Genomic DNA, 285,124 nt, shown 5'->3' with positions numbered 1-285,124 from the left:
CTTCCGTGTAATTGTAGTGCTACCAAACTCACTTCAGACATTATTGGTTATTTGTGTGTTATACCGCAACACTTATTTAGAAGAAATATGCATTTTAATAATTTTGGTGAAGTTTTATTGTAGAAAATATTCAAAACTTCGCATGCTACCAAAATCAACACCTGATAACAGTTCTTGAGGCCCACCCCATACATTTGGCGGACGGATCCGGGGACAGATAATTAAGTGACTTAAACAAATAAAGATCATGGTGTATTCGCTCATCATTCCTTATACTGTATTCTGTCTATGTAGGTACCAACAACAGGCAGAGGGTCAGTGATTCGAACCACAGCCCCTGCAGTCAATATATCAAAGTGTCCTGTCCTGTAGGCCTTAACCCTAATTTTCTCCCATATGCATGTCTACGATAATTTAGTAGATGTTTATCGCTGGGGGATTTTGGAAGCAATAAACTGTATAACAGTAAAGTTGTTGAATATTTCCACGAGAAATATTTGCCAAAATTAATCAAATACGTTTTTCCTAACATGGTGCAGTAGCCTATAACTCGAATTTTTTGGGAAAAGTCTTTATTGACAAACAGAATTTTTAGGCTAACATCTCTCTTTTTCAAATTCTATTCATTTCTAAGGTCCGTCTATATTTTAAGATGTTCAATTACGTTGAATTCGTGTTAATATAATCAATTAGTTTTTTTACAATTTAGAATTAATTTGAGTCTCATTGCATGGTATCTTGTCATTTTCATCCATTGCTTTTTTTCACATTTATTTTCTTTTTTGATATTTATGGGAACTTGAATTTGCAGTAGGCCTACTAGTTGAATGTACTTATTTTAAGTTAAGTTTTGGGTAAAAAAAAGAGGAGCCTAACAATACATACTTGACCAACTTGTAACTTTTTACTTGTTGCCATAGTGATGTGACTTGCATGTGCAATTTCATATACTTCACATTTCCAAGACTTGTAGATCCAAGGCGGTATATAAAATTCTAAGACATTGCAAAATAAATATTCAAATTAATAAACACTGACAAAAAAAAGAAATGAAATAACCATGAGATGTTCACTCTGTCAATCAAGACAGAAAGGGCAAAGTGATAGGTGACTGATTGATTGAGAGGACAAGGCGGTATGTTCTTGTGTACAATGGCTTTCATTTTTCAAAATGTTGATTGCAAATGTTTTTTCTCTCTTAACTTCACTTCCCAATCTCGTCACTCTACTCCTCAAGGACGAAAAATAGTTTCTCATACCAAACAATCACTATAGGTTCATAGAGGGCTTTGGATGTTTTGATTAATATCATAACCAGAGCTGTTGAAAAAAAAGATAAAAAATGATCCTGTATTTAAGATGTATCTTCTGTTAGAATACTTGAATCCATTATTGTGTCATTTCGCTTGCTTTGTTTACCCTGGCAGCAGGGATATTATGAGATCAAAAATATGTCTTTTTAATTAGCTACTAAGGGAGACCACATCCGGAAGTACATCGGTATGGTACTTATTTACATTTTTGCATGTCTCTAACTTCAAACACAAGGTATCTCAGTTATTTATGGATATAGAACAAAAGACATCACAAGAAAATAAATCTGTCCCGTCACAGCAATGAATACTGAGAGTTTAATTGTTTCACACTACAACCATTTAATATTACTGTTTCCATTTGTATTTTCCTGGATTTCCTTGAGTTCAGGCTAGCAGGCATGGAAAAATCTCTTCTGATGTGTGAGCAAAAACTAAACAATTCTGTCCTTGAAACAATTTCAGAATCAATGTTGAGAATGCATCATAGAAAAAGGTATTGGATGCCAAGTCCTAAAACATTTCCATGAGTTTTGCCACCCTGTCTGAACCTTTGCTAGTTATCTCAAACAACTGAAACATACTAGAATACGTAACAGATATACGGAAGCGTATTGCATTCATGCAACATTTTTAAAAATGCACCATGTTTCTCGGAATTATTGAGTTGACTATCTCAATAATACAGAAAAACAGCCCTGTTTCTCGGAATTAACGAGTTATTTGGAGAAACAGCCGATAAAGACGATAAGGATATCCAAACAGGGAAGCAAGCACCACACAATAATGGGTAGCCTAATGATGGATGCTTCCCACTTTATCTGTTTTTATTTCCTACTCCGAATGAGGCACTGGGAGATATTGACATGGCTTCGCAAGGATGGCATTAGAATAAGCCTGTCAACACTTCAAGGCGACTGAAGCTGTTGGGGTTCTTCAGGCGGAAAGCCCAGTCTGACTTAGTGGATGTTGCGCTGTTCCTACTGGAACATTTAGAACAATATGGGATGTTGCATGGCTACAGATTCATGCATTTGAAATGCATCCAAGCTGGCCTGGTTGTAACACATTCCACTGTTCACTGCCTGCTAACAATTCTAGACCTGCAAGGAGTGCAGCTGAGGTTACGGAAGCGCTTAAGACGACATTTGTACCAAAATCCTGGTCCAAACTTCTTTTGGCATGTTGACGGATATGATAAACCGAAACCGTATGGCATTTGTATCAATGGCGCAGTGGATGGTTTTTCGCGTATGATCATATGGCTACACGCCTACTCCACCAATAGTAACCTGAGGGTCATCGCTGGCTATTTCATGAATGAGCTTACCTCATGCAAGTCACAGCCCCGTTTCTCTGAATTAACGAGATCATTTTCTCGTTAATTCAGAAAATCTGAATAATTTGTTAATTCCGAGAAACAGGGCTGTTTTTCTGTATTATTGATATAGTTAACTCTTTAATTCAGACAAACAGGATGCTTTTTTTTTTCATGAATGCAATACGCTTCCGTGCAGATAGGTGAAATGGAGCAAATGCGTTTTTATATTTGACATACCTGCATCAGGAAAATATCAAACTCTGCAATATATTACTTATATTAGATAGTTTATTTTTATCAGATGAAGAGTTTGAGTTCTTTTGGCTGATTCACATTCAATGAATTGTTAGTGCATGTGTTTATTTCTTACATCTTGCTTTATGAAAAAAGTTTATTAGTTCACATACATAATTACATACCTGTCACTTCCACATGTGAAATTGTACTTCTGTGCAATGGATGTACCCCTATTACTGTATAGGCTCTTGATACACTTAACCATGATTAATTATTAACAGTAATGAAGAGCACTTAGGTAAAGTACTTCTACTAGTAATTCCTTTAGCTGCATCACCCCAGGGCTTATAATCACTGTGCAGAGTATCCCCTCTTTATTATTGCTTTATTATGACATTCAATGGAGAAATGTGTTAGATACAAAGAGCGTCAACAGAGCATGGCACGGAGAAAGTTTCATAATTAACTTTTTTTGTCTCTACAGGAATGACTTGACACTGATTGGGACAGACAGTATCATTAAAATAAAGCCTGGCATGCAGTGAACACTGACGAAGTCGGTATGGAGAAATCAGTTAATAAATCAGTGCTTGTTAGCATACTTAATTATGACTAATTATTCAGTCATTATTTTGAAAATAATCTATTAATTTGCATCAGTCATAACACATCAATTAGTATTGACAATATTAGTTTTGATCTATTTAGAGTGACAGTAACATAAAGCTGTTTTCCCAAACGATTATAATAGAAATATGAATGCAACTAAAATGTCCAGGATTAAAATCACCCGTATACCTTGACTGATAACCAGCATTGCATTCAAATAGCATTTGGTTTCAGCTTTCCTTACAAGAGCTTGTTTCTTGGGGAATAAGGGAATAGGGGAAGAAGGGAGTGACCCACACAGATGATTTGCCAGACCAAATTGCATCTCATAGAAAATCAAACATACAGCAGCTGCCTTGTACTTTAAGCCTATTCGTATTACCAGTCTGTTTTTCTCTTCCTTGTGCTAATCACAATTGAAGCATAAGCTTCTTTTAAGGTAAAAAATGTAATCCTTACAAAATAGTTTAGACAATTATTTCCTATAAGACCATACTGTGTACTATTAGTAAAGCAATTTACATCCAAAGCTAAAACATGTGTTGTTAGTAGGTGCATTTCTTACTTTCAACATTTAGCCAAATATATCTTCACTAGGTATGATAATCAAATTTTAAATTAAATGCTTTAAATACAACAGAAAGAATGGAAAATAAGCTTAATACGTTTTTCAAGCTTCTATCTGTACGGATCAGTGTTCATTCCTTAAGTAAGGAGCATTTGTTCTCAATCACCATTGCAAATTATTAAATAAAGCTGTGGCGACATATTATATTGTAGCAGCATTTGTCAGCTCTTTATTGTTCCGTCAAATAACTTATGGTTGTTTAAGATAAGATAAAATAAGGTAAGATGTACCATTATTAATCCCCATGGGGAAATTCAGTAGTTGAAGCAGCAACAGAGTTTGTCTGAGTTTAACATGTTGTTCGGCTAAATATTTCCCCATTTAGTTAAATGACTATAAAACAATAACAGTGTGGAAAATGTCATTTTACTTAATTTGAACTATGTTGGATACTTTTTAAAGTCATCCACATACTATGAACCATCTTTGTAGCAGTGCTTGTAAATGGGTTGAATGAAATTAAACCATTTTAGAACCAAAATACATTTCTAACATTTTTGCATTCTTTTTCCTGCCCCAAATACCATCAACAATGACCCAACATATCATGAGGTACAAGCTAATGAATTGTTTTCACTTTCCTTTGTGACCTACTTTAATTATATTAAAAACAGGTTGGCATACTGTACAATTCACCTTAACAGTAACACTAAATATGCAACTTTGAATATTTAACATCATGTATATAGACTCGTCCTAAGTTCACAAAGACAAACAAAATCAAAGTGTGGAGTCAGTAATCAGGGTCATTACCATCCTTCATATTCTCACTTCCTGCTCTTGCTGGTAGAAGTGGCACACATTATCACCTACTATGACCTCTTTTTGTATTCCACAAAGCCATAATTATATCCATAAAACAAAAAAATATCTGAGTCAATCCTAAAGCTTCTCTAACATTGTCTCTGCTAATCTTCCTCCAACAGTGCTATGTTACTATGTGGGATTAATGCTAATATTTACTCTAATTTAATTTAAATCCAAAACCCTTTCTTGGGTTCATTTGGTTACTTTTTTTCTTTTATCTGTTGCATTACTTTCCACTACATTGTATATAAACTATGTCAGGTTTAACATTGCAGTGTCTCCTTTAGGATCAATTATTTTATATGATTTATTATATGCTTAATTCATGGACTATATTGTAAGAGCATTTGTAAATAATAAAGTAATATAAATGATAAATGCAGTTACCTGGAGAATCAGAGTCTATTTGTAAAACCTTAAATACACAATCCCTCTGCCAAAATAAACTGTGTAACTAAAACTCCAAAGTGATTTAATTAAAAAATATTATTCATCACGCCTTAATTACCCACTATATGTAACACAAGCTATGAAAGATGAAATGAAAGATTCAACTTTATTGTCATTGCACAGAGTACAAGTACTAGGACAACGAAATGCGGTCTCTGCATTTGACCCATCCTAGTGTTAGGAGCAGTGGGCTGCCATTATGTACGGCGCCCGGGGAGCAGTGTAGGTAACCAGTGTCTTGCTCAGGGACACCACGGTGTGCCACCACGGTGGCACTAGGTCTTTCGGGGACTTGAACTGGTGACCTTCCAGTTCCCAGGCCAACCCCCTATGGACTTCGCCACCACCGCCCTATGAAATGATATATCTGACTTCAACTCATATCACAGTGAATCAATTCTTCAGTTCTCTGCAAGGGTTTTATTTTATCTTCTTCCACTTCATTGCCATTTTAGATTACAACCTCTCTTATTAAGGATCCCCCTAGAACGGAGCACCTGCACTGGATAGTGAGCTGAGCAGATAATGATCAAGTCACTGATATTCAGTAGAATTAGCCTGAGGCATATATGCCAAAGTCAGTAAAGTATCTGACACGAGGGAGAGTGTAGATTAATTTGTCAAAGTACGAGGTTTCCAAATTGCATTTCCTTGCTGCTCTGAAAGAAGGGGTCACCTCTATGATGGGCAATAATTCACTAGCACGGTTGCAGAGAAACAGGCTGCCTTCAATATTTAGGATGCTGAATTTGGATAATTATGTCAGTCTTGACATGAGTTTATTGCTCGGCTGCATGGTGGCAGATAAAGGTACAGAACACACACAGCAGTATCAGTAGTGCCTCTTCCTATGTGTTTCATCTTTAACACAACTGTGCACTGTGATGACTGTGTCTGTGATGACTGTGTCTGTGAAATGTAGACACTAAGCTGGTAATCTTTATATTGGCTAGGACAATGAAGAACATGATGAAAATACCTTGCCTTTGTCATCTTTGTGCAGATAATCGAGAGCTCTGCAGCAGGTAACAGTAGCTTGTCTTGGAAATGATGAAATATGAACTACACCACATTAAGTCACCCATGCTCAACTAACCTCCACTCTAATGTTATTTTCTACCTAGGAAGATGAAAATGTTGCAGCATAAGCCACACAGTCAGTTCTGCAGGCACAGGACCTCCATTCTGACCAGGGCCAGGCCTACAATCTGTTGAATATGTTATTTGTCTGGCCAATTTGCTATTTTAAACTTCTGCAAACCACAAATTGAAACTTGCAACACAGAAGATGTCTCTTGCCTCTTTGTCACTCATTTCCCTATGGATTGGGGAGAGCGGTACAAAAGTATCACTGCTCTTGATTCAAATCCTCCTGACTGCTTTTGATACAAAAACTTTTTCCATACATCTTATAAAGCTCACGCATCCAATGTTGACAAGGTGAATGTTTCTCAAGGTAGAAAATAGGACCTGTTTACTCTTTCACCCTCTCTCTCTCTCTGTCTCTCTGCACCTTAAACATAACCTGACATGCCAAAAAGCCACACAAGGTTAATGTATGCTTCCTGTTATACATGCATATGCAAAGGATACAGATTTCTGAATGTCCACTCATCCACATTCTGAGAAAGTATTGGCAGTGTATTTGCTTTTAGGTGCTTGCTAGTTATTTATGCATTTAGTAAGGATTCAATTTAATGTAACTTATTTTGAAAGCTTTGCAGTACCTGTAGGTGCTGTCACTAGTTATAGCACCCCACACAATCCAAACAGGGACCACATCTTACCTTTGATTGAGAATGTATTCTGTCCTACATCATTTAGGTGTCCAAAAAATAGAGAGATAGCTGAAGTATTTTCATGGCAATTATTGCAAAATCTCCCTCCCCAGGACAAGAGCTGGCAACAAAAAGCTTGTACGCTGGCAAATCTAATAACTCGTTCTCATCAGGTTATATTAATGCTTTGGCAAGGTAAGGAGTGGTGAGTGAACATTTTTGAGATTTATAGCCCTCATTATTTCCCACTGTGATTTAAAATAATGGTTGTTTTTGTTGAAATGCTTGAATCTGAATCATTTGATTGCTGCTCTTTGTATACATAACTCATATTGAGTGGAGTTAGTCAGTTAATTAAGTTTAATCAAAGATTGAAAATGTGACTTCTTATTTATTTATGAATGATTGATGTTTACTCGTCTGTCAAGTTGTGATGCACAAAACCATACAGTAAAAATTAAGCATTTCATTTATGCCCACTGGTCTAGTAAACTGTACAATCACAATCAAAACAGCAGTAGCTGCTCAGTGCAGTGGTGGTGATGATGATGATGATGATGATGATGATGATGATGATGATGATGATGATGATGATGATGATGATGATGATGATGATGGTATTTTTGGTACAACTCAAAAACATTGAATAAGTACATTGGTTTAATATAATATCTACATTAAAATGGCACATGACAACACATGCAAGCTCAGTTTGCAACCCCAGTGAAGGAACTGGTCATTAAAAATAGTTTGGCTCAACTCGACCCAAGTCTTATCACGAGAATTTAACATCAAGTCCAGATAGCGCTGTAGTCGTAGGGAATTTGAAAAAAGGAAATAGTAGGCTGCTCATCATATTGATGTTATTGACATTTTCTTAATTGACTCAAGCAGAAAGCCTTGTCAAACTGTCATTATAAGGAGGTGTTGTGCTCATTTAATAAGAGACAGGCTGCTGCTGGACAGTCAAGACAACTGAGGAGCGTTGGAGGAAAGACCCATTTTTTTTAACCAGCTCAATTCTTTCATGTTGTTGGACAGCTATGAATAGATTCAAGACGGGTCTATCGACCCTCCTTTGGGAAAATTACAGTTTTGTATATGTGTGAGTGTGTGTTGGTGTGTGTACACGTGCGTAAGTTGGAGAGAGAGACAGACAGGCAGAATTGCTTATTTTCTGTGGTACTTGGCACAGCTTTATTGAGACCTCAGTGGAGGTTTTGTTAAACCCTGCAATGGCTCAGCAGCGCTGACAGCTGCACACCTCATGTCCCGTATACACCCACACTACCTGCCAATAATCACTGCTCTGTCATTGTGAACTGATCACAGTGTTACCTTTGCTCTGTTATTTTGTTTTTGGTCTATATATAGGCCTACAGTAGTTTTTGATTTAGACTGGAGGCGTCCTTATGGACCTGATCCCTCACAGATGCCAGCGTGTGTGTGTGTGTGTGTGTGTGTGTGTGTGTGTGTGTGTGTGTGTGTGTGTGTGTGTGTGTGTGTGTGTGTGTGTGTGTGTGTGTGTGTGTGTGTGTGCTCATGTGTGCTTATGTGTGTGTGTGTGTGTTTGTTTATGTTTGTGTGTTCACGTATAGCGCCCTGGAGGTGGGCTTGGCAGTGTGACAATGTTGTGGTTGTTAGAATGCTTCCTGCGAGTTTTCTGCTGAGATGAGGTAAATCATATTATCAGAAAAGAAATCCTGCATTTGCATTGCAAGCAATTTGATGTATGAGTTTATTTGTTTGCAATGGGGTTTTTTTCTTCATAAACCTAATGGTATGCGAGCAAAAGCAATCACAATATAAAGACTGTGTATACACATGTAACATTATAGAGGCACTAACCTAAGCCACTTGTTTGCACACGGGTACATGTGTCCCCCTTAAGGTGTAATTCCTGTATGAAATAGAGCAGCAGTTAAAGATAATACAACTAGTTTTGTTATCTGAGGCTCAATATTGCTAACGATTTAATGGATTTAGAGTGAATCCTGGTTGACATGTTACTGCAATAACAAGATGTGTGAATAAAACAATATTTCACGCAAAATGTGTCCTTGTAGTCATGTGCAGCAGCTGTTGCTGAAAGAAAATTCTCATAGAGCTTTCTCAAGCCATTCGCTGAATAATTTACTTCCCTGCCGTCCATTTTGAATATGTTACAAACATTCCTAGTTTCTAAAAAAAATATGTACGTTATGTTATATGTATGTTTTTATTAATATCATTTTATTAATATATAAGCCATAAAAGTAAATGACCATCAACTTTTTCGTCCGTAAACTACACAAAACAACAGTCTATTAGAAGCATTGATGAGGAACTGAATAATGAATAGAAAAGCTAGAGGGAGGGAATCAGGGTTTTTTTGTTTGCAAAATGATGAGAAGAATGGATTGTGCTTGCTACAAGGTTTTTTCACTTTTAATGAGGAGATTTTTCACACACCTTTGTTTTAACCCCTTCACAAGACCGTAACTGCTGTCATGTTTTCATGAACTCTGACTCGAAGAACGCAAATGACATGTTAATCAAAACATGACACATGGGTTGTTCTCATTAGTGCCAAAAACTCTTTTTTTTTTTACTTAGCTCATGCTATTCTGCAGTCCCCATTGGTCATTGTAATTTAATTTGCTGATGAGTATGAGGCATTTGCTGAAGCAAGCTATATTTTGAACACATGCCTGCACATAATAATGTCCAGTCCACTTGGGGAATGTGTTCACCTGACATGCTTGCATTGCCACAAGCTAAGATTGTCTAATGTGATATATTATTCGTAAGTGGTGTAAACTTGTGTAAGTAAGGAATAATCCATGACACACAACACAGTGTAGTGTGGTTGTTTTAAACACAGGTTACGAACACAAAGAAGCATTTGATATCACTCATGGGCAAAATTAAAATAAATAGGCCTGCATGTGTTTTTGTGAAACTATTTGAACTGAGGAGTAAAATTATAGCAAAAAGTAAGTCATTTGCATGTTTCTGTGGTTACAAATCTAGGTTTGTTAGAAACGTTATGAAAACCAAATGATTTAAAGCTGCTTTTAATTCATAAATAACAGATGGGACAGAATGGCTCGGAAAACAAACTGGCTGCAAGAAACTTCAATAATATCAATGTTATGAAGAAACTTATTTTCAAATGTTTTTGAATTTCAAAATCTCATCGTGTTACTGGTCTTGCCAATGACTCCTAGAAATTGAATTTCTCTAATTTGATCATTTCATTTTCTTGGTTCGACAATAGCAGTGAGCAGGGACAAATTGTTTCCTCTGAGACATGAAACCCTCAGAATACAGAATCCTGCTCTGGATATGGCTTGTGTTGTGTGATTGGCAGGTCAGTAATCTGCTTGTTAGACCTGAGAGAATTGCATCTTGCAGATCTACCAAGAAGTCTTCATAATGAAATTCAGACGCCACCTGCCTATTTGGCTGGATTGTTCAACGTAAAAGCTACAAGCAAGGCGTTCTGAAGGATATTAAAATGCAGTCAGCATTTCAGTAATGACACAATTCAAGAAACTGGATTTACTGAACAAGAGTTGGTTTAGGACACACTGGTTCCATTGTTGGCATTGTATAGAGTTCAGCACAAGGTGTAACGTGTAACATTAAAGGGCATGTTGGCGTCTCTAAATCAACATGCCCTGCTCCCTGTCCACACACACACACACACACACACACACACACACACACACACACACACACACACACACACACACACACACACACACACACACACACACACACACACACACACACACACAAACATTTATACTTACATTCAGCCCAAATAAACTTTTCTTGTGTTGCATCTTGCTGGGATTCTTTGTAGTATTTGTTTGTCTTATATGTCATTCAAACATGCTGTTTGTTGCATGCCTCTGCTATCATTGTTCCATGTTGCCATAGTTACCTCCGCCTCTTGTATTTTCTGGTCCTGACTTGTTCGCATTATTGATGTGGCCTTCATTATTTGTTTACCATAGAAACACATCCTGTGTACTAATGTACAGTATGTACTTTTGTATAGAGAAAACAGATATGTTTATGCGCCGGGATTATTTCTTGAACTCAATCTGACAACATGTTTTATCTCAGAGGGCTTGACCTCAAACTTGGGTTGTTTCAAACATTTTTCAAACTGAGAAAAATTGAAATCCAACAAAATCTGTTTGTTAACAAGAAGCAGCAGTAAAGGTGAATTTGAGGTTTAGGGAAAACAGATGTGCAGAAAAGGAGAATAAATGAATTCAGCTGAACACCAGCACATTTAAAACCTTTTTTAATTAAATAGATTTCAAAAAAACAAAAACTATTTATTTAACCACACATTCTGATATTCCTATCCATTCCTATACAAGTATCGAGGTGATGTAAGTCACTTTTTCAAATGGTATTATAGACCCCCAAAATGACATGTTTGAAAATATTAAAAGTTATTTTAGGAGTAGAAAAGAGAGACTAAAATAAAGTAAAGTTAACTAAAATATTATTTTTTTATATACCTATACTTGAGAAACAGTTCACACAGAAAGAACTTTGCAACTTGGAAAAGTTTTTATTTTTTTTGTCCACTATGTCTTTATAACAAATAGCATGTTTGGCATAATCAAAAGACAGTCTACAGATTGTACTTTCTAAAATGGAACTCCTCAAAAGGGTTCATGTGTATGAATCTTCAAATGATAGAAGAGTGTACAGTAAAATATAATACCTGGTTTTAATGCAGCTGATTATAAACATAAATAATTTGGTTTATTTTGCTTGGAGAATGTAAATATCTACCTCACAATACAGATAATGACCAAGAAAAACTGAACACACTTGCCTAAAAAAGAAAAAGAATACATTTGATTAACTCATCATGTCGAGTCATTTCTGTTAGACATCGTGAGTAATCTGCTGCCTGCCTGTGTGGCCCCTTTGGCCACAGACAGTGGCCCTCCTTTCATCATTAACCTTTACCTCACTTTCAAATTACTGTATAATAGACTAAGGTAATCTTTTGCTCTGCTTAGAGGACACCTTATGCACTGTTCATCAGTTCCTACAGACGTGTTAAGATAAAAAAAGTAATTTCTTATAAACGGACAGATAAGACCTGAATTCCATAATATTCTGCTGCATGGCATTTTGAACTTAAGGTTAAATCTTTGCTTTAATATCAGTGAGTTTAGAGACAATTGTTCCCTGCATATTGTCATTGCCGCTGTTAAGAAACATACCTTTGAGTTTTGTGTTTTAGAGCGTCTACCTCAGCATTGTACAAGAATGCTTGCAATAGTTTAATAGGTTGTATCCAGAATGAATGTGAACTAAAATCAAATGACTATTCATTGTGATTTAATATTATTGAGGAAGTAAGGGAGGAAGTCCTTCCTGCAGCTCTTTAGATTTAAGACCGCATGGTTGACAATTCTCCAGCCCCTACAGCCATAACGGTACTCTCAGATCTGCCTCAAAGTGACTCATCAACCCGCAGGGCCCTCCGACACTGCTCTTCCCAAAGCAGGTCTGCCTGTGCCAACGTCTCTTCTGGGGATAGAGATTTCTCTATTTGCCCCAGAGCATCACAGTTATTTTACTTCAAGGATGTTTTTCTTTCAGGGAAGGTAAGGTCATTCCTGTGCCTTCTGTAGACACACTTGGAGCTCATGCACCATTTTAAGTGATCCCTGGGGCCATTCTACATTGTGCCCGATTCACAAAAACACTGTCTAGTCGGGATGTTTAGGTGCTGACTAAAAGTCTGAGGCGCAGCTTAAAATGTCTGATTCTCTGTGAATTAATTACTAAATAAGTGAACACTTAGTGGGGTGGGTAATTGATCCAATGTGCATGCTCTTTCTTTTGTTGACAGTTATTTACTCAAACTTTATTTTTCTTTTGAACGGAAATGTGCATTGAACGCTTGATTACGTTCACATTCTTCCCAGCTGTTTTTTTTTTTTGGATGCAACTAAATAAATTGGGGTCCAACAACAACAATGTGGTTATTTAATGTGTGAACAGAGAGGGGTTCGTCCCCATCACAGTAAATGGACATGGTTAGTTTGTAGTCATACATTTTTATCTTTATTAACAATGACATTTTTAAAATAAGTCATATAATATATAATGATAACAATATCAGGTTTCTATTTCTTTAATCATGTACTTTTACCTGTAAACAGATACTTCTATTATTTATATTAAATTACAAGTGTAGTCCTTTAAAAACATTTACTGCATAACTTGTGTTGTGTACCTTCATTCTGATGGATCACTTTTTCATTTCCACTCTCTGTCTTTGATATTTGTATTTGGAAAGCAGTAATACAATCATAACACAAGAAATCTGTATTTGGAAATTATGGAAATTAGCTTTTGATGTGTGTTGCAATCTAACAGACAAACAGATAAAAAACAAAACGGAAAATAAACATCATTCATCTGCTGAGGTCAAGATAAAGAGTGCAAGTCTTTGGCTTTCATCATGACACAAAAATCACAAATCACTAATTGAAGTTGCAGGGGAAATTATGCACCATTTTCCAAAAAGTGTTAAGACATCTGCTAATGAAATAATTGTTAGTTACACACTTTTTTTCTGAAAACAACACACCTTTTTAACAGGATATTACAATTACTGGAATGGATAAAGAGCTACTTAAAATTGTAACCTTGAATTCATTCTCCTGCCTCTTTCTGCCTAGATGGAAGTCACAGCAGTGGTATATCTGCTAGTGTTTGTAGGAAAGTACTTTTTAATACAGATTCCCATTAGTGTTGCAATGGCAGATGAGATGCGTCTCTGTCGAAAACCACTGAAGAGACCTTGATAGCGCTCTCCATATGTTCAGCTAAATGATTTCCAGCATTATGCAGTCACTTGAGTGATGAAACATCCCATCACTGGTGAACGTTGTCAATGCCTCATTGCTACAAAACATAGGCGTGCATCACTGTCAGTATGAAGGATTCTGTGTTGAGAGCAAAACATGGACTTTTCCATGAAAACAAGTGTAATACAGGTTGAGACATCGGATGGAAAATGCAGTTCTACCCTTTCTATTCACTTAAGTTAAATAAGAATTTGTTTTCTAAAACAAGGAAAAAACAAATCAATCATTTTAAATCTGAGCCATTTTACACAATTGTTTTTGTAGCATGCATGGCCTATGTTGCCCTCATCCAGTTAAACTGTGTATAACCTAAACAGAATTAACTGTGGGGCCTATGTTGTTCTTGATGCAACTTTTATAATTGGTTTCAGGGAAACTATAAAACTTGTGAGAAAACTGTGCCAGCGTCTGTTTGTTTGAATAATGACAATGACCTGATAAGATTGAAAAATATGCTGTGCTCGCTTTAATTTATGAAGCTTCACCCTCAGGGCAACAGAATGTAATATTTCTTAAATGATTTACTGAAAAAAACTCTGGAAAAAGAACAAAAAATAGATCTGCGTGTTTGTTAGCTGAAACAATAGATGTGTACATACTGCAGTTGCTGGGGTGCAGTAACATCTAATGATTATTTCATAGAAACTGTATTGTTCAAGAAAATAAATGTATTTCTGTGATAAGTCTGTATCTTTGGGATTTATACAATAAGAAATATTAAACAAAACACAGTCACACTGAGCTCTCTGTTGAAGAAAATCAATTAAACAAATCAGTCCATGTCCTGTGTTGTGTGTGTGCTCAGGTGTGTGTGGACCCACACTGTGAGAAATAGAGGGCGTTATGAATAGTATATGTAAGCACTGTTTATTCAGCTGTTAATTCACCTACTTAAAGCTGTTCAGCCCCTCATTTGAGTCACTAACTACTCTCCAGTCACACATGATGCCTGAAACAGCACCCTGTTGCAACATAACCCCCACCAAACAACATGCTGGGGACTCATCCAATCGGTGATTGGCCTCCGCCCAAACGAGTTGGAGGAATAATCTGCTGCTACCATGTGTATGGCAACCAAGCGGCAACCCGTAAGGATATCAGTTTGGGAGTAGCTTAAACTTGCATTCTCTTCAATAGCAAGTTTATGTCTTACTTAAGTTAAGTTTTCTTTAATACAGCATGATGTCATTTTGGAAATTACAGTCCTGGTTAGACGAACAAGCAGAGTACATTTTAGGGCGTGACTACCTTATGATTGATAAGTTAATACCTTGTTTTTTCAGTCAGTTTGGGTTTTCACATACAACTTTTTGGGAAAAGTAACTGCAACATTTATGGTAACCCACACATTTATTTTTAAGCATTTAGTTGCACTTAGCTCCACTCTAGTTGTTACTCCTGTCTCCAAAAAGCAAGATAGATATGGCCCTAAACCAATATGACGACTTCCAAAATGTTAAACTTGAGGCTTCAAAACTGTAGTCCACAAACCAACGGATGCAATACACCAGTTGATCTAACAGTACTGTGACTGCTGAACCTAATTTCCTGTTCAAAACATAGGTCTTGTCAATGAGATTTGAAAAGTGACAGTATCAATTAACAGTGAACACCAAACTCTGTTGTAAAATTAACTTTTTTTCTGAACTCTGGTAACAGCGGATTCAGTAAAACCAATTTAGTTGGGATACTTTCATAGGAAATTGTTATACAGATAAATTTAGATGCTCTTTGTGGAGAGCTCTAACCGAATACGAGCAGCGACGTTGATTCTGCTGAGAGAGCTAAACCCCTTTAATAAACACATTAGTAAACATATATCTTAATTAAATCAAGGCTGCATAAGGAGGAGGTGAAGGGGCGTTGGAGGAAGCCGGGCAGCAGGCAGTGTTGGCATAATCAGCAGAATAACAGTAATAAGTCTCAGGCTAAATTATTACATTGCCACACAGCTTGTGAATGAGATCGTAAACCACATCAAAAACAGCGCGCCTTCCATGCCTAAGCTAACACTGGGCTTCATTAGTATTTAATCTGACTCATGTGCTCTGGCAACTGATGACACCATGACCAGACGAGGGTAGCAAGCACATTAGCCTGGCAGATCAAGACAGTTGGTTATTTGCATGATTGACCAAAGCTTACCTAAGTTACCCATACTAATAAAAGATAAAACGGGACCTTCGAGTTCCACTGTTAAATCCTTTATGCTCTTAAAGAGTCAAAAGCTTTATTGTCAGGTGCTAACAAGGCAACATAATATATATAGGACATAAAAGGAATTTAAAACTACAAATAAAAATTAAAAAAAGAATACAAATAAATAAAATACAAATTATGCAAGAAGAAACAGAGAAGAATAGATTTTTTTTTTGCCAGACCAATGTGCAAGTAATGCAGGTGAAGCCAACTAAATACATGTCAGAAAGAACATATCGAATAAGCTAAATGTTGTAGAGAATAATGTAGTTGACCACGTAAATGCAGGAGACTATGTAAACAGAACAAGATAGACAAGATCAGAATGCAAAATCCCTCCATCTTCTCCTAATCATCTGCTGCCGGCCACCTGTTGTTGCTCCTTGTGGTACCTTATGGTAATTTCTTTCCATGTGCATCTGCTCTAAGGTCAAGGATCTATTGAATTCCAGCAGTAGAGGGCAACATGGTACTTTCACAGTGACCAATGGATTGACTGATTTTATTGATTTAAAATATTTAGAATTGTCTTCTGGGAGTATCTTATATACCTGCAACATACAGTGTTTTTTCCACTATGGTGTCATTTATAGATAAAAACAAGACCTTGGTGCATCTGCCAGTTCTTGATAAGACTCGCATTGCATTTGAAATGATGCATGCAACCTCTGAGATATAAAATAATTGCCAAAAACCTTGATATTAAAATCAAAATGGGTCTTCAGTAATGCAAGTCCTTAAAATATGCTATTGCTCATTCATCGAAGGCCAACATGAAACTTAAAACAGTTGAATGTCAAGATCTTATTGATGTCTGTCACTAAAAACAAACCTGTAAACTCAATGTTTTTCTTGTAAAGTTGGAAAAAGAAAGAGAGAGACCAAGACCTTTCTAGTTATTGCAATAGCCTAAAGTCAAAAACATGGCAATTTTCAGATATGGTGTTTATGAGTACTATATCCCTTTATTCTTTAGTTTAATTTCCAAATAAAAAATAAATATTATAAACAATTACAATTTAGGGGTTTGTTGTTTCAGTACTCGAACCCAATCCCTTTTTTAGTCACGTATTAGTGGACGGATTTCAACCAAGGATTGAGAGAATCAATCAGATGAGATGGTCTTTTCCTCCCTTTCTCTTCCTTTTTCTGTGAGGCCCTTCTGCACGTTCCCTGTGGACCATGCCTGTCTAAACGTGGACCCTCTCGCTTGATTAAATGTGTCAGGTAGTAGTTGGTCTTCACATCACTGCAGTGAAGCCAGCTGCCTGAGGGCTTCCGGTGGGTGTAGTTTCCTGACAGCTTCTGGATTTGATCTGTGATCCCTGTTTTTTACAGACATGAGAACAACATTAACAGTTCTACTCCATGATTAAAGCTTCCCATCCCTGTCTCATTCAACAGGCCCAGGTGTGTTGTTCAGAGTCTGGATGGGTGTCCCTGCTTAAGATTCACAGGCTAATTCACAAAAGTATTGGGTGGCTATTAAAACTGGACCAACAGGACAAAAAAAAAGTTTATACTCAAAGCAAAACAGAAGGGGGAATACTGCGAATGAAAGAGTCATGCTCCTGTGCTATTTGCACATATTTCAATATGGTGATATGCTGTAATTTGATGCACAATTGTCAGCTTTCTATACAAATGTGCTCCATCGCAATAGAGTCCAATTTACAGAAATAAGCATAATGACTACATACATTAACAAGGACATTACTAGCGTATTCAGAGGGTTGTTGTAACTGGAGCGCACTTATACTGATGCACCTATATACATCTTTATACATCTTTTGTTAGGACCTGTAGGTCATTGTACTTTTCCTACTGTGAGGAAGCAAAAGCATTTGGTGCAATGTAATGCAAAAAAAGGGGCAGATTTCATCTGCAAAACTTTACGGCTGTTTTCCATGGTAATATAATTAACACAATGTTTTCATGAGACATGTATTGATACATGGCACTATCAGCTATCCATTGTGAGAGTGAAAACACGAGCAATGCTAGTAATAAAACCTCATTGTACAGAAAATATCTTTGCATATGAAAGCACAAAAAGGTCAAAGACATTTTGGCCAACCAGAATTGTCTTTTAACATATTATTGTATGTTTTTCTACAGCACAGTTACACAATTCCAAGTAGTGGTCTTCACAGACTGCAATTTGATCCAAAGTCGTATCCGGTATCAGCAACCAAGAAGCAGAGTCTTAATTAAAATGAAGGTGCTTGAAAGCTTTGATGAAGAGAATCAGGAAATTGAAATTTCCTAAACCAAACATGCTTCACTGGCTTTACCCTTTTCACAAATAGATGCATCTCACATTTCTTGTCACAGCCAGTAAAAGATGTTGAGGCCTGTGTTTAGTTCAGTGTTGGCCCTGGTGTAACTCTACCAAGGACTGGTTGTCTTTTATTGAACCTCAAGAGCATTGTTTGTAATAACTAAAAGCATGCTTTTCTTTGGGTTGATGATTGTACATTCATCTCTGTGGTCACTGTCCCCAGGTGGAAACTGTCGATCGAAACTGTCACAGGCTGATTTCATTTCCATAGTCTCGTTCAAAGGGACTCTGGGAAAAGTCTGCACCCAGCTCTGTCTCTCTTCATTACACTCCCAATGCACATTCCCTTCATTTCTACTGACAATCCATCTGCCGTTCTAAAACCTGTTTTGTCAAGAGTTGTTAGCTGCTTGGCCCCAGGGATGAGCACCGCAGGCTGTTATTAATCTTGTTTGTTTCGTGTTTCTCTGTCTCTGTGCAATAGCAGGATTGAATGCCCAGTGGACTTTCTTTGCCGCACACATAATCAGCGACTTAAGCAAGTGCAGATTATCATTGAGACTTGTGAAAGAGGGCCGCCTCTGAGGTCAACATGTCTCACCTTGTGAATGATTAGATATTTGTACAGGAGCAGTTTTGCTCTTGCTTTGAATGTCTGCTAAATTCAGAAAAACACAAGGGCAAAGAGAGACATTTCAAGAATAATTCTGGCAAAAGGCCCATAAACCTCTGTGCTATGTTTCAACAGTAAAGAATTTAATCGATAGTTTTCATGTAAAAAAAAAGTGTATTCACGCGTTATATTTATGCCTTGAGTTTTTAATACTGGGGGAATATTCCTGCAAATGGAATTTGTAGCTTTTAATTAAACACCCATTGCAAAGTGTGATTTCCAGTAAAGTTATGCTGACCAGTTGTTAACGCCGTGAAGCCAACGGAAGAAAAAGCTGACAGAGTCAGATCCCTGATAATCACGATGTTGTCAGAGAAGGACAGGACGAGAAGAGAAGGACATTGCTGATTCTGGCTCAAGCATCTTTAATCTAGCCAGAGGCACTGAGGATTTCTGAGCACTCATAATCAATACGTTTTCACCCATGTTTCTCATGTAAGTGAGATCTGATCTGGAATCAATCCCACTTTGGTGACTCCGATGCCTTGCTGACCTCATCTTTTTTTCCATCACATTAGCATTGAACAAATGAGCTGTATCCCTTCGTGCTGCCTCACAGTCCCACAGACGTCTCAGTAATCAAACTGCAAAGAAAAATGATCAAAACTGCACTGTGGATGTTTTTTCTTTCAATTTAACTAGTGCGTAGTTCCCTGAACTCATAAATCTGATGTCACTATAACATTGAGTTTCTGCAAGAACAATACACTGAATAATAATAAAAAAAACTCTCTTTGAAGAATTAGGTTTGAGTGCAAATAAATCACGGCACTATTTACTGAAGCAAGTAGAAGAAACACTAAACCAACCTTTAGAAAGTTACACAAAAATTCCAAGGCGCTGCTCATAATACATTTCTAAAATGAAACATATGTCTGTATTATGTAATACTGTCCAACAGAAAAACCTTCTATTATAACCTTCATCATGGTAGAATAAATCCTATTAGACCACATTCATTTTAGCTTGTGAACCATAAACTTGAAACTGAATCTATATCTTTCTTGTGCTGACGTGCAAGTTAATTTATTGTCTCTGTTCCGTTGGTGCTTGTGTGTTTAAGAATATATGAGGGTGCAGACGCACTTACTGATGGAAGAAATGTACCACGGACGTTCAAGGTTCCATGATATTATTTGATGAATCCTTGACATTTCCTCTAGGGCCACAAGGAGGTTGACAGGTTGAATCCTCACTAAAAGGTCCCCTATTATGCAAAATGCACTTGTTGCTGTCTTTTATACATAAATATGTGTCCCCGGTGTGTAAGGAGACTCACAAAGTGTCAATACAGCCCTCTCTCTTTTCCTCCTTCCCTACATCTCTAAAAACGGGGGTAAAACTGAGTTGATCCAGATTTTACGTCATATCGGAAATGTGGGCTGGCTTTACATTGAACTCCTGGCAACGCCCGGCGAGGACCTTCTCAAAACAGTCTGCCTGTACCGGAAGTAGCAGATGACTTTCGCGTGACGTCACGAGTGTACCTGTACCGGACCCGGTGTTGCAACTGAAGAGTTTATCGCCGGCCACTAGAGGGCAGTGTCACTGCTGTCGCTGCCCGGTTATGCCGCACTCTGACCCGGTAGTGCCGAGCGGCCATGTTAGTTTCAACATTGTTCATTCACTCAGCCTCGAGTTGAGACGTTCGTTCATTCATTCATGTAAGACTGTTTTCACTATTATATTGTACTACTATACTCTGTTTCGTGGTATATATTTGTGTTGAGTAACTTGCATGGATGTAATACTGTGTCAGCTTATCTTGCTGCGTTACTCTGTTTCAGGGTGTCGTCATCTGTGTCAATAAATTACCGAAACTGACATTGAGGAGTGTGTTTCTTCATGACGACACACCATGGTCGTTGTTGGATGCCCTGTCCCCGGCTGCGAGTTCAAATCCGATGACTTGTCTGAAGCACTCGTCATTACTATATTGACGATTCATGGATGTAGCCACCAGCACGCAGCGCCTGTCATGGCCGTGCCAGCCCAGGCCCCAGCCCCTCATGGCCCGAGACTTGATCGGCCCAAAGTTGATGTGGGCGTGTCAATAGAGGAATGGAACGTGTTCATCCGCCGTTGGAACGTATTCCGCGCTGGCTCAGGCATAGGGGACGCACAGGCCCCCTTCCAGCTGTTTCAGTGCGCTGGGCCTGTACTTGGAGACAGCCTGTTGAAAGCTGTCCCCGACGCCCCTTCTGGACCCTTGCCAGACCTGATCACCGTCATGCGTTCCCTAGCTGTCATCCCAGTTGCTACATGCGTCCTGCGCACCGAACTACTTCAGTTACGCCAGGAGCGCGACGAGGCATTCCGCGCATTCGCTGCCAGAGTGCGGGGTAAAGCAGAGACATGCGCATATAATGCGGTATGCGAGTGTGGTAAGGACGTGGACTATACCGACCACATTATCCGCGATGTGCTGCTCAATGGCATCTATGACTCGGACATACGCCGCGAGACGCTGGGGACAACTGACGTCCTGGTCAAGCCAGTTAACGACGTGATTGCACTCGTCGAGAACAAAGAGATGGCCCGTAACGCTCTCCCGTCGTCCTCCCTATCAGCCATGTCGTCATTCCGGCGCCTGAAGACGACTCCACAGGCGAGCCCCGCCCCGAGCCCTGCGGACGGGGCTAAACGTGCCTCGTGCCCGGGATGTAAGAGCGTCTTTAACGTCTTCACGGAGGGGCCTCGCGGGTGGAATCCTAAGCCTCACCAGGTGTGCATCGGCTGCTACAGGGCCCGCCGACGACAGAGGCGTCAACAGCCGTCATCCGACAGTCAACAGGCCGCCATGGGGTCGGAGCTGGTGTCCCAGGTCTCGTCGGTGCAAGCTGGAGCCTGCCCTGGCCGACGTCGCGGGAGCCTTCGCCGACGCCGCGCCCTTACGTCGCGCGGCTGTGTCGACAGGCCTGCACCTATCAGACTCGAGCACCACATCTTCTCCAAGGGCGAATGGAGGCGAGCCAGGCTGAGAGACCACCCCCGGGCAGTCATCACCATCTCGATGGACATACCAGTCGGGCTGAGGGATGGCACCAGCAGCCGGGGCTCGGCCGACGGAGCTCGAATATCCGCCGTCGCGGACACTGGCGCGCAGTCGGACCTTTGGTCTCTGGAGGAGTTCCTGGCCTGCGGTTTCGCGCGGGACGACCTGCGACCCGTCAGCCTCAGCCTGTCGGCCGCCAACCGCTCCCCTATAGCCATCGAGGGAGCGTTCTTCGCTAGGCTCTCGACGACCAGCAGCGGGGGGCGTACTACATCCTGCCGTTCCATGGTATACGTGAGCAGCTCAGTCCGGGCCATGTACCTCTCCTACGAGTCGTTGCTCAACCTCGGCCTATTGCCCATTAACTTCCCGTCGGACGACGTTGCAGGGGGGCCCAAGGACAGGCGTAGCCCTGACACGGCTGACACGCCAGTCCAGCCCCTGTCCATCAATGCGACGAGGTCAGCCAACGGCGGCTGCATGGGGCCAAGTGACCCCCGGGACGCCCAGTGCTCATGTCCTCAGCGCACTGTCCCCCCAGCGCGCCCCGCAGTACTGCCGTTCCCTTGTACGCCAGAGAACAATAACCGGATGAAAGGTTGGCTACTCGGGAGATATGCCTCATCAACATTCAATACTTGCCCCCATCGGGCACTACCATGCATGGAGGGGCCACCTATCGAGATGCACGTGGACCCCGCAGCTACGCCTAAGGCATGCCACACCGCGGCTACGGTGCCTCTACACTGGCAGCGGAGGGTTCATGATGACCTCCTGCGGGACGAAGCCCTTGGGGTCATTGAACGCGTGCCATACGGCGAGCCGGTGGCGTGGTGCCATCGTATGGTAGTCACTCGGAAGCACGACGGCTCCCCCCGCAGGACCGTGGACCTCTCCCCCCTCAACAAGTTCTGCCAACGTGAGACCTTCGCCACTGAGTCCCCGTTCCACCTCGCACGCCGCGTCCCGAAGGGCACCTGGAAGACCGTCACGGACGCCTGGAACGGCTACCACAGTGTCCCCCTGCGTGAGTCGGATCGCCACCTCACCACCTTCATCACGCCCTTCGGCCGCTGGCGCTACACCAGGGCACCACAGGGTTTCCTGTCGTCAGGGGATGGCTACAACCGTCGGTTTGACGCCGTCCTCTCGGACTATGAATGCAAGGAACGTTGTGTGGATGACACCATCCACTATGACACCGACCTGGAGCAACACTGGTGGAGGACCATCGACTTCCTGACGCGTGTCGGCCGGTCGGGCATCGTGTTGAATCCGGACAAGCTTCAGTTCGCGGAGAGGTGCGTCGACTTCGCTGGCTTCAGGGTGTCGGAATCTACCATCGAACCGCTCCCGAAATACTTGGACGCCATCCGGGACTTCCCCACCCCAGGCTCCACGACGGACATCAGGAGTTGGTTCGGCCTTGTCAACCAGGTGGCTAACTATGCCCAGTTGCGTGACACGATGGCTCCATTTAAGCCGTTCCTCAGCCCACGCTGTGTGTTCCTATGGTCCCCCGTTCTGGAGGAGGCCTTCCAGACGTCCAAACAGGCCATAATGGAGGCCATCCGCGAGGGCGTGGAGATCTACGACATGCAGAAGCGTACCTGCCTCCGCCCTGACTGGTCCATGCGTGGCATTGGTTACTTCCTGCTCCAGCAACATTGTCACTGTGCCTCAGGCATGCCGGACTGCTGTCCAGGAGGGTGGAGGATCACCCTCGCGGGTTCGCGTTTCCTGTCCCCTGCGGAGCAGCGCTATGCGGCCGTCGAGGGAGAGGCCCTAGCTGTGGCCTGGGGCCTGGAACAGACGCGGTACTTCACGCAGGGGTCCGACAACCTCGTCGTGGTCACCGACCATAAGCCGTTGGTGAAAATCTTTGGCGACCGTACGCTGGATGAGATCACAAACTCGCGTCTGTTTAGACTCAAGCAGCGCACCCTCCCATGGCGCTTCGACATTGTGCATCTGCCTGGCAAGAGCAACTATGCCGCTGATGCCACGTCGAGGCATCCTTCCCCCTCGGGTTCAGCGAACGGCCTCTCATTGGGGCTGCCGAGCGGACCTGACGCCGTGGAGTCAGCACTCATGGCCTCCATCCGCGACGACGCACGGGAGCTCGGAGCCGTCTCTTGGCCCCTCCTCGCCCGGGAAACAGCGGCGGATGGATGCCTCGGCCACCTCCTCCAACTCATCGAGCAGGAGGGTGGGATTGACGTTAACGACCCTGCCCTGGCGAGTCTGTCATCGGTCTGTGAGTCCGTCTACGCCCAGGACGGCGTCCTGCTCTATCGGGACCGCGTCGTGGTTCCCCCGTCCCTCCGTGAGAGGGTCCTTCGGCATCTCCATGCCGCTCACCAGGGGACCTCAGCTATGGGGCAGCATGCCCGAGCCATAGTTTACTGGCCCGGGATGTCCGGGGACATTCAGGCCACCAGGGACGGGTGTGCAGACTGCAACCGCAATGCTCCGTCACAGGCGGCTACACCCCCCCGGCCGTCCTCACCCCCATCCACGCCATTCGAGGCGGTGTTTGCTGACTTCTTCGACTATGGGGGCCGTCACTACCTAGTTGTCGGGGATCGGCTCTCGGGCTGGGTAGAGGTCCTGAGCTCTACGGCGGGTACTGCCCTGGCGGGCTCAGCTGGCCTGGTCCAACACCTCCGGTCGTTCTTCGCCACCTTCGGCGTACCGGAGGAGCTCTCGAGCGACGGTGGTCCGGAATTCAAGGCGAGCCACACTGAGGACTTCCTCCGCTTATGGCACGTCAAACACCGCGTGTCTTCCGTTAGCTTTCCGCAGTCGAATGGGAGGGCGGAGGTTGCGGTTAAGACTGCTAAGCGCCTCTTGATGTCCAACACCGGCCCGTCGGGTAGCCTTGATCAGGACCGCTTCCTGCGCGCTATGCTGCAGTTGCGTAACACGCCTGACCCCGACTGCGACCTCTCACCAGCACAGATCATCTTCGGCCGCCCCCTTCGTGGCTCGCTTTCCTTCGTGAACCGCCTCGAGAAGTTCTCGAACCCGCATATCCGCCTGCTATGGCGCGAGGCATGGGCGGCGAAGGAGGACGCCCTTCGGACCCGTATGTCCCGTACCACCGAGTCTCTGGGGACTCACTCGAGACCGCTCCGCCCATTGGCACTCGGCGAAAGGGTATTCCTCCAGAACCAGCAAGGCCCGAGCCCCCACAAATGGGACAGGTCAGGGATCGTGGTGGAGTCGCCGGGCCACGACCAGTATCGGGTCAGGGTTGACGGTTCGGGACGTCTGACACTGCGCAACCGGCGGTTCCTCCGTGCCTACACGCCGGCCACACCCTGCGTCCGTGAGCAGTTGGCGGCGGCGCCGCCCGCTGCCCTGGGTCATCAGCCCCCACCTATCCACCCGGGCTGGGCGACGCCCCAGGGGATGGCTCAGCAGCCGGCTGTCGGGCCCCGCGACTCGGCTAGTGGCGCTTCCCCACCAACGCCTGCTGATGAAGCGTCCTCTGACCTCACTGGTCCTACGGGTGCCTTCCTGGGTGCACCGCTCCCGGTGCCGCAGTCGCCCCCGACGCCGCAGTCGCCGCCGACGCCGCAGTCGCCGCCGACGCCGCAGTCGCCGCCGACGCCGCAGTCGCCGCCGACGCTGACGCCGCAGTCGCCGCCGACGCCCCCGACGCTGCCGACGCTGCCCCAGCCGATTCGGCCGGGCCGCGTGAGGAGGCCACCTGCACGTTACGAGCCTGAGTCTGGCAGATGGATACGGGGTCTAGACCGTTAACCTATTCCGGCCCATAGCTTTCCGGTCTGGGGGGGGATGAAGAGTTTATCGCCGGCCACTAGAGGGCAGTGTCACTGCTGTCGCTGCCCGGTTATGCCGCACTCTGACCCGGTAGTGCCGAGCGGCCATGTTAGTTTCAACATTGTTCATTCACTCAGCCTCGAGTTGAGACGTTCGTTCATTCATTCATGTAAGACTGTTTTCACTATTATATTGTACTACTATACTCTGTTTCGTGGTATATATTTGTGTTGAGTAACTTGCATGGATGTAATACTGTGTCAGCTTATCTTGCTGCGTTACTCTGTTTCAGGGTGTCGTCATCTGTGTCAATAAATTACCGAAACTGACATTGAGGAGTGTGTTTCTTCAGCAACCATGGCTGCCTCCCAGCCCTGGGCGTCATATAGCGCCTTGTGAGCTGAGCCTGAAGGCCTCTTGAAAATAGTGGAAACTGAATCTTTCTTCAGTACCAGGGTACGTGCGGTAGGGGGTAGGGATGCCCATCTCTGCTCTTGGCATGGGTCCCTCTTCGAAACACGCTATTTCAAAATGTTCACTGCAGATGACACTGCTTTTTGTGTGTCACTCAATCTGCCCGTATCCGCTTCACCTCCCGATTCCAAGCTCTGGCCAGTAGACTGTCATCTTTCGGGAATAAACAATGACACTCCGTCCGAGTTGATGTTGCTGCAGAAGGCCGCAATGCATCGCTTCCCGCTCACGATTTTCGTAATTTTAGCCTAGAATTGACAAATCAAAACACGACAAAGCACACCGGCAACAATGGACGCCAAACTTTTGGTTACACTTGTGACGTCACGACGGAGCTCCGCCCTCAAGGGTCTCAAACAAGAAAGATTTCAGGGATTTCCTGGCGCGCAATTTTAAATGATTAATTACTCTGTTAATTCGACCGCAATGACATGGGTTGCAATGATATATGTTATTCAGTTGTATTATGCACTATTAGACTGCGTGGTGTGTAGTGCTGCACTTCAGTAGGCCTTTAACGAATAGTAAATAGACTTACTGAGTTACTATTCTACCCGCACAATTGTTTTTCTGGTGTCGGAATGTCTTCCGATGTTTGTTAATTCTTAAAAAACAAAACCCCACATAATTTCGGGTTAAAATGTGTTGTAACTGTGTTACTGAGAATTGTAACGGGTATTCATTTACCCAAATTTCACAAGTAATGCATTATATTACTGCGTTACAGCAAAAAAAAAAGCAATACATTACTGTAACTGTTACTTTTGTAACGGGTTACACCCAACACTGGTTACTTGTCTGGCAAGTATTCAACTGAGTCCTCTATTTTTCTACTTTTTCCACACAAATATAAAAGCTCTCCTTACCCCCATCATCCTCTAATCTTCTTTCTATTTCATCCTCTTTCTCTGGTACAAGAACAGAGCCGTCTAGAAGCATGATACTGGTTTAATGTTAGATTCAGTTAGCATGGTTAAGATAGCATTTAACTCAAACTACTGCTGTGTGTTATTGCAGCCTCATAAAGCTGAAACGCTCATTTGTCAGTTTTGATTGCTTAATTGGCAGTTCTGTCCAAAGGTTTCACCACAGTTTTATTATTGAACACAAAACAATTATCACTAGCCTGAAAGATGTCATTTAGAGCCATTTATGCCAGTAATTAGTCTTGTTCTTTGGTTGTTGTCTTGTGTTAGTATGCTCCTAATTTCAGGTGCTTAGCTAGGGAGTCGCCACACAGCATCTGGTGCTCATACAGCACATTGAGGGTGCTCATTAGATAGTATATTTCCTTCGTTGTCTGAGGTGAGGCCAGTGGCTGCTGTAAAGCTGTTGCAAACACTTGTAGTTATTTCTACTACTGCTGCTCACATAACATTCAGTAAATGCAGTATTTAAAGGGGTTATTACTGTCACTCCAATTTCTTCACAGTTGAGCTTGACGTATGTTTAAATGAGTAGGATGAGGCCGAGCTGCGATGTCAAGTATCAGTTCTTTACATATATTCCCTGTAACTTGGCACACACATAAGTCTAACTTGCCAGTCTTTTGCTACATCCTTTTGGCTCAGTAATGTCTAGAGATAGCTTTAAATACACTTTCACTTAACATGTGTCGGTTTGGTTTTCTCGTATAGTTTGAATAAACGTTCTTATTGTAAAGGCTGAGTAAAAAACAATTTCAACCCAAAAGCGGTTGAGTTAAGAATCGTGTTTGTTCAAGATTTAATATAGGCTGGGAGTGGGAGGTGAGACAAACGTATCCAAAAGGACAAGGGTGTTAGTCTAATTTTAGTACATGGAACACAACGCAAAATGTTGTCTCATGTGGGCCAAACCAGTAAACAATGCTCAATAATAACGAAAACCTCTAAATTATACTTCATATTTGATTGTAAAGTACAAGGATAAAATGTAAAATTCACAATGATTGATCCATCCAACAAAAGAGAGGATAAAAGCCTCAGGTGTCTCGCTCATCTCTCTGCTACGACTAAAAACAGACTGCTTCTTCTTCAATCAAATATGTCTTCTATGTTCTCTGTTGTCCTTCAATGTAAAAATTGCATTAATTATTTTTTCTGCAATTTTCCCACCTTGCAAAGTCATCCATGGGGACGGAATGCACCTCAATAGCAGATCAGGCTATAGAACAGCAGTCTAGTAGGCAGGCTGGGGATCCTAACAAGCCAGGCTCAAAGAGGAAATGGCTTGAAGCGCAATAAACAATGTGATTGGGATTAAGGAAAGTGGGCAGAAGTACTACAAGGTTGATGAGAAGAGTGGAACAGGTGTGCAGGTGGATCAGGTAATGGATAATGGGGGTAGCACACGGGTTACTGCAGGGCATGTGGCAGGTTTGTAATTGAAAGACACAGGGTTAGCACATGGAAGGTGGAGAAAGTAGACAGGGAAATATGTGAGAATTGGAATTAGCTGTGATTATGACACTTTGCGGTTTGAGTTGTTTGCAGAGATACAGCATATCTTTTGAGCCCCTGAGGAATTTTAAGCATAATAACTCATTAAAACAGGTTTGTTTGTGATCTCGTGATCGCTCAAAAACCAACTTCCAACTACATGCTTGAGAAGCGATTAAAGAGGGTATTTGACTTGAAACTGACAAGCCCCAAAGCACTCAATTATAATTGTGTGTTTCATACAGAGTGCTTTCATGCCAAAATGGACATGATTGAAACTTTGAATTTAATTTGATTTCCATCGCGCACACATTGACTTATATATTCTGTTAATTTTGAAGCAATTTGGTAATATACACAATTGTATTAATGACATTAACAAAATGACTGGGTCAATAGGGATTTGCTCTTACCAACATTTAACCCACCATTTTAACCATATTAAAGACCGCTTCATCCACTTTTAGATTTCAAGGTTAAAATCAAAAGTTATTTTTGTTATAAAGTAGATTTTCGACCTTCACAAAAAAAACAGAGGCAATCTGAAAGGCACTTTCTATTTGAACTCCACCTTATTGTACCCTCATTTATTTGGTTCCTTTTTTATATGACTGCAAATATAAAATCATTTTCCTCACTGACATTATTTAGCTTTTTCTCAGATTCAATATTTGTTTTATATTGAACCTCATTTGGAACATGAACTATCATTATGCTCTTGATATTACCATGGGTGTATGTTTTTACATCAAATACCTTGCTTGGGGTTTCTGTAAATGGATATCTCTTTTGCAATTTGTCACACAGTGTGCCTTTCTACACACAGCATGTGATGAGCCACATCTGTAGATCAACCTGTGTATGTAACCCGAGGCAAAGTTTTAATGAGCATTTACAAAACAGAGAAAGTATTGCATATCAAATGGGTAGATAATGTCCCTCAAGAAATGAATTAATAGTTTGAAAGTATTTGACAGTGAGATCAAAATCTGCAATAAGTACAAAACACACACATTAGTTCATATTACACCCACTTCTTAATAATGCATATGTTCATCAGTATTCAGTATTAAAATGACTCATAAGCATTCTACTGCATACAGCATCTCATGGCCATGGGGCTTTCACAATGAGACTTAAGGACCGCACAAGCCAAAGACAAAAATGGAGCAACACTCCCAAACATCTCTTTCCATTAGATAGAGTACTGTTGCTCAGCATGAGGATTTTGGTATTAAGTACATAACAATACTATGATCATTAGTGGAAAACAATGTTTTGCAAAACAAACGTAGGACTTCTTCAAAGATCTTTGTTCCACAGCAAGTGCACATGCGTTTGAATCAAGCAGTGTTTATTTATGTTCCTTAATCAGAGTAACATCCGCTTCACACTACAAATAAAAAAAATAAAATAAAAACAAAATCTCAACAAGAGCTTCTCACAACAGAACAAAGAAACTAAGAAAACCATAAGACACAGAAAACAGTGGCTGCACTATTTGAGTGGCGATAATCTCCAGTTAATGTCTTAGTTTACATCTGAATGAACAGGCAGTGTTGAAACATCTTCTTAACTAATTGGCAGGTATTTTATAAACCAAAATAAATTAGGAGGTTGACAGAATCTAATACAGTATGTAGAATGTATACAGTCTATCCATAGAAAGTGTCTGAGATTAAATTATAGTTATGTGAACCCTACTGTTTCTGCATTAATATTTAAAGATGTAACAAGAGGATTTGTTTTTAAATGTATGATTGTTATTACAACCATAGTCATAGTTTAATAAGGTTTTGTGTTGCTCGTTTTGTTGTGGAGCATTTGTTCATGAGGAGACCACTGACAGGGACGACAGGGCATACACTACCCAATTACCCAAGAAGGTGTCAGTGTTGGTTGGAGAGCCGGTGTTATTGTGTGGAAAACTGTTGCCAGAAATGTTTTTCGGTTGGTGAGAGCACTTCAAGCTGTAGCTTGTGTAGGTTTTTTCTGCCAGTGGGGGTCAGCCTGTTGATCCCCAAACAAAGTTCCACTGCAGATTATGAAGGTATTATACGTGTGGGTTTGTCTGACAGCCACAATCGTACAGCTTGGAGTAGTATGTTGGTTTCAGGCTTAAAGCCATTGGCTGTTGCATTAATCAACTGCAGGCAAAAGATTGAATGATCTTAAAACAAGCAGTAAGACATTTTTTACGTTCGCACCTGTACACATTTAGAAAAAACTCTCCAGTTTTGACTTTCATTAGCCCTATTTATATGAATAGAACGGAAACAGAAATATGTTTATTGCCAAGTAGGATTTTACATTTTGCTGCAAACAGTGTATTTTGGATCTGAGGAATATATTTGCTCAACTCTGAGGAACATTGGATGACAGAAAAAAGCCTGTGAACAAATCTTAGTGAAATCACTGAGAGGTGGGACTGAAAGGATTATGATGAATTATAATGATAATTGCCTTTCTGCTTCAACCCGTGTTAAAAGCTCCATTTCAGATACACTCTACAATCTAACATCTTGCTATGGACACCGTGGTTTGAATGCAGAAACACTTTAACTAGAGTGGTTGCACATTCAGTAAAATCACCAGGAAACCACAGAATCAGCTGGGGGTTTTGTTCACCATCAGGACTAAAAGAAAAGCCCAGACTGTTTGAAAGAACCACTCTCCCTCCTTGTGCTTCGTTTGAATGCGTGCCCTCGGGGATGCCTTAGGCAAAAAAGAATATTTACAAAAAGTCACGTATTTCTAGTGAAACTGATATCTTAGACTTACTAGACTTCCTCTAACTACTACTGCTATTCTTCTGGACCACATCCACAGCTTTGCACATCAGTCATTCAATAGGTGTGTGGCTGTAGATATGAGGTCATGTTATTTTGTATGTCTCTTGATGTTATATGTTTTGTATGTTTCATCCTTGTCTTGTATTTTTATTGTTTTATACATTGTTGCTTTATTAAAGAAAGATGAATGTTAATTAACAACATGCAAAATGTATAGTTCAATGCAAACTAAGTAATTGTTGGCTTGAGTTTGAAAGGACCAGCTTTATATTATAAGTTAGGACTCTGCAAGAGCTCACATGATTTATCGCATAAAAATTTATAAAAATCAACCAGACACTATTTAGCTACTGGTATTTTTTTTGCCATTTTTCAAGCAAAAATGGAATATATTTGCTGCATTCAGCCTCCAGAATGTGAGGTTTTTGTGTTTTTCTTTGTCATGTAAACTAAAAACCTTGATATTCGGACTGTCAAATGAAATAAGGATTAAAACAAATTATAATAATCTGTATTTCTGGTCTGATTTAGGTCATCTGTCTTCCACAGAGCAATTACCATGGGTCAAATCAAACTGCACAATGGGTTGTTATTTTTCTTAGATTTTCATTATCTTTTGAAATTGATGTCAATTGATAAATTATCCACACATCATCTTGTGGTAATCCATTTAATAAAAAGCCTGGAAAAAGACTGAATCCTTTGTACATGTGTAAACAAATAATCATGTTTTTCCCCCACACAACCTGTAAAAATTAAAATGTGACTGCTGTTTAAATTGCCCATTTCACTCTCAGTGATTCATTATACAAGCAATGAGATATGTGATTACCATTTTGAGTATCAGCCCCCCTTTCAATCATCTGCCCACTTCCCCTCCCACAAGCACATATACACACACACAGAGAAACACAGACTGAAACACACTGAAGGTCATTTTTAAAGGACGAGTTTTCTGTTTTAATTCGTTAAACAGAAGAGAGTAAAGCCTTTGTATATGTCTATCTGTGTGTCAGAGATCCTCTTTCTGACTCAGTACTCAACATAAAAAAAAATCAGCATCACTGACACCTGTTTGGGGTTAAATGCCAGGCTGCTGGGCATGTAGCCAGCCGGCATTTCCATCTTAGTGCTGCTGAAAATAAATGCTAATGGTTTTACTCACAGTGATGGTGATGGAAACAGTACCATCCGCACTCAAACACGAAGCAGTATCTACTATTATTTATTTCATTTTTTTATACTCAGCTCAGTGGACTTTAAAAAGCCATCTGTCAACTTACCTGTCAGCATCTGTTACTGTACAGCAATTATTTTTATGTCACTATTTCCAACAAACAACATTTTTTTTAGCTAAACCATTTTGCGACACGATATGACAGGAAGATGAAGGAAAAAAAAGGCTGGCTAGCATTCTTTAAATTTGTCATTCCGTGATATTTTCCTATGCTTTCTTCATTGCGTTCTTACATCAAAGGAAATGCTCCATTTTTCTTGGACTCAACTGGACTCAGCTTCTCTCTCATGTTGCATTCATGTCTTGTTTTTCAGAGAGCAGTTGCACCATGAAAAAGTACATTTAAGAGCTTCATAATGCTTTTCTCCTGCTGCCTACCCTCTCTACCGCACCTTCCACTTATGTCTTTTCTTTCCCTGCTTCTGTGTCTGCAGAGGAAATAACTCAAATGGAAGAAGGGACCTGCCAGCTGACTTGCTCATCATTTATCACAGTCTTTTTGTGGCCACTGTACGCATGGGGTGAGTCAGCAGCAACGTGCGCATCCATGCACCACAAATCTGATGGGCATTGGTTGTCTTCAGGACAGTGGACAGGTGTGCTGCTTTTGGCATGCTGTCAGACATCCTGCCTGCCTGCTACCTCTGACCCGGTCCAGTGTAGCTGGAATGCTAATGATTGCAACAAAGAAGCATTGTCATTGGAATACACTCTGAAATGTCATTAGTGATGAAGCCAACCCAAGCTAATCACTAACATCTTGAAAAGGCTGCTTCTGACATTGGAGCAGGGCCTGAATGAGTTGTGATAGCTGATGATTGTTATCTGCTCCGGGGGTGACAAACTCTCCCCGCCACCATACTGCTGCGGCTATGAATGCAACATGACAGAAAATCCAATCTCACATCCTGCTACTATTAGAGGATTGTTAATTCAGCCAAGGGTGAAAAACATTGGTGGCAAATTGTTATTTTCTCATAGAATGGTCATACATAGCATCAGGCAAAGCCGTTTTTGTGATGATTTGGTGAATGAGCAATTTGTTGTAGAAAATCCTGCTGATCCAGACTGGCTTATTCACTTAGGAGTTATATAACTTCTCTAAAAGCATTCCCGTACCTCACGTTGAATTATGTTTGCAAATGAGCATTACATTTTCATTCGTAACAAGACACCTGTACAGCAAACCAAATAACTTCCTGATGTTGTGCATACTCTCTCCATTTCCCTCCTGCACAGATAAACACATGCATATTGAGTAAATGTTTACCAATTAGCATTTCAACAGAAAAGACAATATATTAGATGCCTATCATGAGTCCTACAATGGATTGTCATTTGAACCAGTAAACATACAGTGTACATTCTGGTGTGGTACTGTTTAATTTAACCACAGCTAGTGTTGGAGTTGTGTGCCCTGCTAGAGTGAAAGATGCCAAAATGTTTCCATTTAGCCAATTACCGGTTACTGCTATCCTCCTACACTCCATCTCATCATATAGCCACATAGTGGGTTGATGTTTAAAATAGGGGAAATGGTTAACGATTTGACACAATTAATATTCATAGTGACAGAAACTGCTTGCTGAAGAGGTTTCTCAACAAAACCTAATTTGATTTGACACAAAAGGCAATCTTCTCACATGTTAAATCCTGTCCAGACAAAGGCAGCTGTACAGCCAATTTTGTTCTTTAAATTAGAGACAGGAAAATGGTTGTTTCAAATAAAATCTTTTAAAGTATCTTAGTGCCAGCTTTCGCTTTTTTATAGTTGTTGTGTTTTGAAAATCCAGCCCTACTTTGTAACTTTGAAAATAGTTTCTCAAAAAGTTAAGAATTAGGGCACTCAATGAAGGAAACCTTGATGTTTATATTCATTATGCCCAAAGTGCGATAAGCAGGGCCTGCTGCAGAACAGTGGAAAGGGAGTACATAATATTCTTAAACAATTCACCAGTGAAGGTCAAAGTCATTATTGTAGCTAACTATTAATGCTAAGGTGAACAAGAGAATACTGGGAGGCCCATATCTTATTTTATGCATACTAATCAGATAGTAATAGGGGCCCTGCGGTGCCCTTTCACTCAAGCAGAACATTACTTGCAGGGTAAATTATTTCTCATACTGGTTGTGTTGATGCTCATATAAATGGACTGTTTGGCTCTTTAATTGAGACAAGCACTGCCTGCAATTTTTTCTTACCTAGACTGGGCTGAAAATAGTGATCTGTCCTAATGATTCCCAAACAGAGCACCTTGAAATATCTACCTCGAAACTGTTGACACAATTTTCTGAGCTTATGTAATATTAATTCCTGAATTTTTTTGCACAATAAGTGTTTACAGTTTATCATTTTAATAATTATTTATATTAAAACGTTTTTTATTTAAGTTACAGAATATCCTCCCCTATATAGATATGTGTGCCATTAGTAGAAAAATAACTTACTTTCTTGTTGTGAATTTTCTGCCACAGCTACAATTACCAACATCCAAATTTACATTGATGGCCCATTATAGTGCAATTACCACTACAGCACCATGCCATAACTTAAAGTAATGATCTAAATCTGCCAGCTGCACTTACAGCTTCTCCTCTATGACTCATTGTATCCGTGACCAGATTTTAATGTTCAAAGCCAGCCGATAAATACTGACATGTTTATATAAAATGGTCTTAAAACAGTTTCCACCCATCCTCCGCTTCCCAACTGTCGTCGGTATAATCATGCCTGCATATGACCGGGCACATTCGGAGAAAACCACTCTCCATCTGCTGCTTCAGGAAACGAACACAAGCTGTTTTCAGCTCAACACATCTAACTTAGACACCTGTTACTGTTAGACAGACTATGCTCCTCTCTGCAGCTTGCACAATCTTATAAATTAGCTTCCTGCTGCCTCTGCTGAATGTTATAGTCGACGGCAAGTTTACCAACGAGAATTGCTCTAGTCCTTCATGCTACTGTGATTCTAAGCGATAGTAACCTTTAAGGAAAGTAATTTCTCATTTAGATTTCGTAAGCAACAAACTTTTTCCTATTTCCTCCTGCTGTGTTCTTATGAACACACAAGGGTTTAAGTAATAGCACCCAGTGAGCATGCCATTGAGAATTGATTGAACAACATGATGACAGTTTGACATTTACATCAAGTTGGGAAGCTATTTGCAGCGGCAATCACTAATACCTCAATTGAATCCGTAACCATTATCTCATCTGTCATCTCTATTTTCCTGTGGAAAACAACCAATGTGTGGCGACAGCATTTTAACTTCATTCTGCTTACTGTTACACATCATTGCTATCTTTAAACCACAGCAAGTGACGTTAGGAATTATTTTATCAACCCTTACTGAGACTAAAACAAGAGAAGAAGCTGCATGAGACGGAGGCAGAACATCCACAAACATCTGTCCAACAGCTTTTATCTACAGGTTGTTTTAGAATCAGCTGCTGTTTAATGGATTCAGAGCAATTTCTCCAAACATTAGCCAAACACTATTTATTACGAACAAAATCAAATTTGGCCTGAATAGTATTTTCCTTTAAAAGTTGTTGGGTTTTTTGTTAAGACATACATGTAGGAATAAAATCAGGACACCTTGATTCAATGTGAATTGTTCAACTATGGAGGTTTCATATTCATTTACGTCTGACAGAGCCTTCAAAAGTGGGAGAAATCATCCCATTGAAAAAATATTTTGGCTTATGTGCTAGGCCAACAATTATTACTGGAATGTAAATAGAGCCATGTTTGAGTGCAGTATCTAGTTTGTGTGATATATCTTTGATTCTGTCCGATAATTCTGATTGTATCTGTATTATGGGTTTGGTTTCTGTTGGAAACTTGTCAACTTGTATTTTGCATTTACAAATGAACTTAACATCACATTTACAGCTAGTAGTAAAAATAAATAAATAAAAAAAGGGTTCGGACGGTAACTTAAAAAACGTAATCAATTACAAGTCATGTAAAAAACATAATCAGTATCATAATATAAAAGTAATGATTAGTTTGTGTTACTTTTGGACTATGCAGAAGTAAATACGATCTGAGCAAACAGAAAATGCTCTGTTTAAGTTGAATAAATACAGTTAAGATCACCCACAGTATTTCAAAAACGAGTGGGCTCACTTACTGAATTAAACAGAAAAATTAAGTAAAGAAAGTGAAGACTATAAAGCAAATTCAGGCAGTAGGCGTATAGAGTCTGACTTAAAGTTTTTGCCTACAGAACAGCACAGCTCACAAAGCAGAAATAAAATGATGTCCTCTTACCAGAGCTATGATATGCTCTTTTAAGTTTACTTTTAGTTGAGTAGTAGTTTGATGTCTCCCATACCCTTGATGTCTTTGATTAGTCAGGCCTTAGTTAGGTTGTGGTAAGGCATCATAGAGTTTATTAGTTTCATTAGTAGGGGTTGGTTGAGGTCACAACATCATCAAAAAGCTGGTTAGCTGTATGTTTGTTGGGCATGAATGCACAACAATGCTTTTGGCACGTGGTAGACTTGACAAAATGGACATCAAAGGTACAATAGTTACAAGCAGTTACAAAGCTAAATATGTTTATTTGGGGTTGTGTTTGTAGCCATCTGATGATTGTGAGTCTATTATTCCTTCTCTTCAGGTCTGTTTTGGTCTCCGCCAACTCCCAAGGGAATTGTCTGGCTGTTTGGCTGCTCAATGCTCGACCTCATTCATCAGCTACTATTACTATATTTGCAGGTATGGACAGTTGGTTTATCTGATGTTGTTTTACTGAAAACAACTGTCTAAAAAACCTAGGTTGAAAGCAGTGAGAGTGAACCATCAGAAAGTTGTGCCGGACAGGTAATCAATGAGCTGAAACTCGCAATTAAGCTAGGAAAAGCCCGAGAAAGGATTCATGTGATAATTCTCTGTAGGTTAATCAAAACAAAACAAGCCTTTTCGCTTTTCACATTACTAACCTGCATCTCAATAAAGAATCATAGTTCTCTTGTTCCTCATTGTTCCCAAATTGATTACATTCATTGACCCTTTTTCACAACAGACAGTTGAATTGTCATAATACGTACATTAACAATTATGTTTTAGTAGTTACTGCCTTGAAATGCCACAATTAATGATATTTTACCTTTGTTTCCCTAGTCAAAAGTTCTGCTGTAAAAGGTCTGTTCAACTTAAGTTTCTCTCTACATCTTGTCTTGCAATGCATTGGGCATTTGGTCATCATGTAGATGGCCACGGCCGGGAAGGAACAGCAAGGGCTGCAACAATGATTAAATAAGATACAGACTTCAGTGGAAACATTCAGAAATGCAGATAAAGCTGATAGAGCTAATTAACCTATGGGTGTTTCATATTGCTAAATGAGCACGCCAAGATGTTTAGATTAAATGCGGCTCTTTATCCTCATACAGCACATTACGTGATTATTTTTGAAGCACAAAGGAGCAAACCACTCAATCCAACTGTTTGTGTTGTCATTTGATCCCTTGCATCTTAAGGGCGAGCAGACAGCAGGGCCTCTGGTGAGTCGCTGGTGACAGAAATCTGTCTCAGGTGATTTCTGTCATGTCTTTTTTGTAGACTTGCGCCAATTAGGGGTTACTCTCTTCAGACAGATGACAGATCCAAGTAACATTAATTTTCTCAGCAATTCTCGTCACTCTCTCCCCATGAAAAATAATGGAACATATGACTTTGAAATAGATATCATGCCACCATAATAGTAAGGTAAATATTTCTGCTATTCACTGACATTACAAACTTAACCTATATATACAACATCTGGCAGTGGACTGTGGAAAGGGGTGGTTCAATTACCACTCTAATTGCAGTGAGTTTTGCCTGCACCAGCTTTAGCGTGGTATTATTCTGGTCTGATACTCTAAACAACGGTATTTATATATATTCATTCCTCTAGCAACAAACATGCAAGCAAAAAACAAGTGGATAAATTTCCATTTAGTTTCAGAAGTCCATCATAACAGCTACAGTATATGCAGGAATTCCAGCTTAGTCAAGGAATCGTTTTCATAATTATAAAGTTTTACTGCGTTCGAGTTTAACGGTGAGAAAACAATGGTAAACTCACACCAAAAGAAAACACCAGAGAGTTCAGTCAGTAGTGATCTTTAGTCATTTGTTTTGTTCTGTTTTGATTGTTCAAGCTGATGTTTTGTTTTTCTCATTCCGGTTAACTGATTATGCATTGACTCTTCTCAATGTCATAAGAGATTGACAGAATGATGACACAGTATGCTTGCCAAAGATAAACTACCTTTTTTAATGTTAATGTTGTTGTTAAGTTTGACAGTTACCAAAAAAATGTGGAGTGCTAAGCATATAAGAGATTATGCGTGCGTCTACTTCATTATGTAGTTGTTGCAGGGTGGTGTGTTTAATTATAAATTATACTAAAATTGGAGGTTTAAAAATGGGATAAAGAACGAGAACATCACCTGGGAACTTGCACCCCAGGAAATAGACACAAAAACACAAAGTTATCAGGACACAGGTCGATAACTGAGAGAGACGTGCTTCAAAAACATTTCTATTAAATGTTATCAAAAGAAAAGGGAACTCAGGAAATGTTGATGTAAGATAAAATCATTGGTTAGAAAACAAACAAGAATTATTCAGTTTAAAGAAACAAGGTTGAACAAAAAGAATCCCAGTTGGTTAAACACTAAATAATAGGGGCCCAATATAAATCACGACAGAAAGCTAATCAACTAAAAGCTAAAGGAAAAACAAGAGTATCATACAAAATAAGCAGAAGCTAAAACTATTATAAAGAGAAATGCACAACAAGCTAAACTAATCAAAAGTAAGCAAGCAAACATGTTAACTGGGATAAACGAAACAGAAGCATGTGAACCACAGGAAGAGGTTTTGGAACACTATAGCTTCAGGACAATCTGTTCCATTGACCATGACAGCAGAGCCAAAACGAAAGAACAGAGGGCCACATTAAGTGCTTTTTATACTCTGCTCTAATTAGGGGAGTGTTTGGGGGAGGAGTCAGGCCTTGAGCTGCCTTCAAGAGAATGACCCACTACATAGTCATGCAGTGCACCAAACAAATGGAAGTCTTAATGTGATTCAGTAAAGAAAAGTTCATGCTTAACATTTTTCCCTTATTTGAATGTTTTTTCATATGTCAAGTATTGTAAAACCTTTGAGAAGTGGTTCAACCTTTTTCAGCTATTCATTTGTCAAGACGTTTTCGATGTTGATACTTGTTGTCTTACTTTCCAAGGCTTTACGAGCAGACATTGTTATATCTAGTTCATGGACACACAACTTAACCTCATCTCTGTGTTTGGCTTGAACAATAGACTCATTAATGTTTAATAATTATGTTTAATATTCCAGAGAGACACTGATCTTTTTTAAATCAACCGAATAAGTTTCTTCGGAGAAACCTTTTATCATCAGGCCAATTCCTCAGCTTTGATGTGAGATAAAGCAATTGAGAATCACATTCATACCAAAACATGGTCTGGACGATTTATCTCAACCAGCTAATGAGCCTGGGAATGTTTCCAGTGTGCGTAATCAAATGCTAAGAAGAAATACAATACATTATTAGCATATAACAAATAAATACTAAAACAAATCAGCCAGTGCTGGTACAAAGAAACAGGTAGACCGTGACAGAGCTGGAAAGATTATAAAGGATTTACCTGGGCACGTAAACACCATTTTCTTAATAAAAGCTTAGGAAAACAGCTTATACAGTAAGAATAGCTTGGCCTCACTTTTGCGGGTCTTTTTTTATGATTCTCCAATTTGTATTTAAATTAAACCCGCTTTAGAATGTTCACACGAAGACCAAATGAGAAAATTAACCATGTTTATTACAAGGCTTGTTTGTATAGCTTCAATTAAACACATCTAGGAATGTAGCTAAAAAGAAGTCACAAAGGGATGGGGTCTCTTAGCGGAATAACATGGTCTTCTACATCTTGTCTAGCCAGGTTTTTTCCACAGAGACCAAAACTGACAAGATTATATTTCCTGAGCCTTTTGTAGCTTATCAACTGTTGTTACAACTGCGCTAAACTGTAAAGTTTCAAAACAAACTACCAACAGAAAGTGCAGAACATGAATCTATCTCGACTATGACCTTGATGCTGGCTTTTTGGTTATTCAGTTTCCTGTTTTATTTTAGGGTGTACTCTCCGTTTTTGTCATTTCCTGTTTCCACTTCCTGCTTTGGTGTGTTTCCTGCCATGTTTGATTGTTTGCCCCGGCCTTATTAGTTTCAAATGTGCCTTATTCGACCTTCAGCTACTAGTCCTCCTGCTCACCTTGCTCACTCTGCAAATACCTGCCCAGGTGCTGTGTACTTTTTCATCTCTCTTCATCTTTGTTATGTAGTGATACCTGTTTCCTGTGAACTTACCTGCACTTTCCAGTATGTCCCTTGTATTCCAGCCTTTATGTTTTTTGTTGATCAAATAATTTCCTACCGCTTCCACAGCTTTTATCTGCGTTTGTGTCTTTCCATTGCTCCCTGCTCTCAGCATCGAGACAGTTAGAGAATGAGTTAGGTGTGAGCATTACCTAACTGGGAAAGACATTTTCACAATTTCCAGTTTTACACTAAAGGCCTTCCTCATTTGGGAAATGGTAAGGTATCAACAGCAGTTTTTCACACAATAACTTGCAGCTCACATGATGAGAGCAGAACTGAATTTAGTTTCTCTGCCAGATAAGCAGATCCTCTACAAATAATCCAAACACCTTTATTTGGAGGTTAAACTGAACGTTTTGCGGTATCCTACACGACACAAAACTAACAACAAACCCTAACAACATCAGGTATAGAAGATCAAAACTAAAAAATGGTTTTAATATTCTTACCTTTGGTCTTAATAAGCTTTTAACTTTGGCATTTGCTCAAAACCTGTATGATCATCTGATCATTTGTTCCTTGAACTGTCGAGATATCGGTGGGTTACGGACATGAGCAATTCATTTGGAAAGAACTGAAATCATAACTTAACAAAATGATAGCTGTATTTGACTAATCTTTTAAGATATCGAACCAAATAGGAATGTTTGCCTTCCCTGATGAGCCTAAATGTGAGGTCTTAGATACAAAGAGATCATCGTGTCTATTATCCCAACAAAGAAAAGCTTGAAGCGCTTTGGTTCTGGAACTATTTCCGCAGGATCATGCTAAATCAAAGACACGATGTGCCCTTGCTCCTTAATCAAACATCCATTAATCATCATTATAATTAGTGCCTCATACGTATCACACACTTTGTGTCTGTTGTGGAGTCACACCATAGGCTTTTAGTAGGCCGTCAAATCACAGCTAACTGCCCGATAAAGTGAGAAAACACTCCCAAGATATAGTAATGATTACATTAGTAGTCGACAAAATTACAGGGGAAATGTGTCTTTCAGCCAAGCATCAAAAACATGCTGTGAAAACATTCAGAATTGCAAATGATACTGACAGAGCTAATTAAGCGGTGGGTGTTGTGCGGAGCTAAACGAGCTGGCTAAAGGCTCTAAATGTAAGGCTTTATGTCTCTGTAATCTTTGCACAGTGTGTGATTATCTAAAGCAAAAAATAAAACATTAAAGTGTTTGTGTCTTTAGTTTGAATTGACCTGCCACAGACTTTTAAAGGAGGGTGAATCTCTTCCTTTTTCAGTTTTTCCTCCTTAAAACATGAGATGTGTGATAAACCAAAAATATAACCATGGTGATTTATATTTCCTCGTTCCCATCCCTCCACAGAAATGATGCACAATTTGTATACGAAACAAGAGCAAGATTAACGACCCTCGACAGTGAATTATTAAATAATCCAGATGCAAATACACTGTATGGATGTGCTCGCTTTTTTGTAATTCAATTCAAGGGCAGAAATCAGACTTGCAAAACGTTGTCTATACAGAGGGAAATTACACCGAGATGTAGCCTTGCTGTTACTGGCAACAACAGGGAAATGAAATATGCACCAGAAAGAAGGGACTATCAATCTAATGGGATTCTATTGCAAATTATCTTCAGTTCAGTGTTGCCAGCTCTCATTGGGGGATAGACAACATTGGAATAGCTTTTAGACCCTTCAGCACACACGCAGGATAAATCCAGCTCTCTAGATTCCACGTAACAAGCTTTATAGCATCTAAAACTGTGAATGTCATTTTGACTATTCTATAGAAATAATAACAGCTTGAAATAGAATATTATGGAATCCCGTAAAAGCCAAATTGTCCTCATTAGACACGGTAATAGCCTCACTTAGAGATCGCAGTCACAATGGCTGTGGCAAGCATTAACTGTGCTCATTAAGAAGATTTGAGCCTCACTGTGATCAACACATGCAAGCCAAGGAAAGAATGACCCATTTATTTTTGACATTTCTGTAACAGGCAGTAATTATTTTTTATTCTTAAACTTACTATATGCATTCATCATGTTGTGGATATTCATTTGGATTGCGTTCAAGGGAACTAGTGGTACCACCACAAGTACTGTAACCTAAGGCACAGCCTCTTGTTTGTAATATTCAGTGCGAAAATGGGGCTTGAGAAGCCAAGCTCTTCCTGTGTGTGCACTCATTTGTGCTGGAAAAGAAAGAAAGTGGTGGGTTGGATGACAAATTTGGCGGTGGGAACCTGATTACCCAGACACTGGCAGCATCAGTTGTCACTTCTGAAAAGTTTCAAAATATAGCCATCCCTTTTTCTAAACTCCAAACGTATAACAATTAGTGCTGGAAAGGGGATAATGATTAAGATGTGCTTAAACATTATGATTGATATTAATACATGAAGGTACCATTTGACCTTCTAAGTACTTTAGTAGAAAGCTCTGTGCAATCACATCACATCATGCAAGATGAAAGTCCAACCTTTGAATCATTCTTGCTCTCAGCTACAGATGAGATATCTTGGGGAAATGTGAGCTGATTAGTAAAACTACTCCAAGACAACTTTAAAAAAAACAACATACAGCATTTTCACTTCATGGGAAGTATCTCAGGTTGAAATAAACAAAAACCAATAATGTTTAAGAAACATTATTGGTATTTGTTGCTTTTGTGATTTGAGTTTCTGACTGCAAACCAGTTGCAGAAATGGAAACCAAACCTGTAACGTTAAAGTTGCATTTATTAGGATAAAATTCGTTATGAACAATCAATTAACAGCAAGTCGACAAAAGGGGGAAATCAGGGTAGGATAAGATTTGGAGTGTTTTATATGTCTGGTATTCATTGTACAATTTTCAAACTAAAAACACCAAAAATATTGTTTCAAATAAATGTTGTATGTGGCAGTAACATCCTTTCAGTTATGGCTCAATTGCTTCGACCTTCTATCAGAGTCCAGAATTTGCTGTAAACGATCTCATGACGTCACCATACACAGCGTTTGCAGGACTGAAAGGAGAGAATATAACATCAACATATTACCCCGTACAATTTCAAAATGAAAAGATGTTTTGTACTAGAACACAAATAACTGTACTTACAATCAGCAAGCTCTGTCTATTGTTAATTGTAAGTAGCTTTTAATTGCATCACTGCACTACTGTTTTCAATGGATTAGATGGAGGGCTCGTTCAATATTGTACATATTTCTAATACCTGCAGTCTTTCATACTGTATGTGATTCCATTGAGGATAAAGGAAAAATAAACTGTCAATACAAATTTTCTCTACAGAGGATGCTTATATTTACATCAAATTAATTCTTAGCTGTGGCTCAGCATAGCTATAACATCTCTCATCATATATTATGTGTAGGATGATATTTATTATGTTATGCTGCATGTAAATCTCCCTGCTGTGGGACTAATAAAGGATTTCTGATTCTGATTGTGATGTGATTCAAAGGTGTTGGTCATTCAGACTCATTTGAAAAAAAGTGTTATACTCTTATATATAACAAGCAACCCGTCACAAGTGTAAATAAAATTAGAAAAATTTACAATTTAAACTGATTTGAAGACAGAAGTTTTTCAAATAACTGAACAAAATGAAATATTAAACCTATGCACTATATTAAATATGTATATGTTTAATACGATGTTTATAACTCAACTTCACTGCTTTACTCTGAACCAAAGTCTTTCAGAGAAAACACCAAATGAAAGGGAGAAGTAAGTGAAACAAATAAGACAGTAATCATTACTGTTGGCTACATTTCCATTTTACAACTCCCAGATTAGTATGAGGAGCTAATTGTTGTTACATATGCATCTTGTTAGGGGGTGGTATAACCAGTCACCAGGGATCAAATGCATAATTCATTATTCTACCTATAAACTTAGATCACAAACGGGAGACAATTACCTTTTTGAAGGTGGCAGAATAACAGTGTTTGCAATATTTGCAAATACAGCACCAATTACTGAATTACAAACATTAAAACGTGTTTAAGGGGCGTCATTTCACAGTGTCTTAGTTACTACCTATAGCTTTGAACATGTGTTTTCTGAAAGTGGAAATGAGTACACACACTATGATTGGACTGTTGACTTTGACTGTATTAACTATTTGATGTGTTTTGATACCAACTGGATAACGAGAAACTCCTGCAACAGCTCAGTTTATTACTCTTTTATTTTGTGTTCAAATATGCCCTAAAAATGTCTCCATATGCTGTACTGTAAGTGTGAGCTTCACTATGGATAAAATAAGTCAACTTAAATATGGTAATGCTTTTTTCTTACCCAGCACTTAAAAGAAATGTATTACATTATAATGTTATTAGCATATTTTGCAACATCTTAGGGTTTATTAGGGATGGAAATAACTGCAGTTCCTCCTTTAAAAACATTGATTGCTGACCTATAAATATAACATAATACTTGTATAATATAATTAAAACAAATATATAACAATAAGTTATGTAATTCTGAAAGATGTCTTATATTTTTAAATGAAATGTTTTTGATCTTATTTTAATTGAAGATGTGTTTTGTTGTTTTTTTTAGTATCACGCCTCTATATCCAAGGTCACATATGAACCTAAAGGTCACCATATCTTGACATACTTTATGTATTTTCAACATATCATAAACAACACACTCAGGAGATGCCTAAAGGGAACATTCATTGGTTGACAAATACATAAATAAAAACCTTCAAATGCCCTTTCACCTGCATATAACTACTTATTGTGTATTATAAAGAACGTTTCAAGACTATTCAACTTATAAATGTTAATTATGGGGTGATACGTGTTACTCAAAGTTAATTCAAATGAATAAAGCAATTAAAATCCCTCTTACAGGGCTGATGGACATTTGTTGGCGACATCACCTGCAAATACACAATCCCTGCTACCCAGCCTAGATCCCTCTGTTCGTTTGTCAATATCACTTGCGATTTTTGCTTTCAAGGGCACATAAACGAAAGGTTGAGTGCAGACATTGAACCTGATTATGCTGATGGTTGTGGGACTCTAAAAGCCCAGGGTCATTAGCTCTCATAAAGGTCTACATGCCGTCCCCTGAGTGACGTTCTGCTGAGGACAGGGAGATGCATCTGATGCATTTTTATTATAGACTCCACAATGACTGCGGAGGGAGGTTGGTCGATAAAACAAAGGCTTGGGGAGTGTCAGGAGTGTATTGTTTTTTCAACTGTCAGGCCTGCCAACACACGTTTAAATTGAATCTGTACTCTGTATGCAGACCTGTATCATGTATCTGTAGAGTAAGCCGCTATTTTTGTAGCAGCAGTGCGGTGAAGAAATTCAATGCATGATTTCTTCTATGAAAGTGACCTAAAAACTAGATGAAATGTCTTTGTCAGTCTTTCTTATCACAAATATATTTCCACTTCAGGAGTTTTAGGTTTACAAATGCGAGACACCTGGACAACATCATTTGAGACACATGCTTCATTTATGGCTGTTGAAAACTGCAGCACTTTAAGTGTACTTCCTTTAATTTAAAATGCATGTGTTTTCAGCTGGATGTTCCCCCTCAGGACATGTATCTATCTTCTCCACACAATAAAGCTTGATTTATTTTCAGTCTGCTCTGTGCATTCGGTAATGTAGTTTAATCTGATTGAAGGCAGAATCCTGGCATCCAGGTAGCGAATGCTCCTATTTGTCTGCTCTTGGATTTGGATCCATCTTTTTCTCTGGGACCTAGAACAAAGCATGTGCTGGATGGGTGCCACTCCACAGACGAGTAGCTCAGAAAATGATCCTCAGCATGCATCAATACGGCAATGATTCAGGTGGGGAGACTGAATGGAACTTGTGTCATTGCAAAACAAACAAATTAAGGTGCCTGGATTTTTGTCATATGCATAGCACTGGAAGGACAGCAGGTCATGGTAAAGTAAGCTTTATGATTAAATGTAATATCGGTTTTTATTTCCAACCTACTACTAAAATAATAAATACCACCATCCTTGAATAGAGCACAGTAAAGTAAAGTTTGCATATGCTGTAGGTCACACAGAAACATTTCAATTAAAGTGCATTATTACAACCAGAGCACCACAGAGATACAACAGTAGATGACCTTTCGAGGCGCATACAGAAGGTCTGCATACATTGATGGTAAAATTGATTTCTGTCCTTCCATCTTCATGCGATATCACATATTCTATATAGGAATGCCACAATAACCTGTAATCTCACTTGAGTGCATGGTGTTATCATGTTATCCTTCACCTGTGTGCAGTAAAATGCCTGCAGGATGACTTGACTCCCGAGGGCATATTGAACTGAGAGAAGATAAAGATGGCCTAACATGACCATGATTTGGAAGAATAATATGAAAAACAAGAACAATATATATATACCCAGGGCCATGCATGATTCTCCCACAAAAGAACAAAATGTATTCACTAGCAGGGCCAAGAGACATTAAATGGTTCAACTCAATAAGCTTAGCTGTAGAGCTTTCATTTGTTTCTGATCTTATTCAACGTGTTGTCAATCTGATATATCTGTGTACCTTGTTTACTTTGTAACAGGGTATATAAAGGCGGTATTAACATGGCGACAGCATGGATACCTTAAGGGCTATTAGAATATCAGATTTTCCCTACATGATGATGGTGGCAGAAAAAAATCACAATAATGAAATTAATGCAATATCTATACAAAATAAGACTGAAATAAACGTGCGCTTTCTCAGAACAATCACACTCAATGTACGATTGTAGGAAGGTGGATGAGAAGTCGGAAAACATAACTGACAGGCGTGATTCAAGAGGAGATGGATTCTTTTACACAACATTATCATATGTCCTTTATAAAGATGGGTTATTCATTCTTAATGTTTCATATTTAAATTTTATGTCGAGGACTTTTTAAGAATGCTGTTTTAAGTTCACGCTCTATACAACCCGATGGGTATCAGGTGAGATAAGATGAGCCATCAAAGTAGGTTTGTAGTCCAAGTTATCCTATGTTATAATCAGAAATACTTTATTCATGCCAAATTGGGATTCTTTTTTTTTATTTACATTTTTTAATCAAAAATAAAATTCCCAATCTGGGATAAATAAAGAATATTTGATATGAGAATGTGCGGAGGCATACCAACTGAGATCATTGTGAAGATGTGTTTGAAATTGGATAGAGTGTAAGCCCTAGCTTCGCAAAATAAAATATAGATAGTAAAAAAGCATTTTATTTTTTGTCTTTATCTTATGCTGTAACGATATAAATTTTGCCTATGTTGGACGAATCAAGACAAATCTGTTTCTGATTTTGGTATTCAGACATTTTGCAGTTTACTTTCATTTAAAACAACAGTGTGATAAAAGATTGTACCATTATAAAAGTAAAGAAACCTAATTCAGACTAGGTGTGGTGAGCAGTATGACCTTGCAGCTTGGCTGTTTGTATTGCTTAGTACTGCAAAGCATTGCTTCTTCCTGGGATCCATTTTCTTTTTCTTTGAACTGTTTGGTCAATACAAATATGGACACATAGGAAACAAATGAAGGCTGTTCCAGAGAGTATAGTTTTTATCATTTACACTACGCAATTTTTCTTTTTCTAACTGTGCATGACAAGAATAGAGGTTAGTCGTACATTTCCCAGAAGCAATGCTTTTGTTCATCGGCATAACTTCAATTTTGATAATAGCATTCCTCAAATGGAACTCCAGGCACCTGCCCAGAAGCACTACTTGGCTGCTTTTGCTTTAGATCCTCCCTTAAGATGCCTTCAGACTCTGGATAGTGATTTGATTTTTCACACATAAAATGCAGGCTAGTAAAACATTCATAAACAGGTTGTAGGGTATGAACATCCAACAATATTTGACAATGCCTGACAAAGATCTGTGTTATATTAGATCAAAACATTGCTCAATTAAAAATAGCTGGGAGCTTTTAACGCAGTGTGCTGGGTGTTTTTTTAATTCTTGCCTTAGTAAAATATTCATCTCTCTTCTTCGCATAAATTACATCTCATTATCAGCTGAGCATACAGTCACATACTTTTACAGATATTATTAATGTTATAGCACTTTCATCTGTTACTCTGTAATTGGCTTCAAATCCTCTAACCTTTGTAGTCTCTTCAGGGTTAGATGTCTCTAATTGTGTTGCTGTGTCTTTATGTAAATAAACACACATGTATTGTAGAGATTAACTCTTGTGTGTTTTTTTTGGGGTCAACATTCCTTCTCACTAATAGGAAAAAATGTATACTTAAAAGTGATTCTTCATTATGAAGCTCCATTGCTTATTTTCTGGGAAGAGCACGTAACACATCATGTTCTCCGAGTATGTACCCACTTACTACAAATGTCCTTCACCTGGTGTTGCCCTGGTCGATTTGACCGGAGATGTTTTGGAAGTTTCCAATATATCAGTCAAGATTTACATCATGCAGCATGGGAAACTGAACTTCTCATAATCTTAAAGGTGTACTATACTGATATAGCATTGTAAGCGAGCAGAAAATGTAGATACATTACATGTTTGACTGCTATGCCTTCTTGAAAGGTTAAAAATCTGTCCTTGTTTATTATAATAACATTCTGCAACACACCCCACCTCAGCAGGTTAAGTCATGGAATAATTTGTCTATGTGGAATACAGTCAAGCTTGCATTTGGTGTTTTATATGGGTAATTATGCAAGAGAGCAGAGACTCATTTAAATGATTAGTTGTGGCAAGAAGACCCTGTGATACCTGATGTTTGTGGGAGGCTGTGGATAAACTCAAGTAAAACGAGAAAGCTCTGAGGAGCTTCACACTTAGTGTGCACAGTTGTTAACTAACACAAAAGACTTAAGCAGATCCATGAGCTGAAACACTAATGTGGGATATCATGCTCAAATCATGTTATGGATGTGGTATAAGACACAGGGGATGCAGCTCTCTGCCGTGGTGCTGACAAGTTGATTTCCTTTATCAGGACGCATTACTGTGACAGCTTCTTTTGTGCGGCCATGTGTCCAAACATCTGCCAGCTCCCGCAGTAACTCTGTGCCTAAAAGATGCCAGCTACAGCCAGCAGGAGATGAATGAAGCAACTCCTGAATTATTGAGGACAGTCAGAGGTATCTTAATTTTAATGACTTTGGACATGAGGGGAATTTGAGGATTGTCATTGCTCTTTTCGATCAAAGCAAGGACATAAAAGCATCCTCTTATTTAACAATGAGCCAACTCAAATCTGTTTTAGAAACATTGGGGATCCCAAAGCGACTGAAACTTGGCCTAATGATGACAAACTGGTGTTGACTGTAGTGGATGACCAAGATCCAGGAGACATAATTTACAATCAGTGAGAAATTAGATCATATAAGCAGAACATGTTTGAGTTTTAGAGCATAACTGTATATTTTCTCATACCTCATTATCCTATATAGCCATTTTGTATCCACTCTGGTTAGCATGGGAATTAATTCAACAGAAACTCAAGATATATGCTATATGCATACAGTATATATACACATTTCTTTATACCTTTAAACAATTCTCTATGACATGCAAATTAGCACACGTTTATAGAGGGAAAACGGAAATACATTTACGAGCTTTGCTTATCCGGGTACAAATGATGTGTTAATTGGAAGAAAGACTGCAGTTTATATTTGCAAAACAACAGTTGTTATGTTAGGAGAACACACACAAACTAAAGTAAATTGGTGTCTTGCTGCTTGATGTTTTAAATCACAATGGAAACTTAATATCATGTTTTTCTTATTTTTTATCTGTCAATACTGAGGCGGCTTCTCTCTATTTCTTTCTCCTTATAACACTGCACACGTACAGTGTAGTGTCCGCATTGTTAGGAAAGTGCTTAGCATTGGTCATCAGGGAAGACATTTACACAAACGCACACTATGCACGGCCTTGTCCTCTATACACTGACATCAAGTACATTATAGTGGCTTCAATATACCATATTAAACATGTTGACACTCTAACTCTATATTCTACATTATTTCCTGGCTATTAAATCATCACTCCAAGTCCTTTGCTCGGATTCGTTGCCCTACTGTGACAAATTAATCTATTATTTTCCGTGGTAGCGTCACTGACGGTCCTAGGTGGTTTGAAGAACTGCAGTGATTAATGGCAACATGAATTTTGCAGACACCCTCTACTGGCTTCAAATAGTAACTACTACCTCCTCAAATCGTTCAAGTCATTTCTTTCTTTCTCTTCTCTCTGCCAAACTCTCTTTTTTCCCTTGCTAACCTTTTGGTTATCCAGTACTGACCACCCGTATCTAAACTTTCCATGTTTCTGTCATTATCTCAGCATTACAGAAAATGATTCTCCATCCTCCTAAATTAGGTCAACTGCAGCAACATATTACATCATGGCAAAGCCTCACTCGGGCCTCTCTATTACTTTGATGAATGAAGTCATTTGCACACTTGAAACAACTGTATGATCTTATAATGATTTATAAACTATGTAGAAATTAGAATCGCATTGCTTCAGTTGACACCCACAGTACAGGCAATGTGCATTTCTGTGTTATTTATTTTAACACTGACTGCCAGTGTAAGTCTTTACATGTGGGGAGACAAATGACAAATATAATACCATCAATAATCAATATGAGGTCTAGCATTTGCACCTTGGGAGATGTTTCCTCCTGCTTCCACAGGAACTGCAGAGGTTCCCATCTGCTCTAGCGGAATCGTGTTGGATTGAATATTATTGCTATTGACACCTTTCAGTTCTCAGGGGAAAATTTGTTTTGATGCACAATTCCAGAAGTCAAATTCATACCCTGAATCCCTGAGTCAAATTATGAGCATATTCAATATCCAAGACATACTTGGCTGCGACAAAACTCACAATACTTTGCAACGTCTACTATTTTCTTATTGATTGTCTTCCCACCCTCCATAAGCATAAATCTTGAATGCAATCCTTTTTGGCAGTCAATTTCCTACAGCACATGAATGCATCACACAAGCAGGCAGACTTTTTAGATCAATCCATGCATCACACTAACATAACTTACGCAAATAAAATGAGATGTAATATTCTTTGTAATGGATTAGGTCGTCAGTAATTCCATAACGAAATTAAATGGAACAAGTGTTCGCCAACAAAAACACATTAAAAATGGATGGCAGCCAGCCCAAATATTTTTGATTTCAGTATACCAGCTAAAAGCAGGGATAGTCCCTTTAATCTCTGAATCAGAACTCAGGAGTTGCCATAGATTTGATCGGTTTGGCTATGAATTTATCATAAAGTGCATTTTCAGACCCTGAGCCTATTATTGCTTTGAGCTGGCTTTAAAAAAAACTTCAGAAAAGGAGAAATGTTCTTTTTTTCCAATGTAACCTGACCTACATTTTCCATCAATTGTTCAACATTAAGAAATACAGGACAACGTTGTTAAGGAAAATCATTATTTTGTGCGTGGAGTGCATTCCACGTCGCTGGCCTTTTTTGGGGCATGTAAAAAAAGGAAAAACAAAAGCTGGTATTGACCTGCTAGAGGCTATTGAACATCCTTTGCCGTTTCAAAGTGCTCCCTCTTTAATGCTTGTCCTGCACCTGGCTGACAGACACTTGTGTCACTGTCCTAAGGCATTAACGCAAAGTGGAGTCACTGCAGAAACATGACACATTGATGTGAAGAACTAGAGGACGGACCAACAAAGGATAAAACTAAATGGATAAAGTAATATTGGTAAAAATAGCTTTTGATTAAATTATGTAAGAGATTGAGAATCAGATAAATTAAATATGGTCATAGCCTGAATTGCATTACATAATTGATGCACAGAATCGTACATTATGTAGTAACTGTCAACATGTGAAATGTGTTTGAAAAAATAATACAAGTGTGATTCTCAAACCACTTAAGGGCAAAGAGGAAGGAGATGCCCTTGGGGACAATGCTGGTGTCATGGCTGAACTCGAATTAATCATGTATATTGTAGCTTTTCTTTTCTTTTTTAATCTGAAGCACAATTCAACTGTCAGAGGAAGTGTTAGAATGCCCTCAGGGTCTCAACCCCCAAAGGGTGATAAAAGATTAGAATGTCAAATGTCACCGCACACTTTACAAATGTCCCATGAAACTACTAGAAACACTGCAGAGAACGGGGGGTGTTTTAGGGTCTTGGCATGAAGCTCTGCAGGAGCATCTAAAGGCAGAAATAAGGGTCATGGCACATTTTCAGTACAAATGTTATAGCTTTTATGTGTTGGCAACTATCAGAGAGAGAAAAAGCTGTGGCTCTGCATGAGAATAATGACTGTGTCCAGTGAACACAGTATCACCATAGTGCATTTATTAGATTCCCTGTTTTGGTTGCAATGAATGCAACTTACTGCTGTATTAATCATGTTTCCCTTATTATCCCTTTCCCTTATTTTACAGTTTTTGAAAACCCACAGCGCACTGCATCCATGGAGGCTCATAAGTGTCCCTGTTCAGTAAATTGAGTTTCAACAGTGGCTGAGTACAAACACTCATTTGATGAAGATTTTTGAATTTGTAATGTTCTCAAGTTAATTTTTCCTGTAGAGTACGTCGCCCATCTGGTATATTGTTTTTTGAATCCAATTTATTGGAAATTAAAAAACATCGAGGAACACTTACATCCTTTTTATTAAAGCTACAGGCCTGGATCCTGTCATGGTTGATATCAAATCAGCTGCAGGGCAATGTTTGGCCAAAGACACATCACAGAGCCTTGTGCCTTATTGTTTGAATTATGACCACACATGCTACCATGGCTTTTTAGATGTTGTCTATCTATTACTGGTTGTCCGCTATTTTCAATGATACTTAATTCTACTTTCATGAAGTAATTAGCGGGAACAGTAAGGTGACATCTTTTATTTCATTCATTTCACTATCAAGACACATAAAAGCAGCAAATCCTCCCAACTCAACCGCTGATGATGTTTAGCATTTTACCTGGATAAATACTTAAACAATTAATTGATCTTAAAATAGCTGCAGATAGATTCTCTGTCGATCAACTAAAAACAAGCAAGCTGAGTTTAAATGATTGTTATCATGTCAAAATGAAATAGGATTATTTGCATTGTATGAGTGATTTATGCTCCGCTATGTTGGTACATTAGAACTAATGTGATAACTGAATGTGGTGAATTGTATTATTTGTGATGTTCATTTGGTGACGTATCATTGTGCCTCTACACATAAGGGTATTATCACAGAAACATTTGTTGGAGTCTATATGATTAACCAAGTTGCCGGGTTGTCATGTTACTTGACAGACCAAGACAGAAAATCAAAGGGAAAAGGATTCAGAAACTAGTGCTAAGGTTAATTGCATATGATCAGTCAGAATACAATCAAGTATGGAGTATTGTCAACCATGCAAATGTTTTGCAGTGTGTATGGCGGTAGTGCAGTCTGGAGGACCGTGCAATGATGCCCACGAGGATGTGAGGGCTTTGACAAGGTAGGCTTTTTGGAGAGGAAGCAGATGGCCCACATTAAAAGCAAAGGGCCCTTGTGACTGTCTTCAATGGCCCTGCAGAGAACTGGGTAATTAAATGAGAAATTTAATCAGATTCCTCAAATTAAATGTCCAGCTGGATAGTTCTGCAAGAACACCACTGACTACACATTTACCTAAGGGAGTGTCACCGGTGGATGCATAATTCTCCAATCAGCACACACTCATACACGATGATATTCCAGGTGATGATTACTGCTAAAGTATTCCATTCACAGTTCTGCCAGCAGGAGGCAAAGGGACATCACTGTGTGGCCACAGGAGGGTCGTTTTAATAATGGGGCCTGGGAGGAAGCAACAAAACAACGTGATGACTAGATGAGGGTTGGAATCAGTGAATTTAGCAAGGAGACTATTTTCTCGCTTTGAACCAGGCTTCAATCCCCTGCATATCCTGAAATGGCATTGACAGTTTTTTCATCATGTTTGATGCAACACGTTTGATGCAACATTTAAAAAAGGCAGCACAATCCAGATCTGGACTTTGGTGACTTCACAATCTGACACGAGCCACTGATTTCTGGAGTCTTCCTTATATATAGACAGAAACCAGACTCTGGGTCGGTTCTGACTCATTTTGCATTCAGCAAATCCAAGAACCGCCTCCCCTCCCTCCGCTGCCCCCGCCCCGCGCTGGCTCCCTCTCACACGCAGCCTGTCCTGTAGGATGGGACCAGCAGCCAGATATCCATGCATGCCTGACCGCTGGTTCACTTCCTGGATGGAAGAATGGGACATTTTCAGCTCCGCTCTTCGTCGTATTGTGCATTGCCCTTCGTCACGCTGACGCCGCGGATAATTACTTAATAATGATCAGATGTAATCGATATTATTCGACCACTTTTTCCTGTAGTTAAAGACAGCGATCGATCGCCGATTGACCCCTCCACACTACGGGAATGTCGCTATCTGTAAGCCCGCTACAGGCGCGGTGGAGTCCGACACATTTTGAACTGTTTATGCACGGCCGTAGTGTGCTTTTCGTCCTCGAAGCTAAAAACAGCATCTGCTCGGACTGGAGGCGAATAAATTTGTCTTTTTAAAGAAAGCAGTGACTGCAGACGAAGCGCTACCCATTACTTTGATGCTCTGCCTTCGTGGCTGCTGTGCCAACTTCGTTTCTGCTTCGGCTGTGTGTGTGTGTGATTTTTTTTTTCTTTTTCTTCAAGAACAGAAAAAACTCAAAAACTTTGTCACCCGTTGCCTTCTTGTTGCTCTCGATGAGTAGTCTAACATGCGGAGAATACGGGAACCAAGTTACTGGTGGATTTTATCCTTAATGCTTTTAACCTTGCCCAAACACAAAGACTGTCATCCTGGTAAGTACATGCACCACGGGTTAGCTTTCATATATGTAGCCTAACTACCGAGAGTCCACCGTGTTGAATTTGTCTGCTGTAATGAAAGGGTAAACGCGACTTTTTGTTGTCGAATAAATGCATTTTTCAGTGGCAACACGGTTATAAGGCCGAGCTGAGTTAGGTTACGGCGGAGTCGTTTAGCCTCCGTGATTTGTGTGCATGTTATTGATTAGGCAGCTGGACTATGGCGCAAACTATCCCCTGTTTATAGGCTAAACACTGTCCTGTTCCAACTCGCTTCGACCCTGAGGTTTACTTGTGAGCCACAACACACTGATTATTCACAAAACATGGTGGCTCAAGAATGAATAAATCACAGGAAATGTAGCTAATATATAACATTCCTGCCAGTGCTCACATGATATGTGATTGAATTACTTTATACCATGTGGAATAAGCAACATGTCGCTGTCTGCTTAAACCTGTAGTTTTGTTGTGGTGTTAATAATCTGTCCCCAAGTTGTATTATAGGCTTTCTGTAGTTGTGGTCTTGGTTTACGTGGAGATAAAATCACAAGTGTCTGCTTGCTGTCATGTGCGTAGGTAGAAATGAGGATGAGGGCGATAGTTAGCGCTGTTGGCTCGTGGATGGATGTGCAAGTATGAGGGGCGATTAATGCCACGGGAGCACGGATAGTCCTGGAGTATCTGCCTCGATATCATGATTGTTGTTGAACTCAGATTTTCTGACCCATCAGATGTGTCTCCACAGATATTTAACTGTAAAATATTGATGAGTTGTTTGAAAATGAACAAGTAGTAGTAGTAGTGTATAGCCATAGTTTAAAGTGGTGGCCACCAGTGTGTCACAGCTATCCAAATGTGTGACCCTCGATATGGTTTTCAGAAAAGGTCATATTTTCATAGGTGTTAACATCACCACCAACATCGATAATGGCTATGACAACACAGTGTTAAAAAGGGTCGAAAATATGTAGCCTACAATTTCCAGGAGGTCACATAAGATGGTGCAATACAGGGCAATGTTTCCCTTCAAATACTGTGTCCCAAAGATAAACATTAATATAAGAACATGGTTAACCTCACACTCGTGACTGGTATAGGGCCAATGTATTGGGCTGAGAATTAAGCCCACACTGTGACGTCAATACTGTTTTAAAAAGGTTTAAACAAGACAAATCAGAATATGTAGACCTTTACGAAGCCCAAAGTCAGTAAAATTAAGACTAATGACAATGGAAGACATACACCTTTAACAAGAAGTCAGAATAACGCCTCTGATTGTGGTTCTAATACGTCTTCATATAATCTTTGACTGGTAATCTCAAATGACAATTCGATGTATTAGGATAGAATACATTTTTATAGAAAAGCCTACTTGATTTTTGATATTGTATACCTCTGAATATAAACCTAAGATATCAGTTAATGAACTGTAATTTCTTTGGTATGAAACGTGAAAATGAAAATAAGACATTTTACACTTTAAAAAACAATCTTGTTATTGCTGTGTAGTTGAAATGATATGGAAGATAACTACACATACAGACCGGTACAAGTTTAACAGTCTGGTTTTATTATCATAACATTCGAACCATTTGCATTTTCATTGGATATATGTTAAATAGCATTTTAACATTGTAGTAACTGAAGATACTTCTAACATACAACAAATCTTGGATGTCTTAATTCTGTGGCATCAATTTCCCCCCATAGTGAAGTTGCAGTGATGTAACACAGGAGAATGGTTTCTCTGAGTCATCCCCCTTCTGCCCCCAAATCCCCCAGTTCCCTGCTTCAACATCCTGAGTTTGCAGCTTTATTGACTTGTAGCCTTATAGGCCCCTAACACATCTGAGTTTCTCATACGGCATGTCTCACCAGACCTCTGACTTGCAGCAGGCTACACAGGCTGATGGGCAGACCAGCTCGAAGGTGGTGGAAGATAAATCCAATTGAACTACTACACTGTCACATAACCGTATTCATCTACCGTCTAGGCCGGGTGACCTAAATCTTTATAATATAAATTTAGAGTTTACATCATAGACCGCATTGCACATGGTGCTTAAGTTATCATGAAAATAAAAGATTTGAAATGGAGGGGGATTATTTTTCTTTCTTAATACAATGCATACTGGATTTAAAGATATAGCTGTCAATGAAATCGTTCTGACTTTGACAAAACACGTCATTTTCAACCCTGTTTAGAAAAGCTGTCTTTCACGTTTTATCATTTACACAAACGTCCTGGGGTGTTTTTCACTAAAATGTCAGAGAAAAATCAGGAGTTGTGATTTGATGAAAATGCAGTTATGCTTGTTTTAATATTATGTGGTTAGATATGGTGCTTCGCATTCGTTACAAGAAGCATAGCTTGTTATCAATTATGAAGGATCTACCGTTTTCATCACTTAAGTAGCCTAATGGGGAAATTATTGCATGTTATGCGAATACAGTTATTTACAAATGGATAAAGACATAAAGCCTTTGTAATACAGCTGTGGAATAATTGGTAGCATAGAAAGTAGAACCTTAATGCTCTAGATTTGTGGTATTTTGAAATGAACAATTACTGCTTTTTGACGGACAAAATGGCCTTTTTGCTTGTGGGTACTGTATTATATGGATGTCCTTTTCAAATAACACCATCACTGTCCACAGCAAATTGTCTATTTGTGAGCAAACATGCTATTAATGTTATTAATGAGGTCCTGATGTACTGCTGTGCCAGCAGGATACCAGCTGTCTGGACATCACTGATGTTGGCAACAGCATCATTATCATCAAGGTCCTCCTCTAGCTTTTTCTCGATAATTGGTTCAATATGTACAGTACTGACAGAACATCTCAAAAGTAACTTTCTGCAGTTTTAAAATAGTATCAGTAACATATGCTCAGCCTTCACCGTGGACGGGCTGAGCTCACGGTTATCTGTTGTCTCTCCACCAGCTGCCTGCGCCACCCACTAAACGGTCCAAAGGGGCAACACTGCAACTCTAATCACTTTTTACCACTTATCGTTGGTTATTGCTTTTAATTTTTTGATTGCACATTTATAAATGCAATTGTATTATTAAGAACAGTTTAGACTTAGTGTGGTGCTCATATTTCATTATGGTGCTTAAGCAGTAACCATTGTGGCATAGGAGAAGCAACCGAGTATGCTTTTACCACACTAATCGGCTGGGGAAAAAAGATGTCATTTGCTGTAAAATAAGCTACATTTTAAATATTCCACATTTTCCTTCATAAATTATGGTAACTGATAACATGAAACCAGTGTTGTTCAAGATTCAACACTTAAAAAAAGGGTTATTGTGAATGACACTCCTAGTACCCTAGAGCTAAAAAACAACAGTATTTTTTAAGGCGGACAGAAAAAATTAAATTAACTTTCAGAAACCTTAGCAGAATATTTTAAAGTTTAAAAGGGTTTCTTGAAGTAGAGTGGGAACTATTTCTTATGGGTTCAGAGTTAATGTTGCAGAATGTCCTCACTGACGGGAAATGCTGTTTGAAAAATTGTCATAATTTCCCTGGTGTAGCCAGGGCAAGTGTGAGTAAACATTTTCAACCTTGTATTAGTTTAATAATTTATGATTCATTCAATCACTTTCTAAAAACATTTTTCATTCCTGATCTTTGGCCATGAGAACATTTGTTTAAAAATGTTTGGTCATGTTTTTAGCTTTTAAAAAAAAAGGATATATTTGCTCTTGTTCTCTTACTAGACGTAGCATTGCTGTGTGCTGACCCCAGAGTCATCTTAAGTACAATTAAATCCAATTAATAGAAACTGCATCTATTCATAACATGAAATGCTCCCGAAAATGTTGAGTGCTGCATGTTGGCGGTTAGAGTGGGTGCTGCTCCTTAAAGGTCACCTGTAGCGTTTCCTTGTAATCAAATAAAAGTTGTGGTTACACTCAGTGTTTTTTTTTTTTATATCATAAGGCATTGTGTATATCCTTGAAGTCTAACAAATAAATTGGATTTGTTTTCATCCTCATAAAATATTTGCAGAGCAGATTAAAAAAAACATTTTATTCCCCCGCACTGGATACATCTGGATTCAGTCTTTCTTTTCTCCCTGCCTTTGTTGGCACATTGCTATTTATCAGTCAAATAGTGTGAAAGTCACCTGCACCAGGACGCACATGCACACAAACCTGAATTTCTTTCCTTAGCGATAGTAGTGATTCAAAAATCAACAGGTTATCTTAAAAAAAAAAAATGAAGACTGATCCCCAGCAGGGTGGATGTACAGTAGAATGCACTTTAATCAAGAATACATATACTCTACCACTATACCGTGTTGTATGTTATTATAATTAAATTGGAAGAGAATCAATGCTCCATTTCCAGGAGCTGCAACCAAACCGAGCGATCAGCAAACATAACAAGGGAGGTCATGCTGTCTCGAGACGTTGGCATTAATATTCAAACCGACTGTTTCAGTTATTAAGAGCCCAACATTATGAGAGCGATGCTTTCTTTAAAGGGTAATTATAGTAATTTGACATCAATTGTGATTAAACAGTTTATTTGTATAACTTATGTTAATCAAGGCAATCAGTCATCACTTCATTACATGGTGTGTACAGTTGACTTCATTTGGCCTTTCAGCCAAGATACTCCAAGCTGGTCACAGTAGCATTTTAATCATTTAGAATGACTCACAGCCCCTCACTGCGTATCATTTCATCTCGCCTAGCAACTTGCAGCGCAAAATACACAGGCACAGACACACACATACACACAACGCATGCGATGAGGCTGGTAGAAATGAGGGAGGATAAATGCTTTTGGGGAAACTAGTGCACTTATTTCCTGTTCTTCATGACAATAGTGAGTAATGTCCAGGCAATAAGGCAGCGTCAATGAAGGACGTATACTGCTGCACTCAAGGACTTGGCCATATCAATAAATGTCCTGTGTCCTTCAGTCAGCACGTCCTTTAAACAATCTTTTCCGCTATGTGTTACTGTGTCAGCTTTATGTACAGCTGCCCTGTGGAGAGTGGACACAATGGGACCTTCAGGCTCCCTTTTCCCCCTTTTTCCTGCATTGTGCTATTGTGGGTCGAGTAAGAATGTGTTTGCTTTGTGCTCTTTTTTTTTTCTTTTCTTTTTTTGGGCTACATTCAAGATTGTTTTTTTCAGAGGCGAGGAAAAGCCAATTCAAAAGTAGGCTATCCTATCCACGAGGCTCATTTTCCCTGTTGTGAGTTATGGCGACAATCACTGAAGATATGGGATTAGGCTGTGCATGTTTTATCAAGCCCAAGGTGCTCTGCAGAATGCAAAATAAGCTGGTTGAATGAGAGTCAAGTTGCATTTGATGAATTGAATTTTAACCTTTGCATAAATTAGGTTTTTGCTTTTTTGAGCCCCTGTAGAAGATGCCTTTAAATAAACCTGTGTATACCTTTTTGTCACTATGCAGATCTATGCGTCTCTCTTTAAGTTCAAAATGCAGTCACTACAGTCTCTTTATATAAAAAGCGAGTCTTTACACAGCTCTTGAACCTCAGCAGCAGTCACTGTGTATAGTATCACTGTGGGGACAGACAAGTGTTTTGTTTGAAAGGAACGGCAACATAATGCTTAAATGTAATTGAAATGACACCATGCAAACCTGACAGTCCTTAGATCTTTGGCATAGGCTGTTTCATTTGGTAAGAAAACACCCGAGGGTTTTAGTTTGTAAAACTGGACACTTTAGCTGTGTAGTTCCTTTTTAGTTTACTGCTTTCAAACTGATTCATTTGTTTTGAATTTGTGTAAAAGATTGAATTTGACATATTTCTGTATGGTTTTACAACGAGACAGATATTGGATTATTATGGCATATTATAATACATTTGTCGCCATCATATATGCTGAGTATGAATGACCTTTTTTAAACTGAATTTTTTTTCATATCCACCCCTGCCTTTTAAATTGTTAAGGAAATGTGTCATAAAGATATACATTGTGATTATTTTCTGATAGTGTATATCAGTTAACTAAACCTCACCCTTTCTAAGTCTTTGTAAAGAGGATTGTTATTTGAAAAATGTTACCTTAATACATCTTTGGGGTGAGCGTCTGTTCAAGTCTGTAATGTCAGATAATAACAAACACAAGATGTCTTATGACATATTATGGCATAACCAAACTCCTTTCAAGGTTTTGACTGTATAAAGGCTGTAAAGGTTGGTTGGGCTGATACCCAACATTTTTTAAAAATGTTGCCATCCTTCCAAATGGGTGTTAGACTTAGCGATTATTTAAGAAGCTCCCAATCACGGAAATTAGAGCTGCACTATAAAATAAGACAGTTGAAGACTTGAAAAAAAAAGACTGAATTATTGAAAAATTGGGGCACTTTGAAGTTAAATGTCTTCTTTATCGTGGACGTATGATAAGCAGGTTGCTTTGACATATCGCATTGTATTTAGATGATGTATTTTCTATTTTGACACAAATACACAGCATTTTAACGATTAGAATTTGACTTCAGTCATCAGATTCGAATATAGAAAAAATAACTTATTAGGGGTCATTACTCATGGTCATGTGACATAAGGGTAAATAAAGGAGAATAGATGAGTGTTACCATGAGTTGATATCCACTCTTATACTCCAGCACTAAACCTACTTCATTAATTCCTGTTTGAAAGCATTTTCTCCCCTCCCTAAGTTAACACCCTGAGAGATCAGTCCCCATGGCTCTTTCCTTTGGGTTTCGAATGAGATTGATGTTCTGTTTGTTTCTCTCACACACTTCGACTGTCTCCCTGGGAGCTTTCTCTATTTTCAGAGAAAGCTCTAAAACAACAATGGAGGGGGGTCATTGGTATTTAACCATGTTACTCAAAAGACGGCAAATCATTTCAAGTGATGTTAGGTCTTTTCCTTGTGCTTAATACATTTTTTCTGAAAGCTTACTTTTGGATGTTGAAGTGTTTCACAAAGTGAATTTGGTGAAAGGAATGCAAAATATATCAGAAATGACAGGTGGAAAGTGTGGACAATTTGGTGTTGGTTAATTTCAGAGGCTTCCAAGGGAGACGATGTGCTGAGTTGGATAGTTTTTGGAGGCAGAACAGGAATTTAGAGACTACCCTATCGATCCTGTTGACATGCTCCCCTTTGGGGAATGCAAATGTTTCTGTTATTCAACAAAAAACATTCAAACCCTCCTGGTAGTGGAACCCTAATTAACTCGGGATTTGAATACCATGGCCTTTTCCCTTGACATTTTAATAATTCAAAAAAGCCATTGTTTAACGTTTGTTCAAAAAAACAACAGTTTTTGTTGTCAGACAGCGAAAAAGACAACACGGTCAACAGATTAATTTGTTGAAAGTTTAAAATAACAATAATTAAAAACAACTTCCAGTGTCCTGCGTCACTTTTGCTGCTGTCTTATAAATTCCTTTTGTTTTATCTGTTAAACTTTGGTGTGAGCTGAAGGTGTGACAGCTGCTGTATGTTATTGTCACTGCTAATTTAAACCTCACAACACAAGTGTTTACCACAGCCAAGGAGACCTATTCCCAGGTAACCACTAATCACTCAGGGGTCCCAACACTTAGCAGCCTGCGCAGGGAAAATAGAAGCTAGCAACCACTGGGCCTTAACAGCCTCATCATCTGCGTTGCTGTAATGTTTAGAATGATAGGCTTTGAAAAGGCTTCATGACACAAGTGACATTACTGAGGGCCATCTTGATAACATAGAAGTGGTTGCTTTCACATAAAAAGGTTAATTTTGTTTTCAAGCCTATGAATATTATAATTGTGCTGTCAATAGATAGATTAAAGTATTATTTTTTTTTGTTCAGTAAAGAGGATTCAGAGAGCAGTATTAATGATTTTCATCTTAGCAGTGGCAGCACTTACCCTTTGTTCATACATATAAAAGATGTCAATACGTAGATTCTAAGAAAATGAACATGAACTATTATGATAACCGAACATTGTATTTAAATGAAAATCAAAAATAGCAAACATTGTCAGGTTATGGCTTCTCGACATCATGATTTGTTGGTTGCTCTCTGTCAGTAATGTAACTGAGTATCTTTGGGTTTTGTGAACTGTTGGTTGGACAAAATAACAAAATTGAAGACCACCTTGAACTCAGGGTAACAACATATTCAACCTTTTTCATATGTGTTATAGGCAGCGCGATTTATTCAAGAAACTAGAAAGGAGATTGAAAGATAATTGCAGCACTGAATTTGTTATTTTTATATATATAAAGCTTCCCTTGCAGTAGAATCACAGGCCGTACGAAATCATGGGCGAAGCATTGGTGACTTCACGCATAGTTTGTTTTAAGAAATGTTCTAGAACCAGGGTTTGGGTTTACTGTCAGGTTTCAGTTCCTGATTTTATTTATTGTTGATATCATACTTTTCCAACTAATTGTTACGCCTTTAAACTATAGAAAATATACAAAGAAATATAACAAAAAGATCAGGATTCAAGGACTTATTTCAGTGTGCTTTAGTTGCAGAATGTTAAAATAGCCTCATCATTGCTGTAGTCCACAAGAACTAAAGTATACAAGGAGAAAAATCTCATGACAGAAGAGTGTGTTGATGCATGGTATACGTCTCAGTTGTATCTGTTTTCATAGCCCAAATAAAAAATATGAAAATAGAAACAGATTACCACAAATGGCAGTATATTCCCTTCTGCTGCTGAACATGTTAAAGCACATCTGTGCTTCTAGGAAATACATTTTTTTTTTCAATTTCAATTAAAATCAATAAATGAAGTAGAGCGTAGTAAGGTATTGACTGATTATCAGCGTCTCCTTTTTGAGGGGCCAGTGTGAATACTTCTTTGATCTTTTAATACCTGATAAAACAGCTTCGGTTGCTAATCTTTTTTTCATACCGAAGATGAAAAGTGGTGCTTCTGTGTGATAATGAAGACAGCTCTGGAATCTTAAAGGCAACTGGATATGACTTGAATTTAATTAATGTTGAAATGAATAAATAATAAAAAGCTTCCCTTGCAGTAGAATCACAGGCTGTACAAAGTCATGGGCGTAGCGTTGGTGACTTCACCCATAGTTTGTTTTAGAAATGTTCTAGAACCAGGGTTTGGGTTTACTGTCAGGTTTCAATTCCTGATTTTATTTATTGTTGATGTCATACTTTTCAACTAATTGTTACGCCTATAAACTATAGAAAATATACAAAGAAACACAAAAATTAAGTATGTGATGGTATTTAACAGAAGAGAATAATATATCCTAACCTTTTAACGCTCTTGAATCAGAGGCTGTTTTTGGGTTTGCTTGATAAATGACAAACAGCTGATTATCAAAACAGTTGCTGGATTTTACTCTTAAATGATCACCTAATTGTAAAGTAACACAGAGCCATGGTAGAGCTGAGGGGGACAGTCCAGCAGAAGCACCATGGTTGACTGTAATGATAATCAATGGTCTTCATGATACCCCGTCAGTGCAACGACGACTATGAAAATCTCCACCAGAAACACCAGTACTGAAGCTACATGTTCTGGACTGAACTCTACTTTATCCAGATAATTTGGGACTATTTTTCCTTTTGAATGTTTGTACACATTCAGTCATGTTTGATCATAAAAAGAACTGTAGCTTAATGCACTGGCACATCGGCTTCACCATCAGCTGTGTTGCTCCTGCTTAATTAGAATCATTACCTAAGCCAAGTGCAGCTCAATTGAATGCTATTTTTTTGCCTTTGTTTGCTCCTTTGTGCTTTGATCTAATGCTTATTAGCCTTGATTTATTATTTTTTTTTTTACTGCAAGTTTGACTACATGTTGGTGATGAAATTGGTGCCAATGTGGTTTCATTAAATTTGATGTGAGATCCTGTGGTTGTCTACTGAAGGTCTTCTATTGATTTTACCAAAAATGGATACACTTTCATGTATAAATCAGGCGGCCATGTATGAATTAAGGACCATACAGGTATATATCAAAAAAGAGAAACTTTGGTCCGAGCAAATGTTCTCACTTATCACAAGTTATATGTTGGAATGGATGATAGGTGTCACTTTTGGATAATTAGCGAAAGGTGTCTGTTCAAGGTGTCATTATCCATTAGTCTGACTTATGAAATATTTTATTAATCAGTTGATTGATTTTGAAAAAATAGAAACATTTCTATCCCAGTTTCTCGAAGTCCAAGGTGACGTCTTCAAAAATATCTTGTTTTGTCAGACCCAAAATTCCAAGACATCCAGTTTATTACGATACAAAACAGAGAAAAGCATATTTGAGGGGCTTGATACTCTTTCTCAGACAGAATTATATTCATAACTTGGTCCTGGAGAGTTCTTGAGAAATACATGATAAGGAACTTCTGCAGTAAACATTACATAGTCAGGCTGCTAAATAGGTATCAAGAACATTCCTTTTCTTCATGGTTTTATTTATCGTTTCTAAATCCAGCCTTCAAGTATTGATTAGAGTCCAACATCAAAAAGCGTTTAAAGAGGAAGGGAGGAGGTCTGACAGTTTGTATGGCCCCCGGGCAGGTATGAAGAGCTGGTTTGAGAGTGATTCATGCAAAGTCCTAGTGCAGCAGTGGTATTATTTATGGCTAACATTGAGTCATTTGCCAAGTGAGGCTTTTCATCAGAACTAGGCAGACTTTTTCTGCTAAGCACATTTTTACACAGTTTTGATTTCACCTATGTTCTTTAATTCGTAGCTCTGTTATAGAAGTATTTATTACTGAAAACGCTTTACTGCAGCCACAGCAACCTAAAATTTCAGCTCGTCCGTCCCCAGATCAAGTCACCGGCTCGGCACAATCAATGTCACGCTCTACCTGTTGTGTTCGATGGACCCATTTACATTGCCAGTTATTCACCATCACCATTCATGAACACCAGTAATGCTTGAGTAGTATAATGTATCCACCAGAAGCAGCTGAATTTACTTCAGAATCAATAACTAGACAATTCATGCTGGGCTGCACACCGTGTCCTCAGAAATGACCTCATAAGCTCTTGGCACTTAGGCAATCCAATTGCCACATATTGAAAATTGAAAACCACACTTTACACATTACATTTTCTTGACATTGTCAGAGCTTTTATGTACGGACTGTGTGCGGCGACACATTTGGGGATTGTTTATTGTCTGTGAAAGGAACAAGCTATAGCTGGTCTATTAAAGAGGTCACTAGGCCTGAATTTGTTTAATCTTGTTAATGGTTTCCATCAGAGCACCTGATGCACTCAATCAGCGAGCACGGCAGCTATTTAATGCAGTTACTTCACTGTACCAGCATTACCTGAAGCACACTCAAAAGCATATTGACGCAATTCAAATTCACTATATAATTTCACCATATCTGAGGCGTAACCATCCATTGTCGACCTGTGTGTGAGTGGCTATGTTAAACGTCTTTTCTTTCCTTTCTTTTTTTTGAAGAAAGGCCTAATGCTCAAGAGACTTTCATCCAGACCTTTTCGCCCACATTCTCTATACATTTCTTTTGATGCCCTGTGTTCTCATATCCCCTGTAGTAAAAGGTTGGAGAACAGTGCAACACATAACACATTGCTCTGTTCAGGCCCCATCACCTCTTGACTTCTGTAGTATTGTAGCACTTCTTATATGAATCATCACAATATACTTGCACCTAGACGGTTGCAAATGCAGGTAATGCAGGTTTCTGAACTGAGAGTTGGTGAAACATGTAATCTGATCATAATTAAATGGTCTTCTTTAATTTCCTACGATGCATTTAGAGAAAAAAAACCTGCAGAGCAAGTGTGGCATAATGAGAAAGTCAAACGTCTCTGACCTTCCTCCTATTCTGCTTGCATTTTTGTTCAAGTTCCCCAATGAAACTGTTTTCCAAGTCCAAGGCTGTGTGTGTGTGTGTGTGTGTGTGTGTGTGTGTGTGTGTGTGTGTGTGTGTGTGTGTGTGTGTGTGTGTGTGTGTGTGTGTGTGTGTGTGTGTGTGTGTGTGTGTGTGTGTGTGTGTGTGTGTGTGTGTGTGTGTGTGTGTGTGTGTGTGTGTGTGTGTGTGTGTGTGTGTGTGTGTGTGTGTGTGTGTGTGTGGCAGGCAGTATTTTTTGGGCAAGTTGATTTGAATTTCTGTCACTGAACTATTTCTTCTTGTCTCTATATTTCACTATGAAGTAGTATTTTAGGGTTTTCTGCGCCCTGCATGGCATTGACAAAAATATTCCTGCTCATCTCTGTTGAACGGGCAGAAACACTTCCTGTCAATTCACTTGATGACCAGAGATCACATCACATATGCTAAAGAGGAAAAGATTAAGATAAGGTGTAGAGGAACATTTTCAAATGAGATTTTGGTTCCTTTTACTTAATGTTTTCACATTATTTGCAATGAGTTACTTACGGAGCAATTTCCACTCTAGACTGATGGGCTTAATATCACTTAATATGGCTGCATTTCTTTAGCCCTAGGATGCTGATGTCGTCTTTGCTGAAACGGCTTGTTTGCTCTTTTAGCTGTGTAGGCCTAAATATCGGCATTGGGATTTGACTTGTTGTGTTATTATTTCTGAGCTTGATGTTTAAGCCTAAAGGCTCGGCTCCCGCTGTTCCGTATCTTTGGCTGATCTTGGCAGTTCTCGTGTTCCTGAGGTCCTTGGTGTGACTCAAACACTTCCGGGGATAAAGAGCCACATCGCCCACTTCCTGAGGAATCAGAAACACATGCACTCTCAAGATCAAGCTCCACTTACCCCCTTTCTTAGCTCGACCCCCGACGTTGTTTTTTATAAACCTCCACACACTGAAGATTGAGTCAGGTGTTTGAAACACAACTAATGCAGTGCTGGTTTAGCTGATTGCTTACAACAAAAGACGCTCATCCAAACAACTTCGCGCTCAACACCACTTTAGTTAGATGAACACATTTGAAATGTAGGTGTATTTGCCATAATTACACATGTTGTTAGTTTGCCCAAACAGAAAGCCAAGCAGATGTTCTCACATATGACAGACACCATGCATTGCAGATCAGATTGTGGAGACAGCAGCTGTCTCCTCAGTATGCACACTTCCTCATATACATAGCAATTTTGAATCACGAGTATGCCCTTTATGCCCTCTTGATGCCCGAGAAATACACAGCTCTCTTCTGTTTAGTACAATTTCAGAGAGAATAATGTAAAAGTTGTTAAGACTGCAGTTTGTTTAATTAGTCAATTTAATGATATGCCTTCTCTCTGCCTCTAATTAAAGGACAAGCTGAGAAAACGGGGCGGGGGGTGACGTGCATGAGCCGTGCTTCCCTCTCCCTCAATAACTACTGTCAAAGTGTCTGTATGTAGCTGTATGAATGTAAAGCAGGCTGATGCTGGAGGAAAATGTCAAAGATAACAGCTCTGACTGACTTGTCAGGAAATAATTGATTTTATTCAAACATACATTTGGTGAAACACTTAATAAATTGTATGCTCCTCACGGAGGATTTTTTTTAAAGAACATTGTTAACTTGTGAAGAGAAGCCGCCTAAGCTGACTCTCCCCTTGGTTATTAAGCTTAAATGAACTTAACTTTTCCGTCCAGGGTAAAGGTGAAGGAGGTTTTCATGGCGTGTATAGTATAAAACACAGCAGAGTACTATGATCACACTTTGCCCTTAAAGTCTTTTGACATTTTATATTTTTCATAGTGCCAACAACAAAGCCAACAATGAATGCATCCTTCTAACAAGTGTTGTCTGCAGTTGCCAAAGCCTGATATAGCTTATTCCTTGGTGCCATATTCAAAAAAGAATAAAAACAAAATCAATGAGCCACAATATTGTTCCTCCGTGTCATGTTCCTTCATTACCATTAACATGGGCGCTGCAGTTTATTTTGAGGCAATTCCACATACCCCATCCGGCTTCAGTAATTACTCAGTCACACACATGCGGCTGAAAATAGTCCCCAACAAACACACTCTCTACTACTGTTGAGTAATGTTTGCAAAGAACTGCAGGGCCCAGCTGTTTGAGTAACTCATTTTATCTTATTTTGTGTTAATAAAGTGTATATTTTAGATCTATTGAAAAATATACAACAAATAAATCTGTCTCCTGTAGGGGAAGTGTCATTTAATTGATAGACTAATACATTGTTGGTGTTGGTTCTTTCATATGTTGATAATATTAAACGAGAGTATATCAGCCGCTTTATCCTTCACAGCTTGGCACTGATGATGGGTAAATATAATAGATTCACTGATTACTCCTTTTGAACAAGCCTAATGATTCTATATTTATTCTTAAATAATTATATATCATTTATTTATACTAATTATAAGGCACTTTAACCATCCAAGAGATGCTTGAAAGTGGTGATGAACTGACAAGCAGCATAAGAGCCAGAGATCTGACAGTCCCCTGAATGTGTCACTTTGCTAGTGAATCAAAATAAGTATATTATTAAAACATCTGACTATCCGTCCTGAACTGATAATAGGTCAAGCAAGGGGATTGATTTTGCATTCTTATATGCACAAATGCATTTTTTCCAGAAGTCGTGCCACATGAATAGCAAGGTCATTTAAATATGTTGTTTTCTGGTCCCAACGTTGTGGTTAATGAATCTGGAATCGGCTATATTAAGTGTTTAAGCAATCAGTGGAAAACAATCTCAAAAGAAAAATGTCCACCATCCATTACTTGAGTATGCTCTTAGCTGCATGAGGCTTGCAGATTTGTTGCTTTAAGCACCTTAACGGCAGCATTTAATGTGTAAATGACATGGTCATTGTAACTTAGGATGCATTTGATAGCTTATGCCTCCCATAATTATCCTTTTGGTGACACGGACGTGTCAGCAAGGCTGTCCTTCACATCACTGATGCTAACATTGTCTTAAGATTGATATTTTAACTCGAGCCTCTAATGACTAATGGAAGTTAAACGCTTCTGTGCTTGTTGTTAGGCTGCTGTTTTTCAAGGGCTCTCAGGGGTTCTTGGCTTGTTGTTGAGTGCGATATTATGGAACAAATAGCAGGGCTTAATGGTGATGTAGATGATTTAACCGCCCTCAGGGCAATGAAAAAAGGAAAACGATTTTGTACGGCTAGGCGTTGTACAAGGCGTTGTTCTGTAGGTGTTTTGAGGCTTTTATTATCTTTGTGCTTCCTGAGAACATACTCTGATGTAAAATCAGGCAACGTTTCATGTTGTCTCAATGTAAAAATACCTTTTAGATTAAACTCTCTTCATAAAGCGGCTCCTTTTAAACTACTGGTTAATCTATATAATTGCCAGTCACGTGTGTTTTCTTGATTTATGAATGTTGTTTGAGTGCTGTGCAGCTCTCCTCAGCTTCCTCCAGGCCCAGCTCCGACTGTGTTGTGTGCTCTCTTCTATCAGAGATGCTGTGGCTTTAATCCTTTGCCCACAGGGGACGGCTGACATGGAAGAGAGTAAACTGTTGACATGGTGCTGTCTCCTATGCACTGTGATCAAAGAAAGTCCAGCCCTACTGTTTCACAACCTGTCTTCAAATATGCTCCAACTGTCTGCCATGGAGACACCCTCCGTCTCTGTTTCACACTTTGTGTTAACTTCTGATTTTTCCGAGAGTGAATTGATACGTCTGATGATAAAAAAGCATTTTATTATATTAGTAATTTATGACTTCACCCATTTCGCCCCTGTGACCCCCCTCCAAGTAATGAATTTGATTTGGAAAACACTCTATGAAGAGGCTCATGCCATAGTGGAGACCGTTTTTGGAGACAGCAATGCGTCGACTTTAAGTGCAGGGAAAGACTTGGCTTGATGTAGTGCTTAGTTTAATTAATCCCCAGTAATGATGCAACTATTAGTAAGAGCTGTGCTCGTCTTTAAGTAGCTGGAGACGTGTGTGTGTGTGTGTGTGTTTGTGTGTGACTGTGTGTGTGTGTATCTATAACTCACTATCGGGAGGTGGTTTAGCTTCAGGAGTCCGAAGAGTTCTGCGGTTATTGCTGAAATAAACTTTAACCTCATGCAACTGAAGTATGACATACAGTTGTCATTGTTACAGAGTCATGATGCTAGGCATGTATTTACACAATTAAGAGAAGTGATCTCCTGCCAGATGTAAAGATCTGAAACAGATTTATTTTTTGTTTGGACGGGGAAACTCTTAAAACAATATGAAGCTGTTTTGGTAAACAATTTTATGTCATGTATTTAAATATTTAGTGCAGTACCAAATAGTTTGTAGTCCATCTTTACTTTTAAATTCTAAATTACCATACAATTGCTACATGTGTATTTAAATTGTTTTACCTAATATGCACAGTTATAGATAAAGATTTGACACTAATATAACTATTAGTCATATATGTGTAGATTTACATTTACACAATATTTGGAAAACACATTTTCACTGTAAAACATCTGTTTGCTCTCCTGCTTGTTGCACCAAGATGCAAGAAGGAAAAAAGTTGATGTAATGAAATGAGACTCCTTTAATCTGACAATCACTTTATTAAAATTAAGACTTTGTTTGACACATTTTCTACCATGACATCGTAAACTATGATGACAGACATTCAAGGCTTTATTTAAAAACCTCATTAGTACAAATTGGACAAACATAAATTGTGATCAACAAAGTGTCCAAAATAGTTTCAAAAACTGTATTTTGGCATGTTTTGAGTTCTGCTCTGATTTGGAGACAGATCACTGATTTTGTTTGAGTTCTCCCTGCTGTTCCCTTTAGACAGAAACAATCTGCCTACACATTGGTTTGCATCCTCCTAGCAACAGGCAACTTATATTAGCCAATACATCTCCTAGTTTTGAATGCCACAGTGGATTGTGAATGCTTGAAGCAACACGAAACACTCTGTTTTGCTTGAGCACCTGATTGACAGTGGTTATGGCAAGACTTTTTTGTCTCTAGTAGCACAGACTATATTCGTTGTAGAGCACACATTCCCCAATTGATTATTGCAAGTCTGGGATTAGGGACTGTGTATGCTTAAGGACAATTGTTGCCTCTAGCCTTCACTGTAATTCTGTTGACAATGCTTGATTTCTTTCAGGCAATTTGCCCTAAGAAGCTCAAGAGACATTTGTGCCCAGAAGACATGCATCTATTACTGATTGTCTGCACTCCTGGTTACATAGGCTGTCTGCATTTTACAGAATGAGGTTTCCACATAGGAGATAAGCAGGGAAGTTATTGTGTCACTATTACATCCCTGGTAATATTAGGGACATATGGACCATCTTGTCGATTTGGTTGGGACCTCAACACAAAAGAATGATTCATTTAAAGTTGCTCATGACTGTTTCTGCTTTTCTTAAAGTGTTTCCTACTATCTAAAGAGATAGCCTATTTTTTTTACTGTCATGATGAAAAAATTATGTTTCAACTAGGGCTGTACATTCGTCGACTAATTTTTCATTAGCCGATTAGTCAAAAAAAAAAAAGGTCCATCTGCGACCTGCTGCATGTTCTATGACGCGTCAGCCGGAAACCTCCTTAGACTTCATTCAGAGCTGTGCCTTGTCCTAGAGTTATTTTTCCGCGCAGGATATCCAAAGTTTGCGATCCTTCTGAGCATGTAAGGGACGAGCCCCAAAAGGTGACATGCAAACTCCGCTGGAAAAAAAGGTGCCTCCGTATCCACACCATCATAACAAAACACAGAGCTTTATTATCCCCGACAACGTGTGTTCCTTTCTCAGACTCGGGGGGGAAAACAGTAGCAGTGAGCCAGACAGTACCCTAGCTTTGTATCAACATATATAAACCTATAATATATAATCATTCTGAGCTCAGAATGACATGCGCTTTCTACATGTAGGCTACATTTAAATTTATTTTTCAATGGTTAATTTTTACAGTTGTATTTTATATTTCAGCACAACATACCATCCTGTTAAAATAAAGTTCTTTATGAGCCTTTGAAACTGAAAACATTTTGGGAGAAAAAAAAAGTATTGTTTTCTTTTCTTTTCATAAATCATAATATATCAGATAATCGTGAGACTATTAGTCGACGAATCGCCTGAATGGAGGACTATTAGTCGACTAATCGCCTGAATGGAGGACTATTAGTCGACTAATCGCCTGAATGGAGGACTATTAGTCGACTACAACAATCTTTTGTGGAGTGCAGCCCTAGTTTCAACGGCTGACCCAAACCCAACCTCTCTGCAGCTGGTTGATACTAGTTTTTGTTGGCATTAGTTTACTGTCATGCGTCTACCTGGGCGTGGTTGACTGAAATAAAGGGAAACCACAGCACTTTATTTATTCAGCCCTATCGGACTCTTGACTTTTGCATGTACTCCGTATTTGTGTTGTATCCTTCCTGCATAAAGCTTTTATTAAACAAACACTCAAAGACAATCTCTTGACTTGAAGAAGGCTTTATTTGCCAAATAATATTTCCACCTCAAGGCTCCTCCTGTTTCTGAAGATCCCTGGTGGTGATGATCATTACCAACCATTAAGGCATTGTGTCAAATGATGGCACCTGGACTCAAAGCAAAGGTTTTGTTCTAGTTTTTTGGAACACATTTTCAACACTGTTGCTCCTGCTTCAGTTTTTAGTTTGGTAGACTAACTGAAATCAGCCATAATAGCCAGGCCAAGTACTAGGTAAAAGTTATTAAAATATGTGTCAGTCTCTGTCAGCTCTGGGCGTTTTAAGTCCCTCCAAAGAGTGGCCGCAACAGCTGCAATTTGCCAGGAGATTTGAGGCAATTTCACTGAATGTTTCTATTAAACTGAAGTAAAGAGATACTTTTGCTGAATCTACAATTTGGGGGATACTGCATATAGGACTTTTATGTAAGTGTTGCATTTAAAGCCTATTAGTTTGAACTCGGATGACTAAAAAACCCTCAATTCTTGTTCATATTATTAATATATTATAATAATATATTATTATTTAGACATTATTAATGCCATTTTACTAGTCAATGCCTTTTTAAATAAAAACTAAAAAACTTGCAATTGATGACTACAGTATGGTAAAGATCAGAATTTTTAAAACTGATCATCGCATTGGCATCATCGCAGTACTGCTGAAAGTTGACAAAAGATGATATTGAGTTATTGGCATGTCCAAGCAGATAGGGTAAGGAACCGTGTGCAGTGTCAAAGTTAGACTCATTACACATCCATCCATCACCTCGACCTTCATGCTCTCAGTATTTTGTGCAGCTGCGATGCTGGTACACTTTGTCCTGCAGTGGCACCAAACATTGTAAACCTAACATGTCTTGCAGAATTTCAATGGAGGCTGGACTTTGGCTCATTATTTTCTTTATAAATCTCTCACTATGTCGCCATTTACGTTTTATCATGCATGTTTAGTAGATTGTTGGATACGTTGCCAAAGTATTTGCTCCAACTGAAATTTACACTTTTCTTCCGTCTGCCTCCCACAGTTGAATCTGGTGGCCAACCTCACCTTGCCGGAGATAGGCACCATGTGAACACAGGCGTAATGAGGGAGAGGAGGTCAGCAGGTGACCCCTACTGGTCCTATTCAGGTGAGCTCTCATTTGTGCACCGAGCAGAGCCCTCAGTAGGAGGGGAAATGCATTTCTTTGACTTGTTCACCTCTGCTGTAGCTTGCCTATAATACTCCTATTTTTTTCTCTAGAATTTTTCTGGAAAACCGTTGTTTTAAATGTATTTAATAATACACCTCAGTGTATGTTTGCATTGCACTTACATTACTACCTCTAGAGGCTAATGCACTGGAAAGAAAATAAGCTGCATGCTGCATAGTGAGTTAATGTTTATGTTGTAGCCAATTGCACCTTGCAAATGCAGAGATAATTCAAATGTATTTCTTTATTCTCTTGTGTGGGTTAGGCAAACAGTTCTGTGGATTGAATTGCATGACGATCAATGAAATAGCATGTCATTTAATTCAATGCTTGTAATTAGTTCTGAACCTTCTCTGCTTCTAAATGAAATGGTTACAAGTACAAACAGGAGGCATACAAGACGATTATGACCTTTATGTCATAGTTGTCTAAGTTGTTGTATTATTGATATTAAGGCTTTAGGTTCAGCAGCAGAGTTATACACTCAAGAAGGTATTTTCAAATCAATGTAGCAAAATAGGTGTGAAAATATTTTTGCCAACACACATGTGAGAAGTTTAAAGTTTTATATTTTAAATGTACACAGTATTTTGTATACACAGCAAATATCTTATGGAATTCTACAGTCTAATGCTTTACATACCAACATGCAGTATTTTTCTATTTTTTCTATTTTCGTATTAACTCACTTACAAAACAAATGTTTGGATGCTTAAAGTTTGTTAAAAAAAAAGGAAATCGATGACAAGAAAAAGCTCCTTCTGCATTATACATTTTTGTATGTTAAATAGTATGATGCTATGTGGCAGGACTGTGCCGACACCCTGATGCAGTTTTTGACCGGGAACATTTATGACAAACACACATCAATGTTCTTTGAGAGCACTGCTTCACATTCAGCTATACACATTTAAACAGCGAAAACACAGCCCTCAGTTGGCCATTGAGCAGCTCCAGTGGGAAATAGGGGTTATGTGCTTTGATCGAGGGCAACTTGCTGGAAGAGCTCAGGAAGGGAGGAGCAGTCGGGAAAATTATATTTACAGGTTTCAAGGTCCAAAAACACCCCCCAGCAAATAACTAACTTGGTCCCTCTGCTCTTGGAATGAATCACAGCTCTGAAAATTATTATACTGATGGAATATTTTGTCTTTGCTGTTCCCATGGTTTTAGGCTAGAAAATGCAAATACGAAAAGAGTGCAGTGAACAGCGAAATGTTTATGTTTTTCCCAAAAAAGTGTATACATTTGTTCATGATATTAGTGGTCAGTGTTTTACCAGGGCTATAGAACACTGTGAGAACCCATAGCTGCATTATACTACATTATATCTTCCTTGTATGGTGGCATCATAACTTTTCTTTTGTGCAGATCTTTGTCTTTAGTTAGCAATTGCTTAAAAAGGACCACATTTTCAGAAGGACCAAATCTCCATTGGGACTCGATCTTTATCTAGATGATGTTCTGCTTGAGACATCAGACTTTATTCATACTTGGTTCATGTGCTTGCTCTCTGAAATTCTAGGGTCGTGTGTATTTTATTTGACAGAATGCTGTGTATAATCATGTAAACAGTCAGAGCTGCAGGCTGTTTTAACACCTACTAATATTTTCTAACCCATTGGGAAAACGTTTTGTTTGTGAGCTGTTTGAAAGAATAGGAAGGCTGGCAATTTGGAGAAGATAGTATCTGTTAATGTTTAAGATTTTTATATACTGCTGGACAAAAATGAACAATATTCGGTTAGGGAATTGGCGGTCTTGGGTTGATTTTGGACATTCATTTCAGGCTGTGCAGAGCACAAATTCCAACCAGCATAGGCAGCTGGCTGATTGTACTGAGAAAAAGGGAAGCATTGAGGGAACACAGAAATGTCCATTGCTTTGGAAAGGTAATTAGTGGCTAAGGCTGTGAATGGGGGGCAGACAAGCGTGACTTAGCAGCTAAATGGTTATTAAGGGCATTTGCTCCGTGCAAGTGAGTGTAAAAGAAATGCACACAGTAGGGTCAGACTAAAGCTAGAGGGTACTGGTGCAAGCAGGCAAAAGCTGTATGAGCCAGACACATATAGAGTACATAACATACGGGAGCATATCAACCATTGTTTCAGCCAGACTCTCCACGCCCTTCTCTGTGTATCCTTCAGTCTACTAACTTCTTGTGGGGAGAGCCTATGAAGAATGTGGAACAATATTAGCGTCAGAAACTGGTGAAGTAGAACATACAATAAAGTCCACCAATTTGGAACATTTCCTGAATCCTTATTTAGTTCTTATTAGATTTAAAGGTTTCAATGTGCACCCAATAACAATAATTGCTAAGTAACCCTTTAATTGTTTGTTGATATACAGTGGGGCAAAAAAGTATTTAGTCATCCTAGTCAAGTTCTCCCATTTAAAAAGATGAGAGAGGCCTGTAATTGTTATCATAGGTATACCTCAACTATGAGAGACAAAATGAGAAAAGATGAGAATGAGATTTCTGGTTCTCACAGACCTGTAACTTCTTCTTTAAGAGGCTCCTCTGTCCTCCACTCGTTACCTGTATTAATGGCACCTTTTTGAACTCGTTATCAGTATAAAAGACACCTGTCCACAACCTCAAACAGTCATACTCCAAACTACACTATGGCCAAGACCAAAGAGCTGTCAAAGGAGACCAGAGACAAAAATGTAGACCTGCACCAGGCTGGGAAAACTGAATCTGCGATAGGTAAGCAGCTTGGTGTGAAGAAATCAACTGTGGGAGCAATTATTAGAAAATGGAAGACATACAAGACCACTGCTAATCTCCCTCGATCTGGGGCTCCACGCAAGATCTCACCCCGTGGGGTCAAAATGATCACAAAAACGGTGAGCAAAAATCCCAGAACCACACGGGGGGACCTAGTGAATGACCTGCAGAGAGCTGGGACCAAAGTAACAGAGGCTACCATCAGTAACACACTACGCCGCCAGGGACTTAAATCCTGCAGTTCCAGACGTGTCCCCCTGCTTAAGCCAGTACATGTCCTGGCCCGTCTGAAGTTTCGCTAGAGGGAATTTGGATGATCCAGAAGAGGATTGGGAGAATGTCATATGGTCAGATGAAACCAAAATAGAACTTTTTGGTAAAAACTCAACTCGTCGTGTTTGGAGGAGAAAGAATGCAGAGTTGCATCCAAAGAACACCATACCTACTGTGAAGCATGAGGGTGGAAACATCATGCTTTGGGGCTGTTTTTCTGCAAAGGGACCAGGACGACTGATCCGTGTAAAGGAAAGAATGAATGGGGCCATGTATCGTGAGATTTTGAGTGAAAACCTCCTTCCATCAGCAAGGGCACTGAAGATGAAGCGTGGCTGGGTCTTTCAGCATGACAATGATCCCAAACACACCGCCAGGGCAACGAAGGAGTGGCTTCGTAAGAAGCATTTTCAAGGTCCTGGAGTGGCCTAGATCCAGATCTCAACCCCATAGAAAATATTTGGAGGGAGTTGAAAGTCTGTGTTGCCCAGCGACAGCCCCAAAACATCACTGCTTTAGAGGAGATCTGCATGGAGGAATGGGCCAAAATACCAGCAACAGTGTGTGAAAACCTTGTGAAGACTTACAGAAAACGTTTGACCTCTGTCATTGCCAACAAAGGGTATATAACAAAGTATTGAGATGAACTTTTGTTATTGACCAAATACTTATTTTCCACAATCATTTGAAAATAAATCCTTTAAAAATCAGACAATGTGATTTTCTGGATTTTTTTCTCATTCTGTCTCTCATAGTTCTCATCTTTTTAAATGGGAGAACTTGCACAATTGGTGGCTGACTAAATACTTTTTTGCCCCACTGTATGACATAATGGTTTGCAATGGTTTAACATTATGTAATGATAAGTATGTCAGTATCAGTTTATAAATACATTCCATAGTTTTCATGGTAGGAGAGGTTGCCCTTGCATTTTGCACATTTGCACTTTAAGTGCAATGGGAGCTCTCATCATTTCAAGACATGTCACTGTCCTGTTTGCTTTGGTTATGAACCTTATTGTAAGTATACTCAAAACTTACACCCTGACATTTGATTAAAAGTTATTTAGTGTGTGTGTGTGTGTGTGTGTGTGTGTGTGTGTGTGTGTGTGTGTGTGTGTGTGTGTGTGTGTGTGTGTGTGTGTGTGTGTGTGTGTGTGTGTGTGTGTGTGTGTGTGTGTGTGTGTGTGTGTGTGTGTGTGTGTGCGCGCGCATGTAGAGGCATTTTTCATAAGAGGGATGATATCGTGCTAACCGTTAGACTCCCACAGGAACAGGGCTATGCATCATTCTCCCCCTTTTTATATCTCTGCAGGTTTTCACATCTTCTCCGTTGGTTCCGCAGGCTTCCTTTAGAGGTTGTTTTATATTTTTGGCCAATATAAGCAGTAGGTTGCTTTTGATTGCGCTCTTGTTGATTTATTGTTCTAGTTTAATTACAGCATAACAGTTGGAGTACCTTAATGTGCATTTGCAGAAGCATTGTGCTTAATCCCCTCGAACAGTGTGTAGATTGAAAAAGGAAGAAAAAAACAAAGCACAAAAATAATGGCATAAGATTTATAAAGATGTTGATTAGAACTCTTGAGATAGTCTATACTTGATTTTAGTTTTCGCTGCATTATGAGATTTCTTTAAGTCGCTGAATTAACTTGCATGTCCTTCCAGACAGAGATGAAGCAATTAGTCCTTCTGAAAGATTTATGTTCTCGCTGTGCTCACTGTGAGAACTAATGATTTGTTAGAAAAAATGCCAACTGTGTATTAGGGGAAATTGAATATGCAGTAAAGAGCATGGTATTCTACATCCACAAATGAATAATCTAGCAATTAAAAGCTCTACACCTCCAGTGATTTTTCACATTCATAAATCTAAGCTCTGTGCTTTGTATTGATAGCGCTCCTCCTGCAGCAGTCATGGGTGTTTGGATGGAAGCCATCCTGACAAGCTGTTGTAGCCGCTGAAAGAGCCTGCGATTGTCTGATACGTGTGGATTATATTTCCCCTCAGCCTGACTGTTTTATTCCACTTCACTGAGGTTTCCCGTGATCATTACCAATCTTTCCACTCATGTCTCACATAATGAAGTGAATGAAGTGTCATTTTCAATCAATTGCTATGTTGATCCAACTTAATTAGTACGTTAGAGGATACATAACAAGATTAGGTAACTCACTGTTCTTGATTACCAGGGCTGTTTGTTTTGGCTTTGAATTAACCTTCTATTCTACTGCGGTACCCTGTTTTTGTAGTTCCACTACTTTAGTTTTATCACATTATGCTCTTTTTATTCATGGATAAAAAAAAGCTAAAATCGCCCTGATGGATGTTGATTTAGACTCGATGACTCATTATTCCGTAGTTGGACAATGAATCTTATTAACATACATCTTTGAAGAGACACAGTTATTTAGACCAAGTTTTTAGGTTGATTTCAAAATGTGACTTTGTGTCTTAGATTAGTTTGTTTTAGCATGGTAAAACCTACATTTCATAGAAGGTTTCAATTGGAGTGCCTTGTGAAGGCAGTGCACTTTGTCTCTTGCGACTTGACACCCCCCTTACAAAGACTAGAGGGAAAAGAGCTATGCCATGTTGTCATGGTGCCCGACAGAAGGAGCTCAGCCTCCTGGAGGTATAATGAATCGTAAGGAGGATTGCTCCCGGTAGACATACATGTATGAGAAGCACTTGACTTTAAAGCAAAGCTCTCTGACTATGAGGCTGTGAAGGGGGTATGCATGCAGAGTAAAGTATGGGGCATAATATACATGGATACAGAGACATGCTCATCCGGGAAGATACAAATGCCAGCCCTAGCAAAGGTTTCCCTGCAAGTTTTTCTAATGAGAAAGAAAAGTGATTTTTGCCATAGCTCCAAAGATCTTGCCACGCTCCTATCATTGAAATCAGATTTGTTTTAAAGTAATTATGTTTTGCTCCTGATTGTTCAGAGACAATCACATAATTACTATTAAAGCTATTGTGATGAATCATGTTGCTGTCAAATTGAACACAAAGCAATTGCTCACCAGATTTCGTCCAGAATAAGGTTCTTGAATGGCAGCTGAAAATAACAGTTCAATTAAATGTCCAATTATCATTCAGACCAATGACATTACAATGAACTGCGCAATATTTCCTGCAGTTTTCCAAAGTGTCTGTAAGAAATATCAATCTCAGAAGGGGGTGTTTTTTGCAGCAGTTTTGCATTACCAAGTACAAAAAGTGTACATATGACGCTTCTTAGGCGAACATTTGCCATCACTCGACCACAGCGACCTCAATCCATTCACATTAAATGTCAATCTTTTCAAACCTTGCATTGATTGTTGCTTCCCTAACTGATGCACCAAGCCTGTAAAGCTTTGGCTCTACCCACCAACCTCATGCTGTTAAATGTAGTTAAGGTCCTAAAGCAATAGGTTGTTCTTGATCTTTTCAATCACAAAGACACTGTAGATTTCTGTTTTTCTGGTGTCCTATTTTCAATGACAGATGTGTGGCAGCTGAAAAAATGCTTCAGAATGGTTGAGCATTTTTTCTATCACACAATTGGTAACTCTTACTGCGGTTAGTATTTGGCAAAATGCTATAATATACTAAATTGAGTGCAATTCTTCTCAGGATTTTTAGGGCAACAAACTCTGATAGGGTATGATAAGCGTCAAACAACCTTCAACAATTGTTTTTTTTTTCAAGCCTGCAGACTCCCGGTAAAATAACAAACATCATTGCCAGTTGACACGTGACAGGTGTTTACAAAAGCAGCAAATGTGTCACAATCAACCCCTGAATTGTCACCTCCTAGCTACTTTAATCCCCTTGAGGCAAATGTGTGATATTTGGGTTGTATATCTTATACAAGTTTTTGTTGCAATTGTCTCATTTACAGTTCAATGCCTCAGAACTTTTGAACTCCATGTACCCCTCCAGCAACATTGCTCTACTGCCTCCGATAGCCACTTCTGGACTTGATTAATTTACTCCTCCTGGGAGAACAGAGAGAGATTCATCTATCTTACACCCTGCATTCATAGCCATTCTCTGTGATGATGGAAGCTTAACACAACATCATCTATATTCCTCCAGTCCTGCCAACGTGTTGTAGCAACCTGTAGTTGTACCTGCACTCATTTTCTGAGAAAATGAGAGGTGCAGGAACACTAATTATTAAAAATGAATTTAGCTGGGGCCCAAGATGACTCATTATTCATCTTGGTTATTGCTAGCAGTTTGGATCAGCCTTCGTGTGCCAGAATTGGTCAATTTGTCTCTGTCAGGGGTAGGCCCTTGACAGATGTGCCAATATGGCTGCCCAAGTTCTGTGCTGGGGGAGAGGCATCTTAATTTTCCATGATGTATCATGCTGGCAGCAACCAATTTAGCAGAATTGAGCTCCAAATCATCTTACTTCCCACTGCTTCTGCCAACCTGTTTCCTTTCTCTATATGAGGTAAATATATTAAAGATGGAAATAAATTAGGGTTTCCTGTGCCCTGAGCTAATACTGTATCAGTGAGGTTTTCTTAGAGTTGATTGTTTGTATTGTCACATTGGCATATCAGGAGAACAGTGTGTTGGGCTGGTGCCGCCACGATCCAAAGCCCAAAGCAGAGCAGCTACCAAAAATAGTCAAATCTCTGGTTTCGCAGTTTAGGGCAGATTGATGTATTGGGCCGACGGGTTTGTTGTGTAAACCTAATTAATTTAATTTCAGGTGTCACATGGCGTTGGTGTGCCTTGTGGCAGCATATTAGGCCTAGTTGGTGGCTCGGGTCCAACATAATGGATGTGGACACGCTTGGCCTGCTGGGACTGCAATATTGAAGAAGTATGAGATTGCCAGCCCACATGTTTCCTCTCTAATGTGGTTATGTTGATGAGCCGAAATGAGCTAGCTAGCAGCTCAGCAAATTTTTAAACTCATAATCATGATGACTTACTTTGTAATGACTACGTACCCCCCAAGAGGTGAGTAGTTAACTACAGGGGGAAAGGCCAGAACAGTGGCATGATGGCACAATGTTGGAGAAACTGCAATGCTTTGTTTGACAATCATGTTCGAATGCTGAGAGGTCTGAAAATGGCACTTAAACCTGAGAAGTAACTATATAGAAGAAAATTGATGCGTTATAGTACTGCAGTACTTCTCGATCACTGACTTTCCCAGGCTTCTTAGATCATTTATCCTTGTGTGACTACCTCTAGTTTACTGAATTACACTGCTAACTATCGATTCCTGTCTGGATTCTAAATTATAAGGACACTTGCTGTGTAAACATGAAGCCATTGTTGTCCCTGCTTAGCTTGCAGAACAACTGCAACATGGAAGAGTAATGGCTGCTGGGAGAGTGAGCTGAGCTTAGGGAGGGCAATAGCTCAGGGTGGTTCAAGCCTTATTTTTCTACTGCTTTATTTTGTGGGTTAATGGTGCCTGTGGAGTGGATGATATGGTTTGGGAGGGAAGAAAAGACAGTTATCCAAACATATAGATTAGATATGTAATAGCCCGAATATTCCATCTATGAGTTGGGGTTGCTTTAATTATGTATGTATAAACTCATCAAAACAATAACATCTGAAACCTTTTCAGCCACTGTCTTTCTGCAAACTCCGACATTTATGTTAATTTAGGGCTATCCAGCTTCATATTCTAACAGCAGCCGGCAGAACGAAAGTCTGTTCATTCTTTTGCCACTCTTTGTTTTGTTTAATCTCATGACATATTTAACAGGGAGCTAATACTGTACCTGTAAGGGGTAATACATAATGTAGAGGAATCAAAAAGTATTGGTGTAAGCTGCACTTTGAGTATTTGCAAAAATAAGTTCAGGCAATTTTAAAATAACCCTCACAGATTTTCTGTTTATTTCTTCTGTTTCTAAAACTCAGAGCTGAAAATTGTACTTCATTCAGCAAAAGTAGGCAGGATATACAAATGGACCTTTTGATTTACTGAGTAGAAATAATCCTGATGTTGGAAACATTTTGAGTGTGCTATTGTGTCCAGCTTGCTGAAATATATAAATGGAGCCATTTTTTTGTTACTTCCTTTTAATTACATTTTAAGCCCCACGCAGCAGAGGGAGACTTTGAAGTCAGAGGGCAAATGACCATTTTGTCAGTTTTCCATGCGCACTTCCTCTGCGATGCCATTAGCTAGCAGCTGTGGTAACAACAAGCCCATATATATATTTCATTTAGGCGGCACAGACAGCAAGCTGGGCTTTCTCATTTCTAGCATGTGTCTAATGTTTAAAGAAGCAAACAGAGTCCACATTTTAACTTTACCCCTTTTATTTCTATGTCCATACCCAGCAGATACCTGCCCAAAGGATCTTTAATTATGAATTGAGTACACCAATCTTACCCAGCATTCACCTCTCCTCTGGAGTCAATTTTTGGTTCCTCTATGCAAGCTCCCTCCTCCTTTCTATCCTTTAATTTCCCTCGTCATATGTCTTTCCTAATGCTGGCCGCATCTCAATTCTGAGCAGGGGTTTGCATGTGGATGCTATGGGGGTAGTGGGGAGGGTGTGACACAAGAGTGGATTAAGTCTGAATTTAAAATGGCTGCTTGCTGTGCTTAGCTCAACACTCATCTGGGGGATGTGGTCATGTGCTATCTTGTGATTTGTGGCCTAATTAGTGGTTTTGGGGTACCCAAGACTAGGACAAACCTGCACAGATTCTCTCTCCAGTGCACTCAGTTTTAATTTCTTCCACTCTCTTGCTTCTGTGTGTCTACTGACTGACACATGTACCCACATATGCACACACACTCCCACTCTCAAGCTGTAGAAATGCTCGCAAAGGATGACTGTGAAACCACGCAGGGAATAGGCAGTGGGTTAGCTGTGTAGATAGAGGCTCTCAATTCAGCCAATTGAATAAATACAATATGTTTAGTCAAACCTTAGGTCAGAGTGCACAGGTGCAAAATGGAAAGATAATGCAGATATAATTGATGCTTACATTCTTCAAAAAATAAGTGAAGTTAAGATGCACTCTGACTTTCTGCTTTAGTCTGTAGCCAGCGTATCTCACGCTAATGACTGGATTGACTTGGACTTTTCTGTTTTCAGTCGTGATCTCTCTGCAGAGAGTTCATTTAACAAAGAGGAAGGCACATATTAAATGTGGAGACTTTGTGACCTTGGCTATACAGCCACCACCATTGTCCAAACTTTTGCTATATACAACCGTTCAGCTGTGTCATCTAGCCAAGACCCCGTTGATTAAGAGGTAATGGTGTATTAAGGAGACTATAAGGGCTTCTCACTTGGTTCAATGGTATTTTGCTTTGCCTTCAATACCTTACTCTATTTTCATCAATCTTATCCGTCACTGAGTGAAAATACTTTTCTTTAGGTAGTTCATCTAGGTAAAGCTATAGCAAGATTTCTAATTTAATTGTTCATTTTACATATTTTTCATTTTTGTCAGTCTCTGTTCTAGTGTGTTAGCCTGTGTTGTGCACATTTGTGTATTTCTGTTTCAACTAATAGAGGAATAGAATAGCTCATAAGCCTTCAGAAGATAATTACAATGTCAGGGCCGTGCATGGAGCTCCGTATCAGTCCCAGACAGCTTGTGTACATGTGATTCGCAGAGCTGATCTCCACTTTGATGAAAGATGAAAATCTGAGTTTACATCGCATACTCCTCCTCCCCTCCCAATGTCATTGACAATCTGAATCTGATATTGAAAATGGTAACTAATATTAGACACAACCTGTGTTCTCCACACATATTGTGAAGAACACATGTTGTTTGTATTGCACAATATGAATTTAACTACCATGTAACAATACCACGAGGGGAGATAAGCTTTTATAACACGGGCAATTTAGGGAGGATTATTGAGACACTTGCCGGTTTTCACACTTGCAGTGTCAAATTGGCACTGTAGGTCCAAACAATCAAAATAGCAGCTTTCACAAAATAACATGTACAGGCTGGCACAATAAAATACCAGATAACATGTCATCTAAGGGTTCACAGTGTGGGTGGAGATCTTTCACCTCTACCTGCTGACTGTGGCTAATGGTCTGCTTAGTGGTGACCTCATGCTGTGAGGCCATCCTGATGCTGTGACAGGCAGGTAAGTGAGAGGCCTCTGTGTGTCTCACAACCTCTGTCCCCCAGGAGACAGCAGCCTGCCTGTCTCCTTATGCCTGTCCTGGTTTATCGCTCCGCAGTGACCCACAGTAAACTCATCGTCCTGCCTTGCGTCGTCCCTCAGTAAAGGGAACGAGTGCCCTCTGGCAGGCATCTACTGGCGCTCATTCTGCCCTCCCTGTCTGCTGTCCAGCTGCTTTATGCAACAATTGGGACACGATTGGTTCTGTCATGTTTGGGATGTGTTTGGCATTTTAGCCAGGCTAGCTGCACGACTATGGGGATGGCAGTGCGTGAATGCATGCTGTTCCACCACTGTGGTCCACACTCAAATATGTCATGGATGGATTGCCATGAAATTTCATACACATGTCCAGGGTGGCGTGCGGATGACTCCTACTGCTTTTGTGATTCCTCATTTTTCTTCTAACTAAAATGTCTCAACAACTGTTGAATGGTTTGCCATGAAACTCAGTGTACACATTTCCGTTGGGATACGTTTGTGATTATTTTACTCGTCCTCTAGCATCATCATTAAGACCACACACAAAATGTCCAACTCCATTCTCAGAATCCACTATTTGTGTTTAGTCCTGATAAGCAAATGTAAATATACAAAAGCCCATAACATTATTCCTGCTTAACATTGGGATTTTAGCACGATGATTTTAGCAGTTACGTCAAAGCTCCAGTGTGCGAGTACATCCCTGCAGATCTGAAGGACATGTGACAGTAAGCAATAGTCAAGATGGTCATTTGGCTTGAGTAATGTAAAGTAGCAAGCATTGATGGGGAGTTTTGGACGATGAGAAAAAAATGCCTTTTTTAACTAAAACATAATATCATGAACATGATAAGAATTTCCCTCTTCTTAAACCAAATGCATAGAGAAAATTGACAAAGAGAAAATCTTCCAGAGTTTAAGGATTGCGCTTATACCGAATTGGACTTAAATTATTTAATGACTCTCACCAGTGAGCTGAGAAAGTGGTTGCTGGGTGCTTGCTATTACAGTCAGGGATGGAAGTTCATAGCTTAGTCAAATTTTCTAGAGCAAAAGAAGAGATAATTAAACCAATTGATGTAGCTGCTTAAATGCATGAGGGTAAGGGAGCTCATAAAGAGGTGATGGCTGAGAGTGAAATAAGGGGCTAACTGAAGAGAAGCGTAACAATAGAAGTAGATGGAAAGAGAGATGTGTCAAATTAAAGATGGATTATATTATACTTTTGGTGTGCGTGCGTGTGGCACTGTCTACAGGGCCCTCTTTGGTTCAGTTTAAAGCAACATATTTGTTGTTTCCTCTGGGTACCAAATAAATACATATTGTACATCACCACACATGGTAATATCCTATCCGCTTCATCCTCAGTGCTCCATCTCCATTTTAATAACTGCTGAAGTACCCACTAATTATTCCGTAATACAATATTGACTGTGATTTGAATACAATTGCTATTTCTTATATTAAAACGTCCATCATACGACCAGCTGCAGGACATTTATGACTGCTGAGGTTAGCGTCTGTGCTTCCGACAGTTAGCTGATATGAAACAGTTGCCCTTGGACAAAGCGGAGTAATGTAGCGTCACTAATCAGTGTTTCACTTTGCGGCTCTACAGAGGAGAGATCTGTGTTCTGCTCGGCAGAGTGCTCACCTCTCCCTCCTGTTTACAATTAGCAAGAGGTTTCCTTGCTCTGATGTGGTGTTGGATTGGCATCAATTTGCACTGAGACACAGTACCCCAAAAGGAAAATGTTACTCTTTTATACTTTGGTGGAAAAACAACTTCTTAAATGTGTGGAAAAGCAACTATGATGTTTGAGTGAAAAAGCATTTATTTACTTACTTTATTAACTCCAATTATGCAGAGCCTCTTCTCCTCTGTCATTAGCCAGACACGAATACAGTTTAAAGGTGTTGTTTTTTGTCTTCTATAACAAATATAGTTCACGGGGCAAACTCGCTGGAGCTGCATCTAAATACAAATCTCTACTATACTATACTGCTACTGAAACAGTTGTTACAGGGAACGTACAACACATCTTTACTTTTCCTTTTTAAGCCTCAAACAGATTTACATTTCTTCTGAATAGCCTAGTGTATGCTCCTTGATGTTATTATTATAAGCCATTCCTTTTTTTTTTAATTTGCTACCGTTTTGACAATTTATGTAATAAAAGGCATAAATATATGTTACAATAATGGATGATACATTAAGACACCGACTAAACCTTTTCAGGATTTTAAAATGACAAAAAATACAAAGCTAAACATCCTAGTAATTTAACCCTTAAAGCTAATTAAATTATACTGTTTTTAGTTGCATTCATCTACTGCATATAACAAAGGACAGCATTACACTACAGCATCATGCAACTCCCTTTATTGAGACGCCACATGTGTAAATTGATGTGTAAATACCCAACTTTAAAATATTATCGGTTCCCCCTAGAAGTCATGCATTATTTATTCAGTGTCTTTTTTTAGGCCAAATTGCAGTTACTGGTCAGTTTTTCACAGCAACAGTTTGCTTGTTTGATTATGTAAATGAATCTTTGTTATGGGCTTTGTATGCTGTTTTAGATGTTGAGCTTATTTGTATGGAGGTTATCTTTTGACACGGAGGATGCACAAAAATAATGAGCAGATCTGTTAACTTAAAACACTACAGTTTTTATAACCAATGTTCAGTGTTTAAACTGAGAGTACTACACAATGTAATCAGATTTAATCCACAACTAAGGGTCCTGTTGTACCGGCCCTTCTTCAAAGAACTTATACCAACAAAGACTGTCTCAGTTTGTGTCATTTCATGCCTGTGTAAATAAACAAGCTGCACACATTTCCATAAAAACAATATGATGCCTACGTTTTTCATTGACTAAACTGAGTTTAAATCACATAAAGTGAATATGTTTGAATTGTCATCACTCAAAATTGCATCCTGTTACTGTTAAACAATATACCAAACATATAATAATTCTGCAATAGTAATTGGGGGAGATAAACTAGAAAAGATTAAACATGTTGGGCGTTTAAAGCCTAACCCATTCCTGGACCAACAAACAGGGCTATACCCTACAAATGCTTGTATTCATGCAGCAAAAACAAAAGGAAAGGCCTTGGTTTTGCTGTTTTTTGTTGATTTTCTTTTTAGGAAAATGAGCTTAGAAAATCTACATAATCAGGGGGTGAGAAGTTTGAGCTGTCTGCTCACTGAAACTCCTTGATGAGAAATATTTTAAGACTAACGGGAGGAACTGTAAAAAAGCAGCAGCCTAAGTAAATGGGTTAGGTTCACTGGTCGGTATAAGAGCAGAGTAAAGCTAGAAGTGGTATAGCAAGGTTGAAAACTTCAAAACAACTGTTTTTGATAACTAATCACCATTCATGTTTGCACAATGACTAAATAGATAAAGGCAAATGACAGGAAACCTAGAACAGCTGGATAAACTCAGTTCACTGTAACTCTGCCTTTTAAAACCAGAAAAAAACACATCACTTTGTCATATACTATATTAAAGATAATTCAAAAGACAATATCCAGTCTAAAGAGTGAAGTCTCAACACTTAGGACACACCATAAGCTCTTTTGCTTTTAGTTTAAATTGAATTGAAGCTTATTGGTTCTTAGGACATTTTGTTTAAAAGATACTACAGTGTACAGCTGTTTGATCAGAGAGAGTGAGCTGTCCACCTGCTGCCTCTTCTGCAATCACCTGCCTGGCCTGTCCCAGAACAGCAGCTGTGCTGTGAGGCAGAACAAATAAACAGGGACATGTGGAGTGATGCCGATAACCTGCACCATGCTCCAGCATGCTACATATTGCTGCTTGTGCTACACCCTTTGTATTCGGGAGTAGAGGTGTGCAGCTCAGAATGAGTCTGACTGAGCCTAAGGGGTCTTACTCGGGCCTGTTTTCACAAACACTCTGAGGGGTCAAGTCAAGGTTGGGCATCAAATATGAATGTTAAATTGCTGATTGTTTTTGCTTTATGTGCTTCTCAAACATGCACCATTCTGTGGCACTACATATCACAGAACGTAGGCGATGCAAGTTAATAAGAATATATTTTACATTGTAAGATGTTTTTTGTCTAGCTTATTGTGGAAGTATTCAGAGATCCGTACAGAGGTGTTTTAAAGCTTCTGTATGCATCTTGGCTCATTGCCATATTGAAGGGGAAGCTGTTAAAGTTTTTGAATTGTAGAGGAAGCTCTTCCTCATGGGGACAGAATGTATTTCTGTCCCTCGTTTTCTTTACACAAAGTCCTGGAGATTATTTTTACAGACTAGGGGATGTTGTACTTATGTAGCGGCCAACACCCAAGAACAGGAAGCCACAGTTTCTATGAAAGTCCACGAGATGGAAGCAGATAGCGCCAAGGGAAAACAATATTTTGGCTTGAGCTCATTCTGGTGGCCAATTAGACCCCAATGCCTGTATGATTTACCATTTCCTCTACCTGCTGTTATGTGTTTGGGGCTGCTTTGTGGAACACAATGACCCCTGATTAAAGATTGAGCTCAGGCTCTGAGACGGCTGTGGCGCCATCCTTATCAGTTGCCTACCTCCCAGTACTCAGCAAGTCCACCTGAAATCAACGCAAGTATCGTTTGCCACACCTACATACATAGAGCATTTTTAGATGTTATTTTAAACGTATATAACTAATGAATAAATATATTTTAAATATTTATATTTTAACATGATTCTGGTACTACTACTACAGTTTTCCTAAAGGGCTCATACTATAAGCACCTAATGAACTACTCAATATTTAATGTCTTTGCAATGCTTGATGCATAAATGTTTTAAAGATATCAAAGCTTGCTTGCCATTACAGTTCAATGTTAATCAACTTGGAAATGGCAGTATATTTAAGGATTTGAAGTCACCACCTAACTATTAAGGGCCGTTTGTCTTTAAAGCATTCGCTGAGACACATTGTATAAGCGGATCGATTGTTTGTCTTTTCCTCCACCCTCTTCTGTAGACATGGGCTGGAAGTGAAGCCCGGATCTGGAATGGGCGGGAGTGAGGGGTATGAGGTCACACAGTTAATTGCATAATGAAACTTGTCTGGGTTAAGATAACGCCTCAAAGAAATGGTTATGTAACCCAACAATCGGAACTGTGAAGTGCAGTCAGACAGTATAAGGACAGTTATGTTTACAATTTGTTTTGGCTGTTTTCTCCAGCACATTGGGTTTAATAACTAGCAGTAACTTTCAGCTTAAGGATTTTTTTATTGGTGTACATGTTGGATGAACAGTGTAGGAATTGGTAGCCTTTTGTTTAAATAACCCTTCAAAAGAACAGTGGAGCAGAACAATGGTCCTAAAAGAACAGAGAGGCAACCATTATTTTTATGGTCAAACTGTAGAGTGCTATTGACTGGCCAAGTTATTTGACCTCAGTCCAAATGAGCATGTCTTTTACTAGCTGGTGATTCGACGAGGCAACAGCCACTGAAACAAGGAAGAAGTTAAGATGGCTGTAGTAAAAAATAGAAGTTTGGCAGAGTATCATCAGAGAGGGTCTACCAAATATGAAAATATGTACCTCAATATAAGTTAATTATGACACCCAATTATTTCAGATCATTTTTCACAAATTGTAAGGATCGTTATTTTTACTTACCTTGAATTTGAATTAAAATCATTTACTGAATGTGTTTTAATGTAACTTCAATGAAAATCTCTCTTCTACATACTCTCCCAGTCTCTGGATTTATACCAAAGACGCTGATCAGTAATGTTATTTTCAAGTTGTGGGAATTATTTACTATTCAAACATGTTCTCATTATTTTTTTAAGATGTCTACCATATTTGTTCTCATTTGATATCCTCCTGGAAACTGCTGTAATATCCCCAGCCAGTCAAAGAAACCAAGTGAAATCAGCAACTCATCTTTGTTTGACAAATGTTTACCTTGAGTCCCACATCCAAACTATCTTTATACTACACACTTGCAACCTGTAACTCACAGGAAAGAAAGATATATTTAGTCTTTTGAGTACAGTGAACTTTTATCTGTGTTATCTTTGATAGCTATCCTGCATTTAAAAGGGTTGGACACATAGCGGCTTGATTATGGCACAAATCATAATCAAGATTAATTTGGTCAAAGATGGGATGGTTTTACAGGATTACTCCTTTAGTTTGAAATATGAAAGAACATTGTGTGGTCAGTAGTGCATTGGATATATAACCCCAGACAAAACAGAAGCACCTTTACAAAACAAAACACGGCACAAGAATTGTATTATGTTTATTATCTTGCTTTTACAATCATTGGGAGCCAAAATATAAATAATTTCAGTTTGGCTTTAAACATCATTCCTTTACAACACTGTAATTTCTTTTAATTACTGCAGTAAACATTGTAGTGTACAGTATGTCAGGGCGATAGGGTTCAAAACCTCTTTTTATGTCCCCGACTCACAGATTTTTCTCAAAAAAACATATTGACTTGGCGTGTGAACTTGCTTTCACTAAGCTTCTTCCCATCATAACTCCATGTTATGGCCTCATCACACTCTTAGAGAGTGATTATTAACTTCCCTGGCGATAAGACATTTAACCTCCACTTCTTTCTTTACAACATTTGGCTTCAATCCTGCTAATTGGCCATTAGATTGCCATGAAATGCTGGAGAGAAACTGCTAGAGGTAGAAAAGATTTTTCTCGACACTGGTTTGCTTTATCGCCTCGAATTGTGCACTCTGATCAGTCTGATCTTTTTGGTTACGTTGTGAGAGTTTAGACCAATTTCTGCTTAAATGCATATCTTCTGGACTAATAAAGCAGATAAATGTGATGAAAGTGAAGTGCTGCTTCGAACCACCCCTGGAAGCAGCGTGAGGCTCAGAAATCTGACTCGTAATTCTAAAGGACAAAAGGATAGTTAGCAAAACTTGTGCCATATCATCTCTATCAGCAACTAAATCTAAGCCTACTGACTCCCTGGTATAGAAAAAAACAATTTGAACTTATATAACGGGTCAGTGAGTGACCCGCAGCATCAGCAAAAAGGAGTGCAACTTCAAAATGACTCTTGTGGAGTTTAATTTTTATGTTTGAGATAGCAGGGGATTATTGATGATCCATTGGATCGTGTCTGCTTTGTATCGCTTTTGCTTTAGCGTCACACATTGGGAGAAAGAAGTTACCTTATCTGAACCTCCTGCAAGCTCTCAGATCTCCCAGAACAGCTAGACCTTTAATCACTTGTCACAGTTGGTGTCTGTGGTAACTTTAAGGATGCTGATACTGTAGTGGTTCTGGATACAATGATAGGAGGTTATAAATACTGTATGGGGAAAGTCTTTATCATATTTATTACCAGATATTTAAGTGTTATGAAAGGGCTACAAGGGAAGAAGGTTGAGAAGTTTGGCAGTTAAAAGGATAACGTCTGTCAAGAAATGCCATGTGCATTTGTTGATCAATTATAGATTTCATTTTTTGCTGTTGCACTCTTTTATCATTGTAGAGAAAGTCATTGGTATTTCTGTTGTAGACTACCTCCCTGGCCTGGCCACACATGCTTTAATGCAACAGCCACAATTGCTATCTATTCACAGTAAATCATACCGTTCTTTGGAAAAGCCAAATGATTTGTATTAATGACGTATAATTTCAATCAATCTTAAAGAAACTTGGCTCTCTTCTTGTTTGGGCAGAATTGTATCCTCAAATTCTCCACAGAGCAAATAACCTACATTTTCTCCACCTACTACTTGTGGTGCCATCTCTCTACAAATTAAAACGATTATTTATGGTGAGCTTACTTGTCTCCTCATGTATTTGTCCCTTTGTTGACGACAGAACTGACAAGGTCAAGTAAACACACCTTTTAATTTGGTGAAGTGTGACTGAAGGCTCACTCATGCATCCCCTTTTGTGTCCCCCGCAGTGACCCAATGCCTTTTCTCAATCCTGCAAACTGCTGGATACTTTTACATACCTGTTCCTTTATATCTATTCTGAGAAGTGGATGTTTAACAATGAAAAAGCTTTCAAATGCACCAAAGCAGACTATGCGAATTACCTTAATATTTATAATTCCTGGACACATATATTCACTGTTCTTCATAGCATAGTCCATCACTTGTCTTTGAAGCCTATGGACACACGCTGTGGGTAGTATTTAGTTTTTTTAGCTGCATGGTTCAATGGTAATTGAGTCGTCTTATGCAGACCAGCCGTTAACAAGAAAATCCTTTTTGAAAGTACAGTTCCTTTGAATAGAGAATCACACACACGGGAGATAGAGAGCTAATTGTTGCAGTTGGTGAATCATTCTCATAATTTTTTTTTCATGTGTTTGTGTCTCAGTATCAATTCTGTGGGTTTGTTGAATGTTCACAGAACAAACATTTTTGAATGCTACAGTAATTGCTGCAGTAATTGCAGCATCAAAAGACTCTTTCTTGGTTGAACTGGTGTTGAGTCGCATATTTCACTCTGGTGTAACAGTTTTGGCAGCATGACCTCTAGAAAAGTCATTCACCCAAATTGGCTGCCCCAATTTTTCAGCCATCACTTTCCTCACTTTCATTGTAGTTACATTCAGTCTTTACCTCTGGTTCTACTAAAATGATACCTAGAACCCCTCACGTGACATAAAATAAAAGTTGCTAGACTGTGCTCCTTTCTAGGAGTTAGTGAAGCAAAGATATTATGAAACATTAAAGTGATGAGCTTGTGACTGAAACCATATCCATCACTGCTTGCTTGTTATACCAGGTGCAGTATGGAGTCTGTACCTTTTATTGTTTAACACTCACACTCTGTGTCATTCAGTAGACTGCACCAGGAGTCTCTCCTTTCTTCTCGCAGTCGATTCAGATGTGCGCTGAGCTCTCTCCCATTCCCTCAACACTTTCCAGCCATTAGGTCACAGAGCTGCCAGGAAGCATGTAAAGAGATCTGTGGGACATAGTGACAGTGTAACGAAGTGATACTGGAGGAAGGGACAAAGTCTGTTGGTTTGTTTTGTGCAAAGGGGCTCTGGTATTGCAGTTTACAACAGATAGGATAGAACTGAAAAATGCTTGTGTTGGTACCGTGGAATTACCATGCCTAACAGTTCATTTTGAATGCTATCCACATATACAGTAATGGCTCCACACAATGTGCAAAAGTCCATATTTAATTATTCTGTACTGCTGTGGGTAGGTGTAAAAACATTTATCTGGAGTATTTTATTTTAAAAAGGTTTGAGGCACAATGCTTATGATTTCTTGCTTATCTGAAAAAAAATGACAATGCCACACTGTGCCAGCAGCATGACTACAAGGGTGGCAATTTCCGTCCGTCTGTTAGGTCGTCAGTCCTCCACTTTGATCTGGACTGAAATATCTTGGTGTCAATCTGGTAAAATTGAGGTTAAATAACAAACTCAAAAAAACATAATGTATTGTTATCTTTTTCAGCACCAAATCTCCATGGGTGGCACACGTGCTGATGATATACACTAGAAGGTTCTCATCGTGACTTAAGAGATTTCAGACATATTCCAATTGATCTGAGTTTGTCGTTACCTTCTTTAAAAAAGGGAAAACATTTTTTTATAATGGCACGCGATTGCTTCTGTTTATATCAATTATGATAACATGGTCACCAAAGTAGCAACAAGAACCCCCTAACGCGGTGACGTCGCAAAAATGGATCCAACAGGACGATAAATGGGAGCAAATGATCATACAGGTCGTAAACAAGCCATCTGCTTTACCAGATAAGCTACCATTTAACATTTAAATAAAACCAAGTGAAGTACATCAGCAATGATGCTTAACAGATCTTGAGAGTGGAAACAAATAAAAATCAAATGTCGAAGTTGAACCAGGGGTCTGGCTATAAGCTGTTTCTTAGATGTTTACATTTTTGGTAATCATTTTACCGGTCTGATTTGTTTATTTCTCTTTTGCCCCAAATTCTTTTTAACAAAGGGTATTTCTCAACACTCCTGAACTGAATCTTTGTTATCGATGTCAAAGACCTTTCACAGTAGGTATTACTGGCCAACATAAGAAGAAAAATATCTCTCAGATGACGGATTAGGGACTTTGGGGCTTTCCTGGCCCGTCCCTACATTTTACAAGCCCTCAGCTCATCAGTTGTCTTACCTGGACATTTAATACTCCCGAGTGCTACAATGCCTGTGTCTCCACCATCTGGAGTGTTATCAGCATATTGAAACTGACAGCAGGAATGTTGTTCAAAATGTAATCCAACGCTCCTACATTCACTGAATGGATTCTGCAGCATACACAGCTTTGATCTCACTTTCCACTGCTCCAACTGCAACAACTATTATGACCCCTCTCGGTGCTGCAGATACTGTGCCTTATATCTGCTGTCCATGTTATGTTGTCAGTGCCACTCATACATATGGACTGATCAGCGTAGATTTGGCTAGTGTGCCAATTCTGGGAGTTCTGCCAGGCGGCATACAGCATGGATGCTTTCTCTCAGAGGGACAAAACGGAAATGACAAGGCAATTGCCATTCTGTCAGCATTGCCATGGTAGCACAGGCACGGCTGTTTATCCCAAGGTTAATGGGATGACGCCTGGAACTGAAAGTGGCAGATTGAGAGAAACATGTGCCTGTTTTACTTAAAACAAGAGTGCTGTCGCATCTCACTGAAGTGAACCAGAACAGGTCGGATTCACGAACAGTATGGACTTTATAAACATCACTCTTCTTACTTCCAGCATAGATCATACATTACTAAATGAATGCATTATTGCATTTGTCAAAATATTGATGTAAATGTGATGTTTGTCACTTAACCTGTGCTAGTATCGATCAAAACACCCTAATGCATGCGGAGCATTACTGAAACTGATAAAAGAACTATGAGTTTTGTAAAGACAGAAGGTAAATGTAGGCTTTGGGCATTTGACTATCAAACCTAATGTCTTTGTGAGGATATTGTTGTATGTTTTGGACTGGCGTACTGATGTCTGATTTGATGCCGCAACATCTGATACAATGTGTCTTATAATATTTATACGTGCAGTTTATAGTTATTTCTACACACACAGTGAAAATGGCACATTTAGTGAATTTTTCACTCCAGAGATTACAAATGACGCACTTTTCAAAACAATACTGCAGTTATAAACCACTGCTATCTGTAAACGGCTGTCCAGAGTCAGTCTTCACTGTTTGTTTATGATGTCCATTTAAGTCAAATTATTCTTTTGGCCTGCTTAAAAAAATATAAAAGATATTCCTTTCATCAAGCAGATTACATTTATTTAAATGAAAATATAATCTCTCGTCACCTTCACATTCTCAACAAATATAGAACAAGCTTCATAGAGTTAGGATTCAGATTCACCAGAGTTTCCTGAGCAACAACAGTTACAGCTTAATTCAGCTCAAGTAATTTACTCCTTGAAGGTTAGTTATAATATCGGTACAACTCGCACATCTATGTATATAAATGTAGTTCACTTTAGAGTTCTTTACTTAGTATATAGGTATATAAAACGATCATCATAGCGTGTGAATTATCCAATAACACCTATAAAGATTTTCATCAGAATAAGTGTGTGTGTGTGTGTGTGTGTGTGTGTGTGTGTGTGTGTGTGTGTGTGTGTGTGTGTGTGTGTGTGTGTGTGTGTGTGTGTGTGTGTGTGTGTGTGTGTGTGTGTGTGTGTGTGTGTGTGTGTGTGTGTGTGTGTGTGTGTGTGTGTGTGTGTGTGTGTGTGTGTGTGTGTGTGTGTGAGCTGTTCTCTCCGAGCCCTATGCTGAATGTAGCTGCAAATGTGGAGGATAATGTCCTGGATAAATCAATCTACAACACTTTTAAACTTGTACTTATTTTTTATTTGTTCACCTCAGCCATATAGAGTGGCAGGGCTGCTATGTGAAAGGCTTTACCACTAGGATTATAGTCATTCTGATGGATGGCAATGAGACGGATTAATCGACTGCTGTGCAACCCTCACTTATCTGATTTTAGAGCTACTCCTCCCTTTATGTTCTTGAAAGGCAGAATTATCTCTCCAGCAGTAAATGGGATGTAATGTGTGTTTTTAATGGAAAATTAGCAAAAGATTACCCTTTTCTCGAGTTACAATTTGAATAAAACAAGCCTCTGAAATATTTTAGTGGTCTCAGTGCATAGTGTTGGTAACACTATGAAGCCATTTTATGTCCCAGTAACTCCTCCAAAGTTTATTTCTAGTTTGCCGCAATTCACTTAAGAAGAGAAAGAAAAAAACAACAAAATGGGGTTGAAACTGCCCACTGGAGAACCTGAATAGTTCTCAGTGTTTTTTATTGCTGGTAGCCCACATAGCAAACTCTGTCTGTTAGGGGAGTGGTAAATGTTCAAAGCAACTGGAGGCATTGTGTCTCAGACAGCTCTGCCAGAAAGAATTTTTCTGTGAACACAAATGGGACGGAAGTAAGTCATAACCAATTGCACAACTGCCTCCAGTGTGTAGTACTTTAATTGTATAAATACACAGCTAACCCTACACAGTCTGAACTCTTTAGGTTTTTCCAAGAAACATTCAGAGACAGAGAGAGAAAATTAATTCAACTGTGCGTGGGTATACCATTGAACTAATATAGCTTGTCTCACAAGTGCCATGATTGATTCACATTGCTGACGGACATATACTAGGGATCAAGACTGATATTTTGGAAGTGGCAAAACTATCATACACAGTCCAGAGTAAATATTTGTAAGTATATGTAAATGCATTACATATGCAACAATGAGATAGATTCATACTTGTCAGTGCTCTCTTGTGAATTCTCTAGGTAATGGTGACAATGTTTCCACAGTATTTTACCTCTAACATACTTTTGCACCTCTGCCTTTTCTTGTTATTCAGTGGCTGACACCAATTGGTTTAGCTCATTCAGGTGACCAAACATATCATAATATGGCAATGAATTAGGGCCTGAAATAATGAATTATTATTATATCTGAGGAAGATATTATTGATATTTTTTTAATAATCCTATATAACACTGTCTTTTCGATGGGACTCAAACACAGTTTTGGCTGCAGGGTGTTTATTCATTAAGACATAAAGCCACCATTGATCCAGCCTGTTTTAGTACAGTGGGGTTCTCATATTTTTTCATGAAACAGCAGCAGAAGTTGTCCTATATCTGTAGGGAATGGGATCATGAATATTGTGTTAACCCAGAAAAGTTAAAATCCATGCATGCTTCCTTGTTCCCCTGATCCCTCAGCTTTTGTTATTGCATTGGCCCATTGTACCCGAGAAGAGATCAAGGGGACCCCTGTCGGTTGTGGATTATTCCTTTGTAGAAGCGCCACTGTAGGGGATAGAGGATTAAAAGAGCAGACAGTGAATGGTGATTCTACAGGAAGTTCGTTTGGAGCACACACTGCACAATAATTGTTAAAGCGGACTGTTTTCTATTGAATAGCATATTTGGTTTAATTTTTTTTTTCAAAGCTATTTTAGCTGAGGAATGAACCCCCATTAACTCTGTACCCATTCTAGGCTCAATTTCAGTTTGTACTGCACTGAAGGATCTGCCTCATTTGGATATTTATATCCTATATGAACTTTATGGACTAATTAAGGCTGGAATTGCCTGTAGCCGATGATGAATTTCCATTGTGTTTACATGTTTTCCCAGCTGTTGGAGGGGTTTAGAGGGCACTGCAGCTGAATGAATATGAAGAATCTCTGTCTCTTATCTCAATTTCCGTTAAGGGCATATTGAAAACTGGCCTCTGCTGTAGCAGAAATATTATCACAGTGTTTTCAAAATGGTGTGTGTTTATATGTGGAATCCTTAGACAAAAGTGTGTTCTGTCTGCATTTTTATGTCATGTGTTTCTTCTGTTAATGCAGGAAGCCATGGACCTCGAGGCTGGGCAGCCGCATACCCAGAATGTGCTGCGAAGAACCAATCACCTGTGGACATTGCAGATGAACAAGCTTTGGTTTCAGAGGAGTACCAGGAGCTGGTGCTTGACAAGTTCAACACTGAGTCCTCCAACCAGACCACCATGAAAAACACTGGAAAGACAGGTTGGCATCTAGTATTGTCACAATACCCAAATTATGACTGCGATACCTGTCGAAAGTATTTTGGTACCAATACTAAAACTATACGACACCAAAAGCCTATATTCTATTTGTCTATTAAAAGTCTATTAAACAAAAATGTAAACTGAATATATTTAGACAATGTCAGAGTAGGCACTGGAGGATGTGAGAAGAAGCCATAAAACAACAGGATAAAAAAAACTATACCATAGTGTGTTCATACATGCAATGTTCCATATAAAGAAAATCTTAAATGAGATCAGCTCTTTGCACGTTCACATCTCCACCTTCACATTTCACACTGCTTCTTATAGGTTTGATCTTTGCGGAGATAAGTGTGAACAATACTCTGTGCTTAGAAGGTAAGACTAATCAAACTTGAATCAGAATCAGAATCCCTTTATTCGTCCCACAGAGGGGAAATTTAAAAATCAAACATTGACATTATGTGGTAATGATATTTATAAAAAAATACATAAAACATAGTAAAATGACATGTAACACAAACACTGTAGGAATACATCGATTAAAAACACTATCTAAATCACATATCCTGGTTATAAAAAAAAGAAATCTCTTAGATTTCAGTAGAGGACCTAACATTCACATAATAGTCTCAGTCTTTCTTGGTTCTTGTAAATCTATTGCCAGTTGTAGTATTTATTTTATCATTGCCTTCATTGTACTGCCCCTGGATCTCCTTTTATCGGTCCCTCTCCTGTTTGTTAAAGCCTTCACGCCTTGTTTATGCAAACATCGTTAAACTCACTTTATTAACTGCTACTTCAAACCTTTGCTCTATCTTTTTTTTCAAACAGCTATTCCTGACTATTGGTGTGAAACCCTGACCTTAATTGATCTCCTCTGCTCCTGGCACTATTTCTCTCCGAGAGGGGCTTCATCTTTTGCGTTTGATCATAATGAGAGTTGTTAGCCGCCATGACAACCAAGACCGCTGGGACAGCCAAGCAGTGCTGCAGGCTGCTTATTTACAAAGATAGAAATAACACGGTTGGCTGTAATTTTGGGCACGAAACGCACAAAGGGAATTTTAGACGGCTAGGCGCTGTGAAAATCAGGAAAATGGTACAATATTACCGGAAAATATTATCATGCAAACGCTTTTTAGAAGAGGTCAATTTAAATAAAGCAGCTTCACCTCACAATATTGTGAAATTAATTTTACATTATTTTTCCCTCACTGAGGAACCTTTTTTTTTATTTAACCATGGTTTGCTATTACCCCCCCTCTTTTGAACGACCATGACATGACAGATAGATTTGATTTATCTCTGTAGCCTCACATTTTTTATAGAATAATCAAGGAAATATTACATGAACAAGATGAAATGCACTTCAGCAAATCATGTCATATCTTAAATACTACATTACATTGGCTCTCTTGTATGTTATTGGTCAGCTAAAACTTCTCACTACAAAGCCTACAAGGTTGAGACTACATTCAAAACCAGTGGGGGCAATTTTTAAGTTCCAACATTTTGTGTCAGGGCTGCATTCGTTAGTCTTTGTCTACTGAAATGTGGATGAATGTTTTTCATGAACTACATTTTTTTGTGTTAGTTATTGATCTGAGCAGATACTTATCCTTGATGATAATGGAAGACAGTTTAAAAGTTTCAATGTGATGTGTATTCTCCTCATAAAAACATTTGCCCTTCAAAGCCATACTTCTGCTATCTTTTGTCTTGTGCCGTCCTTGACACATTTTTGTTGTTGAATTGTACTGAAATTGTTGAAGATGACATCAAACATGGCCGACTGTTTTCAAGCCCATTGTTGTCATTGTATGGTTGTCACTGGGCCGCGGTCATCAGGAGCTGAGCAGACCGTCGATAGTGACACTTCACGCATCTATTATCCGACTGCCGTCAACTAAGATTATGGCTTTAATCGTTTTGTGTCATAAAAATGTAACGATGCAGTATCTTTTTTCATCTTTTGTCCTCTTATCTGCAGCATGTCACATGTTATATATATATATATATATATATATATATATACACTGTACATACTGAACCATTCATATACATTATATTGTCATGAGAACAGGGCCACTTTTTGTCTTATCTATCTTATCTATATACGTATTATGGATATTGATTATATCTGGTTGAAACTAAATATGGCAATACAAGGTTGTCTAAGCATTCCCCCTCATACTCGCTATACCTTATTAAATTCCCCTGCATTGCAGTGTAAATAGTGTCCTTTTTTTGTGCCACTAGCGGATGCTCAAATTTGAAAGTTCAAATGGGATTGAACATCATTGATACTATTTAAAAGTGAAGGTTGTAATTAACAACTGAGTGAATAGGTCTTAAAAGTTCATTGAGATTGATTTCACAGTGTTCCCCCGTGCCTTGACCCGCTTTGAGATCGAACTGATTGGCCGCTATTCAAGCAGCGTTCCTCAACAAAACATTTCTCAGTTAAATTTCAAACAACTCTCAACTAAATTCATGAGGAAACGGAAGGCCCCAGAGACATTTGCATTGATCAAGGATTTACTTTCACACACACTCCCCTTCTCGCACTGGCTGTGATTCAAGGTCTTTTTGGCTTAGCTTCTAATTCCTACTTTGCTGTTTGAGGGTTCAAACACACCCAGGGCCGCATTTTTAATGAAACTCCCATGACCGGCCAGTATCCCCTTTCTTCGACTTTCCTTTGTTTCAAACAGGATTACACTAACAACAGCAGAACAGGGAATTTACTGCCATCCTTGTAAATATGTATGTGTGAAAGAGTTAGCAGCAATTATAATCATGATAGGGTTAGTTTATTCCTCTGCAGACTGATTTACACTTTGACCTGACTCTTTCAGTCTTGGAAATTTCCTCCATCTAAGAGCTTTTTCCATCATACTGTGGGCCATCAGCTTAAGCAGCATTGGCACATTAATACTGCTGGCAGATTCTTTCTTACCTCGCGACAGGGGCTCAACTCATCCCTCATCACACAAGGTTCTCCTCTTCACATCTCCTTGTCTCTCTATTGCTTTTCTCTGGATCTCACGCTCGTCACAATTCTTCCTGTTGAAATCACCCCGTGGTGATCTGTTTCACTTACCTTAATGTCATCCATTCCCTCTGCACAGCTTGTTCATCGTGTCATCTGTGTTTACTGACAGGCTGTGTTTGCTTATACACATGCTCATTCTCTTGGATTGCTTTGTGTGATATGATTAAAAGTGGGCTGTCCTTATCCGGAGAGGCAGACTAAATCCCCCTGTAACAGGGTGGGATCAGCCGACAGAACTCTGCGTCTAATCTGGCTAATGATGTCAAATGTAGACGTGGTAAAGGGTTGTAGAAACATTCAAATGTAACCTCTGCCAGGACAGCAGAAGGATGGTAATATGCCTTGTCGTGATGGTATTTTGGATGTCAGGAAATACTAAATGGAATACTAGAACTAGTGTAGTTGTTTCACCCTTACATGACACCACCGGCAACATTTAAAAATGTTGGCTGCCAGGAAAAGCAGACAGGCTGCACTTTTAAGGAGAATTTGCTGTTATGTAAAAACCTCGTAACAGCAGTAATGTCTGTGTTATAACCTTAAGAAGAGGATTAAACGGCCCACTACAAATTGTGAAAATGTTATGATCCTTAAAAAAACCCTCTCGGAAAGCTCTGCATGACTTCAAAATTGCTCAGGCTACGAACAATTATATGTTATCCACTGAAGATGTTGGAGTTACTGGACCTTTTTTGGCAGGAAGCAACAACATGTAAAGTCTCTGTGGTCATTCTCTTGGATATGTTCAGCTAGAGCAAACAAACAATATCACTGCAAATGTTGTAATGTTGAGGTTATTGAGGTTAATTGTCAGTTTATCTCCAGAGCCCAATTCTGCACAAATATTTTTCATGCTGTTGAATGGTTTTCATAATGCTTAATTCCTGAATCTCAGACTTTTGATTAGAAGGACAATATTTGATGTGACTAAACAGAAAATCATGTGTGAATAACCTCATATTAAAAGCAAGCTCACAAGAAAAAATCTGAGCACTAAGGGTCAGCAACATTATAATGATATAATATTCTTAAATGGATAGCACTGTTTGTTGTGTGAAGAGGGGCTGTGTATACCGTATGTGATGTGGAAAAATGTGCAATGTGTATTTCTAACAGAAGCTTAGAAGCCCAAAAAAACTATTTTAGACATCAATATTAATAATGTACCAAATTCTCGAAAAACGGATGTTTAGAAAGTCACATGCTTTTGTGTGTGCTATAAAAGTATGTACAAAATGCTAATGCTAGGATTTCAAGGAACATTAATTTCCATAACTGATGTGAGAGTCTTTATGCTGTCTGTGAGTGTCACAGCATAAAGACGCTGCAAAAAAAAGCCTTACATTACAAGATCTTTTCTACAAAAATGTCAAACCTTTAGCAGTGCAGAAACTGCTAATAACCTTGCATGAGAGGGTCATTTAAAATGCTTGCTTTACCACAGTTGAAGCAACAGCCCTGCAAAAATGCTAGCAGGGAGAGGAAGATCACAACGCAGAGAATTATGTCTTTCTCGCAAACCATGCAAGAGGTTTAAGAGAGAAAGTGGGTTTGTCTGAAGCTTCCCACACTGAACCAATAGGATGTCAAGGACACTGTAAGAGGGGGTTGTCTGCTCTTACTTAAGGGCACCTCAGTGGCATCATTGTGAATGTGCACACTACTGACTTTGTGTCTAGTAATGATGATTCCTAACAGTGTCCTACAGAGGCAGACCATCACAGGCCCGAGTCTGCCTTTTTAAATAGCGTTTAATTAAATGGAAAAGCTTGTCGAGCTCCAATTAAATCTTTCAAATTCCAAACTCAATCAAGGCAGAGTTTTTAAGTCAGCTTACTTTTAAGAAAAGTTTATGAAGAGAAGTTAACATAATATTTATAAGTTGTAATCTTGACAACTGGCAAAAAAATGCTAAGGTTTGAAGAGCCACCAATGCATGAGTTATTCTAGAATAAATGATTTGACTACTCATCTATCTTTTACTGCCTTTGCATGTGTGTACTTCATTTTACTTCTTTGTTTGATTCCATATTTTTGCCCTCTTTTTCTGCAGTTGCTGTTCTCCTGAAGGATGACTACTTTGTAAGAGGTGCTGGACTGCCAGGGCGTTTTAAGGCTGAGAAGATCGAGTTTCACTGGGGCCATAGTAATGGTTCAGCAGGCTCAGAACACAGCATTAATGGCAGAAGGTTTCCTGTAGAGGTAAAGCATCCTGTCACTACATTACACTTGGACAAATGTGCAATACAAGGCCTTCAGAGTCCATATTGAATATCGGAGCCTGGTGTAGAATTCAGGCCGAACACAGATGCTAAAATACAGTTTTACTTCAACTTCAAGAAACCCAACTGGGTCGAGGCCTTAGGATTATTGAAGAAAAAGAAATTCACTGTGCACAAAAGATACTTCTTAGGTAAACTCTGGTCTCGCAATGATGGTAAATGGACCCCACTAAAAAGCAAAACTAGGTCAAAAAAACTGCTTCTTTAATTATGTAATTCTTAAAATGTGTTTTAATTTAGATTAGTACATTTCTAATCATGGTATTCATTTTAGTTTTAAAGGAACATTTTAAACTGAGAGACCACTTGAATGACTGGAAATTACACAGCTTTTATACATAAAAGTCTGTTTATTAAAACGTTACCCCTTAGCAGAAATTTGTGAGAAATCACATCTAGTCTTTCAATATCCCAATTACAAAAAAACATATTTCATTTGCCAAGATTTGCACACATTTTTCTTAATGTTTTGGTGCAAGGGTTAAGAGACATAATATAAGATGGAAACATTTAAAATACAAGTTGTGAAAAAATAGAAGAACATATCTGTTTTTGTGCAGGAATGTAAATAATATTGATAAAGACATTGCATCAATGAAAGGCAGAGTGAGAAGGAAAACTTTAGTTTTGTTTGAGAGTTAAATGAGGTTTAAACATTCAGGCAGAATTTTGTACTTTTCTTGCTTTCAAAGTGATCATTGCACAAGGTCGCAACAAATTTCTCAATGCCAGTGTTGTCAAAGACAAATAGCAGACAAATAGAAACAAAGGGAGAACATACTGTAAGTAAGAACCCACTCGTGTAGCACAGCTATAAAGGGTATTCATTCTAAAACCTTTTGGTATTATTTGTTCTGGTTTTCCAGATTACTGTATGCGGCGCAGAGAGTTTGTTATTAAAGGTCTCGCTTTAAATTTGAGCTGACCTGAAGCTGGCCACGCCCCTTTGGAGCGTCATGATCTCTCTGTCTGAAGAGAGAAGTTTCTAACGGAGATACTCAGCTAAATGCTGCGTGATTAAACGCCATATTATGTTCAACACCACATCGAGCATTATTTCTGAAACACTTCTCAGTGTTTACCACTATAACAGACATTATATGTATTATACAACAACTCTCCTGCAGACCTGCTGAATACACAGAGACACAGAGGGGATTCAGCTCGTGACTGTATATTGTGGACGATAGGTTGAACCCTGTCACGTGGGAGGGACGTTACCAGGAGTTCAATGTAAAGCCAGCCCACATTTCCGATATGACATCATATCGGCAGCAGATCTGGATCAGCTCGTTTGAACCCCATTTTTAGAGATGTGGGTAAGGAGGAAAAGAGAGAGGGTCCTATTTTCTGACACTTTGTGAGTTTCCTTACACACCGGGGACACATATTTATGTATAAAAGACAGCAAAAAGTGCATTTTGCATAATAGGGGACCTTTAAGGCTTTACCCTAATTAGGGTTTACAGTATGTTCTACGATTTCAATTTCCATACACTTTTTAGGATGAACGTGGCAATGCGTCATGCATTTTGTGGGGTTAGGTAAAATGTTCCTTTTACCCCTTGTATTTTCAAATGGTTATTAATTATTGTTAATATTACAGTGTTACACAAGAGGAGAAGGCTGTTAGTGAGCCTCTCCCTCCTATCTCCAAACACGCAGCTAAAGTCCTCCTGTGTTTGTTTCTTTGCCCTGTTCTTTTGAGCCTTCTCTGCAGGCACAGCTTTTGATGCTGAATGGCTTAGTAATTAGATTTATTTTTACCACATCACTTTGTGTTCAATGTAGTGTTAAAGGGCACTGGATTATATACGGCCATTATAAAGCTGTTGTGCGTGTGGCTCCTTTGATGGCATGCTTCTAAATAAGACGATGGAATTTACTTTAATGACCAATTTAGGCAGCCGTTAGAAAAAAGCTGAGCAAGGAGACGAACATTATGCCTTCGAGGTATATTATTGAGTTGGGAAAACATAGATTTGTAACTTAAAATGTCTTTGAGTTTAGACCCAGATTTTAACATCAACTTTCTTTTCATTTAAAATGTATTTAACCAAAGAAAGCCTTTGACAGGACCATCTTCTATACAATCCAAGACAGGCAGCAGCAAATTAAAAGGAAGCTTCAGACCTATAACTGTTACGGACCATAACATTTTAGATCCCAGTATATGGAAATAGGCCTCAGGTCATCATATCCTGGATTGTATAGGGGCTCTTCTACTTTTGAAAACACTTAAAGAGACAAGGTCCCCCTGCAACATATTCCAAGCCGCAGGAGCAGTGCACTACAAAGCCCTTTACCCATTTAAAGACGGGTAGTAGCGGCAGAGAGATCGATAGATATCATCTTTCATAAGGATACATTTACAAAGATCTTTTTTAGGAAGCAAATTAAGAAATGCCTTTTAGATAAGGACATGCCAGTGGTTGAGTCAATTGATGGACAGCAAACCCAACAAAGCAGTAAGCAATAATGAGTGGGGCCTTAAGAGTTTTAATTAAAGTCGGTGCTCCATGAGATACAGAATCTAAGGAGTAAAGGTATTGAAAAGATGCAAAACCTCAGTATATCACAGACATTAGAAACGGCTCTCCTTTTAACATCAAAGAAAGCAAATAATATTTCTGAAGTAAAAACCCAGACTTGGTTATAACTTATTTAACAAGTTGATCTGAATGTTGAAGCTTATAAGAAAGTGAATTAAGAATCTTAGATATTTATATGCAGATAGAGACTCAATGACCCTCAAACGTAAGAATAGATGGATGGCAGGAAGGATGTGTGGCTTTTTCTTTTGAGTTTATAAACATCATTAGTTTTATGTTTTTTATTTTTTTTTATCAAAGGGATGTTAGAGTGCTATAATAATTTGACCATAAAGCGTCTGCTCCATAAAACAAGGGAAGAATAAATTAAGACATCCATTTAGGAGGAATTTGGTCAGATTTTACAGGTAAGTTAAAGATGGTGCAATACAATCTGCAGCTAACAATTCAAATATTGTTCTCTGTTATCTAGACCTGGTGGTGTTAGAGTGTCTAAAGGTTTAAGGGTTTTTTACACCTCTATGATAGAAACTGGCGTAAAGCGAGAACACTGTCTATCAGTTACAGGGTTTCCCTTGCAGATGGTGATACAGGGAACCAGAGGCAATAAAGTGCTTATTGAAGCAATCAAGCGCCATGGTTTTGTCAGAGATGTTTTTATAGTCCTTGACCACATAAGGGAGGGAGTAACTGTGTTTATTTTCAGATGAAGATTTAATAGTCTTTCAAAACAGCCTTGGGTTGTTCGAGATTATAAAATGTTTCACCAATAAAATGTTCAGCTTTGCCTTTTTTAATTCCAACCACGGTGCCTGGAATCAGCTCATCATATTTCAGTCTTGAGTACTAGTTGGCCCTGATTTTTTTTGGCCAGCATCTCAACTTTATGTCCAGGGGAGTCTGCAGCTCACCTCCTTTTTGAACACCTGCACCCCGTCATTACAGCTCCACCAAAGCCATCCTAGGCTCCCTTTTCATGGGACTTCATTGAATATGTTCATGCTTGAACACAGAAAGGAAAGGCGCAGTACTAAGGAGCTAAATGATTGCTTTGTTCCTGTACTTTGTAATGGGTCCATTACTCATCACATGTAGAAAAGTCATGTGGCCAAGTTGCCCACAGCTTTAATTTGCTCCAGGTGTGCCCACACTGCCTGCTCATCAGGGCGGATGCCGTCTGCCAATGGACTGTGTCGACGCCGCAGTGTGTATTGTGTCCTTCTTTGGGCTGCCGTCACAATGATAAGCTTGTACTCTTGTTCTCAACTTGCAGGCATAGTTTTCTGAAAAATGTATAGGAAGAACAACTTTAGATTCAGTGAGATTTTGTCCAGGTCTCTAGTGAATCCAGTTGAATAAGTTCATGTCTAAATGTTTTATCTTTAGCTTCAAATTCCTGGATTGTCCCTTTTTTGCAGCTTTGTTTTAACAATTCACTTATGCTATCTCTGCTTTTTTAAACTAACCCACTCCCATTGTTACCTGGAAAAAGTACAGTTTTTCTCAGAGAATTCAACTTTGTCAAAGCAGCACTTCATACTGACTTACTCTGAGATGCTGGTTGTCTTCAACAGCCCTCTCTCTGTGAGGTGTTATCCAATAGCTGGAAATTCTCATGTATCTCTATCCCTGGTCTTAGGCTCTTTGATATGAAAAGCCTGTCTTCTGGCAAACTGTCTGTGAGACATGAAGGGATGCTGTTCCACCTTTGTTTGATATTGTGCATATATTGGCTTTGTTAGAACTTTTCTTTGTATTTTTTGTTTATTTTGGTAATGGTGTATTTTCTCCCAACCTAAAAGATGACTCTCTGGACAGAGAATTGATAACAGCTTGCTTTCTCCCTGCTGACAGTTTCTTGAAACCCCTTCGCTTGGATCTTTCACTTATGCCTACTCTTTCTTGCCATACAACTCTTTACTCTTCTAGCTTTTTCTCTTTAGATTTAAGGCCTGCATTTCAGTATACATTTCTCTTTCTGCAGTCTTCTGTAACATTTCTCTGCTGAAGATATCTTCCTTCTCTTATCTTTCGGTGGCGTGGTACATACATTTAAATCTTCATTCAAATGATTGGGGTCTACTAGACCTTGACCTGTCATTTATGGCTGCGCTTTTGCTGTATCTACATCAACCAGAACCGTTCGAATGTTCTCCATTGATGTCAGTGTATGGTCTAACCACGCATTTTCCACCTTTTTCCTTTTCCTGTAAGCCCTGGATTTAACCCTCCATTTCTCTCTCAGTTTTTTTTTAATCTCACTGGCAGCTCACTTCACTTATCTTTACTCGCCGTGTTCTAGTCTTGCAGCTGAAACAGTAATGTATTATAGTGTCAAGCCATAAATCTATGGTGCTTTTTATTTGTGTAGTAATGATAGGTGACAGCTGATCAGCATGTTACAGAAAATGCATTTTCTCCAAGTTATAAGGACACAGCAAAGGAATATGTACTTTATGTTGCTTCATTTATAGTTTTACCTTTTAACATACCTTTATCCTGGTTGAATAACCATCATTTACCTACCTATTAAAGAAAACACATAAATGGTTTCTTGAGTGTATTTGTGCTTATGCAGGGAAACTGTGTATCGTGTTGCCAATGTACTGGCACTTTAAGCTGCTGGAAAGCTCTTTTGATTCAAAAGAACTGAGAATATTTTTCATAACTGAAAGGATGAGTGACCCTCTTCTCAAATATTTATTCTGTCAACACGCATGTCAAAAGCATGCAGCCCTGATAGGATTGCCTAGTAAGTTAAACACCAACAAAATAAATGTTCATTATTGCCAATAAAAGATAGCCACTCATAGCGACCTTACTATCCTTATTGTAAATACAGTAGTCTTTGCTACAGGAAGTGCAAAAAGAAATACTCCATACACATATCTGTAAAGATGTTTCCAGTTTACCGAGCACCATATATGCAGAAACAACACAGAGTGGGAGGTCTGCTTTTTAAAATGATTCTCTAAATCAATAATTCAGCCTGCATGTTTCAAACATGATGCATTATTTCACTCTCTGAATCAAAAGGTGAAAGAGGAAAATCAAATGATGAATGGTTGAAGGTGAACATGGTAATGCAGGATCTAGCCTTTGGCTATTGGACTGCTTCCTTCTGTAAGACTTGGTATTTTCATATTGCATATTTATACATACTTTGACAGAGTTTGATATATTTGAGATTATATAAGATCCGACACCCTGCGACACAATATTCCACATGTACTGTATATATGTTTGCGTTTGACATTCCCAATGATATTTTCCAGCAGAGCATGGCTGTTATTTCTTTGTTTCTTTGTTTGTGTATTTGTTTCGTTCTTCGAGAGTTGAGCAGTATGACCTTGGAGGTTGAGCTCCAGGGCTGATTTGTCTCTGCTAAACAGAGACTGCTTTCCAATCTGCTGTCTAATTATGTCTCCACTTTATATAAGTCACATTCAGCCTTGTGTTGCTTATACCACACTGCATAAAGTATTTACTCTTTTAATGGAGGGGAAAACTCTAAAGTGTTTATTCCACTTGCCCAGCAGCTTGAAAACATACACAAATATAGCTCACACTTTGGTACAGGGGGTGGAAAGAGATGTTCAAAAAGTTGCATTGTAGTGCAGCTCTGCCTTTTGTAACATGGTTATGTAAAAAAACAACAATGGAAAAATAAACATGGCTGCTCAGCCTGTGGCTCCTGAGCTTGACATTAATCTAACCACGGTCTTTTCATGGGAGTGAAGTGGGGAAATCAATGGATGGACCACCTGTTTGCTCAAACAGCACAATGAAAAATGAAACAGTGGATTTTTTTCCCGCCTTAGGGTACTATAAGGAGATCTTTTCTAATAATATATTAGGGTGTCACCAAGGTTAGATTAATTATACATGGCTTACAAATCACACCTTGCAAGGGTACCCGCTCGCTACTGCGGATGTATGAAGCGTGCGGGTGGGTGTACAGCACGGTATATTTCATTAGGAAAAAGCTCCAGTGGCATTGAAAGCATATCTGCATTCAAGACTAATGGGGATGGATGTGGTGACCCTCAGAGTTCAACGCAAATACTAAGTAGATGGAACACTGTAAACAGTACAAAAGACCTACTTTGAATGCAAGTGAAAAATACACAGAACTGCCATGGTTTGTACTGTATTGAGTGACTGACGCCAACAACCCATCAGTGGTGCTTGGAAAATGACTCAACAGTGAAATAAAACACTAGGTGTTAAGAAAATGTCTTAAATAATATATCTGAATCATGTTATCTTATTTAGTAAATATGTTTTCTTTATCTGCTTGTGTCTATTTGAATGCAGTTGCATTGAACTCTCAGTTACTGTAGCAATACGGAATAAAATAGTGCAGCATGTTTTTTAAGGATAGGAATCAAGCACCTTTCCCGTTCAGTATGAAGTTGTCAGTTTCCCTAGAATAGCATGCCTCAGCGACTATCGATTCCTCGTATTGAAGCTTTCTGACATTTCCACATGTGCAATGACCTAACAGCTTACACATTTCAGGTGACTGTCACCATTGCAAGTATAAAAAAATAGCTCAAAATCATGGCACTGATGAACTAAAATGTGTGCCTTTTACCTAACAACACTTTTTGACTTGAAGAATTGATAAAGGCTTGTAGCGATAAGAGGAATAGATTATTTATTTGTATTGATGAAATCTTATTAATTCCCATCCCTAGCGTTTAAAGTGTCTTAGCAGCAGTAACACTTAATTTTGTATTTGGCTTGTCTTGCCTCAGCATCTCCATGTTTTGGACATCATGCAAATTATGACTCAGTGTTTCACCTGTTTGTGGTTAACTAGAACTTGAGAATGCAGAGCATCTTTCAAAGCTTGTGTTTGCGCTAACTTTGTGGACCATCTGCTCTACAGAGAAAAACTGGAGGTGAATCATAAAGCTCAAATAATGTTTTGTTTATCATTTCAGTCTCCAGTTGACACTGTTTTCTTGCCAGCTGTTGGTTATTTGGATTTACCTCGTTCAGATTTCTCTTTCCATATTTCTCTGTACAATAGTCCAGTCAATGTTGTACTGACAAAAAACAACATGTATGAATGTTTCTGTGTGTCTTCAGTGAGCTTAAATGTCAGTCAGACCACCTGTCTGTCCTGCTTAAAATCAACAATTTCAAACAATATCTGTGTATGAGAATGAAGCGTACTTCAACAAGGGGGTTTTGTGCCAGAGCCCGCAGACCGACAGTGAAACGAGCGTGCAATCAAGGGATTCAAATCGCTTACGGCAACATTTATTTTTATTGGCTGCCTGCTATGCAAGTGTTTGACAATATCACGTTTTCCAGTGTGCTGTTAAGAGCAGGTCACGTGAGTCAATGTCAGTGAGCCTAAGGGGGTCAGCTTAATTGGATAATGTAGTTAATAACATCTGAAGGGTGATGAATGGCCAGAGCTCTTTCTTGCTGAGTTCTCACACAACAAATTAGTTCCATTAAAAGCTGCAGTTAAACGAAGTCTGAAGAAAACTGATTAACTTAAACTATCTTGATTGAGTAATTTTGAGCGTGGTTCAGGCTATTGGTACACATTACTGGATGTGTACTTACTATTTATCCTTATTTATATATCTGATTTTAGCACAGTCAATTGTGGCTGCTTGTTTCCCATGTAATATCCCTTTGATAGATGAAAAAAGGAAAGCATACCCTTTAATTAAATCAACATCTAGGACCTTTTTTTATTGCCAATTAACTTGGTTCAGTTACATGAAAGGGTTTTCATTTTAAAGAGACTCGGGAAAGCGAGATGATGGGCAGCTCCAATTGCTACTTTTAGAATAATTTGCTGATTTTGATCAGCACTACCATACTACGTCTACTTTGAAATGAAAGGACTGAAAATATTTTTTTTTATTGGAAACCACAGTCATCAAAGGTATATAATGTATTCTCTGTATAATGTCTTTGCATTATATTCTCACAGCTTAAGCTTTGTTGTGAAATCAGAATCAATGTTGTGGTTGTTTTAAAGTCATTTGAATCAATGATTAGAAGCATACCATTCTGTTAGATCAGCACTGAAAAATAGCATACTCCTCCGGTTCTTACTTTCTAAGCTTGTGACTTGTGTCTGTGAGGACAGTCGCCCTGAGGAATGGGATGCTGTATTTCTCTAGCATCCCCAGGAGTGGCAGAACACAAAAAAAGAATGACACAGATTATGGGAGATTTATGGGACTGATGAATACACCCTCTTTTATGCCCCTCAAAACTACTTTTCATCAGCTCCTCACAGTGTGTCCAAGTGATGGATTGGAGGAGTGTTGGTTCTCCTTGTCCACCCCTCAAGCTGTTTATGCTCTGTCTTTCCCATCCTAGATGCAGATTTACCTTTACAACTCAGATGACTTTGACAGTCTCAGCGCTGCCATCAAGGAAAGACGCATCATTGCTGCCATGGCCGTGTTCTTTGAGGTAAGGAATCACCAGATTTGAAGGTCAAGACAAATGTAATCTGTAGAAAACTGAGAGTACACAACTCCCTTTGTAACTCACTTGAACAGAGACATGTATATGTATGTTAGTAGCATGGTTCTAAGGATGACAAGGGTCATTCTGTTGGTTAGCCCACTTCTTTGGTCTAGCCAGAAATATATCTGCAGCTACAGTATGCTTGCTAGCTACTTGATTTACAAAAAATGTGGTATGCACATCGATACCGCCTTTTAGGATGAAGTTGTACCTGTATAATCAATCAATAAATTATATCTTCTCATTAAAATTGTTTTTTGGCCCCTCTGTTTGGATAGGAGAGTTTATCTTCACCTAGTAGCCGATTATTTTTCTATTTACTGTAGCAGATTGCAGATTGCTTTCTGAGATACTACAAATTGTCCCCTGAAGGTCTGCACACATAAGCTTTTAATGGACAAGAATGGTCCTAATTCCTGTTAACAGTTAAAACACTTCAGCGATTTATGAACCTTGAAAAAGCATAGACCAGCAGCACATGTTGTGCTCTTAGTTTCTATTAGCAGTATCTTGCGATTGATGGCAGGCGATCAATGCAGGCTAACTTTCAGCTTAATAGTATATAGACAAGGGTCAGCTCTCAGGAAGAGCAAAGCTGGAATGGGGACACAGGTGTTTGTAATGTAGGTCTACTCTCAGACACTGATAAACCGTGTGTGTACGAGGACCTAAATGCCTCCGCTGGGTCCTGACAGCCCTATTGCTTACTGCAATTAGCACCACCATACACAATCCGCTGAACAGCAGTTTACAGTGCAAGAGTTTTTAATGCAGGCACACACACACATTGGCTCAGATTCACCATTTCTAATCAATGAGCAGAGTTCTTCCTTGTGTCCCCAAAGGCCTATTAATGGCCTCTGAGGTGTTCATATTATCCACATTCAGCATTCAGTTCCACACAATTATTCTCCTCTGACTGACCTGAATTAATGTTGAGCAAGAGAGGATTGGTCCCCTCATCCCAACACTGTTTTGCCCACTCCTGTCTCTTAAGTAGGACGTTTGGGAATATTGCAGAATGTGGGGTTGAACAACATTTGCCAGTCTTCACTCATTTCAAAGAATTAGCTGTAGGCCTAATAGATAAGGAGGGAATCAACACTGGTGTTGGTTCTCTGGAGACAGTGAAGCTTACGGCCAAACGGCCTCATACGGTTACTGAATACCTCCTGCTACAGAATATCTTTTAAAGCTCATAAAATGAGAAAATGTCTCCACAAAAATATAATGTCATGAAATATATATATATATATAATTTAAATGTGATCACACTTTCCCCCAAAGAACCATTAAATATTGATATTTAAGGTGTGGTTGTAAATGCCAATTATAAATTACGCATTACAGTCGTGAGTACACCAGAAACAACACAGGACTGAATCATATCATCCTTGATGTGCACATCAAACAAATCTCACTAAAATGAACGTCATAGACATCACAATACCAGTAGGTGGTATTAGATGCTGCTAGCTTATATTTTGTTTGTAGAGATGTCGCCCTCATTGTGTCCACTCTCTGTATTTTGATCATATTGATTGTCTTTAGTCATTATGTGGGATTATTGTTTGGATCTTGTAATCCCTTTTGTAATCCCTTTTGTAATCTCTTGTCTCTGGACATTTCCTGCAGCTGGGGCAAAAAGACAATCCAGCAGTAGACCCCATCATCCAGGGATTGAAAGGAGTAGTGCATCATGGTAAGGAAAATAAATGTTTTTTTCCTCCACATGAAACAATACTTGGAAATTTGGTTCATCCGGTATATGCAAAAAGCAATTATCCTTACAAAATCCTTCTGAATTTGTTGTTTTGCTTGATCCTCGAGGTAATTTCCATGTGATGTGTGAGTGCAGAAATTGTGCTCCTCCCCTTACCTTTTAAAACAAAGATGTTCTTACATTAAGCATTGGTCCTCATCAGAAATACAAACAAACAAATTGGAATCTAAACACAAGATATGAGCAGAGTTTAACTTCAAAAGGAGAAAACATTTGCAAGATACCTCCTCTCCCTTGGTACTACAGCTCCACAGCAGGAGACCTCCGAGGAGCTTCACTCTTCACTCTTTCACACAGAGAAAGACCAGTTAAATTACATCCGAGCCTCAATTAGACAACTCTCCTATTCTGACACAGACATGCATGTTTATGGATTGTGGACCCTGGCTCCTGCGTACTCACACTTAAACTGTTAATGTCTGTTCATGGCATTTTTTCTTACATTTCAGGCTGTTATGCTGCCTTTACTGCATGCGTGTTTTATGCAGACCATAAACAGATGTTTTAATGTGACTTTGTAATCCTTCACTGCCTCTTAGGACACAGCGACTCTGTTTACACAGACACGTATGGCTTATTTTACAACCTGCCCCTGATGGTCTTTATGTGAGCATAAGCATACAGTGACAAGGACATGTAAATGGATGAAGATATATAGGAGTATATAGTTATTGCTGTTATCACACTGGTGCTGGGTTTCATGAGTCGTTTTTAATTTCAATTTCACACCCTGTACTTTCCTGGAGATGGGTATTTGATGTTATTTGCTCGTAAGGTTTTGACTTTTGCGTTGAGCAAAAAACTTTCCGACTGAGCAGGAAAAGAAAAAAAAACATGTCGGGGGGGGGGAGGAAAAAGCTCTCTTAGAGACAGCTGGAGATTTTTTTTTTTAAAGCTTGTGAATTGGCTCCAGAATCAGAAAATGGGTCGCTTTTTTCACTGAATTTTTTGCACTTAAAATTCCATTGAAGTAATTGCAGTAAGGAAAATGGCCTATTTTCTGATTGCTCTATTTTCAGCTGGCAGACAATTTTACCTCTGGTTTCCTTCTCATAGGTGTGTGCTTTTTTCCCCAAATAACTTTGATTAAGACAGGTTGCCAAAACACTTAATTGTACAAAGTAATTTTATGAATCTCCATCCACCTTGTTAAGTGGCTAAACCTTTCGCAGATGTTCATGCTAGTACCACAGTATCTCATTTTCCGGCTGAGAGAGAGCTCAGTAAGGGTGTGGTGGTTTTTTGGACTCTCTTCCTGCTGGCTGCTAAATGCTCGTCGCCTCCTCCCCTGTTAGGTTGGTTGGTTTTCCGCTAGCTCGTTATCCCACAGTCATCCATCCATCAGCATCTTGGCGGCCCATGAGCGATAGGGCACGTACACTGTCTGAAGACGGAGAGAAGAAAGGCTGTGAATACTGAATTTGACTTTGAGTACAGATGAGGCATGGGGGCCAGGCTTCCAGTTCCTCTGTAGTCCTATGAGTCCTATCACCCCAAGCCTCTGCTTTTTTAGATAAGTTCATGAGCTGTGAGAGATTGTATTTGACATAAATTCTGCTTTATTTGTGATTTCTTATCACAATTCAAGGAAAAAACAAGCCCACTAGCATAACCCACACAGCGTAATTGCAGGGGATAAAAGGATCTTCCTGCTGTTCTGTTTTGTTTTTCTTTACACAGCTTTGCGTGGTTCTGATCACGGAGGACAGAACTGAGCCGGTAATCATTTGGATCAGTCTTAATCCCTGCAGCCCATGTGACAGTTGTTACACGTAGAGTAGGCAACCACCCAGCCACGGATCAGCTGTCAGAGCAGGCCATTTTATCTGACTCCTCTCCCTTTGCTCCTTTCTACGGAGGACCAACAGGAGATACTGGAGTACAGCGAATTGGCCAGAGTGATAATAAGTGACAACTGCTGTCACCATAATTCCCTTAGAGGAGGTTCAGGAAAGCATGGGGGCGAAATGAAAAAAAAAAAATATATATATATATATATATATATATATATGCTACCATTGGATTAAATGTAACTGTAGATATGCAGGTTTTCAGTAAAGAAATTAAGGATGGTAAGAATTTTGTATTTTTGTAACCTGACAAATTTTGATCCCATGCTCTACCCAGAAAAGGAAACCAACCTCAGGTCGTTCATCCTGAGGGATCTGCTGCCGTCGTCTGTGGACAATTATTACCGATACACCGGCTCTCTGACCACCCCGCCCTGCATCAAAGTAGTGGAGTGGATCATTTTCTCCAGGCCCGTGTATCTGTCCCACTCACAGGTGCGTTAAATCCACACACATACATACCAAGACATTCTTCATTTGCACACAGTCACCGGATCACTTGCTGTACCACAGTTTCACGGCACAAGCAATTTCCCCCTCATATACCTCTCCTCCTTCTTCCCGTTTTCCCTCGTTCCTCCCCACCTCCTCTGCATATGAAACCATAACTGCTCATATAGTGGATGAGTAAGCAGGGAGGGGGAGCCAATTACTTGCCTTGGAATGATAGTGTGTGATCACTTTTATGCATATACGATGCCGTTGGTCTGAGAATATAGCGTCTTAAATAGATTATTGCTGCACACGGAGGCTGCTAATAAGACAATTAAAATTGTTAAAGTACAGAAATGTTCATTAATTTAAATTAGTGCAGTACATTATTTAGCATATGTTACCTGCAAAATGAAGCATTTTACAGGACTCGGCTATGGGCTTTACAGCAGTTTAACTCCACCTGGTTTTGCGATTTGTGATTTTGAGAGGTAACGTATGCCGAATCATGCCCCATGCCTTTTGCTGATCCCATACACAGAGTATTGCTGCATCTTTTATAGATACAATTCTTGGGTAACTCAGCTGCATATTCTCTAGAGCGTTCGGTGCGGTAGAAATTTGCAGGGCTCAGTGGAATTTCTATTAACTTGCAAGAGGACAAGTCTTTTGTTCAAAAATGACTTCTGCTGCAAGAATATTGACCACCGCCACAATGTTTGTGACGCTCACAGATAGTCTTTTATGAACCTGTAATTTATTTCGCCGAGCACGCATAGGACACATTGATTCCACAGTATCTGTAATATGTAGTCATTACAGCACGCGGCAGGAGATCATTCATGGCAATCAATGGCCACAAATTTGCCCCATTGAGAAGTTACAGCCCAGTAGGTAGCCAGGATGATGATTGAGCTCTGTGCCTGCTGCTGCCTGTGGTGTGAATGTTTCTTGCAAATACTCTGCTGCAGTTGTGAACAGTCAGCTGCTGGCAAGTGGCTACAAATGCAGTCCTGCATGATATATATTTTATTCAACACACACACACACACACACACACACACACACACACACACACACACACACACACACACACACACACACACACACCCATAGTAACACTTTCACTTAAATGTTGCTTCAATAGCTATTCTCTGTTTCTTTCCATCTAGCTGGAGGCATTTTACTCCATCTTTACAACAGAGCAACAGGACCACGTCAAGTCTGTCGAGTACCTGAGGAACAACTTCCGGCCCCTGCAGGAGCTGGATAATAGGAAAGTCTTTAAGTCGGCTGTAAAGGACGCATGGCAGAAAGATTTAACCGATGTCCTGGGAAGTCCTCACAGCACTGAAGCTTCAAGAGGTAAGCTTTGTCCTCTGCATTGTATCACATTCTCCCTGTTGTTTTAACCACAGCACCACTGATTACAATCATGTGATTACAATCATTACTTGCTATGTTCTTGTGAGTTGCTGCCTAAACTACAATTTGCCTACATTTGCAGTGGTCAGAGGTAAGCGATTAGTAATAAGTAATTACTGTGTGTAAACTACAGTTATGTCAGGGATCCGCTTATGTCAAATCCCATTGAAACGCATCCCAAAATCTGACAAAAGCCATATAGTTGATGACTGATTCTTTTTGCCGATTTGGAAATTTGAACCTTGAATCCTGTTGCATATGCATCTGAAGTTGCACTCAAGCAGATATGTAGTTTACAATGGTAATGGTGTGAGAGTAACCCCTCTTTTTTGTTATGGAAATGGAAATACATTTCAGTCCTAGTGATGTTAGTATGATAAAGAATAGGATATGCTGACTCTTGGTCTACGAAGTGCTCTGGTAATTGTATTTGGTAAGCTAATCAGCCTGACATGCTAACATCTGCTAGTTAAAGCAGATCAACTTTTTATTATCCATTCGTATAACGTACTTGCTTTTGTTTTAGATTAACCCTTTAAATGGCCATTTATGGTGTAACGAGGAAAGAAGTTCATGTCCATTGGGTTCTGCATAGGGCCCCATGCCCAGTTGGTCAAGCTGTTGCAAAAGGTGTCAAGTAGTGTCTCCTTACTAATGAAGAATGAAAGGATTATCACAAGACCCCTGGGTGTACAATCTGAATTGCATAGGGCTAGTATATTGGGTATATATGAGTCCTTGTGTCTGATGCAGACTTTGTTTATTTTCTCTTGTCCATTATGAATTTGCAATGTCTACGTTAATTACATTAAGGTTCACATTTTATCTTCCAACCTATTCTTTTTTTCACAAAGGACTTTTTTTCTGGCTGCAGTAAAAAATAATTGTTGAGATTACTGATTGTGTTTGGGAGCAAAATTCAGGAAGCTTAACTAACAAAGCTCAGCACAGAGACCAATATAGACGTGGCTCTAATCAGTAGGTCAATAAATTAACTTGGACCAAGCAAAGTATTAATTTTAGTTGGGGTAATTGTTTGTTACAGTGCTCATTCTGTTTAAAATCACCACATCAATAGTTTAAAATGTGTTGTGGTTTTAGAAAATGATTGGTCCCTCCTCATAATGCACATGTCGTTTTCTCATTGTTACAAGTCATTGTTCTATCAAAGAACATGTTAATACAAGGCTCAGATTTCATGCAGGGGATGATTAGTTTATTGTTGTTCTTCTCTCTTTTATGTGGGCATCTTGTGGTGCTAGCTTTAACAGAACAGTACAGGAAATATGGAGACTAATGAGAAAGGCTGCTGCGCCTTAAAGTGGTGTTGTTGGTGTCTGGCGGGGAGAATTGATTGGGAATGCTTGTGATGAAGTTTGAGCACTCTCACAAGGCCGATCAGCAATCATCATTAATATGTGGGACAGCTAAAATAGACCAATACAAATTAAGTTTTGAAATTGCTTTTGTGGCATTATGTCAGGAGGCAGAATGAATGTAGACCAGTGTCTCTCTGTTTCACTTCCCCTCCCCTTGCCCTTTTTCTTGTGTGTTCATTTCTATTTGACTGTACTAAAATGTTAGAATCCATACTTTATAGGAGGCGCTGGGATATGACGCTGTCAGTCCTATCTTCAGGTGTGGCATCTGTCAAGGTTCTGTAAGGTTGGATATTTATCTGTGCACAGTAAAGGACGGCTTTGCTTATACATGTTGTGAGAGCCAGGGCCATACCTTGACTGAATGTTCCATCAATCTGGCTTTTATAGCCACCAAAGTTGTTGAGCTGTTAGAAATGCATAGCTTCTGATGCATCATACAGGTTAGTTTGTGTGGGGCAGATCATTGTTGCTCTAGTCATATTGCCATGGTATAAAGGACAGTGTTTACGTTATTGTTTGTGTTAACTCTAGCACTATGATGTTTAGTCTATGGTGATTATGGTCCATAGGGCGGGAACAGACTTTTATTTTGAACATCAATTAGCTGAATAATTGTTGTCTAAATCATTTCTGTGAGTGAAAAAAGCCTTGAACCTGCTTCTTTTTTTTAAATGACTTATACATTCATTGAATACCATAACTGATTTACCAATACCAGTGGATGTACACATTTATAAATGTGTAAATATATATATTCTGCAGCCTGGTTAAGAGATATCAGTTGTACTGTTATTTGTCGACAACGTTACCGTAGGATTCGATGATTTGTGTTCTGCCCTGAGTGGTACTGCGGAGTGGGAAACCACTATAAGGCTGGTGTTTCGATGTTACAGTGAGTCTATTCACCAAAAATTAATAGGATTTTTAGAGTCACTGCCATGTTAAGTAATTGTGCCAGTGATGAAACATTAGAAACTATTCATTCAAATCACACTGTCTCAGTTGAAGTTTTTCTTTTCAGTTGAATCTGAGATAAAATGACAACCCCATTTGCATACACATTTTTTAAAGCAGATTTAGAGGAGCACCTATTCATTTCACAGCCAATCTGCCATTTTAATAAAAGGTTTTCGTAAAATGACTACTTACCTTGGCTTAGATCAATGATTTTTTTCATTAATACAGCATTTGGTGTTTTCTCACCAGTAAACCACATGTACAAAAGTTGCCCAAATCATTGCAAACAAAAGATATTTATCAACATACAAATACAAACAAGAATCACAGCAGTGCTCTATTTCAAGCTGCCGCATAGGTGTTGATAAGATATGTATCTTGTACTGGAGATCTACGCCTACTGTCGATATTGTCGTTGCTGGTGCTCTAGTGTTGATTGTGAAAAGGATGGTAGCTGACATGACGGTAATGATGCAGGCAGTAGAACCATGATGATGTCTTCAGCTGTCATTAAAATATCTGTTTTTGAGCTACTGAAGTTGACAACGAACATCCGACGGGTTATAATGCATTTCACACCTGTCACACCTCATCAACACCCCAAGATATTCTTGCTTTTGTATGTGTGTGCGTTTCCCCCTGTGTACCTCTGACTGATTTCCTCCCACACTGTCTCCCTTTCACATGTCATGGTGCATAATTTGCACCATAGCTTCACTTTGTAAATGGATAAAACTGTGGTGACAATTTCAATTTGACATAAACCCTGTGTGCATATAATCAGCTGACACCGGTTCCTGATTGCTGTTGCCCTGATGTGCTGAAAAGCATGTCCAGATTGTCCCTTACTCATACTGACTGATCCATGTGTAAACATCCAATCTGCAGTCTACACTGCCACCTTGAGGCTGACTTACTTAACTTTTTTTCATCCCTTCGTGCATCCTGTTTAATGTTGCACAGACAGGCAATTGCAAATTAGGAATGGACAGGAAGTTGGACTATTATCTGTACCACATGTTTAGCACTACACCCAGCTGGTTGGTATTCTAACTGGAATATCTTGCTTTGCTGTGGCAGGAAAAGGTCAGAAATATCCAGAATGACAATCTGCACCGACACTTGTTTTGTACATGACCCAAGTTAAACCTCCAGGAGACTTGTTTTATGTTAAGTTACTGTATTATCGTGCATTTGTAGAGGTTCTTCATGTGATGGCTTTGAGTCAAGTCAGCAGCAGACAGTAATAATAGGCGTTTAAAAAGGCAACCTGCATTCTGCCCCCACATAGGCACAAATATATGTGGTCAAGTAGTACTCCTGAAACAACCTTTCAGAAGATTTTGAAAAAAAATGATGAATTTCTGGTCTTACAGCGTGCAGCAGTGCCCCGGTGAACATGAAGATCCAGCCGCTCAACCAGACGGCATTGATGGTGACCTGGGAGCGCCCTCTGACCGACTACCATCCACCTATCACCAGTTACATGGTCTCCTACAGCTGGGTGAAACGTGACGTTGCTAATGAAATGACCTTCACCAACACTGGGGACCAGAGTATGGTGTGTATTATTAACAGCTGATTGGTTTACAGAGTATCCGATGTATGTGGCTGGATCAGTGACAGTGTATATAGGAGATGACAGGTTCTGATGCTCTGTCACTTACCTGTCTTAAGAATAGACACATAGGACTGTCGCATGACAAGTCTAACTGATATATATGTAATGTGGTGACAAATGTGCCAGTGTCCTTGTCTCAGTTAAATCTTATTCTATCTATTTATATTTTACTCTGTGATTCAGGTCAGTACATTATGGCTCAAACAGAACTCACAGCAAAAAGTGAATCAGACAAGAACAATATAAATCAAATATTTTTTTTTTTTATTTCAACATCTTTAAAACTTCTTATCATTTGAAAAAAATACGATCTGTTTCAGGCATTGAAAGGCTGCTCTTTGAACACCAACTGTCGTCTTTTAGCAACCTACGCAGGCAACTGTGATCGTGTAATTCTTTAGATCTCTGTGTTTGTCAAGATTTTGACACCACTCACACTTCGGTTTGTGAGCTTTGAGTTACCACTTCATCTCTTTCTGTATCTATAATATAGCACATTCACTGCCTTGCAGAAATATATCCTCTCCCTGCAGGAGGTCACACCTACAGGGCTGTTCTTTTTCCACGCGCATTCTTCACCCTGGTCACATATTCTTCTATTTGAGGAAAATCCAACACCCAGCTGTGCATCTCCTTGAAAGCCCACTGACCCTCAACTGCATGACTGCCTCTTTAGATATAAACTGTGCAGTGCTCTCACCCACTGGTTCAGAGACTTGGGATCAGTTCCCTTGTGGCAGTACTCCTGAACTTCCAGCAGGCGTTCCAGTAAACACAGTTCTCATCATCATGGGTGGTAAGCTGGTGAGGGATTTATGCAATGTTGCTACACTATTGACTTAGACTGGTTGTTTGGAGCAGGGTGTATTCATATTTTAAGTAAAATAAGCAGTGATACACATTTTTTATAAACTGAAACAAAATAAAAAAGGATTTCGCTTAGTAAAACTAAAATTGAATTCAAATGATTTTGCCTGGTAAATAGCTACGTTCATTAATTAGTGTTTGTTTTTTAGTTCTGAAATATCACTGTCTAAAAGGAGACAGTACAATATCCTGCCCACTCTTGTGACATTGAACCACAGAAATTAATCAAATAGCATTTAATCAAACAGTTTAACTCACAACTGATTAACCAACAACCAACATGACTTTGGTAGTGAGGTGTATTCATGTTGATTCTCCAAAATGCAACTTGCACCACACTGAGGATGGGCCCATTCATTCAACACCTTGTTTTAAGCAGTTTAATATTTGAAATAAACATTATTACATATTCATGACGTAGATACTGACTGAGGGGAGGACTTTATTTTATTTTAAGGTGAAACCTTTTTTTATTTTTTTATCTCAGAAACAAATAATGATTTGTTTATCTTTACCTCTTAAACCTGCCTAAAGAGTATCTCATAGCTTTCCATGCAATTACCTAAACTTTGGATGAGCAATGGTCATTCAGGTTGAAATGAGTATGCAATCAGGCTTCCTGCTGTCTTAAACTCCCTCAGTAAAATGAACTAACGCTATCCTCAGCTAGAGGTCAATTAACATCTATTTATTTAACTTAACATCCCTTAGAAGTGGGCATTTGCTATTCCTCCGTGTACTGGTTACATGCTACTCTCAGCATCCTTCAGCTACACCTTTAACCCCACATCAGCCTTACTGCTCGTCAAGGTCCTCTAGCAGAGCCGTCATCTCAATGCAGCCAAAGCTTTCAGTTTTCTATATTCTGCGAGTTTGACATGACATTCTCGATACTGGCTTTTAACTTACTTGAGGCTTCAGAGCGTGTTTGTTAAACCTATATACTTCAACCCATGCGCTGACCGGTAATTATACTTATTTGGTTACTTGCCGTCTTTAACATTTATCAGATTCAGTTTATTAGCAACAATTTCTTTGTTGTTGGTCGTTAAAAAGATGTTTCTTCTCATGAGAGATTTGTAAGTGATGTTGTTTTTCTACATTGATGGCAGATGGCTGACTGAAGGAATGATTGATGTGTCCATGAAGTGCTACAGTATATGTGGCTACACTCCATTAATACAAGTGCTGTATCAGATTCTTTACAGACTGTATTCTTTCCACATCTCTGTCTGCTATCACTCTGTCTTATTTTGCCCGCTTCATTCCCATTTGTTTTTTTCTCTTTCTATCTCTGGACACCTTTTCTCTCTAAATCTTTTCTGAATTGTTTTTTCAACACCAGGCGCAATCATCCGTGCTCTGAGGGCCATTTAAATATAAGTAAAGCCATCTGCAAAGTGCACACAATTAAATGATACAGGAAATTAGGTTTGAACCGAATCAAAGTTGTGGGTCTGCAATGTATTTTTATCCACACGTTATTTCAACATGTTTGCAATTGGTTTTAAGTATTTTTTTGTGTGTCTTTTCTCTTGCAGAAAGCCATCATCACTAATGTGTCCCCTGAATTGCTGTACCTGTTCAGAGTGCAGGCAGTGTGTCAGCATGACCTGCGCAGTGATTTCAGTCAAACACTGCTGTTCAGAGGTACCTGACCAAAACCCTGCAGCCATCAAGTCTAAATGTATTCTTAAAGAAAAACTAATTTCCCGTGTCAGACGCATGAAATGGTTTTTAAAATGCTTGCTTACTTTTTTGTTTCTCAGCCAATACAACAAGAATATTTGAAGGGTCTCGTATTGTGAAGACTGGCATGGTGAGTTGACCAGAAGATGGCAGTGCACATTTTAGTAGGAGTCGTTTTGTTCTGTTGCTCACTTTCCCTCTGCCTGTCTCCATCAGCCCACTATTTCTCCAGCGTCCTCAGCCGACATGGCTCCAATCAGCTCTGGTTCGTCCACTTGGACGTCCTCTGGCATCCACTTCTCTATTGTCTCCATGGCAACGGGGATGGGCCCCTCCTCTAGTGGCAGCCAGGCCACGGTGGCATCGGTGGTGACAAGCACCTTGCTGGCAGGCTTGGGCGTAGGCGGAGGGGTCATCTCTTCTTTGCCCAGCTCTGTTTGGCCCACACAGGCGCCCCCAGCAACTCAGAATCCCACTCGTCCGTCCGCCCCGCCTGCAAAGTCCAGCACCGAGCAGGCGGCGCCCCCGGGCTCTGATACAGACACCCAGTCTGAGGATAAGCAGGCTGCAGGTGAGGGTGAGGAGGAGGAGAAGGAAGGGGAGAGAGAAGGAGAGGAAGAGGAAGAAGAGGATGAGAAGAAGAGAAAGAACAATCCTGCACCTGATAATGACGAGAAGCAGGCGAACAGCACTGTGGCCAAAGAGCCTTTAATCCCCACCCCCGCATCCACAGCCAAAGAGAAAGGAGAAGGGAAGCCTACAGTAAAAGGCACCCCAGTACCTGCCAGCCCCGCTGACGATGACCTGGTCCACGTAGAGAAAAATCTCACTGATGTAAATGCAGTCTCCACTCAGGAGCCCCGTAATGACACTGCAGAAATGCAGATTCCAAAGAGCTCCACACTATCTCCAAAAATCAGTGGTGATGGCAAGAGCATCTGGCCTTTCTCCGTACACACTGGTGAGCAAACCTCTCTCTCCCACTCTGTATTGTTTGATGTCCCTTCCCAAACTGGCTCAGCCCTTTTGAATTCACTGCAGTGCTTTGTCTCCCGTTGTTAGCTATCATACAAGGCAGGGCTTTTCTCCAAAGCAGAATTTTAAAATAACTACCAACAGTTACGGAGCCCATTGTAGAATAATAAACACATTGATTTAAGACAGGGACTACACTGGTTACAATTTCAGTCAAAGCTAAAGCTCCAGGCTTTTCTGTCACTACAACGCAGAGGCCTGAAGGCAGAAATAAGTCATCTGCCACAGGGTTCTGCCTTCAGGAATCCCTTGAAGCATATTTTAAAAGAGTTTGAGGTTTTTCTGAAGATTTTTTGCCAGATCTTTCACCCTTACATTAGGTTTTATTGTGAACAGTCTCAAGTGTTTTTTTTTTCCCCCGGCTGTTAAAGGTGTCTCATTGTAAGGTTATGTATGTTTTAACAGCAATATGGTTTATTATTTTATATTGGTGTATTTTAATTAAGCTAAATATTTAGCAAAGTAGTTCAGATTTAAGCATGTATGTTTGGCGACGCTCAGTGGTGGCATCAAAAAAGACACTTTAGCAGACACATCTGCATACTAATACACCCCTCTTCTCCTTTACCATCACCTTTAACTGCTGTAAATATATACAACCCTACACATAGGCACTTAAATACATGTAATTTAGTATGATTGGTGCATGTATTTACATGCATATGTTATCTTTCAGTAACCATCTTGTCCAATGTGACCCCGATCCCTCACCCGGGGATGGGCAGGATGGTGTGGATTGTCCCCTTGGTGGTTGTGTCCGCTCTCACTCTGCTCTGCCTAATAATGCTGCTGATTGTGATGATCTACTGGAGGTGAGTTCACTATACCTTACCCCCATCCAGATGGATCATTTATACATCTAAAAAAAAAGTTAGCTGGAACAATAAACAGCTTTGCATGAACTGGCAATGTATACAGAAATCCTCTGCTTGATTTAAGGGTATCACTGAAACCTCCCTCGGGGGTATTAAAAACTAGCTGCTCCTCACCCACAGTGACCCCCTCCCATAAATCTCACATTTCAGGTTAAGTGACACGACTGCATGCTTGTCTGGATTTCCCAGTCAGTGTGCTCCACATCCAGACCTGTCTGGCTTGGTAGCGTCTGTATTTTGCACTTCTTTGTATATGTATATATATATGTGTATACATCAATCTCAAACAGTCCAGTACCAAGGCTGCTTCCATGTATGCATGTCGTACATCAGGCCCATCACCCACCTCGGTGAGGGTCAGGAGAGCTGAAGGCCCTGCACAGCCAGCAGGGGTCCCAGCTGTGTCTTCATCTGCTGGGCTCATTTCCAGCCACTCTATTGGAGCCCAAGTAATTACACAGGCCAGGCCACTGGCACATGTGGGATGGTTAATGAGTTACAAATAGCACTGTGGACCATTTCCTCAGCTGGTACCATGAATATTCACCGTCTGAAAAAGGTCTGCTTTTAGTTTGGTAGCATTTTGTTTATTTACTGCCTGAGATTAATTTGTGTAAATACATGAAATGTGTTAAATGCATTTATAAATTTGTTTCACGAGGACATGTTTCGAGGTGTGAGATCGCTGCAGCAATTTTTATGGGCCAACAACACCTTAATGTGCCTTTTTGTGGTATCATATAATATAAGAGTGTGGTATAAATAACAGCGTGGTTATGAGCTCCATAGAGGTGTTCCAAGAACAGACCGTTGAGAGCAAGACGACTGTAGCGGATTCAGTTGGTGCATTACTGAAAGTTGTCCTATTTGAATAGTAGAGAAGGGGCAGTTTTAAGGTTAGACATGGACAACACAGGTTCTGTTGCGACAACGCTGACGGTTCACAGACAATGCCTGCTTCCCCTGGAGAAAAGACAATAATGAGATGAAACCAGCCCCTCAGCCGTCTCTTCACTCTTTATGCTCTGCATAGTCTCTCTGGTAATGGTCGCTATCTGTTTAATGTATTTAATATATAATGTTTACTTAAGAAATATGTAATTAATGGACCATGTTTTTAAGTTTAATACCGTTGTCTTAGTTTTAGCTTGTTCATTTTGAAAGTATATCTTAGATTATGTCTACAATGGAACTAATTGCTGGTTATACAGAACACATCTGGAAGCCTCTGAGGCATGAGATGTGTGTTAGACACTCACAGATGTTCAACTGAGGGAAAAAAAACTTTAGCCTTTCAGTGCTGCTGATGCCTGTGTTGAATGGGATGCCTCTCTCCCCTGACATCCATTCTGAAAGCCTGTTTCATCCCAGATTATTTTCCCCCAAAGCAAACTATTCTTCTGAGATCATGGGAGTGATTCAGGGAGGAGGTGTCGACTATGCTGGTTAGTTAGCGGCGCCACATCTGCACCCACAGGGAGTAATTGGATTGCGAGGCTGTGACGTAAGCCAGGAGAGATCCCTCCTTCGTTTTGTTTTTCACCCTCCCCTCTCAGTCTTTCTCTCTCTCTTCTCTCTCTTTCTATATTTTTATTTTTTACAGTTAAACTTTTTTTTCTTTATGCTTTGCTTTATTTATCTTAAAGAATGACAAGCATCTGCTCCCTCCTCTGCATCAAGTACAGGTAGGATTAAACCTTTGAAATGCTAGCACTGAGATAAAACATTTTCTGTAATGAATAAATTAGTTTGCATTGTGTGTGTAAGAGGAGGAGCATGGAAAGGATGTGAAATGTTGTCCAGCTGCAGACAGTGTCTGTTTTTAAGGAGCTTTCTCAAAAGAGCAATATTTGTGGATGTTTTATATGGAGAAACATCTCACTATTATAAGAATGTTGATTTTGTTTGTTTTTTTCAGTCTGTAACGTTTGGACCTTGAGCTGTGTAGAATTAGGGAGGATTTTTCCATTTGGGGGCACAAAAATATTAGCTTTTATTTGCACAGCGAAAAGTGTTGTTTGGTCAAAATTGTCCTCGTCCTGTCATTTTTATATGATCATCTGTGCATTGAGTAGCAGCTGCTGGCAGCAATATCACACATTTTCTGCATTAGAAGTGACTTAAGGTGGTTTTGTTGTCCTCAAAGTGGAGTGGGATCTCTTGAAAGTGATGTGTGTTGTGCCCGGAAGAGAGAATCTGTGTTTGGATTAGTTGTCTTGAGTTTGAGTAGAGAGCTAAATTTGGTGCTGCACTGTGTGAAGCTGCGAGTTGTTTACCTGTTCCCTGTAGTCGGCTCAGAATATGTTTCCAGGAGCAACTCAGCGTCAACTACTCTGTGTGCGATCAGCTGTGTCCCGCTCACTCTGGGGTTTTCATTAGCAGTTTTCTGCTGTTCCCGTGTCACTTTATTCAACTTTTAGCTGCTGATGTTGACAGACTGGATCTGAGAACAATAGGATAATGACTCCCTAATAGACTTTGCTGTGGCATCTCACTGTTCTTCTCTCTCTGTGTCCCTGTAGGAGATTTTTCCAGACAGCTCACTTCTATGTGGAGGAAAGCAGCTCTCCACGGGTGGTGGCAAATGAGAATATACCAATTATCCCTATACCAGGTAAGCCGTAATCCCTTCATTTTATAAGAATATTCCTATATGTGATGTTCACTTGTCCATAGTTGTTGTAAAAGTATTATAAGAGAAACTTTTTGTTCCAAGTTTTGTAGATTATTTATTCTCAACCAAGGTTACTTTTATATGGTACTTGGTTGATTTTGCGTAAGTGTAAAGATTATGGAGTAGCTCAATAAGTTGGGAAAATATAGAAACACATTTTTAAAAATGATGAATTGATGCAATTAATCTTGGCTAGCTTAATGTGATGCTTATTCAGTGAATGAACCGGTAGAAAGGTAAGCTTAAACTAATGGAGAAGTGGTTGAAATGATGTAGGTGTTGAGTAGGTTTCACTTGAGTTCATTTGACTGGACTTGGGGGGGTATATAAACACAAATATAAATGTTATTTACCCTTAAGTAAAATACATTTTTAGGACTGAAACTGATGGCCAAAAAATGACAAAGGGATCTCATCTACAAGCCACCATTAACTGGTGTCAATGTGTGTCTCTGTTTCCTTGATGGCTGCACAGTTTCAGACCATTTACATGTGAAAACCTCTGTAAGAATGTTGTGACTGTCTTTTTGTTGCCTAATGTCCCAGGGAACAGCGCAATGGCAGCTAGTCGATATGTGGCTTAAATCTCAGGGACATTTCAAGGCTTTGATACCACAGTTAAAGAGCACAGTTGATGCCAGTATTGACTACACATTCATTAAGCTTTCCCCCTCCTGTATACCTGTCTTCTTCTTTTATTTCTTTCTTTCTTTCTGTCTTCTCTTTTCTTTTTCTCTGTCTTCTCTTTTCTTTTTCTCTCTTAGAAACTATGGATATTTTCTTTAAGTGCATATATTCTTACTGACTTACCATGTGCCCTGCAGTTGAAAATGTGCAAGATAATTAACTGTTTCCTTGAGGAAATTATAAAATGTGATTGCTGTTAGGCAATAATATTGCTCATACCGCTGAGGGACATAAATGGGAACATACCTCTGTGCAATTCTATCTCCAGTGAAGTAAAAAAAAAATGGGCCTAATCAGCCTCACTGCATTTAAATTTCTAGCTCCTAAAGCCACAATTCACCAAGAACTGATTAGACTGATAAGTGTCTCTTGACATTAAAACGGGGGATGGCATTTTGATAAATGAACAGATTAACAATCCAGAATTCAACTTAACGACGAAACCACTGAGGCAAGTGAGAGCTCTTAAAGCCCCAGCTGCATGGGTGTGTTAGTTAAGACATTTGCTATTATCATCAGCAATGACAGCTGGGTCCCCTGCCCTATTGTTCCAGTGTGATGGTGACCACCCTTATCAGGATCCCTCTTGTGTGATTTGGGGCTGATTTGACTCATTGATGAACAGATGCTACCTCCTGTAAATGCTCAAAATACCAAATCTAGATACCATAACGTTCAGTATCTTAAAATGGCCCAATATTGATGATCTAGTCTTTTCTTTTACTTAAAGATAAATAAATAATACTTTTCAGGAAAAAAATCATTTTAAACACATTTTCCATGTTTGGTTTCCATGTTTACAGCAAAACATATTCTCAGAATAAATGATGGCTAAAACAAACCCTAATAATGCACTACATTCCCACACACAGTAAGGTGCACTTTGCTAACTGTTATGTCTTTTTCCTGCAGATGATATGGAGGCCATCCCTGTTAAGCTGTTTATCAAACACATCATGGAGCTCTACAAGAACAACCTGCAAGGTTTTTCTGAGGAGTTTGAGGTACACTTACAACACCACCTAAATAATGATTATTTTTAAAGCCTTTTTAACCTTGACAATAAAACTAATTGTGGTTTTAAAATTGTAGTTGGGCTTAGTTGTTCTTAACGAAGGGAATACATGTTTAGTTCTGCTCTGCTTCATGTTCACATTGATGTATTATAACCCAACAATAAGAAGTAAACATAAGGTCATATTGACCGAAAGGTAACTTGTTGATTGGACGTTTTCAGCGGCAGTGTGGTCCTGTCTTAATTGTACCTTACTTATTTGTTTGCTGTTTGAAAAGCCCATACAAGTTTACTGATAATTAGCATTTTTATTAATAGTGTTTTTGGTTTGTTCATGTCATACATTTCACTCAATCCTTATTGGCTGGACAGTTCGCTATCAGCAGATAAATGTCATTTGAATTTGAATGACCTAAAATGACCTGCTATCCTAAAATTGAGTGGTTCTGTTAAGCTTTCATACCAAACCAGTGTACTTGGATTCAAACCACCACCATAACCCTAAGTGGTGTTGGTCTGGTTCTTTGGTCCACACAAAGTTCCAATTACAACTTTTACACCAGCCTGAACAAATGTTAAGAAAGATAGACCAATGGGCTATTCAGCACTGATTTATCCCCCTCTACTCTGCAGATGTTGTCTGCAACTGGGCCTGTGTCTGAACAGTGGTTAGAGATTGTTTAATGCATGTGTCCGTGAGCAGGGTATTGAGCAGATGGTTGAGAGAAAGATGGAGTAAAAGATCAGGAGAGACGGAGGTTAATTAGAGAAGGTCTGTATGCTGGTTGACTGGACGGGAACACATTCTCTGTGTAACCAGGTTAAGAAACGAGGAAAAGCTCTGACCCCAGAGGATTCCGCCTAATTGGGGTCATTTGATGTGAAGTGTGTGTGCGTCATTCTTTTAATGCATCACAATGAAGCCGTGTTGGAAACTATAGTTGGATTTTAGTGGCGGGTGGGTGCAGCAGGGTGTATTGAAGAGGAGGAGATGATGGCTGTCTTACTGGAAGCCTGGGTTCAAACCCCTGTGGCAGTAAGCATCTGCTCTTTTCAAGTGTCCTTGACCGAGGCACCGAATCTCTTCTGAAAGGTTCTGCTGTAGATTTTTATCCTGAGCTCCTTACGGATGAGACCTAGTTTGGAAAAAAGAAGAAAAGTTTCCTTGTAAAGACCATGGAAGGAAAATGGTCTGATAACAAGGCATGAAAAAATGACATTTAAAAAAAAAAAATCATGTTAACAGTTAAGTGGTGAATTCCAATAAATGTTTTATACTTATTCAATAATATCCATCTCTATTTTCCTCTCTCCAGGAGGTCCAGCGCTCCACAGCAGACCTGAAAATAACTGCAGAACACTCCAATCATCCTGACAACAAGCACAAGAACAGATACATCAACATTGTGGCCTGTGAGTCAGCTGTGAAATCTGATTATGACGTCTACTGCTGTACAATCCAGTTATGATTTTATAACGTGTTTTCATCCTTTTAATAATCCAAACAAATATCTATCAATGATCTCCCTAGACGACCACAACAGGGTGAAATTAAGAGCTCTGGCGGGGAAAGATGCCAAACATTCGGATTACATCAATGCCAACTACGTGGATGTGAGTATTACAAACCGCTTATCTAGTTTTCCTAATGCCGGTCATGGTGTGGCATTCTGTTTGTGATAGAAAGATTTGGAAATTCACCTGCAAGGCTGACATCAAATATAGATTTAAGTATTGAAATCATAGCACCAACAGACCGGGCAAACAAATCTATTTCCAGGATATTGATTGATGTATAAATATTCACAATTTCTGTCAGCCGAAGGAGTGGATTTCATGACCTACCTTTGTCAGTAATCCAGCCAAATCAGCTATATCAGTGGTGGGTATAATACAAATATCGATGGCATCTATATTCTACCACTCTTTTGTTTCAGGGCTACAACCGACCCAGAGCCTATATAGCTGCTCAGGGTCCTCTCAAGTCTACATTTGAGGACTTTTGGAGAATGGTGTGGGAGCAGAATACAGGAATCATCATTATGATCACCAACTTGGTGGAGAAAGGACGAGTAGGTTCACTTTATTTGCAGAAGTCAAAATGCTTAGAAAAGCCCTTGCTTGCTTTTATTATTTTATTTAAGTTTCTCTGTCTTTTGTGTCCTATAGAGAAAATGTGACCAGTACTGGCCGACAGAGAACAGCGAGCAATATGGAAACATTGTGGTAACGCTGAAAAGCACCAAAGTACACGCCTGCTACACACAGCGGCGTTTCCTTATAAGGAATACTAAAGTTAAAAAGGTAATTTAACATCAAACTTGTTTTAATCTCTTTTGTTTCAATAATATTTTCCTTTCTTAACACCTGGATCAGGTTGCACCAGTTAATTGTAAATCTTTAATCTTTAAAAAATAATGTATTTTAAAGCTTTTTTCAATTAGTGTATTTAGGGTTGCATGTTTTATAAATTCAAGAAACTTCTAAGCTACAAACAATTTTAGTCATTTGTATAACTTTTGCTAGACAATACTGTCCAGTCAAAAACAAACAACTGAGTAAACAGGAAGTCACCATCACTAACATTAGCATAACTTCCAAAAATAACAGTTTTAAAATCATTATAAAAGCTTAAATTGTGCAACCCTTTTGATTAAGTGTTGTGTTATTTATACATTTGTTTACAACTTAGCCTAGTTGTAACATTGTGTTTGCTGAGTTAAGGTTAAAACAACTAACAGCTGATACAGCCAGCCCATGATAGTGTCCTCCCTGTACAAAGGAAAAATATTCTGCATTGTATTCTCACTAGGGGTCACACGTCTGCTCTCATGTTTTAGGGTCAGAAGGGGAACCCGAAGGGGAGGCTAAATGAGCGCATCGTGGTGCAGTATCACTACACTCAGTGGCCTGACATGGGAGTACCAGAGTACACCCTCCCTGTCCTCACCTTCATCAACCGCTCGTCAGCGGCTCGCACTGCAGACATGGGCCCAGTCCTGGTGCACTGCAGGTATGGTGCTGACTGTAGTACTCAGGCTAAATGAATGTTAATTACTGTGTCAATGCTATAGTCGCATAGTTCCTGACTTGGGTAACAGCTCCCTCTATGGGCCTGTCATTATGCTCATATTGCTCTCTGCTCTGATTCTCAGTGCAGGGGTTGGGCGCACAGGAACGTATATTGTCATCGACAGCATGCTACAACAGATCAAGGACAAAAGCACAGTCAGCGTCCTGGATTTCCTCAAACATATCCGCACACAACGCAACTACCTAGTTCAGACTGAGGTAAGAAGTCCGAAATTCTACCTTATGTTGTGAAACTCTATCCTTTTTTTACATCAAAAAGGTCATCTATGATTAAGGATGGAGAGGGAGTTATGAAAGCTTTTCATTTTGATACTCTGGGCTCAGGTAAAGGTCACATATCTGCTGCAATTTCATGGGTACACACAGTACAAACTAATATACACTCACCGCTATAAAGAAGAATTTGTGCATTGGCTGTCCTCAGGCCACAGATATGTCTATGTCTTATTTTTCTGTCCTCCCACCTTCACTTTTCACTGTCTACAGACAACCTCCTGATGTTGTATTTTGTGACTCTATTAAGGTTCAAGCCAGCTTTCTAATCTTATTCACTGTTGGTTTATTTTTGTTTTCCTTTAAATCAGATAAGGAGGACTTACTTACGTTTGCCGATTCGACTAATACATAATGATTGACATATAAGAATATAAAGTAATACAAGATTGCCCTGTCCTTTTATCAGCTTCAGCAAGAAAGTAGTGCATACACATTAATGCATCCAGGGTTGTTCATTACTATGATATATAGCGTTCTGAAATGAGCTGTTACTTTTAGTACATTACATTTTTTTTCACAGGGTTATAATATTTATGTTGTTTGTATTTATTCAGTATTATCTATATCATTGTTTTGTGCACTTTTGGTCTCCCCTTTAGGAGCAGTATGTTTTCATTCACGACGCTCTGATGGAGCTCATTATGAGCAGAGAAACAGAGGTGCCTGCCTGGCAGCTGCACAGTTACGTCAATAGCATCCTCACCCCCAACTCGACAGGCCGCACCCTTCTGGAGAAGCAGTTCAGGGTGAGTAAAGTTTATCGGAGTCTGACTGGTCCGTTTAGACGAGCTGTCACCGTCAGCTGAAATCAAGGCTGTGTTTGGAACAGAAGCTTGTTAGCAACATGCACGGTGGCTTTCCACTCCCAGACAGGAATAGATTGAAGGCGTCTCTGATGTGGCTGCAATAAAGTCATGTCTGTCACCACTGCTGCCTTATGCAAAGCTTGATGAATGTTTCATCAAGCTCCCGCTCAGTCAACATCTGTAGAGGGAAAGTAATTGCTCGCCAGTAATGTAATTTCCTCCCGGGCTTCACGTGCACATTACTCATGTGGAAGACTTGCTCCTAATCTTGGGTGCAAAACAACATTGTCATGTTTTTGTTTAATGTTTGATTCCATGGCACAGTGACTCTGAAAAGCTTACTTTTTGTACCTTTTGCTCTTTTGCGTTCTGTCTCACCAGCTGTTGACTCAGTGCAACGCGCGCTTTGTGGAGTGCTTTAGTGCCCACAAAGAGTGCAACAAGGAGAAGAACCGCAATTCCTCAGTGGTTCCCTGTAAGTATCTTATCTGTAATACCACAGCACACTTGTGATAGAGCTAAGGTTTTGGAGAACCAAGGTCATGTTTAACATAGCTTTTGGAATCTGCACTTAGGGGTGTCAAGAGATCTGGTTATAGTGGGTTTACAAGTAAGGCATACTAGTAGCAACAACATGGTACATTTTTAAGCTTAAAATTACATGTGGGGTGTGAGGGAGAGAAATTCTTCCTCATAATTCCTGTTCCTCAATTTGATTATATTTCCATAATCCTATAAATTAATCTTTGTATTCTTTCTCTGCACCCTGGCAGTGAAAATGTGCATTATCAGCCAGTGTAACATAGAGATCTGCAATTTAAAACATGTTTTTTTCCTCCTCTCTTCAGCGGAGCGAGCAAGGGTCGGACTCGCCACTCTGCCTGGAATGAAAGGAACAGATTACATTAATGCATCCTACGTGATGGTACAGTGTGTTAGCCCAGCTTCTTTTTCACTGCTCACTATGTGTGTGTAGACATTTATTGACAGGTCTGACAGTTTGGATGACAGTTTCTTAGAAAATGATAAGCAGTCCGTCAGGTTTCACAGACATCCATCAGTATGAGTGCTTTGAGCTTCTGAAAGGCTAACGGCTCCCATCTGTCACCTCAGGGTTACTTCAGGAGTAATGAGTTCATCGTTACTCAGCATCCCTTGCCCCACACCACCACAGACTTCTGGAGGATGATTTGGGACCACAACGCTCAAATAATTGTCATGTTGCCTGACAACAATGGCCTGGTAAGTAACACAGTAATGGTCTTAGTCTGTTGTTTGATTCGCCTTATATATCTACAGTACATTTCTAACATAAGTAAACACTGACATCTATTCATGAGTCATGAGTTTGATAAATGAAGGTTGCTGTCTTGTTTGACTCTTTGTTTTTCTCTGCAGGCTGAGGATGAATTTGTTTATTGGCCAAGTCGGGAGGAGTCCATGAACTGCTTCGCCTTTACTGTCACACTCATCAGTAAGGACAGACTGTGCCTCTCCAATGAGGAGCAGATCATCATCCACGACTTCATCCTGGAGGCCACACAGGTACCCGGGGCGTACTTAGATTCATGTGATTCTTGGTGTTTGATGACTTCATTTGTAGAATCCAAGACAAATATCACATCATTTCTGTCATGTGTGTCCAACGAGTGACATTGCTTTTCTGTGGACAGGATGACTACGTTCTGGAGGTGAGACACTTTCAGTGCCCTAAATGGCCAAACCCTGATGCTCCTCTCAGCAGCACCTTCGAGCTCATCAATGTCATCAAGGAGGAGGCCATGACTCGAGATGGCCCCACCATCGTGCACGATGAGTATGTTAACCTCTACTTTGTTTTCAGTCAGCACAGGGACAGTATACGTCTACCTGATGATTCAGTGATCCATGACACTATAGATTAATTTATATTAATTATATTTTTAATACACACTGTTGACCTTGGGCTCTAACAGTTCAGACCTGGTCCCTTAATCCCTAGTTGTTCAATTAACTTTGATTTGTCCTTATTAAACTGTAGTTTCTGCACTACTAAGATTAAATACAAGCCACTAAATGTGAAGTGCTCTCCATAGCTCGGGGTTTGAGTGTAATCCTTTGAATGCTAGCACTGGCAATCTGCAGGCTACTACCAAAATAAACAAAAGTGCCATTCTGAAGTCTCTCAGTAACCAGGCAACCATAACAACTTTCACAACAGTTCCCAGCTGATGTCTTTCTGACAGACCTTTGTGCCTTCAGCACCTCGGCTGCTGTTAGTGAAAACATCAGCTAATTAAATATTCTCCACCACTGAAGGTCCTGATAATTAATTACACTTCATCCCTCATTTACCTAAAGCTGTAGCTGTTGTTGTCTAAGACTTCAGGCCACTCCATCTCCCCGACCACTTACACCAGAGGCTAATGTGATGGGAAGCTAATTGCTATCAATCTGTAAGGACTTTGTTGCTTAACTGCAGACTGGGAAGCTGTTAACATTATATTCTCTGCAAACAACAAGTATCTTTCCATGTGTGAGGAAGTTAATGGTGATGAGATCTAAACACTTACACACAAGACTCACAAAAGACACATTACAGCCAAGGCCTTGTCCTTTTGTGATGGACTTTAACTAAGGATTTAAGAAGTATAATGTGACATTGTTTGAGATCACCTGAACACTTGAGACAGTTTAGTCCATCAAAGCTGATTTTGAACATTTCCACATAGGTATGGAGCCGTTTCAGCGGGCATGCTCTGCGCCCTCACCACTCTGTCCCAACAGCTGGAGAACGAGGGCGTCGTCGACATCTATCAGGTGGCAAAGATGATCAACATCATGAGACCAGGCGTCTTCACTGATATAGTAGGTTCACTTTTATGTCAAAAACAAACCAGACGGATTTGGGGTCGGCTGTTTTAAATTTGAAACATAATATTGAAATACCTTCAGATAGACCAAGTCAGCAACTAGCTGTAGAAAGTGGTTGAACATTTAGCAGCTAAGAAGATGGATTTTTCCCTTTGGGAGATGGTGGAAAGAGCTTAAATGCATAGTCAGGTGGACAAACATGACACCACATTAACGCTAAAGTAGCTCCATATCTGCTGGACGTTTATGTAGGCAATTGTTTGTTAGCATGTTCGCCTTATCGACTTCATCAGATGATAATATGTCTATGTTGTCGTTACAGCTTGTTTCTGCTTCCTCCAGGTGGCCAACAAGTTAAAGACATGCTTTGAAACAATGTCACAGTTCTGACGCACATTGTAAGATGTGATCTGGGATGTTAAATTGTTGTTGTGTGTTTGTGTTCATGTACACAGGAGCAGTACCAGTACCTTTACAAAGCCTTGCTCAGCCTGGTGGGTAACAGAGAGGATGGCCTGAGCCCCATGCACATGGACACTAATGGGGTGGTGGTAATTGCAGACGAGTCGGACCCCGCGGAGAGCATGGAGTCACTCGTCTGAGGACGTCCTCACAGGCACTTAATTTGTAAAAACTCAAGAACTTTTTTGAGGCCTTTTTTGCCAGACTATTGATTAAATGAATAACCTTATTACTTTTTATACTGATAAAAGTCTTTTGATATTTATGTTTTCGTCCTTTTTTTCTTGTCTTAAATGTTATCCTGCTGAGCGTTTGCACCTGTTTAAGTTGACGTGAGGGAAAAGCAGCTCTGTCCAGTTTGCACTATACTATCAGTGTTACTGCCTAAATCAAGAGAATGAAGTCGTTTAACAGTTATATCCTGGCATCGTCACATGACCAGGATCTTTGGATCACATAAGACAAACCTGAAGCATGAAGGCCAGGATGAATTAATGAGATCTGCTTCTCAAAATGTCTCAAAGCAAAACATCACAACACAAAGTAGCCCAGCACACATTATGTCACTTTGTCACCTCGAACCATTTTGAGGCCAAGCTCTGGGTCAACCTCACATGTTAAGAGACTATTACCTGCTTAATATTCATATATTGTCCAAGTATCTCACTGCTGTCTTGTATAATGTACTTACGGCTTATTTTGTTAAATTGTGTTACAACATCTAATGTGAACATGTATTGCTTTTTACAGGGATTTATATTGTTATATTGTTTTGTAATATATATATATATATATATATATATACATAAACATATATATATATATTATATCCTTAATAGCCAACCAATGTTGTCTTTTTTTTAGTGCTTTCGCATATTTGTTGACTGGCCTTGATGTAGATTCATGTTTTTTATGATATTGTCATGAATTATCTACAAAGCTCAATTTTTTTCAACATTTTCCACATCTTCTTTGCTCACAACTGTCAAAACTCAACAGTTAACACGTGTAATGGGTATCTGTATTGAAACAGTACAAGGTCTACAAGAAGTATTCACTCCACACAAACTTCGATGTTTTATTGTTTTACAACATCAAATCACAGTGGATGAAAATCAGTACACAAAACTATGTCAAGTGAAAACAAATGTCTACAGATGTTTGATCTTATTTCATTACAAAAAGAGTACGTGGATAGCTTTGTACATCTTGGCAGCTTATCAAGTTGCCCTGTCAAACTCAATTTCATAAAGCGATAGCAACATTTCTAATTGTGCCACTGATCCTGGACTGAATGACATTCTGACCTGGCCACTCACAGAGTTAAACATGTTCTTTAGAGAAGACATTCTTGTTTAGCTGTGACTTATATTTGCTGTCCTTGGTTTGATGAAAAAATAAATCCTGCAGTTCTCCCGCGTAAAGGACCAGAGTTTCCTCCAGGACTTCTTTATATTTTAGTGCATCAATATTACTGTCTACTTCTTCTAAAGCCTTGAAGGGGTCTGTTGCAGAGAAGTATCCTTAACAGGCCTCATGATGAGGAAGGTATGTTTCAGCAGCTCACAAGAGGGCTCACTATTTGGTCTTGCCCTTCATTTCAACACACTTGATTTTGAAGAAATTTTTCTTAGAGTTGGGCCATACTCCTTTTTAAGTTTTTATGATTGTATGTGGAATCTCCAGTGCCTTGGAATTGTTATTCCTTCCCCTTATTGATTACATCTGTAAACCTATTTTCTTTAAGTATTTGTTTGTTTTCATGGTGCAGTTTTTGCCTGGAAATTGACTTAATAGCTTTGGTTTCCAGAAATATTTAACCTAAAATAATTTCTCACAGCCTGATTACACTCAGCAGTCCTCTATACGACTTGTAAAAAAAACTGGCTGCACCGTTGAGAAATCCTATCTCATAGTTAAGGATTTAATATGTGTGAAATCAGGTTTTTGGTTTTCTACATTTACTTAGTTTACAACTGTGAATCAATTGAGTCTTTTTGTTTTACAAGTGTAAAAAATTATCCTTATTACATCCACTGTGATACAAACTTGTAAATAAATAAAACGTGAAAAGATCCAAAGGAGGTGAATATGTGTTAAAAGTCACTGTATATTCTTGTAAGGGGGGGGGGGTTATTTGTAACCAAAGATGTGGTTCCATTTTGCAACATGTAGGTGGTTTTGTCCTGCTATCTATTTAGTCAATTTAAAATCAAGATTGTTAAACCTTGAAGTGCAGATTATCGTTGTCAGAGGTTAAGCATGTTTCTGTCCAGCCTTTGGACCTTATCTTACAGTAAAACTCAGACTATAAGAATTTAAACGAAGAGTGTAAAACATATTTTATTTGGCTCGATATTGTGTCACGGCACCTGTTTTGTGACTTAACTATAAGCCCTGTTAAACCCTAAACCTCCCTCTCTCTTGATTGATTTATGTGTATCATTTTACTATTTAAATCCACTTCTCTGACAAAGGGGAGATCGCTAAATTCAGTTAAAACTCTCCAACATTTGGAGAAAAGTCCAGATTGCTGATCACTTCGCTCTGCAACAAAACATATCCTACGTTTTTCTTATGAATACCAATACGCTCTCTGTTTGATATTTCTAGGCTTGATGTGTACTGTGGCAAAACACATTAACTTAAAAAAAAAGAAAGAAAAATGTCTTTCACTCTTACATAATCTTTGTGATCATAGAAGTTTATATTTTCATACAAATATTTGGTTTGTATAGAGGCCCTGAAATAGTTTTGTGGGAAATGTATTATCCAAGTCTCCACAGAAAAATCCCCACAGTCGTACCGGCCTCTGAAGTCCACGCTGATATTTGAATTAGATATTTCCTGACATTTGGTCAACGGTCCAGGGATCCAGTGTGTAAGCATCAGTATATTTCCCCTAGGTTTGTAGTGAACTCTATTTTGTAACGTTAAATTCAGATAAAATGGTTTTGTGTCATAGCCATATATTTCTATGATGCTGCCATGTACCATATTATAGTGTAAGTGTCATTTAAAAGGTAAATTGTATTGCTATTCATGAAATAAAGTTTGGGTTTGGGTGCTCAGCATCCTTGTTTTACATGGATCTACAGAAGGAAGAGTTTAATGGCATGAAAAGCAAATAAGAAACCTTGTGATACTGTCGCCCCCTGCTGGCAGTCTGTTACCAAACAACAGTGGGGATGGAACCAGTGCTCCCTGATCCGAATCTCAACGCACTAGCCCACTGACCCACAGCCTCCTTATACATTATATATGACCACAGGTTTTGTTGTTTATAAATCTTAACATTTATTATAAAAACTGTTGATATTAAATACATTTAGGGAATTCAAAAGTACAATATCACTGTAGTATAAGGTGAAAGGAAATGTAAGACTAACATGAGTAAGTTGCACTAGCGTTGGGCCACAACCTGAGCTCCTTTTTTTTTAGGCCTATATTTGTCTGCACTTTGGAAACTTGACACCATTAAATGTATACCAAATTAGCTAATAGGATTTCCTGTGGCAATGTATCCATGGTTGTCCAGACCACACTACTCATGGATTCAGTTAATACTGGAGAAAACCTCAAATGTGACAAGTTTAGGAGATATAAGATCATTTCCTTTCCTTTTTTTTCACAATGGAATATCCTTACAATGTGTAGGTAATAGAATATCGATTAATATTAGTATCATGTCTGAGTGTCGGAGTTATGGCCCAGAGAGGAAGTAGCTGAAGTACAGTCACCTTCTCGAGATAATGTACATATTTATTTTCCAACACCGCCATACCACCACTTAAACACTTCAGTGTACCTATGATTGTGTCTCTGGTATAAATGCACCCAGTAAACATGACAGCAGATGAACATGTACAGTAATTTTTATTTAGAAGCCACAGCTCTTGCATATTACAACTGTTAGCTTTCATAAGGCAAAAGCAAGAATGAATCCACCAGCTAATTCACACAGAAAACAGAAAGCGTTTGGGGAGGGTGGGAACCCACAGGCATGCAGCGATGGCTCAGAATGCAATGTACAGCATTTTATATTTATATATATATTTATATAATATATACAAAACAACAGTGAGACCCAAACAAATGCCAGACATCTCATTCTACACAATTACAGAACAAAGAAGGACCAACTTTTTTTTTTTTTTAATAAAAAAAAATATTTTTGCTCTTTTCTCTGTAAAAGTGCAACTCAATTAAAATAGAACCTGTTTCAAGGTCTTTTAATGTTGAAATAAAAATAGAATCTCCCAAGTTATCAAAATGGAGCTATGAGAATATTGCATCTCTAGAATACCCACTCATTGATTCCTGTTGAACCATGTCTAATTAGTAATTGAGATAAGATCACATAGCATTGACACATGATAGAAATGCAGGTCTAGGTAAACTGTTGATGTTAATAACAGTGATTAGACAACAATGTATCTGTAACAGCCGTAAACAAATACAGAGGTTTATTTTTCAGTTTGAAGCAGTTGGCATTCACTTAAAAACAGACAAGACAAATAAAAGGGTCCACACACTCATCATCACGACAATGTACCATTAATGAATGTAGAATACGACAAAGAAGCGCCATATAGGTTTGCATTGGACAGGGACACACCTAATAATCTCACTCAACATCGTCAAACAAATGGTTCTCCATATTGCTTAGTAACACATAGAAATGAATTTCGAAACGAATGAATCAAAGATAGGTGCTATCTTTATCATGACACAAGCTAAACTGCCAATCATGGTTATTTTTTAACATTTTTAATTTTATTTTCCTCAGTATAAGTACTATTTTTATAGTTAATAGTTCCTTCATAGGCATTTCGAGCTGACAAAGAGGTCCTAGAGTGGCTATCTGAGTTGGTACATGCATCGGTAACCAGGCTAAAGTCAAAAGTGTGAAAGGGGGTCAGGGTGAGGGGGCTCAGGTGAGATGGCGGGAGTGTCAGTGTACAGGCTCTAGTCATCGTCTTCATCCTCTTCATCGCTGTCCTTCATGGAGATGCCCTGCATGCCTCCTTCCCTCACTGAAGCAGTTGCCTCCTCTAGGGTCAGCCTGTTGCGCACCGTGTCGTACATCTTGCTGTTCAGGGTGGAGTCGAGGACACCCTGCAGGCGAAAGTCCCGGTACTTTTTCTACAGAAGGACAGAGGTAAATCAGCACTGTGTATTTTAAAGTGTTCTGGGTTAATAACCTGACAGGTGTTTCCTGGGTTACCTTTGTAATCCTGATGAGGATTTTTAGCTGGTAGACGTGGAGCTGCTGATCCATGCGTTCAGTGAGCCAGGTCCCCAGCAGGTTCATCGTGGCAGTGTACCATTGCTGAAACACATAAACACAACACTCTCCAGCAAAACACACACTCACACACATGCTCAAGACATTGTAACATAAAACTAACCTTTTATGACACACATAAAGAACAACTAAACACAGAGTATACAACAATAACATTAACTTTCAAGTGTCCTTGTGTGTGTATTCAAGCTTCACTTCAATAAAACCTGCTAGAAGCTAGAAGACATGTGAGGCTACTTTTCATTTCGCCCAGGTGCACAGTACATCAAGTTAGTGAGGCTTAAGGTGGAATCTCCATTCCACTTCCCAAGGAAGACATTCCTACTTTCCTCGAGTCAGAATTAGTAAAACATTAGAAGTTAAGGTAAGAGTAAGTAATGTACTGTTCAAAATAAACAAATCCTAACAGCTAACAATAATAAGAAGCTTCAGTAGATTGGGCTTGTTTCTTTGTGTCAGGCATTTCAAATCTAAGGTAACAATATAACTTCCTTTACTATCATTGCCTTCTGTCCTCATTTAGTATATTTAAAGCACCTGAAAACTCAGTTTGTATAACTTAAAATATAAATGACTTGCCAAATTCAAAAGTTTAGAAAACCCACATCCTTCAAGATTTTTATCAAAAGTTAGACACTCATTTAAGTTGGTTATTGGGGAATGTGTGGGTGCTACAAATACAGCAAGATTATGTTCTAGGTTATGCAGAAAACTAAAATAGTTTGATATTTTGAGAAATACACCTTTTCACCAGTTTGTTTAGTTTAGCACAAAACCTGGATAATAAAATACGAAACATAAAGCCTGGCTCTGTTCTCTATCTGCCAACAAGCACCCCCAAAGACAGCTGATTTGCACAAAAATTATTTGTACCAACTAGAATATGAAACTTACTGCATCAAGGCAAGTAATACTGCAGCACAGTGTTTTGTATAAATTAATGAAACAAGATCTAATATCTTACAATTTTAAGGCAGATTTAGTTACAATTGGAAATCAGGCTAGTCTTGGTGCTAAGCAAAGCTAGCGGCTCCCGGTTCAAGCTTAATGTTGAGCAGACAGACATTTGTCCACCTGTCCCGAAATGTCAGAAAATTTCCAAATGTAGGCCGCATCATAGTAACAAGCAGATTGAGGAGACTAAACTCAAAATGTATGTGTTTATGTGTTGCCAAGACACGCACATCACACACACACACACACACACACACACACACACACACACACACACACACACACACACACACACACACACACACACACACAAACACAGTGTGACATCCACACACAGACTGCATTTTTAGCACTGAAAGGAGCAATTTTAAAGTAAAAAAGGAACGAACGAAACATTGACACAACTGCTACTTGAAATAGAAATATGAAACCTAGGGAAGTCATCAACCATTGACAGATGTATTGGTCTCAAACTCTAATTACCTTTTAATAACTACAAATTATTCTAAGAGTCAATATTTAAGCTGCATGGCCCATTAATTATTGAAGGTAATTGCTTAGCCTCCATTAATAATTTATTCAAGTACAATCCGAGCTGCATTTAAATACACGGAGTATAGAAAATTACTACTGTATGGGGAGATTAAATTATAGTTTTGACGCAATTAATTAGCAAAAGAAAAATAGAATGAGAGTGAGTAAATGGTTAGCAGGCAGGGAGCAGCGGTGCTATTTTCTTGTACCTTGTCGCTACTTTACTTTGGGTGTCAGTGTCCCAGACTGTATAAAGTTAAAAGTGACAAGAGAACAGCACACAAGTCTAATAAAAACAGCTTTCACACCTTCAACTTCAGCAAAATAGAAGTGAACTTTGATCATGTGAGTAGGCAGGAACGCAGGAAAGAAAAAAGCTTCAATTAGAAGTGGGATAATATAATTTCTTGGTTGTTGATTAAGTTTTGAGCCTTGGTTTAGTTTTCAACAAGATTAGGTGAATGGTTGAAAGGTTTGAACTTGTGGCTCAATATGCAGATGCCTGTCCACTTCACAGTCGAGTTGAGCGTGCAGTGCATGCAGACCTCGCAGGTGGGTGTGTGGCAGATTACGTGCTAAGGAAAACTGCTCTATGTGCAAATGACGCAGAACTCTGAGGAGGAGGGTCATGCTAGAAGATGTACACAGGAAGATTATTTGACTCTAAAATCATGCCAACCAACATAATGTGATAAAACAACGCAACGCAATACTAGAGATAAGTGCCACTTTTTGAATAGAGGAGGCAGCAGGAATGGTGTTAATCAGAAAAGAGGAGATAAAAAGGATTGAAATTAATTAGTGAAAGAAAGAGAGATAAAGTAGAGCCTAAGCAACATCTAGGTTTTTCACATGCATGCAAATGGATGGATGGAAATGCATTCAAATGAAAGAGAAAAACATAAACATCCTTGAACTAAAGCAGAGTTTAAAATGCTAACAACTGAAACATTCACAGCTTGTGAAATCTTCAGAAGAGTTTATCATGACAGTGCTGGGTAGGATTTTGGTGCACTTTGGGGCCACACAGAGGACACGAAGGGTAAAACTCCACACTAGAAAAAAGTGACAGAATACAGACGGAGACGAGGGAGCTAGTGTGAACCTCAAAGACAAAAGCAGACCCACTTCACAACAGCATCACTCCTCACTCCAAAACAAAAAAATAAAAACAATAAATCATAGTTATTTGGCACGAGACTCCAGCTTCTACAGCCAAACACACATAAATTAGAAAGGGAAATTACCAAGGGGAGCATTCTGAGGATCTCTCAGACATAAAAACGTTAAGTCACTAACTCACAGAACTGAGGATCTGTCAAACACACAAAGCCATCAACACCTGTAGGGACGCAGGTCTGTACAAATACTTTCTGAATGACATGAAGCACACACATCACAGCAATATGTGTTGTTCAAATCACACATGGAGGACACATTACTGTCAATGTATCCCATTAGGATTATACTTTTGTAAGACAGTGCTCTCTTCACCCTGTAACACTGGTTCCCAACCTTTTATAGCCATGATCAAAAAGAAATCTTTAAATGACCACCAAAATAGAAAATATGACCTTCCCCGAGCAGGTGTGTCGCTCCTTAATTAGTAATGATGGATTGTTTTGTTTTGAAGGGGATTTTTCTTTTTATTGTTGTTATTGTTAGTAGTAAATATGTAGAATATATAATGCAACTTCACACCTTTACCTTCTCCTCTTAACTGTTATTGTTCTCCTATGTTCTGCCACTACTTAATGCTCTCTCTTTCACTTTATCAGAATGATTCACTAGGTAATCTTTCTTCAAACTCTGCTACAATACGTTCATAACTGTTAAGCTAATGTAAGTTTAGATACACAAAGTAGAATGTTTTATATGAATCTATTGAGTGACAGTATAGCAGTTATTTTTGGCTTTACCTAATTCAACAGGTTGCTGAAAATATAAGATAAGATATAGCTCAAATTTGAGTGAAGTCAGAAACAATTAACATTGCTTATTATTATTTTCCTATCCTGTATGTCCTCTAGGGTGACCAGGTACCAACAAGCCATATGTGGGACAAAGAGTACGTTAATTGATTGACATCTGACACAGCTAATGGTGAAAGCCCTCTCTTGTTTTCTAAACACCATTGGATAAAAGCCAAGTGTTAAATGGTCAACTTTCAATCAAATGTGGGACATTGGCTGAATGTGTGGGATAAATTTAAAAAATGCTGTGCAGTCCCGCACAAAGCTGGACACCTGGTCACCCTAAAGTTATCACATGACCTTTAAGATTTATGTTCGAGGGGTCTTGACCTCCAGGTTGGGAACCACCGCTCTAACAGACAAAGGGTATTTGACATGTCAGCCTCAGAGTTTGACATCATTATGACCCTGGCCCATCCAGCAGTGCATCCTTCACCCAGCATTTTCAGTTCACACAGAAACGTGCGTGGGTGCTACACTGTGGACTGAGGCCAAGAGTGTTGAGTGTCATTTATTCAGAAGGCAGACATGCTTTATGTGGAAAGTATCCAAAAGCACAGTGGTGAGCCATCAAAATAAAATAAATTGGTGGTGTGCTAGTATGTGCTCACCGTGGATAGTTATGTTCTTTCCAGAGAGCACTGCTTCAAATAATCCTTTTTTGAGGATGCTTTTATGGACTCTTTGTAAATAAAAGTTTCCTTTTTTTAATACACAAAGGCCCAAAAGCAGTGTGGCAATGCACACCAGAATGCAGAGGGCAGCAGCTAAGGTTTAAAGAGAAGAGAGACAGAGAGAAAGAGAAAAGTCAAGAAGGGTAGAGGATCAGAAAAACCTTTTCTGCCAGGCTAAAATACATTTCCTGCTCTCAAAATGGGACTTATCCCTCCCTGCCCTGTTGTTTTGCCACATTTTGGAAGGCCCCTCCCTTTTCGTGAGGAGGAGACGGCATCTTACTTACATCAAATAACCTTTCTATATACACCTCCTCATTGACCTTATCACGGAGCATATCCTGAGAATGGCGCACAAAGGTCACGTAGCCATCGGCCACGTCCATCCCGGGCTTCTGTAAAACAGAAACAGAGCAGGGTCGGGGCTCAGGAGAAGAAGCAGCAAACAGGCAAATAAAACAGCAGAGCATAAACATGATAAACAACAAAATGTAGCTTGATCAGCAGCATCAGGTTAATACACACAAGGAACACAGAGGAAGTCAGGGCGTCTTTGCACTTACAGGTACATCCACATATTTAGAGGCAGCTTTCACCTGAAATCAGAAAAGAAAATTGTCAAACACAGGCTGAAAGTTTATTGAAGAACATTTGAATTGCTAGTTTTACCATTAGGGCTGGGTATCATTTTGCATGTTTCCATAGTATTGCAAAAATGTTTCTTGAGTTGAGATTCCAAAGCAAGATTATTTTGATGGATACAAAACGTTTTTTTTTTCCTATTAATCCCTTTTAAAAAATATAATACAATCAAAATTGAGAACAATTAGAGATTGACACTCTCTGATCAGTTAAAAGGACAGAAAAGCAAAGCGCTAAGGGAAGTATTTAATCCAAGCTTAAGATAGTAAAAACAAAAAAGTATTGAGGTTTGATAACCAGCCCTCAACATTACTAGTGTACCCATTAAGTGAGGATCTAAATAAAGAAACACCATCTCACCGTGAATGAGAGGAATGAAGAGAAGAGAGTGCCTTCATCGTATCTGGAAATCTTGGCCAACACGCCATCCAGAATGGCAGCAAACTACGAAACGAGAGAGAAAACAGTGTATTAAGAAGAAGAGTTGTTTCTACCATGTTTAATACCTTAAGTTAAGCATCCGGTTAACACAAATTACAGCTAAGAATTTTCATTCGTTTTGCATATACTTAGGAATAAACCAAAATATTGGCCATTTTTAAACTTTGACCTGATGATGGCACCAGATGAAAGAGGAAAATAAAGTGATAACAATGTATCCGGAGAGGATAAGTAAGAAGATTCATCATCTGAAAACCTGGAATATACTGTATGTACGCAATCAAGTGCAATGTCCAATAAATGTTGTGGTATTTTACAGATGAAATAAAAACGTTATGAAAATTCAAATGTATCATCAGTATTAACAATCAAGAAATAATAACAAATGATATATTGTTATATTGTGTACATTGATATAGTCCCACCTTTGCAACCAGAAACTGGATCATATCTTTCACACTTTCCTCAATCAGCTCGTCTATTTGGGTGTGGTACTGTTTCTGCAACAAAAAAAAAATGGTAAGAAGTTGTTAACAAAACATTAATTCAACAGATTAACTACATATACTAACTTATTGTCAATGAATAACATGCAGTCCCTGTGAAGTGGAAGTACTTACCTCTTGGCCCATCTCCATTGCACACAATTTAGCTGATTGGTCCTTGGCATCCACCATCACGTTGAACATGGTGCATAATGTTGGAGAAATGCGGAAATCTGTGGACTTGCTGCTCTTTGTCAGCTTGGACTCAAATGCCATCTTAGTGCTGCAATGAAAATGAAATATTTCAATGCACTGTAACTTCAAATATTCAGTTTAGAGTTGTCTCAACACTTGGTGCTTCTAAGTGTTTTCAGTTTCTGTCAGTCTCTCTTCTCATGCACCGACAGACACGTACCGCTTGACGCAGTTCTCAATCATGTTGCTCGACATGAGCTGGATGCGACTTTCGAGGTGTTTGGCAAACTCGTCCTCAGGCCAGTGCAGGTCCCTGATGAAAGTCTGGAGAGCATCTAGCTTCCAGAAGAGATCCTCCGACGTCCCAGAGCCATTACTGCCATTGACCCAAACACACACAAACATGTCAGAAGACAAAGGTCACCCTGCTGCAGAGAGGGGGTGGGGGAGTGGGACAGGTGCAGAGGAGGATGCTGTTCCTCCACACCTAAAGACAGTCAAATTATACTCTGACCATATACTGACTGGTTCATCCAAATGTCTCAATATGACAGTTTCTGAACAGTCGGTGTATGGGTGGAAAGGAGCGAGCAGGGTTTACTGTAACAAATCAATAACCATGCTGAAGAGTATGATTATTGACTGGGATGTGAAGTGGCCACATGCAGGTAAAGTCACTGCAGATACAGCAGCTAATCAAATTGTGTCAAGACAAAAGAGTGGAGAATGGGGAAGTGAGGGAGGGCGTGTACGGGCTGAGTGTCCACAAAAAAGCTGTGCAAATTGATTTCCCTTCATCACAGGCCCTCTGTCAACATCCATGTCCCCAGGCCGGTGGAGCCTCTGGAATAATTACTTAACAAATCATGCAGACCTTTAAGGGCATCCTGAGTAGAGCTCATCGGAAAAGTGCTGCAGGAAAGATGTGGAGTCTCAAGGAGAGGTGATAAAACGGAGAGGTGGCTGTCCAGCCTTTCCGAGCTATCATCTCCAGTCCAACCCATTATCTCCCCTTCCAATCAGACTACTGGCAGGTGCTCAAGGTCAGAGATGAATCTAAGGTCACTTACAATTTACAGTGCACTAGAAATCACTAAAGCAAATGTCTCTGGAAAACAACTCTGGGAGATACATTTTTTGTAGATGTAGACTTGCAAATGATTCCAATTAGCTCTGGAGCAATATATTATATTAATATAGACATGTAGTATATCATTGGCTTTGGCCTGTATCTCCACATTTCAGCTCAACAGCATGCATGTTGAGACAAATGAGAGCATTTCTCATTTTAGAAAGCAGAACCCCATCTACTCTAACACCTTAAAGAGTGCTCTTGGCATGAACATGGAAATCAAAATGGAATATTCACACAAGGGAAAACAAACTACAATTGATTTTGTTTAACACTGAATCTCCAGTTAGAGACATCTAAAATACATTTTGATTTTCTTCAAAGAACAAAGAATTAGACGTTTTTCTATGAGGAACTTTTGCTGAGGACATCTTCATACCAAGGCAGTCTCTGGTTGTTTAATATTTTTCTAAAGTATACTAATTGAATACACACTCAGAGTCATATATAGCAGCCATCCATGACGGGGTAGAAAAGCTAGGCATTTGTGGAAGGTTAACTGATAGTCCTGCTACTGGCACTGGCAGATTTGGTACTTTGGGAATTTGGAGGTTCACATTTGGTAGATTCACATTGGGCAGATTACTTGTTAAACTCCTGCAGAAAAGACAGACAAAAAGAAAAAAAGAATCCATAACAGTGATGTGGAAGCTGCAGAAAGCCATGTAACACTCATCATAAAAGTAACGTAAAATCTCAAATTAGGTGAAGACAGGAATGTAGAGTTGCACACATAAACAAGACCAACAGTAATTGTCAAAGATGCACATTTTACAAGGACCTACAGAGTAAACATAGCTTATGATGCACATATATACTGTATTTAATGCAATGAAAAGAAGCAACTTAATAATACTGATAACAATAAAAACAAATCAAGGCCAAGAAAAAAAACGTTTCACCTTAATAAATCTTAAATATTATATTTTCAATATGAAATACAAAAGCAAAAGTGTGAAAGCCACAACATATAAATTATAACAGCAACATAATGGACTGAATGCCTTTTGTTTCTGGCAACATGTCAAAGCACACATTATGGAGGTTAGTTCACAAAACAAAACAACAGAGACATGTTGCCCTGACCTTATTGTGTCGGAGAATATGAGTAGAAAGAAACATCAATTTGTCAAAGACTATTTATAGAATAAATAACCAATTTATTCAGAGAAGAAATAGGTTATTCAGCCCACTCTTGGGTCATTCTTTACAGCGAACCCTCAGGAGGTCTGGGTGAACATTATAGCTGCCCTCCAAGATTGTTCAGCGTCCATGTAGTCAGTCTGTCATCTGAATATAAAAGCCTTGCATATCCAACCATCCTACAGTCTAGCTAAATACGGAGTTTCCTTACTTAACAGGCTCCCAGGACTCTCGATCAAAACCTTGTGAATTGACTGTGCAATGGAGGACTCCATCAGATCCACATATCTAACCACCAAAGGAGCGTACAGATCCTGGAGGTGTTTGTGAAACTTTCCATTGCACAGATGATCTGTGTAAAAAAAGAGGCAGTGGCAGAAAAATATTAGCGTCTTTGTTTGAGTATAAAAATACTTGAAGGGTCTATAAAAGAAATGTGAAAGCTTACAATCAGTCCGTAGGAAGTCGTTGAGAAGTTGAAAGAGGGGGAAGCTGTCCCAACTCTCAGGGGACTGGATCTCCAGAGCGGCATCCATGTCAATGCCGTAGAGGGCCAGGAAGTTTTCTGCATGCTCCACCATGAGGTCTGTCCACCACGCAAATGCCTAGAGACACAGCAGGAGAGGAAGCAAACAGATGAACGAGGGTTCCAGTTAACAGATGAGATGACGCAAGGAAAAATAAGAGGAAAGTAGGGAACACTACACACAACGGGAGCTCATCAGTTCTTGAAAGGAAATGCCCTTTTTTGTTTTATGTATGTAAAAAGGACTAGTTCAACATTTTGGGAATCATGCTTGTTTGCTACCTTGCCAAGGGTTAGGTGACAATAGTTGTGCCTCACTCCTGTTAAAGACCACCAGGAAGTGAGTGGGTTGTTAAAGCACATTTTTGTACTTACTAAATGTTGGTACTACAACTTTTGTGTCAGTCCGTGGTTTCATTTGGCCCAGAAATACTTTTTTCCCATTGACTTAATTGGGAAAGAGATTTCTTTAAATCAGTTGATAATTGTTTTTGAACTAAACCGATTACCCCTCACGAACACTAGAAAAGCCCTTATTTAAATCAGAATGTCTTTAATGTTGTAGAATGCGCTAAAAGCAAAATCCAGAGTTGTTTTCACTTTCCATTCATTTGAATGAGCTGAGAGCGGCAAACTACATCTCTGGTTTGTTTCATTAGCTTAGCTTGACCTTACAATTTAAAACAGCTCACAGTCAGGCTAGCAGGTTCCCCTTGCTCCCAGTCTTTCCACTGAGCTGACCAGTTTTTGAATATAGGTTACTGCTTTTTGTATATAACTAATAGTTAGAACATTTGTATTTATGTTCTCATCTAGCTCATTATGTTCATGACTACTGAGTAACTGTCTCGTGCTGCATGTGAACTCAACAGCTTGAGTTTTCAGAAATATTTTTAACAGCAAGGAAAGGACACATTTTCACAATTGTCCTGATTGTGTGTGTGTGTGTGTGTGTGTGTGTGTGTGTGTGTGTGTGTGTGTGTGTGTGTGTGTGTGTGTGTGTGTGTGTGTGTGTGTGTGTGTGTGTGTGTGTGTGTGTGTGTGTGTGTATGTGTGTGTGTGTGTGATTGTTTCCAATCACATACATGAGATTGAATCCACTGCTTGTATTGATAAGAACTTAAAGGTGGATTCATTGTAGGAACCTAAGTTTATTTGTTTGCAAAAGTATCACACAGTAGAGTTTTATGACCGTGCCATATTTATGACAGCATCTATACATTTCAGGAAAAGGTGCTTTTTCTCATGCAAATGTGGAGCTCTCTGCATGCTTTTCTCTCAAGCTAAGAGATGAGGGGGTCCACCATTCACATCACTGACAAATCCATAGCGCTAGATGCGAATGTGACTCATGCACATCTTCGAGTAGGCATACCAAAGACTGCAGCACACAGCATCTCTAGTGTTGGAGTGTGTTCGTTCCAATTAGTGAAGTAAGTCTCCGAGATTCAGCTGACTGTTTTTTAGCACAGTCAGAATTTCCTTGCACTTTGACAGTAGGAGTACATTAGTTGCTTTGCTGGCAGTCTTGGCTTGGTTTGCATTCATTCAGACCAACATGTTGCCAAGTTCAATAAATTAACTGCAAAATTAATGCTGCATGCTTTTTTTTATATATATATTTTTTGTTGTTGTTGTTGTTGTTATTTTTCCCGTTTGGCTTTAGTGGCAGTCATAACCTGACTTACCTGTCTACTTACCTGCCCACGGCCAAACATTTCAAATATAATTTACAGTTCTAGTGCTAGAGCAACAGGCAGCAAACAAAGCTCTTCTCCATCACATTCAGGGAGAGACACTCTTATTGCGTACAGGAAGGGCTCAAAAGGAAGGACTGTAAACGTTTCCAACAGTTGGCTTCCAACCTTTGATCAAGGTTAAGGGACACATACTGGACCCTGAAAGCTCTAGGGCAGACCCAGTGTTCAGCCAGACAGACTCTAGTGCTGTCACAATGCAACTGTGTCAAGGGATCAATTCTGAGGCAGTGTACTGATGCTGAGGGGGAAGGAAACGTGGCATCATCTACTGGACATGCACAAAGCATTATGGGAGTTTCTCAATCAGATTTACTACATACCTCTTTTCCCTGCTGAGACAGTCACCAATCATATAACAGTGAGAACACAGTAAGATGTACAGAACAATAAAATATTCTTGAGGTATTTGCCTGAAAAGTATATATTTTGTCTTTTTTAACTAAAGTATAGAAAGCAGAGAAGAATGGAATAGGAGAAGCTGGGGAAGTAATGCTTGAAAAAGTGCGGACTGTGAAAATAATTGTTGGATGGAGGGGAAACAAATGTTTATGGTGGATCAAACTTCAAAAGGTTAACATGGAGCATACTTTGGGAAATTTACTGGTTCAGCATGCTTGGAAAGAAAGGAAACCTCTATGGCCCGATGAACATGCTTTATGATAACAATTATGTTGTGCAAGCTACAGTGCCTTTTAATTTTTAAACATGTTTGCTCCACTCTTATGCGTAAAAACCCACCCATTGCTACTGTATCTATGAGATCATTCTCTGCCTAAAAAGGTGCCTCTTGCCATAGTGGCGCACATGCCATACAGGGAGGTCGTGATGGGGACTGAAGAGGAAAAAAGAAATAAAAATACTGTACCGATTGATCTCCAGAACTTGTGACTGCCGCCTGTCAAGCATATTCAGAGAGATACAATAAATCTGCTTTATCTGTATATTCTACGATCACATTGGATCACCTTCAGATCTACACAACATGTTCAACATGCTTTCCTACCAGCTCAGTGTTTATAGCAGGGTGCAATAAATGAAATATTTTCAGTGGTGGAAATGCTATTATATACTTTCACTACACTACATTCACAGTGGAAACTCCTCCTGCATCACATGGGGATACTGCAACTGTAACTGTTTAGATAAAGTTGTCATATAGTCTGAGCCTGTGATACGTTTATCCAATACAATAAAATCTTATAGATTACACATGTGGTTTGAATTGTTTTGCTTGAAAATTCTGTAAAAACATCAAAGGCTTATGTAAAACTGCAACGGAGAGCTACTAGCTATGATCAGCGGAAAACACTGCACACATGATATCATTTTATGTGTAATTTATAGTCTCTGCTCAAATACGCCGCTCTGATTCCATGTAGTCATGGTCTGTCGAACAGCAATTAGAGCTCTCCTAAATTAGATTCATCTTTGAGATATTGTTGTTCTTAGTTACCCGTAGATGAAAGCAGCTTTATTTATAGAAGGCTGATAATAAGACTAACTCCCTGCTGAGGGGCGGAGTGAGATAAGAGTGAGAGTAGAGGGAAAGTGTTTTGAGGAGGAGAGGGTTCTCACTCACCTCCGCATGGTGTTCCTGGTTCTGCTGGAGGACCTCTATGACTAACTCCGCCAGGCGAATTGTTTCCTCCAGCTTTTTGGCAGGCGTGACTAAGCGGCCTACGTTCTCTGAGACAAAAGGATGAGGATGAGGGATGAGTGGTTAGTCAAGCAAAGAGGACTCCAGGGGGATTTTATGAAGATTTATTTTTCTTTCTATATGTTTTGACCATTTAATGAAAGACACAGCGCTTACACTGTGATGTTTATTAAGCATAACAAGTCAAATGTGTTCTTATTGATATGCATTTTGGGCTGCATGACATGAAGCAATATAACTAACGTGTTTGTAGGAAAGACAGACGTATGTTGGAAAGAGTATCAGGCACGAGAACAGTGGCGTTGAGATGGAGATGCAATGTGGCATCAAGAACATGCATATTGTGAAGCGGTACTGAATAACCCATCTGTATAAGGAGCTGTCACGTGGTTAAAAAAAAGAAAACAATCATTGAGATTTTTTCCATCTTTCACTTATCATTGTTGGTTTATAAGTTGCAAAATCGCCAAATCACTTGCTTGTAGTTTTGCTTACAGAATAATGCAATAAAACACATAAACATAATGAAATGGGATTGTTAAAACTGTAAGACTATGCAGGATGATATGTGCACCATTTGAAAATGGAACTGAATGGCTACACAAATCAAAAGCACATTGAAACGTAACTCTACATCGAACAGAAGTGGTCTCTACACTGGGGGTCTTTCATTGCTTACCCTACTATTTTATTGGTTAGCATTACTTTCTGAAATATTCCTCAGGTATTTCTGCAGAAGCCAAATGGAAACATGTATCTATTTTCTGGTTTTGGTTGGAAAGTAGATTAAAGAAACACTAATCTGCTACTTTCTATTTGTCATGCAAAGTTTATCATGGGCGGAAATCTGAGCTAAAGAGCTGAGATAATAATTGAGTCATTTTCTTTAGAGACATTAAGATTGACACTAATGGATGGATGACATGGATTTGTATTCCAGTAACTATCTATCCAATGGTCCTAATTGGCAGTGGAGGGGATCGGTGGGGGCAGATATGAAAAGAAGCGTGTATCTCTATTTGGTCTAAAAGAAAAGCTTAGCGACCTTTATGGCTTCATTTGGCATAATGAATCCATTCGAATAGTTTTTGCTGGTGACAAATATGTTACGTCATATATGTTGTATTATGTAATATATGCTAATGTCCGTTCTACTGTATGTTTCACTCCTATTGCAAGACCAAATTCCCCTTAACAGCAATAAAGTTAAGATACAGTTGAAGTACAAAACTATCTGCATGGGTATTTACCAAAATGTAGGATACATTTTCTGTTTACTTTTTGTTAAACTGACCTCTAGAAAACACTACCAAATTTGATTTAAAGGTATGAATATCTAAGGTAATATGTGTTGTATATAATCCCATTATTAAAATGATCATATTTAAAGGAAATGTTTGCTTATATATGCTCAAGTCGATGATCAATGTTACAGTAAAATGTTGCTTTTGTTCTTCTTAACCCTTTTACATTAACGTTTATGTAAATATGTGACTTATTTTAAGAGATTGTATTACTCTACTATTCTTTGTACAAAAATGAGTGATAATGTGTTTTCCCTACAACCACCTTACCACAGGACTGAAGATATATATAACCAAAATGAAATTTAAAGAAAACTTCCAGAACAGAGTAAAGAGTCTTGAGCCACATCTGAAATTATATAAAGTAATACAATCTCAGTAAAGTATTTACTTTATATAGGGATGCTTAAAACATGCAAAGACATTTGAAAACTTGAATGAGTTCTCAAATGTCTATTACAAGGGTGTATAATATACTGTATGGAAGATGTGTCACAGGTAAAAGTTATGTGCATACATGCATATGTTCTGCATCTTTTCACAAAATATAGTGTGTGAAGGGTTGAGGGGTTAGGTCTGTGTGTGTGTGTGTGTGTGTGTGTGTGTGTGTGTGTGTGTGTGTGTGTGTTTTCATGTGTGGGTGCACTGTGGCTAAACCACAAGCTAAACATTGGTTCACCTGGATCCTTCTGATCCTTTTGACCTTTCTCAACTTCAGCGAGAAAAAGGGAGAGAAGAGATAAGAGAGGAGATGTTTAGAATTAGCACGGTTCTTGGGTTATTTTCACGTTACAGGGGGGGAAACTCAGAGTTGTTATTCTTCATCATGTGACCCTTTCAAAGAATCTGCTGGGACAATTTCAGCTCCAGGGAGTGAGGTTTCTAGGCAACGGACAAACGTCACAAACATACAATAAAAAAGAGACACACTGAAATATTAGCCTGTGGAAAACTGGAAATTAAAAAGAGTGACAAGATGTTTGTTAACAAACAAACAAAGCTCAGACTATCATAAACAGGTAAGACACACAAACAGCTGGCACGATCATAGACAGGACACGTTGAGTGACTTGATACACATACAGGAGCTGGTAAATCCTTCTGCTCTACACCCTGCTCTGTTCAGCCCATACAATGGTTCTGTGGAAGTGCTCCTTCACTAACTGTGGTGTCGCGGTGAAAGGAAAGCCTACCTGTTCGGCACAGCACACCACTGAAACATGATCAGACCAAATGACTGGAGGAGATAACAATGTAAGCAATGTAAAAATGCATTCAAGTCAAAGGAATCCAACCAAAAGAAAGAAGCTTACAGACCAGACGGCTCATTCATGTCCATCACAAACAGATGGTACTAAAAACGGACCCCGTCTGTTTCAATGCGGTGCTGCTCAGATCGCTCGACTGGTGCGCTCCCCACTCACTCTCACAGACAAAAGGCACGGATAAAAACAAACATGGCAGGAGCAACAAATCTGAAGGAAGAGAAGCAGCAGGAGGGAGGGTGAGGTGATAGGGTGTTTAAAAGAAGGAGAAGGGGAAAGACTGGGGAAAGGATGATCAAGGTACTCACGGATGGTTAAATCCATCACTTGAGACGCCAAGCAGAAGACAGGGTGCTCAAACATTTCCCTCTTTTTTCCTATAAAAAAGGATTGGGGCATGCAAGAGGCTTTGGTCAGAGGTGGGAATGCTAAAGGTTACGGTTGATGGGAAGAGGGCTGTCCAGGTGAAAACGAAATTCTGTTAGCCAGGAGGCAAAGTCAAATGTTTGATTTATTTTAAAACAGGCGCCTCACGAGGACAGTGGAAAGTAAATTCAAACAGCATGGCAAGATAGTAAGGATTGATTCCTTAGTATCTTTAGCACCCTGGAAGATTTCTTTCAAGGCATAAACAACATCATTCAATGCTATTAATGGGTGTACAGGGAGAAAGGACAAAGCAGGAGAGAAAGACATTATAAAATGTCTTGTCATTGATGTCATTTTTGGTTTGTAATCCATGCCAATAAAGAAAGGCCATGTTGTTATGTCTCAAAGCACATGCAGGTGGCTGATGCTGGTTTGTAGGTGTTCAATCCCAGCATCGCTTTGGTAAAAAGCCAATTATCACTTAGTCCAAGAGGTCAAATAAAGTGATAATGGTGACAAAGCCCACAACCGTGGGGGAGGATAAAGAAGCAGAGCAGAGAGTAGAAAGGGAGAGGAAGATAGTGGTCTTCAGCAAGAAGATAGAGGTGAAAGAGAGCTGCTGGTATTTCAAGGCAGGGGAGTAAAGGGGGGCGGGCAGAGTCGGCTGGAGGAGGTAAGAGGGAGTCAGAGAGGACATTCAGTTAAGCTGAACTCACAGTCCAATCATTAAATGTCAGAGGCTGGGCTACTACACAGCTTGAATAGTCACGGCACAATGAGAGTTCAGCACATCAACAGATTTCAGGGCTTTGGATTTGAATGCATTTTTACTCACACACCTCTACACAAAAGCCAACTTGACCTACAGAACAGCACAGAGCTAATGCAGGCCTGAAACAAAGGAGAAAGTTATTGGACTGAGACAGAATGTGACCGACAAACTGTCACAAATAATCGGGGACGCCACAGATAATTTGGGATATGGACACAAATATACCATATACCAAGTGAATTCATCATGTGTAAATAAATAACAATGACAAGGTCAATCTCATACTGACATAAGAAACAGGACACCTATTTTATTCCACACACAACCACTCGCTGAGCATTTCAATCTGAAACCATACACGTTAAATGATATGACTACATTGCACACATTAAAATGACCATTATGGTAGAGGATTTTCTTTTCAAAAATTAAATCATTAACACATTCACTCCAGATGCTTTATGTCATGTTGGGTTGTGTGTTTCTTGTTACCTTCAATTGTAGCATATTCTTTAATCCGCTCGTAGTTGAGCTGAGCCGCCTGCTCCAAACATTTGCGGATCACTCCTTTGACTTCTTCTGGTGGGACTGGGGTCACAATGTCCTTCATCAGGACCTAGAGGAAACATTGAAGGGAATTTATGTAACTTGTTTTCATTACACTTGTTGTATCATAAAGTATTAAATACCTTTTCAAATATATATAAACAAACCCTCTCCAGCAGAGATAATGTTGCCTTCAGTGCTCCCTCTGGACGGCCGAAGGGGAAGCAATATCTGCAATGGAAAATATATACAGAAAATGTCATTTCAGTGGAAAAATGGAAAATGTTTAGAAACTTTTGTGGTTATTTGCTGTTAGGGAGTCGGCCGTCACCTGAAATTTACAATCTGGTTTTCCAAAATCACACGCAACCTCTCCTTGATGTCTTCAAAGCGCTCCTTCTCATCCACTTTCACTGTGCTCAGCCCGTCCGGCCTATGAGGATCACACCCACACACATTTACCCAGCTGAAACCCTGCAGTTGTTCAAGTTATGCAACCACTCATCTGAGTCTGACAGGAGCAAGAATAAAAAAAGGGCTGGCAGAAAGCGTAGTACTCCCAAGGTACTGACTAAAACATGTGTAAGATTTGTTCAAGATCAGAGTTCACTCTGTTACACATACAAAGAAAATGACAATGTCTCACCTTTTTTGCCCTTGAAAGAGTGGTATTTTGGAATCCTTTCTCTTTCTAAACTTGAATATGCGTGCTTGTTTAGAGACAGTGGGAGGATCTGGGCTTTGGGAGCTCTTTGGTGACATTAGGTCCTCATAGCCCAGCGGCCCCCAGTAATTGGTGCCCTCTCTGACTTTAATGCATGGGAGGATGAATAATATGGACAGTAAGAGACTATGGTAATAAAGGACAGAGAGAAAAGAAAACAAAGAAAAATGGTAGAAAACAAGGAAATATGTGGAGATAATTGATTAACAACATAATGAAACATGTAACAGAAAAAGCAGAAATAATGTAACAAACAAAAATAAATAAACATGTAAAAATTAAATAGATGGAAGACAAAAAATGCCTAGGTTGCTTGAGGCTGACTTCTCTATTCTGTTGTAGTCCAGTGTTTATGGAGATCTAGTGTGCTCACCTGCTATCAGATCGACTAAAGGAATAACATTTTATTTTGATGGGCTTTTAAATCCTGTTCAGCAATGTCACTTCCAAAGCATAATATTTTAAGAAAGAGATAAGGGCACACCTGTTCCCATGGACATGAGAGGCACAAAAAGCGAAGCTGTAGTGAAGAAGAGTGGGGTCAATTATAGCCCCACTTTCAGCTCTTTCCAGTAGATCACGCAGGTAACACAGATGTCTGTGACAACCTCGAACTCCATTCCTGGCACAGTACTCATCCAAGACAAACACCTGGCCTGGACTAAACCAACCCTGCACAAAACAAACACAGATGGGGAATGTATTACTGTGTATCGGGTAACAAAAGCGTGGTGATGTTATGATAGGCAGAGGGTCACCCACCAAGCAGCAGAAGGTGTCATTGAGCCTGTGGTCCAATGTGAGCCGCTGCACCATCTCGAATAGCGAGGCGTGGTCAAAGCTACAGGGGTTAGCGGAGATAAACTCATCCATGCCATGTTTCTGAGCTCTGTCAGCATCTATCCAGCCAACGGCACAGGGGAGAGAACACGGTTCAGAGGAGAAGACATCAGTGAGGAACAGGCAAAAAGGAAGTGTTTGTCGAAAGACAGAAACAACAGGGATTGGTTTTTTTCTACTTCTAGGGCAAATTATAAACACTTACAGCTTACATTGTCAACTTGCATTGTATCAGACAGCGTAAAGATATTTAATGTATTGGTGGATGAGATTCTATTGATCTAAAGCGTAGCTCAGAAGCAAGGGTGCTTCTATTGTATGGTCATGCATGCATCTGTATGTCACATTCCCTAATGTTTTGCAGGGGAAAGATCCAAACCATGTTGGAAAAAATGCTGGTTAGATAGAATTAGATGCATTATTGTTAATGTATTCAATAGATTCTGCCATTCTCGTTATGTCACTCTGGTCCTGACAATATTGGGATGTGTGCTAATAAAAAAAAGACAGGAATATGGCAAAAGGATAATTTACCAGAACACACTATAGCGATAAAGTTTAACGTGCTGATTGAGGAAAAATGTGGTAAAACTCAAACTGAGTTTTGTAGACTTTTCTCCCGTTATGGATCCTCGGAAGTCATATCCTTTCAGAATTGTTATTGTTTGTCTTGCTTCATAACTTTTGCCATCAAGAAGACTATCAGATTTTTAAAAACTAAATTGATCTGTGAAATTCAATAAAGGAAAGAACATTAGTAACATCAAACTGTGTAAAAAAAAAATGCAATGGGTGATGAAAACACGGTGAGAAATGTTTATTTATTTCTCTAAACCACAGAAAAAAAACATCTACTGACCATAATATCTTGTGCTCTCTAAATAACATCTGTCAGAGACAAAATGATGGGGTTGAGGATCATTCAAAATAGATAAGAGATGCAGTCCTCAATGTGAGTGACAGGTGTCATGTTCATGAGACACTGACATGATTGATGATGATTTGGGAGTGTGGGTGGGAGGTGTGGAGGCCTGATCTTAGCTGGGAAGAGCTGGGGCAACATATAGGGCAGAACTGACATCTGTCAACTACTAGGTCAGTGAGAGAGAAGGGAAAATAGTGTGATACTGGTGCTAAACATTAATTGAAATGTTGTATAAGAAAACAGAACTGTCAAAGGGTTACGCTTCAGGAAATCAATGTTTTTACTCCAATCTTAGAAGGTAAACCTGTGAGACAACAAGTAAAATGTAAATGACGGAAATAACAGATTGACTGAGGAAGAGGGAAAAGACAAGTAACGTAGGTCAATAATGTAGAATGAGTAGAACAGTTAACGTGAGGCTTTGAACATGGAGAGAAGACAGGTAATGGCTACAGAGGTGATCCAAATGTTGGATGAGGAGACAGGATGAAAAAAGATTTTGTGGATAAATCAGCTTTTCAATGGGACAATAAGTTAGTGTTGGGACAGGTGCTTAATGAAATTGATGACCACAAGAGGAAGGTTCTCTCAAGTTACATCCAAAGAGTGAAGAGAAGGTGCCTGGGGCTGGGCTAGGACAGACAGTGAGTGGGCTGTCTCCTTTGAGTAAATGAGAAACGGTAAGTCCAGGATACACTCGATACTCCAGGAACATTATCATAACTTACAATAATGATAATGACTTCAACCATCAATAAAATTACCAAATACCCAAAGTGAATAGGCGGGTACTTTTGCATACATATATAAATTATCACATGCTGGATAACAGTGTGACCTTTCATTGAGCTTTTAAATGTCATGCACATTTGCAGACCCATTTTCAAATTAGCATTTTTATCTTTTGCATTCCTTTTTTTTTCTCTACGCATTTGCAAGTTGACAATACTTGAATATGTTGCAGTGTAATCATGATTTCTACAGAGCACACTAACAGGCATACCACTACCGGAGAACTCTAATAGGGTAGCAATACAATTTGGTGCAAGTACATGGGTAAATAGCATGAAGCCGACAGAGGCAAAACTGTGTCATTCTCTGGGAGATGGGGGAAATGAATGAAAACTCCTGTATTTGTACAAAAGTATGGACACATGACACAGGTGTTCTCCTATTCAGGCAAAAAAGGGCAATCAAAATAAATCAAAATGAATATTTTCTTTCTGGAGGTTTAGCACGGGTCTAGCTTCTATCTACAGGCCCATATACTGGAGGAGGGGGGGGGTCTGGAGTATTTTATCGTAAGAAGGGGCGGCATTAGCTACTCCTTGTCTTTGGCATTCAGAATACTCCGCATACATATTTGCCAACTCTCATCGAGAAAAAGTTCAAAGGAAAATAACTAAAAGCATTTGAGCCCTCTGAAGTAAAGCATGATCGACATGTTTAAGTGTCAAAACAAATGTCAATCCTTTATGAAATATATGTAAAGAAATACTGCATCACAGACTCCCATCATCATTCACACCTAATTTACATTTTTAAAATATTTAAAGATCTGATCTTTTCTAGTTTTTATCTAACTGTAGTAAAATAATCACTAGGTTGTTTTCAGATATTGACATTGATCAATAATAGATTTGTATTTGTTTTCTAATAGTGTGTCACATTTTGTCATCATATTGCTTTACTCTGAGGGATCCAGTCACCAATATGAATAAAGAGAGAAGGCAATTATGCAACAACTATAATATCAACTAACCATTGCCGAGTCAAATAAAAAGTTCTTAGAATAAAATACATGCATCCTATATTGGCACGAATGGATGCTTATACTTTGATCCTCAAGTTGAGGTCGTCAAAAATAATAATTATCAACTAATATCTAAGACATGAGGCGAGACGTGAAAAAAGGAGAAGAGGGAAAGAAGAGAGAAAGAACGTTGCATTTGTCAGATAATCGGCGGGGATTATCTGAGCTGTGCCGGCTACAGGGAAGCACTTACCCTTGAGTCCAGCTAGAAGACAGCAGGGTAAGAAGGGACAAACCAGAATAACATAAAGACTAGCAACAAGGCTGGAGGAGAGCAATCACGAGACCCTGACCTAGCAGCTGCAATACTCAAGAAGGGTACAGGCAAAGCATGAAGAAGAAAACACAACTTAAAAACAACAACCTATACCAACATGAGAGATTGTGGGCGGTGGTGTGTGAGTACATGTGAGGATATGTGAACTCGACAACAGATGTTGAGGCACATTAGAGAGAGAAAGAGAGAGGCAGAGAGACAGAGGCAGACATAGACAGAGACTGAGAGATAGAGAAAAAGACTGTCAGATATAGAGGGAGAAAGAGAGACGTTACGATCCTCATCACTCTACTGCAGTATTTTTTTCTGGTTTCTGGACAAGTACTTAAGGAGTCAAGAGCTACACATTAAGTACTGTCACTCTTAAAAAAGTGGAGATCAAACATAAGGCTTACTTTTAAAAGGAGACATTGGCAAACACATACACCTACCAAGATGAAGCAAACTCCAAGTCAGTTTGATGTGTAAAAGCGGCCTGTGTCTTTTTTAAAGGAAAGAGACTATGAAGGTCCTGAAAGGGTTTGAAATAAATGGTGGGGTGACAATATGCGTGTTTGCAACTAAGAGATAAAACATTGCCATTTATTCCAGCAGTAAAATTGAACATGCTTGAAAGGGGAAATCCACTGGTTTTGGAAATGATCAGTCTACTGGTCATGGTTAGTCAAACCTGTGAGAACAGCGTAATTTCTTTTTTTAGAGGGAGGGAACTCCATTAAATGTTTAGCCCATTCAGACTGGATGTCTCCTTTTATGTCTTTAATCAGCTCAGTGTGAAATTAGACCGAAATGATTTTGTTAAACTGATCTAAATCTGGTAACACATAGAGCTATTTGAGAACCATTATGTCAACAGAAAGACACCTTAAATGCTCATTCAATTCTGTGTAGCAATGTCAGCTTCCAGTGCTCTCTTTAAAAACCATACAGTCTATATTTTTTTACAGAAATAGGCTGAAGTAGCCATAGTTCAGAAGTATAAGTAGATGTCAACTGAATCATATCAATATGGAGCTTTAGTGGGTCTTAGAAAAATAACCCTGATGATATCCTTGTGATGTCATCAGGGTCAACAACAATTTCCAAACAGATAGTGTGGTACTAAATATAGCTTTTAGGATTATGTGTTTTGTGTAAGTATTATAGGGGCCTAAAGACAGGACAAACTACCCTCCTAAATATTAAGTATGTCTCTCACACGTAATTGTTGGAGTACCCCTTCAAGCAGTCCATTAACTGCTGAAATTTAATATAAATGTTTTGTATTTTCTGTACAGTATATTCTACATTAAACCTGTATGTGATGTTCACTTAACCACTTACTGGCATGTAAATTAGGGGAGAAAAGAGAATGTGTGTAGGGCGCTCAGAACCTTCATAGGACTCTTGTCTCTGATCAGTCCACTGCAGCAGAGTCAGGAGGGCTGTGTATGTTATGGTCCCAGTGCCATTCAAGACCACTAGGGGGTGAAACATGTACGCGTGGTGTGCCACAATGTTTCAGGGAGGGGGTAGGAGGTCTGTGCCACTGTGAGGAGGCTTTGAATGGCAACAGCTGGCATCAGAGGAGTCAACTAACCACAAGAACGATCACATACTGGACAAAGAAACCAATGGAGAAACAACATAGAATTCATGTGATAGGATTCTGAGTACTGATCCAATTCATGTCTTTATAGTTTTACTAAGTAAAATAAACATGGGGCTTTTGAAAAAAATTCTATAATGATCATTATAACCCTGGATTTCAATATTTCAGTATTAATGAGTAATGCCAATTATTTTGTCTCTAAGAAAAAAAAAATCTTGCTCTTTAAGAGCTGGTTAATCAATCATTCTTAAACTATGGAGTCAAAAGATGCACACAGTAATGCTTGTTTCTGAATAGCAGGATCTATTTTTGTGTAAAAAGTATGTGACAAGCTCAGTAGGCCAAAAAGGTCTATGTTAGTGTTGTTAAGAGCAAACATATTCTAATTTCTAAAAAAATTATAAAATTACTACCAGAAAGGTCATATCCAACTCGAGTATTGTACAGATCGTGTGAAGAAAAATGGTGCTGGCAGTTTTTATGGTGATACTTCAAAGTAATACATTTTTCCCTTCTTGAGGGGGGACACAAGAGACGGTTGCAACAAAAGTTGGTACAGATGCAACACTACTGCAGACAGTCTTACCTTCACTTTGCTACCTGACTTCTGGTGCAAGTACAGTGACAGATTGGTTAAAACTTCAGACATGTTGTCTGGCTTGGCCGTCATTCAGTGACAGGGGAACCATCTGAGAAACTGTCTCAGAATCACGACTGTCTTCACCGCTGCCCTCTACAGTTACGACTGGATTAAAACAGGCCTATGGTTAGGACAAGAGCAGCACTCCCTGGCACTGTCAGTCTGAATTCAACCCCAGCAGGCTTGAATGTTCAAATCTTATGTGTGGTGACCTATTTAGTTTATACAAAGTTTGCACGCCAAAGCCTGCTGCTGTACGAGTACTTTTCCTTGTGAACAGACTGATGGAATAGCATGGGATTGCACCTTTCAACAGTGTGAGCGTGGTGACAATGAGTGGAAGTCCATAAGATGCTGGAGGGATCTGTGAGAGACCAAGGAATGTGTGTGCGTGCTTGTGTGTTAGTTCTACCAGCACGTTTTGTGACTGCAGTGTGGAGAGCATGGCGTGAGACAATTATGGGTTAGAGCTTATACAGCATTGTGGATGAAAACTGCTTTTGCCAAAGTGACCGTTTTTTGTTACGGGCTACTCACAGAACTGAGAAATAGGAGCATCCATTTGGGCCGAGGCACCCCCTTTGGAGTTAAGTTTCTGGACCTGAGTGGGTGGGACAGGCTTGTGGGACTGGCCAGTGGCTCGGTACATGGCCTGGACCCACAGGATGCGGTCCTGCTCATCGTCACTGGCAAATATCACAGTGTCGCCTTCCTTCACTGCATTGAAGAAAGCCCTGCCACCATCCAAGCCTGAGACAACCGGATATAAAAAAGAGAAAGTAGTTAGCATTTCACAGCCTGTGTGTGTACATGGATGTATAGTTACAGCAAGTCTAGGTGTGACGTCTTACCTGGTTGGGGGTCACTGTAGTCCACTGTATACCCATCGAGCTGAAGTAACTCTTGGGGTTCTGACTTTTTCTCTCTGTAGCTGCACATGGCAAACGTGTACTGACTCACCTACAATCCAAAGGATTAGTGATCAATTCAACCAGCCATGGAAAAGCTTGTATGTACTGCAGTAAATTATGATTAAGAGAAGATTAATGAAGATGTACTCGACAATTATTGTAAAGCCAAAATCAACACGTTTCAATAGATGCCTTCTGCATTTCCAGCATACTATAATACAAACAGTACCAATAAATATGTTATTTCCATGCACTCAAAACTGTTACTAAGTATGCAACAAGGAATATCTAAAACGGTCAAAAGACCTAAACAGAAACAACCTCTGAACACTCTTATTTTTTACCCACCTGCACAAGGACAAAGAAACGCTTCTTCCAGCGCTTCCAAACATTCTTTCCAAAAGCCCACAGATACCTGTCAAACCATTGTACACAAATAAAAAGACAAAACACAGTCCACATCAAAACAAAAATGAACTCTCAAACATAATTTGTCGACATAACTAGGGCACAGAAATAGTTCATTACTTTTAAAAATGTGGTTTGCTAAAGAAAGTATGAAAGTTAAACCAAATTATTTATATGAAAAAAGCTTCATGAATTAAATATGATTAATGTTTCTTTCAGCCGCTCTCATTTACAAAAAACTGGCACTGGCATCCACCAGGGGGAGTAGTGCACTTCACAGTATTTTTCCATGGTACGTGACTAGAAATGAGGCCAAGGAGCTGAGAGGGGCTGGAGTTCTTAAGAAAAACATGGAAAATAAAAGGCACACAGGAACGTCACTATAAAGCTTACTTGGCAGCACATCTCTTACCCGCAGTGTTTCATGTTCTGAGGTTTGTCCATACGTATGGCCAGTTTGATCCTCAGATCTTGGTCGGGGCACGCCTTGGTCACAGTCATCTTATGGAGCTCTGACTGCTTGGGGCTGTTAGGAGTCGGGTGGAGGACGACCTGCACTCAAATAAATGAACATGATAAAGTAAGACTCCATAATGAAGAGCATTCATATCTAGGAGGTGAATCTTTGATCTCATCCCGTGCAACATTCAGCAACACCCATCAGTGTGTTTGCAAAGGCATGTGATTATGGGTGTTTCATATTTTTTAAAGAAAGACTAAAGCGAGTCAGGGTAAAGAAACAGAACAGCACTTCGCTCTGGCTCCGCGAAGAGGGGGCCTAATCTCTTTTTGCTGAGTTAAAGAGCTTTGAGGAAGCCTGCTTTCCTGCCAACACTAATGCTGTGGGAGATCAAAGAGCCTTGTCACAGCCAAGGTCACTGCCACTACAGGGACGTCTGAGGCGTTTCTGCCCAAACGTAAACCAGCAAAACCACCATCCTTAACCATTTATCACAGTAACCTTACACACTCACACCTTAGAGAAGTGCGGGTGGAAAACTGATTATGCTTTTAAATTTAAACAACTATAAGATCAAAACATGATGTTTAAAACAAAAATCATGTCAGGCTTCTTCTTTCTCATTAGAGCAGTTTTGTTGCATCGTTCTCTCACATAATTCCAAGACAAGTGTAATGTGAAAGAATCAAAAAGTGAATCAGAAGTGTTTGTTGGAAGCACAAGAACACCAGAATGTGTTGTTCCATCTTTCAGTACTCGCAAAAAATCATTACTGATAAAATGCCGTGGGACTAGAGCTACGTGATTTCTTTGCAAAATAAGTTTTGGTTTTGAAAACCATATATTGGGTTGTGTCTGAATCAGATTTTTCCCTCCGTAATAGAATGATAATGGCTTTCCCCTGATTTATCTTTGACAGCATCGTGGATGTAACGCTTGTGAGATTGATTGTTGATGTTTTTTAAATAGCAAAGAGGTTTAATTGCTTAGTGTGGTGTTAATGTATGTGGCATGTGAGTCTTGATACAGCATTGTTGTGACTGTGTTGAAATCAGAGTATTTTTTGCATGAGTAAAACTAAACAAATAGATGTTTTACCCTTCCCAATTCTTTGTCCTCCAGTGCCAGCACCCCTGTGCTCTCTGTAAACAGTTTCACCTTGACACCAGGCAGAGGGTGTGTGGTGGTGAAGTCCCCTTGGGTGCCCCAGCTGAAAGACACAACAAAGACACTCCAGAGGTTAGCTTCCATGGCAGCGTGGTAGCGTTCATATACAATGACTTCATCTCCTGCAATCATCAAATCTCTTTTCCTCATCAATAAAAGTGTGGACCAATCCATCCCACAATTTTCCAACTGTAATAATATTAAAATGTCAGTAAACAAAACTAGTAATACTCAAATCATAGAAATTAAATCTCAGTTTTGACAACAAAACAAATCCTTAAAACAATTTTTCATCCACAGGGATTGCAGTCTACAACAGAGGGGAGCATTGCACTTTATATACAGACACAGACACACAAACCACAGTATATTTATCATCACAGAAGAAAGGTGATAAGTGACAGACTGGAAAGATCACACACACACACACACACACACACACACACACACACACACACACACACACACACATGATTTTTCCGTCTTGCTTTCACACTGGGTTGAAATGTATTCCTGTTATTTATATACCAGACATCTTTAAAGCTGCAGTTGGCAAGATTTTTTTTACATAACATTACACCCGTCTTATCAGCCAACATTACTTTGCTTGTCTGCAACAGAGAGCAGCAGAGAGATGCCACAGACGAGCTAAAATTAACTTCTGCTGTCAAGTGTATTGTATTTTAACCCTGTATCAGAGACTTGCCTCAAAAGCAAGACATTGTAGAACATATTTTATACAGAAAGAAATCAAGTTAAAAAATACTGTAAGATACTTGAAAGTATCATCAAATGTCATAACGATTGCCACAGGTCGCAAAGAAATAGGGGCTTAAAGGATACCTACCAATCTTTTACATTACAACTTCATTAAGAATGGACAAAGGATTTAGGCTACCAACGCTGCATTATGTTGGAAACACGATTGATTTAAAAAAAAAGTGAACCCATCCTTTAAGAGCAAACCATTAATAAATACTCAACCTCCTCACCCGCCTAACCAAAAATGCCAGCAAAAAGCTGTTTACTGAAATCATGTCTGGCTGCCATTTGGGACGACCAACATGAAATTCTGTGTTTTGCAGTCGTAGCAAACATAATATAAATGCCTACATTCCTTTTCTATAGTGATGTACTGTATGGAAGACATGGTTTCAATTTCCAGCCTTCAAAAGCTGTTTTTCTTGTAACCATTTCAAACATTTATAATGAATTGCTATTTAATGCACTCAAAGACATTGCAGTTCTGACGTGTGCAGAGCAGAGAAGCTGCTGACTGTCAGTGAGGAGCTAGTAGTGAGCTGTGCTCATTTTTAATGGAAGCATTGTCCTGGCATGAAGGTGACCTTGTGGATCAATCTAAGGTCTATTAATGGATGTAACAGCATTGTGCTCCAACAACTGTTCAAATACATGAAGCTCTCTGTGTGCTCAACTGGGTCATATAAAAAAAGAAACGTCCGAATTACAAAATAAGAATAAGAAATCATTGTTGAGTCAGAAAATCAACCCCTTTATTCATTTAATAAAGTTAAGTGTAAAATCACAACAGTACGACTAATGTCTGAACACACAGTAACAGAGCATAAGCAATTATGGTATGCATACATGTATTTCATGTGTGTTTTTACTGTGTGCAAGTACCCACCCACACACACACACACACACACATTACTCTCGCCTTGTTCTCCTCTAATCCTCTCTTGCATTCATGTCCTTCCCTCTCTCTCATACTCTCTTCATAAAATGGCTCTTGAATTAGGGAGATCAGAGGGAGACATTTGGTCCTTAAAATAGCTTGTATTTGCATGAATCTTTCATGGACTTCTTCTCGTGTATCTTGTGCTGTGCAATACTGATTAATTAGGTGAGTAAAAAAAGATAGATATATTAAGCAGAAGTTATATTCGACTACACCAGGACACCATCATTGTTATGAATTTGGTCAAGAATAACATGGAGTGAAGTATTTTAGGATATGTGTAAACTGCTGGGACTGCTGGGACTACCAGAAAGGAATGGAATTTACAAACTATACTATTCACTTTCATACAATTCTCACAACTTGGTGGGCTGAAATTAAAATCATCCAGTCAAAAAGGGTTTTGGGTTCAGCTGTGTATCATGAATGAGTCAAGGAAAACCGAGATAGGAAAGGTTTTTGATTTCCCATAGGTACAGTAAGAGGGGGCTGTGATTAAGGCCAATCACACTACTACTCCAAGTCTTCATTAAAACTAGATTTTAGATGAAGTGCAGATCCAGGTTTCGTGTATTCTAACTACACAAATGCTGGTCCCAAAAATAAATATGTTTTAATTTCAAAATTTAGAAAAAGTCAAATGTAAGTTTAGCACGGCTGCACAGACCCATGTATTTTTAAATACAGTGCATCATACGCAAAGTGCCTTTGAGAGTGAATGACACATCAGAGAAACCAACGTGAGCACCTAAAATGTTCTTCTACAACGAATAACCCACTGAGATGCAGTTTGGGAACATAGGTTAACCCTATCTTCTTGCAAATGGATTTCATGAAGGGCATTTGAAGGATTTCACAGGAGCACCAAGGATCAATAAATGAATTGTGCAGACTTTTATCTTACGTTTTAAATAAACATGGTTAAAATATGGAGGGCTATTAACAATTATTAAAATACAAATGTCCCTTTGGATGTAATTATTAATCCAAAAAAGACTGTAAGTTACTCGCAGTAAAGGAATAACAGAATGCGGATGAGATGAAATAAATCCAATAATTAGAAAACGTAAAAAGACACTCAAGGAAGAATTGCAAACCATTTCAAATGTACTGAAAAACGTATAACTGATACCGGACGCTCTACTGAAGTAGTACTGATGGAAATACTTGGTTGATAATGCCTGTTTTTCATGTTTTAAATGTACCTTTTGTAAAATCAACAAGTCAGAAAAAAATGTATAAAGCCCTATTTTTTTAATCCTGACATAATTAGTCAAAATTGGCTCATGTGTTTAGCTTTGGCAGCCAAATGTGAACATAAATGGATAAACCCACCATCAAACAATGGGCTGGATACATTTGGGAGGACTTTTTCTTTGTAGTATTCAGTAAGAATCAAAATTTACATATTCATCACAACAATAACTGAAACAGCTATCTGCTTATCTGTATGGAAAAAAGCAGCACTCAGCATCAGATATCTGATGCTTTATATTTTCATATTTTTATCAAACAAATGTTCAGGGCCTTACGTTGGCTTGGATGCCTCTGCCTGGTCGGTCTGAAGTTTCTCGCCTCCCTCCACCTCCATGGTGCAGTAGACAATCCTGTTCGGAGCCAGAGACTTCAGCCCCTGCACTTCCATGATCACCACCTAGAAAACACCAAAAACGAGTCAGTGAAGGTTGCAGACGAGAATGGTTCATCTTTTGAAACCGGTCATAGAGCAACAAGTCAACAGTGGATGTGTAGGTGGCAAATTCTTGAGTTTGACATAAATCTTAAAGATACTTTCTGAGCTACAATCACAATTTACACTTTCGGACAATGCCCTCATATTGATCAAATGTAGAATTGAGCAGACTTGCTACTGGAACAGCCCATAAGAATTATAGCCTTCCTTTCTGTAGAAATGAGTCTCAATGCTAAATCTGCTCTTGCACGTAGTCTTTTATCGCTCATTGAGTACAATATAATACAAACAGTGCCAAGGGTTACTCTTACATTGTAGCAGTACATTGTGGGAAACCCAAAGGCAGAAATATATGCTGTCAGGGAAATGTATCCACTTTGAATGAGAGCATCCACCACATCCACTTATGTCTTTGTCGTGGTGGAAATATATCAAATTATAAGGCGAGGAATCTCTGTCTGTCTGTGTTATGTCCTCAGAAAATCTGGAGAGCTGTTCATCTGATCTACTCCCCAGGTGGTGGGTGTATTGCTGGGGAGCCAGGGGGGGGGGTCTAGTCTGTAAAGAAATATTTAAAAACTACACGATTTCAACATGGTTCTAAAAAAGTCTGGGTTGTAGCTAAACCGCTTTGAGTGTCAACCGACTTGAGAAATAGCTATTTACCTATTTTACCACCTCTCACAAATAGCGTGTTGCCGCTATTGTGAAAATAATTTCAGCATTTATAAGAATATTTACATAATGTCTGCCCTCTAATGTGCTAGAACAGAAAAACAGTGTCACATTATTTGCACATTATATACTGACTGAATCTGAAATAGCACTGCATCCTAAGAAATGAGGTGCGACTGCTCACCATTCTGTGTTAGCTCATCTCAGACAAGCTGATAACAAGATGACTCACATTCCCCATTAAGGAGCAGGTAAAAGGGTTTGTGTGTGTGTTTGTGTGTGTGTGTGTGTGTGTGTGTGTGTGTGTGTGTGTGTGTGTGTGTGTGTGTGTGTGTGTGTGTGTGTGTGTGTGTGTGTGTGTGTGTGTGTGTGTGTGTGTGTGTGTGTTCTTCACATAGCGTCTGTTCAATCCTTCGAACAGGTCTGCTGTCTGTTTCTATATTTAGTCTCGAGCAGACAAGTAGTCGACGACAGCTCTGATTTATGAGATCTGGTTTAGGCAGCTTTAGTTTCATTGAGTTTAGATATTCTGATGAAATAATGTTTGCTCTATCTTGCTATATTTAGAAATGCTGAGATGTACTCTCAGTCAAAATTATCCAATTTTTCACATTTGACTGAAAATGCGTATCTAGACTGATTTCCAGTGCACTTTACCTCCAAAGTGAAGGACAGAACCACATCAGACTTAGACAGTGTGTTCTCGTCCTCCTGGCCCATGTCGATGATGGAGGTATTGTGTCCCCGTTTCATCTTCTGGAGTTTGAACTCCCCTCCCTTGGACACTGGCATGCTCTCCAGATTAGCCATCAACTGATTCACGGAGGACTTAAGCTCCTCAATGAACATGGCCTCCATTTCTTTAGACACAAATTTGGGGAACTTCCCACCCTGTTGGAAAGAAAACAGAAAAGTCTCAGGAATAAAAATCACAGTCTTGATGACAATTAACAATTAGGGTAACATAGGAGATTCCAATCTGCTGAAAACATCACTAGGTGTCTCCCTTCTTCGAATGAATGTACTATAAAAGAAATATAGTATAATTTGTGAATATGAATTATTTGAAAATTTACAACCTTTGCACCTGTGGGTGGAAGTTCCCACAGTGATGTTTACACCACAGTGTTGACATATTAACTATATAACAAAGCATATTAAATAGTAACCCGTAGAGTCTGACTCACCCTGGCAATCTGGTCTGCCATCTGAAGACGACCATCCAGCTCTCTTCTGATCTGGGCAGCTTGCTCATCCAGGTTGTCCAACTATTGATGAAAAGAGAGAAGCAGGTTAATTAGGTCACACCAAGTGCCAAGATAAACTTAAGTACCAAACAAGGGTCAGCGTCAAAGGTCAACACCAAATCCCAGATGACAGATGAAAACCTCAAATAAAACACATAATGCCATGTACATACATAACTGATAACATGAACAATGCATGTTTAGGTTTTTTGGGTAAGTAATTTACTTACCCAAAAAAGTGCAATTTAATTATACAATTACTTTCTGAATATTCACTCAGTGGATGCTGAGATAACTGCATCTTGTGACCTGCGCAGAAATGAGCCTGTAAAGCACAAATAATGGATAGATGAACATTGTGATGACTAGTTACCTCAATCATTTTTTAGCAGTCATGTTTGTTTTGGACATGTTGCACTCAAGAGACAAAAGTGAAATCGCAGTATTCTGCTTTAACAGCAAGATGTTAAAAAATGTGTTGCATACATATTGAATCACGAAACCCTCTGTGAAGTTTCTGACAACTGGGTTCTCTATAGAGCAATGTTTTCAGGAAGGTGTGCAATCAAATAGCCAACCACTTGACTTGGGCAGAGATAAGGAGCTGGGTCCAGAGGTTTTCATCCTTTTGATCATGCCGCCTAAATGGACATTATATGAGGCTAATTATCAGAATTAGCTTGGCTCACTGTGGAGCCACATATAGCTTTATATATATGAAGTAGTGTCAAACACACCTTTCAATAGATCTTAAGTGTAGAATCAGTAAAGTTTCCCATACTTCCTTTGAGCTAAAGCAGTATTTGAATTGCCTATATCCAAGCTCAAATGTGACCATCAAATCTAAAGGTGCTCATTTTGTTTGGTAGATGAATAAAGGTATACAGTAGGTAGGTTACACTTAAGCAGGGCATAGAATGTCTAATTCAAGCTCCAGTTTGTCTTAATGGGCTGCAATCATAGCAGCATGGCATGGCAGCACACATGAATAGAGCAAAATCAAAAGGTAATTCATCAATCACTCATAGGAACCATGCTGCCATCACCATAGAGACTGTGAATGGAACACTGTTTCCGGAGAAGTATTTTTTTTAAAAGTGTTTGGAAATGTTTCATTTCCATGTTGATTTCAATCAGAGAAAATGTAACCAATCAAGAATGGCAGTCAAGAATTTATAAAAAATAATTTTGTTTAAAGGGCTAAGGAAGAGGTTTGTTTTGAATTATCAATCCAGATTGTTTTGGTACCATATGAGACAAAACCAGTGGTAATGTAACTTCTTGAAAATGTTTGAAAAACTGCCTACATTGGACAATAACAGCTCTTGGCAAAGATGTCTGACATCTGTTAGCCTAGTTTTTGCCCTGGAGTAATGAAATGCAGAGAATTTCATAGCTCTCCCACATCAATAATGAACCAGAGTTTTATATTAGCTGACACAATGAAATAGATGAGAGGGTTGACGTCTCTCTCCTGCTCCCCGCTTCTATATGCTTCACTTCTCCAGTTATTGTCTCAGCCAAAACGGCTCATTCTTGTCAAATGTGATGTTGTGACTCACCAGTCACCACCATTTCCTTTCAGGACGGGAGCCTAATTGAGACAGAGTATCTGCAGCACAGTTGTACCTTGGGAGTCACAAACCTTTCCACACAGGGTTGCTGTGAAAGTTTTGAGTGAAAAATAAAATCTGCTCTCACTCGGGTGATAGTCTAATACATTTCAAAATCCTTGAGGTTTACACACAGACTGTATTTTAACACTGGGGTAAAATACATTGCTATAGTTATCATAAAGGACATATTACAGTTGGAGTTTTTTTATAGTGGACACATGAAAAACTGAAAATGTGCAGTCAGTAGAAATATGGAAACTTGATCTCAATCAACAAAACATTAATCTGTCTGACAATTTTACTTACAACAGTAATCCACCTTTTATCATGTATGAGTTTGTAGGTGCTTAAATTATACAACCTTTCTTAATTTGAAAAAATTACAAACAAAAGGGCAGACCAGGGTGAGTTTCAATATGAGCAAAACACAATGTTGACTTCAATGCAAGGGGTAAATCTTGAACTTTCAGTAAAAAGCTGGAGAAAAAGGTTGTTTTCCATAAACATTTATATATGTTTTGTAAGTTTCTTGTCTTCCCACAAGGAGTTTCCAATGTATTTGGCCAAAAAAACTAGATGAAGCCTTTTTGGTATAATGTTTTGTACATTTAGTTTTAATGGTGATCTGTAAGTCAAATAAGAGATCAACTTTAACAAAGAAACAACATGAGATATCACCCCAACGAAGGAGAGCTAGCCAAAACACTTCCAATAATAAAGCATAATGTGAGAGAGTCATCCCTGCACAGTTTCTCCACTCCAACTGTGTCCCTGATCTCAGTGATACAATTCCTTAAACTCTGCTTGTCTCTTTCTGCAGGTATGCATGCCAGAGCTGACCCCTCTGTGCCTTATGATATTTCACCCACTCCTATTACATTAACAAGCCTTGTCTTTCAGGCTTTGCTATATTGATTCTCTGCCCCGTCATGCAATCCTTTTAAAGAGGGAATGAGCCGAAGTCATTGTGGAGCCGTTAAAAGCACGACTGAGATCAAGTAATACACAAAACATGGATGAAAAAAGTGGTTGAGTGGTGAAAACACACTTAAAATCAGTACTATTGGCATCTAGGTCATGCAAGTGGTAGAACATTTCCTTCATGCTGAATTCCTTGCTTTGGTAAATCTAGATAATTTGCTGGTATGGATTTCTCCTGCATTACATGTCTGTAATTGATTTAGCTCACTGAGGTGTACATTATGAAATGATGTCACCCAGATGGCCTCTTAAATAGAGGACGGCCAGTGTGAACCGTCAAGACTAGTAGTTACCAGTGCTAGCCACTTAACAGCCACCCTGCTACATAACCAAGAGTTCCTGTTTAGTAGAGCACATAATCAGACTTGCCACCAGCTGCAGCAGAATGTCTGCACTTGCAGCACAGTAGTACTCAGTACTGTTCTGCCACAAAGTGACACTTAAACAGTGGAAAGCATCTTGTGGTAGGAAGTATCACACGCAAGAGGTTTCCCTCTTTTCATTGCAATGTCCAAACAGCAGAAACCGGATTCACCTACAACCATTACTGTGACTGGTACTGATTGCATTCCTGAGCTTTGCCTAAGTGTAACCTTTTCCCCCTGCTGCTGGCGATCTGTCGAAACACTCAAGATCTCTGGGCACTATTGGACTGCGGTGCCAGCGACATCTGACTCGTACAATCCCAAAAGAACTGTCACTGCCATGCCTGGAAATCTAGCAGCTTGGCTTGTCTGTGTTTGACACTGCATTTTCATTGTCTCATCGTTGTGCCTCGCCCTCCAACAAAACACAACAGGCCTAAATCCATATGTCCAGGCAATTTTCACAGACTGCAAAACCTGCATACTGATTACTGCAGCAGCAGATCATATTGGTCATTGTGACTATGTGTCAATTCAAGCTAGTCTGCAAAATGACTAACATGACAGGAGTCCCTCTGAAGCATGTAATGTGAAGGGGGGATGGGGCCAGTGTCTTCTATTACTCCCATCTCTCTCTTTAAAGCAGTGAAAGGCAAAATCAGCCTTGGCAGTGGGAAGAAGTAGAGCTGGAGGTCGTCTGTGTGAACCAAAAGCTACCCCCTACTGAGCCCCACAGCACCCCAATCTTATCAAGCCTACAACTACTGAAAGGTCACTGTTGTCAGTGGCCCACAGGCTCGATCTAGGAGGAAAGGCAATCCCATATAAAATGAGACTGGCTAAAAGGTAAGTTTCGCTCCACGTTACTGACAGTAGCACGGCAGCTAAATAAAGGGGACACCGCCTCAGTGTTAGCCAAGCTGACAGCAGATCAAAGGTGATGGAGCAGAAGCAGGTGGGTAGTTAACAGCCCAGCTGATGACAGATTCCCAGGTGGATGCTGGGATATTAGCAGCAGATAGCACAACCAGCCAGGGGCGGTTTCTTGTAGAGAACAAAGGCTGGGCGGACAGGGCTACACTGGAGCTTGATGGGACGTGGAGGAGTTGAAGCAGCTGGTCTATATTTAGACTTGCTGTGTGTGACTATGTATCTTTATGTGTGTGAAAAAGTGTGCAGTGAAAGAAAGCTTCTCTTGTGTAGCGACATGGAAGGCATGCTAATTAGGAAATGTGCTAATCAGTAGATTTTGTTAAAAAAAATAATGCAACGTGACATCTAACATCTTAATCTACTAGAGAATATTTCTTCAGTCTAGTGGAGAGATTTGGTTTATTTTGTCCTTTGATTTTATTGATCAATTAGATTAGCAGGTGTAATGTGAAGGAGTCACTTATAGAAAAAAATCATTACGTTACAGTTCCCTCCAGCTCTACAGAACATTGCTTTAGTCTTACAGTTCATCCCTTTCATTATTAATTCTCACCAGCTTGAAGAATTGTCATTTTTTAAAGACAAATTAGAACAAATACCAAGGGTATTTTTTTTTTCATTTGTCTTTCAAACCTTGTCCATGTGGGTGCGTCAAGCATCACACTGCATTTCAGCACTACTGATTTACAGCTTAGAGGTGGCAGGCAGGCATAGCACATGCGTTCAAACTCTCCCAATCCTGAGTGCAGTGGAGAGGTTCCATTACGCAATTATATCAGCTACAGACTAAACCAAGAAGAGCTCAGGCCTCAATTCCCAAATAACAGTTGCTGACAAGACACATTTAAGAGGAAAAGTCTGTCAGCTTTGGAGCAGGGCATGATTTATAGCTCATAGGGGGGGAATGCCTTATTCTGTGTGCTTTTGACTTGCTTTTTCTCAAAGGCTTAAGTAATTTAATCATCCATTTGAGATTAGTGAAAAATTGTAGGTCCACTGGTGTGAATAAATATCAATGATTAAAACACATCAACATGAGAATATGAACACAGATTAAACTTTACTTCGGTAGACACGGATAGGCGGTTTAGTCAATATGAAAATCAACTACTTGATATGAATTGTTTCTGTTTATCGTTAGCAAAAACACCAACTATTCACATATTCTCTTAAGAATACGATGGTTTTCTTTGTTATCCATAATAACTTGGGTATATTTGAGTTATAGACTGCTATGTTTGATGAATTCCCTACTGGCATTTGCATTTTCTATAATAACAAATTGATATGAACACACGCTGGACTGAATATGATAAGTTAATGCTTCATGAAGCAAAAATAAATTACCCCACAAAAGCAGTCCTGCAAAGCTTCTTAGCTTGTTAAGGTAATTGTTTTTGGTTTGACTTACTGTATGGTTGCCCCACTTATCAAAAAAAAAAGATTATCCAAAAAGCAGGAAACCGGAAATGGAGCAGTGAACTCATAACAAATACGTTGCGTTATAAGGAAACATTGTAAATCTTTGGGAGAAAATGAAAAGGCGACGTATTTTAATCATGTTCTCTGTGACGGGATTTAGTTAAAATATCGTTAGTTTAGTGATCTAGATAACAGTACGCCTGCCCCGGAATACAGCATTTCCGGGAAAGGGTGAAACGCAGGTGACGCAACAATCAAACATCTATGAAAATTCCAACTACAGTCGAAAACGCAGGGCAATCCTGGCCCCTAGGTAAAAATAACTCGTCTTTTGTTTATAGAGAACTGTATTACCGAATTGCGCTGTGTTCCGTTGTCGCCAATGCATTGCACGTTAAAGAGGTGTTTTTTTCGGAATTGCTGGAGACCAAAGCAGAGCTAACAGTGAAAAATCGGACTGACATTTTGCAGAACAGATCTAGCCGCTGTTTTTTTTGTTTTTTCGTTACTCTATCCTTGTTTTTGTAGTACTTCTGCCCCCTTTTGGCCAAGAGAGAATAATGCGTAATTGAGAGAAAACGATAGTGTAATCCATAATAGTATATTAAAGTCATTTTGGTTGGAGGCCTTGAGAGTTACATAGCACTTGTTTTTACATTTTAGGAAAAGTATAAGCAACATTAAAAGTGGGCATTAAGTTATATTAATCAAGCATCAATTATGGTTTACCAAACTTGTTTGTAACGTGGACACCAAACACATTTTCAGCTGCAGCCATCAGAGTGAGCATGCTCAGAGCAAGGCTGGTGCAGCCACCGGCTGTACCAGTCTAATCAGTCGGTTAGTAATTTCCAGGGGCTGCTCATGCTGTAGCATGACACGGAAATAGACCAGTGATTCCTTTCTACTATTTGGATGTAGCTGCAAGAAATGTACATCCCCAGCGATAGCAGTTTTGAAAAACGATGGCTTCTGAATCTCAGCCAATCCATGAAAACCTTTCATCAAATCCCAGCAGCCTGAGTCCATGCTGACTAGATTGCTGTATATCGTTTTTAGTGATATCATTTTTTAAAGTTCAATAAAAGGTTGCTGGGACTTACTGACAAGATGCTCAAAGTCAACATCAGTACAGTCAGATGTATTCATTATAACAGCAAATGAATGGAAAAAAAAAAACAGGAAAGCAGCTGGACTAAAAACAGATATTTAAATTCCTGTTTTTCCAATTAGATACTTTAGATTATTTGCTTTCATGCAGGTACATTTGTGATCAATTAAAAACAAATCTCTCCCTTTGCACATCAATGGCCTGCGTACATTTTTAACTACCCATAACTGTTAACTGTCATTATAGTACGAAGCTGTGCACACACGCATTCTGCAGAATATGCTTTTATGTTGGTGAATCGTTGAATGTTCTCCAGTAGCTCAGTATTGTTCGGAGTGGGATCTTTTCAGGGAAATGGTATTATGTTCTGCATGCAGATTTGTGACCAGATCTTACAGCTCTGCTTGCAGCACTCTAAGAAAAACTAGGTTATGCATCTTCAAAGGCTTTGGAAGAAACATGCACAGTGGATTTGGAAGCTATGGCGATGCATTGCACCTCAGCTTTAGAAGCATCTAACAAATGAACACTCTGCGGAGACCCTATTGATCTTTCCCAGAGACATTTGCAGAATACAACAATCTAATTTGTTTAACAGCACTGCATGCCATATGTGCCAATACACTTGCAACTGTTGAAGAAGGATGATACCCGGTCCAAAGAAATTCAGCATTTTAAAACTCTTGCTTCCAAGAGGTGGATCCATTAGATCTAAATGAAATGAAGAGCTACGTTATTTTAATGCATTACATTATGAGCAGATGTAAATCTGTCAGCATCCTCTTCAAAGTCGTGTTGAGACTTTTAATCAAGGTCCTGTAGAAAGACTACATTGGTGCTGTAGACAGCGAGGGAAGGAGAGTTATGTCTGGCACAAGCCCCCAGTGGCCAATATTATCCACCTGCAATCTCAACACATCTCCACTACAATAAAGTATTGCTGGCTTCTGGTATCACAAGCTATATCTTTAACAGACATTCACTATTAAGAAATGCCTATTCAATGACACAACAACAACATGTTGTCTACATAGATAAACATAGGCTACATCCCGAATCAATACTTTTTGTTTTTTTTATCTGGTCATTAAACTAAATAGGAAAAAGATGATTATCGAAAAGCATTTTGGTTAAATCTCACATTTCATGGATTACTTTGACATATTATGTTTATCTGGTGATTATATCTCCATCACCCAGTTACTTTATTCATATAGACTAAATATTGTGTTTTCACATAAGGCTTTTTTTTAATAGAGAGTGAAAGAGAAATTATTTTTCAAAATAATCTGTTAACATGTTAAATGACTAATTCACTTTCAAAATTGTTACAAAGAATAATTATCTGTTGAACAATTTAGTGATTCATCAGCTAATCATTTTAGATCGTAGCCCGTCCACTTACTCCCTTACAGCTGAATTACATCATTACTATCTCATTTTTTGGCAGAGGGGAGGAGGCTGTTTTGAGATAGATATTTGCATGATACATCATGATGTGTACTGTCATTTTCAGTTCAGAACCATTTTATTTAGTTTTCAAATTATATTGATAATGTTGCCTCCTTTCGCCAACCACCATATTTAAAAAGAAAAATCAAGCATTGCTGACCCAGCACTTAGAGTGTGAAAACCAGAGACGTAGGCCCTATCACCTGTGGGCTTGAGGTCTTACCTGACAGGCTTGATAGAGTAGCTGGTGCTCAAACTTCTTGATGCCAAGGATATTCTGGAACATCTCGTACAGCTGGTCCTTGCTGAGGATCAGCTCAGAGGCCGCGCTGGCAGTCATGCGTTGCTGTGCCTTGCGTGGATCCTCGTCACCACGGTAGATGGTGTCGAACTTGGCCATCCAGGAGCTGAGCACCGTCTCCTTGCTCAGACCATCAATCTCTGGAAGGCTGCGTACGCGCTTCTCGATGTGCCTCTTGAACACTTCCCTGAAATCATTGGCCGAGAAGCCGCCGCTCTGGACCATCTTAGCCACACGGTCACTCTTTAGGAACACCTGTATCAAGAGAGACCAGATGTCATTGATTGCAGTTTTGTATTAAGGCAAACAAAAGCATTTTTATTTCAAATAATTTATCATAATTTGCAAGAAATGCAACACTCTTTTATAGTAGAGTACAGCATGTATGTAAAGCTGTGACTCAACACGGCCAAAGCTACATTCTGTCTCCTGCTAATGACAGTCTAACAGGGACAGAGACAGGCGAGGCTATATTGTCACAGCATCAAGCGAAGTAACCGACAGAGCTGACTGCTTTGTCACTCCTGACAGTCACATTTTGTTCTCAGAATCCTTTATGGCGAAAAACAGCGACAAATGTACTGAAAGATTACAGTACAGTTATGCATTATCCTTGTCATATGATATTAGGGTATAAAAAAGGTTTGAAGGGTGATATATGACTTCTTTGGCATACCACAGCATTTTTAAGTAATTATAGTGTCCCTGGATGCCACTTGAAGTGGATGAGTTAATAAAAAAGAATAAAGAAAACTAACAACAACTTAATGCCACAAATAACCAGAGTGAAAAAACTAATATTTACACTGCATTTACACTATACTGTATGTTTACATACTGTAGTGTAAAATTTTATCCATTCTGCAATCCTCACTGATTTCCCAAAGTCTATTAAAAAAATCATGCTTAAACAGTATGGGATCAATATTTGTTTCAAGAGTTTGCAATTATAATTTTGAACCTTTTCAAGCGTTAACCCTTAATCCTTGTAGGTATTAAGCTTTAAAATATATTCTCTTTTACATTAACCTTAAATATAGCTGTGTGTGACAGCTCTTTTTATACAGTATATATATAATGTATAAAAAGAGCTGTGACACACGGGTCATCCTGTAATTAACCTCCATGGCAGTCTATATGTTTTCTGATGATTCTAACCACATCATTTAGTTTCCTTTTATGGATTTGGTCTTTAACGTTTCACCCTATCTGCAATGCCTTTTGTGCTGTATGCATAGTAATAACGCCTTTTTCATCTGCGGATTGAATAGTGAGGTTGGAAGAGATGGCTGTGTCAGCCACATGCTCTGACTCATAATCTGTGCGCTGAAAAGCTTCAGCCACCATTTTACCACTCAGCCGTCTCAATACAAGCATTTTGACATGAAATAGCAGGAGGACTGTGCTTTTTCGACATAGTTAGACTGAAAGCTAGTCATTTCTGGTTGAAATCTGCTGCAAAAGCGATCCGGAGGTTACGACGCACATACAATAACACACATTTAACATCACATATGTCAAAGATTGAGTCAGATATTTAAAGATAATAAATACTCAGCTGGATTTTTACATTTCAAAATGAGGCCTTAATTTCAAGACATCCCTGCATTTAAAACAAAAGAGAAGCTTTTTCAATGTGATTGTGACGCTACGGCTGTTGTGTGTTGGTACCTCATTGTAGCTCTGCACAGCATTGATGAATGCCTCATCAGCCACAATCTGTGTGTCTCCATTGAGGAAGGCCTGGAAACGATCCTTGGTCTGCTGAAGCTGCTGCTTGGTTATCTGTGGGAGCAAGGGCAAACAGAGGACACGTCCGTGTTAAAGCACTAGGAAAATGTATCAAAACAAGCAGACAATAGTTAATTTAATTTAAGAGTTGAAACTTAATATTTTTCAATCTATTTTCGACCAACCTATTCTGTGCAAACAGAGCAGCAAAAACATATTTTCCCAGGATGCTTCTCCAAACACCTACGGAACACTAAGCACTCCCAGGCCACTTTAGGACATCTATTCCCTGTAGTTTTCCAAATGTCCCTTTGATTTTTCACAAAAAAATGTGGTACTTGCCCTGAGCAAGTACCGCAAACAACATTAACTATCTCCTGTCACAGCAAAGGAGCAGTATCTCAAATACAAATATCTTAGCCCCTTATTAAATCACACCGAATGAAAAAAGGAAACTGATTTCAGCTAACTGTACCCATAATGTCATTCTCTTCACGTCACTACACAGATATCATAACTGCAAGGCAGAGTGGGAACAAAAATTGACTGTTAAATTGAGAGTTTCTCTGTAATAGCTTAGCTCTTTCTTTACTACTTACAGTGTGATACAAAGCCTGCAGTGCTGCAGCCAGTGCACCTAAACAATAGTTAAAAGCTAGTCTTAGTATCCTTTTTTCCATCGCTTATGAATGAAACCCAAAGATACCTGAATCATTTTACTAAGATTCTCCCTCTTCCCAACCTGACAAGAGCAATCCACCAACATGACTGCATCACACTGAGCTGCAATTGATCCATAGATTGCATGGTCCCCAAAGGAGGAATCCTACTGGCTTTGACCATCCCCTGATTTCTATTTCTTTAGAATCACCGCCTCCACAACCATATGATGGATTGAAATTGAATTTGGCACAGGCATTCAAGTTGCCTCAGGTGAATTGTTACTTTGGCCAGCTCCTAATTTTTCACCTAGTGCAATCATCAGGTTACATTTTTAGTTTGTCAAAAGCTGTGGTTCAAAATCAAAGACCTACAAACCTCACAGTCACATTAGGCTCAGCTTTACGTTGTGGGTAACATAATACTCAACCTGCTAAATATTTTAAAAAGTGTGAAGGCATGAGGTTTTTCTCCATTTATCCTCTTTCTTTTACTTTCGATTCCTCCCTCAGGTCTAGATGTCCTTGAATACATTTCACACATAGTTCCTGAGTCAGTGACCTTACCCTCAATAGACCGATAATCTACCCCTGACAAATGCTTTCAGTCTACAGTTGATGTGTATCAAACAAGCTCAAGGACCTGCTGTTAACGTGTTTGCAGGCATTCAGCTGCACATTGCGAGTGACAGACTTTGGTGTAGGAGTGAGATGGAAAAGTACCACATACTGTATCATGCGCCTTTGAGGCAATCTCAACACCATCTGCGTGTCCATCGCACCATCCAACCCCCCCTTAAGTAATGTTCAGAACATGAGGATCAAGTAACATAAGCAAAGCTACAGTGAACCTTCAGCCTAAAAAGAAAGATTTACAAAGGTGCGTATAAAAAATAAACACATATTATGAAGTCAAACACCGCTGGTTTTCAAGGACATGACCTCTCCATCACTGCCTATCCTCACAAATCATTTCCCCCTAAATCTCCACTCCTACTTCATCCAATTTACGATAGCTGCAGAAGAGTGAATCTCAGGATGATATACAACTTAATGTCCAAACGTAAAAGATGCACTTAACAGCACGTCAACAACATAAGAGATCAATACTTGTGCTTCTGCTTTAAGGTGTATTCATCTTTGCAATATGGCTTCTGTATAGATGAGAGATTAAAGACAAACAGTGGACCATCCCTGTCATGTTTTAATAGAGCAAGATGTTCCAGGAACATCCTGAGGCAAGAAAATGTTAATAATAACACCAGTATGCAAATCAGTTTAGTCTATGGAGACTTTTAGAGGCTGAAGTCTATATACTTGTCCTTGGTTTCTTGTCCATGTTAAAATGGTTAAAGGGTAGGGATAAATACACCACACAGTTTTTACATGGTGTGGCCTTTACTCATAATTTACATTATAATGTACCTGTAGTGAATAATGCATACACTAACAATACTTTCCTTTTCTTTTATTTATAATGGCATGTTTCCTATTAATCTGTAGGAGTCAGGTACATTCTATTTATAAAGCCCAATATATAAAAGCTCAAGGGGCTTTACAATCTGTAAAGTGTAATACATTCTCTATCCTTAAACCTTTACTTTGGATAATGAAAACACTTTTTTTAGAAAAGTAGCTGAGGAGGGACTGCCTGGACAGCGAGAAACAGGCCTAATGTTTTTTTCAGCAGGAGTCTTTTTAGGTTAAACAATTCAAACAAAAGGAAAGAAATATGCATACATCAGCTCAGCTCAATCTGAATTGTAGGTTTACTAAGTGATGATTAATTCACCAACAGGGAAAGCTAAAACAAGAAAGCTTTATGAACAAATGGATGCTGCAGTATGTTAGGGTATGGGCTGAGATGGTTTCTGTTTAAGGGCTGCTGGGCAAAGGTACAAAAGCAGAGTTGAATCAAACTGACTGAAAACTTTTAGAGCGATGCTAGCACTTCCACCTCTAAAGCTAAGGTCATTGTAGATCTCTTGAATACACTCTGGTAAATATACCAACAGCATTGCTGTTAAAACCCCCCAAAAGCAATCAGAATATATCCTGTTCTGATTAAATAGATCATTGATAGGTTGTATTGTATTTTTGTTTAGGAGCCGTAATTAAATGTAACAATGACTCTTTTGGATAATTGACAGACAATCATTTGTCATTATTTTGATAGTTGATCAACCATTTCAGTTTACGGTGAGGATTTGACTATTCTAATTATCTTTGGGTTTTGAGAATAAAACACACACTTTGAATAACTGTCAGAGATCTGGGATATTTCTATTTTAATTGTTTCACTATTTCAGATTAAATTATTTATCTAAAAAATAATTTCCACGTTAATCAGCAATAAAACAAGTCCTTTTTTGCAGCCCTGAATGAAATCCAAGTGACCTGTGTTAACCTCACATTAAATTCTTATTCCCTTTTCTTATAAAGCCATAGAATTTTTACAAAGATATTATAATAAACTACGAGATTGGGTATTGGCAGTCAGCCAAACACTGGCAGAACACATTTGTGTTGTACCTGAACATTTTACCACGAAAGGTCAAAGCTAATAATACTTTTGCCTCGGCTGACAGTTTCTCTCGGCCGATCCGACTTTACGTGACAACCCAGCAAGCTGTGTGTGTGTGTGTGTGTGTGTGTGTGTGTGTGTGTGTGTGTGTGTGTGTGTGTGTGTGAGAGAGAGAGACTAAAGTACACAGCAGTAAACCAACCAGAATGTGTCCACTCCACTGAAAGAGTAGCTCAGAAGCATTAAGTATTTATGACTTTCAGATCAGCATACTCTTTATTTCATTGCTGATTGGAGAACCGTTCTGAATAGTAACCAAATTGATGGATGAGAGAAAATTCCTCCATTTTCATCAGTATTTCCAGACTCTCAACACGTACTTTTCCTGCTTTGCACTTATTGATTCTCTCTTTGTGGCTCTTATCAAGATTGCAGGGTTACATCGTGATTCATTGGCTTCCAATGAAGTGGGCAGTGACATTAATCACCCTTCACATATCAATAGAGGGGATATGCACGTTGCATTGGCTTGATGTACAGTGACTTCATTACAGTTCAGAATGACTATGGATTTGAGTTTATTGGTCGATATGGTACAGTTGTGGCTGATTCAATATCTGAGTGACTTTCAAACATTTAACCACCAAATAACTTTTAATTAAAAAATTGTTTGATTTTTTTCTTCTGAATTTGTGTTGTAGTTGAGGTCCTTACATGTTTACATAACTACTCAAAATCATAATTTTCCATGTATCACAGCATACACATAAAGCCACGATTTATATAAAATCTGTAAGGCCATTAAGCCCTAAATCTGGTTCATGGTTTGAAGCCCCCTCAGGCAAATATCTTGTAGAAATGAAAGCTGTCTTTGGTAATTATTCAGTGAACCGAAAAAGGATATTTCAACTTACTGCTTTGTCAATATCTGTGGAGTGGAGGGTAGAGTTGTATAACCTATTGTTAGTATTGTAGTCTGTCTGCCATATACAACATCGCAGACGGAACTCAGGTGGCTTAAATGTTTAAACTAAAACCAAGGCATCAATGGGTTTGACAACTTATTTTAGGAGAAATGTACATTTTCTCAGCTCTTAATCAGTACCTTCAATGTAACAGGGGGTTGTTACATAAGACATGTTTATATTTCAAAGACAAATCTTGGCCATGATCAGGTTTTGAAATACTACGTTGAAAAGTTCAACACAAAGGGATGACTGGGGGCCAATTAACAACATTACTTGTCTCGGTCTGTAACATATAAATGGAGCATTGTTATTGTTTAAAATGCATTCCCCTCTTTTAATTCAAGGAACTAGAGGAAGATAAGTTCAGGTCATAATTCATTATTAAAAGATATTTGAAGAGAAGCCTTCTGTTTGGGTGTGAACGGATCATTTATGCTTTTGTATAACTTGGTGTTCACAAAGAAAGAAAGAATTAAGAATAATGAACGCAGTTGCATAACACCTGTAATACTGTACTGTACTGTAATTATATTTAAAGATTTAGATGCTAATTTATTATGCTATTTCTTTTAGTTTTTTATTCAACCTGTCTTGGAATGTTTACAACATACTATATCCGCTGCCCTTGCAGTACTGTGATAAGTGAAGTAATTAGATAATTGAATGCAGTACACACAGTATAAACTGTAGCTTGTCCAGCATCACAAAGCTGGCTCACTCTTACATTACGTAAATTAAGGTGGTTTCCAAAATGAAATGGCTGCAGAATACAGCAGCCTTGCAGTTTTTAGACGGTTGCCAGCCACACCAGTAATTGAGTCATAACCAATAGAACAAAATGATTCAAGTTGCTCAAGAAAAATTAGCCCTAATAGAAACATGTAAGTGTTAAGGAATGGGGCAACATCTCAATCCAGCTAAACATGCAATTTCATATACAAGTATACTGTGAAGATTGATGTCGACCTAAAAATGAGGAATAATTTCCTTCCTTTCATGAAATTAAATGAACAAGCAGATGATGAAAGGATGTCATGATAACTAGATGATTTTATTGGGTATATATCTGTTTGCTCAGGGAAGAACTGCCAACCAATGGTGCTGTTGGTTTTTAGCAAACGTGGCATATTGAATCCTCTTGCCAGACAAAGAATATTTCCAGCATGTAGCAGATGACACCCCCAGCCCACATCTGAGTAAACAGCAAACACGAGTACGGGAGCGAGCGCTGCATGACAGCTGCACAAAATCTACCAGCAACAGGCCTCATCAAACAAAGGACACCAGCATTGTGTGACTGTGGTCACAAACTACAATTATACAAAGACAGATGCACAAACTATTATGTCCAACCAGACATGCTCTCGTAGATTTGTTGTTAAGGTGCACACACACACACACACACACACACACACACACACACACACACACACACACACACACACACACACACACACACACACATGCAGCCTTGTGTGAGTAAATACCACTCCGCTGGGTTAGTCAACAGCCAGGTGTATACACTGCAGACAGAGCTTGACACACGGCAAACAGGGATAAAACAGGGAGCTCTGGCTCTGTTTTACCATTCTCCACACTGTTGTCATATTCAGCTGCGGCACTGCTGATATATACAGGAGAACACTGTGTTCACAACCCGCTATAAGCCCCTTCTTGCAACAGTCAGTCATCCAGTATCACACCACCAACTCACTGGCAGCAGCCGCACAGCGCTGCTGGTTCCTTATTATGTTCGTTCAGTGAAGGAGCAGAAGATAAGCCCTTAGCCTAATCTAACATAAATGGTATGGCCATGTTAACGTCCATATAAAGGGGATAGAATCAATAGGACAATTTGCATTAATTCGGTCCAAAACAGTAAAATCAATTGTCTTTTTATGCCGTTGCATTACAGGCGTCATATGGTTCACTCACTGAAAAACTGAGTTAGGAGTTATTTGTTCTGCCTGGTTTTGATTATATTGACTTGTAAATAAATGCATAGATGTTTACGATTGCAGTTGGCAAGGACCTATTTTATAGTGTTCCCCTAAAGGCTATTTGTGCTCTTACAGAATCCAGCAGAGTTGGATTGTGTACTACTCGATACACCACCAGTGAGTTTTCCTAAAACATATAATTAATGGATGATCAAAACATTTATCAATGCTACAAATAATTGTTAATAGCAGTTCTGGTACAAAGCAGTGAATTGTGAAATCTTATTTACTTATCTCTCAAAATCAACACAAATATCTACGTTTTTAATGTTAATGTGTTGTAGTAGCACAGTTTGATATGCTAACCACAGAAGCCTTTACTGTATGAAGGTTAAAAAGCTCAAACAGCTGTAAGGCCACACTTCAGAATATCTCTTTTAGAATCTCATAAAAATGTATGTCTTATAAGAGGATTTTTTGATTCAGTTTTAACCATTTATTCGTCTCAGTCATGAGAAATTGAAGTATGACAACACTATTTCATGTTGTAGAATACACAAAGCCAACCGTAGGTTGGTATCTCTTATGCCGGTGCAATATTCTCATCAAACCTAAGACATAAATCCTGTCCTTCCACCCTCCCATCACAAATCACTTACTGTCTTTTCCCTCTCATCTCTGTATAGTAAATCTCCCTCGCTCTTACGCTTTTACCTCAGATATCGTTTTCTTTGTGCCACTTTGTTGTTCTTATGAGATGCTCGGTACGGTTTGCATTGATCGTATTCTTCAATAGCAAGCGCTTCAAGTACAAATACATATTACATGTTACATTAATCCCATTTTTCTCAAACATGGTATTCAGCTGAGAGGTCGGTAACACTTTCAAAGCTTACAGACAGAAAGGAGAGGTTTCTATTAAGGGTGATTGTGTTGACATATTAATCAATTATGATTAATAAGGTTATCTTGCATTGGTGTCTAGATAAAGCTTCAGTCATTTTTAATTAGTGATAGTGGTTGAAGCAATGCTTTATAGAAGAAAAATCAGAAGCCATTTGAAAAACATTGAGGCAAGTACATATGAGACCCACAAAAACACAGGAATTAAACCTGGTGTGATACCTGACATACAGCATCACGGCTGCTCCAGGCTGCTGTTTGTATACGTTATGTATCTGTGAGAGTCAAAGAGGGAAAGAGAAGACTGCAGTAATGATGCAGCCATAGCTCTTAACTCCATCCTTACTTTAATGTGAAAACCCTTCTCTAATCTCTCTCTCATCTCTCTACTCTTCATTTTATTCCATTCAAAGTAATCTCCCTTTGAAACAGTGATTTAATACGGTCCAACATATAACGGCTCACGGTTGCACAAACACATTCGACCACCAACAGCCACCTGCCTCTATTTCACTTGCAAGACTAACGTCCCACGGTGTGATGATGCACTGCCGCTGATTGTGTTCATCAAAAGAACGTTTTTTGTGTGCAGTGATTATAACTACATCCTTCATAATTTTGACTTTGTACTGTTATAATTATGAGGTTCTATCTCATCATTATGAGGAAAAAGAGTTACAATTACAGTGAAATAGAAAGGTATGTGATTATAACAGTTTGAGAAAACAGTGAAGACCAGCGGATTTAATTTGTCTCGTATTAAAGACTCGGTTTGACGCTTGCAGAGGTAACAATGATTGAAAATTAGAACTTTAATTTGACAGTTATTGTGACAAAACAAGCAATTTAAAGACCTTACCTTGGACTCTATAATGGGTATTTTTCTTTCTTTTGTTAATATCTTTGAACTAAAGATAGAAAAATTATCCGCAGGTAATTACAGATGAAAATAATAATTTTGATGAAGTTAGTCGGAAACATATTAACAAGTAGTGTAAGGCCTTGTGGCTTTTGAAATATGTCATACTTTAAGGTAGAGATGTATGTTGTTTGCACACATTATCTGTGTACAAATACTACATTGTTACAAATGATCTGTTAAATCTTGTTATTTTTGTAATCTATTGATGTCCACTGTTCATTTTCAAACCAGAGCTCCTGTTCCACCTTTTCACCTTTGAGGGATTAATGTGTAATAATGGGAGCACAGATTATCTAGCTACGATGAAAGATTGATTGGAGCCCTGTAGATTAAGCCATGTCAACCCATGCATACAGCATAAGGACATATTAAAAGCTCTCAAGCATTTCCAGGGGCGGATTAAGGTTGAGCAAACAGTAACTGTATAAGATAAACATTTGTGTACATAAAATAAGAAGCCACTTCGGAAGGGGAAACATGACCATAGCCTCCATAAGCAGAAAAAGGCTATGATTAAATCCTAAAAGTACACCATATTCTTAAAGAGAGAACATAATCAAGCCAGAGGGAAGATGTATATTCGCCTCTTATGGAATAATGCCTGACATGATGCCATGTGCAAACCCTCTGTGGCGTAACATTTGAATTTCTTTGCAGCTATGTTGTCAGTACATGATGCAGTGTGTACAAACATCAGGTCACACAGGCAGATTATTTGAGGCACAAGGCAAATATGAATCAGTTTGATGCTGACAGTTCTGCCTTCAAAGTAGACACACCGTTGGGAAAAGACGTCAGTATTTGAACAGATAGGATCTTAGCCTTCCCTCCTGGTTATATGCAGAGAGAGGAAATGTTTAATTTTTGAAGCTGTGATTTGTTACACGTGGTTGCACATATTGTAGGTGAGGTGGTATTTCGCCTGCTGCTTTTCAGCTGCCACCCTTTTTGAATCTACTTCTATATCCATACTGTTGATGGACACCTTAGTTATTCAATAGTGTTGCATGAACGCATTAAAACCGCAGCTACTTAGCAGGAAAGACTAACGTTCTTTATCAACAGCTTTAAGATTGACGTGTTCACTCAAAGCTAGACTTTGACACTTGCTGCAGAGCTTCTTTTAATGGTGAAAAGATGGTGCTGTTTTCAGGCAGAACACGATTTCAAGATCTTATATAATAATGCAAATGATTTGAATGGCATACTTGACCCCCCATTTACTGCCGCACTCTTTTTGTCAACATGACTCTGTCTCATGAACATAATGAGCTCAGGTTCTTTCACTTGAGCTATCAGTATTTTTATGGCTATTGTTCACGTATAACCTTGCATGAAATGATCTCTAGCTTTGTTAAAGGAAGACAGTGATATGACCTAAAAGATGCCGCCTGTACACAGGTGGTGAAAAACCTTACAGTTCATAAACCCCTCTTCCTATGATGTCAGTTAAATCCACCTCTCACTTTTTTCTAGTGTCCCTCCTCATATCTTCATGTTATATATTGTATCACCATGTTCATCCAGTAAATAATTTTGTAGACCGGTCAGGAAAAATGTAATAACTATGTCCATATGATTAGTGTGCCACACCGTGAGAGACGATTGAAATACCTTATTAAGTGTATCTCCTTTCCTGGTCTTAAATAATACACAGTAAGCTTCCCTGACTTCCTACTCCTACCATTTGTCCTTGAAAGACTTTGTTAGTGGTTCCTACCTAGTCAAATCTCATAGTAGTGGTATTTGTATGGTTTGTTTCTAATACAGTGTGCTGGCAGTAAGAACATCTGAATTTAGCAGGCACAGTGTAAAGGTGTAGAACCAATACACAATGGCTCAGAACTAAACACCAAAGTAAAAAACCTAATCCAAGTATCGATGATTTGCATTTCAGCCTATTTCACATTGATATCACAGAGCCTGCTGCACAATTCATAGCTCCTCTCTCTCGGTAGTATCAATGGGAATGCTGTATAGTAAACTGCTGAGCAAAGAGGCACTCTATAAAAGTCCTGCTGGCAGATGAGTTGATTGGGTCAGATAAGCGTCTGGGCATCACACTTTCTAATTGAAAAAACCTTGAGCCCAGGAGATTTTTCAATTCTAAAACATACTTTGATCTACAGAGGCATATGGGTTTAATTGATCAGATTTCTTATTTAGTATCCTCTATGATAGAAGTCTGCATTAAACAGAAACATCAGTATTGTGTTCATTTGTACTTACAGTATAAGCTAAAAAGACTGATAGTCTAAAGCCACTTAAGCTACTTTGTCAGGCTATACTCAGGCCAGAGGTGGCACCAATTCATTATTTTGCAAGTCCACGCAGTATCAAGTCTTTGTACCTAATGGTTGACCAAATCAAGACTGAAAAGTCCCCAATCAAGTCCATTAAACTTTAAGTTTTTAGTTTTAAAAGACTATGTTCTATACTGTAATGTGTTTTTCTTGTCCACAAACAAAATTAACTGTGGTATCATTTTTCCATCTTCTGCTTATTAAGTTTGATTTCATGGTGCTCTCCCAAAACTTTAATGGATGCTTTAATACATCCCCTGGGGACCATGAATGTTTGATCTGACACACCAACCAAGAGACTGAACAATACACAGATGGACATTACATCAATAGAACAATGTCACAAAATGTTGTTAAATGTAATAATGTGCAATAACAGAACACATTAATTACAGAAATCCTGCCCTTGCCTAGTAAATTATTTTGTTATGTTTTATTCCTCCAGGCCAACAGAGAAGGCATCTTATTGCACATAAATAAAGAAGGATTTTGCCCCCTAGGACAATTAACAAAAAAGTTATAATTTCATGAATTAAACCAACAAAATGTATATCCGCAATAGCATCAATAATATACACTATGGTTGAATGGGGGGCAACAAGGTTATTGTGTGTGAGGAGAAAAAGACTTGCATGCAAACACGTGTCACAAGCCAATGCTGATACATTCAACCAACATTTAAACAACAGCCTTCACAATGTTGCCTCTGAAGATATCTTTCAGTCTGAGAAAAAAATGTTTCCCTCGCCCCTCAAAATAACTACTCTGTTACCCTTTCAGAAGGTTAGAGCAATGCATCTTAAGAAGCAGTGGAGCTTGCACACTCTGCAACCTGGCCTGTTTCTCTGTGATAGCCCATCACTGCTGTTTGTGTGCCAGAGCTTCTAATGACGGATTATCATGGAGCTGCTCCACATGTTTTGCTGAGGCCTTTAAGTCTTTTCATTAGAGAAATTGTTTCATTACATTTCTGTGACTAATCTATAATGGCCTAAAATTGTAATAGGCTACATGTTATATTGTGTGGCCAACGCCTTGAAGACCTTCCTTCCTAAACTATTGTTTACCCACATTCAAAGAAGTTCATGGTGATGAAATTTATAAATAAAGTATTGTTGTATCTTTCTTTGTTTGGTAGTGTATTTCAGGATAAATATAGTCTTCATAACCGCACAGGAGATAAAGAAATGACTAATATACAAAGCCATGACACCGTATATCCACATAACTGTCAGACGTGCTGTGTCTTGTCTATGTTTCTGCGTAAATAAGGGTCATTCGAATCAAACCAATTCATTGTGTTAAAAAAAAGACTAGAGAGTCCTTTCATGTTCGTAAAGGTGTATAGTTCCTCTGAGGTGATAATAAACCAAAGCAACTTTGGACAAAATCAGCATCTAGACAGACTGTAGGCAGACAGACACACTTTGATTTCCTGCTCTGACAGCAGGCATTGGATTGTTTGTTTGATATTCGTTCACCCACTGCAAAAGGAGTGTGGCCGCCTAAGCTCCCAGATATGAAAATGCATTACTAAGCATGCATTAGACTATCAGTAACCTACACTGAGCGGGACTCCAAACAAACAAATAGATGGAGACATTCTGGTTTATGCCTCCCACATGCACTTGTGCATGAGTCAGCAGAAAATAATTCAGACCATATGGCTTAAACTGTGTCCAAAAGGAGAGGAATTGTTGCAGGTTAAACGAAAACAACAGACAGAAGCTTCATTTCCATAATACTGTTTACGGAGTTTTGTTTTATGAGTGGTGCATGATCAGCCATAGATTAACTGAGCTGAAGGAATCCTCTGCATGTTCACACTGAATGCACCTTCTGTCTGGTGAAGAGAGCTGCAAGAAACTGATACTACTACAGTCCTGTTGAGCCATGTGATTGTCAGTGTTTTACAATGCACCACAAATGTGTTAATCACCCGCATCCAAAATTGCATTTTTACTTGAAATCAAATTGACATTAGAGCCTTAGAGTACAAACAGCAGGTGGGATTTTTCTGGTGTGACAGATAAATGAGAGAATCAAGGACAATAAAGGGGGGCCATTGTCCTGATTAACAATCAGTTCAACCTTCCTTTAGTACAGTAGAGCCTGTGCATGGTGACTTTGACAGTAAGGACACCATGACCCAAAACTGCCTTTAACATGAATGGAGCCTCAATAGCAGCAACGTGAAACCAGGATGTGTGGGCCTGGTCCCTTACAGTAACCATTATAAATCTCATGAGCTGGTTCTCCTGTAGAATTTTTACATTTTATTTTTTTTATAAATGCATGGACCTTATTTTTTTATAATGACATTAATTAACTTGAACCCATCAAGAGGAGCCACACTCAGCTTCAGAGAAGTAAGGCTTATAGGCAAACCTCCTCCAGAGGTCTGTGCCTAAAAGTCACCTTGGGAGGCCAAATTGACGGGATAAGTAATGGCGCAAACGGGTTGAAATTGGGCATCCGCCAGGAAGGCAGGACATACAGTAGAGATACATACAGCTGCATATGTAAAGGAAAGCAGGATTTAGTGAGATTTAGTCTAACAAGGAAAATCACGTTTTTAATAGCCATCCACCATCTCTTGAACGCCCTTTCAATGAATGGGCTCTGAGATTGATCTCACTTATGAGCTTGTGTAAGGAGGAACTGCACTCTGCAGCTCTGCAGTGCCATGTGTCCTTTCACCATCCGGAGCTCGGAGCACTTATGTGCTCTTCTTATGCTCCGAAGATTTCAAGATTTTGCGTCAAAATAACCAACAGTGTTTTCACTGGGACTGTGCTTCATCCGTCTGCTATGGGATTGGCCTAGTGGCAAAAAAAAAAAAAACCTCTGTTCTCTACCTTATGTAGGTCATCAATGACAACATCTGCGATGTGAAAGCAGGCATTTCGTCAGCATGTGGTTATTAATTATGCCTTTGCACCGAGGGCCCTTACCTTCTGCTGTCGCCTTGCCATATCTGTGGGCTGTTTTGCATTGAAGGGGTAAGCGACGCATCGCATCACAAAAACATACAACTGCAGCTTCTTTTTACGGTCTTCTTCTTCCCTATGCATCTTCTCCAGATCCTCTTTCTCCTCGCTGACAGCTGACGGGCTCGGGCTGGTCGGACGGGCACTGCTGCGGCTGCTGCTGGGAGCCAGTCCACCCGAGCTCTCGCTTGTCCTGCTTGGAGAGATGCGGGATCCGGCCTGGGGTGCCATCGCCTCTTTGCTTTCCTCCTCCACTATCCCATCAGATTCCTCCTCGCTGGACGAAGGATCTAACATCTTGCTCTAGAGGTGATGCGTGCCTACAGATATACTAACCTACTAAATGAGGTGTTTCGATGTCCTTCAGATGATGGCTGTTCCGTTGTCTTATCCGTGCTTATATTTCATGAAGAATATGCCCGAAGTCAAGACAGGGATAGGCCCGGATTGTACTCGCTCGCTGAGGGATGTCAGCAGTACGAGTGGTGCTGGAGGAGGTCGGCTCTGCTCCACACTCAGCTTTCTCCGCCTGCGCCGAGCACTCGTCGATGCTTACGTATTTTCTGTATTTTATTGGCCAGTCACTGCTGCGGATGTGAGAGGGGGAGGTGAGAAGGGAGCGAAGGGGAGGGGCAGGCAGAGTGTAGTGTACAGCTGAGGGAAAGAAGAGCGGCTTTTTTCCCCTCAGTGAAAGTGGGTGATGGCCTCTCCCTGCCTGCCAGGCCGGGACGCAGGCGCGAGAGCTGTCCGTGGTCCTGAACACAGAATAATAAGAACAGAGAGTGAAGGATGGGCGACTCTTCCTTAATCCCATCCTAACGCTCTGCAGTACTACACCTAAGATGGCTGCCACAGGATTTATCTGATATTGTCCCCCAAATGGGGAACATTATTCCGTGTATGAGCACACGAGTGAGTTGGTGTGAAACGTGGCTCCTCCTGAGCCGTCCCATGGTGTGCTTGTGAAGGGTGGGTGGCCATGAAGGCTGAACCACCTGCTCTATGTCTGTTGGCTTCTGGTGGAGAAATTGATTGTTGCAGTATGCGTTGGTAGGCATTTCTTGAATTACGCTGCAGTCATACAAGCGTTTCATAGAGATGTTTCGTTGAACGAAGAGAAATCTTCAGGTGTTCGACTTAATCTCATATAGTTGCTGACCAAATACAAATCTTCAACCATAGTATTGATGACATTAATAAAGTAAAACCTAAAAGCAAAGTCTGTGACTTGGTTGAATTATATTATATTCACTATGACACTATATGACAGTTTTGACACACTTTATGATAACAAAGTGTGATATGACGCACTGTGTATTCAAGTCATCACGTGATCATTCACAGCCTTCCAACACTCCAACACTACAGGGGCAAACTGACTACATTCACACATGGTTTGCAATACTCATTTTTGTGGATAAGCTTTTAAAGACAAATACTGGCAACTGATTTCACTCTTATTTAATCACTTTATGCAACCAAAACGTTTTGATGACGACTATTTTTACCTTGGCCCTAAATAGATATAAAATAACCTGGGGTGTTTTTATTTGTATATTGACATCACTTTGATAATCCAAAGCCCCGAGGTTGCAGATAGAGATAGCATTCGTCAGCATGAAGACAAAATGCACAGACTATTTTGATTCAAAGACAACAGCCGTTTTTTAGAAAATAGTATGATACATTACCAACTATCTGACTCCTAACCAGAGGCCCTATTCACCTAATTAAACAAAACACAAATCACGATTGTCCTATGAAATATGAGAGACCCTAAGGCAGACTTCTACTAAACAAATGCTCTTATTATTTTTATAGGGATATAAATGATCATCACAGTGATTCCTTTCTGACAGTTTCACCTTGAAAACCTTATTTTCATAATAATGACACATTATGAAAAAGGACTAAAGTGATACTGGAGTTAATCTGTTGATGATTATCTCCCCCCTGCTGACGAGATGTTTTAAGTGTGAGCTTGTTTAGCTGCTCTGGTTGCCTGGTCCTTGCTGACTGAATTTACATTAACTCTAATATCTCTTTTATATTCTACCTTTTTGGTTTATGACCAGTTAAAATTAAACACATATCTGCTTATGAGTTTTTGTTACGGGTTGCATATGTCAAAAAGTTGGGATCTGTTAAACCAATATTAATATATTCCCTTTGATTTGTTTTTTTTAGAGGTAAACCCATCTATTAATTCCTCTGACCCTCATTGTGTTCACCTCCCCCACCCTCTCCTGGAATTTACAGTCCTTGCACATCACGACAGCCTTTATATTGTAAACTCAGCATGCACACAGGATAAGCTTCAACTACAAGATTACATTGAATCTGACATTTGGACTGACTAGCTGCTATTCCAGATGTTCTTTATGTGTCTGAGACACAAATTCCCTGTCTGTTACTATGCTTGCAAGGACTTCCCATCTCCTGTTGCCCTTACTCTGCATTTAATAGTCCTTCTTTAGTTTTTACTCAAACAGTTTACCCTTGTGGATTCTCAGCATGAGGTTTGCCTTTGTTCCCAACAGTACTTAGCTCATTAGGTTCTCAGCAGGCCACTGTCAGCTCTTGACGGGTGAGACCCCTCAGTTTTGTGCCACTGCACACTCTTGAGATCCCACGAAGAGGTCTAGCACTAAACTCTGCAACGTAACTCTCCAAACCTTTTAAACATTAATAATTGACTGAAGTTCTTTGCTCCACTCTTCTACTTCAACTAAAGTGTGTACACATTAAATGTTGATGTCCTTCAAGGTAGTACAACACAAAAGGCCATTGTGGAAAAAAATACAAGTTTAATCTTGCAGCTGGAATTGTAATTATTTGTGTTTTTAAAAAGATCCTTTATAGAATGTCCATCATCAGAGTACTGTTCATGAAGTTAAGATAATCTCCCCACCATTACCAGTAAACACCTTTTTATGACTCATCTCCACATGCTGATGAAGATGGAGGGCATGTGACATGTTCAAAAGATCAAGGACAGCTTTTAATAGACCTTGTAAGAAGATCCAATGCTGTTTCCAAGGCCAATAATTAACGTTTATTTAATAATGGTAAAGTGGTTCTAAAACCTGCAATTACAGATTGTTTGCCCCTTGAGGACAGTTGAAATAAGTTGTGGACTAAACAGTTCTCTTTTTACACCCCGACCCACACCAATGGAGCAACATGAGCGTTTATTTGGAGGCATGTTTGTGTCTATCAAAGAAACATAGGTCCAATATTCACTCTTTTCATGCTCTGTTTTGATGATGCCAACTCCTAAGCGAAAACATTTGGCTCTTCAGCTGCTAAAGTCCCCATTACTGTTTACCAGCTAGGGGCTAATTCAGCTGAAAGATACTAAAAACGACTTCCAGGCTTGGGTGAAATGTATGAAAATATACAATTAAATGACAAATAGGAACAATCCATGTGACACTGTATGAGTGTAACCTCCAGATCAGCCATTAAAGAATACATTGTGGTGACATTATTATCTCAATAAAAAACTAAAGTGAACTGTTGTGTTCATTAAATATGATGATGTAATTTGATATTTGGTCACTTAACCTCTTGAAAGCAACTCACACATATCAACATATCTGTCTACTAAATATGAACACAAAAGAAGAAGCCATATCTCTGTTGAATAGGTTCAACCTGGCGAAAAAATCTCATATCGTATCTTCAAGTCTGAACCATGAGATGAGATGAAACATATGTGAACCTCCGTTGACCCTTCAGCAGAAATTAATTATTGATTAAAGTCATGCTTTAAAATAACCCGCCTGACTTTATTCTCATATGTTCTATCATCTTCTCTATGATCTGAATGGTTTTTCTTTCACATTCATTCTGTCTGTAAACATGAAAAACCATAATGAAAACAACAACAATGTTTGTATTTATTTGTGGGTGTATTTCTCTGTGTGTCTTTTGCATGCTGTCATGTGTGTGTCTATGGAGAATTGACACAGACAGGATATGTAAGGCACAGAGTGACAGTTCAGCACATCTGAAACATCGCAGAATAACAGAACAATGATATATTAATAACTTCCCTCCCTCAGATCTCTTCATGTATAAATCGTCCCTGCCATGCTATAGTGTACGTACGTATATGTACAGAGCATGTGTGCAGAAAAAGATTCATATAGTGCAGGCTTGTATCATTGAGATCTGTGTTCCTTTTTGACGACCACTCTTAAGCTCTGAAAATCAGTTTTAGAGCGAGAAATTGACGGACTTATACTTATACACACACACACACACACACTCACACACACACACACACACACACACACACACACACACACACACACACACACACACACATGCACATCTGCACAGATACACAGAGGCTCAGACCTTCTCTGGAGTTAGCTCTTTGAAATATTTAAATGCTGGAAGCGGTTTTAATGTGAGATTGATGGAATAGGGTCAGTGTCAGCATGCAGCTACTTTAGCCGTCTCACAGAGGGCTTCACAACCAGCAAATACTGTTTGATGAAGCTTGACATTTTCAACGAGAGTGTGTGTACATCCTGGGAACTGGCCTTTTAAGATATGTGTTGCGAGTTAACAGCTGTTGTTTGATTTTCTGATTTTTAAGTGATATTGGATTATAAATGGATTGCAGACGCGTGAAGTGGTAAAACAGTTTACAGTGGAGATGGGTAGTGATTGGACTTTAGGAATAAGGAGAAGCCCGTGTTTGAGGAAATTCAAAACCAATCTGCATAAATCCTTTTACGTAACACAGCCTTTCATGTTTTCTGTTTTTCTCCCCCAAATGCAAAATAGGAAATGGAATTCTGATATTTCCATATGCACTAGTATTGTTCGAGTAATTAATGTGCAGTGAATTTATTATGGCATCCAAAGCAGGTGTAGAAAAACATAAATACATTTCTGTCATATGTTTTTCCTTTTATCTTCTTTTGTGTTTTACACGTTTTTATTCCCAGGCACAATATCCTTACAGCAAAAATGCATGTGTGTTCATTTTATGGATTATTCTTACAGTTTAAGTTTCCTATATGTATATTTTCTGACTAAATTAGAAACATGATTTGTAAATATTTATATAGCTTAAATTTGATTTGAAATGGGATAAATCCTGGATGCTGTAGATTTGCCCCGGGTCAAAGGTAGCCCTCCCTGAGAGAAAAAAAAAACACTATCATCTTGTTGGACAGCACATTTCCAGGTGTGGAGACCTCATAAAAACCACTAGATTAATGCTTGCCTCTTCCTCACACAGTTTTCAGGGAGACGATGCCAGAAAAAGACTCATTAATAATGCAGCGAGAAGCTAGAGACTCACCACTTTAACATGACGAAAAAACCCTATAGCTCCAGCACAATCCTCTCATCAAGGGGGATATTTCTCCAATCTTTGCACACAACAGTGATGGCAGATGTTTGTAACTTTTGTTCAGATCGTCAGCTGTATTTTTAACAGAGGAGAAAGATCAAATGCAGTGAGAAAGTAAGAAGAGCTCATCACTGCAGCTTCACAGATTCCCTCTCAATCAGTATAGCTAAGCATTGCCCTCTGTTGGCTAAATAATCAAAGAGCACCTAGCTTCATCTGTTGTGTGAGTTTACCCTGATCACCATTTTAACAAATAGAATGGACACCTGATGGGCAGGAATGGAGAAAAAAAAAATGCTTAAGATATATTCAGACACTTTCATCCAAAGCGACTTACATACAATCGATACTGTGGCCAATCCCCAAAGGAGCAATTTGGGGTGAGGTGTTTTGCCAAGGGACACAACGACATGTTGACGGCAGTGGGACTTGAACCTACTATCCCCTGATACGAATATCAGCACACTATCCCACTGCGCCACGACTCCCCTTACTTTACAGAGGTTCAAGTAGAAGTATTGTACTGTGAAATGTACTCAGATAAAAGTGAAAGGACAGGTTAAACATGCTCCGAGTAAAATAATGCGTTTTTAAATGGTTATGTTATGGTAACTGACCTTTAGGCTTTAACGTTTAAACTTTATTAATATATCAATAGTTTCAGCCCGCAAAAATATAACATTATTCGGAAATGGGCCATTCTCCATCATATTTCATATTTTTTATAAGTATATTTTGATGCTTGAACTGTTGATTTCACAGAGGTAAAATTCAGAATTTTCCTTGTAGTTTAACACTGTATATCGCTCTTTAAATGAGATTCACACAGCGCCCCTCTTCAAGTCACACAAATAAAATGTACCAATTACCAAAAACATCTGACAAACTAAATACAAAAATCAAAGGTCACATTTATTTGTTCTCATACTTTTTGGTTGGAAATCACAACCTGACTGGATCTGATATATGAAAAAATTGTCAATAACAACAACATCACTGAATGTTTGAAAATGAATCAACCTGCATGCATTTTCTCAGTTCCATCAGCCTAATTTTTTAAAAGGATAGATATTTTACAATGTACTTTTTAATTATAATGTAGTCATCCTGTTTCCTTCAGAGGAGAACCACACTAATCAAACAATGTTTATCTCTGATCAAATTGGACAGCTAGGTCTTTATCTGTTCTCGGCATCAACCTATTTTTATTCCAGTTTGATGTTCCTGTCAGCCTCCAGCTCGTGAAATGGGATTTAAAATACTCCTCATGACTTCTGCCTTTACCCTGCAGCACCAGGTATCTATCACTTTCAGAATTGATTATTTAATCCTGTGTTAAATCTGACATCTTGCCTTTCAATCCCTTCACTTCAAATCAACCAAAAAGCAGAAAGTGATTCATTAAACAACATTCGTGCTGTTTTTCTGTTTTCTATTGTAGACAGAAAATGTCATCATTCATTTTGCCAAAAACATCAAAAACCTGCCTGAGGGAATTAGTTAATCAAAGTCACTTTCTTTTTTTAACATTACTTCTCAAAGCACGCTGCTAATGGGTTCTTTATCCTTATTGTCCGTCATGTTTTCAATCCTACATTGGCCACTACAGCTGTGGTTGTATTTCTTTCAAGATTCTAGTGGCCCAATAACTTCAATATATAACTAGCGGTATGTCAAATCCACCGTAGATAGAAATCAAAAAGTCTTACATGGATAAATAATGTTTGTTAAAACGTTTTTTGAGTTTAAATCTCATTTTCTCATAATCTACCAGCTTACTCCTCTATTTATCCTGTTATTTATTATGAATGTTTTAACAACTGTAGTTTCCGTTATCACTAGCCCTATTATGTCTTTGAGTATGTGCTTTACTTTGTCTTTTAAAGCACTCACGTTTTTTAATACATATTCTATAATAATATTTAGCATTTTAATGTGTTTTCCTGTAGTGTATTAACAACTGTGGTTATAGTGGTTGCAGAACTTTAAAATAGTGTGAGGAAAACAAGTGCCTTTGCCAAATAATGGAGACAGAATTTCATCAAAACTCAAGAAACAAAAAGTGGAGCTCAAAAAATGTAAGTAAAATCATCCTCAGTTCCTTGATCATTACTTTTCTTCTGTGAGAATCATGGTATGTGCATTTATTAGATTCTGAAAGGCCTACATGTTTGGTATTCTGTTTTGTAACTAGGAAATATATTTAGGAATAAAAGCCTCTGAATTGAAAAAGGTCACTAATAAGTTGCAGTGCAGTACATTATTAATTTCACTCACTTACAGTATGTGCAGTTCTAAATTCATCCTGTAATACACATTTGTCACCAAAAGAGGTCAGCAGAACCCTTTTTATTACCAGGAAATAGCCCATTTAATCATTAATTGATAACTGGAAAAGAATAAAAAGGTTACAATATAGTCAACAGATCCGTTTTTTATTTTACTGAATGCCATATTAGATATATTGTTTGCTACGATTATAATCCAACACAAGCTGTGCAAAGTTTGAAAGTCTGATTATTCATCGGACCTTGGTATGATAAATAGAAACAAGAATATTTTCTGTTTATAGTGACGCAGCTAATATATACCCGTTGTACGAGGTGCAGGTATATTAGAGCATGTCTTTAACCAGATAGTTGTGATTTCTCTTATTGTTGAAATAAGGATGCCAATGATACAAATAATCTAAGCTCCCATCAGTTTTAAATTGTACAATGCAATGTAACAATGTAGTAAGGTCAAAGTCCAGGAAAAAACTGCTATGTTACTTCAACACAAAACATACCTGGTTGCAGCCTCAGTATTTTTCGGATAATCTAATGTTTTTTATAAATAAATATAATTGATCAAGTATGAGTGTTTAAAGAAACAACTGAATTTCCTTTTTACCTGAAAAACGAGTACATTTGGAGACAGACCTATTTTAGTTTTAATTGAAACAACAAAGTGATGCAGGAGAAATGACTTTTTCTTTGTCTGTGTGTGTCTGATGATGCTTTATTTAGAAAATGATCTTTTTAGATCCTTATGGTCTTACAACAAACACAAGCACCCCTTTCACACAAATTCACTCAATAGGTATTTATAGTTTATTGCAGTGTTTGTGAACAAATTGTAGAGGAACAGTCAAATCTCAGACTCCTCCCTGGGGGAGTTATCTCCTGTCAGCCTTCCTCTCCGCTGGAAGAGTCACTCTCTCTGCCCCTATCTACATCAATAGCGTTTCAACCCTGATGACAAAAGCTATCGACACTGTGTGGCGTCGTACTTGAGATCTGTGATTTATAAATGTGTATGGTTATATTTGCTCCGGTAAGTTTAAGCTCTCTTGTCTTTTCATTTATAGTTTTTGGTTCAAATTAAATTCACTGCTTTAAACATTATGTGATTTAAATGTATTGATTAGCTCTTTTCTGAAGAATCTGTCATGTTGTTAGGTCAGCCCTTTTTGCTGATGTGACATTTGTCGCTTGGGAGCAGAGAAAAATCTATTCAAAGTAGTTTACCCAAAATGAATGTCTCAATGTTAATATGAATATGCTACTTATGAACTATTAAGATAAAATTAATCAAAGATTTCACATTTAAATCTCAAATTAAATCTGTAGTATACTGCTGTGGCCCCCCTCCAGCGCACAGTAAGCAGCTCTGTGAGTTGTCTTCCGACCTTTAAATTATTCAAGTATTGTTTTCAAACCAATTATAAAACTTAATAATCAGTCATTTATTGATGTGTATACATTATGCAGTATGCGGGACTCAGATCTGATATTCAATTAATGAAATGTCTGAATTATTATCTTATAATGGTGAACATTTTATGGTTGTATTTTTGTTTTCTCAGATTTTTGCCATCTGTGCTTTTGCAACATGTGGAGGATACTATGGTCGTCTCCAGGTTAAAGTGGACTGTGCAGGCAGGAGGCAGAGTAACCTCAGCATCAACATTGATTTTGGATATCCTTTCAGGTAAAGTGGTTGTTTATGTTCCTTTCTAAATGTCTCTTGATCTAATTAGGTGATTTACCTATGAATAAATAAAGACCCATATTTGTTGTCTCACTGTTCTGTTTTTCTGTTTGGTTTAATCTTTTGATATTTGACATTGAATCTATTAGCATGTTAGGTTGTACATGAAATGTTGAATTAACAGACTTATTAACAACCTCATTTTACTGGATACCCAAATGAATGCATTCAGACTTACCAGACATGGCCAGACAATTGTTTCTGCGTATTTCATAAAATTAGTCAGCCAGACAAAAAAGATTTGAAAGCTGCACAGCTTTAATCCATCATGTAGTGAGGCTCAGCAGAGGGGACCTGCCCCATCTTACAGCTTGGTCAATTTAAAAATAGGATACTTGCCCAATTTAGGTCCAAAATGTTTCACTGGACCATTAAAAAGAACAGTCAGCTAAGACATAACGTCAGGTGGGATTTTATGATGTAATATCCCCTTTGGTATCTTTCTTTGTCCACATTTCGTTGTGACTCCTGCACATCTGCATGTTTCATGGCCACTTGGGTGCCATATAACCACCAGTAAGATGTTCGGTTAAAAAAAAGAGTTGAATTTGTCATCCCCATTGCTATTTTGAGTAAACTCTGAAGCCGTATTGTTAACTGAACGACTTCAGCCTGTCTTGAGAGTGACTGGCCACCATTAACATTTCATTAGATGAGTGGTTTGGTGGGTCTGTGGATGTGAACTCTCATGCCTTGTGGACCAACCCCTAACTCCATGCTTCTGTCAGTGATGGCCAACAGAACTGTTAATTAGTCCTCTCATTAACAGCTCAGCTGACTTGACACTGGTGTCTGTGTGTTAGTTCACTGTCATGTATAAATTTAACAATAACTCAAACTGCTTCAAACTGAATTCTAGAAATCTCTTTGAAATGTTATGTTATTTCAGATTTTCTGTTTTCATGTTTTCAGCAGGCAAACATTTGAAGAAGATGTCTTTTTGATTCTGCATGTACACTAAAAAGTTGCTTAATATGAGAACAGTAAATGTGTTGCTTAACACACAGCAATAAATCCCCTTTGCCACATTATATATTCTTGAATTTCATCCGGAGTATCTTACATCTTTGTGCATTCATAATTTATTTTAAAACAAGATAAGACAGATTTTAAGGTATCCAGAGGGAAAATGTTGCGCAACAGTTCCCAAAAATAAATTAATTTTAATGGTCTACAAAACCTTTCACAAAATGTAATGATGTATCCGATTCCTCAATTTGAAAGTGAATTGGCAAACTGTATTACATTAAAGATGTTGCTATAGTGTACTCCCTTTTGTCACAGAAAATAACTGCTTTTTTCCCTGACAGCGTTTTCCTGAATATTGCTAAATGTGTCCCTTTGTATGCAACATCAAATAGTTTCTCACTTGTGTATATTTAGTCTTAACCTTACTCTTCTAGCCAAAAATATGTTAAAGAAAGAGTACTCAGAATGCTAGTGAACATCGAGTGGCCAAAGTGAGGCATTTCTTACAGACTGAATCTCCTCACATGTTTTATAATAACAATCTTTTTTTTATCATTCACCTCTTTTCTGTCTTGCAGATTAAAAGATGTGCATTTTAATGCTCCATTGTGTGAGGCAGAGAGGGAAGAGATTATTTTCTTGCATGGCGACTTTTCCTCCGCTTCTCAGTTTTTCCTGACTGTGGGGGTTTTTGCTTTCCTGTACTCTCTGCTGGCAACCATTGTCTATGTCTTCTACCAGAACAACTATTTGAAGAACAACAGAGGCCCTCTCGTGGTCAGTGAGCTTATATCTTCTAAAAACATTCATCTAATAGTACCTGAATTAGACATTAGTTATAGTGTGATATTGATGTGTTTGTATAACATGAAAGACATCAAATTGCCCATCCAATTATTTAACGAGTTCTTTCCACTCTGTTGTCCTGAGCAGGATTTCGTTGTTACTTCCATCTTCTCCTGCATGTGGCTCGTGAGCAGTTGCTGTTGGGCCAAATCTCTTTCTGACATCAAGACAGCCACAAACCCAACACAGGTTCTCCTGCTCATTTCAGCCTGCAGAGCTCATGAGAACAAATGCACAGCCACCCAGGAGCCTCTCTGGTCACGACCTAACACATCTGTGGTGGGTGTTCATTCATCAAATTGTGCACTGAAACATACAAATGTATGTTACAAGACACTCACTTCTGTCCCTTTTCCTCCAGGTTTTTGGTTTTGTAAATGTCATCCTCTGGGTAGGCAATATTTGGTTTGTCTTCAAAGAGACAGGCTGGTACAAGACAGGTCAGAGATATCCAACAAGGAGTGCTTCTGGGAAACGCAACTGTGAAATGAGACAGCGTCTCTACAGTGAGAGCAGCTTCGAGCAGCCGGATGAGGGTTTCGGTCCCCAACTCTCCAGACAAGGCAGTGTCAATCAGCAGGTCAACAGACAAGTTAGCTTCAACGAGTCCCAAGTAAGCTTGACTTTACCGCACGCATATCTTGGCAAACCAGTAGTTTATGATAGGGACAGTAAAGTGGCGTCTCAAGGGCCGATGATATTTGTCAATGAGATGTGATTGTTAATTGGTACAATGCTCCATGTTGAGAACCAGACAGGGAAATGATTCTTAACTTGGGATAAAATGAAAACACCGATGGTATCGTTTTGAAAAATGTGGTCTTCCTAATGTGATAACTCACCATTTTGTGTTTATATATATAAATGGAAGTAGAGAGTATATATATGTATTTTTATTATAATCATGTTGGCCCTGCCTAGTGCAACATTTAGATAGATTTAGATGTTGCATTTACTTTAAGTATTGTGTGATACAAATTATTACTTATGTTGAATATGTTTTTTTGAAGTGATGCAGAGTACAGTGGTAGCACTTTATCTTTAGGTAAATAGGCAAAAAAAGAAAGGGTTTTCACAGCAGGGGCTTACAGCTGAGCTAATGTATTCATTCATTCATTATTTTTGTTTCAGTCACGGTACATATTTCACATAACATTAACTTTGAGAAGTTTGTAGCCCATGATGGAAAGGAGCACTTAGGATCAAATCTTATTTTACCTGCACCTTTCTCAAAATGAGATGGTCTGTCATCACAGCTGCCAGATTGCACGGCATGCAAGATATTCAAGCAAAAAAACTACTTTTCATATACTGTATGAACTGTTCTTTTAGAATATGCAACACTTGCTTTTAAAAATATATATTTGTCTGATTTGGTTTAGATTGTGTTGATATTGAGATTTTTCTCTCTGAATTTATTACACATCTTTCTGATTTTACCTGTGAATGAAAAACGTTTTTTCTTGTTTTCCTTTTTTGTCTTAATATATTTCTGAAGATATTTGGCCCTGTACTTTGTTTAAAGGGTAGCCAGTGTAGATGCCTATCTAGGAAATACATCTAACCAAAGCACTAGTGTTATCGCTATGAATATTTGCTGTTTAACTGTAACATTATCAAGTGAATAATGAGTACTGTTTAGGTTAAGATTAACATTATTGTGTGTGTATATCTGTGTAAATATATCTAAATTCACATGCTATTGTTCAAAGAAATATATTCTAAAATAATTTGTTGCATACTACAAAAAAGGAATTACATTAAAGATACATCATTTGGATTTTGAATATTGTGCTCATGTTGCACTGATACCTTTATTGTCATAGTTTCTGCATTATACTGATCCTTACTTTAATTAAAAAGAGGAGATAATCTCTATATAATTCATAACCTACTGTTCAAAGTGTGTAGAGTAATGGTGTGTGTGTGTGTGTGTGTGTGTGTGTGTGTGTGTGTGTGTGTGTGTGTGTGTGTGTGTGTGTGTGTGTGTGTGTGTGTGTGTGTGTGTGTGTGTGTGTGTGTGTGTGTGTGTGTGTGTGTGTGTGTGTGTGTGTGTGTGTGTGTGTGTGTGTGTGTGTGTGTGTGTGTGTGTTATTCTGATGAAGATATTAGGCATTTCCGATTATGCCAGGCATTCAATTTAGTTTGTTGAGCTATAATTGGAAATAATATGTTGATTATTATGAAAATATCATTAAATCATCAATAACGCCCGTTATGGACGTTTATTATTTGCTTACCTTGTGAAGCAGAGCTGGTGTCTTGAACACCAGCCAGGAAAAGTATCCAATGCATCTTTACATTTGTTTTTCAGCCCTTTGTATGCAGCTCCTCCTTTCTAATGTGAACAATTAGAACAAAGGGAGCCAGTGCTTGTGTCAGCCGGCCCTCTGACAGACACACTAACTATATGCAGGTGTCCAGAGAAAGCTCTGGAAGAAAATTACTGTGTTTAAGCCCACAGCATAACAATTAGGGTCAGGTTATCAGCAGGAAACAAAAGGGCTTTGGTATTCAAGAAGGGTGCATTTATCCCCTCTGAGCTGCACCATGTTATAGACTAATGTGTAACATTTATCCTTGGTAATGTCTGTATTTCCCACCAGCAGCGCATGAAGCACCCTGGCCTTTATTTACAATCGAGAGTAGTACGCTTTTTTTTTTTCTTTCTTATCTATACACAAGAGATCTACTGCATATCTGTTTGTCATTGGGAGAGGAACCCTCCCTCTGTTGCTTTTTCTGAGGTTTCTTCCATTTCTTTTGGAGCATTTCCTTTTCCTTTGCGAGGGTCAAAGGACAGGAGGTGTTGTATGCTGTACCCAGTGTAAAGCTTCCTGAAATAAATATGTAATTTGTGATGTTGTGCTATAAAAATAAAATGTCATTGATTTATTAATGATTGATAGGTTGATTTTTTATTTATATTATATATTGGTTGGTTGGTTGGTTGGTTGGTTGGTTGGTTGGTTGGTTGGTTGGTTGAATGAAATGTATTCTTACAGGACACATAAAACCACACTGCAGATGTGATGTAAGGGTTCATGTAATGACTTTGGCCTCCAGGGGGTGGTAGAGCATAACACTTAAATTGAGTCTGCATGGTTCCCACAGCAGATAGCGTTAATCATGTATTTCTAAAGGACTTTTTTATTTTGTTGGCAGATGAGCCTCCCTTGTTTACTTCTTCTCTTTACCTTTAAGACGAGAAAGATCTTATTGATTCTGGTAATATTATTGGACTACAATTTCAACAGCAATTAGGAGTATTTATTTCATATTTTCATTGTAAACGTAATTGTCAAGGGTATTAAATATTCCCTCAAGTCTGATATTCACACAGATAATTCAGAGTCTTGCTAATGCAGTGCCCCTTTAAAATGCCTTAATTTGCCTCACATTTTTATTTGTGTTTCCCAAGTAAGAGCTTTAAACAATTACCATTGCACTCGCAAATGGTATGATTCATACTTTTTACATAATGAGTTCATTTGTCATCATATTTCATGAAAATGCTTTGTTGCTTGAAACTTTTGCCAATTACTGTAAGACACTTACTGTTAATCTAACACTTAGAGGTTAAGTAGTAGTCTTTAGAATTACCTCAGTTGTTGTGGCCACTCGAGACAATTTACAAAAGATAACGAGGGATTAGAGCGGGGTCACACACTGTCACTTGATATCTTTTGAGTATTTACACCATTAACTATTCATTTGTGCTGAATATAAAGACAGCTACTGAATATATATTATGTTAGATTTAAAGACTTAATTCAAACCTTAAAGCAACCTCTGTATAGGAAAAGCATCCATTTTGTCCTGTTTTTTCGTGTTAAAGGTTTTTATGTTGTGCATTCAATTGAAAGATATAGTCAAAGTGTTCATTTGTACCGTTTTATAGCTCTTTGAGGCAACCCTTTTGTTTGGGGGATATGGAAATGAATCTTGACTTGAATTTATAAACTATCAGTTAATTTCATGAGATCATGAATGTATAATTTGAAGACAAAATAACACAGTAGTAGATTTATTTTTCTTCCATGGATTTATTATCTGAGAGGGCGGCCCAACCTTCACCCTCAATTGCTCCTGTGGGTATAGTCCACAGTATTCAATGTGTTACATGTCTAATATATGTAATATGTACTGTAAAGCGCTTTTGGAAAAGCACAAAAATAAACACCATGAATTATAATTTTTATCTAATCAACGATTTATTGTTTTCATTTTTCCTATGAACATTGTTAGACCATTTAAACATACAAACAAGAAAATGCCCCATGTTGGATACATATTCACTATAGAAGAAGTGTGATCACATTTCAGCAGGTGTAGCTTGATTTGAGAGTTGAGGTTTGTGAGGTGCAGAGTGGGACAGTTCATTAATCACTTACATATTCCCTCCATCATTTATTTACTAACCCTAACCCGCACACAAACACAGAAATGCTGTGCAACCTCCACAGCAATTGTATTTCATTACAAATCTTAGTTTATACATATTAACAGGTGAAATTCAATTTTTTTCAAAAGGATCTTTTTAAGAATTTTAAAGTGATTATAAGGAAAATGTCCAAAATGATGATATCATTGTGGTTAAGACACAGAGGACACTTCTGTCTTGCTTGTAGACACTGAAGTCTCATCCTCCACCATGCCGCCCATTCCAATAGTGCTCAGCATGCAGTTACGGAACTGAAAAAGGAGAACAAAGAAAAACAAGCACATGGTTTAGGATTGAGCAAAGATTTTTAAAAAAGCAGATTTTAAAAACTGGGGAATATTTAATATATTTGGCCAACCTGTTTGTTCATCATCACGTAGATAACAGGGTTGTACAGGGCTGAGCTCTTTGCAAAGAAGGCAGGGATGCCTGCTGTCATGGCGGTGAAGGCAGCTCCCTTGTTCAAGAAGATCCAAGCAGCGAAAGAGGCATATGGCACCCAAGCTACCAGGAATCCGAAGACCATCAGGATGCACATGCGTGTCACTTCCCTCTCAGCCTTCTGGGTGGACTCTGACTCCTGCTGCTGGGCTGCAGCCTAAAGTTTTTGTGATCAGATAAACATAATTAGGATTCACAGCACACATGGTTTTGCTGAATATTAAATTAAAGTTGTATTTCTCTGAAGTTTTAAGGTAAACATTTAATACACTTCACTTACGGCTTTGACTGTCATGACAAGGCTTCCGTAAGAGAAGAAAATGAGGAATACGGGAACCGAGAAGTGTACAATAAACATGTACATGACGTATGATTCATTGTTGAAGCCTGGAGCCAGAGTGTAGTAGTCAGGTCCGCAGGAGCACTGCATGCCCTCAGGAATGTACCTGTGGGATTAAAGAAGGAAAGTGATTTTACATCATTGAGTCTATAACAAAACAAGCTATGCATTAACAGTATCTAATTACATCTTTCAATGTCACTTTCTTAAGCTTGAACGGTCTGAGTGTTTCTCAGGTTTTTAAAATCTTAGTGGTCAGGTTTCAGAAGTTTTAATTCATTTGTATTGTAAGTTAAATGTAAACAAATACAAATTTGAATTACCTGGACCAGCCAAACAGTGGGGGTGCAGCACATGTGAAAGCCATGAACCAGGTGAACCCAACACCAATTCCAGCATGACTATTACCGAACTTGAAGCTTCCCATGGGTTTGCAGACCACAATATATCTCTCAATAGCAAGCACTACCAGAGACCACAGAGCCACCTGACCTGTAGAGAGAAAGAGCATCTTAGACAAGATCCCTACAAATAAATGTTTACCTTCACTATATCCCAATCTTTGTCAGGATTTAAGAATGTCTATTGATTTAATCAAAGCTGCATGGGTTCTCAAATACTCAGGAAATGTTCTTGTGGATTTTAAGTAGCTGTCCAACAAAACATGTGAAAAAATAAAACTAACTTCATACCTCCAAGTGTGGCCATGAATCCCTCAATAGCACAGAAAGTGGGGCCAAGAATGAAGTAGCCGTTGATAGCAGATGTGAAGGTGATGGTGAATCCAAAGGCGCACATGATCAGCCCAGCCACAGCCAGGTTGACCAAGATGTAGTTGAGAGGCGACTGGAGCTTCTTGTTCTGGAACGTTACTAGCAATGTCAGAGCGTTGATGGGAGTTCCAGTGAAGATCAGGAAGACCATGTAGACAGCTAGAAGCTTGAATACAATGGGATCTGCCAAATAATACTGTGGGTATTCATAAGGACTTCTAACAAGTCCAGTCCTGTTGGACATAGGGATGTAGAAGTTATTGCCTTCTGTGCCATTGGGCTCCATTCCTGAATCCCAAGCCATCTTCAGTTTCCTTCTTTGCTAGAGCTACAAACAAAGGGCTGCACTAAAAGTATAAGAGGTCAAAAGAAGTCCCCAGTGGATTAAGACAGCTCTCACAGCTTATGCTGTTGTGGGTGCTGTTTTATACCTCCCGAGGTTATCCCTACATTGGCAAAAATAGATCATAAGAGGATTGTGAGGAAGTAGGCTGCTCAAGTCTGATCTATGAACGTCTTGTTATGGACAGTGCCTTTATTCATATATTGAAAATCATTTATTTATCTTTATGATATATATATCAATAAGTAGAAGGTGTTTCAGTACAACACTCAACGCTCTCTGAGCATACTTCGTAGATGGTATATATTTAAATTCTCACAGTCATATAATTAAAATACTCTTGGGAAAAACAAGGTGTAGGATTAATTGATTTTTTTTAAATTAAGGTTATAAGATAACTGAAAAGTATGCTCAAAAATATTAACAGCTATACTATTTAAAAGGGAATGAATAACTAGTCAACCTATTACTGTTTCATTTCCTTATGTCAACAACACAAATGATCATCCAACAATGTCTTGATCCGTGCAAAGTATATTACATGCATGCAGAAAGAACTTTGAATGCATTAGATAAGATGAAGTTCAGGCCAGTTTAAGCAAAATGCACTTTACATGAGCAAATGCAGTTCAATGTTTTCGCTCTGTGCTGTTTAACTATTACTTACTTTCCCAATGATCCCACCAGGGGGCGCTCCCATCGGTGTTTGTGCCTGCTATCAGGAAGCTATGCTTTAATTCAATCAGTACTGTCATCTTCCAGGACAGGCATCTGACGGACGGAATTCAGGGATAAGATAAGATAAGATATACCTTATTGATCCCAATTTGGGTTTTTTTTCCACGTAAAATATAAGAGTTTTTTTCCTGTCATTTTTTAAGATGTTGCATTTGTTGCGTTATTGACCTCAATAACCCTAGTTCACAATGTTTGGGAATGTGATATTTTTATAAACCAAATAATGCAAGCAATGCATTTGTAATGTTGGCAATGAAAGCACAGAATTACACTTATGTTTCTACACTTTGTTTCGTGTTTGGGCAAAAGACATTCATAATGAGTACAATTAAATCTTGACAGAAACAACTTGATGCGGAGTAGACCATTTAAACGTCACAACTGAGATGAGATCCAGATAATGACAGCTCACAGACTACGCTCACACGGAGGATCTCCTGGGGGCGTGGCTTCAGTTCGAAAATTATGAATTGGTCTCATGTAGAATACAGTTTATTTTTCAGTGGTAACATTACTGACAACATATATGAACCAACAACAACTTATTTACTTCTGTGTTTTAAAAAGTAAAACATACTCTCTGGTGCTTAAAAACATGCTTTTTATATCAGGTACAAAATTACAATGTAACAGTAACAAATTACATAGATTTCACAGCAGATCATTGCTGTAAAAAACTGTACAAATCAAATATTGAAAGTTAAACATTTGCAGATGGACTCAATAGAAAGTAGTGCAATATGACAGTTTTGCTCAGTGTTAAAAACATTGAAGTGTGTATATCATTTTAAATTGAATAGCAATAAATAGGCACACCTGAATCACATGAACTTTCCTTTTTAAAATACAGTTTTGTGCTGTTTTGGTATTTTACGCAAAAATAAATCACTAAATAAGTTGTGACAAATATTAAACACCATAACACTTTTGTGGTCAGCCCAATGGCCCCTAACTTAAATGGGGTGAAGCCTGGGAGCTAGTTCAGGCAGTCAAGCATATAACGCCCCTCGTCACTCTTACAGCCAACCAACCATAGTCCCCTGAATCTGGCGCTCTATTTAAGCTGTCAGATCTGCCTACAGTACCTCTGCCTCGCTGCTGCTGCTGCTGCTGCGGCTGCGTTCACGATGCTCGCCTGCCCCACCACCACCCTAGCGTCCACCCCAGCTTCCACCTGTAGGCTCGGGGGATAGTTATCTAATCATCACTCAATGTTTTATGTTAATGTGTGGAGTGATGAGGCCCGAGCCTAGACGCCAAACTTAAACTATATAATGCTTCTAATAAACATGTGAATGAAACAAGTGAGTTGTCTGACTGAACTGATATTATGATATCTAGTATGAAGTTATTTTATTGTTTACTATCTTTATTAATGTACATAGCACACTTGTTGCTGAGTAGGAATTCACTTGTCTCATGTTGGCAGTAGCTCAGTGACGTCCTCTTCTGTACTCTTGTAAGAACATGGCAAAGATGTTGATCCTGAGGCCTGGGACCAACCACTACCTGTGGTCCTCTGGTGCTGAGCAGGGTTTGTTGGATTACTTTAAAAGTATGATCCATTACAATTACTAATTAACTTTAAAATCAGCAATTTAACGAGAAGTTGTGAATAACCTATGACGACATAGTACAGTTTAAAAAAGCAATTAAATTCAGCTTATAAACGTATAGATAAAAACCTAATACAGAACAGTATACAGTAGCTTATGAAGCGGACAGAAAATCGGCTCCTTTTACAAGAAACAGAATATGCTCTTTTTTAATGTACTACTATATAAAGATGAAGAGCTTCCACATTATATTAAACAAAACAGGTTTCCCCAAATGAACTCTGAAAAAGAACCATAGAAAATACAGGCAATATACTGGACTAATGATTCCAAATTATAGTCTTAATATATGAATTTAAAGCAAACAGTATTTTGTGTCCACCTTCTTTGAAATATAGGCCATGATGATGAACTAGAAGATTAGATACGGTTTCACTCAAGGCTCCTTACACATGGTGTCTTGAAGTGAATTATTTTTGAGGTGTGCACGTGCTTTGTAATATATCATTATACGTTTATAGAAAAGTAACATTTATCAGAACTAGCTGGTGTTACTCCACCGCATCTGATCCGAAGTTCATCTTTCATGACTGCATCTGCCAGAGATGTCACAGTTTTCCTTATTGAGGCCATGGTATAATAATTATTGTTTTATTTCTTAAACATGCCTCCAGTCTCCTGCCTCTAACTGCACTATGTTTTAAGCATTTGCTTAAAATATAATCAATTAAATGATTGATTATTGAAACTGGTCAAGGAAGAGGCTCCCTTTAAAGGCTCTTTAAACATGCATGTGATAAATAGGCACATAAACAAAAACCTTTGAATTTAAAAGGTTCTTCTTGGCTATGGCTTCAAACATCCAACAATTTCTTCGTAGGTTGAATCGAGAAACATGTCATGGCAGGCCTTACGTTACTTTCAGGTCTACAATCTCCAAATATGCCACACTGACATTTGACTGAACAGCAAATCAGCAGATCTAACAAAGACTTACTTAATAGCCAAAGGGCATAATATCCCTTACAATAAAACATCTTTTGCAATTTACCTTCATTTGCGGTTCTGAATCCTTGGACAGCACTGGCATTAAGGTGTCTTACAGCTTATGAGTCCAAAGCAGATAATCATCACCACAACTAAGCTGATGAGAGGTATATGAGACGTTTCAGGAACAAATTGAATGCATTTTCAGGTCCAACCATGTTCTACTAGAAACAACTGTGGTTACTCAAAAAGACTTCTCACTATGACTCTCTGAAGTGAGGATGTAGATGTTCTGCTCCCTAACACCCATGACATATTCAGTAATTGGATGACTAGAATAAGCTAATTTGTGAATGTGCCACCTTTCCGGCACTTCAATTACACACAGTGTCTTTTTTTACCTGAGACATCACTTAGCACTCTATATAAGTTGCTTAACAAAGAGGAAACAAGATCGGATATCCAGGTGAGATAATGCGAGTAATCCAATAAGGATAATGCCACCCATGTCCTCCATATGGAGACAGACACTGATGGTTAACATTTTCATGTTAATGGCCAATAAATAATACAAATTAAACACAATGTGCAATCAAGGAAAGACAGTAAGCATGCAGTAGTTTTTCTTCCCATTTCTTTCTTAAAAATTAGACAGAAAAGCTACTAAATTAGGGGTTGAGCACACATACAGTAGGTCAAAAGTCCTTTTCCAATGAGTTATATTTTCATCAGTGTTCTCAAAAGGGAAGCTACTGTTATACAAATGATAAATGTATATAAACATGATTCCATGTGTGATTAACTTATTGGGAGTAAGTTTACTGTTAATGGTGTCATAAGAGTTAAATGAGTTTAATTCCGTTTCATGAAGGATTAGGATTATTGTTCCGTGCCTCCAAATTGGAGCAAATTTTCTTGACCTTGGCCCTTGGTATATCCGGTCTTAACATAAATTACTGTCTACTGCAATTTAAGGAATACGTCACCCAGCTTTAATCCTGTTTTGGCATTTGACATTGGGGTCAGTGCGGAGGTATAAAAGTCACACTGTGCAGCTCTGTCAATCGAGTCCACCAACACTCTTGGGTTGTTCAGGTGAAGAAGCTAAACAGAACAAGAGACTAGTCAAGATGGTTTGGGACGGAGGAATCGAGCCCAATGGCACAGAAGGCAAGAACTTCTACATCCCTATGTCCAACAGGACTGGGATTGTTAGAAGTCCTTATGAATACCAACAGTATTATATGGTAGATCCCATGGTCTACAAGCTTCTAGCTTGCTACATGCTCTTCCTGATCTTCACTGGAACTCCCATCAACGCTCTGACATTGCTAGTAACGTTCCAGAACAAGAAGCTCCAGACGCCTCTCAACTACATCTTGGTCAACCTGGCTGTGGCTGGGCTAATCATGTGCGCCTTTGGATTCACCATCACCTTCACATCTGCTATCAACGGCTACTTCATTCTTGGCCCCACTTTCTGTGCTATTGAGGATTCATGGCCACACTTGGAGGTATGCAGTTAGTTTTATTCTTTCACACGTTTTGTTGGACAGCTACTTAAAATCCACCAGTACATTTCCTGAGTATTTTAGAAGTTAACCCAGAGCAGCTTTAATTATGTCAAAGGCCTTTATTAAAACCTGAAAAAGATTGAAATACAGTGAACATCCCCTTCCTTCTAAGATGTTAACAAGGTAAAAGTTTATTTGCAAGGATCTTGTCTAAGATGCTCTTTCTCTCTACAGGTGAAGTTGCTCTCTGGTCTCTGGTAGTGCTGGCTATTGAAAGATACATTGTTGTCTGCAAACCCATGGGAAGCTTCAAGTTCAGTGGTACACACGCTGGAATTGGTGTTGGGTTCACCTGGATCATGGCTTTCGCATGTGCTGGACCTCCACTGTTCGGCTGGTCCAGGTAATTCACATTTTCCATAAGATTTAAAAACATCCAGAACCACTTAAACAAACCATTCGTGCTTAGAAAAGAGGCATAGATAGAGACTGTAATTAGATACTGTAAATGTAGCGCTTTCTTTAAGGCTGAAGTCGTAATGATTCCCTTGCACTTTCACAGGTACATTCCTGAGGGCATGCAGTGCTCCTGCGGACCTGACTACTACACTCTGGCTCCAGGCTTCAACAATGAATCATACGTCATGTACATGTTTATTGTACACTTCTTCACTCCTGTATTCCTAATTTTCTTCTCTTACGGAAGCCTTGTCATGACAGTCAAAGCCGTAAGTAAAGTGTATTAAATGTTTACCTCAGCGTTAAAACTCCAGAGAAATACAACTATCATTTTCTTTTAAAATTCAGCAAAACCATGTGTGCTGTGAATCCTAATTATGATTTTCTTTGACAAAAACTTTAGGCTGCAGCCCAGCAGCAGGAGTCAGAGTCCACCCAGAAGGCTGAGAGGGAAGTGACACGCATGTGCATCTTGATGGTCTTCGGATTCCTGGTAGCTTGGGTGCCATATGCCTCTTTCGCTGGTTGGATCTTCTTGAACAAGGGAGCTGCCTTCACCGCCATGACAGCAGCTCTCCCCGCCTTCTTTGCAAAGAGCTCAGCCCTGTACAACCCTGTTATCTACGTGCTGATGAACAAACAGGTGGACTGAATACATTGTCTTCTTTCTAGAACCTGCTTTTACTCTTTCCTCAATACTTAACAATGCACTTGTTTTTCTGAATTTTCTGTCTTTGTTCTCTTTTTCAGTTCCGTAACTGCATGCTGAGCACCATTGGAATGGGCGGTATGGTGGAGGATGAGACCTCAGTATCTGCCAGCAAGACAGAAGTGTCCTCTGTGTCTTAAATATAGAGACATTTTCATACACCTGGACATGTTCATTTCCTTTTTTTCTTTGGTCGGGAATAATTCCTGGATGTGGACCGAGTAAAGTTCAGGGACGTCTGGGCTACTTGACCAGTGATGAACAGCTCCAGCGACAAACTCATGAACTGCATTTTCTCATCTTTCCTTTGAAGAATGTTGGAAAGTGTTTGTCATGTCCTTTGTCAATCTGAATTCAAAATCATTGCAAATAATGGTAAGATCTGTGAACTCATGTATGTGGATGCTCACTTTGACTCCCACTGATGTCAGAGGCACAGCTGTCACTGTAACGTTTAAGCTATTTGGAACCATTGAATTTACATTACATCCTTAAAGAACATTTGGTTTAAATACAGCAATATATTTTTTTCTCTAACATCAGTGGGAACATATTTTGTACTGTATTTTCAAAATGAGCAACTATATACAATGTAAAACTTTTGTCACTTGCTGAGTTGGTCATCATGAATTGTAAACATTGTATATATAAAAATGAACATAGATAAATAAATGCATGCATAAAGAAATATTGTCCTGTTGAAAGAATTTTGAATCGCAAGACATGAAAACTGGAATAATCGAATAGATCTCTTATAGTTAACAGGATTTTAATGGCTTTTTTAAACTCACACACAAGCTTGTGTTTCTCCTGTTCAAGGTGGTAAGAGCTAAACTGCCAAATCAAATGCTTTTTATTTAGTTCAGCCAGGCCTAATACATGCCTCTTTATCAGGCCTGTGATTGGCATCAAATCATACAGTAGGAGTCTAGGTCTTGTCATCAGTGTTACTGGATCAATCCAAAAATGTTGCCACTTTAGAGTGTAGTATGTTGAATGCAGAAGCTTGATCAATCTAAAAAGGATAACGGACCAACATGAGCTTACATGTTAGTAGTGGAAATGTATTTGATAATAATGTGTAAAAAGGTATATAGTACATATAACATAGTTGGAGGATGTGACAGGATAGAAGCAAGTTTCAGAAAAAATATGAGGTGGAAGACTTTGATAGCCTTGGATGTCTAATTCAAATTGATCAAATTTGATGTATATAAATATCACATAAGACATTTCAGTCAGACAACTCACGTGTTTCATTAATACGTGTATTAGAAACAGTATATAGTTTGAGTTTGACGTCTAGGCTCGGGCCTCATCACTCCACATATTAATATAGAACATTGAGTGATGATTAGATAACTATCCCCGGGGCCTACAGACGGAAGAATGACTGAACTGAAACAAATGATATTATATTATATATTTCACTTTCAGATGTACTGTATTGATGTTTGAGTTCCTCTCCACCAGGACAATCTGCTAGCATAATATGTAATGCTGTATATATATATATACATATACAGTGGTATGCAAAAGTTTGGGCACCCCTTAGGAAAACCACTGCATCAGTTTGTCACTTGCTGAGCTTTTGAAGCAGCAACTTCATTTTAACATATGTTATACCTTATGGTAACAGAAACATCTCAGTAGTGAAATAACTTTTATTGGTCAAACAGAAACATGTTTATGTGCATTCAAACAAAAATAGGCATGTGCATAAATTTTGGCACCCCTAAGAAATAATTCCATTAATATTTAGTATTGCCTCCTTTTGCTGCAATAACGGCCTGTAGACGCCTCCTGTAGCCACAGACAAGTCCCTTAAGCCTGGCAGGTGGTATTTTGGCCCATTCTTCCACACAAAACGTCTCCAGTTCAGTCAGGTTTCTTGGCCTCCGTGCATGGACAGCCTTCTTCAAATAAATCCATACATTTTCAATGATGTTAAGGTCTGGGGACTGGGATGGCCATTCCAGAACATTGTACCTGTGCTTCTGCATGAATTCCTTGGTGGATTTTGATCGGTGCTTAGGATCATTGTCCTGCTGAAAAATCCAACCCCGGCGTAGCTTCAACTTTGTGACTGACTCTAGAACATTCTTGTCAAGAATCTCCTGGTACTGTAAGGAATTCATGTGGCCCTCAACTTTAACAAGTTTTCCAGTACCTGTGCTAGCCACACAGCCCCATAACATGATAGATCCTCCACCAAATTTTACAGTGGGCAACAAGTTCTTTTCATTGAATGCAGTGTGTTTTTTTCGCCATGCATACCTGTTCATGTTATGACCAAATAACTCAATCTTGGTCTCATCTGACCACAGTATTTTGTTCCAAAATGCTTCTGGCTTGTCCAGATGTGCTTTTGCATACCTCATGCGACTCTTCTTGTGATTAACACTCAGGAAAGGCTTTTTGCACATCACCCTTCCAATGAGCTCTTCCTGGTGCAAAGTACGCTGGATTGTGGAACGGTGAACAACTACACCATCAGCAGCCAGATGTTGTTGTAGTTCTCTGGAGGTGGTCTGTGGCTTCTCTGTGACCATTTTCACCATCCTTCGCCTGTGCCTTTCCCCTATTTTTGTCGGCCTACCACATCTTTCCTTCACACGGACTGTTCCTGTGGCCTTCCATTTCACAACTACGTTTCTGACTGTGGAGACAGACAGTTTAAACCTGTCAGATAATTTTTTGTACCCTTCTCCTAATTTATAATGTTGGATTATCTTAGCTTTCAGGTCAGTGGAGAGTTGTTTTGAGGTCCCCATCTTGCCACTCCCTAAGAAAGAACCTAGGCCAGGCACAGCCAGCTATTACCTATGTTAAATAGCCTTTTTCATGATTGGTTCCACCTGTCTTTGTAATTGAAGGTCTAATGAGCTAATCAAAGCAATTTTGTGCAGCAACCTGTCAGCTATAAATCCGTACAGGTGTTGAAATGAATGCTATTTATAAGGGTGCCCAAACTTTTGCACATCCCATTTTTTGCATTTTATTTTATTATAATAAAACTATGTAATGCTACCCTAAGAATTTTGGTCTGGAAAACACTAAAACGTCTACATCTTTGTAGGAAAACAAATGTTGTTGCTGTGATCTTCTATTATAAAGGAAAAGCAAATTGTCATGAAATCTCAGAGGGGTGCCCAAACTTTTGCATACCACTGTATATGTCATAATTTATGTTTGTATATATATATTAATATATATGGATATAACATATGATAACATAACATATGACATACAGTATATACATAATATAAACTTCACTTCAGCATGTACAATGTTGTGTAATTTGGAATCATTGCTTGATTTCCAAAACATTGTAAAAACATGATGGAAAACGTAAGCTGCAAATAACAAAGTAGAAAGATTATATAACAATTGTTTTATTTCTGGGAAATTAGCATACATGCTTTTTAAGGAAAATAATTAGACTCAATAACAGGCAATGATGTGAGAAAATGTAATATATGTGTTATAAGAGATAGTGTATTTGGTTTGTTTTGGTTTGCCACAATAACGAAATGTACAGGATCCTGTTACCAGTCTTTTTCTTAGGATTTATACAATAATTAAGCTTTAGGGGACACCACAGTTATTAATCTTAAACAACTTGTTTTGCCTGTTCCTCCCTCTAACTTACCTGCTGTGTCTATCATGAGTTTCTTTTGACCTGGCATCAGGCCGCAGTGCTTAACAATAATTTACCCATCCATGCACAGAAACTCACATAGTGATAGTCAGTCAAGGACAATACATCATTCAGACAAGAGAGACTGAAGATGAAATGTTGGTGTGCAACACGCGTCTTCTGTATTTCATTTTTTAAATTTAGTTATTTAAAGGACAGTGCACATTGATCAACATTTCTGTAAACGTGCCAGTGTTAACCAGCAGGCTAATTTTCAACTGTAGTCCTTTGGCAAGATGTTCGAATAACCACAAACAAACAAGAGAAAGAAAAACATAATTAAAAAACAAACTACACACAGCAACATACAACAACATAACAATAAATAGGAACAGACAAACATGCAAACAGATTAAATACTATCATACTATGCAGTTAAAAGTGTTCACATTTTTTATTGCCTAAAAGCCAGTTCTTAAAAGAGTGGTTACATGTGGGATAGGAGGTGCTATTCCTTATCTGTATTGGTATTGTGTTCCAAAGTTGGGAAGCCCTCACAGAGAAGCACAGTTTACCAAAGGAACTGGACCTAAGGGGGACTACACAATCCCCTCTTAGGGCAGACCTTGTGGTTCTGCTGTTTGAGTTTTTCTGCTGTATAAAAGTGCAGAGTGGTGGGGGTGCCTTGCCATTTATAATCTTAAAAATTAGACATGCATCAGTGTGTTTTAAAAGATTTTCCCAGCTGAGCAGGTTATGTTTGTCCAGGATTAATAAATTGACCCCTTAAGGTCTCTTCAAACAAAACACAAAACTTGGCAGATATCCATTAAAAGCAGCTTCTCTATAGATGTAAGATTTCAAATAAGCCACAGAATCACAGTTATCTATATATGATATTATTGTTAAGTAGTTGCAAATGGGCAGGTAAGTTGTTTGCAAAGTGGTCGATATGCTGCACCTGACTGGGTAGAATCCCTTTTTGTTTTAAAACATTATTGCCTTGAGAAAGTATTTTTTTCTGCAAGTATCCTGCAAGTATTTAACTTCTACTGATTAATTTCAAGGTTAAGCAGATGGTTTAAACTCTGACTTTGAGTTGGATACAAAATGGTCTGGTTGCCTCGTACTGTATGTACACTAATACTAATTTAAATAACAGGGTTCAAGGCTGGAGTGAGTCATTTGAGGTAATCCCTTTAAAGAGTGCCCAGTCATTTTTGAGGAAAGTGAGCTAATTTGATTAGCTCACAACCCCATCAACAAATAATAAAAACAAAGTTAGGACCGTACTTCTCTGCATAAAGTTAATAGCTCTAAATATCCTGGTGTATGGCTGGACTCTAAGCTTTCATGTAAATTACATATAAATCATGTATTACGAAATGTCAATTATTGAATCAGTGTCTTACATTACTTTCGCAATTGTTTTACGTTCAGTGTCCGTAAATTGCTCCTCAATTTGTACTTCAGATTATGGATTATAGTGATGTTGTTTACCAAAATGCACATAAATCAGATCTTGCTCTACTTTACACAGCCTATAATAGTCTATGTAGATTTGTTCTTGGTTGCCCTTTTCATATACATCACTGCACAATGTATAACACACTAAAATGGCCTTCATTAAAAGTTGTCATGATCCTTGTTTCGTATGTCATGTCCTTGTGTTGTGTGTTTTATTTTGAAATGCTTTCCCCACTTGTGTCATGTTAAGCTTCACTTCCTGTCTGCGTTTCCCTCCTGTGCCTGATTATGTCATTGTGTTCACTTGTTGCCCCTGTGTTTCTCCTCCCCCTTCCAGCTGTCGCTCGTCTTGTGATTACCCTTGTGTATTTAGTACTTGTTTCCCTTTTGTCTGTTGTTCGGTCGTCGTCATGTCTTCCCTGATCTTGTCCATGATACCTGCCTGTTCCTGTTGCCCTTCATGTCTGAAGCTAAGTGTTTTTCATGTCCCCTTGCTTCGTGATTTCATCAACAGCTTTTGAATAAAGCTCGCTTTTTGTTTTTGACCCTTACCTGCTTCCCCTTGATTTACTGCACTTTGTTTTGGGTCGTCTGGAATCCGCCCCTTGAGAGGGAGGTTCTGTCATGAGCCTTGTTTTCTGTCTGTTTCCTGTTTTATTTTGAAATGTTTTCCATTTGTTGTGTCATGTGTAGTTTTACTTCCTGTCTTTTGGTTCCCTTGTGTCTGATTGTTTCATTGTTGTCACCTGTTGCCCTCTGTTTCTGCCTCCCCTTCCCCCGCTGTGGCTTGTGTTGTGATAAGTGGCTTTGGATTTAGTCCTGCCTTCCCTTGTGATCCCGGTCAGTTCGTTATCGTCTTTCATGTGGGCAAGTCAAGTGTTTTTCATGCCCTGGATTTGACATAACTTTGTATTTTTTTAAAACAGCTTTGGAATAAAGCTTGCCTTTTTTTTGTACCCATACCTGCCTCCCTTTTTGCTGCACTTGGGCCCTATTTCCCCAAACCCTGACAAAAGTAAGAAGATGCCTTCATTGGCTTCAACTTATATTCAAATTCATTTACTTTTTTATTATCCCCCTTATTTAAGGCAGTATTTTGTACCTTACTCATCACATGATTAAGTTAGACACTCTGTCCAGATTTATTTCTCGGTCCCTAAGCAAAACAAATCTATTGGCAAAAGAGTGATCATGTTTAAAGCCTCAACAGATTGGAATACTTTACCTTCTACTATTAGATCGCTTGCATCATTGTGTATGTTTAAGCATTCATTATCATCTTATTTTCAGCTGGTCTGCTCTTGTTATTAATGAAACTGTTCTATTACACACGACTGTCCATCACATTGTAATGATTGTATGGACATTTAACTTGCACTTTTTTATTCCTATACATACTTTTTCATAATATTTGCACATTCAGTGCTCCCTGTACTGTATATATATTATATATATATATATAGAGTATATTTTGCACTTCTGGTTGGATACTAACTGCATTTCATTGGCTTGTACCAGTATTTTCGCGCAATGACAAAGTTGAATCTAATCTATAACTTCATAAATTGAATTTAAAAGACTGAATATGGTGTGACCTTGTTTTGCTTTCTGTTCTGTTTTTTTAATGTCTTTATGACATTGCTGTAATTGAAATAAATTAAAGGGTTTTTTGTATTTTTTATCAAACATCTAAACTGTTGTTAGTTCATGAGAAAGTGATCTGATGTCTGATTTAAAAAAAAACAGCCATGTAAAGTATAGTAATGCCCCAATGTGAAAACAGGAACAGTCTGTCACACAGCTGTCATAAGTATGCCAACTCCCACAAGCGGGATTTCCAGACGAATGCGCTTTTGTTTATCTGATTAGCATCCAAAAATTGTCACTAGCAAGCTGTTAAACCGGAGGGGTTTGGTCCTTTCTAATCTCCAATCCTCACAAATTGGATTCACACCTTGTACGTAATTCAAAGGTGTTGAGCAGGTTGTCTGGGAGTCAGGATGCATGTTAGAGGTGACACCTGTCTCCTTTAATTTAGGTCAAAAAGTGTTAAAGCAGCCACCCTCTGCCGTTACAGTTCAAAGACCTAAGGTTGCCTCTGAAGGCAGAGACTGAAGGTCAAATATGGTAAACCATGCTTTTTGATGCTGAGATCTATCTTTACAGGGAGCACTTTAAATGCATTTATAAATCCCAACATATAACAATTTAATTTTAGCTGCTCTGTCTTTGTGATTTGCAGCTTCCTGGTGTAATGTTTTAATGTAACGAGACATATTGAAAACAACCCACTGGTTGTAATGATATATATATATCATGTAATTGAGTTCTATTATTGACACAAATCACTGTAATGTAATGCTGCAACTACAACTAAATGCGGGGCCTATTTCTCACTATATCGTACTATAAAGCTTGTGAATTCACCCTCAGGGATCAATAATGTATGTTTTCTTTCTATTTTTAACAAAAAATGAATGTTTAATTTAAGTGCAAACACAACCATAAATATACATTAAAACAGAAACAACATATATGAACATTTAAACATGGAATGTACTTGCATCCACATCCTTATTCCCCAAGTGGTGTAAAATGATATTTAAACTTTGCCAAGTGACACAACATTGTTCAATAATGTGTTTAAATAGGCCTTAAAACTCAGTCTACACTAGAGGGGATAAAGGTAAAAGTGTTTGCTTGTTCAGATACACAACCTGCCACCTGCTGCCAAATGAATGCAACAACTAGACAATACTAAGAAATGCAAAATGTTCTCCTCTGCTTGGGTCACAAAAAATACAGACATTACAGCGAGTTAATCCTAAACCTTAAGCAATTTACATTTGGATAATATTTTATTGAACGCATGTAACTAGAAAGCCCATAAATAAGTAGAACAAGATGAACGGTAATGAACTGGAAAAATATTTAAGTTTCATGAAAATCAAACATGTTTTTGATTCTGACTTTACAATTTTTCAACTATTTATAATGCAGAAGCGACAAACACCAATAAAGCTGGGTTTTAATACACAATCATACATCAGTGTATTTGTTTATTAAATGTTCTATAAATAAACTTAATTTGGTAAGTAATGCAAACAAATCAGAACATGGAACATCTTTTTAAATGTTCTGTTTGTTTATTACACACATACCGGCCCATCCCCCCACACACCTGATATTCAATAAACAATTAAACAACAACATAAGTATACATTTATTTTCAATAATCAAAACTACAACAACAATTACTCGTAAAACAGTCATTAAAAAATTGCTTTTGCTTGGTTGAAATAGGTCATAGTTGTTATTAGCTTATGTGGGACATCTGGCACTACAAAAATGTGAGGCCTGAGCTCTAAATGAGATTTCTACAGAAGCTTGGAGATACTCATAAGCCCGATGGAGGTGAGAAGTCTAAAGCTTACATTAAAAAAGGTGCCTGCCTCGTGCGTAAGGTCACATGTACATGACAGTTAATTGGGATTAGCTTTCTGCTTCACAGCTACGCAAGTACTTAGCACACTCCTGAGCAGGTTAAGTGTGGAAACTGTAACAGGAAGTACTGTACCTCTGCCAAAAAGAAAAACTAGCAAATATGTTTATAGGTCAGGAAAACACATTATGTGACTGGCCTACAACAAATTGTACAACAGTAGTGTCAATCAATGAACACAAACATACAGCCGTGGAAAAAAACAAGAGACCACTCCAATTTGTTCTTAAATCTTTATCTCTAAATGTATGGCAGACATTCCAGTGTGTGTTGAATTCCAACACAAAGAAAAAATGCCAGTAGTTCATAGAATACAATAAACCTATAAAAACATAAAACATGAGAAATTGATAATGCTATAAGGTCTCTTAATTTTTTCCGCAGCTGTATGTTACTGAGCACACTGACTGCATGGTTTAATTGTTATTCTGCAAATACTTCTACTAGTCTACTGCATTGACTTTAGAGCTTTGAAGTTACTTTCTTTGTTTGTACTTATTTGGAGTGAAATGACTAAATCTTATATATCTTAATACAGAATCGTAAAATTCACTTGTAGTGATTTGTATTAGAATTTCTGGGGGAGAAAGCTAAATGTATTATTTGAAGCTAGTTTCAGAATAATGAAACACCGTTCAAAGAGACAGGGATTCAAATGTGTGTAGCACAGTGAGTTGAAATGGAAGTTAATATGGCTGAAAATGAATGGAATACTGTCTGAAGGGTAAGCACCATATAGCCTCAAAAAAGTAGTTTTAAAAAAAACTATAGAGCCTAATAACAAAAACAGTTAGCTACCAGTTGGAACATCAAAGATTTCTAAATGTAGGTTATTGGTTGTTTGGTTTGATGGCTGTTGCTTGTTTTTGTTCTTCCTTCAATTGACAGTAACATGAATTAAGGTAAGAGGCCTAGGATGCAAAAGGAAGAGAGGAAGACTATGAGCCTAAAATTCAGTTCTTGGATGAAATTGTGTTATGAATATTAAAAACATGCTGTACTTCCTGTGAAACTCCTGCTAAGGTTTTGTTACTGTGACTTTCTCTCAAGTCCTGCTGATGATATACTCCAGATCTGTGCTCTTTCTAATCTTTGACCTTCAGAGTGGCTTAGACACTCGTGTGCACCAAAGGATTTACATCTGATTTTCCTCTTCTGGTACACACTCGATAGTATATAAGTTAACCTTAATTGAAATTAAACTAATGCAAAAGCCCTGCAATAACCAGTAAGTACGTATAGTATATGATATATACACGTAATAGATACATATTTACAACTAATAATAGTGTTCACGCGCAGGCGGTCATGCACGACACAAAGGCAAATGCAATGAACCATGACTGAATGTTTGCATATGTTGCTGAAACCTCTCTGGTTGTTCATTGAACAGAGTTTATGGTTCAATAAGAGGACACTAAATGATGATGTATTTTTTTTATTCTGTTGTATAGGGGTTAAAAGCATTATTGTTATTACTAGGTTTGTCATTAAGCGTTTAAGTATGCTGGTTCTATTATTGGTTTAAAAAGTGATTTATTAGATTTATTAATTTATTATTGGTCCTAAGTACATCCTATACATAGTTGACTGTCTTATGGGTCATGTCATTTTAAAAGAACATCAGCACCACCTGGCGGCCCAACCATGGAATAGATGATGACCTGTGGGATCTGCGTCTGACATGTCTGTTATTTCTAGTATTTACAAGCAGAGGCGGAAGTATGCAGATATTTTTCTGAGAAGATGTAGAAGTAAAGACCTGCTTTACAAATACGTACTCAAATTTAAAGTAGTACAGTTAGTTGGGTAAAAACTACAATACAGTATGTGACTCTCAGATGTAGCAGTGTAGTATATACAGACAGGTAATTGAAATAACCAAAGTACTTCAAATCATTTACAGTATTTGTGTTTAGATAATTCCCCACCGCCGCTTCTGATTAGCCATAAGCACTTCTTTTTGTTTATTGTAAAAATAGAAAACAGAGAACCACAGTCTCTCTGGTAAAACATTGCGGTATAATAATGCATCACCTTTTATTAATCAGTACTTTTTCTTTATCTGAATGCCATTCAAATATTTGTGATGATAAACAGTTTAAAATAAAATCCCACATAACCTGTACTGGCACTGTAATTACAGTGTGAAAGGGTTGTTCACTGAGGCTTTATGTTACTCTGTAATTTGATTGAGAAAAGCTCTGAGCATGCAATGTGTTGAATTACAGCCTGCATACCGAATTACCCAAAGTTTCAGGTGTTTAAGGCACACAGGTGTGGTTTGTTAAACTGCATAAAAACGATGCATTGTAAAGTGGTGTGCTAACCTAACAATAATAATAGTACATTTTATATATAAATGCACCTTTCCATGCTCTCAAGGTTGCAGTACAAGGTACATAAAAACAAGACATAAGATATAATCAATAAAAACAACTTTATTTACTTGTATTTTTAGTAAGTTTATAGGTAATTCACATAGATAGCCACATGTATTTAAATGCTCTGTTTGACTTCTACTGGTTTGTTCCTGAAAAACTATAATAATGTACCTTTTAGTTCTGTATTAAACACAAAAACGGGCATTCAAATGTTAAGTACATCATTTAAAAACATTTTTAAAAATGTTTGGAAGCTATTTTTTCTGCACCTATTTAATAGAGTTTCGGTTATGAGTATCAATACATTAAATGAATTAATACACTGGCAACCAACATACACAAAGGTTACTGTGTAACACAGTGTATGGTCAAAGACATTTTTAGCTCAATGTTTTTATAAAACTCCCAGACCAAGACTTCCTGTAATATTCCTAGGAAACAATAATGATACAATCTTTAGTCGTTTAAGACCAACTTTTTACAATGTGATTACCAAAACAAATCTGTGAGAAATATATTGTCTACACACAGAAGCTACAGAAATGTGTGGAATAGGTACACTCACAGCCTGAAGAGAGACTCTACCAACACTGTATTGTGTTGGTATGACACTTTGTCAGTGTTTACTTTTCCTGTTTTGTGGCAGTTATGGCTGGCTAGTAAGCGGTTTAGGATCCGCATTCATCAGGAATATTGTTTAATTTCAGTACATTTTTCATGCCGTTTAGATGATAGATGACTGCTGACTAATTTCGCCGTTTTCGTCTGGACTTTCTGATTGGCACAGTGTGTACAAGCCTGTGAAAGTCTCAAATGCTTCTTTATTTAATGCCTTCTTTAACGTTGCAGTAGGTAAGTCCTTAGCTGGAGTGCACAGAACTTTCAGTCTCTGTGTGGAGAAAGAAATTACGTTAACATTAATGACTCAAGTATGTTCACTTTGGCAGAATAATTTACACAAGTACAATAAAGTATCCCATGATATAGACAAAATGTCAGATAGGGCAAGGCAGGTTTCTTGGTACAAAATCCAATAAATAACTTTTTAATTGTTGCTGTCATTTTGTTTTGATAACAAAGTAAAATCTGGGAACAGCAAACTTTAAGGCCTTTTTTTTCAACCACTAACTTTCAGCATAATCACATCAGCAAACTTACAAATAGTCACTAAATATTAACTAACAGTTTGGTGCCTTCAACATGCCTTATTTATTTATATGCATTTCAAAAGTGGTAAGATTTAGCTCCACATTTTCCCAGATTCCCTTTCTTTCATGCAGTAAAACCATTTCAGCACCATCATAGGAGTTGTATTTTTGCCAATACCTACTATTACCAATATTTTTAAAGCAAAACCAGTGTTAGCTTGATGTCCTAAATTTACTGTATACAATACAGTTTCTTTGTCAATATAGGTATAAAAACCTTTACACCAATGTTCCAGCTACTTAGTTACGTGGTGGCAGGGCCAGAGGGTGGCTTGCGGACATGGACCACCCCCCGAAAATGTTGCAGACACTAAAGTCGGTGTTTTAGAAACTAACCCATTCTGCTTGTCAATTGTTTTTTATTTTAAAACTATTGTCTGATAAGTAACATGACCGCTACAACGTGTGCCAGTACCTGTCTCAATGATCCTGGAGTGACACTCACAGCATACAGCATCCACAGAGGAACCATGAGCGTTGAAGAGAGCGTAAATAATCCTCCAATAGCGTAGCCCCACCAGGGGTATTCATAAGTGTTGTTGAATTTCAGCGGAATATATTTGACCAAGGAGAAGAGAAATGTGCACTAAAAAAAACACAAGGCAAAAGAAGAGAAGGCATAAAAACATCCAAATAAAAGAGATTTGACAGTTGCCTATTGTTTATGTAATTATTTTTAGATAAATCTCACAGTATAGGCATTTGCATATGTCATGTCTTTGACGGATCGTGACAGTTAATGAGGTTACATATCTAAGATTTCTTTAGATAGTCTTATAATTAAATATTTCATTAGGAAACACAAGTCAGTGATGACAGAGATTACTTAAGCATTTAATTCAAACTGACATCAAAAGTTGCAATACAGTACCCCATCTAAAACTGGTCTCCATCTGGTTAAGACGTGCACTGCCTTTAGGACAGAAGCCTATGGCAGCTGTCAAATACATTTGCTTGTTAGTAAAGCATGAACAAAGTTACAAGGCAGGCATGCCCTCATCTGCAATACTTACTACACAGATAGCTGGTGTGCAGTACTGCCAACAATATTTCATGAAGGACCATGGCCGATATCCAATCATGTCCTTTATATTATCATAATGGCGATCTGCACCTGAAAAAAAGATAGATATATTACCTGTGTTGGATCATTGTATATCCTGTTAGGGAATATTTTGTGTAAGCTTGTAAATCTTTAGCTCAGTTACGTCTCTTCTTCTCTGTGCTCCTCTGGCATAGGCTAACGGCCTTGCAGGTGCTGTTATCGCCATTAAGGAGGGGCAGCCTGGGCTTCCGAAGCCTTGCTGTTCCCACAGTGGGTACAATCTCATGCTGACCTAAGATTGGCTTTATTGTTTAGGGACAGCTAGCGCCAGTTTATTTGGCCCACTATGCTCCCGTAAGCACCTTATTTGTCACCTAAATGACAGTTTAAGTTAAACGTATTGTCTGAGCTTGTTTAGTCTGACGTTTGAAGAATGTTGTTTATCCATTTGGAACTAGTTAAAACCTCTTCCTATTGTCGAGATCTTCAGAATTGGTTTGGCAACCGCTGTGGCAACTCGTGTCTACAGTAAATGTCTTGTCAATTCTCCGGCCGTAACTCCAAATAAACCCAACAGTGTTTTGCCATGAAGTTGCTGCTCTCCAGCGTCTCTCTGAGTTTCGTCTCCATTGCTTCAGAAGTTTCCACCACATATACAGTATAGCTCCTCAATCCTATTTGACATAATTGGTATGAGAGGAAACTGTGGGATCCCAACTTGCATTGAACTACACAAATTATAAAACAACTGGGTTTCCAAAACGTAAGGATTGTGGGCAGTTGATCCCCTGAAATGAATCAATTATTATTTTACAAATAGGTTAACTGGTAATGTTTTCCTATGCAATTTATTTACTCCTCCTTACACTCTCACTTTCTTTCAATCCCTCATTATGATTATGTGTGGAACAACTGGTTTAATAACTACTTGTCTGTACAACATGAGATTATAAAGGGGAATTCAACATTGTGGGTTATATGTTCTCCTTACCATATACCCATCCAATACAGACAGACTGAAGAACAGCAAAAAGCAGGAGGGTCATCCCACTGCAGGCGTGGTAGTCAAACAGTTGAAAAATATAAAGGCCTCCCTGCAAAAGATAAGAGAGTCCTTCAGGGAAAGGCGAAATAGGTGGAATCATTCACACTTTGTGTTTGTTTATTATGTTATTGTATTAGTGTTTACGATGTTCAGCAGAAATTATACTCTACAAAAGATAATTGTTCATGTAGACATAACCCTTCATTATCTTCTGCTCAAAGAACCCTTTATGTTATATCCTCTTGTATTTTATGTCTACAACTTCCCTCTTAGAACATTTATAGCAGGTATGTATAGTAAATGTGGCCTTAATTTATTCAGGAAATCAACATCAAAAGTTTTTCCCACTCACCTCTGTCACCATCAAAAGGCCAATGAGGAAACTTCCAACAGAAATACCAAGAAGGAGAAGTTTACGACGACAGCTGTTTTGAAAGAAGTCCGGATACATATCGGAGATGGTTGTGACCAATGCCTCTTGATATGCAAACTAAGGTAATTAAAATAAATGTATTAACACAAGAAAAATGTATCATAGTGTTTATATTGTATCTAATTATTGCAAAATAGCTTATTGTCCTACCTCACTATCTAACCCCAAGAAGATGATCATAACAAAGAAGAAAATAGCCCAGAGTTGGGGAAGTGGCATCAGTGCCACTGCATGAGGATAAGCAATGAATGCCAACCCTGGACCTACAAAGTACATGAAAAAAGGTAAAATTATCATAAACATCCAAACAGTATCCCTCTGAGTTTCTCTCAAGAGCTATCTGCCATACCTGATTCAGCCACCATCGATATATCCACACCTTGCTCTTTTGCCATAAAACCGAGCACAGAAAAAATAGCAAAGCCAGCAACAAAGCTGGTAAAACTGTTTAACAGGCACAGGTAGACACAGTCTCTATAGAGGAAATATAAAAAACATTAGTAAACCTGTGCTCTTAAGGTCTGAACTACAGTAGGAACTGAAGTACATATTTTAATTGAAAAGTCAGTGCACATGAAAGAAATGCATACCTGTAGCAGTTGTTGCTGTATTTATTGTAACTTCCTAAAGATGTCAGAACACCTGTGCAGACACCATAGGAGTAAAAGATTTGGCTGCCAGCATCCATCCATACCTAAAGTATATGGATTAGTTTGAAAAGATGCAATTATGTTTTTAGTCGCAAAAAGGTAATACAGAATCTGCTAAATGTTCACTGTGTACAGTGTAGTATATTTGTATTTGTTTTCAACACAATGTCTCTCTTGCAATACAATATCTGCTCATAAATACTTTTAAAGTTAAGTTAGTCATTTCAAAAAAGGGACTATTAGTTGTTTTTGGCAATCTGGGAACCATTAAGCAGGCTCTTGGTCTTGTTTGTGATCATATTCAGACACTCAGAGCACTTGGTTTAGGTCAGTGAGAGGGCTTACCTCTGGATCAGCGAGGCGGGATGGGTCTGGGTAAAGGTAGAATATGATTCCTTCTTTGGCCCCTGGTAGTGTGAGACCACGTACAAGCAACACTACTAGCATTACATAGGGAAATGTGGCAGTGAAGTACACCACCTAAGATAGACCCAAAAGGTTCTCTGTTACTTTGAAATATTAAATAGAACAAGGTATACATGAGATCAGATATTAAAGATGTCATATTAAGATTGTACTGTACCTTTCCTGTAGACTTCACTCCATTCCAGACACAGAAGTAACACAACACCCAGGCAAGAAGTAGACAGAGGGCCAGGTCCCATCGGACACTACCAATTTCATCAATCCCTCTGGACAGGCCCAATATTCTCCTCCTGTAACAAAGTGTATTAATAAACATGCAACAAGAACAGTTGCCCTTTTATGATGCTTTGATTCAAGCTACTTACTCCCAAAACTCTACAACCGAAGATGTGCTGGGTCCTGACAGGTGCAGAGAGGATGTTTGATTTTGACCATGCTCAAAACAGGCATCTTAAAATAAAGGATTAAGATGGATTGTGAAAACTGATAAGAGAAGTAGATTATTTACACAGTATGTTTCATATCTGAAAATAAAGTTGTGATACCTGTATTCCAGCTGTTGTGACAGCTCGCCCAAGGAAGCTCAGACTTGAAGGATGAAAAGAGGTAGAGAAACGCCCAAGCCAGGATGATTATGTAATACACCCCAGTGTACAAAACAACCACTTGACTTCCATAACCTAAGCCTGTAGAGAGATAAAGACGTGTTATTGTAACATCATGACAATTGTATTGTACTCAAGTAAAAATAAGAGGCTAGTTGTATTTACAATATTTCCAATGCATTCAAATAAATATACAATTTTAAATGCAAATAGAAAATAAAATATTGTACTTTTGAATTCATACTTTTTGTTTAAGTAAGATTTTGCATTCCAACTTAACTTGACTTTATCCAGTCTTGAAGACAATAAAACAATCTCCTTCACACTGCGTTCTTATGCATCAATAGTCAGTAGCAATTGTCATTACGCTGTTGTTTGTCTTATTATCAAAGCTGATCAAATCGGGGTTACAAACATTATGAAGACTCTTACCTTCAAAAAGAGGGCATATTTTCCTCCAACACATTATTCCACCCTGACTGGTGAACTGGCCCAGAGATGTCTCCAGGAAGAAGAGTGGGATGCCACAGGTGAACAAAAACAAAACATAAGGTATGAAGAAAACCCCTTTAAAATAAAAAACGAGATATCTTGTTAAAATATTGAAACAATACCATACTTTTGAGAACATTCAATTATGATGTTGAGAGAAGACACGACACTAAGAAATCATAGTTACTTTATAAAAATACTGAGAGTTGTAGGGTTTCTACCGCAGCACTTTAAATCATTTCTTATAAACCAATTATTAACTAAACACAATCCTAATCCTTTCCAAGGCAGGCTACATCATAATATGTGCACATGATGAACACATGATGATGCTATAACAACAAAGATTTACCTCCTCCATTTTTGTAGCAAAGGTAAGGAAATCTCCAGACATTTCCCAGACCGACAATGTGACCGGCCACGGCCAGGAAGAACACAATCTTGCTATCCCACTGTTCCCTCTCTCGAGGTTTGGATTGGGTTTGTCCTGGTTTGGTCCCAAGGGTCATCAGATTTAGCTGTGAGTTTTGTCTTTGGTCCATTTTAACCTTTTAGTAAATGAATATTAGTAGGAAATATAGCTGTAGTTAGACCTTATCAAATAATGGCAATACATGTATGATTACATTGAGTATTTTGCAGATATAGTCCAGATATTTTAAATACCAAGGTTTCTCTTTAGTAGGCCTACTGTCAGGTTTCACTCAACATGAGTTATTGAGTGAATTGTATATAAACGCCATGTTAGATAATAGTCCTTAAGAAGGCGATAAATAAGCTAACAAAATGTAATTTGTCTTTGCAGAAGTGTCCCATTATATTAAAAATGTATATGGGTGCAGTCAAAAAAACATATCCAACTGTTTAAATAACCAATGCAAAGATTCCCATGCTATAAAATGAGTCAAATCCAAACCTGAAAGATGCAGACTCTACCCTGAGCAGTTGAAGTGTTTCCTCTTTTGACTGAAAGAAAATACCAGCCCCTCTCAAAGAATAGGTTGAGAAAATTGGGTTTTCTGTGAGGAGGGGCCACTGAGACTGAACTAACCAGTCTTTCTTTAGAAACCAACAGAAAACAATATAGTGTCATGATCCTTGTTTTGTTTGTTGTTTCCTGTGTTATTTTGAAATGTTTTCCCCTCTTGTGTCATGTTTAGTTTCACTCCCTGTCTGAGTTTCCCTCCTGTGCCTGATTGTGTCATTGTGTTCACCTGTTGCCCTTGTGTTTCTCCTCCCATCCCCAGCTGTGTCTTGTCCTGTGATTACCCTTCTGTGTGTATTTAGTCTTGTCTTTCATTTTACTCCTTGTTCGTTCATTGACGCTTTCCCCGTGGTCTATAACTCATTTCTTGTTGTCTCCATGTTTGTGTCAGTCATGCTCCCCTGTAGTATATGTTAAGTTATATCTTCTTTAATTGTAATCGGCTTTTTGATTAAAGCTCGCTTTTTATTGAAACCTTTTTGATTACCGTTCCTGCGCTTGGGTCCTATTTCCCCCAACCCTGACATATAACATGACACACACACACACACACACACACACACACACACACACACACACACACACACACACACACACACACACACACACACACACACACACACACGCACACACACCCACACAAAGACACTCCTTTCAAAGATAAGCAGATAACCATTTGGGTTATATGCTTATGACACATAAAGCAGAGCTAAACAAACACTGCAAAACATTCCAGCCATTGTTTGCATGAGAATATTTTTTAGTGCAGCTTAAAGTTGATAGAAAATAGTTAATTATATCAGCAGATTTAAAATGCCAGTAAGATTAATTTACCTTTTTTCCTAGAATGTTTGTACCAACCCAATCTACAAACTGTGTTGCAACATTATTTATTAGCAGATGTTTATGGTTATACAGTATATAGTGTTAAGGTGTATTTGAATAGCTGATAAAAAAATCTATATCAAGACTTTCCTTGTAAACAAATATATTTTATCCAGTAAAAAATACAGTGCACTTTGGACTCAACTCATAACAATCGAATGCAATTAAAAAGGTTTTAAAAATGTAGGTTCTTATATAGACAGCCACTTTGAAGGCTAACTTTTTTTCCCTTTTCGCAAAATGTGTCACTTTGCATAACAACAGGCTCAAAAGCATTTAAGGAGAGGATAAGACATCTCGCCTTTCCGTCATAGGTTGAGGGGAACTCAACCTATGACGTTGCTGCAGCCAGCAAAAACGATCAGAGGGTCCTTGTAGGATTTTCTGAACAAGTTCAGGCAATTTGTGACACACACACATTCACACACATTCAAAAAACTCATGCACACAAAAGAGTAGGACAAAGGGAGAGTGGATACTATGACAGGGAGAAAATGGGCCTGTACTGCCCCCTTCTGGTGTCTGCTCAGTGTAGCATCTTTCAGTCAGTTCACAGTGGGTCACCTAAATATAAAAAACCCCGAAAGATTTGTCTCGAATGTAATTTTTTATTGATAATTAATATTTATTTGCTTTTTTGAAAGCTTTTTAGAAAATTACTCACTTGTAAAATCATAAATAGCCTGCATTTAGAAAAAAAATGAACTTGTAATTGCTGCAGTTGTTTAATTAAGGAGCCATTCAAGTAAAACAATAAAATAAAGAAACTACGGGAAAATGTTATTTTAGTTATTCTTAGTCCTAGCTTCAACCCAGGTCTAATATGTGTGATAAAATGCTAAATCCAAGCCCAATCCAGGGCTTAAACTCATATCAGTGTGTGCAATGCTTTGACTGAGCATGGTGCTGTTTACTAAGCAAGACGGCAACAAGTGCACTGCAGCCTCCAGACCGTAAATGAGAAAAAAATTGAAAAGGTTGAGCTGCAGCTGTTGCGCAATCCTGTGGAAATCCTGTCTACCTGCTTCAAACTGCTCGCCTCATACGACTGGTAGGACACTAGAGAGCAGTCTGTCATACAAGATCAGAGAATAACACTTTATCAGGTCAGGGCCAAATGTGTGCAACATCTTAGAAGAGCGTAAAAATTACATTCAAATAGACTTTAAGGTTGGTTGTGTTTGCGGCAGCGAGCAAAAAGCAGGTGAGTTATCATATTTATTTTATTGTTGAACATAATTTTTTTTGTAATGTAAACTTACAGGGAGAAGAAAATCCCAGGCTTAAAGAGACACTAAAGACAGAGGTCCATGAAGTGTGTCTGGTTCTTTTTGTCTCGCGCAGTTGTCATTTGCCTACATATCCCTACAGGCATGTGTGCTGACAGTCATTTACGGTCATTAAAATGTGCTTGAATGATGCACAATAAGTGAGGTGAAATTTCAAGTTATTAAGAATTATTGTAGAACTTTGCATAATCTTGTAACTTGCGCTTACTTTGTAGGATGTTGAGTGTTTTCCCTATCTTAATTGTATGTATCTGAACTTCGTGCCTAATGATTAACATATTCTTCCACAGGCACCATGGAAAAGTAATCCTCTTGGAGCTGGCTCCCAACAAGAGCTTTCTTGACCTGTTAATGAAGGTCATTCCAGAAACCGAAAGACATTTGCTGGACAAGATGTTAAAGAAGGTCAAGCTGTATAATTGAAGAATTACTATTATTCATGATGAGATGTGCTTTTTTTGTGGAGTTGACTGACAATATTGCACAAACCGTACACATGAACCTACTATGGCCAAAACTCTTTGGTCATTACAGATGAATAAACAAGCATAAGTATGCAATCACAGAAAGCCTATTAGAAAAAAGCAATGAAATGAAATATCCGACTATTCAAATGTACAGCCGGAATCTAGATTTCAAACCTTGTACCCATAGTCAAATACTGCATGGTGCAGGCACTACAGAGAGCTCCTGATCTGCTGTCGCTGAAACTAGAAGCTCTTATTCTCCAATCCCTAACTGACACACACAATTAGGGACACTTTATAATTTGCATCTGTGTTATTGTTTTTTTTCATCTTTCAAAGTTGTATTACTTTGCGTATGCAATGTCTGCATTGTTCTCTACTCCAATTTCCCCTTTTTCCAACAAGTTGTTATGCCTGCACAGCAGAATAGGTCATTTGTCAGTACCTTGCAAAACATCTTATGTGACCCAAAAATAGAGAAGAAATGTTGTGGTTGTAGTTAGAAAAATGCAAAAGGCAGGTGAGGAAAAAACCTTGGTGAAGGTTAAGAGAGGACTCTGGATATGAACCACAGACTGTGGTGTCAGTGTCTGACAGTTCAAGCTCAACCATAAACCCAAACCTCAACCTTAGGTTAACCAAGAGTTTTTTAAGGCTCAATATCAACAAGAGGTCGCTTGTCAGGAAAACATGCATACAATAAGTAGCTGTAGGTCATTTTGAGCACTGGAACAAATATGTTTCTGATCCTCTGTGTCTTATTTCAACCTGTGAAATATATGCTAATCCAATATTTCATTTTGATATAAACTGTATAAGACCAGCTTTTGTGTGCTTCATGTAATGTCTAACTCAGTGTTAGTTTTACTACATTACCTAGGTAGCCTTGTCTCTAGTTAGCTAACATAACAGTTACCACATAGTATGCTTTCATAGTAAAATGCACTGTTGTAAACGGAAAAGTTTAAGCCTGACTTAATCAGAACCAAAATCCTCTTTGTTAGCCAAGAATATTTGCAAATAAAAAGAATTGTACTCAATTAGATGGTGCTGTCAATGTACTTACACAGAAATAGATGATTAAATAGACCTACAGTATAGCAAAAAGAAAAAGTACAAACAAAGCTGAACAAAGACCAAAACACTGGTTAAATGTCCAATACAGAAATGTTTGGAAATGAAATATTATGAGCAGGTAAAAGATGTTAAATATAATTATATAAAAGAATATACATGAAAAATGTTCTATTTCTAAAAGTCAGTCTGTTTCCGTAACGAATAATCACAGTGGTGCAATAGTGCAGAATGCAAATATGCTTCTATAGATATGAAATGATTAATGTGACAGGTTATGTGTGCATAAATCATCTTTAGTTAACTGATTTGAAATATCCTGTGAGGTAACAGTCATTACAAACATTACATATGTACACTCACAACTTATCAGCCTCATACTACACTTTAAGTATACAAGTGTGTGTGAATCAGATTGATGAAGAAGTTAGAATGTGCTTTGTTGCCTCAGCTGTGTTTCTCTGAACTTGAATACCACTGTAAACCACTGAACAGCCTCACTTTGACGAAGGAAGATAATTCATTAACATTCTTGTAACTTGCACCAACAAGCTCCGCTGTCAAAGATCCTTATGCAGACGCTGGCATTAGACTGAAGACAAGTATTTTGGGATGGAAAAACCTGAAACAAAGTCAGGGCATCCGCAAGGATTTGTTCCAGAGGATGACAAATGGTGAGTATAAGATCTGATTTCCCTTTATATTTGTAAGCCTCCTTAGCTGTGTATTGCAACAACAAGAAATTTAACAGCAGACAGACATGGTATGTAAATTTAACACATGTTAAAATCATGCGGGTTGGATCGTACCTAAAGTAGTGGTGGAGGGCCCTGAATGTTGGCCCTCAGGGGGCTGGTATGTGACAGAGACGGCCACAACAGGAGGGGGAGAAAGAGTCTCTGTGGGTCACCAGCTGTGTCTTTGTCTCAAGGAGAAATTATTCTGGCTGTGTCTAACTGCACTAGTATTAAGTGACGTTGAGACCTTGGTGTTTTAGAAATTTTGATGAAATAATAAGATTTATTAAAACCATGTAGAAGTTATAATCAGTTTCTTTTTTAGTCTCATATTTTGTGGCCTTGGTTGGCAACTACTTTATTTGATCATGACTCTTTGAACGATTTGCTTTATGTGTTCCCCCCTTCGAGCTTTGGATATCCAAGGTAAAAGATCCTCTTGCTTTCAGTGTTAATGCTTACTTAAACTATCCTGAATGATTTTTATCACAAACGTCTCCAATTTATTTGAGACTGAGCAGCTATACTGACTGGCAGTACAAGACACACACACACACACACACACACACACACACACACACACACACACACACACACACACACACACACACACACACACACACACACACACACACTATACCTGTAAAACATAATTTATTAATCCTTGTATTAGGATGTTTTTAAGTAAGGCTAGTTTATTGAAGTATTCAAGTTTATTTGTAAAAAATGATTGTAGATCCTTAAAAAGCGAATGTTTGAATGTATGATGCCATCCCAGTGTAAAATCTAAGGCAAGTATGAAAATCATTTTGTTCACGAAACAGCAGTTTATAAAAGAGCCAAGTTAAAGCAGTGTGTAGATTTGTACAGCTACAGTAAGGCAGATCAGGCATAATCACGCGCTTCTTTTTATCTGCGCGCGCATGGTATGGCTGCTAGGTTCTAACTAAGGACTCGGAAGGGCGCGAGAAGCTTGACTAGAGCGAGTGGATACTACCATGGCGGCAGAAGCTAAAAAAAACCTAAAACTTATCATTTTCATTCAGTGGGAGGAGGATTATTTTTTTCGTGTATTCGAATGTCAAGTCCATCTGTCTTATCTGCAATGCAAATGGGCTTTACCAAAGAAAGGGAATTTCGAGCGGCATTTCAAGACGGTCCACAAGAGCTACGATACAAACTTCCCAGCTAAATCACCACTGCGCGCCCGAAAAGTAAAGGAATTGAAAAGTCAACTAGCAGCACAACAGTCCATTTTTACCAATACCACGAGTAAGGCTGCAACCATAGCTTCTTATCGTGTCTGTCGTGTTCTTGCAAAAGGAAACAAATCTTTCAAGGATGGTGAAATTGTGAAAGAATCGTTCATGGAAGTCGCAAATGCGCGTCCAAAAAACGTCCAAAGTGGCCTCACTCTTCAACCTGGATAGCGGTGCTATTGAGAAAGAGATCCTCACACTAAATAATGACATTGAGCTCAAATCAAGAGCTACACCTGACACAAATGTCCAATTCTGGTATCTAATGCAGAAAGAGAAGTACCCCAATCTCAGACAAACTGCAAAGAATTTGAATGCACTTCACATATGAAAATCATTAAGTCAAAATACAGATCCACCATGACTGATGACCACATTGCTGCCTGCTTACGGCTGGCACTCAGCTCCTACTGTCCGGACTATGAGAGACTAGCTTCCTCCTCTCAGTGCCAGAAGTCCCACTAAGGTAGAGAACCACTTTTCCAACTTAAATTAGGCATTGTGTTAATTGGGTTGTATGTTGTTGTGTTGTTACGGGCCAGTCCTAGGCCTACTTGTGCTTATTCTTTGCACGGCGTAAATTGACTTCAATAAATGTATTATTATTGTTAAAACTTGATCTTTGTGTCAGAAAAGTGTGTTATTATATAGGTGCACAATTAATTGTGGCTACGCTATGGCTTTCAATATGGCTTGGTAGATCTCGACACATCAACTTTAAAAGTAGATATTGGTTAAAAAAAGGTTGGGCAAATCTGCCATAGACTGTATGAGTGAGACCCACGTGGCCTCCATGAACAGTCTCCGCCTTCTCATTCAGAAACCCATAACACCCGCCTCCTCATTCTGTCCCCCAGCTCTCATGCAAAGATTCCCATGCTATAAAATGAGTCAAATCCAAACCTGAAAGATGCAGACTCTACCCTGAGCAGTTGAAGTGTTTCCTCTTTTGACTGAAAGAAAATACCAGCCCCTCTCAAAGAATAGGTTGAGAAAATTGGGTTTTCTGTGAGGAGGGGCCACTGAGACTGAACTAACCAGTCTTTCTTTAGAAACCAACAGAAAACAATATAGTGTCATGATCCTTGTTTTGTTTGTTGTTTCCTGTGTTATTTTGAAATGTTTTCCCCTCTTGTGTCATGTTTAGTTTCACTCCCTGTCTGAGTTTCCCTCCTGTGCCTGATTGTGTCATTGTGTTCACCTGTTGCCCTTGTGTTTCTCCTCCCATCCCCAGCTGTGTATTGTCCTGTGATTACCCTTCTGTGTGTATTTAGTCTTGTCTTTCATTTTACTCCTTGTTCGTTCATTGACGCTTTCCCCATGGTCTATAACTCATTTCTTGTTGTCTCCATGTTTGTGTCAGTCATGCTCCCCTGTAGTATATGTTAAGTTATATCTTCTTTAATTGTAATCGGCTTTTTGATTAAAGCTCGCTTTTTATTGAAACCTTTTTGATTACCGTTCCTGCGCTTGGGTCCTATTTCCCCCAACCCTGACATATAACATGACACACACACACACACACACACACACACACACACACACACACACACACACACACACACACACACACACACACACACGCACACACACCCACACAAAGACACTCCTTTCAAAGATAAGCAGATAACCATTTGGGTTATATGCTTATGACACATAAAGCAGAGCTAAACAAACACTGCAAAACATTCCAGCCATTGTTTGCATGAGAATATTTTTTAGTGCAGCTTAAAGTTGATAGAAAATAGTTAATTATATCAGCAGATTTAAAATGCCAGTAAGATTAATTTACCTTTTTTCCTAGAATGTTTGTACCAACCCAATCTACAAACTGTGTTGCAACATTATTTATTAGCAGATGTTTATGGTTATACAGTATATAGTGTTAAGGTGTATTTGAATAGCTGATAAAAAAATCTATATCAAGACTTTCCTTGTAAACAAATATATTTTATCCAGTAAAAAATACAGTGCACTTTGGACTCAACTCATAACAATCGAATGCAATTAAAAAGGTTTTAAAAATGTAGGTTCTTATATAGACAGCCACTTTGAAGGCTAACTTTTTTTCCCTTTTCGCAAAATGTGTCACTTTGCATAACAACAGGCTCAAAAGCATTTAAGGAGAGGATAAGACATCTCGCCTTTCCGTCATAGGTTGAGGGGAACTCACCTATGACGTTGCTGCAGCCAGCAAAAACGATCAGAGGGTCCTTGTAGGATTTTCTGAACAAGTTCAGGCAATTTGTGACACACACACATTCACACACATTCAAAAAACTCATGCACACAAAAGAGTAGGACAAAGGGAGAGTGGATACTATGACAGGGAGAAAATGGGCCTGTACTGCCCCCTTCTGGTGTCTGCTCAGTGTAGCATCTTTCAGTCAGTTCACAGTGGGTCACCTAAATATAAAAAACCCCGAAAGATTTGTCTCGAATGTAATTTTTTATTGATAATTAATATTTATTTGCTTTTTTGAAAGCTTTTTAGAAAATTACTCACTTGTAAAATCATAAATAGCCTGCATTTAGAAAAAAATGAACTTGTAATTGCTGCAGTTGTTTAATTAAGGAGCCATTCAAGTAAAACAATAAAATAAAGAAACTACGGGAAAATGTTATTTTAGTTATTCTTAGTCCTAGCTTCAACCCAGGTCTAATATGTGTGATAAAATGCTAAATCCAAGCCCAATCCAGGGCTTAAACTCATATCAGTGTGTGCAATGCTTTGACTGAGCATGGTGCTGTTTACTAAGCAAGACGGCAACAAGTGCACTGCAGCCTCCAGACCGTAAATGAGAAAAAAATTGAAAAGGTTGAGCTGCAGCTGTTGCGCAATCCTGTGGAAATCCTGTCTACCTGCTTCAAACTGCTCGCCTCATACGACTGGTAGGACACTAGAGAGCAGTCTGTCATACAAGATCAGAGAATAACACTTTATCAGGTCAGGGCCAAATGTGTGCAACATCTTAGAAGAGCGTAAAAATTACATTCAAATAGACTTTAAGGTTGGTTGTGTTTGCGGCAGCGAGCAAAAAGCAGGTGAGTTATCATATTTATTTTATTGTTGAACATAATTTTTTTTGTAATGTAAACTTACAGGGAGAAGAAAATCCCAGGCTTAAAGAGACACTAAAGACAGAGGTCCATGAAGTGTGTCTGGTTCTTTTTGTCTCGCGCAGTTGTCATTTGCCTACATATCCCTACAGGCATGTGTGCTGACAGTCATTTACGGTCATTAAAATGTGCTTGAATGATGCACAATAAGTGAGGTGAAATTTCAAGTTATTAAGAATTATTGTAGAACTTTGCATAATCTTGTAACTTGCGCTTACTTTGTAGGATGTTGAGTGTTTTCCCTATCTTAATTGTATGTATCTGAACTTCGTGCCTAATGATTAACATATTCTTCCACAGGCACCATGGAAAAGTAATCCTCTTGGAGCTGGCTCCCAACAAGAGCTTTCTTGACCTGTTAATGAAGGTCATTCCAGAAACCGAAAGACATTTGCTGGACAAGATGTTAAAGAAGGTCAAGCTGTATAATTGAAGAATTACTATTATTCATGATGAGATGTGCTTTTTTTGTGGAGTTGACTGACAATATTGCACAAACCGTACACATGAACCTACTATGGCCAAAACTCTTTGGTCATTACAGATGAATAAACAAGCATAAGTATGCAATCACAGAAAGCCTATTAGAAAAAAGCAATGAAATGAAATATCCGACTATTCAAATGTACAGCCGGAATCTAGATTTCAAACCTTGTACCCATAGTCAAATACTGCATGGTGCAGGCACTACAGAGAGCTCCTGATCTGCTGTCGCTGAAACTAGAAGCTCTTATTCTCCAATCCCTAACTGACACACACAATTAGGGACACTTTATAATTTGCATCTGTGTTATTGTTTTTTTTTCATCTTTCAAAGTTGTATTACTTTGCGTATGCAATGTCTGCATTGTTCTCTACTCCAATTTCCCCTTTTTCCAACAAGTTGTTATGCCTGCACAGCAGAATAGGTCATTTGTCAGTACCTTGCAAAACATCTACATGAACCAAAAATAGAGAAGAAATGTTGTGGTTGTAGTTAGAAAAATGCAAAAGGCAGGTGAGGAAAAAACCTTGGTGAAGGTTAAGAGAGGACTCTGGATATGAACCACAGACTGTGGTGTCAGTGTCTGACAGTTCAAGCTCAACCATAAACCCAAACCTCAACCTTAGGTTAACCAAGAGTTTTTTAAGGCTCAATATCAACAAGAGGTCGCTTGTCAGGAAAACATGCATACAATAAGTAGCTGTAGGTCATTTTGAGCACTGGAACAAATATGTTTCTGATCCTCTGTGTCTTATTTCAACCTGTGAAATATATGCTAATCCAATATTTCATTTTGATATAAGCTGTATAAGACCAGCTTTTGTGTGCTTCATGTAATGTCTAACTCAGTGTTAGTTTTACTACATTACCTAGGTAGCCTTGTCTCTAGTTAGCTAACATAACAGTTACCACATAGTATGCTTTCATAGTAAAATGCACTGTTGTAAACGGAAAAGTTTAAGCCTGACTTAATCAGAACCAAAATCCTCTTTGTTAGCCAAGAATATTTGCAAATAAAAAGAATTGTACTCAATTAGATGGTGCTGTCAATGTACTTACACAGAAATAGATGATTAAATAGACCTACAGTATAGCAAAAAGAAAAAGTACAAACAAAGCTGAACAAAGACCAAAACACTGGTTAAATGTCCAATACAGAAATGTTTGGAAATGAAATATTATGAGCAGGTAAAAGATGTTAAATATAATTATATAAAAGAATATACATGAAAAATGTTCTATTTCTAAAGTCAGTCTGTTTCCGTAACGAATAATCACAGTGGTGCAATAGTGCAGAATGCAAATATGCTTCTATAGATATGAAATAATTAATGTGACAGGTTATGTGTGCATAAATCATCTTTAGTTAACTGATTTGAAATATCCTGTGAGGTAACAGTCATTACAAACATTACATATGTACACTCACAACTTATCAGCCTCATACTACACTTTAAGTATACAAGTGTGTGTGAATCAGATTGATGAAGAAGTTAGAATGTGCTTTGTTGCCTCAGCTGTGTTTCTCTGAACTTGAATACCACTGTAAACCACTGAACAGCCTCACTTTGACGAAGGAAGATAATTCATTAACATTCTTGTAACTTGCACCAACAAGCTCCGCTGTCAAAGATCCTTATGCAGACACTGGCATTAGACTGAAGACAAGTATTTTGGGATGGAAAAACCTGAAACAAAGTCAGGGCATCCGCAAGGATTTGTTCCAGAGGATGACAAATGGTGAGTATAAGATCTGATTTCCCTTTATATTTGTAAGCCTCCTTAGCTGTGTATTGCAACAACAAGAAATTTAACAGCAGACAGACATGGTATGTAAATTTAACACATGTTAAAATCATGCGGGTTGGATCGTACCTAAAGTAGTGGTGGAGGGCCCTGAATGTTGGCCCTCAGGGGGCTGGTATGTGACAGAGACGGCCACAACAGGAGGGAGAGAAAGAGTCTCTGTGGGTCACCAGCTGTGTCTTTGTCTCAAGGAGAAATTATTCTGGCTGTGTCTAACTGCACTAGTATTAAGTGACGTTGAGACCTTGGTGTTTTAGAAATGTTGATGAAATAATAAGATTTATTAAAACCATGTAGAAGTTATAATCAGTTTCTTTTTTAGTCTCATATTTTGTGGCCTTGGTTGGCAACTACTTTATTTGATCATGACTCTTTGAACAATTTGCTTTATGTGTTCCCCCCTTCGAGCTTTGGATATCCAAGGTAAAAGATCCTCTTGCTTTCAGTGTTAATGCTTACTTAAACTATCCTGAATGATTTTTATCACAAACGTCTCCAATTTATTTGAGACTGAGCAGCTATACTGACTGGCAGTACAAGACACACACACACACACACACACACACACACACACACACACACACACACACACACACACACACACACACACACACTATACCTGTAAAACATAATTTATTAATCCTTGTATTAGGATGTTTTTAAGTAAGGCTAGTTTATTGAAGTATTCAAGTTTATTTGTAAAAAATGATTGTAGATCCTTAAAAAGTGTCATCCCAGTGTAAAATCTAAGGCAAGTATGAAAATCATTTTGTTCACGAAACAGCAGTTTATAAAAGAGCCAAGTTAAAACGTCAGTATATCTCCTACAGACTTTATCCGAAATACTGAACTATGCAAAAACTTAATTTTAAATTAATTTTCTTATATTGTGTTACTTTACTGTTGTGTTTTGAATTGTACAGAATCCAATTCCTTGAATTTAGTTCATATTTCAAATACCTGCAAACTGTTTTCACCGTCTGTAGATTACAGAATCAGGTTTTTCATTTTGAACCATGTGGAGGAATATACTTAAGAAATAAATTACCACCCACCAGTGTTGTAAAGTAAATAAGTACATTTAATCGAGTACATTGCTTAAGTACAACTTGATTTGTACTTTACTTGATTGTTTACATGTTTTGCTATGATGTACTTCTACCCCATTATAATTCAAATTGTGTACTTTTATCCCACGATATTTGTTTAGTGCCTTTAGTTACTTTGCACAATTGGATTAATAATGTGAAATATAATCAACACTTAAATGAGACTTTAGTTACACCTGGAGTAACTTTCACAAGCTACTCTGCAGTATACAAAGTCATTCAAACTAGCTGCACCTTTGATAAACACATTAATGGAACAATAAATATTATCCAAACATGTATTATGTAGCTATACGCTATTTTTGTTAAATGAGTACTTTTGGTACTTTGAGTATATTTTGATACTAATACTTTTGTGCTTTACTTTAGTAACATTTTGGGCTTTTACTTGTAACTTAGGTTTTTTTCTACACTGTGGTACTTCTACATTAACATAAGCACAAGATCTGAGTACTTCATCCTACTGTGCAATAGAGCTCCTGCAGATGATGTCATATATGCTGGTCACGTGACGAGATACGACAGGGGCAGCCATTTTGGCAGTCATCGCGGCAGTAAATTGACAGGCACTGGCAGACTGTCAAGGATGGTGGATAACTGCTGTGCACCAGGTTGCACAAATAGGCGTGGGAAAAAGAAAGGTGTATCGTATTATCGCATTCCTAAAGACGCGGAGAGGAGGGAGAAGTGGATTGGAGCGATTAAAAGAGCCAGGAGCCTTCAGAAAAAGACTGAAAGATGGGACCCCCCGGCCGTTGGCTTTCGCTTATGCAGTGATCACTTCATATCAGGTGGGTGAAGGAATACAGTACAATGCTACAAAAAGTTTCTGGTCAGTTTAATTAAATTTAATTAGTTTAATTTAAGAAGTAGCACCCAGTTATTATAGCTAACGGACACTGTGATGTCCCTTTTTAACTCAACAAGTGTGGCTCTGGCGCAGCCTAGCCAGTTAGCAAGTTAGCTTGTAGCAAGCTAGTGGTAAACAAACCCGTGTTGAAATATTCCTTCTTATTTTGTAGGGAGAAAGAGTGATAATCCGTTGAGTCCGGATTTTATCCCCTCAATTTTCGATTACCTTCCATCTCCAGAGAAGAGGAGACATAAAACGAGACTGGAGGTTTTTAACAGAAGGCAGAAGGCTAAACTGCACAAAGTAAAAAAAAAAAACGCCAGCCACTTTGGTTGAGTACGATCAAAAATACAAACTAGCAAGTTACAGATGCACTGCAGTAGCTATCCAAGCTAAAAAACATGCTAACGTGACACTTCCGTAGCTAGCCAAGCTAATAAACAAACAATGCTAACGTGACACTGCCTATCAAACTGGAATAATTTAATACTTACCCTTGCAGTGATGATGCCGAAGTTTTTGGATGTAAGACTCCACAGTTGAATGTTGTTTACGAAGCCGGACTGACACCATTTGTAAGCCTCCAAGCTTTTGTACGCTCTGAGGGAGTCTCCTGAGTACACTGATGGAAAGCTTACAAGATAGCTGTGGATGTCTGCGTAGCGCAAGTCGGGTACATCGTCTTCAGAGCAGGAGGTTATGCTCTTGAAAAGCACACCGGGTGAATTATATGGGTCGCTTATATTTAATCTCTCTAATTTTGTACTATAAAGCCGAATTTCACTTGAATTAAAATGAGAAGTATACTCGCTCGGTAAGAAAACACTGGCACCGGTGGTCATGTTGACTGCCAAAATGGTGGCTCCCAACCAAAAGTCACGTGACCGCAGGAGCTCTATATCTGTCCTCTGTAGGTACAGTGAGACCATAGACCAGGGGTGCCCAACCAGTCGATCGCGGTCTACCAGTCGATCGCGAGAAAATGTTGTGTGTAGGCTATCCTCCTACTGTTGTGTAAAATAGGCCTACATTAAAACTTCCAACTTAAAACATCTTAAATAAGTACAATGAACTGCTGATCGCGTGAAGCAGTGTGTAGATTTGTACAGCTGTAGTAAGGCAGATCAGGCATAATCACGCGCTTCTTTTTATCTGCGCGCGCATGGTATGGCTGCTAGGTTCTAACTAAGGACTCGGAAGGGCGCGAGAAGCTTGACTAGAGCGAGTGGATACTACCATGGCGGCAGAAGCTAAAAAAAACCCTAAAACTTATCATTTTCATTCAGTGGGAGGAGGATTATTTTTTTCGTGTATTCGAATGTCAAGTCCATCTGTCTTATCTGCAATGCAAATGGGCTTTACCAAAGAAAGGGAATTTCGAGCGGCATTTCAAGACGGTCCACAACGATACAAACTTCCCAGCTAAATCACCACTGCGCGCCCGAAAAGTAAAGGAATTGAAAAGTCAACTAGCAGCACAACAGTCCATTTTTACCAATACCACGAGTAAGGCTGCAACCATAGCTTCTTATCGTGTCTGTCGTGTTCTTGCAAAAGGAAACAAATCTTTCAAGGATGGTGAAATTGTGAAAGAATCGTTCATGGAAGTCGCAAATGCGCGTCCAAAAAACGTCCAAAGTGGCCTCACTCTTCAACCTGGATAGCGGTGCTATTGAGAAAGAGATCCTCACACTAAATAATGACATTGAGCTCAAATCAAGAGCTACACCTGACACAAATGTCCAATTCTGGTATCTAATGCAGAAAGAGAAGTACCCCAACCTCAGACAAACTGCAAAGAATTTGAATGCACTTCACATATGAAAATCATTAAGTCAAAATACAGATCCACCATGACTGATGACCACATTGCTGCCTGCTTACGGCTGGCACTCAGCTCCTACTGTCCGGACTATGAGAGACTAGCTTCCTCCTCTCAGTGCCAGAAGTCCCACTAAGGTAGAGAACCACTTTTCCAACTTAAATTAGGCATTGTGTTAATTGGGTTGTATGTTGTTGTGTTGTTACGGGCCAGTCCTAGGCCTACTTGTGCTTATTCTTTGCACGGCGTAAATTGACTTCAATAAATGTATTATTATTGTTAAAACTTGATCTTTGTGTCAGAAAAGTGTGTTATTATATAGGTGCACAATTAATTGTGGCTACGCTATGGCTTTCAATATGGCTTGGTAGATCTCGACACATCAACTTTAAAAGTAGATATTGGTTAAAAAAAGGTTGGGCAAATCTGCCATAGACTGTATGAGTGAGACCCACGTGGCCTCCATGAACAGTCTCCGCCTTCTCATTCAGAAACCCATAACACCCGCCTCCTCATTCTGTCCCCCAGCTCTCATTGTCATACAAACACGGCTCCCTCAAGCGTCTACTCATGGGCTCATTAATGGTCAGAGCTGGGAAGAGCACTTTTCCTGGAGACACTGGGAGATCTAGCCTTGTATATACCCTTAAACGCACCAGATGACTCCCACCTAGGGCTAAATGGAAGAATAACTACACAGACTACAGACGTGAAGCGACCTTTATCAGGTACCTAGCTATTAAGGTCACAATCAGCTTTTTTCTATCTTTTATTTGTTGTTATTTGTACACATTCGCGAATGACCATTACTTGCGTTGGATTTCTTGAAGAGAAAACAGACGGTATCAGTTCAGAGACAGTTGGGCTTTTTGGTTGCACTTCTGCTTTGCGCCTGTAGCAGTGTTATGTAGGCCAAAGGTTACCGTCTACGCTGCACTGAGAGCAGCTATTTCCCCTGTTCAGTGAGTTTAGTGTGACAACGCAGGCTGCTCTGTGATCATTGCTGCTGAAAGCTCACATAGTTTTGAACAAATGCATTTGTCTTAGGTAAATATTTGAACAGATGTATAAAAATTAACTCTTTAAAAGGTTACTTTCCCATAAACTAAAATGAAATAATACAATATTTTGGCTATGATTGATTTCAGAAAATACAAGCTGTAATTTATGAATAAAAACGTTTCTCTTCTCAACATTTGAAGTTTATTTCCACCCTTTATTCTGGGAAAAACTGAAAATATTAATAGAAAAGTATGTATTGTTGATAAAACACGTTTGACAGCTTTTTTCTGAGCTCCTGGTTGGGTTTTCCTCCCCTGTTTTGACATATCAGTATTTGCCCAGCAGGTTCAACTTGTAAACATCCTGAAGGCTTTGCAAAGGAGCAACTTATGGGCCAAACTGTCTTCCAAGAATTATATTCCTGTGCTAAATTCTGTATTAGGTCAACAAAGGGCACTGACCCTTTGTTGACCTAATACAAAAAACTAAATTGAGATAGTCGGTCAATTTCACCAGCCACAGACAGACAGAATATATTACAATGTTTTTTTTTTTAAAGCTGAAACATAAGACTGCTGATCATTAATAGTACACTTATTTTAGCCACATTAGTCATGGCTGAAGGGATGGCAGTGTACCACTTTGGTCTGATCTGCTGGATTGAAATGCTGTAGGTTAAATGTCTCCAAGTAGATTAATCCTGATAAATTGGGTCATTACCACACATTTCGTGTTTCGCCTACAGAAGGTCAATATTTTAATTTCTTCAATAGCCTACTTTGGTGTTAAAAAGATCAGCAAAACTTTGCATGCAACCACCATAAACTAACACAGGTAACAAAGTGAACATAATAACTGTTAATCATTAGCATATAAACATTGTCATGGTGAGTATGTTAGCATTTTGCTGTTAGCATTCAGCTCAAAGCACCACTGTGCCAAATGATAAACACAACATTAAAAAACTACACAAATAATATTTGAAAAGGCAAAAAAAAAGTTAACGTTACTCCAGACCAGTTTAACAGAAGTTATTATACATATGTATTAAATACGACGTTTTTGCTTTGTCTTCCTGGACAAAAATGACACCATTTATAAGACATGAACTGAATAGATGCAGTTGATATTATGTTTTTCTTGAGGTCATCCTTACACTGAGGGGAGGAATTTCTCTAGTGAATTGGAACTGGCAGGTCAGATAGAGACACCACACTAGACACTGAAATGTTTGTGAGACCCAAATACTCAGCTCTCCAGCCTCGATAGCACTGGTATTATTTCTCACATACCATTGCCAGAAAGATAATTTTCAGACATCAGACACAAACTTATTTGTACAACATTCTGTAAAAACACATGTGAAGTCATGCGATACAAAGCTGTCCTGGGTATCCAGAATTGAAAGCAGAGCGAAAAACCTGCTGTCATAGAGAGGTGAAACATTTATCAGTTTAATAAGGCCCACACTTTTTGACAATCTTTCAGGTTCATACATACAAAAAGTGACAAAAATGATTTTAGGAATAATGAATGAAAGAAAAGGGAAAATGAAAGAACTTACCAAGTTGTCAGATGCTGCCCCATATTGAAGTTCGAAAGGTGTACGGTGCTGTGTTCAACCATCCAACAAGCCCTTTGGTGAATGCATATAGATGGCTTTAAATTTGCCAAAGAACATAAACACATTTTTACACCAACCTCATACAGCATGTCTACACTGAGCTTCTGGGTGTGCTGGGTGAAGATAACTCAATTTACTCTTTAGCAACTGTTCTTTGGTATCAAGAAATACACCCAAGCATAAAAGAATATGATAAGGCAAACAAACCTTCATTTATTTGAATGTACCGAACTTCAAAACTTTATCTTGCATCTGGTAGTAGTATTGTGTACAAACAAAAAATACCGTACTTCTCATTTTTTCCCTGAAAGCCGGACATGAAACAAATCATTTTAAAAATGTGGTATTTGTACTTCCACCCAGTTTCAGTTTCAAGAGATTCTAAAGAGCCAAGTATTTAAGATGAGATAAGCTGGAACTGCTTGCACCTGTAGCAACATTTGGTCTTTAGAGGGAAACAGGATTACTTTGGTATAACATATTTTTCCATGACAAAATAGACAAAGCATAACAGTCTGAGAGGCAGAAGTCTGATGGCGACATGCTCATTTCTAAATTATATTATTCCTTTCAGTTTGTCGTTTTACAATTTCCTTTATCATTTCGCCTTCTCAGTATGACCTTTAAAAAAGATACATATAAAGTAAGATCTATGCACTGAAAGTGTTTTAAATGTAGTTGTATCATATTGGTTTACGTATGAACTGATAAGTCTCGAGAACTTGCCCTATGGAAAGCACTAGCACAGTATGTACAGTAGTCTGTTCCACCATGAAATATCCTACTAATAAATTTACTTAGTCACAGTTAGAAAAAGACAAATAAATACGAGGAATCATATCAACATCAGTTTGTGCTTCAAAGATCCAGTATCATTCTGCTCTACTGTCCACTTATGCCAGCAACCAGCCGAACATGCTTCGAATAATATCTTCTTTTTTTTTATTAATCAATGATTTTTTGGTTCTCAGATTCTTCATATTTAACATACCATTGCAGGAGTTGATAACACATCTATCACTTTATTGTTTTTTTTAACAGTAATGTAGTAGCACACATATTTTCAAGTCTATTTGCTCTCCTCCCACATTAAATCCAAGGCAGCAACACAAAAGCGACATTGATGGAAGAATTACCCCTATGCCAAGCAGCACTGACCCTTTGTTGACCTAATACAGAAAGACTGCTGGCATTGTCCAAATTATGAACATTATAATACAGTCGTCAAATGATGTAAATATTCCTACTGTGGTGAGTGATTATGTTGTTACGTTGCTTGCCTGGTACTAAAAGTACATTTAAATACTAAGAATGTGCTGTCCACATTTGCTACTGCAAAATAACAAATGAATGAAAAATGTTTTATAAGTGACAATTGTAATTCTGCCACTGTACCCCACTGAAACTATTTGTTGTTTTTAACCTTGTCTCGTTATAGCATAATGAAAAAGCCTTACGAGCCAGAGGACAAGTTCAGGCTGGAGATGGCCACAGCCCAGCCTGCACCCCCCACCCTGACCCGAGGCCAGTGGTCGAACAAAATTGAGTTCCTTCTGGCTGTTGCAGGACAAATCATAGGCCTAGGAAATGTGTGGAGGTTCCCTTACCTGTGCTACAAAAATGGAGGAGGTAAGTTTCATTGTAGTCAAAAATTCAGAAAGAATACTTATACCTTCTTTAGAAGTACACACACAGGATGTACTGCATACAACTCAAACAGTTCAAGAATAAATATTTAAGTTTGAAATCTCCGAGAGCAAAATCTTTATTTATTATATTTTAATATATATAATTTGTGTCTGTGTTATAATCAGAATCGCAATTTCCAAAAACTATAAGCTTCTCTTATTTTTTTTAAATATTTGAATTGTTCTATGCAGATTTATGTCTGTCCACATTCATTCATATTCTTAATGCAGTCACAAAAGAAAAGAAAATGAACTTATCTCCTATTTAGGATGTACCCTCCCCACCCCATAATAAGAAAAAGATCCCACATTTCTCTCCATGTGGGGTATGCAAAGTGCTTCAGACATCCTTAAAGTGCCTGTGGTTGTGGTAAAGGTGAATCACACCTGGCAATTCCAACAAAGTATTTGTACAGAGACTTGTACTTGTACAGTTGTAATGTGTTGCATTTAGAAAAAAAAAGTGGTTAACATACATTTAGAAAACATTTACCAATTTGACAACATATGTGTGATTAACACAAATACGGAAATCATTTGCACATTCAGACAAGTTCTCCAAACAGAAACACTTGACAGAGGAAAGACAAAGCTGTTAAAAACGCCCAGACTGCTATACTGATGAGCAGACATTATATATTTGAGATATTATAGATCTTTCATGCTCAACTCTTAATGTGATTCTTGTGGGTAACCCTATGTGTTTGATCTTCGTTTCCCAAAGGTGTGTTCTTCATCCCCTATATCCTCTTCCTCTTCACCTGCGGCATCCCCCTGTTTCTATTGGAGACGTCTCTCGGCCAGTACACCAAACAGGGCAGTATTACATGCTGGAGAAAAATCTGTCCACTTTTTGAAGGTAAAGTTGGAGAATTACTATTAATTATATACTAATTAAATATTTTGAATAAACAACATGACTTTTCTACAGTTGCTGTAGTGGATGTAGGCAAACACATTCGAAAAAAAACGAGACGACACTTGTCTATATGCTAAGGATGTGATAAGATGCAATATATGAGCAAGAATACCGTATAATATTCTCAATATATTATATGTATTTATATACTTTCCTTCATAAGATGGGCAGTTATTACCAGTGTCGGAATTTTACATTCTATCTTGCACATTTCTTTGGTATGCTCACACTGTTTCTACAAATCATGTGGTGATAACTATTTGAGGTGTTGGTTAAAGGAAAAACAAATCCACAAATGTAAGACAAGAGCCTGGACATTAATGATTGCCAGTTTTGCAGTGATTACACTGGAAAGTTGTTACTGGCACATTACATATTGCCTCTTGTGAGCTATTACATGAAGAGGGACAAGTTACAAAAGTTGATGTGTTTCTATCTTCATGCACACACATCTATAATCTACAACAGTAAAAAAAAAATAAGATCCTGTTCTTTGGCAATATTATCATTTAAATCCCATTATGACTGAACCGTTAAATGACATAATTAGAATGCATTTAAATTATAATTATGTTTATATTGGTTTAAATTGTTTTTATTAAAATGTTGTTTTCACTTCAAATGCTGTTGGTGTATGTGCCATTTTTAAAAACTAGTCTTTGGCTCAATAACTAATTTGACAGCGATAATAAGATGTTGCCTATTTCTTTTTTGTTTATGGCAGGTATGGGCATTGGCCATCAGGTGGTGGTTTTATACTCCAGCATCTATTACATCATCATATTGGCCTGGGCTTTCTTCTATCTCTTCTCCTCTTTCAACTCTGAACTTCCATGGGCCAGTTGCAGAAACAGCTGGAACACAGGTATGAGCTGGTCTGTGATCTGACCGAAAAAATGCAATGAATCAAACAAATGACTGGATTAATATGGATCTTCAGTTTTGTAAGTGGGCTCTGGAGCTTTACGTTTCTAATTACACTGTAAAATACACACAGGACCATGATTGGTGTCCATACTAGAAACATAGATAAAGGTCTTCTTCGGGACCACAAATAGTGTTAAATGGTCCTATAATGCATGTATTTACTTCATTGATACTGTAGACTAGGCTATATGGAAAAGTCTACCATTCCATTGTATAATAGGTAAATAAAATGCCATTTTGACAAAGGCACAATTTGATGATGTTTGTATTTGCAACAGAGACCTGTGTGGAGTTTGATCGAAAGGATGGTTATTTGAACTGGACTGTAGCTGAAAATGCGACTTCACCAGTGAGAGAGTTTTGGGAGTGAGTATGAAAACTAAAACTAAATATGGCATCTTGACGTTTCAGAATAACAACTGAAAATGGTATTTGCAGGAGAAGAGTTTTGAATATCACAGGAAGTGTCCATGAGTTAGGCAGCATACGATGGGAGCTGGCTCTGTGTCTTCTGTTGTCCTGGATCATCTGCTACTTTTGTGTCTGGAAAGGAGTAAAGTCAACTGGGAAGGTATGTCAAAGACTTAAGCATTTTGTATGACGTATGTCAAGCACCATCAACTATATAACTGTTAAACGACAATGCAACTTTTCCTCTTTACAGACAGTACAATCATTTCTCTTTGACAGATCTGCTGCTTTCACCACCATTTCATTAAATATTGACAACATGATGCGCTTTTAAGAAGTTAATGGTTGACCATAAATGTTTCTCGGAACACTAAGTAAATCAAAATGGAAAAGAGGTACACTAGAGTGAGGAACCACTATGCAGGAGATGGTCAGACATTATTTTTCGCAATTAAAACTACTCTGTCATAGATTTGTTCTAAAACTAAGAAATATCGTGTTTTCATTAGCTTAAATTAATGTTGAAAAAGGTTTATTTTTGCGGGATCCAATAATCCATAAAATGTCCCATTTGTCCGAAATACCTGTGCTCTGAAAATACACAGTCTCCCTGCACCACCTGCACATATGGCCAACTATTATGGAGAATGGTTGCAATATTTTTTTACTACTATTGCGGAGGCATGGCACATCTCACAATTATGAAGCTTGATCCCTTGATTTGTTGGATGGATGAAATTAAATGTAAGACATTTCTCATTAAATAACTATTTTCAACAATCAAAATGTCACATTTAATCACTTTATTTCTCTCTATTTTTCTGACTATTGGGGATTCAAAATATAGGGCCATCAGAACAATAGCATGGATCTTGAGTGAGTGTTTTATATCTACACAGAGAACCTATGTCACGGAGTCTGTCATGTTGCACTGCCATATTTCTACATTCGCCCAGACCATACACCTGCTTTGTAAATGGATTTCATGTTTTAAGATTACCTAAAAGCCACAAACTTACTTTCACTTTTCCACAGGTAGTGTATTTTACTGCCACATTTCCATACCTGATGCTGGCGGTATTGGTTGTGCGTGGACTTACGTTGCCAGGGGCCATAAATGGGATCAAGTTCTACCTGTACCCAGATCCATCCCGCCTCACCGATCCTCAGGTAGGAACCTACAGATGGTCCTATCCTACAATATCTGGGCAAGCAAAACGTGAAGTTTCTTTTTGTATCGTCATATTATAACCTTCAACTTAAAGAGAAAAGAAGAAGTATATATGATTTGAATACACGTGCAAAAGTGAAGGGTAATCAGAGTTCAGGAGTTTGAACGGATTGGTTACTTATATATTTTTTGAAAATGGCATCACAATATCCAAGTTAACTGTTGACAGCATTGTAAAAGATTAGCAAAATAAATTGTTCAGTATACAGTGGATTCACAGCAAGGTTGCAACACACAGTAAGTGCCTTTCATGTGTTATTTATTGTAGATGCCAGCGTGTCCTATTTTGTCTTTCAGGTGTGGATGGACGCAGGCACACAAATATTTTATTCCTATGCTATCTGCATTGGGTGTCTTACTGCGCTTGGCAGTTATAACAAGTATGACAACAACTGTTACAAGTAAGTTAAATAAAATATCTTTTGTGTGTTTTTTCAGTGTGGGTACTGTTGATTCCCACCAAAAGAAAGAAAGCGTCTAACACTCAGTTGCCCAGGCAGCCGCTCTAGTAGCTCCAATGATTTGAATAGCACAACAGTCTCGGGAGATATACAAGACGTTTTGAGACGTTTGCCAGAACATCTTCAATGCCCATGTTAGGCAGCAGAATTTGGAGTGGTTTATACAAAGGAAACCATAGAGTTTGAAGTGAAGTTTCTTAAAAAATGCATGGATTACGGAGCCATGCCATATATGTACCAAGCCATCTTAGGCGAGATAAGACGTGATGAGCGAACATTTTATAAGTTAATACAGAGTAATGGAGTTTAAAATATATTTGTGACTTTTTGTTTTCAGGGACTGTGTGTACTTGTGCCTTCTAAACAGTGGGACCAGTTTTGTAGCTGGTTTTGCCATCTTCTCTGCACTTGGATTCATGGCATATGAGCAGAACACAGACATATCAAACGTGGCAGAGTCAGGTGAGAATGTAGAAATGTTTTATTATACAAGTTATTTAGTAGCATTGTAGATTTAGGTCATGAATAGCACAACATGCTCCTCATTCCATGAATGTGAAATGTATTTGGACTTTCAAATTCTTACTGCAGGTCCTGGCTTGGCGTTCATTGCCTATCCTCGAGCGGTCGCCATGATGCCTTTTCCTCAGCTCTGGGCGATATTCTTTTTTATAATGATCATCCTACTGGGACTGGACAGTGAGGTAAGCAGACCCTTATATAGCACTGAGAGAAAAAGAATCAGATATTTAGTTTATTTCTTTAATGCATTCATTTGTAGAAGATACATACAATTTGTAGAATTGTAGAAAAACAGTTCAGAAATTCTGGTCTTTTGTTCACCTGGTTTAAATATAAATGTTTTTTGGATTGCACAATAATAGTCTCAACAAACTTGTGGGAGGTTTGACTTAATTCTCGCTTGCCTTTCTGTTCTGTGGTTGTCTCGCAGTTAAAAATAGATCAATTTATTTCCCCTAGTAATTTTTTGGGTCCTTATTGTTTGTATGTTTGAATGTCTGTGTGTTTGTTAACAGGATACCTAAAAAACTAGCCACCAGATCGTCCAAGCCAGTATCAAACGGCCACTGCACTTGTTTCAAGCACTTGTAGGGCGGTGGTGGCGAAGTCCATAGGGGGTTGGCCTTGGAACTGGAAGGTCACCAGTTCAAGTCCCCGAAAGACCTAGTGCCACCGTGGTGTCCCTGAGCAAGACACTGGTTACCTACACTGCTCCCCGGGCGCCGTACATAATGGCAGCCCACTGCTCCTAACACTAGGATGGGTCAAATGCAGAGACCGCATTTCGTTGTCCTAGTACTTGTACTCTGTGCAATGACAATAAAGTTGAATCTTCTTCATCTTCTTCAATTATTTCAATAGTGTGAGGGATACGTTGTAATGTCTTGATTTGAATATAGGTTGAGGGTTCAGGAAAAAAAGAAAGTACATTTATTGTGAGAAAAGTTCACCATTATCATGATCTCCTGCACTTACCAATATAAGTGAAAAAATATGGCTTGTGTATCTCAATGTTTTACTCGCTATGTGTTTTTGGCTTCGGAACCAGATCTAGAGGCATCCAGATTAAAAAATATATCACCTTTAATCATTATAACTAAACTACCAGTTTAGAGGATTCTGCTATATAGAAAGAGATGTGCCCTGAAAATGATAACGGTATGTGTGCAGCATATGTAGTGTAAGTGTGTAACTGTAGGCTCTGTGTTTCAGTTTGTTGGACTGGAAGCCATCGTTACATCGATTTCTGACACAAACCCTTCCTTCTTCCACGTTGGCCATCGACGTAAACTTCTTCTACTTGCCATCAGTGTTCTTAGCTTCTTCGTTGGCCTTGTGATGGTCACAGAAGTAAGACCCTATTAAAATGTCAAGCCACTTCTTTAACAATAACCTTTGTTTTCATGTTGAAAGACCCTAACACAACAACTAACTGTCTCAAACACAGGGTGGGCTGTACATCTTCCAGCTGTTTGACTACTATGCCTGCAGTGGGATGACTCTACTTCTCTTTGCCAGTCTGCAGTCTCTTTGTATCGGATGGATATATGGTGAGTTATTAAACATAAGCGTCTGGGAGGTTTCTTCACTGCAATGTTGAATTCCCTTATCAAAGCGTTCCAATCTACTTACAGGTGCAGACCGGTTTTATGAAAACATAGAGGACATGATCGGCTACAAGCCTACATCCCTGATTAAGTATTGCTTGAAGTATGTCACTCCAGTAATATGCATGGTGAGTCAGTAAAAGTTCACCTATTCAAATGATGTGCTGAATAATGTTTAGCTTTTCCCGGCTGCCCATATAGTTAAGCTATGCCAGTCACACTTGAAGGACAATGAAGGAATCCTAACTGTGAGAACGTGACTGCAAAGACAAAGTCCCATGATCCCTACTTTACAAAGCCACCAAACGCATTGATTGTTTGATCTTTCTGAATTAGATTGAAACCCTGGCAGAAACATATTTGTAATACTTGTTGCTCACTCTCTATCGCATTTGTGGTGTGTTAAATTTAATCCCCCTTTTTCTCTCTCTGTTTTTGGTTTCAAATTGACACAAAAAGAAATACATCTCCATAACAATATACTGTATATTTACCTCTTCCACATGTGGTGAAAGCCAAAGCTTGACATCCATAATTGATGTTATTGAGAGGGATTTAGCGGTCAATTGAGGTTTGATGCTCATCACTTGCTAAACAAAGCTTATATCGATCAAAATGTTTTATTAATTTAGAGTTTTGGCTGTTATCTTTTCGCTTTTGGTCTATATTAGCTTGGGTGATTTGGGGAACAGTGCAACATCATTTGGTACATTGTCTAACCCCAGACTTTGATTGAATCCTCTGTGATTATGTTCAGGGAACGTTTGTTTTCTCCTTGATCAAATACACTCCTCTGAAGTTCAACAACACTATTGAGTATCCATGGTGGGGATATGCTCTCGGCTGGTGGTTTACTCTCTCCTCTACACTCATGGTTCCTCTATTTATGTCGTACAGACTGTGCACCACTCCTGGTACACTGCGACAGGTAAGCTGCTTGTATAATACTTCAATATTTAAATAATTACAATTTCATTTTATTTTACTTTATTAAAACCTATATTCTTCTTTTTTAGAGGTTCTCTTTCTTATGTACTCCGACTGAAGACCTGAACTCGAACAGATCAGAAAAGAAAGGACTTGAAATGCTCCAGTTGACCTCAGCTGATGTTGTAGTATCGTAATGAGCAAACTAGAGCTGCTTTCAGTCCCTGGTTGCTCAAGAATAGTGGTTGCGATCAGTAAAATGTCAGTTTGCATACGTGTAAAAGGCCTACAAAAGATCAACTATTTAAAAAAAAAAGTGCTTTCCTGTCATTTAAATAAATCCAATAATCATTTTGAGGGTTTGAATTCATACACAAATATTGTAAAGATCAAATGTCTACTTACTGTAAAGGGAACATCTGCTTTTAGACACATATCATGATTTTGAAGAAACAACATTCAAAAATCTTTGTAGTCTGTACAAAAAATATGAGAAATTGTCTAAATAGCCAATGTGAAATTTAACAAACACAGCCTCAAACCTATTCAGAAAATTGCTGTTCCTGAAACCAATTATTACTTTCCTAATGATTTAATTTGTTCATTTTGCCTCAATTAATTAGGTTTTTAAGGGACAAATGCACATTAAAACTTCCCAGAATATGAGGTAACCGGTAAATACTGAATGTCTTCAAAATTCGTCATGTATTAGTGTTTTGTTGATCAATGATTTGTCTTTTAGTTGTCAGCTCTTTCATCAAGCGAACCTTATAACCTGTCTTTCATAAATCAACAGCCATGCCTGCATTCACACATATTTTAAACTGTTACTTGTGTAAAGAAAGAAAAAAAGTTGAGAAAATTAGTGTTCTGTTTTATCCAGGTTATAAAACTTCTAGAGTAAATTAACCATGCTAAACACTTGCCAAATAAGCCATACAGTTTGAACACTTAAGTCACTTTTAGGTCACTGTGAATGCTGAAATTGAATTCCAAATTGTGGATATCACTACATAGAGCAGTAATATGAAAGAGGAACAGTTGTCTAGCCCTTATTGTCCGATTCAAACTTTGGACATGTACCTTAAGTTTAACTTGAGCGATTCTGACATGAAGACAACAGAACTGTAGCCATATTAATGTGCATGTAATGCCCACACAGGAAGGAAACGATTCAGCACTTACAAGTTAGTGTTTGGTGTCGGAGGAAACAAACAACCTTGAGTTGGATGTGACACTGAGAAAGCCTGTTCGCTGTAGCAGTGAGAGACACAAAGAGTATCTTTTTAACAAAGCTATTTTGAGTATATTTAACTGAAGACTCAACTTTAAATAGTTTTTATACAGAAGGTGCAGGTAATATTCATATCATTTTGTATACTCGTCTTTTGTATCATTGTCATAAAAATCTGTGGCAATAGTCCTTTGTGTAACATGTAAATGCTATGATATGCCATTACTTACATTTAAGGATCAAAAACTATTTTGATGTTTTTTTTAAATGTCTGTTTTCACAAGATTTAAGAACATTCTGTGTTTGTTTGAATCATAAGACTGATGCATACTGTAATGTGTTTATTTTTGTTTTAATCGTAATAAACAATGTGCCATACTTTAAATGATTTCAGAGTAAACTGTTAATAACGTGATATTGATTAGCTTAGATTTCCTGGCAGCTCATCATTATTGATTTATTTGATTGTTTTCCGAAAAAAATTGTTGGTAAAACTGATTTGAATCTTGAATGGCAAAAAGAATCAGAACATCTATTGGACAAATTAATATTAAAGTAATTGAAATAAATCTCTTAGTCATTTAAAACATCCAGTGATGACCAATTACCAGTTTGTGATGTGATGATCAAATGTGTAACTTTTTTAAGATGGTGAAAACTATGATACAGAAAATATGTGGGAATACAATTTTTAAATGAGATATTAATATTTAATAGAATACAATTAAATTAAATTGGATCCTCATAAATTATTTGTTTTACAAACGCTAAACAGAAGCAGATCCTTCTCTGGGTCATGCTATGTTAAGATAAAGGAGTGAATATGCACAGACTGTCCTTGACTGCACCAACAACAAGGATCATATCAAAGGATTTATACAGGTGCAATACCTCATAACAACTACATAAAGGGCCCTCTAAGGCTTTTGGGGGGTTTTCATTACCTTTGGTGTGTTGTACAGGTTTTTGTGCATGTAAGTGGCCTGAAATTACTAAGTTCCCTCCAAAGGGGTTTCTCTGCAACACACTGTTGCAGTCCCCCCTTGGTTCTTAAGTTTCAGCTCATAGTTTATCCATACAGCTCACAACTTTATGTTGTTCTGGTTTAATTTGACCGCACCAGTACCAAAGAATGTTCTACAATGGTGGATGTGATGGTGCATTCAGCAGGTAACGACCATATTTGTTGAGTTAAAACAGAATGTATGGATTGGCTTCTCAATTGAAGAATGACATGTTTCATTAATGCAACTCTTGGATTTATTATATGCTTTTAAAGTGCAAAAAAATAAAAAATATATATATAAAGAAGACATGAACAAAGGTACCATACGTAGTTTTTGTCTGAAAATATTTCATTGCATAAATGCCGGTTTAACACATTGATCAAATCTTGCTTTAGAGGGAGAAGATCTTTTGAATACATGTAAACACTTTGTAGAACAGTTTTTAATAAAACCAATCTCAATCGGCAGTGCGGCAGTTAATCAGCTGCATTTTGTTTATGTCAAACTTTTCCAAATATTCCTATAATTGGCATTGGCAAGTTATCAAAAATGATGAATACAGCTTTAAGAGCCCCAGGATATTTTTTGTAGATGACAATGAGGGATAAATATTCTGTATAATCTCAAATGCAATTAATAATTGCTAGAAAAGGTACGTCATGCTCATTTCCACTATACAAAATGTTTGAATGTGTAGAGCCAGCAGTACTTCGAAACATATAGCATAAGCTGTTTAAAAACCTTTCTAACAAGCAACAACAATATACAGTATATCAACACGCACACAGTTGCACATACATACACGCTGTTGATTTTTTTTCTTTTTACACAAAATATTTAAGACAGCTAAGGTTTTCGTTGTGAACCAACTAATGTTTATAAAACATTTCAAGATTATCGTCAAGAATTTATCCAGATATTTCATGAAAAGATAACAGTGTTGGTTTTTACAGTCACCAAAGTGCAACACTGTCCACTATCAACCATCATTCACACACTTTGAAAAAAAAAACATGAAATAGATGCAGTGAAATAGAGACACCATTTCCTGGGTTTAGCCAAAAACATTCACACAGCATTGCGTAGTTGATCAAATTACCAGAATTGTAAGAATCATGAAATGTTTGAAAGATTTACGCTTTTAAAGCTTAATTGCGGTTGCTGTGTCTCTCTCCCACTTAAAGGGTCAAATACTATTACATCTGCCCTGTCAACTAAGTGTGGATGGGGGTGTTGTTATGATCAACTGAATTATAATATAAGTTAGTTGATCAACTGACAACTACCTTATATTATATTATGAGGATGTATGACAGCCAGCTGTTGAATGAAAATGTATATGTGTTGAAGATTGTGCCATGCTTGTTTATGCAATTAGCTGATAGATTAACACACAAGTGCGACAGGAGAAGAATGTCATCAATCAGTCAAATAAAGTTTTTGCAGCTGCCACTGTTTTAACATGTAATCATTCCATAAAAAATGAAGTTATAGATCATCGCAGTTTTGAAACAATACCAGCCTGGCTTCTCATTAAGAACAGTTTGCACTGTGACGGATAAATGGACAATAACAAAATAAATTTAACAAATAATGACCTATCATGCATGTATTCATGAATAAATTACTTTAGTGCATGACCGCAGTCTTATCCATCATAAAACAATGCCTCGTACTTGACCAAAACAAGGTGCTAAATTTGAATTGTAATTCTGGAAATAATCTCTCCCAGTTTAGGTTCCTTGTATAGGCTTTAAAAAATAAGTACTGATTTGGCTTCATAGGTAGTAGCTCAATGTTACAGAATTATATTAGGTCAGCTTTTACAAGCAACACCAAATAAAAAGCTTTTATTTTTGTTATTTAATATTTGTAGTTTGTGCTTGTTTCAGATTTTACTCTCTGCATCTGCTGATTGGAAACTTGAGGATTCAATCATGATTTCTGGCATTATTGCATATTCATGTTTGGAGGGTAATCTTTTTTAGTCCTGGATTTGTAATATTATAGAACAAATTTCCCAACATTAAATGAATGCAGGCTTGTCTACACCAAGCTAATAGGACCTATTACACCTTTTATACAGAGTACATGTGCACATTTAAAGACTATGGCGAAGGTTTGAAGTCTTAATGACGATAAAATGGTTTTCATCTGTGTTTTTGAAGAAATAAGCTATCTTTTTTTTATAATAAAAGGTGGGGGCTAGAAGTGTTCACCAATTACTAATTGATTCTGCAGTACTAATTTGTCCTGGCAGTCACACAGTCCATGTGACAGGGGAAATGCTGTTTGGCTTGCAAACGTCCCTGCTTAAAGTCTTTTTTATATGCAGGAATGGTAACGTTGGATTTTGGGATAAAGTTGTTTGGATTAGAGGCTTTTTTACAACTTCGTTCTTGCCCCTGCTCCCTGGGCTTGGAAAGCAAAGGAAGCCATGTCTTTTTTTCTCCCTTTCAAATGTCACTTTTGCGATGGACCATCCTGACTCCTACGCCGTCGCTTGATGCCCACTTCACCGTTCACGCTGTTCCTCATGCAGTCATCCCGCCTCCTTTTCGTTTTTCTAACCTGCTGAGGGAAGATGAAGCACAAAAAGGTCAAAGGGGAGATATTGCCTTGCTTGTTTGATCTTTTTTTGTGTGTAAATAAGCAGTCATAAATATATTGTTAAGAGTGACTAATAAAACTGATGAATTCGGGAATTTCAAATATAATGGTTTTCTGCAGTCTACGACTAAATTGTCCCCCATAAGGCCTAAAACCCTGAAGCCAAGGGACATTACTGACGTCACCTAGTAAGTCTTTCAGTGCACAAAGCTGCAAAGTCTGCAAATTATGTAAATAAGAATGTGAAAGGCAATTGTCAAAAAATAAATGTTCTTGTTTTTGCCAAAACAGTATAATTAAGCAAAATTAAAAGATTTTCTTTGTGGAGTTGTTTTCAGGAATAAACTCGCAAGTGTTATATAGCTTGCATACTCAAATTTCATGTGCTGTTTGTTATGAACCATCTGTTCATGTAGTGTTTAAAAGCATAACAATGATGTCCTGTTGTACATGTAATATACCAAGCTGAACAAACATGTGACAATTCTCCTTTTACCATTTTTTAATGCTTTTATGCTTTTTGTTTAATGTCACAGTGTCTGCAGAAATGAGAACTTAAAATGTGCCTTTAAAGGTCTCTAATGGTCTAATAGTCAATCACCTGACGGTTTAACAGCCCTAAGCACTTGTGTACTTTGTGGGATCGAACATCAAAGTCTGTAAGTGTGGACATTGAGAAAAGGCTTGCATGTCCAATCTGCATTTCGTGACATTATGGTTCCCTAATTAACAAATAAAATTCAGTTAAGTGCTTTATTAATCTTGGTCTTAACTGAGAATTGAGAAGAGCAACTGGATCTATATAAATAGATGAGAAAATCAGTAAATTCATGAATGAACACTAGAGGTCAGTATAATACTGAATAAAGCACCATAGTGTAATACAAAGGGACGATACAACAGGCTGTTTCATTGTCAAAAGGTGATTAAAGCCGTTCAGAAAGTAATAAATCAGTTATTTAATTGTAATATATTTAATGGAGGGGTCACCTTTTTCAGATTTTGGTTTGAAGTGGGGGGATGAACCTCCATTAATTGTATTGATATTCCCCATGATACCCAAAATGGCTGACAATTATTAAAAAGAGTTAATTTTCCAAATATATTTCCCAGGGCTAAATTACAGATAAAATGTTTCTCATAGTTCACCCTGTAATGGTTTACTAACAAAAAAGAATAACATCTGCTTTCTAACAAATGTTTATTGTCCTTCCACTATTCTTATCTAAGCATTATCATCTGTTTACACTTGGTATACATTTTAATTGAAATGTCTTCTTATAATGTAAGATTATTGTTCATATTCAAAACACTTGAAGTCACACACACACACACACACACACACACACACACACACACACGACATTTGGCGAGAAATGTTTACCTTGGCGTCACGTTCTGCAAATTTCTGGAACATGTTGGCGTAGATTTTCTTGTCCTGTTCATGATGTTCTTTAATTTTGCTTTGGCAGATGGAAATCTGAGCACGAGCTGCTCGATTTGAAGGGTTGACTTGCAACACGTGCTGGAAATCTTCCATGGCCAGACTGAACTCGTTACGGAGGAGACGTGCTTCCCCACGACGGTACAAAGCCTTCTCATTGTGCTCATCGAGCTCAACCACCTTAAACATACACAGAGTAATACGTTAGAATACAGAAGCTGAATGTATTGAAGTTAAATGGTGTTTATATTTGGATAAATGTCATTAGGATCTACCAGCTCACCTTGTTGCAGTTTTCCACAACTTGTGAGAACTCTTTTGTCCTCAGGAAACACAACGCTAAGTTGAGGTGTGCTGTCAACATGTAGGACTGTATTCTCTTCTGCTGCTCCATCCCAGTCCCACACTCCATCTCTAGCCATAACACGATGCGCTGGTACTGGACGACTGCCTGGTGGTGTAGCCCTGCCTAATACAGAAGGATAACATCATTTTATGAACATGTTAACAATTTTTTAAAAAAGTCAAAAAACAGAATGGAGACTGTACCTTGAAATACTGATTCCCTTTTTGCTTAACTACAGCAGTCAACTCCAGCTTTTCAGGTAAGTCCATTTCCCATGATTCCTTAGCCTTTTGGAAACAGAGAGAAAGAAATAGATTTAAGGAAGTCATCCAAAAATAATGTATAAACTATGAAGAACGAGTTGTACTTTATCAAAGTGTTATTCAATGTGTGTTTCTCTACATAGAAACAAAACAAAACCACAGTAACGCATTAACCAAACCTAATGGAGAACGGGAACTTTATTTTGTGAATGGTTATTTCTTTAGACATACGTATATAGTAGAAAGCAGGACTCACCCTTTGAAAGCTTTTGAGGGTAACTTCGTATATGATGTCTTTGTCTGGTCCAATTTTGAACTCCGCTTTACCTTCGCTTCCAAAGCCGTACCTGTATAAAAAAGAGATAACATGACAGAGGTTGATCTCGTTGAAAGAACAAGAAATAATGTTCAAATCCTCCGCTCTTACAGATATCAAACATTGACAACAACAAACTAAAACCATTTAACATTTAAACTATAGTGTGTTAAATCACTAATTTGAAAAAAAATCTAAATTTTCTTTACATTTGTGTTCTCCATACCCCAATGGCACACACACATAAGGGTGTAATTGATTTGCCCAAAACACACCATTTTATTTTTGTGAATTATATTGGCGATATGAAAATCTGATCTCATGACAGCCATACATGCCAATACATAGCAACCCTCCAGACACATCTGTTATTATTATATTGTAATTCCTTCTTATTTGTGGGTGGTTTATGTGATGTTGATACTTGTTGGCTACTCTAAGTATTAAGTGTGCTCTGAATTCCTTGTACGTCCCCACTCCTTTGTATGGCTTTTGCCTGAGGTTAAAATAGGTGAGGTCGGTGTGGGCGGGGGTTAGGTGAATAATATTATGTATTCTAGGCAGTACAATGTTTTATTTGCTTTTGCAATCACTCCTTATTTCTGTCTAGGATAGAATAGAAAAGAAAAATGTTGAGCAACTGCGCCTGTGTGGCCCGCCATCTCTTTTCATCTTGACTAAAATGAACTTCATTTCTTGGATGCCTGACTTCTCAGTGGGCTGTTAAAGGTCCAAAGCACACCTTTCACTTTTCAGGACTGAAGGATTTTAATCTTTTTTTTAGAACTGACCCTAATAATTATTAGATTAAAAAAGCTTTTTGTATCAGTACAGCATAAAGCTAAAACATTATTACTGCATATGTTTCTGAAACGAAAGCTACATTACTGCATATTAATATATGTTGAACTATTGTAGAATTGTTTCATGATTTCGGAATTCGGTAAAAGACTACAAAACCACATAACCGAGAACAAAAACTAAATTTGAAAAATGTTTTAAATAATTCTGATCCCACAGAAATCAAGGTACAATGAAATGTAATAAAGCATGAAACTTTAGCAGTACCAAGCAATCTCACATAAAGACAAACTACAAAACCATTTGGGAGAGCAAAGCTTTAGATTTTAAAGGTTTTCAGTAACTTACTTTGGTTTTAGGTAAAGCAAACAGCACTCTCCCTTCTGCATCTTGTCCATAGCGCGGTCAACTCCGAGAGGAACGCCTTTATCTTCAGCCTCACCAACAATAAAACTGACGTCCCTGCAGTCAAATAGTCGGCCATCACACTTTCCCTCCAGGTGCACTGTGGATCACAAATAATGACGCAATTTGAACTCAGATGAATGCGTTTCATGTATAGGGCACAATATACATGAGGAAGATAATAATCCTACCTTCAACACTTGCTCCATCGTTGGGATTTGTGTAACCATCTCCTTTGACCTTTATCCTTCTTATGATGCCCATATCGCCTGTGAGAACCTCTCCTTCAAACTTGAGAAGCTCCATCTGTTTTTGTTGAAAAGGTTTACTCAATTGTTGTTCTACAAATAGCTATATGAAACAAATATAAAGTGAGAGCACTGCAGTGAATGGTGTTACAGTAGGTGTGGGAACAGAAAAAACAAGTAGGAGTCATCGCATCAAGTCATGGAAAAAAGGATTTATGACCATTTAATTAAACATACAGGTAAACTGTGTAATCAGACATTTAGGCTATGTATACACTCCATACCTCTATAAGAGAAAAGCTGAGAAAAACACATCCCCTCTCAGACAAATAACCCCCTGACATCCTGCCCCCCATCTTTAATTCCATCCAGGTAGTTTAAGGTTTGAAGCTGTATACAAATACATTATAATAGACCATGAATTAAATGTGAACAAGTGCACATCAATATCTCTATTAATAATGAATCAGTAATCTGAATACTGAGCAATCACATGAAGTTAGTATTAAGCACCTGATTACAAAAACACTTACTAACCTGTAACACGCAATAAAGAGATATATGGGGACAACATGGTTTTTAAATGTTTTATTATTAGGTTGTGCCAATTGGGATTAATGTGTAGAGCAAAGCAGTTGTCTAAATATTTTAAGATTCTTCCCATAACTGAAAACATTTTTCATTGATGATAGAAGACGGAGATGCCTGGATTCTATCCCCACTAAGCTACAAATAGAGTTGCAGCTGAATGTATATAGCTTCTTGACTGAGAGAGATTAAAATAGACAAACCAGTACATTTTATGAGCAGAGAGCTCCATATGAGACTGACACATGCTCAGAAATGATCAGAGTCCCTCGGTATTATGCATTAGTGAATGGCACAAATAGGAGCACTGGGAAGGTTTCAAGGTTTCAAGGTTTTATTGGTCATATGCACAGCATATACAACGTATATGTTGGCAATGAAAATCTTATGTCCCATGCTCCTCCAACAACTCAACATACATGGTGCAAATAAGATAAATAAAATAGTGCAAAAAGAGAGAAGAATATTTACAATAACAACAATAAAGATTTGAGGATGTGAAATACATCCTCAAATCTTTATTGTTGTTATTGTAAATATTTAATAAGGCACACATACCTCAAACACCACTAAGGAACTGGGAGGAATTTTGTCCGGATTTCCAGCAGATCCATAGGCGTACTCTGGTTTACACAGCATCGTACACACTTCGCCTCTCTGCATGGACATCACACCAATATCCCAGGCCTTAAGGACTTGTCCTGTGAGAGGATGAAGTAAATTTATAAATATGAGAGATGTGCTTGTTCAAAATCAGCCTTTGAGATGTTGAGAAGTGTTTGAATTATAATGAAAACATTTATTAAAAAACAATGTTTTACATTTACAATCATATGACTTCACTATCAGCAAGTAAGCATATTTTCCAAAAACTACAGTTTTTCTCATTCGCTTTGGCTCAATTTCCTGAATGACAGGATTTAAAGTTCAAATCTCTATACAATTGGTTTGTTGTTAAAAACAGATATGAATATATCATTTATTTAATCAAAATGCATGTGTTTTTGCAAAAGAGTGACAAAACAGCTTGTCATTTTGAAACAATATCTTAGCAGTGATGTTGTGATGTCCCTTGAAACAGTTGTGACGTGCACAAAAAATAATGTTAGGACTGTTTCAAAAATGGAGGCTAAGCAATTGAGAAGAACTGTAAGTTGGAGACAACACTACGGCCCATCAGGTATAACAGTAATGCATGAAGTCATCTACCTTTGCCTACATTAAAGCTAAAAGGTTCTTTGCGATCTCGGCTGCAGTCAAACTTCTTCCCACTGAGCAGCTTCCCAGTGTAGTGAACGGTAACTCGGTCCCCTATCATCGGCCGCTCTCCATCGAGCCCCTGTCGCTTCACAACCTGCAGACAGAAAGAGGAACTCTCAGAAAATCATGACCATGCCATATGGTGGAACAATGAGTTCTACTTTTTTCTAAGCGTCTACAAAAAGTCAATTTTAAAACAATCTGAATGAATAACTATAAATACCTTCATAACTCCTTTGTCTTTTTTAGGTGTTACATCAGTGCCTTTTGTAGCAAAGACAGTTGTGGCTGGCTGGCCATCCATCTTTAGATCCTGATCAGTGGTCATTTTTGCATGTGGGCATCACACGGTAACACTGTAAACATTATGAACACACAACCCTACGTGTAAGAGAACTGACAGCAAAAAATAACATGTCCTCGTGTCTTGTGTTTTCACTTTGGCAAAAACTTGTAACAGGTAAACGGCACATGAAATTAATCTAATTTTGTGTAACTGCACTGGAAAATCACAGAGAATATATCAATTCAAGATCGCCATCATCCATCCAGTAAACAGTACTTTCACCTCCACATTATATAACATGTAGATATTTAAGGACAAATGATCTAAAGCGATTTACTGTAATGGAGATATATTTACAATTTTATGCAAAAGCCACAGTTACATTGATCCCAGATGTATGAAGAACATTATTTACACTGAAGTTATGAAAACCCCATATTTTTCCCATAAATAAAATGCTAAAGGTAGCAGCCTGTCTGCTGCTTCAGTCATTATTTTGTAACATGAGTTGCTATCACCAAAGAACAGTATGTCCAGGGCTATTAATTAGTAGTCTTTTGTGCTCTTTGTCATACTATAAATGACATCACCATATTTTATGGCATCTGCGGCAGTTGGCAAGCTGAACCTAATTTCGACATGTGGTATGATTCAGTGAGGATTTTGTTTTTCAACATTGGTCTTTGTTCCTGAAAACCCTGTATGCACAGTTGAAGTGTGGGCATGGCTACACTCACACGCTCTTTAAAGAAAAACCTGTGCCATCACGAATACAGTCATGTTATCTCGCTCAGTGTTTGTGATGAGATGGGTTAAAATCTTGATTCAGATCATGATTCTCAGAGGTGAAACACTGATATAATAGCTTATCACAATATGAGGCGACAGGCTTTCCAGATTTATCTGGTGATAGTCATTCTCTCAAATGGTGTCTACTCTTGCCTTTTAAGGCTGAGTTACTGTTAAGTAGCAAAAATAGTGTAAATGCTGATTGCCTTTTAAGATATTTTATCACCATTTTCCACCCAAAATCCTCTACAGTGTACTTTCACCTTCGTATGTAATCCATCAAAAACATCAGTTTTTTGGCAGTGTTAGCATTTCCTAGCAACAAAGAAGCTTTCTTACAAAATTATAATAATCCAACAAATCAGACAAAGAATTCAGATGTCTTTGTTTATTTTCTCTTCAAATTAAAATGTTAGTGTTGTAAGTGTTGTACAAGTTAAATAGATCAGGCTAGACATTTGATGCCAGCTTTGGCATTTGACAGTTTGAATACTTCAATTGTGGTTATACCTTTGATAACCAGCTTGTCAGACAGAAAGGCAGACAGATTGATTGCAAAAAAAAATTAAGCGCTATAGTGTCAATATAATGCTTGAAGTTTTTGTAGCATTGTTCAAAATGAGAACAATTTGGTGCCTTACATGGAGAAATGTGAAACCTAAACTGAAAGGCGTTCCTGCCTGCCTGCCTGCCTGCCTGTCTGCCTGCCTGCCTGTCTGCCTGCCTGCCTGCTGTCTGTGTGTGTGTGTGTGTGTGTGTGTGTGTGTGTGTGTGTGTGTGTGTGTGTGTGTGTGTGTGTGTGTGTGTGTGTGTGTGTGTGTGTGTGTGTGTGTGTGTGTGTGTGTGTGTGTCTGTATATCAACATAGCCATATAACCTCATTGTTTATTTCATTCTCCAGCATTGCAAGACGAGGAAACTATGTCAAAGCAGGTGTAATAGCTGTTGAGATGCTCAGGTTACTCAATTCCTCAAAACATGGCTGCAGGCATTTTAAGTGTACCCCGGCAGAATAACATGACTTTATTTGAAGCCAGCGAAGCCAACTAGTCAGCTGTGGTAAGCATGTTGTCAAACACTGTAGTTGTGTAGATTGTTATCACATGCAACAACTGAGACTTTAACACTTGCTCAAATAGCGTTGGCTTACTGCTGCGGGCTGCTCTGGGAATGTGCCAGGATGTAACTAATGTTATCCCTAATGTTAGGCCAGAGTTGTAAAGTAATGATAACAAATGCCACATCCTTAATGAGAAAATGGATTTCTTTCTCAACACAACAGTGGAGATAATTCAATTTTAAACCTTTTGTTTGCCAATTACTGTATGTTTTTTAAAAAAAGAAGTTTTATTCAAGTATTAATTGGCTCTTCATCGGATACAGAGGTATAAAGCCAAAATGAGTATGAGATGTTTCCAAATATAATAAAGGTTAAACAAGGTTTTAAAGGAGAACTGTAAATGATTAGACTCAAAACATGAAGACAGTAAGTATGAAAGGAAAAATGAATATATTTCAAACTAAATTAATCAATTTTGATAAAGTTCTTTTTTTAAATTAATGGTTGTACTTATACTTGCATGAAGACTTTTATCCTATCCCCACAACCCTAATATAACTGTTAAACGGTATTGTATATTTTCTCTATTCTGCTGAAGCAAACCACATATTTATATCATATTTAAAAATCTAAATAAAATCTTATTTGTAATTCCTACAAAGCCTAAACACAGTCCTGTGAGGGAACAGTTCTGCAGGGTTCTGATCAGACGACAGTCCTGTGGCCACATCAGGTTTTAAAATGGAAAAGAGGAACGGCAGTGCTCATTCCCTACATCAGTTTTCTTGATTTTTTCACCGGTTGTCTTGCCTTCAAGCTTAGGACAGCCCAGATGCTGTTAATGACCATGTGCAAATATTAGAATATGCTGCCAACGTCAGTAGGTTCCTAAAGCTCCCGTTAGTGTGAAAATGAAGCAACAGAGCTTGGCATGAGATGCATACGTAGCAATAGAGTCATTGCATTGAATATTGATTGAGAAATAGATCTGAACTTATTTTCCCCGTTTCAGTACAAGAGCCAAATCCATGCCACTACCACGTCGCTCAACTCACAGAGCAAAACCATCAACATCTGTCTTGCTGATATCTGTTAACTATTCTGTTTCTTCAATCGTGTCACTGTCAAAGATCAAGTGTCGTTTACGGAACTCTTCAACACAAGTACACCTCAAAATGTCTGTCACTCTTCTGCGGTACACCTTGTCCTGTGTCTTTTAAATATTGTGAATTTAATTTAAGATGTACTTCATTTTACGTGTGTTTGTGTGTGTGTGTGTGTGTGTGTGTGCGTGCGTGCGTGTGCGTATGCGTGTTTGTGTGTGTGTGTGTGTGTCTGTGTGTGTGTGTGTGTGTGCGTGCGTGTGTGCGTGCGTGTATGTGTGTTTGTGTGTGTGTGTGCGGTTCTGAACACAATGTTCCTTCTATTCACAGTTCCCTGCTGGCAAAGCCTGATGGTGTTCACCAATCTGAGACCCCCTCACGTACAACCCAGCTTCAATTTGGAATGAAAAAAAAGCTTATTTTAATTATTCAAATTTGCCAATTATATGAACACACAAATTTTCATCTGATAAACTACCATTATTAATACATTCCCATAATTAAAGAGTAAAAAAAATCCAATAACTGTATCCTTTTCCTTTATAAAAGTATGAATTATTAAACCATGAACTGGGAAACCAAATGCAAATATTTACAGCACAGATGAAATGGCATGTAGGCTACATGTACCTCAGCTGAGATACCTTGCGGAGGAATGCAGGAACAGAACACAATGAGGCAAAGACCACATCCACAGACGCACACGGTGTATCTGTACATTCTGTCTCACATCCGCACTCTGCTGCTGATTCATATGTGAACATGTGAGCACACACTGTTCATAACAGAGCCATACACACACATCCTGAGGCACAGCACTGTCTGGCCTGGGAGATTATGTTTTATCCTGACAAAGACATCGCCGGGAGACTTGTGAAGTATGTAAGAAAAGCTGCTTTTAAGGACTTTTTGGGGAAAGGCTGTTACTGTGTTACAAATGTACTTGTAATTGAAAAATACACTTCAAACCTTTGAATTGTGCTGTTCTTCAAAGGCAAAGGTTAAGAACCAGCCACCCATTGGTAAATTATTTTCATCTGTCAGTTTTCTTGGAAATTAAGTTGTTCATATTGATTGAACATGTCTCTGAGACTTTGCCTTAACCTGTGTCCATGTCAGCAGGCAAGATCTGCTTCAAACTCATCACATCTTCTAAATCTAATTATATGATGACACCCGTATTTCGGTTTAGTTATTCAGAGGTTACCATTATGTCCCTGCAATGTACACCTTGGTTTAAACTGAACATGAATCACACAAAAAATGAACAAGAGTTAAAGTTACCTTTTCTCCGAGAAAGTGTTACAACCTGTACTTTATGAAGATACACCTAAGCCTAAAGGGATTCTGGATGTAAACATGGTGTCCTCATCCGCCTCCGTTGGGAACCACAGCCAAGTGGCACACACGCATATACACACGCGCGCGCACACGCGCACACATACACACACACACACACTCACCTATTAACACACATACGCTGTTATCAGCCATTATTTTCCATAGCAAAGTGGGAGCTGTAACCTCATATGCCCCCACACGTGTGACAAACTCAACATCCACCCTAGAGACAACCTAACTGGATGTGTTGAATTTTCTTTTAAACATTGACGATTTTATTTGACTCTTTTTGATGTTTTAAGATGTAAAACAAGTGCAATTTTAACTTAGCTAGGTGTGAACATAAAAAACTAGAAAGCCTGTAAACCTTACGCATAAATAAACTCATCAAAAGAATGTACATCTTTAAGCCTCATAATAAAGGGAATAGAATAAAAGACTCACATTTCCTTGCGCTTCTTCTTTATTGCTTCTCCGCTGAAACGGCCGCTGATATGTGGAAAATTCAGCCGGTAGATTGTTTTCTTTATTTTTCAAACCGCGTCTTTTTCCTCCTAATTCAAGCCCGCCTCTCTCGTCTCATCCAGGGTACTAAATGTTCTGTCCATGTGGCTATTATGTCGCGCTGTTTTTGTCCTGTGGTCCTGAACGTGCCGGTGAAGTAGCCACATGTATCTCAGACTTCAAAATGACACGAGTGAGAGAGAAAGGGGGAGAGAGAGGGGGAAAGAGAGGGAGAGAGAGAGAGAGAGAGAGAGAGAGAGAGAGAGAGAGAGAGAGAGAGAGAGAGAGAGAGAGAGAGAGAGAGAGAGAGAGAGAGTAGAATAGCGTAGAGTTGTGGGAGGGCGTTTAGTGTAAATTTAAGGGGCAGGTCTTGGAAAGCAGCCACAAAGTAACACAATGTTCCGGCTGTACTGTAGCTGTACCGCTGCCTCTGCTGACGAGAACACTGTGTTCCAATAGACACCCTGACCTGTAACCCGTTCCGTGCCGAGCCAGGCCTGGAACAGCCTGTACCGCAGCAGGCTGTCCTTCCCGCTCAGCTGACAACACATATCATCAACACTGCTGTGTAATAGCCAACCTTAGTCACACACGGGATGTGTAAAGCACCGAAATAAAAGCACATCCACTGCACGATAAGACGCTCGCTGAGACGGATTACTGTTTCTGTATGAGACGGTAAAACCCCGCCTTTTCATTTTTGTTTATCGGAGATTTTTTAAAGATTGAACTATTACTGTTACGTTACTTTAAGTTATTTGAAGATGGGGATTTTGACCAATTCGCATAGGTGTATGCTTATTGTTATGAGTAATATAATTGCCGAGGCCATGGTGGTCATTTTAAAATAGCATTATTGTGATTTTCACTGGGTGGAGATCATTTGTCTACAGCCGTGTAACAGTGTTAAAATTACTGCGGT

At 38.7% G+C, this 285,124-nt stretch overlaps 8 protein-coding genes across 15 annotated transcripts; 4 read left to right on the top strand and 4 right to left on the bottom strand.

Annotated features, from left to right (window-relative positions):
* The first annotated feature begins 55,534 nt into the window (after nt 1–55,534).
* On the top strand, nt 55,535–143,174 carry ca16b (carbonic anhydrase XVI b). The gene is made up of 29 exons (XM_063911063.1): nt 55,535–56,159; nt 75,551–75,655; nt 100,728–100,907; nt 106,021–106,169; nt 115,159–115,254; nt 116,947–117,013; nt 119,222–119,379; nt 120,549–120,741; nt 124,517–124,701; nt 127,170–127,278; nt 127,398–127,447; nt 127,534–128,278; nt 129,029–129,164; nt 131,750–131,841; nt 133,501–133,592; nt 134,920–135,016; nt 135,135–135,217; nt 135,541–135,675; nt 135,773–135,907; nt 136,444–136,616; nt 136,759–136,894; nt 137,572–137,718; nt 138,160–138,253; nt 138,627–138,703; nt 138,892–139,020; nt 139,177–139,323; nt 139,452–139,594; nt 140,490–140,625; nt 141,087–143,174. Exons 1-29 carry the CDS (start codon nt 56,075–56,077, stop codon nt 141,231–141,233), a joined length of 4,221 nt encoding a protein of 1,406 aa, XP_063767133.1. The 5' UTR covers nt 55,535–56,074; the 3' UTR covers nt 141,234–143,174.
* Nucleotides 143,175–144,952: 1,778 nt separating this feature from the next.
* Nucleotides 144,953–201,466, bottom strand: cadpsb (Ca2+-dependent activator protein for secretion b). The gene is given in 32 exon segments (XM_063911614.1): nt 144,953–146,238; nt 146,321–146,425; nt 147,476–147,541; nt 150,824–150,931; nt 151,100–151,132; nt 151,539–151,622; nt 152,045–152,119; nt 152,240–152,387; nt 152,520–152,675; nt 153,867–154,028; nt 154,786–154,819; nt 154,822–154,926; nt 155,023–155,179; nt 157,726–157,755; nt 158,440–158,546; nt 160,501–160,533; nt 162,720–162,843; nt 162,941–163,004; nt 163,105–163,206; nt 163,982–164,169; nt 164,260–164,396; nt 170,121–170,333; nt 170,435–170,543; nt 170,843–170,909; nt 171,315–171,454; nt 172,461–172,572; nt 175,764–175,885; nt 177,257–177,490; nt 177,787–177,867; nt 185,950–186,282; nt 187,699–187,812; nt 200,932–201,466. Coding segments are annotated over 32 exon segments (4,053 nt in total). The 5' UTR covers nt 201,265–201,466; the 3' UTR covers nt 144,953–146,061.
* An 8,100-nt stretch (nt 201,467–209,566) lies between these two features.
* On the top strand, nt 209,567–214,147 carry synprb (synaptoporin b). The gene is made up of 5 exons (XM_063911620.1): nt 209,567–209,656; nt 210,189–210,313; nt 211,921–212,119; nt 212,276–212,467; nt 212,550–214,147. Exons 1-5 carry the CDS (start codon nt 209,633–209,635, stop codon nt 212,904–212,906), a joined length of 897 nt encoding a protein of 298 aa, XP_063767690.1. The 5' UTR covers nt 209,567–209,632; the 3' UTR covers nt 212,907–214,147.
* A 2,230-nt stretch (nt 214,148–216,377) lies between these two features.
* On the bottom strand, nt 216,378–222,086 carry LOC134883307 (green-sensitive opsin-like). Of its 3 annotated transcripts, none has more exons than XM_063911618.1 (6): nt 221,875–222,086; nt 218,106–220,792; nt 217,737–217,905; nt 217,354–217,519; nt 216,991–217,230; nt 216,378–216,883 (listed from the first exon to the last, which is right to left on the bottom strand). In XM_063911618.1, exons 2-6 carry the CDS (start codon nt 218,488–218,490, stop codon nt 216,785–216,787), a joined length of 1,059 nt encoding a protein of 352 aa, XP_063767688.1. In that variant the 5' UTR covers nt 218,491–220,792; nt 221,875–222,086; the 3' UTR covers nt 216,378–216,784. The 3 variants fall into 3 exon arrangements, with proteins under 3 accessions (XP_063767688.1, XP_063767689.1, XP_063767687.1); XM_063911619.1 differs by having other exon boundaries at nt 218,106–218,533; nt 221,875–222,064; XM_063911617.1 differs by having other exon boundaries at nt 218,106–222,071.
* A 788-nt stretch (nt 222,087–222,874) lies between these two features.
* On the top strand, nt 222,875–225,180 carry LOC134883306 (green-sensitive opsin-like). Its single transcript, XM_063911616.1, is given in 6 exon segments — nt 222,875–223,298; nt 223,301–223,324; nt 223,559–223,727; nt 223,887–224,052; nt 224,187–224,426; nt 224,534–225,180. Coding segments are annotated over 6 exon segments (1,056 nt in total). The 5' UTR covers nt 222,875–222,940; the 3' UTR covers nt 224,633–225,180.
* Nucleotides 225,181–235,578: 10,398 nt separating this feature from the next.
* On the bottom strand, nt 235,579–242,616 carry LOC134882878 (sodium- and chloride-dependent GABA transporter 2-like). Its single transcript, XM_063910884.1, has 15 exons — nt 242,306–242,616; nt 241,742–241,937; nt 241,330–241,464; nt 240,838–240,978; nt 240,658–240,742; nt 240,450–240,582; nt 240,212–240,346; nt 239,807–239,910; nt 239,566–239,690; nt 239,367–239,479; nt 239,136–239,273; nt 238,730–238,832; nt 237,707–237,807; nt 237,109–237,279; nt 235,579–236,374 (listed from the first exon to the last, which is right to left on the bottom strand). Exons 1-15 carry the CDS (start codon nt 242,480–242,482, stop codon nt 236,210–236,212), a joined length of 2,022 nt encoding a protein of 673 aa, XP_063766954.1. The 5' UTR covers nt 242,483–242,616; the 3' UTR covers nt 235,579–236,209.
* Nucleotides 242,617–253,288: 10,672 nt separating this feature from the next.
* On the top strand, nt 253,289–271,858 carry LOC134882879 (sodium- and chloride-dependent GABA transporter 2-like). Of its 3 annotated transcripts, none has more exons than XM_063910885.1 (15): nt 253,289–253,429; nt 261,344–261,534; nt 262,318–262,452; nt 263,237–263,377; nt 263,718–263,805; nt 263,878–264,010; nt 264,886–265,020; nt 265,379–265,482; nt 265,880–266,004; nt 266,134–266,246; nt 267,277–267,414; nt 267,512–267,614; nt 267,699–267,799; nt 268,429–268,599; nt 268,688–271,858. In XM_063910885.1, exons 1-15 carry the CDS (start codon nt 253,368–253,370, stop codon nt 268,793–268,795), a joined length of 1,848 nt encoding a protein of 615 aa, XP_063766955.1. In that variant the 5' UTR covers nt 253,289–253,367; the 3' UTR covers nt 268,796–271,858. The 3 variants fall into 3 exon arrangements, with proteins under 3 accessions (XP_063766955.1, XP_063766956.1, XP_063766957.1); XM_063910886.1 differs by lacking the exon at nt 253,289–253,429 and adding an exon at nt 257,805–258,007; XM_063910887.1 differs by lacking the exon at nt 253,289–253,429 and adding an exon at nt 261,138–261,156.
* On the bottom strand, nt 271,070–284,416 carry fkbp5 (FKBP prolyl isomerase 5). 4 transcript variants are annotated; one of them, XM_063910889.1, is made up of 11 exons: nt 284,143–284,416; nt 279,344–279,476; nt 279,070–279,214; nt 278,419–278,561; nt 277,216–277,330; nt 276,968–277,124; nt 275,759–275,849; nt 275,443–275,526; nt 275,177–275,362; nt 274,834–275,073; nt 271,070–273,413 (listed from the first exon to the last, which is right to left on the bottom strand). In XM_063910889.1, the coding sequence occupies exons 2-11, from the start codon at nt 279,446–279,448 to the stop codon at nt 273,303–273,305; spliced, it is 1,377 nt and encodes a 458-aa protein (XP_063766959.1). In that variant the 5' UTR covers nt 279,449–279,476; nt 284,143–284,416; the 3' UTR covers nt 271,070–273,302. The 4 variants fall into 4 exon arrangements, with proteins under 4 accessions (XP_063766959.1, XP_063766961.1, XP_063766960.1 ...); XM_063910891.1 differs by having other exon boundaries at nt 271,070–273,410; nt 284,143–284,415; XM_063910890.1 differs by lacking the exon at nt 284,143–284,416 and adding an exon at nt 283,642–283,660.
* Nucleotides 284,417–285,124: the final 708 nt, after the last annotated feature.

This window comes from Eleginops maclovinus, chromosome 20 (assembly GCF_036324505.1).
Source record: "Eleginops maclovinus isolate JMC-PN-2008 ecotype Puerto Natales chromosome 20, JC_Emac_rtc_rv5, whole genome shotgun sequence".
In the NCBI taxonomy this organism is placed as follows: Eukaryota; Metazoa; Chordata; class Actinopteri; order Perciformes; family Eleginopidae; genus Eleginops; species Eleginops maclovinus.
Note: the sequence above shows the minus strand (reverse complement) of the source record. Positions and strands in the feature narration are given on the sequence as shown.

What these genes read in the sequence shown, in the direction of transcription:
- fkbp5 (XM_063910889.1), bottom strand. Translation starts at nt 279,448, where the DNA reads ATGACCACTGATCAGGATCTAAAGATGGATGGCCAGCCAGCCACAACT. An exon ending in TTGCTTTACCTAAAACCAAA is followed by an intron (nt 275,850 to 276,967) that starts GTAAGTTACTGA and finishes TTTTTTATACAG; the next exon opens with GTACGGCTTTGGAAGCGAAG. An exon ending in AAGGGAATCAGTATTTCAAG is followed by an intron (nt 275,363 to 275,442) that starts GTACAGTCTCCA and finishes CTTCTGTATTAG; the next exon opens with GCAGGGCTACACCACCAGGC.
- ca16b (XM_063911063.1), top strand. Translation starts at nt 56,075, where the DNA reads ATGCGGAGAATACGGGAACCAAGTTACTGGTGGATTTTATCCTTAATG. An exon ending in GGAATACTAAAGTTAAAAAG is followed by an intron (nt 135,908 to 136,443) that starts GTAATTTAACAT and finishes CTCATGTTTTAG; the next exon opens with GGTCAGAAGGGGAACCCGAA. An exon ending in CAGGCGTCTTCACTGATATA is followed by an intron (nt 140,626 to 141,086) that starts GTAGGTTCACTT and finishes TCATGTACACAG; the next exon opens with GAGCAGTACCAGTACCTTTA.
- synprb (XM_063911620.1), top strand. Translation starts at nt 209,633, where the DNA reads ATGTGTATGGTTATATTTGCTCCG. An exon ending in GATTTTGGATATCCTTTCAG is followed by an intron (nt 210,314 to 211,920) that starts GTAAAGTGGTTG and finishes TCTGTCTTGCAG; the next exon opens with ATTAAAAGATGTGCATTTTA. An exon ending in ACAACAGAGGCCCTCTCGTG is followed by an intron (nt 212,120 to 212,275) that starts GTCAGTGAGCTT and finishes TGTCCTGAGCAG; the next exon opens with GATTTCGTTGTTACTTCCAT.
- LOC134883307 (XM_063911618.1), bottom strand. Translation starts at nt 218,490, where the DNA reads ATGGCTTGGGATTCAGGAATGGAGCCCAATGGCACAGAAGGCAATAAC. An exon ending in CCACTGTTTGGCTGGTCCAG is followed by an intron (nt 217,520 to 217,736) that starts GTAATTCAAATT and finishes TTAATCCCACAG; the next exon opens with GTACATTCCTGAGGGCATGC. An exon ending in TTGTCATGACAGTCAAAGCC is followed by an intron (nt 217,231 to 217,353) that starts GTAAGTGAAGTG and finishes CAAAAACTTTAG; the next exon opens with GCTGCAGCCCAGCAGCAGGA.
- LOC134882878 (XM_063910884.1), bottom strand. Translation starts at nt 242,482, where the DNA reads ATGACACTATATTGTTTTCTGTTGGTTTCTAAAGAAAGACTGGTTAGT. An exon ending in ATCGATGGTGGCTGAATCAG is followed by an intron (nt 239,480 to 239,565) that starts GTATGGCAGATA and finishes TGTACTTTGTAG; the next exon opens with GTCCAGGGTTGGCATTCATT. An exon ending in GCACACCAGCTATCTGTGTA is followed by an intron (nt 237,280 to 237,706) that starts GTAAGTATTGCA and finishes TGTTTTTTTTAG; the next exon opens with TGCACATTTCTCTTCTCCTT.
- LOC134882879 (XM_063910885.1), top strand. Translation starts at nt 253,368, where the DNA reads ATGGAAAAACCTGAAACAAAGTCAGGGCATCCGCAAGGATTTGTTCCA. An exon ending in AATCTGTCCACTTTTTGAAG is followed by an intron (nt 262,453 to 263,236) that starts GTAAAGTTGGAG and finishes TGTTTATGGCAG; the next exon opens with GTATGGGCATTGGCCATCAG. An exon ending in CCAGTGAGAGAGTTTTGGGA is followed by an intron (nt 263,806 to 263,877) that starts GTGAGTATGAAA and finishes TGGTATTTGCAG; the next exon opens with GAGAAGAGTTTTGAATATCA.